This window comes from Dendrobates tinctorius, unplaced genomic scaffold, assembly GCF_039654945.1.
Source record: "Dendrobates tinctorius isolate UK_male_01 unplaced genomic scaffold, ASM3965494v1 ptg000003l, whole genome shotgun sequence".
Lineage (NCBI taxonomy): Eukaryota > Metazoa > Chordata > Amphibia > Anura > Dendrobatidae > Dendrobates > Dendrobates tinctorius.
The window spans coordinates 7,376,490-7,664,847 of NW_027361671.1; the positions used below are offsets into that span (position 1 = coordinate 7,376,490).

At 44.6% G+C, this 288,358-nt stretch overlaps 1 protein-coding gene across 2 annotated transcripts; it reads right to left on the minus strand.

Annotated features, from left to right (window-relative positions):
• Positions 1-14,631: 14,631 nt before the first annotated feature.
• Positions 14,632-238,852, minus strand: HAPLN1 (hyaluronan and proteoglycan link protein 1). Of its 2 annotated transcripts, XM_073583712.1 has the most exons (5): positions 238,761-238,852; positions 112,742-112,869; positions 53,017-53,385; positions 31,049-31,351; positions 14,632-18,196 (listed from the first exon to the last, which is right to left on the minus strand). In XM_073583712.1, exons 2-5 carry the CDS (start codon positions 112,839-112,841, stop codon positions 17,913-17,915), a joined length of 1,056 nt encoding a protein of 351 aa, XP_073439813.1. In that variant the 5' UTR covers positions 112,842-112,869; positions 238,761-238,852; the 3' UTR covers positions 14,632-17,912. The 2 variants fall into 2 exon arrangements, with proteins under 2 accessions (XP_073439813.1, XP_073439760.1); XM_073583659.1 differs by lacking the exon at positions 238,761-238,852 and having other exon boundaries at positions 112,742-112,942.
• Positions 238,853-288,358: the final 49,506 nt, after the last annotated feature.

The following is a 288,358-nucleotide window of genomic DNA, read 5'->3' on the forward strand; positions in this document are numbered from 1 at the left end:
CACTTTGGTCACAGCTGTGCCATCGAGCCTGTGACATAGTGCTCAGATATTCAGTGGGCCTCACACAATCCAAAAGTGTCCAGTGTCTGCAGAAATTCAAAATCTCACTAATCCTCTAGTCACTTTGATCACAACTGTGCCATCGAGCCTTTGACATAGCGCTCAGATATTCAGTGGGCCTCACACAATCCAAAAGTGTCCAGTGTCCGCAAGTGTCTGCAGAAATTCTAAATCTCACTTATCCCCTAGTCACTTTGGTCACAGCTGTGCCATCGAGCCTGTGACATAGCGCTCAGATATTCAGTGGGCCTCACACAATCCAAAAGTGTCCAGTGTCCACAAGTGTTTGCAGAAATTCAAAATCTCCCTTATCCTCTAGTTACTTTGGTCACAGCTGTGCCATCGAGCCTGTGACATAGCGTTCAGATATTCAGTGGGCCTCACACAATCCAGAAGTGTCCAGTGTCTGCAGAAATTCAAAATCTCACTTATCCTCTAGTCACTTTGGTCACAGCTGTGCCATCGAGCCTGTGACATAGTGCTCAGATATTCAGTGGGCCTCACACAATCCAAAAGTGTCCAGTGTCCACAAGTGTCTGCAGAAATTCAAAATCTCACTTATCCTCTAGTCACTTTGGTCACAGCTGTGCCATCGAGCCTGTGACATAGTGCTCAGATATTCAGTGGGCCTCACACAATCCAAAAGTGTCCAGTGTCCACTACTGTGAGCAGAAATTCAAAATCTCACTTATCCTCTAGTCACTTTGGTCACAGCTGTGCCATTGAGCCTGTGACATAGCGCTCAGATATTCAGTGGGCCTCACACAATCCAAAAGTGTCCAATGTCCACAAGTGTCTGCAGAAATTCAAAATCTCCCTTATCCTCTAGTCACTTTGGTCACAGCTGTGCCATCGAGCCTGTGACATAGCGCTCAGATATTCAGTGGGCCTCACACAATCCAAAAGTGTCCAGTGTCCACAAGTGTTTGCAGAAATTCAAAATCTCACTTATCCTCTAGTCACTTTGGTCACAGCTGTGCCATCGAGCCTGTGACATAGCGCTCAGATATTCAGTGGGCCTCACGCAATCCAAAAGTGTCCAGTGTCCACTAGTGTGAGCAGAAATTCAAAATCTCACTTATCCTCTAGTCTCTTTGGTCACAGCTGTGCCATCGAGCCTGTGACATAGCGCTCAGATATTCAGTGGGCCTCACACAATCCAAAAGTGTCCAGTGTCCACAAGTGTCTGCAGAAATTCAAAATCTCACTTATCCTCTAGTCACTTTGGTCACAGCTGTGCCATCGAGCCTGTGACATAGCGCTCAGATATTCAGTGGGCCTCACGCAATCCAAAAGTGTCCAGTGTTCCCAAGTGTCTGCAGAAATTCAAAATCTCCCTTATCCTCTAGTCACTTTGGTCACAGCTGTTCCATCGAGCCTGTGACATAGCGCTCAAATATTCAGTGGGCCTCACACAATCCAAAAGTGTCCAGTGTCCACTAGTGTGAGCAGAAATTCAAAATCTCACTTATCCTCTAGTCACTTTGGTCACAGCTGTGCCATCGAGCCTGTGACATAGCGCTCAGCTATTCAGTGGGCCTCACACAATCCAAAAGTGTCCAGTGTCCAAAAGTGTCTGCAGAAATTCAAAATCTCCCTTATCCTCTAGTCACTTTGGTCACAGCTGTGCCATCGAGCCTGTGACATAGCGCTCAGATATTCAGTGGGCCTAACCCAATCCAAAAGTGTCCAGTGTCTGCAGAAATTCAAAATCTCACTAATCCTCTAGTCACTTTGATCACAACTGTGCCATCGAGCCTGTGACATAGCGCTCAGATATTCAGTGGGCCTCACACAATCCAAAAGTGTCCAGTGTCCACAAGTGTCTGCAGAAATTCTAAATCTCACTTATCCTCTAGTCACTTTGGTCACAGCTGTGCCATCGAGCCTGTGACATAGCGCTCAGATATTCAGTGGGCCTCACACAATCCAAAAGTGTCCAGTGTCCACAAGTGTTTGCAGAAATTCAAAATCTCCCTTATCCTCTAGTCACTTTGGTCACAGCTGTGCCATCGAGCCTGTGACATAGAGCTCAGATATTCAGTGGGCCTCACACAATCCAAAAGTGTCCAGTGTCTGCAGAAATTCAAAATCTCACTTATCCTCTAGTCACTTTGGTCACAGCTGTGCCATCGAGCCTGTGACATAGCGCTCAGATATTCAGTGGGCCTCACACAATCCAAAAGTGTCCAGTGTCCACAAGTGTTTGCAGAAATTCAAAATCTCACTTATCCTCTAGTCACTTTGGTCACAGCTGTGCCATCGAGCCTGTGACATAGTGCTCAGATATTCAGTGGGCCTCACACAATCCAAAAGTGTCCAGTGTCCACTACTGTGAGCAGAAATTCAAAATCTCACTTATCCTCTAGTCACTTTGGTCACAGCTGTGCCATCGAGCCTGTGACATAGCGCTCAGATATTCAGTGGGCCTCACACAATCCAAAAGTGTCCAGTGTCCACTAGTGTGAGCAGAAATTCAAAATCTCACTTATCCTCTAGTCACTTTGGTCACAGCTGTGCCATCGAGCCTGTGACATAGCGCTCAGATATTCAGTGGGCCTCACGCAATCCAAAAGTGTCCAGTGTTCCCAAGTGTCTGCAGAAATTCAAAATCTCCCTTATCCTCTAGTCACTTTGGTCACAGCTGTACCATCGAGCCTGTGACATAGCGCTCAAATATTCAGTGGGCCTCACACAATCCAAAAGTGTCCAGTGTCCACTAGTGTGAGCAGAAATTCAAAATCTCACTTATCCTCTAGTCACTTTGGTCACAGCTGTGCCATCGAGCCTGTGACATAGCGCTCAGATATTCAGTGGGCCTCACACAATCCAAAAGTGTCCAGTGTCCACAAGTGTCTGCAGAAATTCAAAATCTCACTTATCCTCTAGTCACTTTGGTCACAGCTGTGCCATCGAGCCTGTGACATAGCGCTCAGATATTCAGTGGGCCTCACACAATCCAAAAGTGTCCAGTGTCCACAATTGTCTGCAGAAATTCAAAATCTCCCTTATCCTCTAGTCACTTTGGTCACAGCTGTGCCATCGAGCCTGTGACATAGCGCTCAGATATTCAGTGGGCCTCACACAATCCAAAAGTGTCCAGTGTCCACTAGTGTGAGCAGAAATTCAAAATCTCACTTATCCTCTAGTCACTTTGGTCACAGCTGTGCCATCGAGCCTGTAACATAGCGCTCAGATATTCAGTGGGCCTCACACAATCCAAAAGTGTCCAGTGTCCACAAGTGTCTGCAGAAATTCAAAATCTCCCTTATCCTCTAGTCACTTTGGTCACAGCTGTGCCATCGAGCCTGTGACATAGTGCTCAGATATTCAGTGGGCCTCACACAATCCAAAAGCGTCCAGTGTCTGCAGAAATTCAAAATCTCACTTATCCTCTAGTCACTTTGGTCACAGCGGTGCCATCGAGCCTGTGACATAGCGCTCAGATATTCAGTGGGCCTCACACAATCCAAAAGTGTCCAGTGTCCACTAGTGTGAGCAGAAATTCAAAATCTCACTTATCCTCTAGTCACTTTGGTCACAGCTGTGCCATCGAGCCTGTGACATAGCGCTCAGATATTCAGTGGGCCTCACAGAATCCAAAAGTGTCCAGTGTCCACAAGTGTCTGCAGAAATTCAAAATCTCACTTATCCTCTAGTCACTTTGGTCACAGCTGTGCCATTGAGCCTGTGACATAGCGCTCAAATATTCAGTGGGCCTCACACAATCCAAAAGTGTCCAGTTTTCACAAGTGTCTGCAGAAATTCAAAATCTCCCTTATCCTGTAGTTACTGTGGTCACAGCTGTGCCATCGAGCCTGTGACATAGCGCTCAAATATTCAGTGGGCCTCACACAATCCAAAAGTGTCCAGTGTCCACTAGTGTGAGCAGAAATTCAAAATCTCACTTATCCTCTAGTCACTTTGGTCACAGCTGTGCCATCGAGCCTGTGACATAGCGCTCAGATATTCAGTGGGCCTCACACAATCCAAAAGTGTCCAGTGTCCACAAGTGTCTGCAGAAATTCAAAATCTCCCTTATCCTCTAGTCACTTTAGTCACAGCTGTGCCATCGAGCCTGTGACATAGCGCTCAGATATTCAGTGGGCCTCACACAATCCAAAAGTGTTCAGTGTCCACAAGTGTCTGCAGAAATTCAAAATCTCACTTATCCTCTAGTCACTTTGGTCACAGCTGTGCCATCGAGCCTGTGACATAGCGCTCAGATATTCAGTGGGCCTCACACAATCCAAAAGTGTCCAGTGTCCACAAGTGTCTGCAGAAATTCAAAATCTCCCTTATCCTCTAGTCACTTTGGTCACAGCTGTGCCATCGAGCCTGTGACATAGCGCTCAGATATTCAGTGGGCCTCACACAATCCAAAAGTGTTCAGTGTCCACTAGTGTGAGCAGAAATTCAAAATCTCACTTATCCTCTAGTCACTTTGGTCACAGCTGTGCCATCGAGCCTGTGATATAGCGCTCAGATATTCAGTGGGCCTCACACAATCCAAAAGTGTCCAGTGTCCACAAGTGTCTGCAGAAATTCAAAATCTCCCTTATCCTCTAGTCACTTTGGTCACAGCTGTGCCATCGAGCCTGTGACATACCGCTCAGACATTCAGTGGGCCTCACACAATCCAATAGTGTCCAGTGTCTGCAGAAATTCAAAATCTCACCTATCCTCTAGTCACTTTGGTCACAGCTGTGCCATCGAGCCTGTGACATAGCGCTCAGATATTCAGTGGGCCTCACACAATCCAAAAGTGTCCAGTGTCCACAAGTGTCTGCAGAAATTCAAAATCTCACTTATCCTCTAGTCACTTTGGTCACAGCTGTGCCATCGAGCCTGTGACATAGCGCTCAGATATTCAGTGGGCCTCACACAATCCAAAAGTGTCCAGTGTCCACTAGTGTGAGCAGAAATTCAAAATCTCACTTATCCTCTAGTCACTTTGGTCACAGCTGTGCCATCGAGCCTGTGACATAGCGCTCAGATATTCAGTGGGCCTCACACAATCCAAAAGTGTCCAGTGTCCACAAGTGTCTGCAGAAATTCAAAATCTCAGTTAACCTCTAGTCACTTTGGTCACAGCTGTGCCATTGAGCCTGTGACATAGCGCTCAGATATTCAGTGGGCCTCACACAATCCAAAAGTGTCCAGTGTCCACTAGTGTGAGCAGAAATTCAAAATCTCCCCTGTCCTATAGACACCTTGTACTTTGTTTTACATTACTATATAGTTTGTTGGATTTTGTCTACATTTCTACCAAAAATGAGGAAGGCTGGTGGAAGAGGCCGTGGAATTGGGCGGGGGTTGGCAGCTGGTAATGATGGTGTTTGTGGTGGATCTGATGGTAGTGGCAAGAGCAAAATAGGACCGAATGCAGGAGGTGTTGAGCCTGCGTCATCGTCTGGCTCCATAAGGCTTCGAAGGCTTAGTTTTCTAGGAGTTGGCAAACCGCTTTTAAAGCCAGAGCATCAGGAAAAAGTTTTGTCTTACATTGCTGACTCAGCCTCCAGCTCTATCGCCTCCTCTTCTTCAGTTGTAAAAAGTAAAAGCACTGAGTCGTCATTGGAGGCTCATGTTCATGAACCACACCTTTCCTTGTGTCCTTCACCCCAACCAAGATTGAAGGATGACGCAGGCCATACTACTGATTACTCCATGGATCTGTTTTCACATACCATGCCTGGATTATCAAGTCAAATGGTGAATTACCCAGGCCAAGATGAATCTGACATGGAGTGCACTGATGCACAGCCGCTGATGGATGATTCTGCTGGTACATTCACTCAGAGCACTACATTGTCCTCGCAGTGTACAGAGCCAGATTCTGACCCTGATGAGACTCAGGTGCCCCTTCCCGCACACTATACCACCATACACGGTGACACAGAGGAAGGTGCACATGACATTGAAGAGGAGGTGATGGATGACCCAGTTGTTGACCCAGATTGGCATCCATTGGGGTAAGAGGGTGCTGCTTCCAATAGCTCAGATGAGGAGCATCCACAGCAGACATCGACATCGCAACAGCTGTTATCTGGCAGGCCCGGAGCACTCCAAAGACAGGTTCCAAAAATCAAAAGAGTTGCTGGACAGCTTGTCCAGAGGGTCAAAAGATCACAGCGTGCTAGGTCGCAAAATGTCTGCCAAAGTAGGAAGAGTGCAGTGTGGCACTTTTTTGAACAAAATTCTCATGATCAGGCCAAGGTTATTTGTAAGAAGTGCGCAAAGACCTTTAGCCGAGGGAAAAATCTGAAAAATTTGAATACCAGTTGCATGCTTAGACATTTAACCAGCATGCACTTGCAAGTGTGGACACAACACCAAACCTCAAGTGCCACATGTGCAACTGATCACAACGAAGGTAGTCAGCAACGCTACATTGTTTCCCCCACTGTAAGCCCACCGGTTAGCACAGCAGCAAATGTTGAGGTGTCGTTGCAAGGCCACAGCAGTCAGGGAATCCCACTGTTATATCAACGAAAGACTGATTCTAGGCCATCAGAAAGAACACCAACTCTATCACCATCATCAACCCTCTCTCAGTCCGCCCTGTCCACCGCTACTTCCACCATATGCAGCTCTCAAGTCCAGCTCCCCCTCCCAGACACTATGAGTAGGTCAAGAAAGTACTCAGTCTCTCATCCGCGTACACTGGGTTTGAACGCCCACATTGCCAAACTAGTCTCGTTTGAGATGATGCCCTTTCGGTTGGTGGAAAGCGCAGCTTTCCGCGAACTCATGGCCTATGCAGTACCACGCTATGACCTACCCTGTCGCCACTTCTTCTCTCGCAAAGCCATCCCAGCCCTCCACCATCATGTGAAAGACTGCATTGTCCATGCACTCAAGCAGTCAGTGAGCGGAAAGGTGCACCTCACAACTGATGCATGGTCCAGTCGGCATGGCCAGGGCCGTTACGTGTCCATCACTGCGCACTGGGTTAATGTGGTGGATGCAGGGTCCACAGGGGACAGCGGTGGTGGGACAGTGCTGCCTAGCCCACGGTATAGGAAACAGTTGGCTGTACGCGTTCGACCCTCCTCCTCCTCCTCCAGAAGCGAAAGCTTGTCCACAGAGCGCAGTCGTACGAGCACTCCATCTGCAGCTGCCACTGTTGCACACGAGGTGTCCCCCTATCGAGCAGCTAGTGGAAAGCGTCAGCAGGCTGTGTTGCAGATGATGTGTTTGGGCGACAGACACACCGCCGAGGTGCTGGCCGAGTACTTGAAGCGACAAACTGAGTAATGGCTGGGCAGTGTACATCTTGAGGCAGGCAAGGTAGTTAGTGATAATGGCCATAATTTTGTGGCAGCCATAGCCCTTTCAAAACTCAGCCACATACCTTGCTTGGCTCACACCTTGAACCTGGTGGTGCAGTGCTTCCTCAATAATTATCCGGAGTTAACAGCCCTGCTCCAGAAGGTGCGAAGACTGTGCGCGCACATCCGCCGGTCACCTGTACACTCCGTTCGTATGCAGAAGCTGCAGCGATTGCTCCACCTTCCCAACCACCGCCTCATTATCGACATTGCAACAAGGTGGAACTCCACCCTGCACATGGTGGAGCGGCTGTGCGAGCAGAGGCAGGCCATAATGCATTTGTGGGAGGATACACGGCCAGGCACTTTGAGAGCAGACATGGAGTTGACAGGTGTGCAGTGGTCGAAGCTGAAAGACCTCTGTAAAGTCCTTCAGTGTTTTGAGGAATGCACACGGCTGGTAAGCGCAGACAACGCCATCCTAAGCATGAGCATCCCACTTATGCGTCTGCTCATGCAAACTTTGACGCACCTTAAGGAGCAGGCTTCTGCAGCCAATGTTGATGAGGAGGAGGGAATCCTTGATGACATTCAGCCATTGTCTGCTCAGGGACCTCTCCTGGACGAGGTGGAGGAAGAAGAGGAGGAGGAGGAGGAGGATGATGGGGATGATTACTTAGGGGAGGAGGATGCATCTCGTGGGGCAAGTGAAAATGTTGGTGTGGCAAGGTCTGGTACAGGGTTTGTGCGTGACTGGAGGGATGTGGATTTGCCAGAAAGTGCTCCTCCAACCAGCACTCGCAGTGCATCATTGACACGGGGAACATTGGCCCACATGTCAGATTATGCCTTGCAGATCCTAAAAAGGGACCCCCGCATTGCCAAAATGATGAACGATGACGACTACTGGTTGGCCAGCATCCTGGATCCACGCTATAAAGGCAAATTACAAAACATCATGCCACAGGAGAACCGTGACCTAATATTGGCTAATAAACAAGCAACTCTGGTAAATCGGTTGCTTGAGGCATTCCCAGCACACAGCAGCGGTGATGGTTCTCACACGAGCCGTACGGGCCGGGGTCAGCTTGGCAGAGGTGTTCGTGGTGCACACAGCAGAAGTGGCATTGGAGACAGGGGTTTCATGACAATGTTGTGGACTGATTTTTCAAGTACCGCTCACACAACTGGTAATACTGCATCGATGGAAAGTGACAGGAGACAGCAGTTGTCAACTATGGTTACAAACTACTTTTCCTCCCATATCGATGTTCTCCCACACAGGTCATTCCCCTTTGACTATTGGGCCGCTATACTGGACACCTGGCCTGAATTGGCACAATATGCCTTACAGGAGCTCGCTTGCCCAGCTGCAAGTGTGCTATCGGAAAGAGTCTTCAGTGCAGCTGGATCAATCCTGACAGTAAAAAGGACCCGTCTGTCAACCCAAAATGTGGATGATCTAACCTTCATTAAAATGAACCACGCATGGGTTTCCAAGGATTTTGTCCCACCTTCCCCTGATGACACATAGGGTGACAGAAAAATGGCTTGCTTTGGTCCACCTCTTCCTGGGACTTGACCTATTTCACCTTTTGCATCAGCTGAATGTCCAACATCAACATATGCCACTTTCTAAAACTCCCTAACTGTGCTGCCTCCCCCCCCATGGCCGGGGTCACCACCTAGCGCACGACACCGTGCGAGTGCCGTTGCCCTGGACAGGAGGGTAGGCCGACTCTTGGGCGCGGGCACTGGCACAGGGTCCCTCATAGTGCAATCAAGTGTCTCTGACGGTGGTGGTGCACACCCGCCGTCAGACACACCGCCGTACTATAAGGGGCCCAGTGCCAGTACCGACGCCCACGAGTGGGCCCCCCTTGCTTGGGCAGGGCCCCAGCATTTGCAATCTTTACCTCTCCCTGCTCCTCCGCTGTGTAGTCTGGGCCGTCAAATCCATAGTGTGCCTGACACCGTTTGAGCCTGCCTCCTGATGTATAGACATATATTTTGAATGTGTACGCTATCCATACATGTTATCTGGGGATACGGTACCCTTTCTAACCTTTGTGCAATCACGTGCAATCCATACTGGGCCTAACACCGTCTGAGTCTGCCTCCTGATGTATAGACATATATTTTGAATGTGTATGCTATCCATACATATTATCTGGGGATACGGTACCCTTTCTAACCTTTGTGCAATCACGTGCAATCCATACTTGGCCTAACACCGTCTGAGCCTGCCTCCTGATGTATAGACATATATTTTGAATGTGTACGCTATCCATACATGTTATCTGGGGATACGGTACCCTTTCTAACCTTTGTGCAATCACGTACAATCCATACTGGGCCTAACACCGTCTGAGCCTGCCTCCTGATGTATAGACATATATTTTGAATGTGTACGCTATCCATACATGTTATCTGGGGATACAGTACCCTTTCTAACCTTTGTGCAATCACGTGCAATCCATACTGGGCCTAACACCGTCTGAGCCTGCCTCCTGATGTATAGACATATATTTTGAATGTGTACGCTATCCATACATGTTATCTGGGGATACGGTACCCTTTCTAACCTTTGTGCAATCACGTGCAATCCATACTGGGCCTAACACCGTCTGAGCCTGCCTCCTGATGTATAGACATATATTTTGAATGTGTTCGCTATCCATACATGTTATCTGGGGATACGGTACCCTTTCTAACCTTTGTGCAATCACGTGCAATCCATACTGGGCCTAACACCATCTGAGCCTGCCTCCTGATGTATAGACATATATTTTGAATGTGTACGCTATCCATACATGTTATCTGGGGATACGGTACCCTTTCTAACCTTTGTGCAATCACGTGCAATCCATACTGGGCCTAACACCGTCTGAGTCTGCTTCCTGATGTATAGACATATATTTTGAATGTGTACGCTATCCATACATGTTATCTGGGGATACGGTACCCTTTCTAACCTTTGTGCAATCACGTGCAATCCATACTGGGCCTAACACCGTCTGAGCCTGCCTCCTGATGTATAGACATATATTTTGAATGTGTACGCTATCCATACATGTTATCTGGGGATACGGTACCCTTTCTAACCTTTGTGCAATCACGTGCAATCCATACTGGGCCTAACACCGTCTGAGCCTGCCTCCTGATGTATAGACATATATTTTGAATGTGTACGCTATCCATACATGTTATCTGGGGATACGGTACCCTTTCTAACCTTTGTGCAATCACGTGCAATCCATACTGGGCCTAACACCGTCTGAGCCTGCCTCCTGATGTATAGACATATATTTTGAATGTGTACGCTATCCATACATGTTATCTGGGGATACGGTACCCTTTTTAATCTTTGTGCAATCACATGCAATCCATACTGGGCCTAACACCGTCTGAGCCTGCTTCCTGATGTATAGACATATATTTTGAATGTGTACGCTATCCATACATGTTATCTGGGGATACGGTACCCTTTCTCACCTTTGTGCAATCACGTGTAGTCCATACTGGGCGTGAGAACGGCTGGCGAGCTGTTAAGCAAGCTACAGCACCTGTGGTTTGCACACGTAAGTTTTTCATTTTTTCAGGAATGACGGTTAGGCCTAATTCCGGAACTGCGGTTGACCTGCACTTACTGGGAAATCATTGTTCGCGGGTAATAATTGTAATCAGTGATCCCCATCACTAACGTTGTTCAGCGGGTTATCTGCACCTGTAAGCGACAAACGCTGGCCTTTTCAGTGTAGCGCACATGCAGCCACGGACATGTAAGGGCATGACACACCAGTTATTGGCCAATCTCATGTGCCAGAGCCTCACGTGTCCCTCTAGTAAACCGGGCTCGGTCCACGGGGCATGACGGAGTCTCGTTCGTTAACGGAATTAAGCTTGCAATGTGTGCATCTGTTCTGTAGCTGGCATGGTTGAGGTTTCCCAGGTGGAGTCGAATTTAACCATAGGCTCCACTCCTGGTGGTGCCCTTCTGGACATTCCTTTAAGGTTCAGCTTTGCAACCATACTGCCCACGTAAAACAAACACTTTGCCTTCATGAACGCTGTTTGGAGGGTCATGACTCGTGGGAATAACGCCACCCAATCAGTTAACCTGCTAGAGAGATCGTTTGTTGCTCCCAAGCATGACATCACACTCCCTAGGAAGAAGGTAATGCCACTGTGGCGACCGTACTCCTGGGGGCGACACAAGTGCACTGATGCCCAGCCACTGCTCGATGAATCTGCTGGTACATTGACCCAGACCACTACATTCCCCTCGCACGTTACACGGCCTGAATCTGACCCTGATGAAACTCAGGTTATCCTTCCCATATACAGTTCCATCTTACACGGTGACAAAGAGGAAGCTGCAGATGAAAGTGCAGGTTCGGCCCACCCGCCATCAGACACACCACCGTACTATCAGGGGCCCTGTGCCAGTGCCGTCGCCAACGAGTGGGCCCCCCCTGCTTGCTCAGGATCACAGCACTTGCAAAGTTGAAATACTGTGCAGTGAGATGGAAGATGGGGACGACGAGGAGTCCAGACAAGTACAGGGATTCCCTAGCGAGGAGACTTATTTGATTGTTTTCAATGTTGGGACAGCAATTTTTGGGGAGCACTATACTCTGGAGAATGATAGATGGGGCCCACCATACACTGGAACATTCCAAAGGTGGACATCAGACACTGGAGCAGCATTTACAGGGCCCATTATACACTAGAGCATTAGAAATGGGGCCCATTATGTTTGGAGCATTATTTGGGCCCATAAGACAGTGGAGCTTCATCCATGGGGACCAACATATACTGTAGCATTATGTGGAGCTCATCATATACTGTTTCAAACATTATATGGGACAAATGATTCTGTATGGAGAAATAGATGGGCCTCGTCATGAGATGTAAAAAGTGAAGTATTTTTCATTGTACTATACCGCTATTTCTCTGCCGTATCGGAGCATGATGAGTTGTGGTATGTGTTAAAGGGGCGCTCTTTCGCCCAGGGCACATGAAAACCTGGAGCCAGCCCACCCCCCCCACAGTCTGTAGCCAAATAACCCCCATTTTTCAGTGCGTAACTTGTATTATGAAGTTAATTAAGGTTGACAAGCTTAAGTAAGAAGAATTGATGCTTTTGGCATTCAAATGGGCACTGTTGGTGTGTTTCCTGTCCTCCTCTCACTGCCGACTTTTATTCCCCATTGACTTACATTGGGTTTCGTGTTTCGGGACGACCCCGACTTTTCCCTATAATCGGACGATCTTGCTCGACCCGACTTTTGGAAAAGTCGGGTTTCACGAAACGCAACGCGACCCTAAAAAAACAAAAGTCGCTCAACTCTAGTAATAATTGCTTACATTAACATAATATTCAACTATTATTTCTTTTTTGTTAATGTAAGATAAGAGTCTACTCACTAAGGTATTGTAAAGTTTTGAGACATCTTGTTATTTTAACATTACAATGAGAATTCAGAGCAGCAAGCAGAATGAATCAGGAATGGTAGAATGTTAAAAAACATGCTTTTTTGGACATGGCTTGAGACAACAAAGGCACGTTATCAAGGAGGAAAGTAAGGCTGTCATTTATATTTTATTAGTAATAGTGTATATCTTACAAAACTTTATCATAAAAACTGTATAATTCTTATTTTGGAAGAAGCCAAAGTTTTCTTGGTATTGACTTGTCTAAAAATTTCTTAGATCCACCTCCATCATCTTGAATTTGGGTTGCATCTTCTACTCTTTAGGTGAATATTTTTTTCTTAAATGTAATATACACAGATTTTGAATTTTCATGACAATATTGTATACTATGATTCAGACAATTTCTTGGTAAAGTAATACTGTATAGGTAAAAAGGATTTTCAGGACTCACAAATTATTAAGACATTTTAAAGGCTATAAAATATTGAAAAAAACTTCTTAAGGCATTGTAAAGGCTATCAGAAATGAAAAAACTTTATAGTTTACATGGTGTTAAAATTCTTCTCTGTTCCTGAAATGTCACATGTAGTGAATCTAGTGATGTGACCTCCAGATCCTTTCTTCCTGCTACAATCCCTTTAAAGTATAGAACACAGAGATTTTCTGTCTGTAATTTGACCGACTGCCAGCAGCTCTACAGTGAGTTCTGAATTGTCATGTCAAGGAGGGCATGAGACATGATCCTTAGCAAGATGTGAGTGACAGGGGATATGCACAGGGAGAAATTGCAGAGAGAGTACATTGCAGGCTCAATACAGAGCAAGTAATCTTATCAGTTTGTGACTTCAGCAAAAAGGGATGGTGCTTGGCATTCCATATTGCTAGATAAAAAGTAAATTAATATTTATATTACTATTTTTTCCTATACAGAACACTAAGCCCTTTATTGTAAGCATAAGTCACATTACTGACTGCAGGAAAGTACATACCTGGTGAAACGGGATGAATGTTAGGAAGGAAAGACTGTTTGTAGCTGTTTATCCATCTTGAGACTGTATGGAAGTCTCTAGACGGTTCTTGCCACATAGAACATGCAGGAAATATCTCTAGGGCTGTCACATTGTAGAAGGTTCATCTTTATTCTCATTTGCACAAGGAAAGACTAGAAGCAATGGGATGAAACTGAATGGGAGGAGACACAGATTAGATATTAGAAAAACTTTTTGACAGTTACAGTGATCAATGAGTGGAACAGGCTGCCACGAGAGGTGGTGAATTCTCCTTCCATGGAAGTCTCCAAACAGCGGCTGGACAGTCCTCTGTCTGGGATAATTTAGTGAGTCCTGCTTTGAGCAGGGGGTTGGACCAGATGGCCAAGGAGGTCCATTCCAACTCTACAATTCTATGATTCTATGAAATGAGAGTGCAAGTATGAGAGCAAAGGGACAGATATAGCTCAGTCTTGTGAAATATATTTTATAGGCACAGAGGGAGAGCTAAATGGAAGTTCAGGATATACACTATAACAAACCAGAAAAATAACAGTAAGAGGTTGAATAGAAACTAAAAAAAAGAAAAATAACGGTACAATGGGAGGTTGGAGACTCATAACAGGGACATCTAGATAATTTTCTATTTTTTTTTAAGCCCAGAAGAATAAAGGACATACCAAAAAAACAGTATATAAACATTACAGCAACAGCATTTTCTCTTTCAATGAAAAATTTAAATATTAATAATTTTTAAATATGCACTATGCATATTAAAGCTTCCCCTGTATGAGATATTTCTGTAATCTTCAAAGTATGTTCATGAAAATAGAACGTGACGTCTTAAATAAGAAAACATACTCCAAAAAATATAAAATAACTTGTCATTTATTGTCACATTTTCATATAACAATTAATTTCTCCCTGCAGCACCACGGTCTTCTCAATAGTAGAGCAAGCCCATTTCTCTTGTATTTAAACATAATTATATTATTGACCTAAAACATCCAGTTAGCAAATAGTCATTACATTTTCCACACACATTATTGTCAAAAAATAATGAAGGTTTGGTAATACAGTACGCTCACATGAATTTATTTGATATACATAACCTACTTAGCCTACGGTAGAAGAAATGTGACTTTACTATGTCCATAAAAAGTCTATAGTTCAAAATGGTTTCCAATTTTACTTAACACGCAAACATGTTTCTCACCATTGACTCTTGCTTTTGTGCCCTAGATAATCTCATAAAGATTGAAATGAGACATGTAATAATTATTAGAAAGCCAGATCTTAACGTTACTTATGGTTCGGAAATTGACATAATATAGACAATGGCAGTAAAATCAGGGCATCACACCCTAAATAGACCTTTTATTAAGTTGAAGATGTCCATTAGTAGCACCCCTTTACAGATCTGAATTGGTATGTAATGTACAGTAGCCAAGATGTGCCCAGGATACATCATCCTTTAGATGACAGATATATTACCTTAAAGCTGAAAAGATTTTGTCTGTCTTGCTCCTGAGTCCCAACCTACGTAAACAAAGTTGTCTTGTGATTGAACCCATTGGTTACTGTTATTAGCTGCTTGGTTTATCATCCATGCATCTTGATTCTTACAAAATAATTATTTTACAGCAATTAAATGAGTTGTAAGACAACATATGATGGAGCAAATTCTGAGTTGTCAAATTTTATGATGAAGGTAAAATGAGCTGCCCCGCCCCCAAACAATCAAAGGATCCCTTTCATTTTTCATCGAAGGAGTGTTGGCCAGTTGATGGTCCTTGTTAGTAATCAGGGGATTTTATATACAGTTTGATGCTTGAGATCATGATCTCACTGCTGAGAAAGGCAGAGATAGAGCAGCTTTCTATCATGTCTGCACGGAGAGTTGTTTGAACTGCACTTTCTCCTCCTTTCTCGACAACATGCAATACTGACCATGAAACGGTGATCCCTGTTGCACATGTGACGGATTACATGTTTGCTTTTTTATTTTATTTCTTTTGGGGAGGGACAGGGAGGGTCTAGGGGGTATTTTTTTTGTTTACAGGCCCTTTAAGTGTTATATGAAGTATTAGGGTACGTTCACACATTGTGGTTTTGCTCCATTTTTTTCTTTTTTTTCTGGACTAAATTGATAAACTGATGCTTTTTTGAAATTTGCCGAATGTCGATTCTTTCAGAGTTTTTGCAGCACCTTTTCACCATAGAGAGCAGTGAGGAAATGCAGAAATGCTGGAAAAAAACGCAACCCTGTGTTTTTGCTGTTTTTTGTGTTTTTGCTGTGTTCTTGGTGTCTAAAACTAACTTTATTAAACTTGTACTGTAGACCAGTGACATGTAATCTGCCGCAAAAAAATGCAGCAAGAAAGCAGCAAACCCAATTTTTGTAAGTAGCTTCTGTACTGCAAAAGAACACAAAACAATATATAAAAAATGCAACGTGTGAACACAGCCTTACAGCAGATGTGTATTTTTGGAAAAAAAAAAAATCTGGTCTAAACTTGTCCTACTTTATAAGTCAGAAAAACTGTTTATGCAATTAGTATATGCTTTTAGATAAAAGTATTAAAACAAACCTTGATTTCTAAATATGAATGTATATTTTTTGTATTATACACATATATATATAATCTGCATGCATCTCATATATTCGACAATCTGTGGAATGCATTCATTTCAATCAACTTTTTTTTTCTTATTTTTCCTATTACATTGAAAAAAAAGAAATGATGAAGATTCAAGACATATTTTAAGAATTCAAGACTTTTTTTTTCACTATTTTCCTTTTTTTTTACCATCCCTTCTGTAGAAAACGATGTCTCATATATTATGCCATCAGCCGGGCAATTGAAAAATTTCTTAGCATTATTTTAATTTTTATTTTTTAAACAGAATTTAGCTAAGCATGGGACTGATACTAATATTAGCACTAATAGTGACATTTTCAACATCGGATTACATTGTTATAAAGCATGCTTACTAAAGTATACTTATATGTTTAATATCAGGTCATGTCGTTGGCCTCAATTAGGGACAGCATCGTAGCCATAAAAACAAGCATGCATTCGTGGTCACAGTGCATATTTTGTATTTATGATTCAATATAGGCATGAGCTCTTATATATGAGAAGAAAGAAACTTTTTTCAGAACAGGGATCATGTATTATATATGGTTTTTTTTGTGACTAGCCATATTGAGTTGCATTCATTTCTTTGTAAATACGAACATCATTTTAAATATAACTTTATAAAGACAATAATATTTAAAGACTACATATAATATATTTGTTAGAATCTTAAGTGTGTTCAGTTCTGTCCAGCAGTTCACTTGATATAACTGCCCTGAGAAAATGCTAAGTACGTGTTACCGAGCAGCCCGTGCTGCCTAAATAGCCCCGTAAAGCTAGTCTTAGCTACCGGTAACTCAACACTTCTTAGGCATCATTTAGCTGAATTCAAAACAAATTACGGATTGTTCATTAATTATGCAAACATTCATCAATGTTTCATATAAAATAAAATAAAACAAATGCAGTTAAAATATTGACAAATTTGTTTGTGCTTCTTACATCAATGGGCTATTACATATATATATTTTTTTTGCTTTTTTGTTTAACCTCCTATTACTTAAACACTTGTGTTTCAAAGCAAAAAAACAGTTTAAATACTATGCTAGCTATCTGTCTATTTCGCAAAACAAGCACCTGATGATATATCTCTTTCTGGTAGTGCATTTCAAAAAAATCCAGAAATGTAAATTAAAAAAAAATTAAAAATAAAATAACATAAAAAAAAATAAAATAAAATCTAGTTAAAGATGTGCTTTATACATTTCTTTTAGGAATAATTTTACATTACACTTTTCCGATTTGTCAAGCTATGGCATGCCCATTCACTAAACTACTTTTAATGTGCTGAAATTACGATTCTGTCCTAGATAAAATCTTTTTGTTTTCTTATTTTAAAAGATGACTGAAAAAAACACAACTTTAGTGACTGAAAATAATTTTTACAGTAAGTAAAAAGTTTATCACAGTTTTTATAGCTTGCATGAGTTCATTTTTTAAAATAAATCTTTTTCACATGTTTTTTTTTTAATATTTGTAATACTGTTTTGTGTTTTTAGGTTACTATAGTTCTATGCTTTATAACAGTAAACACCATAGAGCTTGTGCTTTTTGTCTGGGTAGCCTACAAAGCGCACAGCTGCCTCATTGGGACTGCATCGTCTTCTTGGCTTGGAGATTGGGTAACGGACGCTGGCATCAGCCAACCATCCTCCATCACAGCGATCGTATCCCAGGAGTTTCCAAGCTGCGTACATCTGGCCTACTTTAGCAATCTGAGCCCCGTCATTGATACAGGCCTGGACGGCTTCATCATATGTCAGCTTTGTTGGATGTATTAGGTAGTAGAAGCGACCTATTGAGAAAAATAGAGATAAAATATTATTAATGTATTTTGAATTAATTAGGGTTGAGCAAAAAGATTCATTTAATCCTGATTCAACGATCTAGACTGTGAGCAGTATATAGCCATTGGGCCAGATCCATATAAACTCCCTTCTCCTCATCATTGTAGTGTGAGGTATGCTTGACATCTCAGTGTGCCTACTAATCAGAACAAGCACCGGGGACGCCGGTAGGTAGGAGGAGGTTCATAAGGCTCTGATCTGGCAGTCATGAACTATCGATGAGGTTGCTGGACTAAAACCTAGCATATAGTACATAAATACAATAATCCTCTGTCACTGCAGTGTCTGAACAAAGGGTCTGAGAACATATGACCATGTGATATTTCAGTTTATCTTTTTTAATAAATTAGCAAAAATTTCTACATTTCTGTTTTTTTCAGTCAAGATGGTGTGCAGAGTGTACATTAATGAGAAAAAAATTAACTTTTTTTGAATTTACCAAATGTCTGCAATGAAAGAAAGAGTGAAAAATTTAAAGGGGTCTGAATACTTTCCGTACCCACTGAATGTGGTAGAAAATTACTGTTAGGTGCATGGCAGGGTTCGGAAGGGGAGAAGTGATGGTTTAGACCACAGATTTTAATGGAATGGTCTGTGTGCGCCATGCAGCGTTTATAGAGCCCCTGGTGTGCCTAAACAGTGCAAATCCCTCACAATTGACCCCATTTTGGAAACTACACCCCTCAAAAGATTATCTAGAGGCATAGTTTAAAGTAATGATTATAATACATTTGTTTTACTGTTGTATGAATTTATAATGTGTTGGTACATGTAAGTTGTACAGAGTACATCAGATTATAAAAGTGTGTTGTGGCAACAGGGTAAAAACAAATGTTATTAATTTGTGGACATGTGGTACACTTTGAAGCAATCCTTAATGCAAAGGAAAGGTTTCTAGAGCAGGGATCACAATGGTAAATTGTGTCTTTTTGTATTCCCCTCTTGGAGCATACTCTGCACCTTTTTTTGTGATTTTCCCTTCTTTGTTGCTTTCTGAAACTCTTCTGAAAAATGTTTACCTGGGACGATATGGGCACCATCAGTTTCAGAAGTACTGGGAACCTCACCTTCCTGAGTGTCAAACATTAGGGACTTGATGTCTACCTCTTTAAACTGAAGGAAGGTAATGCCTGCAGATTGAAACAGCACAAAAGCATTGTACAGTGCCATCTGTACAATGTGCATGGATAATATTTTGCACCATACTTTAGCTTTTCACATGGTTTTGTATGGTTTGAGAACCTGATTTTAGAGATCTACAAATCCCATGTACTTATAATCCAGGATACAACCTGAATTTGGGACTTGTGTTATGGTACCGCTGACATTGACAAGGGAGCTGTTATCAAGATGTATGGTTGTCAAGATGGTTGCCATTTTACTTGACCACCAGCATGTTGTCACTGCATTGGGCTCTGCTTTCACCCTTTCTCAGAAACTGCCCAATTAAAGGCTTAGGGAGGCCTTTCTATTTTTTTCGCATGGTGCCTGTTATGGTCGGCGGAACGCACCAGATATAAAATAATAAGAGGTGCGTTTGCCGCCCGGGGTCCACCGTGCGGTAGTTGGTAAGACCGCTGCTGGGTAATGGCAGATGCACCAGAAGGTGATGTAGTGCGCACGGGTTAACGTCACCCGAACGCTAGGAGCGGCTCTGTTCAGACACAGAGTCGCTTGCCAGAAATATATGCAAAGGCGCTGGCCCTGTTAACGTCACAGGAGTCAGCGTGTGGCGTCGCAGCCGCGAACACCAATAGCTGCTGATAATGCAGCGCAGCGGCATCTTTAGCCACAAACATCGGCGCCGAGAACCGACTACCACTTGCCGCTTGCCACTACCTAGTGCTGACCTAAGAACACACTCTGTCACCAATCGTATTATCCAAGGGAAGGGGTTTCATAATGAGTCAGCCACCAGTCCATGCATCCGTCACCATTCACACACATAGCAAGATAAGTCTACACTAGCGCATCGCCGAGCCGCCCTGCGGGCTTTTTATAGCGATGCGCTTCCGGAACCTTCCATTAGCTTGGGAAGGACCAATCAGATCCGACGCAGGACCTGAGCATGTGACCCCTGCTCTCCAGTGAGAGGTCAAGTTGCGGGCATGCCCAGTAGCACAGCATGAGGACTTAGCCTCAGGAGCCGTTCCCTGCAAAGCAGGTTGCGATGCCATCACTGCACCAGAGGTGGCAGCAACATCCAGGCTGTCAGAGCGAGTCTGAGCAGCAAGCCTGGCTCGCCGTGTTTGCTGAGCAATACCCGGAGCAGTCGAGGAAGAATGGGAGACCGCAGGATGTCTGGCTCTGGATTCCTGCTGTGCAGTGCCAGGAATCCGACGCCTAACAGTGCCGCATGCAACTGTACCTTTGATAGATAGGGTCTTGAAGAGTGGGATGCTGGTATAAAAGTTATCTATGCAGATGTGATAACCCTTATCCAGCAGTGGGTGCAGCAATTCCCACACACTTTTTCCACTCACCACCATGACTTGGAGGCATTTAGGAAAAGTCAGTCTGTGTGTCCTTAACCTCTTAAACACTAGATGTGTGGGTGTACCCACAGGTACTCTTGCACAGCTTGTACAGTTTAATTCTATAACTTGCCCTCTTACTGGGAAGGTACTGTTGGAATTTTAGCCTCCCCTTGAAATGATCCAGAAGTTTCTCAACAGAGTTATCTCTTTGGGGGTTGTATGGTACAGCAATTTTCTGCTGAAGTATTCTACTACTGGCCAAATTTTATACAGACAATTAAAGTTAGAATTGTTTCGGGGAGGACACTGCGCATTATCACTATGATGCAAAAATGTTTGGATCACCTTCAAATTGTGTCTGTCACGCCGTTCCGACATACTCACCCGGCCTCCACTCTCACACCGTCTCCGTATACTCACCCGGCCATCGCTCCCACGCCGCAGCCCCTCGCCGCCCGACAGCCACGGCGGTCACCTCTGACAGGCGAGCGGCTGACGGCGTCTTTGCATGCAATGCGCATGCGCCATAGGCCATGGCCGCACCTCCCCTCTGCTTCTTGTACTCTGGCTATGCCTTGACCCGGAAGCACCCCCTGACCAATGGCAGGCCAGACAGGGGCATATCTGGCCACTTCCCCCTGAGAGGGAGGCGCTTGATCGCTGTGTTTCCTAGCACACTGGGCCCGGCTTCTTCGTGTGATCTCTGCAGTCTCACAGTCCTGTTCTTGTGTGCTCCCTGCAGCAGCCTCGCAGGTCCTGCTATCCGTCTCTCCTGCTGTACTTCGTCCCACTCCAGTCCTGCCTCCAGTGTTCCTGTTCCATCCGGCTCCAGTCCCTCCGTCCTACTCCAGTCCTGCCTCTGGTGTTCCTGTTCCATCCTGCTCCAGTCGTTCCATCCTACTCCAGTCCTGCCTCCTGTGTTCCTGTTCCATCCTGCTCCAGTCCTTCCATCCTACTCCAGTCCTGCCTCCTGTGTTCCTGTTCCATCCTGCTCCAGTCCTTCCATCCTACTCCAGTCCTGCCTCTGGTGTTCCTGTTCCATCCGGCTCCAGTCCTTCTGTCCTACTCCTTTCCTGCCTCCGGTGTTCCTGTTCCATCCTGCTCCAGTCCTGCCTCCGGTGTTCCTGTTCCATCCTGCTCCTATCCTTCCGTCCTACTCGAATACTGTCTCCTGTGTTCCTGCTCCAGCCATCCCTCCATGTTCCAGTCTACAGTCTTACTCCACTCCTGTCTCCTGTGTTCCAGCTCTGTCCTGTCATCTACACTTCAGTCCCACACTCCTACTCCAGTCAATCCTGAGCCACCCCTCTCGGTACCGGCTACCGTGGTACTCGAACTCCTGGGCCTGCTCCTAACGGTCCCTGTAGAGGGGTTGGTTCCACCTGGCAGCTCGCCCGGGGCCCCTCGGTGCCATGGCCCAGAGGGTCCACTCCTGGAGATTCCGGCTCCAGACCAGCCACACTAACAGTGTCCTTACCATGGCCATATGGAACACCGGTGTGCTGTACAGTATATCAGTACTCCAGTATAGCCAAATCTCTGGTTTTCTGACAATGCCCAAATGCACCACAATGCCCCAAATTGTAATTATTTCTGCTAAATTTATAGGGGTCCATCTGGTGTAAGAAGAGTAGGAAGAGAAATCAAGGAATGTGTGATATTTCCCATTGCCTGAATGTGTGTGGAAGGCAAGGAAAGCGTATGCCCCGTCTGGTGAATAGCGTCTTATTGATGAATGGGCCATTTTTATTTTATTCTTCAAAACACTGGGGATGTGTGTGTATGTGGTGCATTTACTCTTGCATTGTGTGGGGTTTGTGTATAGGGTACTATCTACACTGCTCAAAAAAATAAAGGGAACACTTAAACAACAGAATATAACTCCAGGTAAATCAAACTTCTGTGAAATCAAACTGTCCGCTTAGGAAGCAACACTGATTGACAATCAATGTCACATGCTGTTGTGCAAATGGAATAGACAACAGATGGAAATTATTGGCCATTATCAAGACACCCTCAATAATGGAGTGGCTCTAACTATTCCTTTCTTTTTGCAAAAGAAAATCGGATGTCACTAACAGTGCAACATACTCTCCCATAATGCACTAACTAAGAAGTAACCAGGGAATAATGATTCTTTTTTTTATTTTTGATAAAGATAAACGCTACCTTCCTACTGTAAAGCAATTCTGTAGTAACCTTTGAAAAGAAAATTGGATTTCACTGCAATGTCCGCTACTCTAATACGCTTCATCCCTACTTCCCTACTTATAATACTTATAATACTACTCTGCACTAACTACTACTATTTTTTTCTTGTATCTAATCCTATCCTGTGCAAGGAGGAACAGGAGGAGCACTGCCAGAGCCCTGCAAAATGACCTCCAGCAGGCCTAAATTTGCATGTGTCTGCACAAATGTTTAGAAACTGACTCCATGAGGATGGTCTGAGGGTCCGACGTCCACAGATGGGGGTTGTGCTCACAGCCCAACATCGTGCAGGATGCTTGGCATTTTCCACAGAACACCAGGATTGGCAAATTTGCCACTGGCGCCCTATGCTATTCACAGATGAAAGCAGATTCACACTGAGCACATGTGACAGACGTGACAGAGTCTGGAGACACCGTGGAGAGCCATCTGCTGCCTGCAACATCCTTCAGCATGACCGGTTTGGCAGTGGGTCAGTAATGGTGTGGGGTGGCATGTCTTTGGAGGGCCGCACAGTGTTGGGCTGTGAGCACAACACCCATCTGTGGACGTTGGGCAAACAGAACATCGACATGGAGTTGGTTTCTAATCATTTGTGCAGACACATGCATATTTGTGGCCTGCTGGAGGTCATTTTGCAGGGCTTTGGCAGTGCTCCTCCTGTTCCTCCTTGCACAAAGGCTGAGGTAGCGGTCCTGCTGTTGGGTTGTTGCCCTCCTATGGCCCCCTCCATGTCTCCTGGTGTACTGGCCTGTCTCCTGGTAGCGCCTCCAACCTCTGGACACTTTTCTGAAAGACACAGCAAACTTTCTTGCCACAGTTCGCATTGATGTGCCATCCTGGATGAGCTGCACTACATGAGCCACTTGTGTGGGTTGTAGAGTCCGTCTCATGCTACCACGAGTGTGAAAGCACAACTAACATTCCAAAGCGACCAAAACATCAGCCAGAAAGCATTGCTACTGAGATGTGGTCTGTGGTCCCCACCTGCAGAACCACTCCTTTAATGAGGGTGTCTTGATAATTGCCAATAATTTCCATCTGTTGTCTATTCTATTTGCAAAACAACATGTGAAATTGGTTGTCAATGAGTGTTGCTTCCTAAGTGGACAGTTTGATTTCACAGAAGTTTGATTTACCTGGAGTTATATTCTGTTGTTTAAGTGTTCCCTTTTATTTTTTTGAGCAGTGTGTATATATTTACCATATTTTATGCACACTAACCATTTTATTACACTAGCCATGTATATATTTAGACTTTTAAAGAATTTCTCAAAGTACCATCTGGCTGCAGAGTTTTGACCTAAAAATTACATTTAAAACACAAAAAAACTCTGGGAAAACAATGTATGTAAATCTAGCCTAAAGTTTTCTAGTATAGAAAGTTGCATTTTTACATATCCTAACAATTTAATTCAAATGGCCACAATGGAGAGAGAGATTTGTATGTTCCAGAATGGAAACCGCAGTTGCGGATCCGCAAAAACAATTGACATGCTGCGGAAAATAAAATGCAGAAAATCTGCGCGGAATTTTCCACAGCATGTGCACAGCGGATATGGTTTTCCATAGTTTTACATGTACTGTAAACCGCATGGAAAACTGAGGATCCACAGAGCCATAATTTTCCAATGTCTAACACAATTTAGAGATCTGTATTCGAACCTTGCTTAGTGCTTTATTCAAATGTCTAATACTCTGTGGCACTAATATTTAAAAGAATAACACTAAAAGAAATTCACACATCTGGGATCTCTGCCTTCTTTTTCATTGATGTAATGATGATGTTTGATGTCTTATAGGAAAATTGTAATTTGAAAATTGCCTTTTTAGAGAAGAAAAGAACTTGAAATCTAGTGCAACCTATTGGAAGTAGCAATCCTAAATAACAATATTGACCCTTTAAGGAGCCTTACCATATGATTTAGGATAAAAGCCAGACAAGAATCTCATTTTGCAGACACATTTTTTGGGGTGTTGTCTTTCCTCACTGCAAAGCATGAGATTTGTGTAATGGGCCTCTGACTTTGATTTATGGGTTAACGACTCTCCGTGTACAGATTGGCATGTCTGTATTATGGCAATAATGCAACAGAGAGGGGCCAGAAGATCATGGTGTTCAGTTTCACAAACTCCTGAACTGGTTAGAAGTACTTCACCATCTTATTAAATAATGCAAGGGTTAATCGGTTCTGGTGAAGTTCCTGGAGCTTTCATACCTGGATTGTCTAAGGCCTGTTTCACACTTCCGTTTTTTCAAATCCGTCAAAATCCGTTGTTTTCCGTAAAAAAACGGATCCGCCATTTTTTGCAGGATCCGTTTTTTTTGTCCCATAGACTTCCATTACGGTTACCGCGGATCCGTCAAAAAAACGGATCCGTTTTTAAAAAAACGGATCCGTTTGCATCAGTTTCCGTCAAAAAAACGGAAACGGATCCGTTTGGCGGACACAAAAACGGAAGTGTGAAACAGGCCTTAGCTGTTCATCACTTATCTACCCGTGTTGGCAGGTAATACTGTTAAAGTGGTGGTGGTAGACAGATTCAGCAAGATATCTCATTTCATTGCACTACCCGCTGTATCCAATGCCAAGACCTTGGCAAAAATTTTTATAAAAAAAAATCGTGAAGTTACTTGGGATTCCTTCTGATATTGCTTCCGTTCAAAGGGTGGAATTCATTTCCAAACTTTGGAAAGCAATTTTTTTCTCGTTTGGTGGGTCAATCTTTCCTTTTCTTCTGCCCGTCATCCAGTCTAATGGGCAAACTGAAAATGTGAACCAGCATCTTGAGATATATCTTCTACTAGCAAATCCCCTTTCATAAGACCATACGGATTTCATCCTCAATTCAGCTCCTTCAATAGGAATCAATCTTCAAGAGAATCTGAGGAGGAATGGTTTACTTGATTTACTACATAAGTGTGGTAAGGTGTTCTCGATCATTTGCAAAAGATGGTGCCCAAGCTTATAGGGAACCTGTCAGCAGGGTTGTGCATAGTAATCTATACACAGTGTCAGGTCAGCGCCGTTATACTGAATAACTTTACTGATGAAATCCATCTTGTGCTTCTTTTTTAGTCCTTAGTTTTTAGTTAATGATATGCTTGTGTCCTAAGGGGGGTTCATGTATGTGGTGCTTTGATTATACAGTATATTCATAATGCAGACTGCTGCCAGGTCAATGCTTCCTCAGTAGCCTGTCCCCTAGTTTGCATAATGAATAAACTAATGTGTATATTTGAATTTACACTACATCAAAATCAAAAAGGACTGCAGCTTCAATTGTAAACCGATAGATGTTTCTGCGCATGCGCCGCTTCCGGCACCATTTTATTGTAGTTTAAATTTTTTTAGCTGCAGTGACAAGTGGCAGGCGGAGGATCTTGTACAGTAGCATCTATCTGTACGTAATAGATGCTAATGCACAGGCGCAGCCCACAGCGCCATTTTGATGAAGTATAATTTCATTTTGTCTGCAGCAGCTAGGAACCGGTGGAGGCGCTTGTGCAGTAGCATCTATTAGAACGCAATAGATGCTAATGCGCAGGCACAGCAGATGGCGCCATTTTGATGGTGATTTTTGTTTCTTTCAACAGTGCAAGATAATAGGCACTAACTGACAAGTGATAGTGTGCAGGTGCTGCCATTTTGATGAAGTGACATATTTTTATCAAATAAACACATTAGTATATTCATTATGCAAACTAGGGAGCAGACCACCGAGAGAGCAGTGACCTGTCATCAGTCTGCATTATGAATATATAATCAGAGCACCACATACTGTACATGAACCCCGCCTTAGGACACAAGCATATCATTAACTAAAAACTAAAAGTAATGATTAAAAAAGAAGCACAAGATAGATTTAATCAACAAAGGAATCATTTTATTCAGTATAATGGCGACGACCTGACACTGTGTATAGGTTACTATGCAAAACCCTGCTGACAGGTCCCCTTTGTGTGTGGCTGATCGGAGACATTTATTGGGTCCAAACCTGTGTGTTCGTGATTTGGTGTGGTTGTCTTCAAAGAATGTTAAGTTAAAGGTTCCTTGTTGGAAATTGGGACCCAAGTTCATCGGTCCCTATAAGATTATGGGCTTTGTCAATCCAGTTTCACCAATCTCTACTCAAAAAATACATTGCTTACTCTGAACCATCTCCACCACCACCTTCTCCAGTCATTGTTAATGGGAATCTGGAATTTCAGATCGTTAAGATTATCAATTCTTGCTTGGTTCATCAGTCTCTTCAATATCTGGTACACTGGAAGGGTTATGGTACTGGAGAAAGTGGGTATGAGCATTTGTAGTTCATGCGACCAGGTTGGTCCATTATTTTCATGCGACACACCCAGGTGCAACTGGCCCTGATGTTTTGGAGGTTCACCTTAGAAGGTGGGAGGAGGTGTTCTTATGGGGATACTGTGACAGAGATTTTACAAAATATCATGTTGTTTGGTTTCAAGAACTCCTGCACTGGTTAGAAGTACTTCACTATCTTATTAAACAGTGCAGTTTTTTTCCTTGCTGGCAGTGCAAGGGCTAATCTGTTTAGTAGAAGCTCCTGGAGCATTCATACCTGGATTGTCTCAACTGTTCAGTGTTTGCCACTCCCCTCTGCTATTAGTGCTCACTTCTAACACTTAAGAATTGCCAGTGTTAGTTCTTACTGCCTGGGTTAAAGTTGGAGGTGTAGTTTGTGGTTGGAGTTGGCATTTACAGATTTGTTTAGAAGATTGTTGCTTAAAGTTTTGTTTGTGTGCACATCATCATCCTCTCCTATTTGAATTCTCCTTCCATTTACTCCCCTGTGTTCCAATCTGCTGTTTGGTGAGTGTATTTTGTTTGATTTTTATTTATCCCTTGTTTATCTGTTAGTGTTTTCCTATACACTTCGGCTTCCCACCTACCTAGGTGGGGTATCTGACAGATTACGGTTGATATAGAAGCGTAGCAAGGCATGTGAGCCTGGCTTCTCCACCTTTAGGAGTAATTAGGGGGACAGGGCTAGACTAGGGTGTCCCTAGTTCTCGGGAGCTGGTAAGCGCCCAAAGACCTGTGGCATTGCCTGTCAGCTTTACACACAATTCACAATTGTAAAGAGACTTATAAGCCATGCAATGCATCTCTGGGTAGTTAAATATGCAAATTACTTCTTCAGAGAGGAAGAGCACATGAAATATAGTGCCACCTATTTTAAGTAGCAATATGAAAAGGCAATATTGACCATTTAACAAGCCTTTCCATATGAATTAGGATAAAAGCCAAACCAGAACATTAATTTGTAGAAACTTGTTTAGCGGTTTTTCCTCTACTCAGTGCAAAACATGAGATCTGATTTGCCTGTATGACTGGCCTCTTACCCTGGTCTTTGGGATAATGGCTCTCCTTGTGGAAAGTGTCATATCTGACATGCAATTGAAAAAAGACTTCAGGGTATTGTCCCATCTCAGTACAAAGCATGAACTCTCATTTGGCCTATAAGTCTCCTTGCACTTACATGTCAGGTTTCTGTCCACAATGAGAGATGCTACCCCAAGGACCCCAGTTATAGGCCCCTCATACTGCCAAATAAAATTTCATGCTTTGCATTGAGGAAGGGAAACATTCTGAAACAAATTGAGATTTTAGTTTTATTTTTTATATTAAGTCATATGGCAAAGCTCATTAAAGGATTGATATTGACTTTTATAATTGCTTCTTTTGAAAGGTGGCACTAGAGTTCAAGTTGTCTTTCTCTGCATAGAGAAAATTTGCATATTTATTTCCCAAAGGAGTGTTGCAGGACCTATAAGTTTCCTTACACTTGTCAGGCATGTCACTATCTGCAAGGTGAAAAATACCACTTAGAGCCTAAAGGCCCCTTTACATTTAGCAATGCAACAGCGATCCTGACCACAATACGACCCAGTCAGGATCACTGGTGCATCGCTAAATGGTCGCTAGTGAGCTGCCAAACAGGCAGATCTCACTAGTGACGCAGCGATGCTCGGCAGTCGCTCTTACCTTTCAGACGCGGCGAGGGTGTCCGTCTTCCACCCGCGTCCATGGCTCGCTCGTCGGCGCCAGCAGGAAGCCGACGACGAGAAATGGACCAGGCCGATCTCGCGCGATCAGCGATAACCAGCGGGGGAGCCGGTCGGAAGTAAGTATCACATGTAGCGATATCGCTAGCAATATCGCTGCTGCATCACAAAATCGGTGACGCTTTAGCGATATTGCTAGTGATATCGCTATGTGTTAAGCCCCCTTAAAAAAATAGTAAGGAGATATCTTAACTCCTTTGAGTTTGATCACATTTTTTACTGATAGCAAGACTAGTTTTATAGAAAAAATAATAGCACAATATTTATTTAATGTTATATGAGGCCTTGAAAAAAACGCAGCAGTTGTATGCTTTTGTATGCGTTTTTTCAATGCGTTTTTTTGCGGGAAAAACGCGCTGCAAAAAAAAGCAAGTGTGAAATTAGCCTCTCTCCCTCCTTTTCAGCTAAAAACGGATCCGTCAAAAAACAGATCCTGTGTCATCCGTTTGTGGCAAAACGGAAACAGATCCGTTTTTTCACACTCTGGCGGATTTTGACTGACGTCAGAAAACTGAAATGTGAAACAGGCCTAAGCCACATGTTTGTAATGATGTTCAGAACAGGGGAAACCTCCCTGTCTTTGGAAGGATTGGAAAAACTCCCAGGAGTCGCCAAACTCTTCTCAAGCCTTTTTGGAAAGAAAATCTATCCTAAGGTTTCATGTGTATTGCAATAATATACTCCAACATGGGACGGTGCCCCAATATCTAGACACAGATATTTGGGATGGAAAACAGAGAATGGCTTTTGGGGACATGATCATGTGGAAGCATATTCCGAGGCACACTTTTGTTCTTAGTGCTTGCAAGCATTGAAGGTCTATTATTTGTTTATCGAGGGAAAGGCAATTCATTATGGAATTACATCATTGTTATAGCCAGAATAAATTTCTAAAAACAAAAATGCTTGTTTGGCATCTAGGCTTCTGCATGACTTTAGGAAAGTCATATTACCTACTACCACCTAGCCAATGACTTGATATAGTACATTTTGTTGTGAACTGTCCCAAAGTGTCTCCAAGCTTTTTTTTGCAACAGAGTACACTTGATTAATGGTCGTTCGCTTTGCATCTTTTTTATCTTTCATAATTATTTTCAATCCTTTTCCTGATCTCAGTGAACATAAGTCTGAAGAGGATTGCGAAGCAAATAGTCTCCATGGAAACCAACACTTAAATTCCCATTAGCATCTTCTGATGCCAGAAATCTGTGTTCTCAGTCAAATGCTCCCAGAAATAGCAGCAACTTATCAATTAATTGCAGTATCATATATTTTCTGATAAGCTATACACTATTTAATGGAATGAATAATAACAAATAGGTTCAGAGAAATCCACATTTTTATCTGATTAACAAAGGAATAAGGAAATGTAGAAGTAACTAATTACCGCATCATTTACTGAAGTTTTAAAAAATTTGATAATTATTTTGCTAACATGTAAAGCTTTTAAATGATTAAAACAAGAAAATTGTTATAAATTTTAGATACGTAGTGAATGCAAATTGCAATATGCCATTACTGTAGAAATATTAATGGAAAAGTTCTAATGCTTTGATTAAAAAGAAATAATCCACCTTTAAAACTAAATTACATTAACAGATCTATTAGTATATGTATCTAATCTATAAAACTTAAAAGGTAAAAAGCTGAATTGCAAAAATATGATTCTTAAATAGGATTATAGGGTGGGTAAATAGGTCTAATGTTCTCGGGTATGCTTTACATGTGATCCTGAAGGGGTGTATGTCAACCCCTATATTAGGAAATAAAATAGTTTATTATTATAGATATGGAAATGAATTATAATCATATCCAAAGCTCCCTTAGAAATCTAAACAATTTGAGAAATCTAGTGACTCAAACGTTTTTGGGATTTGATTTGTGAAAATACAGTAAAATGTCAGGGTGCTGCCATTTTTCGGGATATATGGAAATAAATGTTTGCTCAACCGCCAGCATATTATGACTGAACATCCAGCTTGGGTTACCCACAATATAGTTTGTAATATGTTTTCATTTACCTTTGAAGTTTGATGTGAAACAAAACACATCATATCGACCTTTGTCTTTATCCCTATATCCATAGTTTCGAACTCCAGGAACAGTGTTTTTTCCCCCACAAGGTTCTCTAGGATTAGTAATTGGGTATTGTACCGATCCATCATTTAGCCAGCCTGCATTGCACCAATCAAGTCCTGACCTCCAAGCATCGTATAGTTGATCAAAAGAGGCGATTATAGAATCTTGGTCTTGACATGCTTTTTTGGCTTCATAAAAATTGAAATTGTAGCGGCCAATACGTGGAAAATATGGATATACAACACCTGAAAAACAAACAAAAAAGGGTAAGAAAATACATAAGAATAAAAGCAAAGGTTATCAGCATACTTTATGTAAAGTTCACCAGAGCTAGGCTTTTTACAATACATGAGAAACTAAATGCTGTTTCTCATAGATCATTCTGTGATGGCAGTTTAGTTATAACCATAATGCATAATCTAATCTACTTTAAAAGCAAGTGTATATATGTATATACATACATATATAGTCCTCAAGATGAATGCAGCACACTAAAAGAAATCCAGTCAAAGTGCTATTTATTAGCCCATCTGGCTAACTGCCCATACAGCAACGATTTGGTCCTGAGAGTTGTGGACCTTTCTCTGCTTGAGAAAGGTCCACAACTCCCAGGACCAAAACGTCTCTGTATGGGCACCTAGCCAGATGGGCTAATAAATAGCACTTTGACTGGATTTCTTTTGGTGTGCTGCTTTCATCTTGAGGACTATTTTTCAGGTTTGGCATATGCCTGGAAGGCTTGCACCCGCATTGTCTGTTCATGTTTTGTGCTGCTTTTTCCCTTTTTCCACACACACACATATATATATATATATATATATATATATATCAGAAGTACATGCCTCCTTTAATATATATGACTATATTTTGCTGGGCTTAGAAGACTGATGTTGCATTAAGATCCTTCTCGACATATGACTCCTAGTTTTATTCACTCTGGAACACAATATTCCTCCAGATTAGTGCCCGCATGCATAATTTTACATACCGTATATACAGTGGGGAAAAAAAGTATTTAGTCAGCCACCAATTGTGCAAGTTCTGCCACTTAAAAACATGAGAGAGGTCTGTAATTGACATCATAGATTTGTTTTCTCATTTTGACTCTCATAGTTGTGGACTACCTATGATGTCAATTACAGGCCTCGCTCATCTTTTTATGTGGAAGAACTTGCACAATTGGTGACTGATTAAATACCTTTTTTCCCCACTGTATATAGAGGATCTACCTCTGCGGACTCTGGATGTTTTCTGTATTTAAATGTTTAGGCTGTGTGCCCACGATGCGTTTTGTTAAGCGTTTCCGCAGTGTTTGTGCCGGATCAGACGCTGCAGAAATGCTTAAAAGATGCATCAATTAATTAGCATGCGTTTTTGGCTTTTTGTGCCAATGCATGCGTTTTTAAGCGCTCAAGAATCGCTTAGCGGCTAAAAATGCAGCAGGCTCATTAATTCCCGCATTGCTCCGCGTTTTTAGCCATCCCCAATGTTCCCAGAAATCGAGTGTCAAAAAACATGTCAAAAACGCGTCAAAAGTCGCGCAAGAAACGCGCGGAAAAAGACGCGCGTTTTCTGGGAAAGGGGATCCTTTTCCTGAGCGTTTAAAAACGCTAGCATGGGCACATAGCCTTAAAAAATTTGGGGGGATTTGTATTGCTTACCTTGACTAAAGGTAATTTATTTTCTATTTTGATACTGATTTGATTATGTTTTAATGTTGAGCTCTTTGCAGTTTTTGTAGGCTAGAGTTGGCCTGAAAATCTTATATATTCTAAAATGCAATTTTTCCTCATTAATTGCTTTTCTAACAATACGTACAATATACCATGTGTGGTTTGCTAGCAGATTTGCTAGTGATTTACAGTACAATGTTAATCTATGGGAAAAAAAAAACACTGTGCACATGCTGCGGAAAAATCCACGTGGAAACACAGCGGATTATTTTCAGCAGCATGTCAATTATTTGTGCAGATTCCGCAGCGTTTTTACACCCATTCCATTCTAGGAATCCGCAGGTGTAAAAATGCAGGCCAAATCTGCACAAAATCCACAGGAAATCAACAGGAAAAATGCACTGATTTTGACCTGCGGGTTCGGTCAAAAAAGCCGATTTTGCGCTGAAAATTCCGCATACGAATCCCCAACGTGTGCACAAAGGCTCTTTCTGGAGTCTGTCACAAGTTTTTTTTCTGTTGTATTTGTAATCTTTCTTCAAATCCTAATGAATGTATCAGCAATTTTCTTGTCTTCCTGGATAATGAAAGCTCAAAATGTCAGCATGTATGTAAAATCCCACTACGGTAGCAGGAAATCCATTAAGATTAAAATCCTAGTGTAGAACTATATCTCGCAGATGTTTATATGGATGAGTAAACTAAAATGTCACACACAACAGAAAAGGTCACGATTCAGAAAGAAGGGCCATAACTTCAAAATTACATAAATCCTCTGGGCATTTTTGGTTTTGTAAGGTCAGCAATTAATGCCGTCCAGCATCAGATTCACAGTATTGAGACGCATAGACACTTCTCTGAATGTGAATAATACTGGATATCAATAATACTTTAGTAAAGGTAGAAAACAGCATGACAGAGTTTTATTCCCGTCCACAAAGGCTGTTTGATTGGACAGTATGGGCTATAATGATATTTATACAGAATACTGCTAATTCCTGTCTTAACTTGTAATTTTAGCGGAATGAGTTATGAATGACACCAATCATTTTACCATATGTGAACTGAAAAGCAAAAGCAAAAATAAAAATTTAAATGGTGAAAAAACACCTCACCATTCCAGAGATACAAATATATCTGTCAAAAAACTTCTTATATAGTGCTTTTTGCCCATTTTTTTATATATCCTGTATATGTGTAGCTGGCCACTCTGTGCAATTTATGGTAACACTAAGACTAACGCATAGTGTTGACGGACTGCGTTAACGCTATAGCATAACGCGATCGCGTTATGCTATACCGCTAGTGCAGATGCTTCATCTGCGTTAGTGGTGATGGAGCCTCAGATGCAGCAGCCCACGTCCGAGGCTCCGTCACAGAATGACGGCACATAGCTAGCGCATGCCGATTATGGCATGCGTTAGCGATGCGCCAGATAATGGGAGGGAATGGCAGCGTTAACGGACTGTGTTACATCGCGTTATGCCGTGGTGTAACGCAGTCCGTCTAATGGACTGCCATAACGCAGTGTGACCCCAGCCTAATTATTGTACGTACAGTATAGCACATTGGTCTTTATATTGTTATTTTTTGACATCTCTCTCTTTTATATGTTGCTCCAGGGCTATATCTCTTTGTACACTGCCCCTATTGGTCAAACAATCAGTAGATTTGGTTTCCAGTACCATTTCTATGCTGATGACACCCAATTATACACTTCTTCTCCTGACATCACGCCAGCCTTTCTAGAAAACAACGGCGATTGTCTAAACGCTGTGTCTAACATCATGTCCTCACTATTTCTGAAACTGAACCTGTCAAAGACTGAACTCCTTGTGTTTCCTCCCTCTACTAATGTACCTATACCCGACATTGCCATTTCTGTGTGTGGTTCCACTATTACTCCCCAGCAACATGCCCGCTGTCTTGGGGTCATACTTGACATCGAGCTTTGCCCCCCACATCCAATCACTGGCTCACTCTTGTTATCTGCATCTCAAAAACATTTCTAGAATTCGACCTTTTCTTACCTTTGACTCCACAAAAACTCTTACTATTTCTCTTATTCATTCTTGTCTGGACTGTTGTTTTCAAATAATTTTATTGTTTTTTTGAGAAATAAACAGGGTAGGGAAAGGAAGGTAGGAAGGGAGTGGGGAATAAACAACCGTGTACAGGTACGGAAAAAAATTTAAAAACTAGAGAACCCAAAAATAGGCATAGAATAACATATCTCGAATAACAACATAAAAGAAAAAAAATCGACAATCCTTATTATGGGGTAACATTCTTTGAAGGAGATACAGCATCCCAGTACTAAAGCGCCCAGGTTTAAACTTCAAAATATAGTGCCTCTTGTTAAGTCTATTTGATATGAAATTTGCTGTTCCAGGTCTTCCATTTTTTTGAGTATTTGTGAATGTGATTGTTGTTAATTGCAAATCTGCGTTCTAAATCACTGTGTTGGCCTATCTTGTCAAGTATGTCTGAAAACTTGGGAACCTCTGCTTTCTTCCACCATTGTGCTAACATGGTCTTGGTCACTAAGAGGATGTGTCTTACCGAATCATCAAATTGTTCCATGTCTAATTTAAGAAGTGCTCTTTCAGGTGTAATTGTGAAGTCCTTAGCAATGAGGTTAATGTGCTTTGTGACTTGAAGCCAGAGGTTTTTGATTTTTGAACAACCCCAGAAAATATGGTAGAGGTTCCCTTGGTTTCCACAATCTCTCCAGCACAAGGAAGATAGCTCTGTGTTAAAATGCGATAACCATTGTCTGGACTGTTGTAACTCTCTTCTAATCGGTCTCCCTCTTAGCAAACTTTCCCCCCTCCAATCTGTCTTGAATGCTGCAGCCAGGATCATATTCCTTGCCAATCATTACAATAATGCCTCTACCTTGTGCCAGTCCTTACACTGGCTACTCATCCATTCCAGAATCCAGTACAAACTTATTACCCTCACCCACAAAGCTCTCCATGGCTCAGCACCACCCTACATCTCCTCCCTCGTTTCAGTCTACCACCCTACCTGTGCCCTCTGTTCTGCTGATGACCTGAGGTTAGCATGCTCAATAATCAGAACCTCCCACTCCCGTCTCCAAGACTTTATACGTGCTGTGCCAATTCTTTGGAATGCACTTCCCAGGTCAATACGATTAGTCCCCAATCCCTACAATTTTAAGCATGCCCTGAAAACGCATTTATTCAGATTGGCCTACCGCCTCAACACATTAACCCAATTATCCCTGTGTGGCACAGTCAAAAGTTTTACCATAACCAGGTTCCCTGCATCATGTTCCCACATGCTTTATGCATCTATCAGCCCTCTGTGTCTGTACTGTTACACATTTAACATTATGGCTGATCCAAACAATCAGGGCAACTGTTACCACCCACCTTTTGTGTCTACCTTTTTCTCCTCATAGATTGTAAGCTTGCGAGCAGGGCCCTCAATCCTCTTGGTATCTGTTATGATCTATGTGATTATTGTTATGCTGTAATGTCTATCGTCTGCACAAGTCCCCTCTGAAATGTTAAGTGCTGCGGAATATGTCAGCGCTATAGAAATAAAATTTATTATTATTAATATTATATCAGGGTATTTAGGGCTGTTGACGCTGAGTGTGAAAATTTTGCGATATACATGCTTCTAAAAGTGCAATCACATTTTAAAGATATTGTCTCAACAACTCCTTATTAAAAGGAAGCTGTTATAGCAATCAATACATCATGGTTGGTCCAATTTCAATAAACCTCGAAAGCTAAATACTGAGAAGAAAATAGCTAGGAAGTTTACAGATTTGAACATGTGGACACTGTTTTGTCCTTTTGAGATACACATGCCTCTTGTTAGCTAGAGGATATCTGACAAATCACAAACAAGGTCTCAGTGCAAAAAAACCCAATAAATTATTTTACGTTGATTTGAAATATAATTGCTTAACTACACTCCAGGAATTGTTTGATAATCTAAATAGGATGATAAAGGAAGTTGAGCATGATACACTTAGATATAGTACACACGCTTAGCTGCTAGAAAGAATGCCAACTTAATGATAAATTATGAAGCAGCCAAATTAAAATGTTTTAATCAGATTGAACATCAGCCTCGCATTTATTCAGCGATTTACCATCTAAGGTTGATATCATGGGAATGTTACATTTTAGGAACACTTAGCAGCGTACTAAATAAACCTCTTATCAACACAACCAATGTTATTTGTTTCATCATGACTCATTGCAACTTTGATAATGTTCCGTATTTTTCTATTATTTTCTAGTTAACTAATGATAAATGGCATTCAACTGCATCTTATCTTCCAATATAACTGACAAATTTGGTATCAGGTTGTTGAGTCATGTAATAAACTATCAACAATTTATTATATATCATGTAAACTGTACAGCAAGCATTTGCCAACCAACTACCAGGAAGCAGCGCTTAATAACTTTGATTCTAAACGCCTCACTGATGGTATTGCTTTATGGATATATATCTGAATGTATTTCTAAGCACTGAGAACACCATGATATGGTTATAGATGCAGTGGTTAGCCAAAAAATCTCTGTGTGGCAAAGGAAAGATACATCATGCTTAATGCCCTTTGAAAATGAAAGATACCCAGCAGTGGCATAAGGTCAGAACTGGCAGTTACACCCTGGCAGCAGGTGCTCTAGACCATAAGAATCAAACTGAAGGACTGCTGAACAAATACGGCCCACCATGTCATTCTATACAGCCCACACTTCAACAATGCTCTGACCAACTCTCTGTATGAGGAAAGTGGAGAGCAGGTCAGAGCACTTTTGACGTGTGCACCAGAGATCAAAATCTAAGATGGCAGCTTCCCCCCTGTGCTGGTGCCAACCCTTGTACTAAGCACTGGCTGCGTCCTACATTATTATTATTATTATTATGCATTTATATAGCGCCATTTATTCTATGGCGCTTTACATGTGAAAAGGGGAAATATAGACAAGTGTAATATATACAAGAGTAATATACAAGTGTAAGACAAGGGACAAGGGACACACAAGTACATAAGGAGAGGGGACCCTGCCCGCGAGGGCTCACAGTCTACAGGGATGGGTGAGGATACAGTAGGAGAGGGTAGAACAGGTCGTGCGGTGGTTCAGTAGACCGAGGATCATTGCAGGCTGTAGGCTTGTCAGAACAGGTGGGTCTTCAGGTTCTTCTTGAAGGTTTCCGTTGATGGTGAGAGTCTGATGTGTTGCGGATTGGGAGTTCCAGAGTATGGGGGAAGCACGGGAGAAGTCTTGTATGTGGTTGTGGGAAGAAGAGATAAGGGGGGAGTAGAGAAGGAGGTCTTGGGACCTCGACACTATGACACAGCCACTGCTTAGCAGAGGGTTTGAAGCCAGCACAGAGAACTGATGCGGTTTTTGAATTTGAGAAGATACAGCGAGCAGTAAAATGTGGGGGCAGCACCAGCACAAGGAGCAGGTGCCATCTTTTTCAGAGTGAACAGTGCATGCAGTGAATGCAGTTAGCCTGCACAAATAGTGAATGCAGTGAGCACAGTCAGACAGCACACACGGTGAATGCACAGTGAGCGTAGTCAGCCAGCTCAGAACATAAACTCGGTCAGCCAGCACAAAAAGTAAACGCAGTCATCCAGCACAAAACATGAATGCAGTGAATATAGTCAACCAAGCACAAAAAGTGATCATAGTCAGCTAGCACAAAAAAAAAGTGAATGCAGTCAGTCATCACTATAATTCCATATTTGAATCAGAGCAAACAAAGCCAGTACTTAGCATAGGGAGCATTGGACTCTGGCACAGCTCTCTTAGCCCTGCTACCAAGGGACATCTCTCTTAGCTCTACTATCCAGGGACAGCACTCTAAGCCCCACTACCAAGATATAGTGCTCTTAGCCCTACTCTCCAGGACAGTGCTCTTTGCTCTACTTCCTAAAACAGCTCCCTTAGCCCTACTAGCAATGCAAAAATGAAAGCTGGGGAGACAATAAAGCGCAATAGGGTCTTATCCAGTATAAAAGGGATTGAGAAAACAGTGTGTAGTCACCTTGAAGGGTTGTGATAGTCAAAACTATTTTTTATTAAAGGGAATCTGTCACCCATATTTAGTGATATCATGTAAAGATATCACCCAATTGTGCGTCCCATAAGGATTCTATTAGGATTATTTATTCCCCGTGACCCCGCACCTTTGAGGCATAAATACCTTTTTTTTCTTGTTGTGGATGTATGCAAATCGCCGCGGTCCGGTCCGATGGGCGTGGCTTAGTCGCCTTCTCCCCCCCCTCCTTGGCTTGCTGCACGTAATCTTCATCTGTGAATATCACAGATAACGATGGTTTCCGCGCTTCCGCATTGTAAAGGCCACCGGCGGCTGCGCAGTATGCTTTGCCAAACTGTGGGCGAAGCATATAATCGCTACTGCGCATGCGCCGGTATTTTCCAGCGCGGTCTATGCCCCAGAAGTCTTCACATGCAGGACACACTTCCGGGGCATAGACCGCGATATTAATACTATCATTTTTGGATTTTATATTAAATTCTAGTCTTATATACTGGATATTAATACCATCTTTCTAAATTATGCACTATTTTTGATTTAATTTATTGCTGTGATAGCAATAGGTTGTTATTATTTGTCTGAAAAACAGTGCACACGTCACCTTGTTGTGATAGTACTAGGTTTTATGTGTTTTTTGTATAAGCACTTGCACAGGTCACTTTCTTTGGAATTAGCATCACTACCTTACTACATTCAGGGAATATTGGCAATATAATTTCAGCATAGCACTTGCACTTGTCACTTTAAATTCGAATCTATATATGGTAATTTTACATTGCAGCATTTGTTATATAGATATTATAGAATATTCTGTATATATCCTTCCTGGCTGTTGCATCCTACTTTGCTGCATACTGACTAAATTACACTTATATGTTCCATTATGTTTTTAACCTGAGATATAATAATAACTATTTTAGTGGACATTATGGTCGATGTTTTTCTTTTCTGTTTCTTTGCTGTAACTGTAGGCAAACACTGGATGTTTTGGCCCCCCATTTAAGTGAATGGAGTCCAGGATCCGGTCCGGGTACTGTTCTGGTACCGAAAACCAAACTTTTTGTAACTATTCGGCCAAACCCGCCATACCTGAATGCCCATTTAGTTATATCCCCCCTGCCAAAATTGCACAGCATTAAAATTATAAGCACAATTATGGGACCCCAGTGGACCTCTTTAGTGTCTATTGTGCGCTGTTGATGTCAATTAAATTATTATTATCTGTTTTTAAAGCATCAAAAATAATTTGCAAACATTCACAGATTGGTAAAGATGGGAAGAGGACTATGCTGTTGTGGTCTTAGAACCTACAGGGTAATGGGGAAGGAGTCAGTAGGTTTAGAGGCTGCAGTAGCTCCGGTGTGGTGGTAACAGGGTTATTGCAGGTTGCAGGCTTTCTTAAAGAGATGCATTTTCAGGTCACATCTGAAAGTTCCAAATGTGGGAGACAATCGGACATGCTGAGATACTGAATTCTAGAGGAATCCTCCTCTTCATAGTCTTTTTACTAGGCATGGCTCCTACCAGCCAGTTTCCTACTCCACACTGATGAGGGGCAATACCACGAAACAGCTGTATGTGGATGGATACCATGTTTTGGCATAGGTGGTTTCCTTCATTGGAGACTGCCCTTCCCGTGGTTGTTCCTTCCCGGGCAAAGACCTGGCTGGTCATTGCTTGCGTTGAGAAACACGTGATGGTGTCTCCGCGGCTTTTGTTTTGCATGTTTTACATATTTCCCATAAGGGATGGGGGCAGTGCTCTAGAATCACTGCGTTGAGAAACACGTGATGGTGTCTCCGCAGTGTCGGATGTTGATCTCCATGAGTTCATTCATCCTCCTCTTCATAGAGGATGAGGGATGCACAGGAAAAACGATGGTATGAGCAACATATGGTACCAGCGGAGGAGAGAAGAAAGTCTTGAGAGGAGCAGAGATTGTGTGTGTGGAGGTATAGGAAGATTTGTTTGGAGATGTATGGGGAAACAGATTATGGACATCACTTGTCATTGTTAGTAGTTAGTGACAGATTCAGGATCTCATCATATTTTATTTTTAAATCTATCATAAGAGGGAAAAGCAAAAATATAGGGGGCCTAATAGAGATTTACCTTATGTTCAGATGCTGGTGCTACATACTGTATGTTGCTTTGTACTAATGCAATTAGGGCTATATAAAGATTAAATCAGGAGATATAGTGACATATTTGAACTGGAAATTCAAGTGTAAGGAAAATATTTTTAAGTATTTTGTGTGTAACATTGTCTGACTTTAACACCTTTTCTGCTATGAGTAGAAACCAAAGAGGTGATGTACATAATGTAATAGAACATGATAATTAACAGCAGAAAACAAGGAGCCTGACTGGTTTGCAAACATCTTTAGAGGTCATCCCGATAAAATATTCATGTGCAAAACTGGATGAACTAACTACACAATTCTGTTTATTAGAGTTTCTTAAGAAACACAGACTTAATCACATAAGATGACTATCTGATCATTTCGTACAATGTACAAATACTTGGATATTATACATATATATATATATATATATATATATATATAACATGCAAGCAATGGTATATAACAGCATCCTGTGTATTACAATACATGCAATGGATGCTGGTAATACTTGACAATTAAAGGATCAGTTTCTGTAACATATAAAGCAGGGATGTGGAAACCACAAAAATACGACCAATAGATTCAAAATGGCAAAAAAGTAGATTCTTTTATTAGGGAATATACACAGAACAGGAAAAAATGGGGAACATGTACAAAAAGACAAGCAAAGTGCAGCAGTGAACATACAACCCCTTGTCTGCTTTTTGTGCGCAAGTCAGGGAGATTCTGACGAGAGCAATGGAAGCTGATATTATCACAAAAGAGCTTTTGATGGCATTGATTGTAGTTGAACCAACCATTCCTACATTCTATCTCCTCCCCAAGACACATAAGAATACACAAATTCCACCAGGTAGGTCTATAGTCTCGGGGCGGGGGAGCTACTTGGAGTGTGTCAACAAGTGGCTGGATTAATTGCTCCAGCCGCTTGTGGAGGTCATGCCCTCGTACCTCAAAGATACGAATCAGCTGTTGCGTAAGACAGATGGCCTCATTTTGGATAGGGATACTGTTTTAGTCACCATGGACGTTGAATTGTTATATACCAGTATTCGCCATGGTGATGGCTTGCGGGCCACGGAGTTTTTTCTGTCAATGTCCAATTTATCCCCTGGTTTAAGGGCTCTTATCCTGGAAGTCTTGGAGTTTACCCTTACGCATAATTTTTTTGTTTTCAGGGGGTCCTTTTTTCTGCAGCTCGAGGGAACAGCCATGGGAGCGGCCTTTGCGCCCTCCTATGCCAATCTGTTCCTGGGGCTGTGGGAGAGGGACCTCCTGATGTCTGATCGTCTGTCATCTATGGAGTGCGTTCTTATGAGGAATGAGGGAATGGTCCAAACAACTATTTTTCAAAAACCGACGGCCACCAATATGCTCCTGCATGCATCCTCCTCATACCCGACACATATGGTGCGGTCTGTACCAATCGGCCAGTTTCTGCTTCTTCGACGCATCTGCTCAACCGAAGAAGAATTTGAGTCTCAGGCTATAGATTTGAAGAATTGTTTTTCAGAGAGGGGATATGGTAATCACTCTATTAAACGGGCGTATCTTCGAGCCAAGCACAGTAATAGGAATTCTCTCCTATATAAAACTGGCGATGAACAATGTAAACCTGATTGTTATGAATGGGTCACCGAGGAGGAAAAAAGCAACACAACGCTAAGTCTCAGAAAACCAGAGAGGTTGGTAACTATGCAGACTGCAGAGCCCTGATCTTAACACACAACTAGAAGCAGTCGTGGAGCGTGCCTACGGTGGTCCTGGACGCCTCGTCACAACTGGAGAGCTAAATAAGCCTAAAGTAAGAAAAGAGGAAAACTAACTCCCCAGAGCAGACCCCAAAGGAAAGGCAGCCCCCCACATGTATTGACGGTGAAGCAAGATGAAAACACAAACAAAGGCAGAAAAATAGGCTGAGCAAACGATGCGGCCAAACTAACTTGAAAGGACAGGAAAGGAAAGATACTGTCTGCAATCTGCCAAAAAACCCTACCAAAAATAATGTCCAACACTTCTGATAACAAAATTAACCCTGAAGTCACTAGACTTCTCCCACTATATCAGCACTCTGGAATATTCTGAGACAGAGCAAAAAGAGGCCAATCTAATAAAGGACAAAAAGGCAAATTGGCAAAAACAGATAAATAAGAGTGGAAATTCAGCACAGCCCAGCAGGGCTGGCTGACCACACAAAAACTGAGTTGACAAACAAGAGCAAGTGTGAACATTAGCAAAAAAACAAACTTAACTTGAGATGACTGTAGCATAGCTGAAGTCCAAGACCTGAGAAACAGACTGAATCACCAGCAACAGGATAGGGCGTTGGCTGTCTTATATCCAGTCTGATACTCCATAGATCCAATCACTATCCTCCTCGTCAGGTGGCAGACCATTACCAATGAAACTATCCTCACAACCTTCTGTCACTACCAGAGGGAGAACGGAAGGAGAACTTCCAGCTGGTGGAGCAGAAAATGAGCTCATAACACCTGATACAGTGAGATTCATCACTAATTTTAGGGCATGGTCAGAGCAAATGCGTGGCATTTTGAACAGATCTTGGGCCATACTGAAGACGGATCCCATTATTACTAAGATCATCCCGGATAAACCCCAGATCACTTTCAGGAGGGCCAAAAACCTACGGGATCATATTGTACATAGTCACTACGTTGGTGAATCCCTTAAGACCTTTTTAGATGACTTCGCCCATAATAGGGGTGGAGGTAACAATGCCTGTGGCCACTGTGTGGCTTGTGTTAATATGGTCAAAGATGACATATTTACAGATTCTTCCGGACATAAACAGTATAAGATCAGGAAATTCATTACTTGTACGTCCTGTAATGTCATCTACTATGCTACATGTCCCTGTTCCTTAATTTATGTAGGGCTGACCACCCGACAGTTGAAAGTTAGGATCAGGGAACATGTTTTAGTCATACAATCCACGGCAAATGAAGATGATCTAAATTTACTTAAAACACTACCTAGGCATTTTAAGACCTATCATAATTGTGACAGCATTGGCATAAAAGTATAAGGTATAGATATGATTGATGTTGGGATTCGGGGTGGGAGAGTGTCTCAACGTCTGGCCCAAAAAGAGACAAGGTGGATATGGACGTTGGATACGGTATATCCCAATGGATTAAACGAGAATTTGTCATATGTCCGTTTCTATGATTGCCTTCGTGTTATGGAGCAGTGTATCAATATGCACTGGGAGCAGTTTGATTTTATTTTTGATTTTAATTTTCTTCATTTTGTTTTAGATTGATGTTTTGCACTTTCTGGACTGGATGCAGCCTGGAAGATCATGTTTCACCTCCGTGGTTGTCATGGACGAAGAATGCCCTGCCTTCAATTGATATGATTATGTGCCATATGTATTTTTTGTATTTTTTTGTATATATATATTTTTTGTATCTTTTGTTTTTGTGTTCATATGTCATTATGTTTTTTATTTTTATTTTTTTATTCATTATTTTTCATTTTTTATTTTTTTATTTATGATTTTTATTTTCATTTATGATTTTTATGTCATGTTTTTGTGATATGAGTTATACAATGTATATGCCCACTGCTTTTACCCGGATATATGAATTCCATGGATATCAAGATTATATACTATTGTGTCTACTGTCACCCACAGCACTTGCTGATTACTGCCATTTTTTTGCAGAGTATTTTTGCAAATCTGTCATTCTGTGTTTTCTTGTTGTATCTCAGTTAGTGGGTGGTGTGAGCATTGTCTGATCGACGTGTTCACATTGTGCATGTCACGTGTGTGTTTTTAATCCGTTTTTTTCCTTGCTTAGAATGGTTTGGGAGACCCCACCCCTCTCTTGTGTGACATGCACATAAGAGCTGTCTCAGACCACAAGCCCATACTAGGGAGCGGCCTGTCTGAATCCTGTTCATATTAGACACTGTTCACATGTTCAGGTTTTTAATACATTACATAGGGACTGCTTCGATAGGGGTTACCTTAACGTGGTGGAGCAGCTTGGTGTACATATTTTTGCGCAAAAAAGGTATCGACTAAATACCCTGTATTTGTTATCCAGCACTTGCTGATTACTGCCATTTTTTATTGCAGAGTACTTTTGCAAATCTGTCATTCTGTGTTTTCTTGTTGTATCTCAGTTAGTGGGTGGTGTGAGCATTGTCTGATCGACGTGTTCACATTGTGCATGTCACATGTGTGTTTTTAATCCATATACACTAGTTGATATGAAGGTTTGACACTTAGTGTCTATATATTGTTTATAATGTGGATTTAGTGAGGTGCAGTGATACTATTGTAATTATTGATAATCTCCTCTTTTATATCTTCCCTTTTGGTCTTTACATATACCTTGGCAAACTCGGGCATAGATAACGGCATAAATAATGGTATATTGTTAATATTGGATATTCCTTTCCATGATACACGGGTGTTGGAACTGACGTGGTGACGGTCCTGTAAGCATGTGTGATGGTCCCGGCATGTGTGATGGTCTTGGTGTCTCTATGTGTGTGGAGAAGTGACTGGCTTCACCGGGTCCCTCCCACCGCATGACGCTGCATCCATCCTGCGTTCCTGGTTATCATGACTGCACAAGCGTCACTTCCGGTCCGCATCACGGGCACTTCCGGTCCGGCGGTATTTATACCTACGGTTTTAATACACTTCACGCACCCTGACGAAGGAGTACATCTCCAAAACGCACGTCGGGGTGACGCACTGACCGCCCAGCCATCCGAATTTTCATCTCCTGAGGTAACATTCTTATCCTTTATTGTTCACTCCAGTGTGGGTGGGCTTTTCTGTATGTCATTTCTTGGGGTGGGTACTGTGTTCTTTCACATGAGATGCCTCACCACTAGCCCACTAATTTTTGAAGCTATGTTGATGCTTGTATTTGTAGTAACTTGCACCCATATGTATTGGTAGCATGTTGCTCCTCAATCCCCTTGTATTGCACCGGAGAATTTACCAGGATGCATAGTTTTTTTTAGTAAAGGATGGTATTTTGACCTTAATTTCTACATGTGATAATATGGCCAGAGTTAGGTCACGCGTCCTCTAGCACTGCTGCACTTTGCTTGTCTTCTAGCACATATTCCCCATTTTTCCCGTTCTGTGTATATTCCCTAATATAAGAATCTACTTTTTTGCCATTTTGGATCTATTGGTCATATTTTTGTGGTTTCCACATCCCTGCTTTATCTATATATATATAATTGCCTTAAATTGTCTGTCATCCACTTCCGTCTAGATGACCCCGAATCCCACAATCCACCGCACCACACCGGAAGTACGCTGACCGCCATATTGGAATACCCAAGTGATGGGTATTCCAATATGGCACCCGCTGGTGGTACCAGGCCCTTCCACAGTACCACGAGCGGGACACCGCTGGGACCCCCCGCCGCCGCCGGACCCCCTTGCTGCTGCTGCTGCTGGACCCGCCGTCTCCAGCACAGGCTGCAAACCGTGGTCTTACCAGCCAGCTGGCTACTGCCAGGACCCCCGCCGCCGCTGAACCCCCCACCGAACCCGCTGCTGCCTGCCCACCATGTGCATACACACACACATGTGCATGCACACACATGAACACACACACATACATGTACACACTCACACACATGTACATACACACACATACGTACACACATATACACACACGTGTTCACATATACACACGCACTCATATACACACACACACGTACTCACACCACACACATGTACTCACATACACACACACGTACACATAAACTCACACACGTACACATATACACACATGTACTCATATATACACACACACGTACTCACATATATACACACACATATACACACACATACTCACATACACACACATGTACTCACATACACACACACACGTTCTCACATACACACACACTCATATGCACACACACACGTACTCACATACACACACACGTACCCACATACACACACACACCTACTCACACATACACACACATGTACTCACATATACACACACACACACGTACTCACATATACACACACACACACACACGTACTCACATACACACACACACACACGTACTCACATACACACACGTACTCACATACACACACGTAGTTACATACACACACACACGTACTCACATATACACACACGTTCAGTGCGTGTGTGTGTATGTGATTACGTGTATGTGAGTACGTGTGTGTATGTGAGTACACACATGTACTCACACACACACGTACTCACATACACACTCATATACTCACACGTGCTCACATACACACACATGCTCACATATACAGACACACATGTACTCACATCTCCAGCACAGGCCGCAAACCACCCTCTTTCCTGCCAGCTGTGACTGCACGGAGGTGGGTTGGCAGGCAGCTGCGGGACATACACACATGTACACACACACACAAACACATGTACATACACACACATGTACTCACACACACACATACACACATGTACTCACACACACCTTGAAAGTAGTAGGGATCGATTTGCAATCTCCATGTTTTTCTCATGGTCAACTTTACGTGGTCTGTTCAAGAGTTGGAACTGCTAAAAATCTGTTCATCTTTTGCCCCGAAAGGAAAAACCAAAAATGTTGTTTATCAAAAGGCTCTTGAATGAGATGAAAATAAAATACTATCAAAACTTGGGTAATCGTTTAGTTAATTTGTGTTGCAAATCTGTAGTGTTGAATATATGATGTGACATGTTTTTATGTGCAATATAATCATTATAATTTGTTATAACTAACCAGAGTTGGTTACTATGCCCAGGCAACGCCGGGCTCTGAAGCTAGTAATCTAATATATAAAGCTCAATGTGTGTGTATGCTTGTATGTATGAATGTGTGTATGTCCGGGATAGGCATGTGCACCGTCGCAGCTACAGCCACAAAATTTGGCACAGTCACATGTCTGGACCCCGAGAGCATCATAGGCTATGTTGTGAGGCGAAATTTAACCCCACGCGTTCCAATTCACCAAACAATTTTGCCCCTATCTACATAATGGGGAAAAAGTGTGTGTATCAAGCCCCGCCCCTCATTATGATGTCATAATGGTTGCCATGGCGACGCTGATGTCATCATAGGTTGCAAGCCCCTCCCCTCATTATGATGTCACAATGGTTGCCATGGTGACGATGATGTCTTAATAGGTTGCAATGGTGACGGTTATGTCATAACGGTTGCCATGGTGATGATGACGTCATAATGGGTATATGGGCACGGGACTATGGGATGGAGGATGTGTGATGGGTATATGGGCACTGGACTATGGGATGGAGGATATGTATGATGGGTATATGGGCACGGGACTATGGGATGGCGGATATGTATGATGGGTATATGGGCACTGGACTATGGGATGGAGGATATGTATGATGGGTATATGGGCATGGGACTATGAGATGAAGGATGTGTGATGAGTATATGGGCACTCGACTGTGGGATGGCGAATATGTATGATGGGTATATGGGCATGGGACTATGGGATGGAGAATATGTATGATGGGTATATGGGCATGTGACTATGGGATGGAGGATGTGTGATGGGTATATGGGCACTCGACTATGGGATGGCGAATTTGTATGATGGGTATATGGGCATGGGCCTATGGGATGGAGGATATGTATGATGGGTATATGGGCACGGGCCTATGGGATGGTGGATATGTATGATGGGTATATGGGCACGGGACTATGGGATGGAGGATAATTATAATTTGTTATAACTAACCACAGTTTGTTACTATGCCCGGGCAGTGCCGGGCTCTTCAGCTAGTATAATTATATAAATTAGTGAAAGTTGTTGGAATCTAGAAGAAGGTACATTAATCTCACTGAACAATGCAGACTCATTCCCAGGGAATAAGTTATAAACCTAGCATTCAACTTTAGGATATTCAGAAGAATATTTATTGTAGTACTTAAAAAAACGTTTCGGTCAAATTTTGACCTTCTTCAGTTACTACAAAATCAAATGCATAGACATGAAAACTAAATAAATATAAAAAACATTTTTTTATATATATATATCGCAGTATGCAGATTCTTTCTCTGCTATTTTAGCAATGGCCCTCTGTACAGAGTCTCTAACACATTTGCAGGCTGTGGGATGGATCTCCCCAGTGAACAGCATACGTGCATATTTTGCCTCATCTACTGGCTTCTACACTGTGTGCAGAATTATTAGGCAAATGAATATTTTGATCACATCATCCTTTTTACACATGTTGTCCTACTGCAAGCTGTATAGGCTTGAAAGCCAACTGCCAATTATGTAAATCAGGTGATCTGCATCTCTGTAATGAGGAGGGGTGTGGTCTAATGACATCAACACCCTATATAAGGCTGGTTTCACATTAGCGCATTTTCAGCGCGTGCACGGCCGGGGGTAGCTCCGCCCCCGAGCCGGCTCTCTGCCCGGCGTGCCCGCCCCTTCCTTGTAGCGCCGCCTCCTAGCGGACAGTGGCGCCTGCGATCGGCGCACCCTATCTTTAGCATAGGGTGCGCCGATCGTGCGCAGGCCGTGCGCTAGTTGCGCTTTGACCTGCGCTGCGCACTTTTGACGGTGCGCCGTGCGCGCCAAAATCAAACTTTTCGGATTTTGGCGCGCACGGCGCACCGTCAAAAGTGCGCAGCGCAGGTCAAAGCGCAACTAGCGCACGGCCTGCGCACGATCGGCGCACCCTATGCTAAAGATAGGGTGCGCCGATCACAGGCGCCGCTGTCCGCTAGGAGGCGGCGCTACAAGGAAGGGGCGGGCACGCCGGGCAGAGAGCCGGATTGGGGGCGGAGCTACCCCCGGCCGTGCGCGCGCTGAAAATGCGCTAATGTGAAACCGGCCTAAGGTGTGCTTAATTATTAGGCAACTTCCTTTCCTTTGGCAAAATGGGTCAGAAGAAAGATTTGACGGACTCTGAAAAGTCAAAAATTGTGAGATGTCTTGCAGAGGGATGCAGCAGTCTTGAAATTGCCAAACTTTTGAAGCGTGATCACTGAACAATCAAGCGTTTCATGGCAAATGGCCAACAGGGTCGCAAGAAGTGTGTTGATAAAAAAAGGCGCAAAATAACTGCCCATGAATTGAGGAAAATCAAGCGTCAAGCTGCCAAGATGCCATTTGCCACCAGTTTTGCCATATTTCAGAGCTGCAACATTACTGGAGTATCAAAAAGCACAAGGTGTGCCACATTTAGGGACATGGCCAAGGTAAGGAAGGCTGAAAAATGACAACCTTTGAACAAGGAACATAAGATAAAATGTCAAGACTGGGCCAAGAAATATCTTAAGACTGATTTTTCTAAGGTTTTATGGACTGATGAAATGAGAGTGACTCTTGATGGGCCAGATAGATGGGCCTGAGGCTGGATCAGTAAAGGGCAGAGAGCTCCACTCCGACGCCAGCAAGGTGGAGGTGGGGTACTGGTATGGGCTGGTATCATCAAAGATGAACTTGTGGGACCTTTGTGGGTTGAGGATGGAGTGAAGCTCAACTCCCAGACCTACTGCCAGTTTCTGGAAGACACCTTCTTCAAGCAGTGGTACAGGAAGAAGTCGGTATCGTTCAAGAAAAACATGATTTTCATGCAGGACAATGCTCCATCACATGCATCCAAATACTCGACAGCGTGGCTGCCCAGTAAAGGTCTAAAAGAAGACAAAATAATGACATGGCCCCCTTGTTCACCTGATCTGAACCCCATAGAGAACCTGTGGTCCTTCATAAAACGTGAGCTCTACAGGGAGGGAAAACAGTACACCTCTGGGAACAGTGTCTGGGAGGCTGTGGTGGCTGCGGCACGCAATGTTGATCATAAACAGATCAAGCAACTGACATAATCTATTGATGGAAGGCTTTTGAGTGTCATCGTAAAGAAAGGTGGTTATATTGGTCACTGATTTTTTTTTGTTTTTGAATGTCAGAAATGTTTATTTCTAAATTTTGTGTTGTTATATTGGTTTACCTGGTGAAAATAAACAAGTGAGATGGGTATATATTTGGTTTTTATTAAGTTGCCTAATAATTCTGCACAGTAAAAACAAATATCCTCCTAAGATAGCCGAATCTAAAAAAAACCCCACTCCAACTTCCAAAAATATTAAGCTTTGATATTTCTGAGTCTTTTGAGTTGATTGAGAACATAGTTGTTCAATAATAAAAAGAATTCTCTCAAATACAATTTGCCTAATAATTCTGCACACAGTGTATAAGGTAACCTAGCGTCCCTATATGATCACACACATTGGTATATGCATATCTTTTTGCTCATCTTATTTATGGCCCCATATATGTATTCTCGCATACTACAACGGGCAGTGGGACGGACCACCCCAGTGAGTAGCATTCACATGCCAAAACTGCACCCTTTACCTGCCACTACTGAGACTCACTCTCTTGTTAATTCTCTATTTAATAGATTAAGAGCACATGAAGCTTCACAATAGGTTTATTACCTATTACCACGTATTTGGTACAGTACTGTACGGTACGTCACATACCCCATTGGGGATACTTACCTTCTCTTTTCCTCCTCTTGTTATCAGTCCTAGGGTTGATTGAGTGCGGTTTCTGGTTAGATTTGACTGCATTTAATGATGTTGCTATATGTTTGACCATATCCTATGTACATACCTTGTTTCTGTTCATTTTTTGTTAATTTGATTATTTTTTTATGTTTTTTATATTTATTTATTTTTTATGTCTATGATTTGATTTTGTAGTAACTGAAGGTCAAAATTTGACCGAAACGTTTTTTTACGTACTACAATAAATATTCTTCTGAATATCCTAAAGTTGAGTCCTAGGTTTATAACTTTTAACTACTTGGTTTGGGAACCTAACCTTTAGCACCATTACTTAAGTTGTGCTGGCGGGAAATATCTGCACTAAGAAAGGTGCTTCTATCCTTTTGGCTGTCTAAATCAGAAAGTGAAATAACACCACAGTTTGGGGCGTTGTAAAGAATTTATCTTGAGGGCCCATTCTAAAAAAGAACCACTACCTGTTCAGTTCATGTTATAATCATTTTATTATTTCACATGCCCATATCGTAAATATAGCTTAAATCGAACCTGTCAGCAGGATTTTGGTAAGTAAAGTACAGGAATTGTCTGGTTCACAGTGTTAAACTAATTAAAATGATACCAGGGGTGAAGAAATCCGTGTTGTGGTTCTTGTGTAATCAGTGTTAGAAGTTTTAAGCTAATGAGGTGCCCGTGCTCCAGGGCGGTCCTGTAGGCAGAGTCTTATTTTCCTAAGTCAGAGAAACCAAGGAAAGAACTGCCCACAGTCCGCCACAAAGGACAAAAATGTTCCTCATTATTAAGACAGACAGTTTGTGTTTTGGGATGGCCTGTGGGCAGGTCTTTCCTTAGTTTCTCTGGCTTGGAGCAGGACGATTAGACTCTGCCTATGGTACAACCCCAGAGAATGAGCATATTGTTAGCTGAAAACTTCTAACACTGATTGCACAAGAGCCACATGACAGATTTCTTCACCCCAAGTCTCATTTTAATCAGTATAACAGCACCAACATGACAGTGTCTCTAGTTTTCTTAACAAAATGCTAAGAAAACCACCAACTCCACCTCAACCGCCACTCCATTTATCCTAAGGGACTGATAGGGAATGAATACTATGGCAGTCAAGCATGCTTTATGCCCCATTATACTGATCAACAAATTATCACCTATTACTGGACAGGTCATAACTTAGTTTTAAGAGACAACCCCTTTAATATGGGTTTTACTTATGATACACCTCATGGACAGACCACTTAATGTAACAAAACCTAGTATCACCATAAATCCATTTGACCGGTAGTGGGCCAGTTCCAGTTGGACTGCTAGATTTAACTATTAGTGTTTCCTCCTGCCAACAAAATCTTTAAAGGCCAAAGTTAAAACTGATATCATTTAATATATGTAAAACTAAAAAAACATTGTGGTAATAAAATTGGACATTTAGTTAGATCTTGATATCACAGGTCTATCAGCTCTTCAGAAAAATTAATGAAAATATACCTTGTAAGTCCAATGACACAACAGCTGTATCGTCCTCCAGTCCTTCAATGACTTCACATTTATATCTGCCATAGTCTTCCAGTGTTATGTCAGTAATGACAAGTGAAGCATCATTTTCACTTGTTCCTTGTAGGTAAACCCTTCCCTGGTAGCTGCCATATATCCTCTTGTGATGTCCCATTGAAACGAAGACATCCACCTCCTTGAGGTAATCTGAAGTCAGTTTGGTCCACTTGATACGGATTTTGTGAGAGGGTGATCCAGCAGTAACTGAGTCATGTAAAAACTTGCATGGCAATGTTGCGTTACCACCTCGATGGGAAATTACTTTAGTTTGCTCTACCTCCACAAAAAGATGAGGACCATTCTCTGAAAGAAAGTCAAAGAAGTTTAGTTAGACAATTATTAATCCAAAAAGTAATATTCACTAATTTTGTGTGCATGTAATTCTGTAATTCAGAGAAAAAATTTTTACCAAAATTTGCCCAAGGTAACATTACAGGAGTATTCCCATGTTATGTAAGATATTACCAGGATATGCTATCATTTTCTGATCCATCGGGTTGCAAAATCTGGGAGACTCGCTGATCCTGAGAACAAAGAGGCTGTGTCGCAGATTCAGCCCTCCGCCCAAAAGTGGCAAGAACGCTACAGTTCTCAGACTTGGTTGGGTCCCAGAGATCAGATCTCCTCCAATAAAAAATGATAACATACTGTATCCTACTGAATATTCCTTTAACCATTTCATGTCCCAACGTGATCAATTTCTGTTTTTGCATTTTTATTTTTTCCTCATTTTCTTTCTCAGAGCTATAATGTCTGAATTTTTCTGTCCACATGGATGCATGAGGGCTTGTTTGTTGTGGGACAATTTGCAGTTTTGAATGATGCCATTCATTTTACCACATAACGCACTGGAAAATTGGAAAAAGTCCATGTGCAGTGAAATTGTGAAAAAAATTGGCCTCACTGTAAGATTCTCCTCATTAGTACGGTGACGGCTGAGCGATGATTACAGCAGTATGGGAAGCTGATGGCTGCAGTGGTCACATGCTATTTGATCTGCTTCAGATCTACCAGTTCTTCATATGCGGAGCTGTGTATAACCCGCTCACACCACTAATTGGAAGCTTTCTATGTACACTGTGCATAGGCAGAAAGCTGTAATTCAGTGGTGGAGGCAGGGTTATACAGAGCTCAGGAATATGGAGGACTATGTGGCAGCAGGTGTAGTAACCCTCTAATGGTAGTCTCAGGCTGAAAAACATAGTCAAATCTTAACTGAGTAGCCGAGTAAGTTACACATCGCTGGAATGAGGGTCTCTATTTCTACACTGTGCTGCCCTCAGATTTGGTGGCTAAAACTGGTGACAGATTCACTTTAAAATGAACACCAATGCAATGTGGGAATTGTATTATGCAGACTTTTATTTAAAGTCATTTTCTGTTTTCATCCAACAATCTTAAACATTATATTTACAGCTGACTTTAAAATCATATAGTGCATACAGAGCAGTCTCTATTTATTATTGGGCTCAACAATCTGTGTAGGTCGAATATAAAAAAATAGATATGTTAATGAAAAATCAAATAATGAATAGTGTATGCAGCCCTTCAGCATGAAGATCTCACTAGAGTGGCCACGTTTTGTGTCCTTAGAGAAAAACACTGTAAAGGGCTTGCAAATGTTGGCTGGAGTGGCAAATGGTAAGGGGCCATGTTACCCTAATACCAACTACATGTCCACTTTGGTGTTGTCCTACCAAACCTGGGTGCTAGCAGCTCATGCCAGTGGTTGCCCCATCTGAGTCAGTACGCTCAGTAATTGGCTGCAGTGCTGATGTGAGCATCAGTACTGCTGCCAAAATGCTAAATCAATAAGGATCGTAGCAGATATATACTGTACATTTATAGACAAATCCCACAATCGGTGAACAGCTTCATATCCCCATGCAGCCGAAGCGGGTGCAATGTTTGTATTTGAAACATAAAATGACTGGACATATAGATATAGAACACATTAATTAAAGGACTATTCATGCTGAAAATGTTAAAATTATGTATTACCATCAGAAATTTAAATGTGTAGATTAACAGACAATAATCTTGTGAAAGTTTTGTCACTTGCTCGTTATCCGTATAGATGACATGATATTTTATTAATTTCAACTTAGACTCGCTAACAATCGTTTTACATGCACAATGTCAGCAGCACACTGAAGAACATTTACAGTTCCAATGCTCAGCTAATTTTATGAAAATGACTCTTTACCAACATCCTCACCTTTTCCTTATGGGTCTTCTAGAGTAAATAATCTTCATAAATTTACAGTAAGTCTAATATATAAAACTCAATGTGTGTGTGTGTGTGTGTGTATGTTTGTATGTATGTATGTGTGTATGTCCAGGATTGGCATGTGCACCGTCGCAGCTACAGCCACAGAATTTTGCACAGTCACACGTCTGGACCCCGAGAGCGTCATAGGCTATGTTGTGAGGCGAAATTTTGACCCCGCACGTTCCAATTCAAAAAACAATTTTGCCCCTAGGTACATAATGGGGAAAAAGTGTATGTATGTAAAGTGGGGCAAAAAAGTATTTAGTCAGTCAGCAATAGTGCAAGTTCCACCACTTAAAAAGATGAGAGGCGTCTGTAATTTACATCATAGGTAGACCTCAACTATGGGAGACAAACTGAGAAAAAAAAATCCAGAAAATCACATTGTCTGTTTTTTTTTCATTTTATTTGCATATTATGGTGGAAAATAAGTATTTGGTCAGAAACAAAATTTCATCTCAATACTTTGTGATATATCCTTTGTTGGCAATGACAGAGGTCAAACGTTTTCTGTAAGTCTTCACAAGGTTGCCACACACTGTTGTTGGTATGTTGGCCCATTCCTCCATGCAGATCTCCTCTAGAGCAGTGATGTTTTTGGCTTTTCGCTTGGCAACACGGACTTTCAACTCCCTCCAAAGGTTTTCTATAGGGTTGAGATCTGGAGACTGGCTAGGCCACTCCAGGACCTTGAAATGCTTCTTACGAAGCCACTCCTTCGTTGCCCTGGCGGTGTGCTTTGGATCATTGTCATGTTGAAAGACCCAGCCACGTTTCATCTGCAATGCCCTTGCTGATGGAAGGAGGTTTGCACTCAAAATCTCACGATACATGGCCCCATTCATTCTTTCATGTACCCGGATCAGTCGTCCTGGCCCCTTTGCAGAGAAACAGCCCCAAAGCATGATGTTTCCACCACCATGCTTTACAGTAGGTATGGTGTTTGATGGATGCAACTCAGTATTCTTTTTCCTCCAAACACGACAAGTTGTGTTTCTACCAAACAGTTCCAGTTTGGTTTCATCAGACCATAGGACATTCTCCCAAAACTCCTCTGGATCATCCAAATGCTCTCTAGCAAACTTCAGACGGGCCCGGACATGTACAGGCTTAAGCAGTGGGACACGTCTGGCACTGCAGGATCTGAGTCCATGGTGGCGTAGTGTGTTACTTATGGTAGGCCTTGTTACATTGGTCCCAGGTCTCTGCAGTTCATTCACTAGGTCCCCCCGCGTGGTTCTGGGATTTTTGCTCACCGTTCTTGTGATCATTCTGACCCCACGGGGTGAGATTTTGCGTGGAGCACCAGATCGAGTGAGATTATCAGTGGTCTTGTATGTCTTCCATTTTCTAATTATTGCTCCCACAGTTGATTTCTTCACTCCAAGCTGGTTGGCTATTGCAGATTCAGTCTTCCCAGCCTGGTGCAGGGCTACAATTTTGTTTCTGGTGTCCTTTGACAGCTCTTTGGTCTTCACCATAGTGGAGTTTGGCGTCAGACTGTTTGAGGGTGTGCACAGTTGTCTTTTTATACTGATAACAAGTTTAAACAGGTGCCATTACTACAGGTAATGAGTGGAGGAAAGAGGAGACTCTTAAAGAAGAAGTTACAGGTCTGTGAGAGCCAGAAATCTTGTTTGCTTGTTTCTGACCAAATACTTATTTTCCACCATAATATGCAAATAAAATGAAAAAAAAACAGACAATGTGATTTTCTGGATTTTTTTTTCTCAGTTTGTCTCCCATAGTTGAGGTCTACCTATGATGTAAATTACAGACGCCTCTCATCTTTTTAAGTGGTGGAACTTGCACTATTGCTGACTGACCAAATACTTTTTTGCCCCACTGTATATATGTGTGTATGTCCAGGATTGGCATGTGCACCGTCGCAGCTACAGCCACAAAATTTTGCACAGTCACACGTCTGGACCCCGAAAGCGTCATAGGCTATGTTGTGAGGCGAAATTTTAACCCCGTGCGTTCTAATTCACCAAACAATTTTGTCTATTATTCTTATCATTTCTATGGTGTTATCGTCCTTCTGTAAAGCTGGAAACAACACAATTTATTACCGTGCCAACACAGACCACCCTCTGACATAGACTGCAGGGGGAGCCCAGTATCACACAGGATAGGATTAGATACATAGCTCAGCAGTCAGTATCACATAGGATAGGATTAGATAATCAGCTCAGCACACAGTATCACACAGAATAGTTTTAGATAGACGGCTCAGCAGACAGTATCACACAGAATACGCCTCCAGTTTCCAGTTCAAACAGAATAGGATTAGATACATGGCTCAGCAGACGGTATCACACAGGATAGGATTAGATACACTGCTCAGCAGTCAGTATCACACAGGATAGGATTAGATACACGGCTGAGCAGTTAGTAACAAATGATAGCATTAGATACACAGCTGAGCAGAAAGTATCACACAGGAGAGGATTAGGTCCACAGCTCAGCAGACATTATCACACAGGATAGGGTTAGATACACAGCTCAGAAACAGGATGTGCCAAAGGAGAGGACATTTTCATTCCAAGAATTCCACTCATTCCATCCGATTTGTTTTTTTGATTTTAAATACCTCCAGTTTCCAGTTCAAACAGAATAGGATTAGATACACGGCTCAGCAGTCAGTATCACACAGGACTAGATACACGGCTCAGCAGTCAGTATCACACAGGAGAGGATTAGATGCACGGCTCAGCAGTCAGTAACACACAGGATAGGGTTAGATACACGGCTCAGCAGATAGTATCACACAGGATAGGATTAGATACACAGCTGAGCAGTCAGTAACACATGATAGCATAGGATTAGATACACAGCTCAGCAGAAAGTATCACACAGGAGAGGATTAGGTACACAGCTCAGAAGACATTATCACACAGGATAGGGTTAGATACACAGCTCAGAAACAGGATGTGCCAAAGGAGAGGATATTTTCATTCCAAGAATTCCACTCATTCCATCTGATTTTTTTTTTATTTTAATCGCCTCCAGTTTCCAGTTCAACTGCTATTTGCAATGTCCATTAACAATGCTCAGGGACAGTCCTTGAACGTAGTAGGGATCGATTTGCAATCTCCATGCTTTTCTCATGGTCAACTTTACGTGGTCTGTTCAAGAGTTGGAACTGCTAAAAATCTGTTCATCTTTGCACCGAAAGGAAAAACCAAAAATGCTGTTTATCAAAAGGCTCTTGAATGAGTTGAAAATAAAATACTATCAATACTTGGGTTCTCGTTTAGTTAATTTGTGTTGCAAATCTGTAGTGTTGAATATATGATGTGAAATGTTTTTATGTGCAATATAATCATTATAATTTGTTATAACTAATCACAGTTGGTTACTATGCCCAGGCAACGCCGGGCTCTTCAGCTAGTTATCTAATATGTAAAGCTCAATGTGTGTGTATGTGTGTGTGTATGTATGTGTGTGTGTATGTCCGGGATTGGCATGTGCACCGTTGCAGCTACAGCCACAAAATTTTGCACAGTCACACGTCTGGACCCCGAGAGCGTCATAGGCTATGTTGTGAGGTGAAATTTTAACCCCGCGCATTCCAATTCACCAAACAATTTTGCCCCATCACTTGGATGCAGTGTACAGGAAGGGCCACAGTAGGCTTTATCTGCTCAGAAGGCTGAGTGCCTTCGGAGTTAGGGGGGCACTCCTTGCATCCTTCTTCAACTCTGTTGTGTCATTTTCTTTGGTGTGGCGTGCTGGGGTAGTGGTATATCAACCAGGGACAGGAATAGGCTGGACAAACTGATTAGAAGGGCCAGCTCTGTCCTGGGATGCCCCCTTGATCCAGTTCAGGAAGTAGGCGACAGGAGGATACTGGCCAAGGTGAGCTACATGGTGCAGAATGATTCCCATCCCATGCATGAGACCATGACAAAGATGTGCAGTACTGTCAGTGACCGGCTACTTCATCCTAAATGTGAGAGGGAGCGCTATCGAAAGTCCTTCCTTACTGCTGCAGTTAGGCTGTATAACCAGCACTGTCCAAAACGGAGAACGACCCAAACAGTGAACTGATAGATCCAAAGTTGTCATAGTCTGGTTATATCTTTTTTTTTCGTATATGTACCTACCTACAGTCAATGTAATGCCTTTATGCATCTGTATCTGTACTTGTTCCTGCCTTGCTGCTGTAATGCTCTGAATTTCCCCATGGTGGGACGATTAAAGGATTATCTTATCTTATCTTATAATGGGGAAAAAGTGTGTGTATGTATGTATGTATGTGCGTATGTCCGGGATTGGCAGGTGCACCGTCACAGCTACAACCACAAAATTTTGCACAGTCACACGACTGGACCCCGAGAGCGTCATAGGCTATGTTGTGAGGCAAAATTTTAACCCCGCGCATTTCAGTTCTACTTCAAGTTTACTTTTTTTAGATCTCCTGAATCTGGTGGTGTTGCTTTTAATTGTCTCTGCTCCACTCTGTTCCTCATGTATGGCTTCTAGTGATGAGTGAACGTGCTTGGGTAGCGTCTTATCCCAGCATGCTCGGGAGCTTTTCGAGCATCTGGGTGTGCTCATCTATTATGTTTGTGACCCAGCGGCTGCATGATTTTTGGCACAATTTAGGGAATCCCCACATGTGCTCAGGCTGTCTAACAAACAGGCAATCCCCACATGTGTTGAGACTGTCTAACAGATGTGAATAATGCAGCCTCAGAGACTCGAACATAATATACGAGCATGCCCATATGCTCGATAACACCCGACCATGCTAGAATACGACGTTATTTAAGCACGTTCTGTCATCGCTAATGGCTTCCGCTTTCTTTTTACACTATATATGTAAACATGGGCTTCTTAACCATAGGGACAATACGCTCATGAAGATGCCCACATATAGAAATTAAGGACCATGCACCTTTGGAAAACAAGACTATGAAAAATGGGGCCACATATGATGAGTAGAGTGGCACAGTAAAGAAAATCAACTGGATAACATAAATTAAATATTAATTCCTAGTCACAGGTCCTCTTTAGGCCAGGTACCCGAATCCTCCATCCCAAGGTTTGACTGCTTGGCTTCTGGATTTGTTCTCAACAGAGGATAGCATTTCTTATGGCAACATGTGGCTGCATCGCTGATGTATGCTGATGCAGAAAGTGGGCTGTCTGGCTGATCATATTCTTTATTTATTGGAGAATGGAGATGGATTAACTATTGACATGTACATACAGCCCCTCTACACACTTTTTCAGTCACATGCCAGCACAGGAAAACTGTCTTGTTCTGAGTACAGGGCTGCTAGCCAAGCAGCCAGGACCAAGGATAGAGCTGTTCCTGGAATATCAGGCACCTACCTAGCTTAATATAACTATCAGTTATATTACTGCAAAAATACCCCCATAGACAAGAGTCCAGTACAAAACACAATTTTTATTAAAACAATCAAATACATAAAAACAAATAAAGAGAAGTCATGCTGACAAATAGTCATCAGGTAAATATTATGAAATATTACAATCTGTTCCAGAACAATGAAAAATAACACATTGAATTAACTACTCCTTTTTTATGTATTTGATTCTTTCAATAAAAATTGTGTTTTGTTCTGGACTCTTGTCTATGGGGGTATTTTTCGCAGCATTTGTTGCTAGTTTATACTCTCTGTTACACATATGACCATATGTTGATTTCTCAGTTATATAACTATTTTCAGACAACTTACAAAGATTATTTTCAGTGTAATACCCCTTTAAACGCATGGCATACTTCATTGGAATACTCATTTTAAAATGTCCTAGAAACTATCCCTTTTTCTAAAAAGGATTGTCCAGGACTGAAAATTAGATTGGTGGGGGACGGACACCTGGCAACCCTATCAATCATCTGATATTTACTTTTGGCAGTGGCATGAACAAAGTATTGTAGGAGGGAAAAAACACAGAACCCCTGAGTATTGCTTAATGGGATACAAAACGATGTACTCAACAGCAGTCAACAAGCAATGTAAGGGGATGCAGTGCTCTTCCCAATACTTTGCTTATACGTAGCCATTGTCAGAGTGTATTTCAGCTGAAGAGTACAGTAGATGTTGGAAATTATTGCATCTTCTACTTATTGTCATGTCGCCGTCAGACTCGGGGCCCGCTGTTCCGCCCTCAGCCACTAGGAGGCGATGGACTGTCACGCCGCCCTCGGGCTCGGGGCCTGCTGTCCAGGCCTCGGCCACCAGGAGACGCCGGACTGACATGTCGTCGTCGATCTCGGGGCCTGCTGTTCCGCCCTCAACCACTAGGAGGCGCCGTGGCTCGCGCCCGAGTGAGGGCGGCAACAATGAAAGGGCTTCTGCGCAGGCGTCTACTGGATGCAGACTCCGCTCGTCTGTCAGTCATGAAGGGGCTGGTGCATCATCATCAGGTCTGGTCCTGGGGGCGGTCCTGATGACATCACCAGCCCGGGAGCCTGTGAGGGACGACCTGATCCCTCAAATACCTTGGGACTGGGCTTGCAAGCCGCCGGATATATTCTTGGTTCACCTACGTGTTACTTGTGATTGCCTATCGTTAACTCCGACCTCAGCCTGAACTTCTGACTACTCTGTTGCCTGCCGTTTTTGTACCTTGCATTTCTCCTGATTACTGACGCTGACCTTGGCCTGGATTCCTGACCCCCTCTACTGCCTGACGATTTTGTACCTCCGCTACTCTCCCGGTTTTTGACCTCTGCCTGGACTCTCGACTCTGCCTCTGCCTGCCGTTTCTGTACCTCCACTGCTCGCCTGGTTTCCGACTCCATTTTTGGCTCCCTTCCTGCTTTTCTATTGCGACCGTTCTGCTCTGGCACTCTGCCCCTGTTCAGACAGCGCTTCCTGGGCTCTGCAGTAAATCCAGATCCCTGTATAGGGGTAAAGGGTGTCGGTGCTACTCGGGGCGCTGTCTGTCTGCAGCCCAGACTTGCAGACGGACGCGACATTATATCCGGCCCAAATAAAACTGTCTCTTGTGTGTATATATATATATCACACCTATATAAAGACAGTTTCTCTGAATTTTTTTTTCCTTTCCTCTCTTGCCTGAGCTGATTGTTGGCCTAAAACACCTGTTACTAAGCCTCAGTATACAGCCTGGAGGATCAGTCTCACCTTCCTGCTCGAGCATGCTGCAATTAGGAGACTCCAGGGACAAAGCTGAACGTCAGAGATCCGTACCCCGGGAACATCAGCCTCTGAGCAGCTCTGGCTATGGTTGCGCAGAGGCTCAGGTATTGCCCGCAGATGCGGCCAAAGTTTTACTACCTATTTCGTTGTATTTTGGTCAGGATTCTCTGTGTTTAAAAGCCTATGTCGATAGCGGGTCTGAAGGGAATTTTATGGACTCTTTTGCTGCTAAAAAACTTGGTGTCCCACTACTGAAACTTAATATTCCAATTAAAACCACGGCTATTAATGGCACATCCATTATTCAGGAGGGGGTTAAATTTGTTACTGCTAAGATAACTATGTCAGTAGGAGCACTACATACTGAGCTTATTTCCTTTTTTGTGTTGGACAATCTATCTTCTGCAGTCATTTTGGGAATGCCGTGGCTACGTCAACATAACCCTGTCATTGACTGGCACCTGGGTGATGTGGTGCGCTGGAGTTCGCAATGCCAGGATAATTGCATGTCTGTAGCAGTAAATCAAACCAAGCTAAAAAAACACCCCTTCATACCGTTTGCTCTCAGGGATTATGGAGATGTCTTTTCCGTTATAGAGTCTGAGAAACTACCGCCCCACAGAGAATATGATTGTCCTATAAACCTAATTCCAGATGCCCGTCTTCCAAAAGGGAGAATATTTAATCTCTCTGGTCCAGAGCGTCAGGCCATGAATGAGTACATAGCGGATAGCTTAAGAAAGGGGTTCATTAGACCATCTATTTCACCAGTTGGAGCTGGGTTCTTCTTTGTAGAGAAGAAAGATGGTGGTCTCAGACCCTGCATTGACTACCGGGAATTAAACGCAATCACTATAAAGAACCATTACCCGCTTCCACTCATCCCTGATCTTTTTAATCAGCTAATTGGAGCCCGGTGGTTTACTAAACTTGACCTCCGGGGGGCATACAATCTAATCCGCATAAGAGACGGCGATGAGTGGAAGACAGCATTTAATACACCTCTTGGTCACTTTGAGTACCTAGTAATGCCTTTCGGACTCAGCAATGCTCCTGCAGTGTTTCAGCACTTTGTTAGCGATATTTTCAGGGACATCTGTGGTGTGTATGTCGTTGTGTACTTGGATGACATTTTGATTTACTCCACTGACCCTGTGACACATGCTCAACACGTCCGTTCAGTACTGCAGAGACTGCGGGAGAACTCCTTGTTTGCTAAGTTGGAGAAATGTGTCTTTTTCGCTGAGGAGGTACAATTTTTGGGGTACATGGTCTCAGGCAGGGGTTTCCGCATGGATACTGCCAAGATCCAACCTATTAAGGCGTGGGTGCAACCCAAATCGCTGAAAGCACTGCAGCGATTTTTGGGATTTGCCAATTACTACCATAAGTTTATCAGGAGTTTTTCTGAGATTGCCAAGCCACTCACGGATCTAACCCGGAAGGGGGCGGACGTGGCCAACTGGAATCCCGAGGCTATTCAAGCATTTTCTACGTTAAAGGAATGCTTTTGTGGCCAACCCGGTTTTAGTACAACCTGACTTAGACCGCCCATTTATTGTGGAGGTGGATGCCTCCGAAGTCGGAGTGGGAGCAGTGCTATCGCAAGGCACTGCAGCCCTCACTCAGCTGCGCCCATGTGCTTTTTTTTCCCGAAAGTTCTCTGCCACAGAGAAGAACTATGATATTGGGAATCGGGAATTACTAGCAATCAAATGGGCCTTCGAGGAATGGCGTCACTTTCTCGAAGGCGCCAAACACAAGGTCACCGTCATTACAGACCACAAAAACCTGACCTACCTGGAGTCAGCTAAAAGACTGAATTCCAGGCAGGCCAGGTGGGCCTTGTTCTTTTCAAGGTTCGATTTTTTAATCACCTTTCGCCCTGGCACGAAAAATGTGAGGGCCGATGCCCTCTCTCGCAGTTTTTGCCCCACACAAGCCAAAGACTGTGAACCCGTTCCGATATTAGCCAATGGGATCGTCGTGTCGGCAGTTTCCTTGGACCTTCTGGAGGAGATCCGTAGGTCTCCGGAACGAGCTCCTGACACTACACCCCACCAAAAATTGTTTGTTCCGAATTCCTTTCGCCTTCAAGTTCTTAAAGAGTCACATGACTCTGTTCTGGCAGGTCATCCTGGGCTCAATAATACCACCAGGTTGGTAACTAGGAACTTTTGGTGGCCGACGGTGGTCAAGGACTGTAAGAACTATGTTTCAGCATGTGAAGTCTGTGCCCGCGCCAAATCCACCCATAATCGCCCTGCTGGCTGGCTTCAGTCCTTGCCCACCCCTGAGAGTCCATGGACCCACATCTCCATGGACTTCATCACAGACCTGCCGACCTCAGATGGGAAAACATGTATCTGGGTGGTGGTAGACAGGTTCAGCAAACAGTGCCATTTTATTCCCCTGTCTGGCTTACCTAACTCCGAAACCTTGAGCAAATTGTTCCTTGTGCACATTGTACGTCTTCATGGTGTTCCGTCAAATATTTTGTCCGACAGAGGTACCCAGTTCGTCTCAAAATTCTGGAGGGCGTTCTGTAAACGCATCGGTGTTGAGTTATCCTTCTCCTCGGCCTACCACCCCGAAACCAATGGGCAAACCGAACGTGCTAATCAAGCTCTGGAGCAATACCTCCGTTGTTACGTGTCAGGAAACCAGTCCGATTGGGTAGAACATCTGCCATTGGCTGAGTTTGCCTTAAATAATCGCTACCAGGACTCCATTAAAACTACCCCCTTTTTTTGTAACCTTGGATTGCATCTGCGCTTTGGGTCGTTCTCGGCTAGGATGTCGGAGCTCCCTGGGGTAGAGAAAAACATACATCGCTTGAAAACAATATGGTCTGAAGTAAATACGAATTTGAAAGGGGCTCAAGTTAGACAGGCTTCAGCTGCAAACAAACGACGGTCCAAGGGGCCACACTTGGGGGTTGGGGACAAGGTTTGGCTTTCTACTAAAAACATCAAACTGAAAGTACCGTCTGCCAAACTGGGTCCCAGATTTATCGGCCCATATGAAATTATAGAAGTGGTTAACCCGGTAGCCTTCCGTTTGAAACTTCCGCAGTCATTTAAATTACCTAACGTGTTCCACAAGTCTCTCCTCAAACTGTATCGCTCCCCAATTCACCCTGTCCAGTCCCCTCCTCCTCCTGTTTCGGTCGGAGGGTCCTTGGAGTATGAAGTCCAGGGTATCCTTGACTCCCGCCTTGTGAGAGACTCCATACAGTATCTTGTACACTGGAAGGGCTACGGCCCGGAGGAGAGGTCCTGGGTCCCCGCAAGGAACATCCATGCCAAGGCATTAATTAGGAGATTTCACCTCCTTCACCCTGACAAACCGGGTTTTGAGGGTCCAGAGGCCCCTCCTGGAGAGGGGGGTACTGTCACGTCGCCGTCAGACTCAGGGCCCGCTGTTCCGCCCTCAGCCACTAGGAGGCGATGGACTGTCACGCCGCCCTCGGGCTCGGGGCCTGCTGTCCAGGCCTCGGCCACCAGGAGACGCCGGACTGACATGTCATCGTCGATCTCGGGGCCTGCTGTTCCGCCCTCAACCACTAGGAGGTGCCGTGGCTCGCGCCCGAGTGAGGGCGGCAACAATGAAAGGGCTTCTGCGCAGGCGTCTACTGGACGCAGACTCCGCTCCTCTGTCAGTCATGAAGGGGCTGGTGCATCATCATCAGGTCTGGTCCTGGGGGCGGTCCTGATGACATCACCAGCCCGGGAGCCTGTGAGGGACGACCTGATCCCTCAAATACCTTGGGACTGGGCTTGCAAGCCACCGGATATATTCTTGGTTCACCTACGTGTTACTTGTGATTGCCTATCGTTAACTCCGACCTCAGCCTGAACTTCTGACTACTCTGTTGCCTGCCGTTTTTGTACCTTGCATTTCTCCTGATTACTGACGCTGACCTTGGTCTGGATTCCTGACCCCCTCTACTGCCTGACGATTTTGTACCTCCGCTACTCTCCCGGTTTTTGACCTCTGCCTGGACTCTTGACTCTGCCTCTGCCTGCCGTTTCTGTACCTCCACTGCTCGCCTGGTTTCCGACTCCATTTTTGGCTCCCTTCCTGCTTTTCTATTGCGACCGTTCTGCTCTGGCACTCTGCCCCTGTTCAGACAGCGCTTCCTGGGCTCTGCAGTAAATCCAGATCCCTGTATAGGGGTAAAGGGGGTCGGTGCTACTCGGGGCGCTGTCTGTCTGCAGCCCAGACTTGCAGACGGACGCGACACTTATGATCTATCTGTTAAAACAAAATGTCATTCCCTTAATCCCTAAGTTAGCACACTGTCATGATCCAGTCCAAGGTTTGTTTTCTGTTATCCTCTCCCTGGACTGGTCATGCGGGGGTTAATCCCATCTGCCTCATTTTGGATCTGTTTTTGCTATTTCAGTTTGCGGCGCCTGCAGGTGACGTCAGTGATAGTTCATGCTTCCAGGCTAGAGCAGCTGACCCGTATACCCTAGTGAGCCTTCTGCATTTCACTTCCCGTATTAGTGTCTGACCTGTTCCCTATCCCTGACTTTGTGTACGTTTGGTGGTTTCTCTACAGTGTATGACTCGGCTTGAACTCTGAACCCCACTTCCTGTTTTCTGTCTCTGATACCATGTTACTGACTGGCTTATGACTCACTGGCTTGTACTCTGTCTCCCCTTTCCATCTCACATCTTGGATACCGTGCTCCCACCTGGCTCTGACTTCTGGCTTGTCTGTGACTACGTGCATTGCTGTGATCTCTGGTACTTTGTCTTCCTGTTTGTTGCTGACCTGGTCTGTCTGACTACTCTGCCGCCTCCTAGTGGCGGCCTGCACGTCTGCATTCTGGTGCTACACGGTGAGTAGAACCCTTTTTCCCTTACCAGCGCCCCCTGGTGGAGGTTGCGCGCAACTGCTCCACAGTTGCATTACACACAGCTCCTGAAATCTGAAATTTTGATTTCATTCATCACCAAGCAGAAAAGTGGATCGCTTTGACATATTTACATTTGTTTGATACTGTTTCCTAAAATCTAAACATATGTGTTGCCAATTGCGTAGTGCATAAAGCAGAAGTGGGAACAAGTTAGTGGAGTTGATTGAAGAATGATTGGGAGACCTTGAGAAGGTTACTGAGAATGAAGGCAGTCCTCCTAGTGGAAAGCTTTACTGGGGACATTGAGGACAAATGTGAAAACACAGACGGTGATAAGAATGCAAGACAGCACATGAACCAGCAAAATGGCACAAGGAAATTTGTAAGTCATTGGCTTGATTCCAAATGAAGTCAAGGCGTCGTACTAGTATAATGTTGTTATAATTGCGTGCACTTTGATAGAACCGTTACATTTTTTCCCCTAAGTTCTAACATGTCTCTTCATTTTAGGATATAAAAATTGTAAGTGATTGCTATTAGCATGGACATTATAGGGAAACTTGTCGCCATAACAAGTCTTACTTTCCTTAATAAAAGTGGCTTAACTCCCATTTATATGCGCAGAGTATAAATACCATATGAATCAGTTGGAACATTGTAATCCATCTGAAGATATAGACCGTGGTATTTGTTCAGAAAGTATCAGGGAAAAATAATGTCTCATTAGAGTGTTTCAATGACCTTTCAATGGCTTTGCAAACTGGATTAATAGACAGCTGTAGCTTGCTATATTGCCACTATATTAACTGGATGCAATTACAGTGTTCCAACATGTTGACTGCTTTAAAGTCTAATGAAAGCAGCTTAAAACTCTCCAATGTTCTTGAGGTTTACTTAGTTCTGTAAAACGTAACATGAATCAGTAGCATACAAAACATAAAGCAAGCCAATATGTGCAACTAAAAGAATGATAATGATGCTTCAATATCATCCAAAATATCACAAGTCAGGTGTATTACAATGCAAGAATTTTTTAGACTGTGACCACTGCATATATGGTAAATCAAGTTACAATGGTTGAAATGTGAGCCTGCAGCAAAGAATACCTATCGGATTGTTCATGGTACCCTCTTCATAGGATTTCCATGGACAGATTCTGCATTAGTTATTCTGTTTAATAGGTCCCAAGACATCCTTAACCCCTTCACTACCAAGGGTGGTTTGCACGTTAACTCTCGGGCCAATTTTTACAATTCTGACCACTGTCCCTTTATGAGGTAATAACTCTGAAACGCTTCCATGGATTCCGGTGATTCTGACATTGTTTTCTCGTGACATATTGTACTTCATGTTAGTGGTAAAATTTCATTCAAATAACTTGCGTTTATTTGTGAAAAAAATGGAAATTTGGCAAAAAATTTTAAAATTTCGCAATTTTCCAAATTTGAATTTTTATGCCCTTAAATCACAGAGATATGGCACACAAAAAACTTAATAAATAACATTTCCCACAAGTTTACTTTACATCAGCACAATTTTAGAACCAAAATTTTTTTTTGTTAGGAAGTTATAAGGGTTAAAAGTTGACCAGCTATTTCTCATTTTTGCAACACCATTTTATTTTTACGGACCACATCACATTTGAAGCCACTTTGAGGGGTCTATATGATAGAAAATACCCAAAAGTGACACCATTCTAAAAGCTGCACCCCTTACGGTGCTCAATACCGCATTCAATAAGTTTATTAACCCTTCAGGTGCGTCACAGGAATTTTTTTGAATATTTTAAAAAAAATGAACATTTAACTTTTTTTCACAAAAAAAATACTTCAGGTTCAATTTTTTTTATTTTACCAAGGGCAACAGGAGAAATTGGGCGCAAAAGTTATTGTGCAGTTTGTTCTGAGTACGTCGATACCTGATATGTGGGGGGACCACTATTTCGGCGCATGGCAAAGCTCAGAATGGAAGGAGCGCCGTTTGACTTTTTCAATGCAAAATTGGAATTCAGATCAGATGCCATGTCACGTTTGGCGAGCCCCTGATGTACCTAAACAGTGGAAACCCCGACAAGTGACCCCATTTTGGAAACTAGACCCCCCAAGGAACTTATCTAGATATGTGGTGAGAACTTTGAACCCACAAGGGCTTCACAGAAGTTTATAACGTACAATTAAAAAATCATATTTTTTCCACAAAAATGATCTTTTCACCCTCAATTTTTATTTTTCCAAGGGTAACAGGACCCTAAAAGTTATTGTGCAATTTGTCCTGAGTACGCTGATACCCCACATGTGGGGGTAAACCACTATTTGGGCGCATGGCAGAGCTCGGAAGGGAAGCAGCGCCATTTGACGTTTTTGGCTGGAAATGAGATCAGACACCATGTTGCATTTGGAGAGCCCCTGATGTACCAAAACAGTGAAAACCCCCCACATATGACACCATTTTGGAAACTACACCCCCCAAGGAACTTATCTAGATGTGTGGTGAGCACTTTGAACCCCGCAGTGCTTCACAGAAGTTTATAACGCCCGGGCGTGAAAATAAAAAAATCATATTTTTTCCACAAACATGATCTTTTATAGTCACCAATTTTTTTATTTTCCCAAGGGTACCAGGAGAAATTGGACCCCAAAAGTTGTTTTGCAATGTGTCCTGAGTACGCTGATACCCCATATGTGGGAGAAAACTACTGTATGGGCACACGTCGGGGCTCGAAAGGGAAGTAGTAACGTTTTGGAATGCAGACTTTGATGGAATGGTCTGCGGGTGTCATGTTGCCTTTGGAGAGCCCCTGATGTACCTAAATAGTGGAAACCCCCCACAAATGACCCCATTTTGGAAACTAGACCTCCTATGGAACTTATCTAGATGTGTGGTGAGCACTTTGAACCCCCAAGTGCTTCACAGAAGTTTATAACGCCCGGGCGTGAAAATAAAAAAATCATTTTTTTCCACAAAAGTGATATTTTTGCCCCCAATTTTTTTATTTTCCTAAGGGTAACAGGAGAAATTGGACACCAAATGCTGTTTTGCAATTTGTTTTGAGTAGGCTGATACCCTATATTTGGGGGTAAAACACTGTATGGGTGCATGGCAGAGCTTGGAAGGGAAGGAGCACCATTTGACTTTTTCAACGCAGAATTGGCTGGAATTGAGATCAGACGCCATGTTGCATTTGGAGAGCACCTGATGTGCTCAAACAGTGGAAACCCCCAATTATAACTCCAACCCTAACCCCAAAACACCCCTAACCCTAATCTCAGCCCTAATCCTAGCCTTAACCCTAGCCCTAACCCTAGCCCTAACCCTAGCCCTAGCTGTTGTGAGTTCATTTTTCCCTTCACCATTGAGGTCTGATGAACTCCCTCCTCTAGTGAAGGAAGGTAGTGAGATTGATTGCCAAACACCTGGGCAGCTAGATGATGACTGGGTGGCTGGAATTGAGGACTGGATATAAGGCTGCCGACGCCCTTCTTCCTGGCTGGTGATTTTTCCTGCTGGATTCTTGGAGACCAGTCTGATTCCTGCATCTCAAAGCTAAGTTTTTCTGCTCTGCTTTGTATTCTTCAGTTTTGTTTTTGTTTTGCCTTGTTTTTTGGGAGTTCTGCCATCCCCGGCCGGGGGTGAGCTGAATTCCATTTTTGTCTCTGATCTGTTGATATTTTGCTCTGTCTTCAGAATATACCTGAGTGCTGATATAGTCTTTTGAAGCCTAGCGACTTCAGGGCCTGTTTTTCCTATCAGTCGGTTGGCTCATTTTGATAGGGTTTTTGCGGATGGCAGACAGCAGCTTTCCTATCCTGTCCTATGTAGTTAGCTTGGGCCCCATCATTTGCTCAACCTATCTTTCTATCTGTGTTAGTGTTTTCATCTTGCTTCACCGTCATTATATGTTGGGGGCTGCCTATTGCTTTGGGGTCTGCTCTGGGGCAGTTTAGTTTTTCCCCTTTCTGTCTTTAGGCTATATAGTTCTCCGGCTGTGATCGAGGGGTCTAGGGCACCGTAGGAACCCCCCACGGCTACTGCTAGTTGTTGTGGATAGGTTCAGGGGTCTGCAATCCGATAGCTGCCAACCTCTCTGGTTTTTCTGGACTTAGCTGGTATTTTGTTTTTTCCTCCTTCGGTGACTCATCATAACACCTAGCCCTAATGGGAAAATGGAAATAAATACATTTTCTTTTAATTTTATTATTTTTCCCTAACTAAGGGGGTGGTAAAGGGGGGTTTGATTTACTATTTATGGCGGTTTTTATATTTGGCAGCTATCGCATGCTAAAAGATGCTTTTTATTGTAAAAATAGTTTTTGCATCACCACATAGTGAGAGCTTTAATTTTCCATATTTTGACCCACCGAGTCATGTGAGGTCTTATTTTTTGTGGGATGAGTTGACGTTTTTATTGGTATCATTGTCAGGCATGTGACATCTTTTTATCGCTTTTTATTCCAATTTTTGGGACGCAGAATGAACAAAAACCAGCGTTTCATGAATTTCTTTTGGGGGGTGCGTTTACACCGTTCCGCCTGTGGTAAAAATGATAAAGCACTTTTATTCTTCGGGTCAGTACGGTTACAGCGATACCTCATTTAGGACTTTTTTTATGTTTTGGCGCTTTTATGCAATGAAAACAATTTTATATAAAAAATAATTATTTTTGCATCGCTTTATTCTGCGAGCTATAATTTTTTTATTTTTTCACTGATGATGCTGTGTGGTGGCTCGTTTTTTGCGGGACAAGATGATGTTTTCAGTGGTACCAAGGATATTTATATGTGTCTTTTTGATCGCGCGTTATTGCACTTTTTGTTCAGCGGTATGATAATAAATCGTTATTTTTTGCTTCGTTTTTTATTTTTATTTTTTAAGGGGTTCGCTAAAGGGGTTAACTAATGGTACAATTTTATAGGGCGGGTCATTATGGACGCAGCAATACCAAATATGTGTACTTTTATTGTATTTTTTATTATTATTACCAAAAAATGAATTAGGGAATATTTTTTTTTTAATTTATTTAATTTTTTAAAAATTATTTTTACACTTTTTTTTTTTTTTAAACTTTATTACATTGTCCCAGGGGGGACTGTTGTGAGTTCATTTTCCCCTTCGTCACTGAGATCTGGTGAACTCCCTATTCTGGTAAAGGAAGGTAATGAGCCTGATTATCAGGCACCTGAGTCTAATGATGATGACTGGCTGAGTGGAGTCACGGACTGGATATAGGGCTGCCGACGCCCTTCTGCCCTGCGGGTGATTTCTCTGTGGACTTCTAGGAAACCAGTCTGATTCCTGCTCCTCTAAAGCTAAGTTTTCTGCCTTGCCTTTTAGCATTTGTGTTTTGTTTTTGTTTGTCTTGCTTTTCTGGATTCTGCCATTCCCTGCTGGGGTGAGCTGATTCTTCTTTTGCCTGTTGCTCTGTCTTCAGAATTTTCCTGAGTACTGACATAGTCTTTTTGAAGCCTAGCGTCTTCAGGGCCTTTTTCACTGTCAGTCTGTTGGCTCTTATTTTCATAGGGTTTTTCACGGATTGCAGACAGCAGCCTTCCTGTCCTTTCCTATCTAGTTAGCTTGGGCCCCGTCTTTGCTCAGTTTATCTTTCTGTATGTGTTGTGTTCTTTCTTCTTGCTTCACCGTCATTATATGTGGGGGGCTGCCTTTTGCTTTGGGGTCTGCTCTGGGGCAGTTTAGATTTCCCTTTCTGTCTTTAGGCTATTTAATTCTCCGGCTGTGATCGAGGGGTGTAGGGCATCGTAGGAACCCCTCACGGCTACTGCTAGTTGTGTTGATAGGTTCAGGGGTCTGCAATCCGATAGCTGCCAACCTCTCTGGTTTTCTGGACTTAGCTAGCATTTCTGTTTTTGCCTCCCACGGTGACTCAATCATAACAGAATCACCCGCCATACCGCAGATCCTAGGGTACTCAATAGCAGGAAAGAATTGTGTTTAAAAAAAAAAAAAAAAAAAAAAAGTGTGTATATTCTTTCCTCTATATCTCTGAGGCCGTAGGGGGAATTTTTTTTCTTCTCTCAATGGAGATAAAGCAATTGTCTGATCGTGTGGAGCAGCTCGCTGCGGAAGTGCGGGGAATTTCCGCCTACCTTGCTCGTTCGCATGCTGTTGAACCAAAGATCCCTACACCTGATGTATTTTTTGGGGATCGATCTAAATTTTTGAGTTTCAAAAATAATTGTAAATAATTTTTTGCCTTGAAGCCTAACTCGTCAGGGAGCTCCGCGCAGCAGGTTAAAATTGTCATCTCTTTGCTGCGTGGCGATCCCCAAGATTGGGCGTTTTCTTTGAAACCAGATGATCCTATTCTGACTAATGTGACCGCATTCTTTCAAGCCTTGGGGTTGTTGTATGACGAACCTAATGCTATTGATCAGGCTGAAAAGACCCTGTTGGCATTGAACCAGGGTCGAGATTCTGCAGAGTTGTACTGTCAAAAGTTCAGAAAGTGGGCGGTCCTTACTACCTGGAATGATAATGCCTTGGTTGCTCTCTTTCGGAAGGGTTTGTCAGAAGCCGTAAAAGATACTATGGTGGGATTTCCTGTTCCCTCTGGTCTTGACGATTCTATGTCATTAGCCATTCGGGTTGATCGGCGTTTACGTGAACGCAGGATTGCATGAGAGGTGTTGCCACCGCTAGAACAGTCGTCTGAACCTATGCAATGTGATAGAGTTTTGTCTAAGGCGCAACGTCAGGAGTTCAGAAGGCGTAATAAGCTGTGTTTTTTCTGTGGAGATGCCTCGCATATTATTTCTGTTTGTCCTAAACGAGAGAAACGCTTTGCACACACGTTTTCTGTAGGTGGTGTTCAACCTAAGTTTCTTCTGGCAATTACTCTGATCTGCTCCCTGTCCATATTTTCCGCCAAGGCTTTTGTGGATTCGGGAGCAGCGCTAAACCTAATGGACTTGGATTTTGCTAAACGTTGTGGATTTCCTATGACACCTCTGCAGACGCCTATCTCTTTGAGGGGGATTGATGCTACTCCTTTGGCAAAAAGTAAACCTCAGTTTTGGACCCAGGTGGTCATGCGGGTCGCCCCAGACCATCAAGAAAATTGCAGATTTTTGGTGTTACATGTCTGCATGATGCCATTGTTCTGGGGTTTCCCTGGTTGCAAATCCATAATCCAGTCTTGGATTGGAAATCTGTGTCTGTGGCGAGTTGGGGTTGTCGGTGTGCCTGTAGTGAGTCTGCGTCCTTGCCTCCTCATAGGAGTTATGACTGTGCAATTGAACTGAGCCCGGGTTGTAAATTTCCCAAGGGTCGGCTCTTCAATTTATCTGTACCCGAGCACGAGGCTATGCGGTCCTATATTAAGGAGGCGTTGGAGAAGGGTCATATTAGACCATCCTCTTCACCCTTAGGTGCCGGGTTTTTTTTTGTGGCCAAAAAGGATGATTCTTTAAGGCTTTGTATTGATTATCGTGCCCTCAACAAAATTACTATTAAATATCAGTATCCGTTACCCCTGATTTCGGATCTATTCTCTAGAGTTAGAGGTGCTTGCTGGTTTACCAAGCTTGACCTCAGGGGGCGTATAATCTTATCCGCATTAAGCAAGGGGATGAATGGAAGACGGCGTTTAATACTCCGGAGGGACATTTTGAGTACCTGGTGATGCCTTTTGGGCTCACTAATGCCCCTTCTGTCTTCCAGTGCTTCATGAACGATATTTTCCGAGACTTTGTCGATAAATTTTTGATTATCTATCTGGATGATATTTTGATCTTCTCCAAGGATTGGGATTCTCATGTGGAACATATCCGGACTGTGTTCCAGATCTTGAGGGAGAATTCCCTGTATGTCAAAGGATCAAAATGCCTTTTTGGAGTACAGAGGATTTCATTTTTGGGATTTATTTTGTCTCCATTAACTATTGAAATGGACCCGGCCAAGGTACAGGCCATTTATGATTGGGTTCAGCCCACTTCTTTGAAGGCCCTCCAGAAGTTTTTGGGTTTTGCTAATTTTTATCGGAAATTTATAGCAAAATTTTCTAGTATTGCCAAGCCAAGCCACGGTTTTGCGGCAACCTGATGTCTCACTCCCGTTCCAGGTAGAGGTGGATGCTTCTGAGATTGGTGCAGGAGCTGTTTTGTCCCAAAAGGATCCTGTAACATCTAAAATGAATCCCTGTGCTTTCTTTTCCCGAAAGTTCTCTCCATCTTAAAGTAACTATGATGTGGGGAATCGGGAACTGTTGGCCATGAAATGGGCATTTGAGGAGTGGAGACATTGGTTGGAGGGAGCTAAACATCAAGTTGTGGTCCTCACTGACCACAAGAATTTGATTTACCTAGAGTCGGCTAAACGCTTGAACCCTAGACAGGCTAGGTGGGCCTTGTTTTTTACACGTTTTGATTTTGTGGTCTCGTTTCTTCCTGGAACTAAGAATGTCAAGGCAGACGCCCTCTCTAGGAGCTTCATTGCTGATTCTCCTGTGGTGACCAAGCCTGCTACCATCTTAGGCGAAGGGGTAGTTCTTTCTGCCATCTCGCCTGATTTGAGACTTGCTCTGCCAGAGTTACAGGAGGACAAACCTGAGCGTTGTCCCAGTGGAAAGTTGTATGTTCCTGACCAGTGGAAGAAGAGAGTGATGTCTGAAGTTCATTACTCTGCATTGGCTGGTTGTCCAGGTATTTTTGGTACTAGAGATCTGGTAAGTCGCTCATTTTGGTGGCCCACCTTGTCTCATGATGTCAGGAATTTTGTGCAGTCCTGTGGGAATTGCTCCCGGTCTAAACCTTGTTCTCACTCTAGTGGGTTGTTGATGCCTTTGCCGGTCTCAAGGAGTCCATGGACCCATATTTCAATGGATTTCATCTCTGATATGCCGGTCTCTCAAAGAATGACTGTTATTTGGGTGATTTGTGATAGGTTCTCTAAGATGGTTCATCTTGTACCACTCCCTAAGTTGCCGTCTTCCTCTGAGTTGGTGCCCCTGTTTTTGCAACAGGTGGTTCGCTTGCACGGGATTCCTGAGAACATTGTATCTGACAGAGGAGTTCAGTTTGTGTCTAGATTTTGGAGGACTTTCTGTTCCAAGCTGGGAATTCAGTTGTCCTTCTCCTCTGCTTTTCACCCTCAGGCCAATGGGCAGACAGAGAGAACAAACCAGACCTTGGAGTCGTATTTGAGATGTTTTATTTCCGCTGATCAGGATGCTTGTGTTTCATTTTTGCCCTTGGCCGAATTTGCTTTAAATAATAGAGCTAGTTCTGCCACTTTGATGTCACCTTTTTTTTGTAACTTTGGGTTTCATCCTCGATTTTCTTCAGGGCAGGTGGAGCCTTCTGCCTGCCCAGGTGTTGACACTGTGGTGGAGAGAATGCACCAAATCTGGGACCAAGTGGTGGATAAGTTATCTCTCTCCCAGGAAAAGGCCCAGCGGTTTTCCAATCGACATAGGACCATTGGTCCCCAGTTTAAGATTGGTTATATGGTGTGGTTATCATCAAAAAATATTGCTATGAAGGTGGCTTCTCCTAAGTTTAAGCCTAGATTTATTGGACCTTACAAGATTTTGGAGATTATTAATCCGGTCTCTTTTCGTTTGGCTCTCCCTGTCACATTTAAAATCCATAATGTGTTCCATAAGTCCTTGTTGAAGAGGTTTGTTGAACCAGTTGTTCCTGGGGTGGCACCTCCGGACCCTGTATTGGTTGAAGGTAACATGGAATATGAGGTAGAGAAAATACTGGATTCCCGTCTGGCTAGACGGAGACTCCAGTATTTGGTTAAGTGGAAGGGTTATGGTCAGGAGGATAATTCCTGGGTCTCTGCCTCTGATATTCATGCCAAAAGATTGGTGCGTGCCTTTCATCGGGCTCACCCTGATCGCCCTGGTGGCGTGGTTGAGGGTTCGGTGACCCCTCCTCAAGGAGGAGGTACTGTTGTGAGTTCATTTTCCCCTTCGTCACTGAGGTCTGGTGAACTCCCTATTCTGGTAAAGGAAGGTAATGAGCCTGATTATCAGGCACCTGAGTCTAATGATGATGACTGGCTGAGTGGAGTCACGGACTGGATATAGGGCTGCCGACGCTCTTCTGCCCTGCGGGTGATTTCTCTGTGGACTTCTAGGAAACCAATCTGATTCCTGCTCCTCTAAAGCTAAGTTTTCTGCCTTGCCTTTTAGCATTTGTGTTTTGTTTTTGTTTGTCTTGCTTTTCTGGATTCTGCCATTCCCTGCTGGGGTGAGCTGATTCTTCTTTTGCCTGTTGCTCTGTCTTCAGAATTTTCCTGAGTACTGACATAGTCTTTTTGAAGCCTAGCGTCTTCAGGGCCTTTTTCACTGTCAGTCTGTTGGCTCTTATTTTCATAGGGTTTTTCACGGATTGCAGACAGCAGCCTTCCTGTCCTTTCCTATCTAGTTAGCTTGGGCCCCGTCTTTGCTCAGTCTATCTTTCTGTCTGTGCTGTGTTCTTTCTTCTTGCTTCACCGTCATTATATGTGGGGGGCTGCCTTTTGCTTTGGGGTCTGCTCTGGGGCAGTTTAGATTTCCCTTTCTGTGGGCGCCGCTGATCGCTATGATGTAATATTCCGTCCATGGGAATTAGGTCCAGGGTCACATGGATGGAATATTACGTCCATTGTAGGAGAGGGGTTAATAATAATAATCTTTATTTTTATATAGAGCTAACATATTCCGCAGCGCTTTACAGTTTGCACACATTATCATCGCTGTCTCCAATGGTGCTCACAATCTAAATTCCCTATCAGTATGTCTTTGGAATGTGGGAGGAAACCGGAGTGCCCGGAGAAAACCCACTGAAACATGGGGTCGACATACAAACTCCTTGCAGATGTTGTCCTTGGTGGGATTTGAACCCAGGATCCTAGCGCTACAAGGCTGCAGTGCTAACCACCGAGCCACCGTGCTACCCTATCCTTTACCCTTTAATCCCTACAAAGGGATCTGGACTGACATATGCTCTCCTATATCATGTCTCGAAGAGGCTGTTGGCCAATGGAGCTGGAAAAGGTCAGGGTGGGAGAGATCCTACAAACGAGGTCAAAACTAGAGAGGACAGAAAACTAAATCAGAATCATCAGGCACAGCAAATATCAAAATAATCCAAGGTCAGCACCTAAGTATAACACACAGGATTAAGGTGACAGGGTATAAAGACAGAACCAGGGTCGAGTTTAACCTTTAACATGCAACTAGGATGAGACTACTTTTAAACAGGGAAGGAAGGACCCTGACTACTAGAAGAGAGCTAATTACATCTGAAAAAAGCTCATTGGAAAAAACACAGGTTGATTATCAGACAGGACCACAAGAACCAGCTACACTTTAACAAAAACACAAAAGCGTCACCCAGGCGCATCCACGGTGTTAGTGTGGTACTGCCTATGGACATTAGGAACATTTTGAGATAGAGATGTGACACTGATAATGTCACTAGTACAGCACTCCAATGCTTTGATGACATTAAGTCACCAGCACAAAGAATGAACTAGCAGCTCAACATCACATTCTTAATTTCACGGCAGTCCCGCTTTCATGTATAGTTTGAACTGTGGCAGGGTCGGCAATAGGAAGAAGGCAAACTGGGCAATTACCCAGACCACAACTTTGTTAGGGGTCCTCCAGAATTTACAGCAGAAACAAAATTGATAAAATTATAGAAGTCCTGCATCATCAGTGTAGTTTGCAATGTTGAGACTGCTTCAGGACCTATGGTGACATCATGGTAATGTGACCATAATGTCATCACAAGTCCTGTACCATGCGGAAGTCTAGAAGAACTGGAAAAGGGGAGACAGACTGGTAAGTCCTGTAGAGTCTCTGAATGTATATATGTGTGTGTATACATTGTGCGTGTCATTCATTGTATTTGTGTATGCATGTGTCATGCATTGTGTTTGTAACATGCCGTGTGTGTATGCGTGTTTGTGAGTCTAAATAAGAGTTCACAGGTATAAACATGTTGGCAATTGCACAGTGAATGAGCAAAATGCTGCTCATTCATAGGGTGATTGGATTGTTTATGCCGGAACAAAAATAATTATTCTCTGCAGCACATTTCCCAGTATAAACTGAAGATGAGCTACCGATAGCATGATACCGTTTGGAGGACATAATGATCTTCTTGCTATCATTCTGTGCCCATAATTCTTCAGCAGCCAGTGTAAAGAGACCAATGAATAAGTGCCAAACGAATTGAATATTGTTGATATTATTTAACAGCCTGAACTGAGCACATGGAAATGCAATCTAAATGTTTGTGTAAAAAATAGGAATGTTCCAGCATTGAAAAGTAATTATAAAGCTTCACTTTTATTACAATGATTTAAAAAATTGTTATTGACATATTAAAGAGGTTAGGGCAGTCCAACGGTATACCATGACTAAGGCTTGAACGCCGAAATGCGTCAGTCTGCCCTAACCTCTGTGATAATGTCAGTCACAATTTTTTAAATCATTGTAATAAAAGTTACATTTTATACTTAATATTTTTTTGTATTTGCCTCTACCCACACCAGGGCGGCTCTGTGGAAGGACTCCATTCCCACCAGGTTGCAGAGCACTGAAAGTGTTGAACTGACTTTTACAGGATGAAAATGATGAAATAGTAAGCCAGGATGTTGGGAAGGCCGAACTATTAAATTCCTATTTTGCATCTGTTTTCTCTCAGAAAGGAAATGTAACATCAACTGTTCTTCACTGTCCTATTAAGGGAATAGAAGAATCCAAGATATCTATAAACAGAAAGATAGTGAGGAAACACTTAGCTAACCTAAATGAATTCAAGTCTCCAGGTCCAGATGAATTACACCCCAGAGTGCTGAAGGAGATAGCAGAAGAAATTTTTTGAACCCCTCTCCATAATCTTTGAAAATTCTTAGAGAACAGGAGAAGTCCCAGAAGACTGGAGAAGAGCAAATGTTGCTCCTATCTTCAAAAAGGGGAAGAAGGTGGAACCAGGCAACTATAAGTCGGTGAGTCTGACTTCTATACCAGGAAAGATCTTTGAACAAATTATTAAACAACAGGTATGTAAGTACCTGGATAAGAATGAAGTGATTAAACAGAGTCAGCATGGTTTTGTAACTAATAAGTCATGCCAGAGTAACTTAATTTCCTTCTATGACAGAATCACTGATTGGGTGGATCAGGGAAATGCTGTAAATATAGTTTATCTTGACTTCAGCAAAGCATTTGACAAAGGATCTCACACAATCCTTATTGAATAAATGACTAAGTATGGAATGGACAAGGCAACAGTTAAGTGGATTCATAACTGGCTTAGTGATCGGACCCAAAGAGTGGTCGTAAATGGCTGCACATCCAGTTGGAAGAATGTCTCAAGTGGGGTACCACAGGGCTCTGTCCTGGGCCCTGTATTGTTCAACATCTTTATCAATGATTTAGATGAAGGAATTGAGGGTAAACTGATTAAATTTGCTGATGACACAAAGCTAGGAGGGATAGCTAATACCAGAGAAGAGAGAGAGAGGATTCAAAAAGATATAAATAAACTGGAGCAGTCGGTGGCAACTAACAGAATGGTTTTTAACAGGGAAAAATGAAAAATACTACATCTGGGCAATAAAAATGAAGAAAAGCATATACAGAATGGGAGGAATAGGGCTAAGCAACAGCACGTGTGAAAAAGACTTGGGTATACTAATAGATCACAGACTGAATATGAGTCAACAGTGTGATGCAGTAGCAAAAAAGGCAAATGTATTAACAGAAGCATACAGTCTAGATCACGTGAAGTCATTATTGCCCTCTACTCCTCTTTGGTCAGACCTCATCTGGAATACTGTGTCCAGCTTTGGGCACCACATTTTAAAAAAGACATCAACAAACTGGAGCAAGTTCAGAAAAGGGTGACCAGAATGGTGACCGGTCTGCAAACCCTGTCTTATGAGGAATGGTTGCAAGATTTGGGAATGTTTAGCTTGCAAAAGAGAAGACTGAGAGGAGACTTAATAACTGTCTACAAATATCTCAAGGGCTGTCACATTGTAGAAGGATCATCTTTATTCTCATTTGCACAAGGAAAGACTAGAAGCAATGGGATGAAACTGAATGGGAGGAGACACAGATTAGATATTAGAAAAAACTTTTCAACAGTTAGAGTGATCAATGAGTGGAACAGGCTGCCACGAGAGGTGGCGAGTTCTCCTGCAAAAGAAGTCTTCAAACAGAGGCTGGACAGACATCTGTCTGAGATGATTTAGCAAATCCTGCTTTGAGCAGAGGGTTGGACCAGATGGCCCAGGAGGTCCCTTCCAACTCTACGATTCTATGATTCTATGACTATGACTTTTCTTTGCAAGTGATGATGCAAAATGTTTTATTTGGGGAATCACTTTACTGTTTTGATTAGGGCCCCACTTTGTCTAAAACCAGCCCTGATCTGTGGACAGCATGGTGCAGGATCGGAGTAGCTGATTAGATTGATATACATTTTTATGGAAAAATTTTTAGTAAAACCTGCATTTTATTCATTGAAATCCCGGGTATTTGTATGCACGTTAGACAAGTTCTATTCAGTAATTGACAGCTATCTCTGTATGAAATAACAGACTAATTATATAGAAAAAGGAATATAACATAATTTTTGTGAACATGTGTTCCCATTAAAATTAGATTTTAATGATAAATTTAAAAACACCTATTCCCGTGAGCAATTGATAAAAAGACAAAAAATTGTAAACAAAAAAGCCCTATTAAAAGCTACAATGGACTATCTGTACCCTTCTTTGCCGTGGAGGTTGGCACCCTAATAGATACGATTGTTTGGCGCCCCCACTCAATGTCGACTGACCCTGTCTCCCCTATCTCACCCTAGTGACACAGGTGGGAAAACAATGTCAAATAGAAAAGAAATGAAGGAAGGGAAAAAAAAGGAAAACCTTTTTGAAATAGAAAAAATAGCCACAATAAAAAGGTATGCCCAAACCTAGATTATAATAGGGCTGACCACTGACATTTAACCTCACAAACGTCAAAAACAATTATTTTTGCCTACTAAAGAACAATGGGCCAAAACACCACCATACATTGCTCAGAGCATGTTTCACAGAATATACATGCACCAAGGACATAAATAGTCTGACAAATAGAATTATAGCAGTATATGGCGGAAAAAGGATAGTCACCTCGGATAATCAGAATAACCACAGGTGGTGCAATAGAATAGACATGATATTAAATTGTCCCGTAACAGACACATAGATGAAAACATAAATCATAAACATAAAGGCCTTTTTACATCTTGTTATCTGGGGCATCATGGAGTATATCCAGTATCAGTAGTACTAAAGTCTGCGGCCTCCTGATGAACCGTTACACCGGGGAAACGTGTCGGGGCGACTTTAAATGATAAGTAAAACCACTAGGTGGTGTTTGATTTATGTTTTCATCTATGTGTCTGTTATGGGACAATAGTCTATTTGTCGGACTATTTATGTCCTTCACAGATACATGCTTCTCTTTGAAAATTCCTAAATTCCTCACATCCCACAAACTCTGCATCACACAAGTCATAATTAACCATAGGATTCTATTTTTCACATGACCACATGCACCAATTCCAAACATCGCAACACGCCAATCAATAAAACTGACACCCGCTAACTCCTTACACAACCCACCTACGCACTTCCACACACTGCACACGTAATCACAGTCCCACATCCACCACATCCTTCCCTCGAGCACACATCAGTTCTGGTCAGACCTCGTCTCTTCTGAACCTGTCGCACAGGCAAAATATTGTGCAAGGACATCCATACAATATCGCTTTGTCTATTAGACATCCCGGGCACTCCCAAACTCTTCCAAGCAACCGAAACTTCATTCCCTCTCAACCCCACAATATTACATTCCACATCATTCTTACGTATTATTTTCATCAAATTCTTAGCCATTCTAAAATCATTCATCGGCACACTCAGTAAATCATGCTTCCTCACAAACTTCTCAATCACCTCATACCAAGACCGGAGACTTGAAAGCAACAGGCACTCTAGCATCCCTCTTTCTCCAACATAAGCCATATAACATCCAACCAGCATAATAACTTGCCATATATGCTCCCTTATTTCCTTTATTCAGCAAAATAACAACAGTTTTGATATACTGAAGCCCCAGAAAAATCTCAATGTTTGGAAAGGCCATGCCACCATGGTGACACGCCTTAAAAAATACTTTCTCTCTTATATTTCTCTATTTTATTGCCCCAGAAAAAAGTAAAAACTAACTTTTCCACTCCTTTTATTTTCCGACACGACGGTGGAAAAACTGTTGCAATAAAAAGCAAAATCAAAAGGATCACCGCTTTTATGACCAAAATCTTACCACTCAAGGTCAAGTCTCTCAGTCGCCAAAAACTTAATTTACGCTCTATGCGCAATCCACACTCCTCCCAGCTCTCCTTACCTTCCAAATCCTTATTAAATAATACTCCCAGGACTTTGATAGCACCCTCCTCACACTTTTCCCCCTCCATTTTAACCCTGTCATCCCCAAAACAGTTAAAACTAAATTTATTCCAATTCACTCTAAAGCCAGACACACCACAGAAAAACTCCAGAAGCAACTTAACCCTACTCATAGACGCAACACTTTCACTCACAGCCACAACATCATCGATATATCCAAGAACTTTCACATGCTGTCTACCACTCCCAGGTACCAACAAACCTCGCATCATTTTATCACGTTTCACCAAGCACAGCAAAGGTTCAATCACACATACAAACAAGACAGGGGACATGGGACACCCCTGCCTTACACCAGACTTAGTATTCACTTTCTCACTCAACCACCCATTAACAAGAAACTCACTTGACACACAATCATACAAAGACATTATCCCAATCACATACTTTTGAGGAAATCCCATTCTCTCCAGAACTTTAAAAAAAGCACATGCGAGACCCTATCAAACGCTTTCTCAAAATCAATTGACAGAACCATACACTTCCGTTTCCTTCCCATGCAGTCTCCAATCAAATCCCTTAATAACAATAAGTTATCACTCATACTTCTCCCAGGCACAGCACACACTTGATCCTCATCCACAACACTACCAATCACCTCACGCATACGATTCGCCAACAATTTGCTATAGATTTTGTAGTCTGCGTTCAACAATGTTATAGGTCTCCAATTCTCTAAACACTTTCTCTCACCTTTCTTAAGTACAAGCACAACACCCGCTTTCATTGATTCACACAAATTACCACTTTCCCACATATACTTACATATCTCAGTCAAATCAGCACCCAGAAAATCCCACGCCTTCACATAGAATTCTACCGGCAATCCGTCTTTACCTGGAGTCTTATTCTTTTTAGCACTCTTCATCACGTTTTCTACTTCTTCCATAATTACGTCCTCATTCAAAATATCACATTCTTCAATATCCAGTTTGTTCTCTAACCCATTCAGCACTTCTGAACCAAGACCAGAATCAATCCATTTTTTATCATATAACTTGCTATAGAACCTATTCACCTCCTTTATCACATTCTCACCTGACACACACAAACCGTTCCTATCCAGGATTTTATCCATATCAACCTTTCTCCCATTCATTTTCTTAAAAATGAACCTCGTGCACTTTTCATCCTTCTCAAGATGTTCTATTTTGGTGCGATAGATGATTCCTTTCCCTTTTTCATCCATAACACACTTTAATTCACTCTTTGTCTCAGCCAGCAGATCATACACATCTATCCCACTTTCTCCACACTTCCTTAACCAGTCTAAATGCCTGTTTAAATCACTAAATCTACTTCGATAAATAGCAGCTTTTTTATAGCCTCATTTTTTGAAGAATTTTTTGCAACACACCTTAACCCAGTCCCACCATTCCAGCACACACGCCAAGTCCCTCTTACATACTCTCCACTCTTTATACTTTATTTTTAATTCATTCATCACATCCTCATCTTCTAACAATCTTACATTCAGCTTCCAAACCCCACCCCATACATACGGTCATCAATCGCACTAAGCACACCTCTCAAACACTCATGATCAGAAAAAGGTACAGCATTTTGTTCAAAATTCATACACAACATATTTTTGGAAAACAACATTTTATCTATCCTGGATGCAATACCACCCCTATCAGCATGGTACGTTGGCGGTGGTGGGATGCTAAATTTCTGAGCAACAGCATCTAGAAGGGAAAAATCAGAAATAAGATTGGATATTTGATAACGTTTTACCAGTTATGTCACAATTCCCTTCTGTGACACAATTGACGTCTCCAACTAAAACTGTAGGCATTTTGCCTGGAAGAAATAAACTTAATTTTTCCAAAAGAGCCCAGAAGCTTCTTTTTCCTGTCGTGTCCTGATGGACAGTACACATTAATAATTCTAGCCCGTCACCCCCTATAGCTAACATGTGCAATTATACATCTACCCACCTCTACCACTGTGTAGCTATCTAAACTAATCTCCCTGTTACCCATTAATATCCCTACACCATCATTCCTATTAACACATGAGCCAGACCATACATGCTGTCCGTAAGGCAAGTCCTTATCGCTTAGAGAGTCCACAATCCCACATTCCTGAAGACAAAAGATGTGAGCATTCATCTGTTTAATATAATCTAGAACGATTGCCCTCCTGAATTTGGATCTAATTTGCCTGACATTCAGGGATGCAATGCCCCAACCAGCTTGGGGAGCCATAACATGACTGTGTTATTTACATGACGACAAACACGCCACTTCTTCAGCCGTTTTCGTCTTTCATCTGAAACTGCAACTCCCTGAATCTGTTTACGTCTTCGGGAATGCCTAAAAAAGCCTTGGTGTCAGGAGAGAAGACATTCTGAAGGTAACTACGTTCACTCACCGGACTTAAACCAACTTCACCGGGGTCTGCCCAATCAGTTCTGGACTTCTTACAGGAAGTTCCAGGCTCCTCATCCTCAGAGCACCTTGCAAGAGTGAAGTCACCTTGATCTCCACAACTGGCAAACTCCTCCTCAGTAGCGAACCAAGATACACTGGGGGTATTGCCAAGAGTACCCTCCAACTCCCCCTCCCCACAGACATCAGACTGATGAGGGAGCTCACATTCAATATCAGCAAGTTCCAAAACTGCCGCCTCTGGGCTGGAAGACTCCGTTTGGGGCAGGGCCTCCTCATGTGCATCCATGATTTCAGGTTCCTCAATAAGATCTGGGTCTGAAAACTGTGGAATGTCAACAACAGCAGCAGGGGGCGCAGCTGCCCCACCTGAGACCTTGGCGTAAGACCTAGGACTGATCCTGGCCTTACAGTCCCGATACGTATGGCCCTCCTCACCACAAGCATTACACATAACAGGATTTGTGCAGTCTTTTGCCATATGGCCAGAAGCATTGGAATTCCTGCAAGTTGGCATCTCCTTGCAACTATCCTGAGTATGACCGAAATTTTTAGACCTCCTGCAATACATCAGGGCATCTGGTAAGAACAAAAACCCACTATTTCTCCCAATTGAAAAGGGGGGTAATGGATGCCTCCCGGACCTTGGGGATCCATCCCAAATCTCACAAAAAATTTGTACTTCCCAGTCCAGAGCCCTTCTTCATTCAGGACCCTGTGGAAGTACTGAGCATAAATGCAATATCTTTTCAAAAATAAAGTAAAATGCTGTAGATATAGTATATCTTGACTTCAGCAAAGCATTTGACAAAGTATCTCACACAATCCTTATTGAATAAATGACTAAGTATGGAATGGACAAGGCAACTGTTAGGTGAATTTATAACTGGCTTAGTGATCGGACCCAAAGAGTGGTCGTAAATGGCTGCACATCCAGATGGAAAAATGTCTCAAGTGGGGTACCACAGTGTTCTGTCCTGGGCCCTATATTGTTCAACATCTTTATCAACGATTTAGATGAAGGAATTGAGGGTAAACTGGTTAAATTTGCTGATGACACAAAGCTAGGAGGGATAGCTAATAATAGAGAAGAGAGAGAGAAGATTCAAAAAGAAAGAAATAAACTGGAGCAGTGGGCAGCACCTAACATAATGGTTTTTAACAGGGAAAAATGCAAAGTACTACATCTGGGCAATAAAAATGAATAAAGCATATACAGAATGGGAGGAATAGGGCTAAGCAACAGCACATGTGAAAAAGACATGGTTATACTAATAGATCACAGACTGAATATGAGTCAACAGTGTGATGCAGCAGCAAAAAAGGCAAATGCAATTCTAGGATGTATTAACAGAAGCATACAGTCTAGATCACGTGAAGTCATTATTGCCCTCTACTCCTCTTTGGTCAGACCTCATCTGGAATACTGTGTCCAGTTTTGGGCGCCACATTTTAAAAATCACATCAACAAACTGGAGCAAGTTCAGAAAAGAGCGACCAGAATGGTGACTGGTCTGCAAACCCTGTCTTATGATGAAAGGTTGCAGGATTTGGGAATGTTTAGCTTGCAAAAGAGAAGACTGTGAGGAGACTTAATAACTGTCTACAAATATCTCAAGGGCTGTCACATTGCAGAAGGATCATCTTTATTCTCATTTGCACAAGGAAAGACTAGAAGCAATGGGATGAAACTGAATGGGAGGAGACACAGATTAGATATTAGAAAAAACTTTGACAGTTACAGTGATCAATAAGTGGAACAGGCTGCCATAAGAGGTGGTGAGTTCTCCTTCAATAGAAGTCTTCAAACAGAGGCTGGACAGACATCTGTCTGGGATGATTTAGCGAATCCTTCTTTGAGCAGAGGGTTGGACCAAATGGCCCAGGAGGTCCCTTCCAACTCTACGATTCTATGATTCTATGATTCAAAGTAATGTCCTCCAGGGAAACAAAAGGGTTGTGCATGAAAACTACAAGAGGGATATCTCCCTTAGAGTACAGCACAGTAAAGGTAAGACCTTCCAGCAAAGGATTTGCAACTCCATTTTTCAGGGCAGTAAACAAATTCTGGCAAGCCGCCATAGAAGATAGCACCAGTACATACCTGCCTTCCTTCCTAAACTCCTGCAGGCATATTATATCAGACTTCCGAATCTTCAAGATGTCATAAAACACCATGTTGACCAAATATCCCAGAAAATAATGCAACTTCTTATCTTCAGCGATGTCTATCGTGAATCCATTTTTGACCCGGCTATCACCGGTCCCAGAGAATTGAAGTCGGACTCCCATCGTCCACAGCTCCAAGGATCTCCTCCCCTAATCCTCCTAGCTATCTCCCAAAAGCAGTGACCGGCTTAAGCCACCAAAGTGGCGATGCCGGAAGGCCAAGAGACAGCACTCAAGGTATTCAGGAAACTTTGCCAAACTCTGTCAAAAATAGGGGGGACCCCACACCGCTTTTTTTCAATTATTTTTTTAAATAATTAAAAACATCATGGGGACTACTCTATTCTGGTTATCCAGCCTTGCTGAAGCTGACAGCTGAGGGTTGCAGCCCCCAGCTGTGCAGCCCCCAGCTGGTTATCAAAAATAAAACCTACGCCGATTTTTTTTAATTACCGTATTTATTTACTGCACAGGAGCGGCAGATAAATACTCCCATCTGCCGCTCCTGCTGTCACTGTTATTAGCAGCAGCAGGGGCAGGCTGATGGGAGTAATAGTCCCATCAGCCGCCACCTCCTGTCTCTTTTATTACTTAAATGTAACTTTCATCATTCTCCTCTGCTTGCACTGATCGCTGGCAGAGCAGGGGAGAATGATGAGAGCCATGTTCAGCACCTGGCACTGGGGAACAGGACTTACTGTAACCTCCCTGGCGCCTGTCCTTGTGGTACTGATACGGCACACGCATGCAACACATGTGCCACAAGTATTACATACACGTACACTGACATCTCCAGTACCAGAAATATCAAGACGTGTGAAAAAGGCCTTAAAAGGTTTTTATGTTTGGCTGCTGTCACATGCTAAAAGACCTTTTTTATTGCAAAAAATAGTTTTTACATCATCACATTTTGAGAGCTATAATTTTTCCATATTTTGGCCCACAGAGTCATGTGAAGTCTTGTTTTTTACGGGCTCAGCTGACGTTTTTATTGGAACCATTTTTGGGCACATGACATTTTTTGATCGATTTCTATTCCGATTTTTGGGAGACAAAATGAGCAAAAATCAGCAATTCATGAATTTCTTTGGGGGGGCATTTATACCGTTCTATGTGGTAAAATTGATAAGGCAGTTTTATTTTTTGGGTCAGTGCGATTACAGAGATACCTCATTAATATTTTTTTATGTTTTGGCGCTTTTATATAATAAAAATTATTTTATATAAAAAATAATTATTTTTGCATCACTTTATTCTGAGAGCTATAACTTTTTTATTTTTCCACTGATGGAGCTGCATGGTAGCTCATTTTTTGCGGGACAAGATGACATTTCAGCAGTACCATGTTTATTTATATGCATCTTTATGATCGTGTGCTACTCCACTTTTTGTTCGGCGGTATGATGATAAAGCATTGTTTATTGCCTTTTTTAATGGTGTTCACTAAAGGGGTTAGCTAATGGGACAGTTTTATAGGTCGGGTCATTGCAGATGCGACAGTATCAAATATGTGTACTTTTATTGTTTAGATTTTTTTTCATTCAAATATTTATTTAGAGATAGAATATATATTGAATTTTTTATAATTATTTTTGATTTTTTTATATTTTACAATTATTTAAAAAATGTTTTAACTTTTTTCTAACTTTTACACTTTGTTCCACTATGGGACAATCATTTTTTTGCATGCTGATCGCTTCTATAGTATGCAGATGAAGCAACATCTGCATACCATTGAAGCTGTCAGCGCTGCACTGACACAGGGAGACTTGCTGATCATGCACTGTGCATAATCAACAAGTTTCCCAAATTTCCTAGCTCTGGTGAGCCAGATGTCGTCATGACGACATCCCCTCACCATGGCAATGATCAGGACTCCCGCACCACACCGCAGGGTTTCCGATCCAAAGGCAGAGGGGCTGTCAGCCCTGCGCCAGCTCCTAGAATGCTGCAATCTTGTTTGATCAAAGTATTTCGGGGGTTAACATGCCGGGAGCAGGCTGTGATCGCTCCTGGCACTTAGTTAGAGCCAGGTGTCAGCTGTGAGAATCAGCTGACACCCGGCCACAATTGGCCACGCACCCCCCCTGAGCGTGGCTGATCGCGATGACGTACTATTCCGTCCATGGTCAAATTGTGCCAGGTCACATGGACGGAACAGTACACCAGATGTCAGAAAGGAGTTAATATTTTGAAAAACTTTCTTTAACTTTTTACTTGCTTCAATAGTCTTCATGGGACACTAGAAGCTGTGATAATCTAATTGCCTCTGCTATACACAGGCAATGATCAGATCGCCTGTGTGTAGCAGAAATGTTCTCTTGCTATAAGCGCCGACCACTGGGCGGTGCTCATAGCAATCCGGCAATGAAAACCACAGGGCCCTGCTGCAGACCACGGGTTATCATGCCAACCCATCAGAGACCCGCAGTCATGTGACACGTGAGCCGATGGGCGGGATTAGTGACCACAATAAATGGTGCTGTCAGTGATTGACAGCGGCATTTAACAAGTGAACATCCGTGGGTGGATCGTGCTTCTATCCGCGGCTGTTAGGGGCACATATCAGCTGTTCAAAACAGCTGACATGTGCTGAGAAAGATGTGGGCTCAGCGTCAAAACTCACATCAAAGGGAGAGACACGACATATGCAGTACATGTACAGTGCATATCGTGAAGGGGCTAATTGTTCACAAAAACAGTAATTTTGACCAGGGGTGGCCAAAATTTAACATGCCACTACAGTGCCTTGCGAAAGTATTCAGCTGCCTGGAACTTTTCAACCTTTTCCCACATATCATGCTTCAAACATAAAGATACCAAATGTAATTTTTTGGTGAAGAATCAACAACAAGTGGAACACAATTGTGTAGTTGAATGAAATTTATTGGTTATTTTAAATTTTTGTGGAAATTCAAAAACTGAAAAGTGGGGCGTGCAATATTATTCGGCCCTTTTACTTTCAGTGCAGCAAACTCACTCCAGAAGTTCATTGTGGATCTCTGAATGATCCAATGTTGTCCTAAATGTCTAAAGATGATAAATATTGTTACACCACTCCGTCATACTCACCCGGCCTCCGCTCCCACGCCGCAGTCGGCCTTCGCTCCCACGCCGCAGCCTCTCTCCACCCGACGGCCACGGCGGTCACTTCTGACGGGCTCACGGCCGACACCATCCCTGTATGCAATGCGCATGTGCCTTAGGCCGCGGCCGCTCCTCCCTGCTGCTTCTCGTGCTCCGGCTGTGCCCTGACCCGGATGCACCTTCGGACCAATGGCAGACCAGACGGGGCTATATCAGGCCGCTTCCCCCTGAGGGAGGCGCCTGATCGCTGTGTTACCTTGCACACTGGGCCCTGCTTCCTCCTGTGCTCTCTGCAGCCTCTCGGTTCCATCCTCGGTGTTTCCTGCAGCAGCCTCACAGCCCTGTCATCCGTGTTCCCTGCAGTATTCTCAGTCCTGCTCCAGTGTTCCTGTTCCCTCCTGCTCTGCTCAAGCTTTCCTGCTCCATCCTACTCCAGTTCGGTTCCTGTGTTCCTGCCTCCCGTCCTACTCCAGTCCAGTTCCTGTTCCCTCCTGCTTCTGCTCTACTCCAGCGTTCCTGTTCTGTCCTACTCCAGTCCTGTTCCTGTGTTCCTGCTCCATCCTACTCCAGTCCTGCCTTCAGTGTTCCTGCTCCATCCATCTATCCACACTTCTACAGTCCTACTCCAGTCCTGTCTCCTGTGTTCTGCTCCTGCCATCTCTCCACGTTCCAGCCTTACAGTCTACACTTCAGTCCCGCACTCCTACTCCAGTCCATCCTGAGCCGCCCCTCTCGGTATCGGCTACCGTGGTACTTGAACCCCTGGACTTGCTCCTAACGGTCCCTGTATAGGGGTCAGTTCCACCTGGCAGCTCGTCCGGGGCCCCTCGGTGCCACGGTCCAGAGGGTCAACTCCTGGAGTTTCCGGCTCCGGACAAATATAATCCACCTGTGTGTAATCAAGTCTCCATATAAATGCAATTCCAAAGAAAAAAAGAGGGGGTCTCCAGCACCAAAATTAGTGAAAAAAGATAAAACTCACATTTATTAGGAAGGTTTTAAAATCATATTAATAAGCCACCATGACAGGCAAGGCTACCTTACGCGTTTCAGACAGATATTAAATGTCCTTAGTCATAGGTATATCTTATCAAAACTAGGAAGCTTAAATAAATGAATACATGAGGAGACTGCAGAGTGAACACCCAGTTTCAGGTAATTAATTAGCTCCACCCTATTCAGACCTAAGCAAGTCATGTTACTAAACAAAGCTAACATATAAATAAGAAATATATGTTTGCAGACATAAATGAATACATGCAAAAACAGCAATAAACCATAAATCACAATAGATGAGTATTGCAAAAAAAAACCCATATTACATTATATATTGCAAATCTGATCTATAATTTAAACCTTTCTGTGCAGGAGCATCAAGAAGCAGGATCCATTTAGCCTCAGCTGATAATAGTGCAGCAAGCCAATCACCACCTCGCTCCGCTCTGTTAACCCCTTCGCACCCGAGCCTGTTTTTGCCTTCGTGACCGGGCCAATTTTTTCAATTCTGACCAGTGTCAATTTATGAGGTCATAACTCTAGAACACTTCAACGGATCCTACTGATTCTGACATTGTTTTCTCATGACATATTGTACTTCATGATGGTGGTAAAAATTTTTAGATATGATCTGCGCTTATTTGTTAAAAAAATCAAAATTTGGAGAAAATTTAGAAAATTTTGCAATTTTCAAACTTTTAATTTTTATGCCCTTAAATCAGAGAGTGATATCGCACAAAATAGTTAATAAATAACATTTCCCACATGTCTACTTTACATCTGCACAATTTTGGAAACATAATTTTTTTTTTTAGGAAGTTATAAGGGTTAAAAGTTGACCAGCAATTTCTCATTTTTACAACAAAATTTGCAACACCATTTTTTTTAGGGACCACCTAACATTTGAAGTGAGTTTGGGGGGTCAATATGACAGAAAATACCCAAAAGTGACACCATTCTAAAAACTGCACCTCTCAATGTACTCAAAACCACATTCAAGAAGTTTATTAACCCTTCAGGTGCTTCACATGAATGAATGGAATATGGAAGGAAAAAATAAACATTTAACTTTTTTTCACAAACATTTTACTTCAAAACCATTTTTTTTTATTTTCACAAGTTTAAAAAGAGAAAATGAACCATAAAATTTTTTGTGCAATTTCTCCCGAATACGCCAATACCCCGTATGTGGGGCTAAACCACTGTTTGAGCACACGGCAGAGCTCAGAACGGAAGGAGTGCCGTTTGACTTTTTCAATGCAGAATTGGCTGGAATTGAGATCGGATGCCATGTCGCATTTGGAGAGCCCCTGATGTACCTAAACAGTGGAAACCCCCCACAAGTGACCCCATTTTGGAAACTAGACCCCTTAAAGAACTTATCTAGATGTGTCGTGAACACTTTGAACCCCCAAGTGCTTCACAGAAGTTTATAACGTAGAGCCATGAAAATAAAAAATCATTTTTTTTCCATAAAATGATCTTTTAGCCCCCAATTTCTTATTTTCACAAGGGTAACAGGAGAAATTGGACCCCAAAAGTTGTTGTCCAATTTGTTCTGAGTACACTGGTACCCCATATGTGGAAGAAAACTACTGTTTGGGCACACGGTGGGGCTCGGAAGGGAAGTAGTGATGTTCTGGAATGCAGACTTTGATGGAATGGTCTGCGGGTGTCATGTCACGTTTGCAGAGCCCCTGATGTACCTAAACAGTGAAAACCCCCCAAAATTGACCCCATTTTGGAAATTAGACCCCCCAAGGGACTTATCTAGATGTGTGGTGAGCACTTTGAACCCCCAAGTGTTTCAGTAAAGTTTATAATGTAGAGCCGTGAAAATAAAAAAATCATTTTTTTTCCACAAAAATGATCTTTTAGCCCCCAATTTTTATTTTCACAAGGGTAACAGGAGAAATTGGACCCTAAGAGTTGTTGTCCAATTTGTCCTGAGTACGCTGGTACCCCATATGTGGGAGAAAACTACTGTTTGGGCACACGGTGGGGCTCGGAAGGGAAGTAGTGACATTCTGAAATGCAGACTTTGATGGAATGGTCTGCGGGCGTCATATTGCATTTACAGAGCCCCTGATGTACCTAAACAGTGGAAACCCCCAATTCTAATTCCAACCCTAACCCCAACACACCCCTAACCCTAATCTCAGCCCTAACCATAACCCTAACCACAAACCTAACACCAACACACCCATAACCTTATCCCAGCCCTAGCCCTAGCCCTAACCCTAGCCCTAGCCCTAACCCTAACCCTAACCCTAGCCCTAACCCTAACCCTAGCTCTAGCCCTAACCTGTGTACCTGCTTTTTTTTTCTTTACTTTTTTCTTTTTGTGACAAGATCGCTGCCCTGCGATCTGACTCATAGTAACGCCGCTTCTCCTCTGATCTCACACTGACAGATGATCAGAGGTGAAGCAGCGTTACTATGTGACAAGATCGCTGCCTGGCACATAATAACGCGATTTCTCCTCTGATCTCACAATGACAGATGATCAGAGGTGAAGCAGCTGTGCCAGGTAGTGATCTAGTCACACAGTAACGCTGCTTCTCCTCTGATCATCTGTCAGTGTGAGATCAGAGGAGAAGTCGCATTACAATGAGTGAGATCGCCGGGAAACAAGCAGCTTTCCCAGCGAGCGCTCTCATTGGCTGCTGTGACGCTAACGTCATCAGGACCTGAACCAATCAGGTCTCGATGACGTCGGGGGTCCCAGCATGCATTGTGCACCAGGATCCCCGCGTTATAAGGTATGTGGGGGTCCCGGGGGGCAGAAAACCGCCGACAGTAGATAAACGTCGGCGCTGCACAAAGCGCAGCAAGCGCCAACGTTTATCTACTGTGGGCGGTCGGGAAGCGGTTAATTCTCTCTATACCCCTAATGGACAACGTAGATAGATCACCTTCATGCACTTCTAAGAAGTGTTTTGATAAACCAGAGCTACGTCTTTTATTGCTATAGCGATCAGTAGTCTCCACAGGGGCAGAAGCAGAAATATGTTCAGCTAATCGTTTCTTTAACTTACGTGATGTACAACCAACATAACATTTGCTGCATGCTTCACAACTAGCTAAATACACTACATAAGTTGTTGAACAGTTTATAAATGTTTTTATCTTACAAATTTTACCATTATTAGCTGAAATCTCTTTACAATTAGCCATATATCTGCACAGATTACATCTGGAGGTACCACACCTTAATGAACCCACTGTGTTGAGCCACATATTACTGCTTCTAGTGGTAATATACAGACTTGGTGATAGCAAATTGCCCAAATTTGTGGATTTTCTAGCTACAACGTTCACACCATTTGACAGAATTTCCTTCAGAATTGGATCCTGCTCCAACATAGGTATATATTTAAGAAAAGCCTTTTTAATGTTAATAAAATCCAGACTATATGGGGTAGAAAATGTAAGCTGATTTTTATCATCTGATCCTGGTTCATTATCCCTCAACAAATCTGATCTTGATTTCTTAGTAGCAATAAATAAAGCCCTCTTAAGAGATTTATTAGAGTACCCTCTCTGCTTCAATCTATCAAATATAACTCCACATTCTGAATGAAAGGAAATTTCAGTCGAACACAATCTACGTGGCCTCACAAATTCTCCAATGGGTAAATTGCGGATGGTATTAGCTGTGTGTGAACTAGTAGCATGTAATGTAGAATTACCGCTTGTAGGTTTTCTATACAAAGCAGTGGTGATCAAACCTGTCTTATCATCTCCATGTAGAAAAACATCCAAAAAAGGAGCAGAATTTTAATGAATATCCACCTTGAATTTCAAATTTGGGGGGTTATCATTCGGATATCTTTGAAAATCCACACAAGACATCTGTACATCATGTTGTGTGCTAGTGTGGGGAGGAGAGGGGAGGGAGACCGAATCAGGGTTATTGAAGGAGCCAAACCAGGGGGATTACAAAGGGAGACATGCGACTGAAGTTGTCAGGGCAATAGGGGGCGGGGCTAGGAGACAAGGAGCAGGGGCCGCGCTGAGGTGGCGGTTGGGAGAGAGCGAGAGTGAAGGCAGGAAGCAGGGTGACTTGCAGGGGCACCGACAGGAGCCTGTGAGGAGAAAACTGCGCATTGACCAACAAGAGAGACATGAGAGACTGTTACCGGAGACTGCTCCCCGCCCCCGTCCACAGAGAATCATCCCCGCTGTCCCCCACCTTTGTGGGAGAGAATCTTTACCTCAGGTTGTGGTCGTGAGTACACGTAACCAGGCCACAGAGGCATGGACACTTCCCCCCAGCCTTCCCCCACCACGGCGACCCGGCCGTCACTGGCCTGAAGATACACCTCCTCATCATAGGCGAGATTAAAGGCCTACTACCACGGCTTTGGGAGAGACTCCTTGATAAAGGACGGCTACAGATCATCTGGGGAACTGCGCCATCACCACGCGCCACCAGCATCGTTTTCTTCAGGGCCTGTTGCACCCCACCGACATCGTTTTCTTCAGGGCCTGTTGTGCCCCACCGTCATCGCTTTTTTCCGGGCCTGTTGCGCCCCACCGACATCGCTTTCTTCAGGGCCTGTTGCGCCCCACTGGCATCGTTTTCTTCAGGGCCTGTTGCGCCCCACCGTTCAGCTTCTTCAGGGCCTGTTGCGCCCCACCGTTCAGTTTCTTCAGGGCCTGTTGCGCCCCATCGTTCCAGTTTCTTTAGGGCCCGTTGCGCCCCACCGTTCAGTTCCTTCAGGGCCTGCTGCGCCCCATCATTCCAGTTTCTTCAGGGCCTGCTGCGCGCCATCGGTCTGGTTTCTTCAGGGCTGGACGAGCCCAAGTCCTTCCGGGAAATCGTGGATTACAAGGCAGCCACATCTGCAATCCCTGAGTGGTCGTATCTGTGAACTCGAGCGACGCCCGGAAGGCTAAGTGTAATATAGAGAAATAAGGACCCTTTGTTTTGTATGTTGTTTTCCGAGTCCCTGCGAGGACAAATTAGTGTTACCCTTTTTTTTTGTTAAAACCGTTTTAGCCCTTGCGGCTTGAAATTTATAAAAGCTTATTTCACACCACATTCAGTCTCGTATCTCGTCACTGCATCCTGTGAGCCTGCTCGAACCCTACATTTGGCGTAGTCGGCAGGATGCAGTCTCCGAGCGCGGACAGTGGTGGCCCAGGTCAGGGGGAAGCTGTAAACTCTGTAAATAATGAGGGCCCCCGTACCAGCATTTCATTGGGGGCCATGCTGAACATCCTGCCTAGATTCTCCGGCTCCAATTCTATGCTATGGAGCTGGACAGAGCAAATGCGGGGGCTCTTTCGGATGCACCCAATGACCCCTGACCTGGAAGCTGAAGTGGCACTCATGGCCCTAGACGGGGAGGTGCGGAGGTCAGTGATGTTGAAACCTCCGGGGCATCGCAACACTTTTGAAAAGGTGTTACAGATAGTAGAACAGACCCACGGGGATCCCACTAATGTGGGAGAGTTAAGGACCCGTCTGTTTAGTCGGATGCAGGCAGAGGGGGAGAAGATTTCTCAGTATATGAATGTACTCCAAGAATTGCATGTGGCTATTGAAAGAAAAGACGGGGTAGGGGTAGGACCTGTTGACATTACCCTACGTGACCTACTGGTGACTGGACTGCGAGATCCACTGATAAAGCAGGCATTATGGGAACAGATCAGAATGAATCCCCAAATAGACTTTTCAGAAGTGGGAAGTCAGGCATGGGTTCGGGAGCAAGAGCAGGGGATGGCGGTCCCCGTGGGGAAGGTCCGAGGTGTGGAGGCCTCCTCGAACACAGTTGAGGAACCTCAGTGGGTGGAGGAGATGAAGCGAGAATTGAAAAATATTAAGAGCGAGTTGGCTGAAGTAAAGAGAAGAACCGAACCTGAGACTGGACGACCTAGCATTCATCCCGGTCCCTGGGGGTCACGCTCTCCGCGGGGTGGTCAGTCTATACCAGCCCGGTGTTATGAGTGTGGAGAACCAGGCCACTTCGCCCGAGAGTGTCCACGGCGTGGGAGATACCCACCCCGGCGGCCAGTAAACTAAAGGGCTCTGGGCTGGGGGGACGCCGCTCGGAGCCGAAAACCACAACTAGGGGTGGTGGAAGTCCCGAAGATTTGGTAGCAAAGTGTCCGGTAGTTTGGGCAGAAGTAGAGGGCCGGGCCGTCCGGTGCCTGGTAGACACAGGGTCACAAGTAACCACTATGCCCGTAACATACTTTCAACAAAACTTTCCGGAGGCAGCAAGGCCTCAGTGGGGGCCCATGATCAGACTAGTAGCCGCTAACCAACTGCCGGTCCCGGTTGCCGGAGTAGTGTGGGTCCAGGTGACGTTGTGCGGTAAACCCCTTGGCCGCAGAGGGGTGGTGCTGACTCAAGGAGAAGCTGATCAACGACACCCCGTCACCCTAGGCATGAATATTTTAAAAGAGTTTGGTAACCTGTTGCTTAATGATCCCACACAAAAAGTACTGAAGCAGTGGGGTTCTCACACAGCTCAGGGACAGGTATTCCAGCAGCTGGTGCGAAGTGCGTGGGTGCATCAGGACTGCCAGGAGGGTGAGGCTCTGGGTAAGGTCATCGCATCAGCGGCTCCCCTGCTTGTGCTGCCTCCTGGACAGACAGTGGTGGCCCTGCCAATATGAGCCCCGATACCTTTGGAGGGCATGGAGGTGCAGGTGGAGCCATGTCACTCAGAGCACTTATCTCCCGGCATACTGGTGGCCCGTTCCCTCGCTACGGTGCAAAAAGGAATGTCCTGGTACACTGCGCTAATCTTGAAGACCGAGACACCGTTCTGAAAGCACGGACTGTACTGGCCAAACTAGTGAGGCCTTTAGAAGAAGTGCTGCCAGCCCCTGCGGTTCAATTACGAGTACACCCCGAGGATCCTTGGGAAGTAACAATACGAACCTTACAGGCCCACAACGTCTCGGCACAAGAGAGGGGCCGAAATATTTTGGAGCAGATGCGGGCTGAGCTTTCTGGATTAACTGCAGCCCAACTCTCGCAGATAAAAATATTGCTTGGACAGTACCATGACGTATTTGCTAGCCATGAGGACGACTTTGGGTGTACCACTGCCATCACTCATGAGATCCCCACAGCAGGAGCGGCCCCTATCCGAGAACGATATCGACAGATTCCGCCACAACTCTATCAAGAGGTGAAAACGTTGCTGGCCCAAATGCTGCGAAAAGGGGTGATACGGGAAAGTCAAAGCCCTTGGGCAGCCCCAATCGTGTTGGTCCGGAAGAAAGATGGTACACTATGATTCTGTGTGGATCATCGTAAACTGAATGCTTGCACTATTCTATTAAAGACTCATACCCGCTGCCCTGCATAGAAGAATCCCTGTCCACATTGGGGAAGGCAACATATTTTTCGACCCTGGACTTGGCCAGTGGGTACTGGCAGGTGCCCATGTCAGAAGAAGATAGAGCTAAGACGGCGTTCATTTTGCCCATGGGACTGTTTGAGTTTAATCGGATGCCATTTGGGCTGGCCAACGCCCCCGGGACCTTTCAGCGATTGATGGAGTGATGTCTGGGGGATCTCAATTTTGAGGCCACGTTAATCTACCTGGACGACATCATTGTCTATGCCGCCTCCTTCGAGGACCACCTGAAGCGGTTGGGGCAGGTACTCAGCCGGTTGCAAAAGTACGGGTTGAAGGTGAAGCCTCAGAAATGCCATCTATTTCGCTCTCAGATTGAGTATCTGGGTCATGTCGTTTCGGCAGAGGGTGTGAGGCCATCCCGGGAGAAGGTTGCTGCTATCCAGGAATGGCCTACCCTCGAGACGGTGAAAGATGTGCCGGCTTTTCTGGGGTTAGCTGGATATTACCGTCGCTTTATAAAGAATTTTGCATGTCGAGCTCGAGCTGAAGGGGGCTCCCGCTGGGGCCAATGGGCGAAAAATCCAGTGGCAACACCCTCAGGAAGAGGCCTTCCGAGATCTCAAGGCTGCACTTTCGGATGCCCCAGTGTTGGCTTATGCGGATTTCTCTCAGCCGTTCATCCTGCACACTGACAGGAGTCTTCACGGGCTGGGGGCTGTGTTGTCACAGGTTCAGGATGGCCAGGAGAGAGTGATCGCATATGGAAGTTGCTCACTCCATGACTCCGAGCGTAACCCTGACAATTACAGCTCTTTTAAGCTCGAGCTCCTCACAGTGGTGTGGGCTATGACGGAGAGATTTGCAGAGTACCTAGCGGGCTCCGAGGTGATAGTGCGAACTGACAACAACCCACTGGCACATTTGGAAAATGCCAAATTGGGGGCTTTGGAGCAGCGATGGGTGGCCCGGATGGCGAAGTACAATTATAAGATTATCTACAAAAGAAGGGCCGAGAATGTCCATGCAGATGCCCTCTCCAGGATTCGACATACAACTCCCAGACAGAATCGAGACGAAGAATTAGAAGGAGAGGAAATACCGTTCGCTCTTACCGCTGCCGTGCTCAACAATGTTGATTCAAAAGTATCCTCCCCAGAGGCCCACAGGGGCATCCTGGAACAATCTCGGGATAAGTGGATACAACAACTACAGGAAGATGAAGAAGTTGGACTTCTCCGGACATGGGTCGCCGCTGGTCAATTACCCACTGATACTCAACGGCAAACTTTGACCCAAGACCTGTCGCTGATGCTGCGACAATGGGAGAGGCTAACTATCCGAAAGGGACTACTGTACCGTAAAATAACATCGCAAACAACCTCAATGACGGTTTGGCAGGTGGTTACGCACGGAGCTCAACTACACGAACTGGCTCGAGAGGCTCACGAAAAAGGGGCCCACTTTGGAGTTAAAAAGACTTTGCAATGGTTACAACAGAAAGTTTATCACCCACGCTTGTCAGCTGTTGTGGACGAAATTTGCCATACCTGCCGCTTATGTGAATTGGCCAAACCGCCCGCTCAGAGAGCCGCAACACAGACTATTGTGACTTCAGCACCCCTTGAGCTTCTGACGGTGGATTATTTGACCATCGGCTCCGCATTCCAGGGATACGAACACTGTCTCGTCATGGTGGATCATTTCACCAAGTTCGCTGTGGTCACCCCTACACGAGACCAGACCGCGGAGTCGGCCGCCTCCGCCATTTGCAGAAACTTTATACAAGTGTACGGCTGTCCTCAACGTATACATTCCGACCAGGGAGCATGTTTTTTGGGGAAAGTTATGGAGGAACTACATCATCTCTATGGGATTGACAAATCCCGGACCACACCGTATCACCCGCAAGGAAATGGGGCTTGTGAACGATTTAATCGGACATTGATTCAAATGCTGCGTACTCTGGAGAGTGACAAGAAAGCTCGTTGGCCTGAATATGTTTCTGAACTAGCATGGGTCTATAATAACTGGGTACATCGAGTTACGGGCTATACGCCTTATTCCCTGCTGTTTGGAAGAGAGGGTAAAGGAATCACGGAGGTAGAGTTGGACCCCGAAGAGCCTCAGCCATGGACCGGAGTGTCGTCCTGGGTCCGAAATCATCGCCACAGGCTGCAAACTCTTCACCGAATTGTACATACCAAACTCCAAGACTGGGAACACCCAGGGAAGAATACAACTTCCCTCCTCATCTCCAAAGCGGGGACTGTGTGCTGGTACTGGAACAACGCCCCCAGAACAAATTGGAGTCACGTTGGGAAGAGAGTCCTTATCGGGTACTACGCCGTATCCACCCAGAAGGACCTGTGTACGAAATACAGCCCGAGCAGGATGAAACACTGCCCACCCGTATTGTGCATTGTAATATGTTACGCCTGTGTATTTCCACTGACCCGAAACAACTGGAACCCATCCCGTTGACATCTGAACCGGAGTCCAGATGCTGGGACTCGGACGACGAGGATTTCCCTCCAAACCCCAAAGGCCCTCCACTCAATAATGAGCCAGTTGACCCAATTAACCCGCCTGCATCATGCAGCCCCCCAATGTCCACCACCTCAGAAGATTCCACCCCAGTCAAACTTAGACGCTCCGAGCGGTCAACAGCCGCAAACCTCCCTAACGGTATGAACAAGACCAGTTTGCATGGCAACGAATATCGAGACCCTTTCAGGCCAAACTCAATAGACTAACGCCCTCACTCGAGGACTGGCGAGTTTACAGGGTGGGGAGGAGGACCCCCATGTAGTGATTGGGCTGGAACCGGGGAGACCGCCATTAGGGTTATTGAAGGAGCCACACCAGGGGGATTACAAAGGGAGACATGCGACTAAAGTTGTCAGGGCAACAGGGGGCAGGGCTAGGAGACAAGGAGCAGGGGGCGTGCTGAGGTGGCGGTTGGGAGAGAGCGAGAGTGAAGGCAAGAAGCAGGGTGACTTGCAGGGGCACCGACAGGAGCCTGTGAGGAGAAAACTGCACATTGACCGACAAGAGAGACATGAGAGACTGTTACCGGAGACTGCTTCCCGCCCCCGTCCTCAGAGAATCATCCCCGCTGTCCCCGGCCTTTGTGGGAGAGAATCTTTACCTCAGGTTGTGGTCGTGAGTACACGTAACCAGGCCACAGAGGCATGGACACTTCCCCCCAGCCTTCCCCCACCACGGTGACCCGGCCGTCACTGGCCTGAAGATACGCCACCTCGTCATAGGCGAGATTAAAGGCCTACTACCCCGGCTTTGGGAGAGACTCCTTGATAAAGGATGGCTACAGATCATCTGGGGAACTGCGTCATCACTGCGCGCCACCCGCATCGTTTTCTTCAGGGCTTGTTGTGCCCCACCGGCATCACTTTCTTCAGGGCCTGTTGCGCCCCACCGGCATCGTTTTCTTCAGGGCCTGTTGCGCCCCACCATTCAGCTTCTTCAGGGCCTGTTGCGCCCCACCGTTCAGCTTCTTCAGGGCCTGTTGCGCCCCACCGTTCAGTTTCTTCAGGGCCTGTTGCACCCCATCGTTCCAGTTTCTTTAGGGCCCGGTGCGCCCCACCGTTCAGTTCCTTCAGGGCTTGCTGCGCCCCATCGTTCCGGTTTCTTCAGGGCTTGCTGCGCCCCATCGGTCTGGTTTCTTCAGGGCTGGACGAGCCCAAGTCCTTCCGGGAAATCGTGGATTACAAGGCAGCCACATCTGCAATCCCTGAGTGGTCGTATCTGTGAACTCGAGCGGCGCCCGGAAGGCTAAGTGTAATATAGAGATATAAGGACCCTTTGTTTTGTATGTTGTTTTCCGAGTCCCTGCGAGGACAAATAGGTGTTACCCTTTTTTTTTTGTTAAAACCGTTTTAGCCTTTGCGGCTTGAAATTTATAAAAGCTTATTTCACACCACATTCGTCCTGTGAGCCTGCTCGAACCCTACACTAGTACGCCAGATAATCACCAAATCATCTAAGTATCTGGCGCACCAGCAAATTTTGTCACAGAAAGGGTTAAATGAGTCTCTTCCCACCATGACATATATAAATTCGCCAAATATCAGATGATAAAAATCAGCTTACATTTTCTACCCCATATAGTCTGGATTTTATTAACATTAAAAAGGCTTTTCTTAAATATATACCTATGTTGGAACAGGATCCAATTCTGAAGGAAATTCTGTCAAATGGTGTGAACGTTGTAGCTAGAAAATCCACAAATTTGGGCAATTTGCTATCACCAAGTCTGTATATTACCCCTAGAAGCAGTAATATGTGGCTCAGCACAGTGGGTTCATTTAGGTGTGGTACCTCCAGATGTAATCTGTGCAGATATATGACTAAGGCCGGAGTCACACTGGCGAGGAATACGGGTGCGTGAGAGGCGCAAAAAGCACGCATTAGTCACGGACCAATGATTCTCTATGGGGTCCCTCGCACCAGGCGTATATTTCTCCTCCGTATCCTCCGCTCCGTGCCACTCGCAGCATGCTGCGATTGTCAGCGTACTACACCCGTAGTACGCCAATGAAAGTCTATGGGTGCGCAAAAAATACAGATTACACACGGACCACACATGTGACTTGCGAGAAATACGCACCAGGTGTCTTTTAGCAAAGCCGGCAATTCAGTGCGCTATACAGTAAACTCACACTGACAGGTTTAATAAAGAAAGAAAGAATAGATATAGACACATAGAATACATATATATATATATATACATATATATTTATATATATATATATATGCATTCTATGTGTCTATATCTATTCTTTGGTTTCTGTTATAAACCCTGTCATAGGGCTCCATTATATGTCCATTTTGCAAGCCTGCGAGAAAATCTCACCATACCGATGCCATACGGATTACATACGGATACTGTCATGCGCAAAATACGCAACCACACCTTGATTACGGATGACATACGGAGCACTGTTTAGGGGCCATTCATCCGTATTACGCATGTAAAATACTGACCGTATTTTGCGTCGGTTAGTGTGACCCCGGCCTAATTGTAAAGAGTTTTCAGCTAATAATGGTAAAATTTATAAGATAAAAACATTTATAAACTGTTCAACAACTTATGTAGTGTATTTAGCGAGCTGTGAAGCATGCAGCAAATATTATGTTGGTTGTACATCACGTAAGTTAAAGAAACGATTAGCTGAACATATTTCTGCTTCTGCCCCTGTGGAGACTACTGATCGCTAGAGCAATAAAAGACCTAGCTCTGGTTTATCAAAACACTTCTTAGAAGTGCATGGCGGTGATTTGTCTACGCTGTACGTTAGGGGTATAGAGAGAATTAACAGAGCGGAGCGAGGTGGTGATTGGTTTGCTGCACTATTATCAGCTGAGGCTAAATGGATCCTGCTTCTTGATGCTCGTGCACCGAAAGGTTTAAATTATAGATCAGATTTGCAATATATAATGTGACATGGGGTTTTTTTTGCAATACTCATCTATTGTGATTTATGGTTTATTGCGGTTTTTGCATGTATTCATTTATGTCTGCAAACATATATTTCTTATTTATATGTTAGCTTTGTTTAGTAACATGACTTGCTTAGGTCTGAATAGGGTGGAGCTAATTAATTACCTGAAACTGGGTGTTCACTCTGCAGTCTCTTCATGTATTCATTTATTTAAGCTTCCTAGTTTTGATAAGATATACCTATGACTAAGGGTACTGTCACACTTAGCGATGTACCAGCGATCCCGACCAGCGATATGACGCGGTCAAGATTGCTGGTGCATCGCTAAGTGGTCGCTAGTGAGCTGCCACACAGGCAGATCTCACCAGCGACATCGCTGGGGATGGGGGTCGCTACTTACCTGTCACACCATGCAATCCTGCGTCCTCCAGCCCGGCTCCACGCTCGTCTCTCCACAGGAAGCGCCGCAGGAAGCTGACAACGAGAAACAGTCCTGGACGTTCTCGCGCGATCAGCGATAACCAGCGGGGAAGCCGGTCGTAGGTAAGTATCAGACACAGCGATATCGCTAGCAATACCGCTATAACGTCACTAGTTATAGCGATATTGCTAGCGATATCTCTTAGTGTGACATGCCCTTTAGGACATGTAATATCTGTCTGAAACACATAAGTAGCCTTGCCTGTCATGGTGGCTTATTAATATGATTTTAAAACCTTCCTAATAAATGTGAGTTTTATCTTTTTTCACTAATTTTGGTGCTGGAGACCCCCCTCTTTTTTTCTTTGGAATTGGATTTATAGCGCCAGTTGAACCGCACTGGACATCTCCTGGCATCAGACCGCTTATGGACTATATGGACACTGATGTACGGTAGGCTGAATATTTTTTCCTCTTTTTCCGTATAAATGCACCTGCTGTGTGATAGTTTCAGGGTTCTGTTTGAAGCACAGAGAGAATCATGAAGACCAAGGAACACAACAGGCAGCTCCGTGATACTGTTGTGGAGAAGTTTAAAGCCGGATTTGGATACAAAATGATTTCCAAAACTTTAAACATCCCAAGGAGCACTGTGCAAGCGATCATATTGAAATGGAAGGAGTATCATACCACTGCAAATCTACCAAGACCCGGCCGTCCTTCTAAACTTTCATCTCAAACAAGGAGAAGACTGATCAGAGATGCAGCCAAGAGGCCCATGATCACTCTCGATGAACTGCAGAGATCTACAGCAGAGGTGGGACAGTCTCTCCATTGGACAACAATCAGTCGTACACTGCACAAATCTGGCCTTTATGGAAGAGTGGCAAAAAGAAAGCCATTTCTCAAAGATATCTATAAAAAGTGTTGTTTAATGTTTGCAACAAGCCACCTGGGAGACACACTAAACATGTGGAAGAAGGTGCTCTGGTCAGATGAAACCAAAATCGAACTTTTTGGCAACAATGCCAAATGATATGTTTGGCATAAAGGCAACACAGCTCATCACCGTGAACACACCATCACCACTGTCAAACATGGTAGTGGCAGCATCATGGTTTGGGGCTTCTTTTCTTCAGCAGGGATAGGGAAGATGGTTAAAATTGATGGGAAGATGAATGGAGCCAAATGCAGGACCATTCTTGAAGAAAACCTGTTGGAGTCTGCAAAAGACCTGAGACTGGGATGGAGATTTGTCTTCCAACAAGACAATGATCCCAAACATAAAGCAAAATCTACAATGGAATGGCTCACAAATAAACGTATCCAGGTGTTAGAATGGCCAAGTCAAAGTCCAGACCTGAATCCAATTGAGAGTCTGTGGAAAGAGCTGAAAACTGCTATTCACAAACGATCTCCATCAAATCTCGCTGAGCTCGAGCTGTTTGCAAAGGAAGAATGGGTATGAATTTCAGTCTCTCGATGTACAAAACTCATAGAGACATACGCCAAGCGACTTGCTGCTGTAGTCGCAGCAAATGGTGGCGCAACAAAGTATTAAGTTAAAGGGGTCGAATAATATTGCATGCCCCACTTTTTAGTTTTTGAATTTCCACAAAAATTTATAATAACCAATAAATTTCGTTCAACTACACAATTGTGTGCCACTTGTTGTTGATTCTTCACCAAAAATTTACATTTGGTATCTTTATGTTTGAAGCGTGGTAAGTGGGAAAAGGTTGAAAAGTTCCAGGGAGCTGTATACTTTCACAACGCACTGTATATGTATGCTTGCAATGGAACTCCTGTCAGTTGAGTCACAGGTCTTGGGAGAAGTGTTTCTTCAGACTGCAGTCTGTCCAGACATGAGAGGTGTATAGACTGCCATTTCATTTATGCTATTGGAGCCATTAACATCATTTATTATTCAACATTATGTCAAAACTTCAGAAATATGTTGAAAACGTGGATAATTTAAACTTACTGAAACTGAAAATCATAGTGAGGGACATAAAATTCTGACTAATCTTTTCATCTATGCTAAAATATAGTATTAAAAGGGTTGTCTCCTTTCTTAAAATCCCAGTCCCTGGGCACAGTTTGTTATGAAAAAAATAATGTGCAAATCAGGGTACTCTGCAGTCACTAAGTTCAGTAATGGGCTGCCAAGCTGTCGAAGTACACTAAGTGCTGGTGCCAATATCATATACCGGGGGCAGCATTTGAGATTCAGCGTTGAAATCCAGGATTGTGAGTAAAGAGAATTTTTTTTATAACAAAATATGCCTGGGAACCTGGATTTTCTGAAAGAGGATAACCCCTTTAAAATAAGAAAGACTTGATATACAATTGCATTTAAACATTTGGGCACCCCTGGTCAGAATTACTGTTATTGTGAACAGTTACACAAATTGAAGATGAAATGCTCTTCTAAAATAGTATTTTGTGACATGGGTAGAGATGGGCGGACACGTGGATGTTCGTGTCTGTCAGGTTTGGCCGAACTTTATAAAAAAGTTTGGTTAGGGTACCAGAATGGACTCCAAACTTGATCCCGAACCTGGGCCTCACTCAAATGAATGGGGGGGCCCGAACATCCTGCGGTTCCCATGCTATCATCTGAATGAAACACTGGTTCTGATTGGCGGTAACATTACTGACGTTACTACCTGTCACAGGGCTGCTGTTCTCACACTGTCATACAGAGGACAGTGCGTGAGCCAGCAACTGTGACAGGCGGTGAAAAGGTTACCACTGGTGAGGCATCAGCTGATGATTACTACTCTCATGAGCATACGCCTGGTCTCACTGATTCTCATTTGCACATGATAACATGAGAAGCAATAGAATGAAACTGAAAGGACAGCTGCCCTCTTAAAAAATAACCTCTCAGCACTAATTGTGCTTTCCGGACTTTACATCACCATAGGCTAATCACCTCAGTGACACATATCTCACATCGAGGACCTGTCCAGTTGCCATTTTACACTAGCCATCTCCATCTGTAGCTTGTTAGAAAAGAACAAACTGTGCCTTGCACACCCTCCCTGGATCTAGCACTGAGTTTCTGCCACTGCTTGCTGTGTCTGTTATTATTTGAAGCACTGAAGCCAAGTCGATAGCACTGCAGCCAATAAGTAAGCTTACTGATTTCCTTCAGCTCTGTCAATGTGACATCAGCACTGCAGGAGACAACAGACACCGAGAACAGTGGTGGAGACTCAGCACTGGACCGGTGGAGGATGAGAAAAGTATTGAACTGGAATGCTCCTTTGAATGCCATGTAGAAAACATTCCCACATTAGAGAAGAATATTTCTATATATCAGCAACTGACAGTGTGTATATAGTAGCACGCAAGGGTACAAAGAATCCATTCTAGGGATTCAAATATTCTCCGTGCATTGGTCTACTGACTTGCTGCAGCTTCCTGTGGGTCTTCAACATATTTATTAACGATCTGGTAGAAGGTTTACACAGTAATATATTGATATTTGCAGATGATACAAAACTATGTAAAGCAGTCAATAGAAGCGAAGATAGTATTCTGCTACACATGGATCTGGATAAGTAGGAAACTTGGGCCAAAAGGTGGCAGATGCGGTTTAACATTAATAAATGTAAGGTTATACACATGGGAAGAAGGAATCAATATCACCATTACACACTGGGTAAATCTGACATGGAAAAGATCTTGGGGATCCTAGTTAATGATAAACTTACCTGGAGCAGTCAGTGCCAGGCAGTGACTACGAAGGCAAACAGGATCATGGGGTGCATTAAAAGAGGTCTGGATACACATGTTGAGACCATTATACTGCCTCTGTACAAATCCCTGGTTAGACCGCACATGGAGTACTGTGTATGGTCTTGGGCACCGGTGCTCAGGAAGTAAATAATAGAACTAGAGCGAGTACAAAGGAGGGCAACAACATTAATAAAAGGGAAGGGCGAACTACTATACCCAGTCAGATTAGCAAAATTAAGATTATTTAGTCTAGAAAAACGATGACTGAGGGGCGCTCTAATAACCATGTATAAGTATATAAGAGGACAATACAAATATCTCTCCGAGGATCTGTTTATACCAAGGAAGGTGACGGTCAAAAGGCGGCATTCTCTGCGTCTGGAGGAGAGAAGGTTTTTCCACCAACATAGAAGAGGATTCTTTACTGTTAGGGCAGTGAGAATCTGTAATTCCATGCCTGAGGAGGTGGTGATGGTGAACTCAGTCGAGGGGTTCTAGAGAGGCCTGGCTGTCTTCCTGGAGAATAAAAATATTGTATCTTACAGTGATTAGGTTCTTTTAGAAGGACGTAGATCTGAGGATTTATTCTGATGGAATATAGGCTGAACTGGATGGACAAATGCCTTTTTTCGGCCTTGCTTTGTTACTATGTTACTATGTCAATGCTAAATTCAACCCAATGGTTGCCATTAAATTATAAAGGTATTCGTCAGGTTACTTTGGGGTGTCTATTGTGTTATTGTGAAAATTAGTAATGGAGCGCTGTTCTTTCCATTAAATATAAAATATGGTCAAATTTGATAGGAAGAAAAACAGCAAAGGCTCTGACAATAGGGGCAGCAGCCATACCTTTTTAGCAGAAAATTATCAATATAACAGAAGAAGTACTAGACAGTATACACAAAGGAGGAGTTTACATTTGTTCTCCCGATTATATTCAGGATGCTGACAGAAACGTTGCAGGCTCCTGGAGAAGTTGGCAAATTTTAATAATGTTGCAGAAAATGCCTGAAACCTCCTGTAAGTCAACATTCCACATTTGGGAAAGCTGGCAGTGGGCAGGTAACAGACTTGAATGGCAGTGGCTGTTAAGGTGGGGGCAATGTTTTTGTTGCAAATTGTCAATACTGTAAAGCAGTGATTTCCTGGATGACAAGTAGATTAGTATAGTTTGCTTAGTACATATTAGTCTGGAAGTACAAAGAAGGCTTTATCAATGAAAACTACATGAAAAATAAACTAATTATCATTAGCAACCAGTAACCGTGCAGCTTTCATTGTTCTAGGGCTGTTTATGGGGATTGTTGAGGACATTGCTTAGTTTTGTTTTGCATATGGCGAAGAACAGTCAGTTGCTTCCTACCTATCCTGTTCTACATGGCAATGACTTCTGCCAGCCCAGAACAGACACAGACCGCACTTGCCGGTGATTTCATGTCCACAGAACAGCTTCTTCATTTCAGCTCTGCCCTACTGACTGGAAATCACTGCCGATGCCATGCTGATTGACAATTAGTGAGCAGGAGCAAGCTGTCAATCAGCATGACGTCAACAGTAACACCATTTTACAAGGGCAGATCATAAGAGGAAGCGCTGCTGTGTTGAGTTATGATCCGGCTCATTTCTTTGGTTTTGCTCTTGTTTCTTGTACTTTGTACAAAGAGGGGTGTGACCTCAATTTTTGAGCTTGGTATTTCATCTATATAGCTTCCCATGGACAGGTGACTGGTGACTGAACAGTCGGGTGCCTCTCCTGCACTGGCCTTATTCACATTAAGGTCAACTGCCACAAGGTTTGCTGCGGTGGAATGGTTTTTCTCTTTTTAATCAAAATAGTGTTAACCAAGTACCTTATGTTATTTACATGTATTATTACTATTTATTTACTATAGGATTTATGTTCATTTTGGGTTTTTTTCTTGGGTTTTGCCTGTTGAAGTGAGATCAAATGAAGCCGGAGAGTCACCGACTGGATCGCAGACCGCAGAGATTGTCGCCGGGCAAAATCAGGTAGTTAGCAACTGCTTGCAAGTTCTTAGCTCCTTATGAAAAAAATAAGCAAAGTCCCAGATAAAGTTTTAAAAAATATAAGCTGAGCTCTTATTGGTTGCTAAGGACAACAAGGACTAGTTTTCCTGTTTTAATAAATGAGGCCTATGTTCACACATTTCTATCACTGCAAACTTGACAGATCCAATGTATGCTGCAAAAAAATGTTATTCCCAGAAAATGAGAATATTCAGGCTGAGACAAAGCTGTCACATCAATTGCATATTTAACTCTTCACATACAGTATTTTACTATACAATACAATCCAGTCATTGTACTGCCAAAAAATTAACAAAACAGTGGTTCCGATAACGACTCTCACCACCCAACACATTCGCGTGTGCGGCAATCTGACAACCGGCCTTATCATGGGCATCAGTATGTCACCATGGACAGTGCTGACATGAGACTATGTCAGAGGGGCCTGTAAAGCAAAACACTGCAGCCATTCTGGCAGAAGGCAGCCGAATACATGTTACATGACACATTAATGAGATCCCACATATCACATCATAAGACCTACAGCTGTCATTAAAATATGCCACAGCTTGTGCATAGCACTCTGCCTCTTTAAGTGTAACCTTTTCCTGTCTCAGCTGAATGCGGCTCCCTCTTTTGCATTTTTCTATTTTTATCTAATAAATATATACAGATTGGATAAATTCGCCACAACCTGACAATACGCAAGCTTCGAATTTTCCTGGCAATGTGACTTTTAACTACTCGTGCCAAAACTGAAAAAGCTGCCGTGCACTGCAGATTTAGATTTTGCTGCAGATGCATAGTGTATAAGCGAGGAAATAATAAAAACAACACGAAAATCTAAATCGCAAACGTCTACGGGTTCTAGAACATGGACATAAGCGCAGTATTAGACTCATGCAGTCGCTCCGTACGTTAGGATATTAATACATCTCCTATCTCTAGAGTGAAGGACACTGCAGTAACATTAAATGGATGTGATCAAAGAGAGAGAACAAGATTTTCCCACACATCAGTGATACCAGATTGCAGAAATGGAATCCCAGGGTCACTTTATTAGGAGCAGCAAACATTGCAGAATCAGAATACAAGTGCAAACTTAGCAAAAGTTAAAGAAAAAAAAAAAAGAAGAAGGTTGGATGGGGCGAAAGTCAATGCAGCATAATATGAGCCAGGGAGACGGGAAGAAGCAAACAGCAAACATATTGTATATCACATAAAAGCCAGGAATGAAATCTACGTGTCCACTTTTAGCGTAGACTTACCATGGACTTGAATGATCCTGTCATGGTGCAGTGTGGAGTTCCTGGCATGATGATCAGCCCAACAGAAAGAGATTAGCACCAGGAAAAGTACCTTCTTCATCTTCGGATACTAAATGGATCTCCCTTCACTGAAAATGCATAACATAGAAAGAGGCTTGTGAAAACTGCTGCTCCTGCTGCCGAACTTGTTACAGCATTAACATCAATGGGAAAATGCCCGACAAGATTGCTGGTCCTGATCTGCACTACAGAAGTTACAGCAACTGATAGGAAACAAGGTAAATGTGTCAACAGCCATATGGTGGCCTTACACTACAGAGAAGGGTCGTAGCCATTGAACGTGAATAATTGCTACGAAAGTTAAGTTATTTCTTACTTATTTATACATAATAAAATAGCTAGATTGGTTTTGTTGAAATAAATAACTTATAGTTGGTCGGGTCAATGAGAGATAAAATAGCTGTTAATAATTTGAATCATTTGCACCATTCGATTTAACCGGATATGTACCATAGTAAGAAATCATGTTTTCTTCTTCTTTTACGGCATGGTAGTACTATATGCTACCACTGCAGTCGTACAGATTGATTCTCAATTCACAGCTACCTAGAATGCTGACACGTATATTTAATGTGTATGGGAAATCGCTGCATTCAGCCTCTGCAGAGAGGACCTTATGACTAGTCGGCACATTAATTAATTAAAAAGGGTTAATAATGGTAAAGATGGAGACTGTAACTAACAGAATGCATGACGGAGGATATAAAATGTCAACGTGATAGGGATTAAAGGGCGAATTTAACAAGGTTTGCATATATTTGTGGGATGAAATAAAATACCACATCGATAATAAAATGCATGTAACAATTAATATAAAATAAAAAAGATATTTTTTTCCTTTTTATTTATAGACAGAAAGGATTTATCAACACTTCAGATACCAAAAGGTGTAATCTAATTTTTACATTGTTTTTATGCATACGACATAGAAAAGCTTTGGTATGAAACAAAAAATGATCACAGAATTATTTAGAAAATTTTATTTAATCTTTCGGGTGAGTGTAAAAAATATGGGCTCACGTATTTTGGCCAAAATATCAGCTAATACTCCACATTTTTTTTATGTGTTTTTTTTCACTTTTTATTCGGGGTGCAGTTGGGCCCATTTGGTCTTGTAAACTGCGGTGTCTGTTCACAATGCATGCATTTTGATAGCGCTGGGCAGCCCGCCTGAGCTATTAGAAGGGTGTCACTACTAGGCTGTTAACCTGGATGCTGTGCATTGCCATAGTGTGAACAGCGGCCGCATACAAGTGTTTTGTTGTGCATTAACATACCAGGCAACCGCTCCCTCCATGTATTGGTAGGCTGTGAGCGGTTGTTTCATCGGTATTCTTGCACCTGTGTTGCCATCTTTATTATATGGGTCCACTGCATCCTGATAGTGCATTTGTCTGGAGGCCTGGACGGGTAAACCTTTTTGCTCTTTTGCTGTTTTCTATTATTGGTGGATTTTCAAGTCCTCTTTCTGTGCTGTATCAGTGAGTGTAAATAAATCAGATTTTTTTTTGCTGTGAACTATATGTTAAAGGGATTATCCTGTGAAAACAAGGTATCACTTATCTATTGATAGGTAATAACTTGCTGATCAGTGGTGGTCCGATCGCTCAGACCCGCACCCATTAGCAGAATGGGGAATTTTTATCTCCAACAAAACACTTTTATCTCCATTGCAATATGGAATGGCAGATCAGATGACGCCAGACAAAGGAAAGTGTAGCACTTGGCAGCTCCATACAGAAAGAATGGAGTGGTGGTTATACACGTGTCATTCAAAAGGGTATAAAGTGCTCCATTCTGTTGATCAGTGATGGTCCCAGTAGTCAGACTCCCACCAATCAGGAAGTTATCTCCTATCCTATGGATAGGTGACAACTTTGACAACTTGTTTCACCAGGCAAATCCCTTTAAGCTCTAATATATTAATATATCTATATATAACTATATCCTTCCATTAGAGACTTACTTTGGGAGCATTTACGCATCCTTCCAACAGAAAGTTCCAAGTCTTATGCCACAATATTGGCATACTGTGCATTTCTCCGAATAGCGTGCCATTGTAAAAAGTATACCATATATAGCATTGTCATCAATTCATCATTTGCATTTTTTTTTCATTTGCATTTGTCTTGTCTTTTTTTTTTGTGTTAGAGGATTTTGCATCAAATCCAATAAAAGGGTGCACAATGTTGATAAACGGGTGCAAATTAAAAGATGCTTATATTTTTGGGTTCTTATGCTTTTTAGAGCCTTTTTGGAATAACATTTGAAATGATGCAAATCCGAGCACAAATTAATTTTGTACTCCACTAAGGCAGTGAAATACAATGGCGTCAAAGTTCTGGTGACTTTTCAAAAAAGTCAAAAATGAGGACATAAGCTAAAACATTTGGATAAACCAATACCATGCGCGTAATAGAGAACAACAAAAATAAGTAATATGATATCATGTGCATTTACCCTACATAAATGTGAAAATGAATTAATGAATAAAGCACAAATAAAAAAAGTCGCTATTAGAACCTTTTTTACTCCAGAAAATCAATAATAAATCAGTACCTATGCTATATGTGTTTTTCCAGTATGACCTTGTATTGAATAGTGTAGCTGAGGCAGTAATTCCATACAGAAATAATAAAACAGGTAACCTGATGTACGCCCCATAACATATATAGTAATTGCCAAAGCAACCTTTGATACAATATGCTATTGAAGGGGTTGTCTGGGTCTTTAACATTGATGGCCTAACCTTAGGATAGATCATCTATTTCTAATTGGTTGGTGTGCGACACTTGGCAGCTCCGCAACTGAGCAGTTCCAAGCAGCCACTGACAACGGGATCAGATGATCAGCAAGGTTGCCGAGTTTAGCACCCCCACCAATCAGACATTGATTACCTTTCCTAAGGAAATATCAAACAAATTTTACCACCATCTTGAAGCACAATATGTCACAAAAACATTCTCAGAATCAGTGGGATCCATTGAAGCGTTCCAGAGTTATTACCTCATAAAGTCAGAGTGGTCACTGTTAGAGTTGAGCGAAACGGGTCGAAAAAATTCAAAAGTCACCAACTTTTGGCAAAGTCGGGTTTCATGAAACGAAACCCGACCCTAGGATGAGGTCGGCCACGAGGTCGGCGACTTACGCGCCAAAGTCGCGTTTCAAAAGTTTGTTTTGCGCTCTTTTTCAGCCAATCAGGATCCACGGACACTGTGGGCAACGTGATGACATAGGCACGGGTCACCACCATCTTTCAGAAGGGCATGCAAGTGATTGGCTTGCTTTGGTGGGCGTCACAGGGGGTATAAAAGGGCGTGCACGCCGACCGCCATCTTACTTCTGCCGATCTCAGTATAGGGAGAGGTTGCTGCTGATTCTGTAGGGAGAGCGTTAGGCAGGGAAGAAGACCAAAAAACTGCTTCTGCTGCTAGCGATTTGGCCTGCACAACACACCAGTCACTGTGTGTGCAGTGCAAGGGGAGGCTATATAGTGGTGTATCAGTGGTGTTGGTTGTTGGGCTGCCTTCTAAGGCTTCCTGACAGGCTGGCATTGCTGTTTACCCACTGCTCCGCAAACTGCTTTTTTAAAAGCAATCCAATCTCCCTTATCCTCTAGTCACTTTGGTCACAGCTGTGCCATCGAGCCTGTCACATAGCGCTCAGATATTCATTGGGCCTCAAACTGCTTTTTTAAAAGCAATCCCAATTTTTTTTTTTTGTCCTGCTGAGAAGAAAAAAAAACTGCTTCTGCTGCTGATAGCAATTTGGCCTGCACAACACACCAGTCACTGTGTGCAGTGCAAGGGGAGGCTATATAGTGGTGTATCAGTGGTGTTGGTTGTTGGGCTGCCTTTTAAGGCTTCCTGACAGGCTGGCATTGCTGTTTACCCACTGCTCCGCAAACTGCTTTTTTAAAAGCAATCCAATCTCCCTTATCCTCTAGTCACTTAGGTCACAGCTGTGCCATCGAGCTTGTCACATAGCGCTCAGATATTCATTGGGCCTCACACAATCCAAAAGTGTCCAGTGTCCAAAAGTGTGTGCAGAGATTCAAAATCTCACTTATTCTCTAGTCACTTAGGTCACAGCTGTGCCATCGAGCCTGTCACATAGCGCTCAGATATTCATTGGGCCTCACACAATCCAAAAGTGTCCAGTGTCCAAAAGTGTGTGCAGAGATTCAAAATCTCACTTATTCTCTAGTCACTTAGGTCACAGCTGTGCCATCGAGCTTGTCACATAGCGCTCAGATATTCATTGGGCCTCACACAATCCAAAAGTGTCCAGTGTCCAAAAGTGTGTGCAGAGATTCAAACTCTCACTTATCCTCTAGTCACTTAGGTCACAGCTGTGCCATCGAGCTTGTCACATAGCGCTCAGATATTCATTGGGCCTCACACAATCCAAAAGTGTCCAGTGTCCAAAAGTGTGTGCAGAGATTCAAACTCTCACTTATCCTCTAGTCACTTAGGTCACAGCTGTGCCATCGAGCTTGTCACATAGCGCTCAGATATTCATTGGGCCTCACACAATCCAAAAGTGTCCAGTGTCCAAAAGTGTGTGCAGAGATTCAAAATCTCACTTATTCTCTGTTCACTTAGGTCACAGCTGTGCCATCGAGCTTGTCACATAGCGCTCAGATATTCATTGGGCCTCACACAATCCAAAAGTGTCCAGTGTCCAAAAATGTGTGCAGAGATTCAAACTCTCACTTATCCTGTAGTCACTTAGGTCACAGCTGTGCCATCGAGCTTGTCACATAGCGCTCAGATATTCATTGGGCCTCACACAATCCAAAAGTGTCCAGTGTCCAAAAGTGTGTGCAGAGATTCAAAATCTCACTTATTCTCTAGTCACTTAGGTCACAGCTGTGCCATCGAGCCTGTCACATAGCGCTCAGATATTCATTGGGCCTCACACAATCCAAAAGTGTCCAGTGTCCAAAAGTGTGTGCAGAGATTCAAAATCTCACTTATTCTCTAGTCACTTAGGTCACAGCTGTGCCATCGAGCTTGTCACATAGCGCTCAGATATTCATTGGGCCTCACACAATCCAAAAGTGAACAGTGTCCAAAAGTGTGTGCAGAGATTCAAACTCTCACTTATCCTCTAGTCATTTAGGTCACAGCTGTGCCATCGAGCTTGTCACATAGCGCTCAGATATTCATTGGGCCTCACACAATCCAAAAGTGTCCAGTGTCCAAAAGTGTGTGCAGAGATTCAAACTCTCACTTATCCTCTAGTCACTTAGGTCACAGCTGTGCCATCGAGCTTGTCACATAGCGCTCAGATATTCATTGGGCCTCACACAATCCAAAAGTGTCCAGTGTCCAAAAGTGTGTACAGAGATTCAAGCTCTCACTTATCCTCTAGTCACTTAGGTCACAGCTGTGCCATCGAGCTTGTCACATAGCGCTCAGATATTCATTGGGCCTCACACAATCCAAAAGTGTCCAGTGTCCAAAAGTGTGTGCAGACATTCAAACTCTCACTTATCCTCTAGTCACTTAGGTCACAGCTGTGCCATCGAGCTTGTCACATAGCGCTCAGATATTCATTGGGCCTCACACAATCCAAAAGTGTCCAGTGTCCAAAAGTGTGTGCAGAGATTCAAACTCTCACTTATCCTCTAGTCACTTAGGTCACAGCTGTGCCATCGAGCTTGTCACATAGCGCTCAGATATTCATTGGGCCTCACACAATCCAAAAGTGTCCAGTGTCCAAAAGTGTGTGCGGAGATTCAAACTCTCACTTATCCTCTAGTCACTTAGGTCACAGCTGTGCCATCGAGCTTGTCACATAGCGCTCAGATATTCATTGGGCCTCACACAATCCAAAAGTGTCCAGTGTGCAAAAGTGTGTGCAGAGATTCAAAATCTCACTTATTCTCTAGTCACTTAGGTCACAGCTGTGCCATCGAGCCTGTCACATAGCCCTCAGATATCAGTGGGCCTCACACAATCCAAAAGTGTCCAGTGTCCAAAAGTGTGTGCAGAGATTCAAAATCTCACTTATTCTCTAGTCACTTAGGTCACAGCTGTGCCATCGAGCCTGTCACATAGTGCTCAGATATCAGTGGGCCTCACACAATCCAAAAGTGTCCAAAAGTGTGTGCAGAAATTCAAAATCTCCCCTGTCCTATAGACACCTTGTTTTACATACTATATAGTTTGTTGGATTTTGTCTACATTTCTACCAAAAATGAGGAAGGCTGGTGGAAGAGGCCGTGGAATTGGGCGGGGGTTGGCAGCTGGTAATGATGGTGTTGGTGGTGGATCTGATGGTAGTGGCAAGAGCAAAATAGGACCGAATGCAGGAGGTGTTGAGCCTGCGTCATCGTCTGGCTCCATAAGGCTTCGAAGGCTTAGTTTTCTAGGAGTTGGCAAACCGCTTTTAAAGCCAGAGCATCAGGAAAAAGTTTTGTCTTACATTGCTGACTCAGCCTCCAGCTCTATCGCCTCCTCTTCTTCAGTTGTAAAAAGTAAAAGCACTGAGTCGTCATTGGAGGCTCATGTTCATGAACCACACCTTTCCTTGTGTCCTTCACCCTAACCAAGATTGAAGGATGATGCAGGCCATACTACTGATTACTCCATGGAGCTGTTTTCACATACCATGCCTGGATTATCAAGTGAAATGGTGAATTACCCAGGCCAAGATGAATCTGACATGGAGTGCACTGATGCACAGCCGCTGATGGATGATTCTGCTGGTACATTCACTCAGAGCACTACATTGTCCTCGCAGTGTACAGAGCCAGATTCTGACCCTGATGAGACTCAGGTACCCCTTCCCGCACACTATACCACCATACACGGTGACACAGAGGAAGGTGCACATGACATAGAAGAGGAGGTGATGGATGACCCAGTTGTTGACCCAGATTGGCATCCATTGGGGGAAGAGGGTGCTGCTTCCAATAGCTCAGATGAGGAGCATCCACAGCAGACATCGACATCGCAACAGCTGTTATCTGGCAGGCCCGGAGCACTCCAAAGACAGGTTCCAAACATCAAAAGAGTTGCTGGACAGCTTGTCCAGAGGGTCAAAAGATCAGAGCGTGCTAGGCCGCAAAATGTCTGCCAAAGTAGGAAGAGTGCAGTGTGGCACTTTTTTGAACAAAATCCTCATGTTCAGGCCAAGGTTATCTGTAAGAAGTGCGCAAAGACCTTTAGCCGAGGGAAAAATCTGAAAAATTTGAATACCAGTTGCATGCTTAGACATTTAACCAGCATGCACTTGCAAGCGTGGATACAACACCAAACCTCAAGTGCCACATGTGCAACTGATCACAACGAAGGTAGTCAGCAACGCTACATTGTTTCCCCCACTGTAAGCCCACCGGTTAGCACAACAGCAAATGTTGAGGTGTCGTTGCAAGGCCACAGCAGTCAGGGAATCCCACTGTTATATCAACGAAAGACTGATTCTAGGCCATCAGAAAGAACACCAACTCCATCACCATCATCAACCCTCTCTCAGTCCGCCCTGTCCACCGCTACTTCCACCATATGCAGCTCTCAAGTCCAGCTCACCCTCCCAGACACTATGAGTAGGTCAAGAAAGTACTCAGTCTCTCATCCGCGTACACTGGGTTTGAACGCCCACATTGCCAAACTAATCTCGTTTGAGATGATGCCCTTTCGGTTGGTGGAAAGCACAGCTTTCCGCGAACTCATGGCCTATGCAGTACCACGCTATGACCTACCCAGTTGCCACTTCTTCTCTCGCAAAGCCATCCCAGCCCTCCACCATCATGTGAAAGACCGCATTGTCCATGCACTCAAGCAGTCAGTGAGCGGAAAGGTGCACCTCACAACTGATGCATGGTCCAGTCGGCATGGCCAGGGCCGTTACGTGTCCATCACTGCGCACTGGGTTAATGTGGTGGATGCAGGGTCCACAGGGGACAGCGGTGGTGGGACAGTGCTGCCTAGCCCACGGTATAGGAAACAGTTGGCTGTAGGCGTTCGACCCTCCTCCTCCTCCACCTCCTCCAGAAGCGAAAGCTCGTCCACAGAGCGCAGTCATACGAGCACTCCATCTGCAGCTGCCACTGTTGCACACGATGTGTCCCCCTATCGAGCAGCTAGTGGAAAGCGTCAGCAGGCTGTGTTGCAGATGATGTGTTTGGGCGACAGACACACCGCCGAGGTGCTGGCCGAGTACTTGAAGCGACAAACTGAGTCATGGCTGGGCAGTGTACATCTTGAGACAGGCAAGGTAGTTAGTGATAACGGACGTAATTTTGTGGCAGCCATAGCCCTTTCAAAACTCAGCCACATACCTTGCTTGGCTCACACCTTGAACCTGGTGGTGCAGTGCTTCCTCAAAAATTATCCGGAGTTAACAGCCCTGCTCCAGAAGGTGCGAAGACTGTGCGCGCACATCCGCCGGTCACCTGTACACTCCGTTTGTATGCAGAAGCTGCAGCGATTGCTCCACCTTCCCAACCACCGCCTCATTATCGACATTGCAACAAGGTGGAACTCCACCCTGCACATGGTGGAGCGGCTGTGCGAGCAGAGGCAGGCCATAATGCATTTGTGGGAGGATACACGGCCAGGCACTTTGAGAGCAGACATGGAGTTGACAGGTGTGCAGTGGTCGAAGCTGAAAGACCTTTGTAAAGTCCTTCAGTGTTTTGAGGAATGCACACGGCTGGTAAGCGCAGACGACGCTATCCTAAGCATGAGCATCCCACTTATGCATCTGCTCATGCAAACTTTGACGCACCTTAAGGAGCAGGCGTCTGCAGCCAATGTTGATGAGGAGAAAGAGGAGGAGGGAATCCTTGATGACATTCAGCCATTGTCTGCTCAGGGACCTCTCCTGGACGAGGTGGAGGAAGAAGAGGAGAAGGAGGAGGATGATGGGGATGATTACTTAGGGGAGGAGGATGCATCTCATGGGGCAAGTGAAAATGTTGGCGTGGCAAGGTCTGGTACAGGGTTTGTGCGTGACTGGAGGGATGTGGATTTGCCAGAAAGTGCTCCTCCACCCAGCACTCGCAGTGCATCATTGACACCGGGAACATTGGCCCACATGACAGATTATGCCTTGCAGATCCTAAAAAGGGACCCCCGCATTGCCAAAATGATGAACGATGATGACTACTGGTTGGCCAGCATCCTGGATCCACGCTATAAAGGCAAATTACAAAACATCATGCCACAGGAGAACCTTGACCTAATATTGGCTAATAAACAAGCAACTCTGGTAAATCGGTTGCTTGAGGCATTCCCAGCACACAGCAGCGGTGATGGTTCTCACAGGAGCCGTACGGGCCGGGGGCAGCTTGGCAGAGGTGTTCGTGGTGCACACAGCAGAAGTGGCGTTGGAGACAGGGGTTTCATGACAATGTTGTGGACTGATTTTTCAAATACCGCTCACACAACTGGTAATACTGCATCGATGGAAAGTGACAGGAGACAGCAGTTGTCAACTATGCATATCGATGTTCTCCCACACAGGTCATTCCCCTTTGACTATTGGGCCACTAAACTGGACACCTGGCCTGAATTGGCACAATATGCCTTACAGGAGCTCGCTTGCCCAGCTGCAAGTGTGCTATCGGAAAGAGTCTTCAGTGCAGCTGGATCAATCCTGACAGAAAAAAGGACCCGTCTGTCAACCCAAAATGTGGATGATCTAACCTTCATTAAAATGAACCACGCATGGGTTTCCAAGGATTTTGTCCCACTTTCCCCTGATGACACATAGGGTGACAGAAAAATGGCTTGCTTTGGTCCACCTCTTCCTGGTACTTCACCTATTTCACCTTTTGCATCAGCTGAATGTCCAACATCAACATATGCCACTTTCTAAAACTCCCTAACTGTGCTGCCTCCCCCCCCATGGCCGGGGTCACCACCTACCGCACGACACCGTGCGAGTGCCGTTGCCCTGGACAGGTGGGTAGGCCGACTCTTGGGCGCGGGCACTGGCACAGGGTCCCTCATAGTGCAATCAAGTGTCTCTGACGGTGGTGTGCACACCCGCCGTCAGACACACCGCTGTACTATGAGGGGCCCAGTGCCAGTACCGACGCCCACGAGTGGGCCCCCCTTGCTTGGGCAGGGCCCCAGCATTTGCAATCTTTACCTCTCCCTGCTCCTCCGCTGTGTAATCTGGGCCGTCAAATCCATACTGTGCCTGACACCATCTGAGCCTGCCTCCTGAGACATATATTTTGAATGTGTACGCTATCCATACATGTTATCCAGGGATACGGTACCCTTTCTAACCTTTGTGCAATCACGTGCAATCCATACTGGGCCTAACACCGTCTGAGCCTGCCTCATGCTGTATAGACATATATTTTGAATGTGTACGCTATCCATACATGTTATCCAGGGATACGGTACCCTTTCTAACCTTTGTGCAATCACGTGCAATCCATACTGGGCCTAACACCGTCTGAGCCTGCCTCCTGAGACATATATTTTGAATGTGTACGCTATCCATACTTGTTATCCAGGAATACGGTACCCTTTCTAACCTTTGTGCAATCACGTGCAATCCATACTGGGCCTAACACCGTCTGAGCCTGCCTCATGCTGTATAGACATATATTTTGAATGTGTACGCTATCCATACATGTTATCCGGGGATACGGTACCCTTTCTAACCTTTGTGCAATCACGTGCAATCCATACTGGGCCTAACACCGTCTGAGCCTGCCTCATGCTGTATATACATATATTTTGAATGTGTACGCTATCCATACATGTTATCCGGGGATACGGTACCCTTTCTAACCTTTGTGCAATCACGTGCAATCCATACTGGGCCTAACACCGTCTGAGCCTGCCTCCTGAGACATATATTTTGAATGTGTACGCTATCCATACATGTTATCTGGGGATACGGTACCCTTTCTCACCTTTGTGCAATCACGTGTAATCCATACTGGGCGTGAGAACGGCTGGCGAGCTCTTAAGCAAGCTACAGCACCTGTCCAGACAAGTACAGGGATTCCCTAGCGAGGAGACTTATTTGATTGTTTTCAATGTTGGGACAGCAATTTTTGGGGAGCACTATACTCTGGAGAATGATAGATGGGGCCCACCATACACTGGAACATTCCAAAGGTGGACATCAGACACTGGAGCAGCATTTACAGGGCCCATTATACACTAGAGCATTAGAAATGGGGCCCATTATGTTTGGAGCATTATTTGGGCCCATAAGACAGTGGAGCTTCATCCATGGGGACCAACATATACTGTAGCATTATGTGGAGCTCATCATATACTGTTTCAAACATTATATGGGACCAATGATTCTGTATGGAGAAATAGATGGGCCTCGTCATGAGATGTAAAAAGTGAGGTATTTTTCATTGTACTATACCGCTATTTCTCTGCCGTATCGGAGCATGATGAGTTGTGGTATGTGTTAAAGGGGCGCTCTTTCGCCCAGGGCACATGAAAACCTGGAGCCAGCCCTCCCCCCCCACAGTTTGTAGCCAAATAACCCCCATTTTTCAGTGCGTAACTTGTATTATGAAGTTAATTAAGGTTGACAAGCTTAAGAAAAAAGAATTGATGCTTTTGGCATTCAAATGGGCACTGTAGGTGTGTTTCCTGTCCTCCTCTCACTGCCGACTTTTATTCCCCATTGACTTACATTGGGTTTCGTGTTTCGGGACGACCCCGACTTTTCCCTATAATCGGACGATCTTGCTCGACCCGACTTTTGGAAAAGTCGGGTTTCACGAAACGAAACGCGACCCTAAAAAACCAAAAGTCGCTCAACTCTAGTCACTGTAAAAAATTGGTCTGGTCATTAACATGCAAACCATCTTGAGGGGTAAAGGGCTTAATCATTGGAAATTGCTAATATTTTGGTTAACATTGCATAAGTTTTCACCACCATTAACTAATATTTTAAGCGGACTAGAAATTATAATGAGAAATCAAAATGAAAGTAATGGTCTTGTGTCATAGCAATATATGGTATTTCACTTATATACTCATATTTATCAAAAAGGAAACATGAGCCACAGTTTATGCAGTATAAATTTAAATCTTCTGTAATTTTCAGTGCAATTTTTAAAAATTTCATTGACAGAAGGCATTTCACAAAATGTATTACTTGTGAAAGACTGCAAATGCAGCCCTCCAAGTAATTCGAAACTCACCCTAGAATTATAACAGACCAACCAAACCTCATGCTAAACTAATGCACACCACAGACCCCAAAAATGTTTAAATCTAGACCCCAAAAATGAATGCTGTGCCCTTATATTGACTTAGTGCTGAATGTAGAGCTTGTGAGTCTTTTTGGGAACAATTAGATTCTGTATGAAGTGCATAACACAGTTTAAATGAAATACAGAAGTTCATTATCATGTCTGTATGGACAGAATACTCAGCATGTAGACATCTGGATATACAGTATATCCTATATGTAATAGTTTATATAGACCTAAATGTTTATATGTAAATAAAGAGTTAGGTGAAAAAAGTTGAAACTTCCTCTACTTACAGGATCATAAGGAATTTTATCTCATCAATTTAATAAATAATACATAAAAACATCTTCAAACCACAGAGTCCCCAAGTAAATATACAGTGAAAACCTACCATGCAATATTGCACCTACAAACTACCTGGTACACAAACTCTATAAAATGCATTAAACAATACATTCTTCACCAAAATGTCACAGAAATACTGCATAAGTCAAAACATTTAAAATAATAATAATAATATTTTGCATTTCTATAGAATAGTGCCAATATATTCCACAGCACTTTACGTTCTAGAGGAGAATTGTACAGACAATAAAGACAATTCAGAATAAGCATAACTCAGATACCAAAGGAGTGAGGGTCCTGCTCATAAGCTTACAATCTATGAGGAAATAGTGGAGACACTAAATGTAAATGGTAAAAAGTGCTTGTATTGTGCGGTCCAGTCATCAATATAATAAATAGGGTGTTCACATAATGCTACAAAAACTGGTCACCAGACAGTGTTTGTAAAGTATACAGAGGGCTATTAAGTGCATGGAAGATGTGTGAACAAATGCTATGAGGGTCCTGATGTGGAAGAAAATTTTGTATGGGCAAAACGTGGATAGTTAGATAAGTGAGGTGGGGCTATAGGCCAGTCTAAAGAAATGCGTTTTTAGGCCACACTTAAAACTGTGGGTATTGGACATGAAATTGTCCTGGGTTGTGCATTCCAGAGAATTGGCACAGCATGCGAAAAGTCTTGGAGACGGGAGTGGGGTTTTTGGATTAATGAAGGGGTTACTCTTAGGTCATTAGCAGAATGGATGGCACGGGTTGGGTTGTAGACTGAAACGAGAAAGGAGATGTAGGGTGGTGCTGAACCATGGAGCATTTTGTGGGTAAGGGTGATAAGTTTATATTGGACTCTTTAGCCGATGGGCAACCAACAACTGGCACAGGGTGGAGGCATAGGTGTAGCGGTTGGAAGAGAATTTGATCCTGCCTGCTGCATTTAGGATGGATTGGAGAGGGGGGAGTTTAGTAAGAGGGAAGGAGTAGAGCATTGCAATAGTCCAGACGAGCATGAATAAAAGCAACAGTAAGACTTTTTGCAGAGTCAAAGATGAATAAAGGTGTAGGTGACATAAGCAAGCGAGTTATCGGATGTAGGTGAATGAAAAATCTGGATATAATATGACCTCTAGACAGAGGGCATGTTGCTGGGTAGCAATGGTAGAACCACACACGGAAGTGCTAATATCGGGCACAGGTAGGTTAGTGGAAGTAGGAAACACAAGGAGTTCAGTTTTTTTACAGATTCAGTTCTAAATAGAGGGAGGACAAAATATTAGAGACAGAGGAGAGACAATTACTGATATTCTGTAGTACTGCAGTGGTGATGTCAGGAAACGATGTGTATAATTAGGTGTCATCAGCATAGAAATGATGCTGAAAACCAAATCTACTGATGGTTTGCCTAATAGGGGCAGTATATAAGGAGAAGAGGAGGTGGCCTAGGATTGATCCTTGAGGAACCCTGACAGAAAGGAGACGATGAGAGGAAGAGGAGCCAGCAAAATATACAAAAGGAGCAGTCAGAGAGGTAGGATGAGAACCAAGAGAGAACAGTATCTTTGAGACCAATACAATGACACATAGTGAGGAGGAGTTAGTGATCCACAGTGTTAAATTCTGCAGAGAGATCCAGGAGAATCAGAAGGGAATAATGACCATTAGAGACTTTAGTAAGGGCATTTTCAGTAGAGTGTAAGGAGCGTAAACCAGTTTGTAAAGGATCAAGAAGAGAGTTTCTGAGAGATAGCATATTAGATGAGAGTGGTCCATACGTTCCAGGAGTTTAGAGCTGAGGGAAGATTAGAGACAGGTCTGTAGTTAGCAGTGCAGTTGTTGTTGAGGGATGTTTTTTAAGTAATGGATGTATGTTAGCATTTTAAATAAGGAGGAAAAGATTCCAAATGAGAGAGAGATTAAATGTTTTAGTTAAATGTGTGGTGTCAGCCAGGGAAAGGGATTGAATGAGATGTGAGGGAATAGGGTCACTGGTTGAGCTAGATGCAGTGTGGAGGGAGGAGAATGCATATTATTAGTGGTTTGGGAGAACATTTTCTGTCAAATATGGTTGATTTTTTGCTTGCAATAATTCGCCAGATCGTCTGCATTGAGTTTGGTGGTGGGGGCCTGAACTCTATTTTGATTGTGGAAAGAATTAAACATGTAAAAAAGTCATTTAGAATTGTTGGATAGTGTGATAATAAGACTGTTGAAGTACGTGTGATTGGAGAAATGAAGGGTGAAGTTGTATGTTTTAAGCATAAACTTATAATGGATGAAATCTTCGGCCATATTGGATTTTCTCCACAGATGTTTAGCGCACCTGGAGCACCACTGGAGAAAATGTGTTTGCAGCATGTGGGTGGCAAATGGGAGATGAGATCACCAATGGGAATGTTAAGGTCCCCTATGATAAGATTGGTGATGTCACAGGATAGATAGTGTGGAAGTCAAGTGGCAAAGTGATCAAGGATACACAACTGACACTTGCAGGGAGAAGGGCCGGTAATGTCTGATGTCTGGATCTCAAAAGAGAGGAACATAAATGAGGGTACAGTAATGTCCAGCTACTGAATTCTGGAGCTAGAAGGTTATGGGAATTCAAAAGGAAAAAGTTTTGGATGTAGGAGAGTTTTACACGCTGACCGTGAGTTCCAGAGGGCACAATTAAAAGAGACAGAAGGCATGCAAGGAACATTAATGAAATTTGTAGGGTTTCTGAGTGTAACAGGGGAGGAGTTTACCTTATTATTACAAGAAGGGTTGTGGTTAGGAGAGCTATCTCCTGCGACTAGGAGAAGGAGAATAGAACGAGTAAGTAGAAAGTCAAGCTATTTCTGAGAGTGTCTCTTGTGTTGCATGGTGATAGTGAATCGATCTGTGTGGTTTAAGGTTGTGAAAAATGCATGAGAGGTGTACATAAGAGGAGAGAGGGGCTGATATGGATTTAATGCACAGAATGTGAGAAAGGGGGAATTTGTGAGTAATTGAAACAGCTAGAACATAAATCATACAAATACATATGGTGAATACATTTTGCAATAGACCTGGAAACATGTTTCTTTTAATGTCTTGCATGATTCACCTGTATCCTTCACTTTCCAACTGCCATGTTTAGCTGCCCTGACACTTCAAAAAATATGGCATTTAAATGCCCCCACTGGCACAAATGAAGGAGAATACAAGCCAATGGCTGGTGTAGTGTATAAAATACAGTATATTTCCCTGTGAATAATATGCAAAAAGCAAAGATAAAGAGATACTGTTTTAACAATATAGAAAGAACCATATGTAACCCAAAATTACATGAATAAAACTGAACTTAGTAGGAGAGGGTGGTGTAAATTAGACACAAAGATAATCACTTAGGTAGTGGCCTCCATCTCAGACACTGATGATAGAGAGGAAGCATGAGTAAATATAATATCTCTGTATTTTCCTTTTTTTGATCACACCTCATCTTCTCTTATGCCTGTACTTGGTCCTCTGCACATTTTACAACTCCTAAAAAATAGCTATCAGTTCTATTTCTGACTGATTTTACATATGACTATGTTTCTGGTAAGAAAGCTGTCTAGTGAGCAGCAAATATAGGGAAACAGACTCAGAAGGTTTATTATAGGCAATAGACTGGCAGTGGCCTCAAGTGAACAAAAAAAACAAAAAGATTCCCCACATAGGCCCGCACTAACCTTGTGGAGAAGCGAAATGGGCAGCATGTATCAGAAACTGGCTGCATGATTTCAGCCATAAATATGTAACTTTGTGACATTTAATAGTTGAATAGCCTCATCGGACCAAGCTGCATAAGAGACTAGTTGGATAGGCAGAAACCCTGGCAGCTCATCCATGCCCTATGCAGATCCCTCCCTATATACCCATGCACCAATGCAGAGAGACATGTCACTCCAGACCAGTGGGAAGGAAGAAGCTGCCGTGGTCCCACCAGTCTAACTAGTCTTTTGCACGGCTTGGTCATCAGTGGCTTTTAAAGTGTTTTTTCTCTGAAACGTTGCAGCATTTCAGAGTTAGACATATGTAGTTGAAATTATGTAGCCAGAGTCTGCAAACTGGAGCTTTCCTCACAGACTGCACATATCTCCAGTCCATAAAATGGCTGCTAGTGGAAAAGCCCATGACCTCACATGAGAAAATTGATTTTCAATTGGATGAGGCTGATGGACAGGTCTGGTCACATGCTCCTCGCCCAGCAGCCATTGCATGAACTGGAGAGCTGTGCAGGCTGTGAGGGAAGCTGCACTATCAAGAGTTGGAGGTGAACCTGTCTTACCGATATAATAGTAAGTGCCACAAAATCACATCCTCAACATATCTGTTAAAGTAAAGATAATATGGCCAACTCCATTACCTCATTCTATAGCCAGCATTAGAGAGTGTAATACAAAGGCTATTATAGGCAAACAGTGAAAATGTTTAATGACACCCAATTGCAAAAATGATTGTTTTTAAATCTTAATTATGGAACATGGACATAAATCATTAAAAAATGCATTGATTTAGTATGGTTTTCCAATGTGTCCACAAAAATTGTTGGCTGCCTGTGAATTTTTGATAAGCTATAGAGAAAAAAAATCAAGTTGACAACCCTGTAAATAGATGATATAAAATATTATCGATATAGAGCCAGATTCATGTCTGACAACTTTCTCACCGGTCTTGATGAGAGGGCACGTTGGAGTCATTCCTGAGTCATGAAGCACAAGAGGTGGTGCTGGAAGATGAATAGAGCTGGAGTGACATAGGCTTCAGATTTTCAAATAACCCTTCAACATCATTTGCATATCAATTCAATGCTGATTTCTCAGTAATGACTGAACAGACTGGCCATGTAAAGATATTGATGGACTTTTCTTTGAAAGAGTTATATCCGAAGGCAAAGCATTTTTCTCTTAACGCCCTATTTAATTAGTCCCATAATCTAAGCTATTTTCTAATAATATATTTGCTTTAAAAATGTCCTACTAATAACTAATTACACTATCTAATTGCGTGCATATTTTTTCCTACTTCCTGAATGATGACGATTCGCTTGAGTATCACCAGTTCATGCTGGGATACTCATACTCATTTCTGTGCTGTATCAGTGTTAGGATTTAGTGTTAGGTACCCGTAAACGTGGAGATCTTTGACGCAGGTTACGGGCTCACGTATTTTGGCCAAAATATCAGCTAATACTCCACATTTTTTTAATGTGTTTTTTTTTGCATTTTTATTCAGGGTGCAGTTAGGCCCATTTGGTCTTGTAAACTGCGGTGTCTGTTCACATGGCATGCATTTTGATAGCGCTGGGCAGCCTGCCTGAGCTAATAGAAGCGTGTCACTACTAGGCTGGCCTGGATGCTGTTCATGGCCATAGTGTGAACAGCGCCGCATACAAGTGTTTTTTTGTGCATTAACATACCAGGCAACCGCCCCCTCCATGTATTGGTAGGCTGTGAGCAGTTGTTTCATCGGTATTCTTGCACCTGTGTTGCCATCTTAATTATATGGGTCCACTGCATCCTGATAGTGCATTTGTCTGGAGGCCTGGACGGGTAAACCTTTTTGATCTTTTGCTGTTTCTCATTTCAGCATCCCAGCGTGCACTAGTGATGCTCAAATGAGTCATCATCAGACAGGATGGAGGAAGAAAAATACAACAGCTGTTAAACAGAATACGGTAGTTAGGGAATAGCAATATATTTTTAAAGCATGTATATTAGAAAATACAGTAGTTTAGAATATAGGACTATATAGCGAGTTAGGAGAAAAAGGCTTTACCTTCAGACCACCCCTTTAAGTCGTATAGTGAAGTCTATAGGAAAATTGCCATATATGGAGCATGCTGTGTTTAAAAAAAACTCTACTGTTCTTAAAAAAAATCACATAATTATGCCACAAACTGAAGTATATTCTAGAGCACATATTGCATTTTAGATTTCGTTACAGACTTTACAGTTACATCTGAAAAAATATCTGTAGATTTTCTCGCACAGAGTGAGAGTCTGACAATGGGCACAGGTACAACTTCATTTGTCGGATAATGTCAACATCACATTTCATTTTGCTGGAAAAGTTCATTTTAATGCAATAAAGAGGTGAAAAAGGTGAATGCTTGGAGGCTGCCATTAAACTCAGCAAATTAGTTTGATGCTGTAGAACTGGCGTGTCATGGGTCGCGTATCTGTATGTGTAATACAAATCGGTGTTCTGCGACAGCATCACTGTAAATGTGGCCATCTACTGATAAAAATAGACCAAACTGGTTCGATGTTCAGATATTTATTTTCTAAATGAATATTTTTTTTTTCCTAGTCTATGAGCACAAACATACAGTCATTAAGTTTTCACAATAAGGAGACAGGCAAATTGAGCTGATTGATACAATTTCACATGTTGAGAATTCTATCATTTAGACCAAAAACGCATAAAATGTTTGCCTCTCTATTTTGCATGTAGGATAATTCTACAAAGGCTTTGTCTGTGAATCTTTGCTAGCACTTCAAGCATCTGAGTTCACATCTGGGATAAAAATAACATTTTTCTGCTCCATCTTAGGCCTCTTTCACACTTCAGTTATTTGCATCAGTTATAATCCGCCAAAAAGGCAGACAAGCGGATCCGTTCTCAACTGATGTGAACGGATGGCACAGGATCCGTTTTTAGACGGATCCTGAAAATGAGGAAATTTAAAGGAACCGCTGGCCGGGAAGGAGAGAGAGAGAGAGAATTTTTTTTTTGTCCGGCACCCAGACAGAATTTGGGGTTAATTCAGTGTCTGGAGGATCCACCGGGCAAAAAAACGTTGCAAGCTCCATTTGGAAATCTTTGAGGATATTGACGGACACTAACATTGTGGCGGATCCTCACAAAAACGGATGCAACGGACGGCAATCAGTCAGGATCCGCCAATAATGAAAGTCAATGTGGAAAAAAACGGATCCGCAAAGAAAAATGGCGGATCCGTTTTTTTTTCAAATTTGGCGGATCTTGACTGATTGTCAAAAACGGAAGTGTGAAAGAGGCCTAAACAGAGGAAAAATGCAATTCAATTTTGTGATGGATCCACACATAATGGAAAACAACAGCACCTGATATACCCTACTGTATTATAATGGGTTCTGTTGGGCTTCATTATCGTGTCTGATCTATGGTTTCTGGATATTTTAATAAAATTTTTGAAAAAAAGCTTATAGAGAAACCACCAACTTAGATGTGAACAAAGCCTTTAAGCATGTCTCCAAAGATCAATTATCGGCAAGCATTTACAAGCACACACTTTTCCGAGTATAGGCGCCACCGATCAGCTGAGCATAGCGCCAGTTCCTAGTCTGATCTGATCATTTACACTGGCATAAAAATAATTGTTGGCAGCACCATGAAAACAAGGGATTTGCTGCCAACAATCAACTTGCATGGGGAGAAAATAATGGTATTAATGATCGCTCTTTTCCCTTACAGTTTTGTTGGCCCTGACGGTGGTCCTTTGATGCTCCTGTTTTTGCACACTTAGTTATTTTAGTTGCTCATATAAATGGCATTGCTAATTGCAGCAATATTCATTTTTCAGTATTTTCTTTTTGTGGTCCAATTTTGCTAGAAATATTTTTTTGCATGGCTACATGTAAAGTAAAACGCTACTGTAGAGTAGAAAAGGTATTATGCTCTACTTTATCAACTTACCATCGAAAAACATTCATGATACTGATAAATATATGAATGAATAGCACTGAGATCTGTCTAAAAATCTTATAACTAGTCCTGTAACCCATGGCAAAGGCTGTCATCTACATTCAATAGTCAGAAGTATTATAGGCATCATAGGCAGAGATTCTTAATGATACTATGTCAAGAAGATCTTCTGTTGATACAGCAATTAACATGTAACTGTATTTTGAACAAACTTGGCAAAAATCAATAGTACAGGCAAATATAGGAATCTATATAATGCATCATATCAAATAAATCAGCTTCCTTATCCACATATCAGACACTGTTTCTCTCCCCGCTGCCTCTTGAATTCATAAGCTTCTCTGAAAGATAAACTCAGATCAGTGTTTTCCAGACTGGCAAGTGTCATGTGACATAAGATGATACTGTATAGAGAGGATAGAGCATCAGAAAAGGGAAGAGCATGGAGAGTAAACAGGCAAAGGCAAACAGAAGCATTGTGCAGAGCTCCTTAGCAATTCTTTTACCTCGCATCAGAAATGGTCAGATATAGTGTTGTTCCATATGTACACACACAAGACTGATTTTACTGAAAAGTAGCTTTACCATTTAAGAAAAGGACTACGCAGTGACTCTACTTATACAGCATGATGATTGCAGTGTTACTTTGTGGAATTACATGTTATGATTGTCAATGGGTCACATTGTGATCTGCAAAGTATCGCAACCACAGTGCTACCTTTGGGTTTCTGTCACAGTAAATTTGCATCTTGCATGCCAGCTCACTGTGGTCTGGCTGTTTTTGGTCATGTTACGGTGGTGCCCTTGAGGTTCCAGTCGCCACAGAGGTACTGCACCTCATCGAGGTGTGGTATCCCACCCTCAGGTAAAGAGGGAGCACCACTCAGGACTCCTAACACTCGCACCCAACACACACTAGTTTAGTCAGGGCATCTGGGTGTACTTTTCGGGAGGATGGCCTCATCCCAGGCTGGCTAGGAGAGGGTGTTGGGGAGATAGTGGGGAAGGTAGGTAGAAGGGGAGGAGCTTAGGAAGTGGAGTGATTGAGGACATCCAATCAGTGACAGTGAGGTGACAGTTAGTGGGAGGAGTTAGTGTGAGGTAAAGAGATCATTCTGGAAAGATTCAGTCAGTCAATAACAGGACAATGGAGGGGCAGGACAGACGTGGGAGACTAAGGGTCAGAGAGAAATATCTAGAAGGAAAGAAACTCCTAGAAGAGAAGGGGTCCTAAGGGTAATGCGATAAGCCACCCGTGGAGCCCGTATCCTGGAAAGGAAGGACCAGGTCGCAGTAAGGGAGCCGGCCCCTAAGTCTAGTGGAGAATACCGAATAAGGCTCAACTAGTAAGCCGGAGGCTGTAGTGACTGTAATGCAACAGCCAAATCCACAAGCATTCCTCAAAATGTAGCCATAGAGATAAAGCACCCCGGGGCCTGACCCATGTCACTCGGCAAGGTCCGAGGCTGCTGGATTGGGGACACTGCTTGTGAAGGCGCAGGGCAGGAGAGAAAGAGGTGGAGAGTAGCACAGAGAGATGGCCAAGAAAGAAGAACATAAAGAGGAGTCCTAAAAAGGTGTCACCAATCTACTTGAGAGTTTGCTGGACCCCTCTCCGGAGGACACAGTGCCAAGCAGGTCATCATGTGCACAAGAATTCTGAGTAAAAACTGTGAAACTGCACCCAACTGTGTCCTTCATGTTATTAACATCTCACCTGCTTTACACCGCATTCACCTTCACCGGCTCAACTGCCCTGGGACACAGCCCTGCCGAATACCATGGGTTGCATCACTACTCCCCTTTTCCTACCAATCTCCTATCATCTCCCCCCCCATTGAACATCCATGTTTACTGGACGCCCAGGGCCACGGACCGGGTCACTGCCACCGTGACACATTCCCTTTAAAGAACCTGACCGGCCCAATACCAAGTAACCTAAGGCCCTGTGGGGGCGCTCCATTGCTTGTCGGAGAATCACTGTTGGGTGACCACAGTGGCCATATAGCTTTGGCCTTATTTTGAGCTGGAGCATTTTCCATGTGTTACATTTGGAAACTACGACTACATTTTTAGAGTTATCGAATAAAAGGTTAAACACAATTTACTTTCAAAGACATACAAATTCTGAAAAAGATGTAACTGTAGGAAGCCATACCCACATGGTTTATCACCGAGGCTCCCTTCATTTTTCAGTTGATTTTTTGTACTTTATGCTACATGTCTTAACTTGTGTTATTGGAGCCTTATTGAAAGATTCTTTTTGAGAAAATGAACCATGAAAATAGTTTCATTAAATAGCTAGAAAAAGATAAAGCGTTTTCTACACGAGAACAGACTCATAAAACATCTTGTTATAGATGGACATGTTAAAATTCTAAAGCTGTTTGCTCCATCAAAATTTGAGTCACCTTTGCCTCCAAATGTCATAAAGGAGAAATGTTCAACAGAACAGAAATTCTCTCTGGAAAACCATTCTACTCATAAAAATGAAATGTTCACGGACTGAAGCATTATATGTGTCATTCAGAAAACAAATGAAAATTGAAAAGTGGTTGAGTCTTACAATGTATGAATACTATTTTCAGACAGAAACCAATTTATCTTAAAAGATAATTCCAATGTAATCACAGTCAGGCTCCATATATACAAAGTGTCAATTCAATAAGCAAAATGGCATCAGAAGTGGCAAAAATATTTGCACTAACCTAAGAAAAATAAAGTATTGTATAGCGAAGCTGTTCTGTAAGAGATTTGTCAAGACTTTATAGATACATTTTAGGAAATGTTTACTTTTTTACAAATGTGATCTATAATGTACATGTAGAAGCTTTCCCAGACAATCTGCTGGATTGAACCAACCACAAATCTATTCTAAACATTACAGCAATAAAAGTATTCTTCTGGCAAAATGTCATCCATTTTCATGCCTTTTTACATACGGTACTTATATTTGCTGAAAAGGTGCCAAAATGTACATGCGTGTCTGATGGAACACTATAGGATTCCAGACCAGTATTCCTAATAATATTCTAAGGGCAGAACATTCCTTTGTTTTCTTGTATACAATTCCATATCTTTTCCTGCTCATGTGTACACCGGACCATTTCATTTACAACTGTTCGGTGTCCTATATCACTCCATTCCAGGCTGTTCACTGCTCCAGAAAAATCATTATACAGTTCTTCAATATGTCAGGGTATCATGGAGAAGGCGGTACCTTAGATAAACTGGTGGACACAGTCCCTCTGCAAGAACAGAAAATGGTCCCTTTCCAGTCCAATAGATGATAATAATGCACAATCCCACCTGTTTTGGTTGTCAAGATGGGTCCCCTAACCTCTTGGGTACTGTGTGGCTGCACAGATTGCACCATTGGAAACATTTGAACAGGAAGATGTCAGAGCACAATGGTTAGGGTTCTCATCCTGTAGGTGGTTGGAACACTTGTCCTGTGAGTTTGGAGTTAATTATTGGGATCAAAGCAGAATTAAAGCTGACAACAATTAAGAAGTTTAAGTAGCAGTTTCAAAGTGAAGAAGACTTTCAAATAATAAATTATTCATATAGTTGACAGAGACTACAGTTGGGTTACCTACATAGATTTACATGCTGTAATATCTGTATACTCTTTGCTTCCTCCCCTGCCAAGGAGATGTGGTATGATCAGACCATGTTCTTGCATGGTCAGACACATCTATTACACCACAATGCATAGCAGGAGATGATCTCAGCAGAGGAAAAAAATTTTTTAACCACATCCGATTGTGGAACCCCCTTTATTCTTGCTTTACTTTACTTTGCAATACACGGGCTCAAATAGTAAAGTTTTTTAGTCTATAGCCAGCCTCAAGTTATACAGTTGTGCTCAAAAGTTTACATACCCCCGCAGAATTTTTGCTTTCTTGGTCTTAGAATCATAGAATCATAGAATCGTAGAGTTGGAAGGGACCTCCTGGGCCATCTGGTCCAACCCCCTGCTCAAAACAGGATTCGCTAAATCATCCCAGTCAGATGTCTGTCCAGCCTCTGTTTGAAGGCTTCCATTGAAGGAGAACTCACCACTTCTCGCGGAAGCTTGTTCCACTCATTGATCACTCTAACTGTCAAAAAGTTTTTTCTAATATCTAATCAGTGTCTCCTCCCATTCAGCTTCATCCCATTGCTTCTAGTCTTTCCTTGTGCAAATGAGAATAAAGTTGATCCTTCTACAATGTGATGGTCTTCTCTTTTGCAAACTAAACATTCCCAAATCCTGCAACCTTTCCTCATAAGACAGGGTTTGCAGACCAGTCACCATTCTGGTCCCTCTTTTCTGAACTTGCTCCAGTTTGTTGATGTCTTTTTTAAAATGTGGTGCCCAAAACTGGACACCACATTATTCCAGTCTTTTTTCAGAGAATATGAATTATAACACCAAAATGTTTTCTCCACTCATGATTAGTGGTTTGGTGAAGCTATTTATTGTCAAACTACTGTTTTCTCTTTTTAAATCATAATGACAACCCAAAACATCCAAATGACTCTGATCAAAAGTTTACATACCCCATTTCTTAACACCGTGTATTGCTCCCTCTTACATCAATGACAGCTTGAAGTCTTTTTTTTGTGGTAGTTGTGGATGGGATTCTTTATTTTCTCAGATGTTAAAGCTGCTCACTCTTCTTGGCAAAAAGCCTCCAGTTCCTGTAAATTCCTGGGCTGTCTAATATGAACTGCGTGCTTGAGATTTCCCCAGATTTGCTCAATGATATTGAGGTAAGGAGACTGAGAAGGGCACTCCAGAACATTTACTTTGTTCTGTTGTAACCACTTTCAGGTCACCTTGGCCTTGTGTTTTGGATCGTTGTCATGTTGGAACGTCCAAGTACGTCCCGTGCACAGCAGTATTTGCTGATAACGTGCTCTATTCAGCTTTCCTTTAACTTTGACCAAGTTTCCTGTGCCTTTGTAGCTCACAAATCCCCAAAACATTAGCGATCCACCTCCGTGCTTTACAGTAGGAATGGTGTTCCTTTCATCATATTCCTTATTGACCTGTCTCCAAATGTAACGTTTATGGTTGTGGCCAAAAAGTTAAATTTTGGTCTCATCACTCCAAATTACTTTGTGCCAGATTTTTTTGTGGCTTCTGTGCTGTTTTGCGTATTGTTCTGGCGACTCGAAACATGCAGCCCATTTCTCTTCGAGTGCCTCTTGAAACAGCTACACCGCTAGTTTTCAGAGAGTCCAGTATTTCAGTTGATGCTATTTGTGGGTTTTTCTTTGCATCCTGAACAATTTTCCTGGCAGTTGTGGATGAAATTTTTGCTTCTCTACCTGACCATTGTTTTGCTTTTACAGAGCCCCTGATTTTCCATTTGTTAATCACAGTTTGAACACTGCTAACTGGCATTATCAATTCCTTGGATATGTTTTTGAATACCTTTCCTGTTTAATACAGCTCAACTACCTTTCCCATAGATTCATTGACAATTCTTTTGCTTTCCCCATGATTCACAATCCAAAAACATCAGTGGCTGAACTAAAGATGCAAAAGTCTGTCTAGATCCCAGAAAGTCACTCAGCTATTATGCACACACACTGATTACAAACAAACAGGTCACAGGTGAGGGTGTTAAGGCCCCGTTACACATAACGGCGATCCCACGAACGATCTGACATGGATGGGATCACTGGGACATTGTTAGGCTGATTGCTGGTCACCTGTCACATAGACAGCCCCTCCGGCGATCAGGACCAGCGAGCAAGCTGGTTTCCAATGTAAACAGCGGGTATATAAGAGCCACGCAGCTCTCAGATACCCGCTGTTTACCCTGGAAACCAGTGTGCACGCTGGTTTCCAAGGTAAACAGCGGGTAACTAAGAGCCGCGTGGCTCCTAGATACCCGCTGTTTACATTGGAAACCAGCGTGCAGCATCGCTGATCTTTGCTCTCCCGCTGCCGGCCAGCGGGAGACCAACGAACAAAAAATGGCCCAGGACGATCCTGCACGATCAGCGATACCCAGCAGGGGGGGCGGTCGCTGATCCATGTCACACACAGCGATGTCGCTGGCAAGATCGCTGTGGCATCACAAAATCAGCGATCTCACTGGCGATATCGCTGTGTGTGATGGGGCCTTTACCTTTAGTAGCCAGTCAAATCCACTTGTGTCAACTTCTGTGCATGTTATCAGGCCAAAATCACCAGGGTATGTAAACTTTTCATCAGGGTCATTTTGGATGTTTTGGGTTGTCATTATGATTTAAAAAGACAAAACACAGTAGTTTGTCATTAAATGGCTTTACCCAATCACTAACCATGAGTGGAGAAAAAGTTTTTGTGATACCATTCTTATTCTCTGAAAAAAGGCCAAGAAAGCAAAAATTCTGCTGGGGTATGTAAACTTTTGAGCACACTGGTATCATAGCTTTGTAATTTCTACCATTAAAAATGGACATAAATCCATTGAATTCATCCTATTTTCCTAACCTAGAACATTTCCTGGTTCTCCTATATGAATGCACAATTCTTATTGTCCAATTCTTCTACAGTTTCTTTTTCTTTTGATCTGAAAAGTCAAACTCAAGATTTTGTACCAAGATGTGAAATTGGATTTTCAAAGCCACGTTCACCAGATTGAGGGTTTAATCTCCGAATAAAAAAATGCTTAGAACACAAAACCCTAATTTAAACAGTTGGTTATTTTCTTAGGACACAATACATTTAAATGCCACATCAAAAAGGGGCAGTAGCAACACCAACCGTTCAAATAATCCAAACAGGTTTATAATTATGGGCCAAGGTATCACAATAGCATGGTTCTTAGAAGTATGACAGCTTATAATAGAGCTTCCACAGACAGGCTTAACTCAAGCCACTCCGTTTATCAGATCACATGAGTTTCTCAGATATTCGCCCTTTAACACATACAGGTATCTAGACTTAAACAGGGATCCCTGGTATTTGTCTACAGACTCTGCTGCAGCCTGCTGGAGCAAGCTGGCTGCAAGAAAAGTCAGCACACAGGGTCGATACAAAGAGATTATGTCAGAGACAAAATCAGAAAGCAAGTAGGATGTCAAAATTCAAGTCAAGATCAGAGATTATCATAAATCAAAACGACACTACAGGAGCACAGAACAGACCTAAAACACAGGTAAAAAGCTTGAGGAGTTAAATTAGCTGACAGCCCCGTAATCACTTTCAGGACATGGTGATAAAAAAAGGGCCAAAAGTAACCCCATAAGTCCCTGATTAATCAGCACCAAAAGTCCCAGGAAAAAACAGTACTGTCAATATCACGCATTGCCAACATTGACAAATATTACGCAAGGTGCATTCTACAGCACTATTCATAATAGGTAAGGGGCACCAGAGGCGTATCTGGGGGGGCAGCCGGGGCATTTGCCCCGGTTGCAGCCAGAAGGAGGGCGCAGTCGGGCCGCCTAATGCGGCAGTCCACATTGTCTCCCCCAGTGGCTGTATTCTGCCACCCCCCGGCCTGGGAGTCGGCATTTCTCTGTGTCCGGGGAGCAATTGTACTGGCGCCTATACAGACGCCAGTACAATTGAAGCTCTGACCGCTGGGTACTGCTGCTCTCATCTTGCCGAGCCTTGTGAGTGATGGCAGCACTGGCAGGAAGTGGGTCTTGTGCTGCTGGAGCTGGAGCAGTGTGCGCTGAGCTGCCGGCTGTGATCTGCTCCTCTCCTTCCATCCTCTGCTGATAGTAGATTACCCTGCCCCCAGTCATGGACCCTGCAGCCCCAGGACCGGCTGCCGTTAACCCCTTCAACACTGTGCGGCTGTGACTGGAGGCTCAATGACATGATCCTGGCACTTTCCTTGAGGCCCTGCTTCAACTTCTTCTATTTGTCCTGCAGAGTCCGAGATGCTCCAAAGCTCAGCCCATGGAGCCCGTCTCCAGGGTGCAGGGTCTTTTTAGAGGTAGGTGCTCTGTGCTCCTCTCTCCTGGGTGTCAGATAGCTCTCCAGCTGGGGAGAAACTACAAGTCTCTGGCAGGCTGAGCATGCTGAGGGTTGTAGTTCTTTCAGACAGTGTGAGTGAAGGAGGAACACTGTTGGTAAGGGTGCTCCACTGTGTAGCTGAAGAAACCACCGAAGATTAAGGGGGGGATTTGGAGTGGTGATGAGGGGGTACTTTATGTGTGGGGGGATTTGGAGTGCGGATGGGGGGTACTTTATGTGTGGGGGGATTTGGAGTGGGGATGAGGGGGTACTTTATGTGTGGGGGGATTTGGAGTGCAGATGGGGGGGTACTTTATATGTGGGGGGATTTGGAGTGCGGATGTGGGGGTACTTTATGTGTGTGGGGATTTGGAGTAGGGATGGGGGGTACATTATGTGTGGGGGGATTTGGAGTGGGGATGATGGGGTACATTATGTGTGGGGGGATTTGAAGTGGGGATGAGGGGATACATTATGTGTGGGGGGATCTGGAGTGGGGATGAGGGGTTACATTATGTGTGGGGGGATTTGGAGTGGGGATGAGGGGGTACGTTATGTGTGGGGGGATTTGGAGTGCGGATGGGGGTACTCTATGTGTGGGGGGATTTAGAGTGCGGCTGGGGTACTTTATGTGTGTGGGGGGATTTGGCATGAGGATGGGAGGATTTATTGTGTGTGGGGGATTTGGAGTGGGGATGGGGATTTAATTTGGGGAGATTTGAGGACACAATGAAGAGTATGTATGAGGGCATGTATGAGGAAACGGTATGGGGATGGGTGCAGACACACTATGGTGAGTGGGGGGATGGGTGCAGACAGTATTGGGAGTGAACAGGTAAATGTATGTGGACACAGTATGGGGAGTGAGGGTGATGGGATGTGTGCAGACACAGTATGGGGAGTCGGGGGTATGTGTGAGCAGACAGTATAGAGAGTAAGGGGGTAAATATATGAGGAGACAGTATGGTGAACAGGTGGGATGTTAGAGGAGACAGTATGAGGAGGGAGGGGAATAGTGTGAGGCGACAGTGTATTGCAGATACTTTTATTTAGGAGCATTATAATGACACTTCAGTCTTTAAGGGCATCATGTGGAGATTTGGTGTAGAAGACCGGAGAAGATGGAAGTCTGCAGAGACGAGATGTGGATGAGAAAACTCATCATGGGGTCTGGACAAGAAGAAGAAAAGAATGACTCCAGAGTCAAGTTATAGCGATATTGCTAGAGATATCACTTAGTGTGACAGGCCATTTAAACAAAATCTATAACCAGAATATATAAGCAGATTAGATATGAAAAAAATTGTATCAATGTCTAGTTATAAGTAAAAATACAGATGATACCATCAATATTTGAATGTCAACAAATGAACCTTTTTAGTCACACCGTTTTTCTTTTGTGGTTCAGTTTGCAGGTCAGCTAGACTAGTTGAACGACACATTTTTAAGAAGCAGCTAAATATCAAAGAAATAACTTTGTTAATGTTTTTCAATCAGGATTACACAGAGATAAAAGCAACCCTAAGAGAGCCCACTCACACTTGGAGGCAGCAAACACCTCCTGTAAGGATATCGATTTATGTTAATGTATACAAAAAGAAAAGAAGCAGCAACAGCAATGTATCTGGGTGTCATGCCCCCAGACAAATACCAAACCTTCAATATAGAAGAAAAAAATGGAAGCAGCACACCATGTTGTAAAGGTGAAAAAAGTGCTAGCACCTAATGTTGACGTATTGGCTCCAGGCGTGAAAGAAAAGGCTCACACTTGGAGCCGAAACATCACCATTATGAGCTATTAAATAGCACTTTTTTCACCTTTACAACAACATGGTGTACTGCCTCCATTTTTTTCTACTTTCTATTAATGTAGTGAGATGTTAGCAATAGAGATGGGCGGACTCCTGGGTGTTCGGGTCCGGTGGGTTCAGCCGAACAGTTACAAAACGTTCGGGTTCGGATACCAGAACAGTACAGGGACCCGAACCCAAACCTGGACTCCATTCACTGGAATAGGGGACTCGAACAGCCAGTGTTTGCCACGCTGTCATGTGCATGACAGTGCGGCAAACACCACTTCTGATTGGCGGTGAAATAATCCCTGCTGGTCAGAGAGCCGCGATTCCCACACTGTCAAAAGACAGTTTGAGCGCTCAACTGTGATCGGAGGTATAAAGTTTACCTCCAGGTCACTGGTGTCAGCTGATGGGATTACAGTTCCCATTATCGGACATCTGCAGCCGCTAATAGCAGTGAGAGCAGGAGCGGCAGATAGGAGTATTCATTAGCTGCTCCTGCGCTTTAAATAAATAATAAAAAAAAACTGGTGTGGGTCCCCCTGTAATTTGGATAACCAGCCAGACAAAACTCACAGCTGGGGGCTGCTACCCTCAGCTGTCATCTTCAACAAGGCTGGTTGGATGATGGGAGTGGTAGTCCCATAAGCTGACACCAGTGACCGGAGGTAAACTTTAAATCTCCGATCACAGCTGAGTCCTCACACTGTCTTCTGACAGTGTGGGAACTGTGGCTCTCTGACCGGCGGGAATGATTTCACCGCCGATCAGAAACGGTGTTTGCCACACTGTCATGCACATGACAGTGTGATAAATACCTGATGTTCGGACAGCCGAACCCGAACAGTAACACGGACTTCCTGGTGTTCGGTTCGCCCATCTCTAGTTAGCAACATATAATAGGATATTGAAGAAGTTCATCTCTGCTGGACATTTTCTACAATAATAAAGATATAATTTACTTTTAATTGCATACATTGTGAAATGGTGTCATTTAGTACTTAAAATGTTGGTTTAGGCAAATCCAAAAAAAGTACCATATCTTGCAGATTTAAAGGAAACCTCTCAATTCACTCCCAAAGAACATCTGAAACATTTCTACTGATTTACACATCTTTTGTCAAACTTTGGGCAGCCTTTCTTTATGACCTGGCTGTGATTAACCTTTTTCCTTTTTTGCAATTAATTCCCTAATGGAAATCGTTCCTCTCATATGCTAACTGGTTTTTCTGCCTCTCCATTTTATCTCCACATATATTTCAGGATTTTAGTGTTGGCATTTTATTATCAATTAGGGCAAAGTCTGATCATTTCAAATTTTTATATTTTAGAATCATTTTCACCTTCTCGCTTATTTCTTTTAAATTGCTTTTAATCCTTTACTTTTGTCTGCTTTTATATGGTTGTAAGGCCATTTAGGGTGTGTGCACACGCTGTGGATTCTGCTGCGGTTCCGCAGCGGATTTGGCCGCTGCGGGTCAGCAGCAGTTGTTGCTGCGGTGTACAGTACCATTATTCCCTATGGGAATAAAAAACCGCAGTGCAGATGGTGCAGATTTTTCTGCGCGGTTTTCCTGCGGTTTTGAAATCGTAGAAAGAATTGACATGTCAATTCTTTCTGCGGATTCCGCTGCGGTTTGCCATCTCCTCCATTGTGGAGATGAAAAACCGCAGGGCAAAACCGCAGAGCAATCCGCAGGTAAAACCGCAGGTCTTTTGACCTGCAGATTTACCTGCGGATTTTACAAAATCCGCGAGGCCAAATCCGCACCCCAATCCACAGCGTGTACACATACCCTTAAGATCTGTTTTCCACTTATTAACTTGCAATTGCTAGTGTTTTAGTTCTTTTCAATGAGGCGTATTTTATACTTTATACATCTGTGATAAGGCTGCCTATAAACCACTTGATCCAGATATGATCCAGATATAACATCAATTCTACTGTTAGGCTTATTGCCCTATAAATGGATCTGTAATATACTAGCTAAATTATTATGTAAATAATTGGCTTTCCTGGTTGAGGTAGTACTGGATATCTAAGGTGTTCTGCCTTGTCAGTGATGAGTAGCTTAGCCTAAGGAGTCCGAGTGCTATCAAACACTATCTAGTAAAAAAAAGTTTTTTCAGCGTGTTCCTTATGAAAGCTACCTAGATCAGAGCTGTGCAAACTGCGGCTGCAAGCCACATCCGGCCCTCTTGCTGTTCCAGTCTGGCCCACAGACCGAGACAGCCAATAGGCTGAAACAGTGGCCCACGGGCCGCATCATGCCCTCTCCTGCTGTCTGTCCACCACTGCCGCCTGCTGTAACAGCTATCCACATCCTTGGGATGCAGACAGCCATAAATTCCTTGATAAAAGACAGGGCCGCTAGCTCCTTCTTCCACCAATCAGCCTGTGTGACTGAGCCATCTGACATGATGAAATCACTTGATCATTTGTGCTGTTCAGAAAGTCAGTGCATTGGAGATCAGAGCGTATAGCGCTGGGGAAACAGGAGAGAGCTTAATATTTTTTTTTTCAAATCTGTATGGAATGATTGCATGTATACAAGAGGCCATGAGGGGCTTATACTGTATATAGGATGCTATGTGGAGGCTCATGCTCTATATAGGAGGCCATATGGGGGCTCATACTGCATATAGCATGCTATATGGGGGTTCATACTGTATATAGGAAGCTATGTGGTGGATCATGCTGTTTATAGGTGGCTATTTGGGGGCTCATAATGTGTATACAGGGGCTCACGATGTGTGTAGGGGGCTGTGTGTGGTCTTTTTCGGCATATAGGGGGGCTGTGTGTGCACTTATTAAGTATATAGGAGATGTCGGCATACTTAATTCTGCTCAATATTAAGTGATGCAATTAATATTCAAATAAAATAACTTTATCTTAATATTAACATTGAGCAGAATTAATTTCGGCCTATTGTTTCGGCCCTCCACAGCAGTCATGGTCTCATATGTGTGGCCACTCAAGAAAATTAATTTTCTACCCATTGTCTAGGTATTGAATGGTAACCAGTAGATCTCGAAAGGCCTCAAGTAGCTTCACAATGCCTTCAACAATGAGGAGGCCTGAGACCTTCGGTTTATTTAAAAAAAATATTAAAGTTATGCAAGGTCCTAAGTATTAAATTAACTCCAGTGCCTGCCTGCTGATTGTGAATTTTTTTCAAAACATATTATATACAGTACTAGCTGAAGAGCCCGGCGTTGCCCGGGTATAGTGACTAACTATGGGCAGTTATAACAAACTATAATGATTATATCTATACGAGAGGTGTGCCCGATGCTATCGCATCGGGAGGGAAGTATGTGTGTATGTGTGTGTATTTGAGTACGTGTGTGTGTATGTGTGTGTGTATGTGAGTACGTGTGTGTGTGTGTGTATGTGTGTGTATGTAAATACATGTGTGTGTGTGTGAATATGTGTATGTGAGTGTGTGTGTATGTGAATACGTGTGTGTAAGTGAATACGTGAGTGTGTGTATGTGAATACGTGTATGTGAGTGTGTGTGTGTATGTGAATACATGTGTGGGTGGGCAGGCAGCGGCGGGGGGGTCCATCGGCGGTGGGTCAGACAGCGGCGGGGGGTCCCGGCGGTGTCCCGCTGGTGATCCTGGTACCACCAGCGGGTGCCATATTGGAATACTCATCACTGGGGTTTTTCAATATGGCGGTCGGCATACTTCCGGTCGGTGCGGCGGATTGTGGAATTCGGGGACATCCAGACAGAAGTGGATGACAGACAATTTAAGGTAATTATAGATATAGATATATAAAGCTCAGTGTATAGCCACGCCCACTCCGCATAGCCACATTCACTATAATATCCCACATCATCCCATCAGCCAGAGCCACCAGACTACTACCCCTAATATCCCACATCATCCCGTCAGCCAGAGCCACCGGACTACTACTCCCATTATCCCACATCATCCCATCAGCCAGCGCCTCCGGAATACTACCCCTAATATCCCCAGGGCCACCATCAGGGCATGACAGCCCTTACAAGTGTATGGGGCACTGGTGATTAGGGGGGCCACCCTGGCGCCCAAGCACACTGGCAGCCCAGTCCACGCTCAGGCCCCGGTCCCCCCTTCATTTTGTTCAGGCTTCTCCTCTTATTAAATCCTGACCCAGCGCGCAGCGCCTGCAGGCCCCCCCACTGTGCATCATGGTCCAGTCCAGCGCCGTCTGCTGTGTGTGCACAGGACCTGTGATGAGGTCACAGGAGGGGAGGAGTCAGGGGTCACATGATCCGGGGCCTCGTATTGCTGTGCTGGTTGTTATGGTGTACCGCTGGATGAGGTAAAGTTTCTGTGTGGGGTCAGGAGGGGTTTACATTGTGGATGTAGCAGGGCTGTGTGTGTACAAGGTGTACGGAGCGGAGCCGCACGTGTACGAAGTGTACTGAGGGGAGCCGCACATGTACGAGGTGTACGGAGATGTGCGTGTATTTTGGCATTGGGGGCCCATTTGAATGTTATTATGTAACGTGGGTGGTGGTCGCTTATGGCTGGGTGAAAAGGATAAGGGAACCGTGCTTCAGATAGGAGTTCTGCAGCAGCTGCGATATGACTGCGGCTCTCATGCTGGGAGTGCAAGGCTCTGTGGGGCAGCGGCTCCGTCCAGCTCAATAAACCTGTCTCCCCCTGAGGGGCTGCACTGCTATTGTGGGGCGGGGAGCCTTAGGGTAAATCCCCATGTTGTACCCCACAGGGGCAGACTCCCACCCACCTATTCTGTGCTGCAGAGGCGGCTCCTGCCCACTTACCCCACTATTACAGGTTGCCCTATGTGCATGAGATGTCATCTTCCAGGGGTCTTTCACTTATCCCTAGATGACTCCCAATACAGTAAACAAAGCCTCCCAGTCCTCTCCCTCCCCGGCTCTAGCTGCAGGGCTCAGACATAGGGGAGGGGGGTAATATTATCTAGTCTTTTCTTACCTCAGGGATTTTTTGGGGTCACCTTTTGACAACTCTTATAAAGTCAACAGCTCTATTCTCACAATGTGCAAGGCAGCGGAGTAGTCTGCTTTGGTTTGACCTTATGCAAACTTGTCCCCCCACCCATAAAAGCTTCACACTTCTCATATGATGGTGTTTTTGCAGTGTAAAATTGACTGAGGGCTTTGTAGCCCGACTAGTTCTCAGTCCACTCTGAGCCATTGTTAGGGTCACGGCTCTTTTGTGGGGTTTTGACAGAACAGGTTTGTGATGGTAATGTAACATAAAGCGCAGTCCTGGGACCATTAGATACTTATAAATATGCATTGATATTCCTCCAGGAAATGTGTGAGTAAATACAAACGAGTGGGAGATTCCCACTCAAATGCACATTTTAAAATCTACAGTGTGTCACTTGTATGTGACAAGATCCACACATGTCACATGATTTTGTGGAGGAAAGTCCACATTGAATGTGCTGCTCATGCGCTTACTCTTAGGGCTGACCCTCACTACAGATCTAGTGCTGAACATTGGGGATTTTCCAGTTTCTGATTAGAGCACAAAGAAATTCCCTATGTCAATGTCATGCAGGTAAATTGATCTGATTGGCAGTTCACTATCAGATCTGTAGCAGTGGGGACATATTAGTCAGGGACATGGCAGCCCCTCCATTCTCATCTTGTCATCTTTCACCGCTGGGACCTCGGATACAAGTGTCAGTGCTGATCACTGGCGATTTGTTAGCACAGTCCATGTCTACAGTAGCATGTCTGGTCTGAAGTTCTGATGTCTGCGATCTCTCATGCTTTGGGGTGCACATACACCTTACATAGCTGGCAGCCAAAATCCCTTTTCTGAGAAGTTGGGGTCCTAAAGCCATGTTTGAACGGAGCATGAGGGATTTTGTGTGACCATCAACCATAGGCTGTGCCAGTGCGCCACGTGGTGGGACTGGACTGGGAGCAGAAGACGGTGACCGTGGACGGCAGGGGGATGGCGGACGGCGAGGCGCAGACGGCAGGCACTGTCAGACCAGTCACGAGTTGGCGGCGAGTGAGCAGGGTGAGTAGACTCTCTGCCTCTCTCTGACATCTCTGTGGCTCCGTCTCCAGTGGCATGGTGGCGGTGCCCAAAGAGCCATGATGGGAGGGGGAACAGTATCTGGGGGTCTCATGGGGGGTACAATTACATTGACGTAATATGTGACCAACCTAATATTAGGCTAGTTTCACACTAGCGTTTATGAGCGCAGCGACAGCCTGCGCACGGCCACCGCTAAGCCCCGCCCCCTGCCGCGCCTCCACCGGTAGCTCCGCCTGCCGGCGCATGACACTGCATGCGCCCTGCGTCCCCTATCTTTATCACTGGGGGCGCAGGCCGTGCGCAGTATGCGTTTGGCGGCGCATGCGCATGCGCCGACCTGCTCCAAACGCAACCTGCTGCAGTTTGGTTGCGCCGGCGCACCGTCAAAAAGGCGCATGCGCCGCCAAACGCATACTGCGCACGGCCTGCGCCCCCAGTGATAAAGATAGGGGACGCAGGGCGCATGCAGCGTCATGCGCCGGTAGGCGGAGCTACCAGTGGAGGCGCGGCGGGGGGCGGGGCTTAGCGGCGGCCGTGCGCAGGCCGTCGCTGCGCTCATAAACGCTAGTGTGAAACTAGCCTAAGGGACTGCCTTTGCCATCATGCTGGAGTAGGTTAAAGTTATACAGGCACTGACACAGTATCTTCTGGTCATTGTCTGAAGATGGATGCACAGTAATGGTTAAAAAAGTTACCAAATGTTTAATAGGTTAGAGTAGAGTAGGGTCCTGTCAATAGAGTCTACCTTGTTGTGGTGGCAGGCTTAAAAAATCTTTTGGTCAAAACTAAAGCTGATGGCTATTTATGTGATATGGTGTTAATATGTGATTGGTGAGGGCGTGGTGCAGAAGTGAAGATTTTCCAAGAAAGGGCGGAGGGATTTTGGAAGGTTCGCGTGGTGGAGGAACTGGGGGGTGGAGCCTCGGTGGAGTCTCAAGGGGGGCCCCATAAATTTTGTCAGTATGGGCCCTGAAATTCCTAATGGCAGCCCTGAATATCCCATATCATCCCATCAGCCAGAGCCACCAGACAACTACCCCTAATATCCCACAACATCAGCATCAGAGCCACACGACTACTACCCCTAATATCCCAAAATATCAGCATCAGAGCCACTTGACTACTACCACTAATATCCCACATTGTCCCATCATCCAGAGCTACTGGACTACTACAGCTAATATCACACATCATCCCATCAGCCAGAGCCACCAGACTACTACCACTAATATCCCACATCATCCCGTCAGAGCCACCGGACTACTACCCCTAATATCTCACATCATCCCGTCAGAGCCACCCGACTACTACCCCTAATATCCCACATCATCCCGTCAGCCAGAACCACCGGACAACTGCTACTAATATCCCACATCATCCAGTCAGAGCCACTGAACGACTACCACTAATATCCCACATCATGTCAGAGCCGCTGGACTACTACCCCTAATATCTCACAACATCCCATCAGCCACAGCCACCAGATTACTACCCCTAATATCCCACATCATCCCGTCAGAGCCACCAGACTACTACCACTAATATCCCACATCATCCCGTCAGCCAGAGCCATTGGCCTACTACCCCTAATATCCCACATCATCCCATCATTGTCACCGGACTGCTACCACTAATATCCCACATCATCCCATCAGAGCCACTGGACTTCTACCACTAATATCCCACATCATAACATCAGAGCCACCGGACTACTACCCCTAATATCCCACATCATCCTGTCAGCCAGAGCTACCAGACTACTACCACTAATATCCGACATCATCCCATCAGAGCCACCGTACTACCCCTAATATGCTACATCATCCTGTCAGCCTGGGGTCAGAACCAAAGCGCTGAGTGGATTTCCCTGATTTCCATACCGGGGATCCCTTTAAGAGGGACCAGGGGTCAGAACCAGTGCACAAAGTGGATTTGCCCTCACTTTTATACCGAAAATCCCTTTAAGAGATGACCAAAGCACTGACTGGATTTGCCCTGACTTCCATACCAATGATCCATTTAATAGAAGTCTTGGGTCAGAATCAGAGCGCTGAGGGATTTGCCCTAACTTCCATAGCGGAGATCCCTTTAAGAGGAAAGATGTGCCTATGGGACTATGGGATGGAGGATGTGTGATGGTATATGGGCAGGGAGGGGGTGATTCATTTCTGTCATGTGTTCTCTGCTTCTTTCTGGGGGGCAGACAATGGCTGGGAGCTTATATTCCTGGGGATGCTAGATTTCTCCCACCAGGTCAATGTCTGCTGAGGTGCTGTGGAGCGGGAAAACTGTTGCTCATAGCAACCAATCACAGCTCAGCTTCTTTTAAACATCTCTGGTGAAATGAAAGATGCTTAGTGATTGGGTGGGGCTATATGGAGTGCGCATGGCCGACACACACAAACACACACATAAATTCATTTTTATATATTGTATATAAATGTAAACTAGGGGGCAGGTCACTGAGGGATCAGTGACCTATCACAAACCATACAGATAAATAAGTAATCTTAAAAAGGAGAAAACGGAGTAACGGATACAAAATATATGCAAAAGTATAAATTTTATTAATACTCACATCAAGTGCTGACAAGTATACAAGTTGACTAAAATAGGGGGGATAAGCCCCAATGATACAACAATCAGGACAGACAAGGACAGGGTAAATAAAATGATACCAGTGCTCGAAATCTACATGGCACAACGTTCAGTCAGCCCATGGGCATTGCACATAACAGACATGTGTCTAATGGTAAAAGATAGTCAAATATGGCATACTCAATTAAATGTGTATTGTACATAGTTGTACATGTCTAGAGCGCCAAAAAAAAAAAAAAAAAAACCATCCAGAGGGGTCAATGTGCAAGTCCAATGGACACTGAACATAAATGAATCAATGACATGTGGAAGGATTCTTACATAGTAAATAACATATGTATCAGCATATCAAAACTGCGCAATTGTGCCAGAGAGAACCCGGGAGACGACCCGCCCAGCGGTCCAAATGACCGAAGTGTGGAAACAAGTAAAGGCAGGCTGCTTACCGGGGAGCAGAGGAGGTGAAGGCCCATGCAACGACACCCGTTGCATGGGCCTTCACCTCCTCTGCTCCCCGGTAAGCAGCCTGCCTTTACTTGTTTCCACACTTCGGTCATTTGGACCGCTGGGCGGGTCGTCTCCCGGGTTCTCTCTGGCACAATTGCGCAGTTTTGATATGCTGATACATATGTTATTTACTATGTAAGAATCCTTCCACATGTCATTGATTCATTTATGTTCAGTGTCCATTGGACTTGCACATTGACCCCTCTGGATGGTTTTTTTTTTTTTTTTTTTTTGGCGCTCTAGACATGTACAACTATGTACAATACACATTTAATTGAGTATGCCATATTTGACTATCTTTTACCATTAGACACATGTCTGTTATGTGCAATGCCCATGGGCTGACTGAACGTTGTGCCATGTAGATTTCGAGCACTGGTATCATTTTATTTACCCTGTCCTTGTCTGTCCTGATTGTTGTATCATTGGGGCTTATCCCCCCTATTTTAGTCAACTTGTATACTTGTCAGCACTTGATGTGAGTATTAATAAAATTTATACTTTTGCATATATTTTGTATCCGTTACTCCGTTTTCTCCTTTTTAAGATTAGCATATGGAGTGGTAATCCATGCACAAGGCGTTTTTGGACCATGGTCACCGCCTTGTCTCGTTCTCTGATACTGGGCATTATCATATAGATAAATAAGTAAGCAGACTCCACATAAAGCCCCCCCCCCCCGGACAGGCTGCCCCAAAGCATGATAATCTCATTACCTGAAAACTATATATACAGATTCAACAACAACCACAAGATGGATTTCATCAACCAAGGTATCATTTTAATCAGTATAACAGCGTCGACCTGACACAGTCTGTAGTTTACTGAGCACAATCGTGCCGACAGGTTCCCATTAAAATCAGATCTATTGATAACTCCATTTGAATGTAGGTTTGGTATCTTAGATTTTTTATAATAAACCTTTAATAAAGTGAATTTACATTTGTAGATATCTCGACATTTATCAAAGCATTATTATTAAATGATAGATTGCTTATGAAATGCTTCTCATATCTTGGATACGATAGAAAGGTAAGATGTGCATTTGCTATTTATATAACCGAAAACACAGATTTTCATATTTTTAATAAACTATTTATGTCGACCTGATTTCTGATGTCCAAACTAAACAAGTGAATAGGCGCATGTGTTTACTTAGAATTCCAGACTTAATTACATACAATCAGAAGGTACTTTCCTTTCTGCTTCATATTTTCTCATTTTGCCATTACATGAAATGCCAGATTAAATTTCATCTGTTTGGGATGATTTTAATTAGAAAATGTATAGTAACAAACTATCTTTTAAAACAGTGTAACATTTTCTGACATTTGTGACTCTAAAAATAATCAAAACATATTTATGTTTCTTTGCTGCTCATTTCAAAGGCTCTCCACGTAGACTTTCAGTGCTTCCACCAACAAAAAATAACTAAAGTTGTGTGTTTCAGTATATAATAAATGTTCTAGGTTTGTTTAAGCAAAATGCTTTTGTTCTAGGATCTAATCATATTTTTTTGCAGATATTGAAATAAGAAATATGTAATTCCTTCTTGATAGTCCACTGATCTCCTTGGTGCAGTATTGTGCACAGTTTGCACTATGATACTTTCTCTATTTTCATATAAAATCTGTAAATATTTCACTGTAACCAATATGGTGTAAAGAAGATGTTGTAATGGTAAAACATCCACACTGACTGACAAGTACCTAAGGGAGGAGAGTAAAGAAGGAAGGAGAACCAAAGGCCAATACCGATGAGTAAAGAAGACCAAGGGTAGAGGTATATGAGATCATAATGATATTGCCAGTAGATACAGTATATCTTACAGCAGTGGTTTTCAGCCACTAGTATGCATATCCTAATGTCATTGTCCTACAAGGTGTCACTAGGGTGGAGCTACTGCTCTGGAGAGTCACAAGGGTGTATCTCCTCCTAGCTTGATCTATGTTCAAAAGACCAAGTACAGCATCAGAGAAATCCTCCTGATGGATACAACAGGTGCACAGGGCTCGAATGAAGCTGAGGAACAGTACACCTCATATCACTGTGCATGAGCTACATGCCATTGAAGATGGTTTGTGATGATTTACACAGGTGATGGTATATCAATCAAGCCAGGAGAACAGCCTTGCTTTAGGAGCTACAGTCCAAAGGTCATTTGAACTTTTTTGTTATGTTGCTTCAAGCGGAATATGAAAATACATCATTGTCAACCTGATACCATAAATGCTAAACATGTTGGTAGTGGTATGGAGCCTAAATCTTCTTTATATATTCAATTTAAAAGTATGTATATTTCAAAGACAGTTAAATAATTAAATGTGATTATTTTTTCAAAAGCACAGAACTACCTTCATTACACTAGCTTCCAACATCACTATATTCATTCACACAACTTCAATAACCCAAATATTGACAACTATAATAAATTAATCATCTCATGTATAAAACAACAATGCTGGAGAATATCCCACAGACATGTCTGTTTTCTACGGTTATAGTATAAGTTTTGGCTCCATGCAAGCTGCATCAAAATTGTGTCAACTCTCCAACACAAAATTATTGTTTTCCTATGAGAAAAAATGTACCAGGAGCACAATTTTGTGATGGCCTCAAGGTCACACAAGACCTTGTTTATTCTCATGTTGCTTTATCTGTTTACAATAAAACCTTAATTTTACTGTGTATTTAGGGCATCTATTGATTTTTAGGTCCTACACAATAACGTGCTAGGTAAAAATCAACTGTATGTTGTTAGTAAATTATTTTTCTTTGAAGCAAAATTTCATATATACATAGATATTAATTGATGTAATTGACTTTTGTTCAAACCTGAACACTTTATATATACAATTACACCAGACTAGAACTGTGGTATATTCTGTGTTTAGAATATGCAGTTATATTTAAGCTTTATTACATAGTGATGATTTTTATACATATCAGGATCTTGGTTAAATTCCATGCATCTCAAATTGTCTTTCAGTCATTTTATCACTTGTCACAGTTATGAAATACATGAAAGAATAAATGATAATGTGCGGGAATACTGGGAATTCCCCAATGATTTTATGTCAGTCAACATATTCACAATACAGTAACATTTTAGTTTCCATCACTATTCGATAACTATTGTTTGGGGAGAAACGTTTTCTCTTAAGTTGTATTTTTCACGTTTTGTTTTTCCTGAGGGTTTGCTTTTCCTTGCATTATAAACTAAATCCTCAAATGCTAGGGTCTGCTAAATAGGACACTGTGGTCTATGAGTCTTATACAATTATCCACAAGCAAGCCAAAAGAAAGTCACTGGAAAACACGTATATTCCTTACCAGTAATGTGTTTTTTCGGAATCCATGACAGCACCAACGAGAGATGGGATCCACCCTTCAAGGACAGGAAACATTCAAGATAAAATGGGTGGTGCCTCTTACTGCATCAGTAGGTTTACAGAGCACGAGAGGACCTCCAAGATAACTGTATACACATATATACAGGGTGGGCAATTTATATGTATAAACCTGGGTGTGCCATTTATATGGATAAACCTAAATTAAATGGGAATGGTTAGTGATATCAACTTCCTGTTGGTGGCACATTAGTATATGGGAGGGGGAAACATTTTCAAGATGGGTGGTGACCATGGTGGCCATTTTGAAGTTGGCCATTTTGGATTGCATCTTTCTTAATGGCCCATCCAGGTTTATCCATATAAATGGCCCACCCTGTACTATTCCACACCTCTTCACACTTTTCTATACCCTTCAGTGCCTTTATCACACCACACCAGGAAAGATACCTACTGGCCGCTGTCCAGGAGGTTTCTGATAGATCTGTAGTGAGCCTGGGAGATTTGTTAAATAAGTCCGGTAAGAGGTCTTCCCATTTTTCAGGATTTTCCAGGAGAATTATGTAGAATGCTCAAGTACAGAATACATCACATGAGCATGAACTGATAATTATCCTTCCATAAGAAATCCTGGTAATAGAAATGAGATGACAACTAACACTTATATGTACTGGTGGGTCTCAAGGAGGGTAGGTGGTATTTTGCTTGGTTAGGCCTGTTTCACACTTACGTTGTCAGCGGTCAGCTGAAATCCGCCAAAGGTTAAAAACAACTGATCCGTCTCCGTTTAGTGACGTACGGATGACAGCGGACCACGTTGTAGTACGGATCCATGGAAGATGGAAAGCGGCGTGATTTAAAGTGACCGGGGCCTGGAAGGCGAGGTAGATGTATAGCGCCGTGTTCTCGTGGCATGAAAAGCGAGGTCGATGCCCGTTGTGGCATGTAACGCGAGGTCGATGATGCACTGACAGAGTACCGGTGAGAACACAGCATGTAATGCGAGGTCGATGATGTGCCGAGCGAGTACCGGTGAGGTGAGGTCGATGATGCGCCGAGCGAGTACCGGTGAGGCGAGGTCGATGATGCGCCGAGCGAGTACCGGTGAGGCCGCGGCATGTAACGAGAGATAGAGAGAGATTTCACGGCTCCCGGAATGGCATTTTATAGCTAAAACTGCTCCTGGGGCAAACCTTAGGGGCATGCGCAGTTCAAATTAGCAGACCGTCAACAAAAAAACGTTGCAGTGTCCGTCTGGTCCGCCCAGGATCCGATAAAATTCTCACGGATCCATCAAAAAACAGACCCAACGGACGACCATCCGTCAAAATCCGCCACTAATGCAAATCAATGGAAAAAAACGGATCCACCGAAAAATGGGCGGATCCGTTTTTTTCTAAAAGTGGCGGATTTTGACTGACGACTAGTGTTGAGCATTCCGATACCGCAAGTATCGGGTATCGGCCGATACTTGCTGTATCGGAATTCCGATACCGACTTCCGATATTTTTTCAATATCGGAATTCGGCATCGGAATCGGAAGTTCAAAGTTGATTGACAGCCTGACGTCATCATGATGCGCGGGGGGCTGTGCCGGCCTGCCGGGGGGCTGTGCTGATGTCCGGGGGTCTGTGCAAGCATCGTCCGATGGGACTACAAGTCCCATCTGGCGATGCCTGCTACCATGACAGTGATTGACACATTAGCCAATGATGGAACAGTAGTAGTCCCATCATCCGGCTAATGTGTTAAATGTTAAAAAAAAAAAAAAAAAAAAAATACTACATACATACTACATACATACTACATGCATGCTACATACATACTACATGCTACATATATACTACATGCATGCTACATACATACTACATGCTACATACATACTACATGCTACATACATACTACATGCTACATATATACTACATAAATACTACATACATGCTACATACATGCTACATACTGCATGCTACATACATACTACATACATACTACATACATACTACATGCATGCTACATACATACTACATGCTACATACATACTACATATATACTACATGCATGCTACATACATACTACATGCTACATACATACTACATATATACTACATGCATGCTACATACATACTACATGCTACATACATACTACATGCTACATACATACTACATGCTACATACATACTACATATATACTACATACATACTACATACATGCTACATACATGCTACATACTGCATGCTACATACATACTACATACATACTACATACATACTACATGCATGCTACATGCATGCTACATACATGCTACATACATACTACATGCTACATACATACTACATATATACTACATACATGCTACATGCTACATACATACTACATATATACTACATGCATGCTACATACATACTACATATATACTACATGCATGCTACATACATACTGCATGCTACATGCATACTACATACATACTACATACATACTACATGCTACATACATACCACATATATACTACATACATGCTACATGCTACATACATACTACATACATACTACATACATGCTACATGCTACATACATACTACATATATACTACATACATGCTACATGCTACATACATCCTACATATATACTACATGCATGCTACATACATACTACATACATACTACATGCATGCTACATACATACTACATGCTACATACATACCACATACATACTACATATATACTACATGCATGCTACATACATACTGCATGCTACATGCATGCTACATACATACTACATACATACTACATGCTACATACATACCACATATATACTACATACATACAATACATTCATACAATACATACATAGACATACAGTACATATAACATAGAGTAACATACTTACCAATACTTGTCACATTGTTCCCCGAAGCCATTGTCTTTTCCGGAATAAATATTAACATAACAAACCACAAAAATACTCACCCACGATCCGAAGCAGTCCACGAGTGTGTCCCACGACGATCTTGGGTAGAGAACTGCAGCATCAGATGATGCTGCCGTTCTCTACGGGCTGCAGGAATCCAATGACGGAAGGTAGGTATCCTTCCGCACTGTATTCCTCTGCCACTTAAAAAAAAAAAAGTCCCTAGTCTCACTTTATGCCATTGCTGCGTGGGAAATTCCCACACAGCAATGGCATAAAGTGAGACTAGGGACTTTTTTTTTTTTAAGTGGCGGAGGAATACAGTGCGGAAGGATACCTACCTTCCGTCATTGGATTCCTGCAGCCCGTAGAGAACGGCAGCATCATCTGATGCTGCAGTTCTCTACCCAAGATCGTCGTGGGACACACTCGTGGACTGCTTCGGATCGTGGGTGAGTATTTTTGTGGTTTGTTATGTTAATATTTATTCCGGAAAAGACAATGGCTTCGGGGAACAATGTGACAAGTATTGGTAAGTATGTTACTCTATGTTATATGTACTGTATGTCTATGTATGTATTGTATGAATGTATTGTATGTATGTAGTATATATGTGGTATGTATGTAGCATGTAGTATGTATGTAGTATGTATGTAGCATGCATGTAGCATGCAGTATGTATGTAGCATGCATGTAGTATATATGTAGTATGTATGTGGTATGTATGTAGCATGTAGTATGTATGTAGCATGCATGTAGTATGTATGTAGTATGTATGTAGCATGCATGTAGTATATATGTAGTATGTATGTAGCATGTAGTATGTAGCATGCATGTAGTATATATGTAGTATGTATGTAGCATGTAGTATGTATGTAGCATGCATGTAGTATATATGTAGTATGTATGTAGCATGTAGTATGTATGTAGCATGCATGTAGTATATATGTAGTATGTATGTAGCATGTAGTATGTATGTATGTAGCATGCATGTAGTATATATGTAGTATGTATGTAGCATGTAGTATGTATGTATGTAGCATGCATGTAGTATATATGTAGTATGTATGTAGCATGTAGTATGTATGTAGCATGCATGTAGTATATATGTAGTATGTATGTAGCATGTAGTATGTATGTAGCATGCATGTAGTATATATGTAGTATGTAGCATGTAGTATGTATGTAGCATGCATGTAGTATGTATGTAGCATGCATATAGTATGTATGTGGTATGTATGTAGCATGTAGTATGTATGTAGCATGCATGTAGTATATATGTGTTATGTATGTAGCATGTAGCATGCATGTAGCATGCATGTAGTATGTATGTAGTATGTATGTAGTTTGTATGTGGTATGTATGTAGCATGCATGTAGTATGTATGTAGTATATATGTGGTATGTATGTAGCATGTAGTATGTATGTAGCATGCAGTATGTATGTAGCATGCATGTAGTATGTATGTAGTATATATGTAGTATGTATGTTGCATGTAGTATTTATGTAATATGAATGTAGCATGTATGTAGTATGTAGTATGAATGTAGCATGTATGTAGTATGCATGTTGTATGTATGTAGCATGTATGTAGCATGTAATTTTTTTTTTTTTTTTACATTCAACACATTAGCCGGATGATGGGACTACTACTGTCCCATCATTGGCTAATGTGTCAATCACTGTCATGGTAGCAGGCATCGCCCGATGGGACTTGTAGTCCCATCGGACGATGCCTGCACAGACCCCCGAAGCCTGCACAGACCACCGGCAGGCCGGCACAGCCCCCCGGCAGGCCGGCACAGCCCCCCGGAGCCTGCACAGACCACCGGCAGGCCGGCACAGCCCCCCGGCAGGCCGGCACAGCCCCCCGGAGCCTGCACAGCCCCCCGGCAGGCCGGCACAGCCCCCCGGCAGGCCGGCACAGCCCACCGGAGCCTGCACAGACCACCGGCAGGCCGGCACAGCCCCCCGGCAGGCCGGCACAGACCACCGGAGCCTGCACAGACCCCCTGGCAGGCCGGCACAGCCCCCCGAAAGGCCCGTACAGACCCCAGAGAGGCTGTACAAGGCAAAAACAGGGTTTTTCTTATTCCGATACCGGAAGTCCCATAGACTTGAATGGGACTTCCGGTATCGGAATCGGCGATACCGATACTTTTTTTAAAGATCGGCCGATCCATTCCAATCCGATACTTTGAAGTATCGGACGGTATCGCTCAACTCTACTGACGACAAAAACTGAAGTGTGAAAGAGGCCTTGCAAGTTATATTGCAAACTTGTAAAGTTGCCTTTGTGTGCTACTCAATGATTGAGTTGTTATAGTAGAGAAAGGATTTATTGATTAAAACAATGCGTTTCAGAGATGGTCAGTCCCCTTCATAAGGCAAGTCTGGAGCAAGTGGTGGATGCAGCAGCCTTGGGTGGATTCCATCATATTCAGTTAGTGTTTTACCTGCTCGAGCACAACCATCACAGGTGAGACCTTTAGCACACTGTGCCTTTATATATATGCTTATACGGATCCACACATAGAGTGCTTCTGTTTTTTTTTTGCTCTTTTTAACTCAATGATGGAGACAACCTATCGACTTTATAGGGGCAGGAAAGCTCAGTATTACAACATGTGTAACAGCATGTTAAAAAAAAATTGTCATAGAGCCTCAAGGCAATGTTAAAAAATTCATTGCCAACTGTGAATAGATTCATGCACTTAGAAGTAAAGAAGCAGCCCAAAGAATTGCCAAAACACAAATTGGCATAGCATGGACCTGTAATACCGGTGTGTGCATGAGGCTGAATTCTGTTTTTTCTTTTTTTTAATATCACATTTATCTTTATAACCTAGATACTTTATCACCAATCACATATTGTTTATAATTAGTCATTTTTATATTTGACAAATATTCCTTAGGAAATTAAAATATATATATCCTTGGAACTGTTGCCTGATTATTCTTTCTTCTCTATGACACAGTTTAACATGAAGTATAATTTATGTCTACAAAACCTGCTTTTTCCACAGATTATATGTTACCCTAACAGTTCACAAAGCCAAGCCAGCAAGCAACACTTTCCGTATTTGACATATTCATTTAAATCCTGTTTGAAAACATAGGTTACAGTGCAGCTGGTACGCTGAATACAAAGACACAATAGCATTTAATTTAAGACTCTATCTTTCTTATGATGCAGTACAAAGTATGAGATCCTTGAAATGGCATTCTGTATAATTGCATTCTGGAGCAGAAATGACTTACTAGGATGTTAATAGTTTCACTTACACTGTTTAATTACTTAATGCATCTTATTTTCTGCATATGAATACTCTAATTGAGAGACCTGTAGTATAAAGCCTTCTAAAACCCAAAAGAATTAATTTATGACTGCAATATTATCTGAGGCCTCTAGATATCACTGTAGTACCATAGGCTAAAAAAAGAGCTGTGAGGCAGAAAGTGAGATAGTGTGTGGCTGAGCCAAAATACAGTCAGAACTTCCCTATACTGAGTGAAAAACTAATCCAGAAGCATGAGAAGGTTTTCAAAACAAGGGCTTGAAATAGAGATAGACTGATGTAGGGATGTACAAAGAAATCATGGTGTCCCACAGCTAAAGTGCTAAATGCCCCCACCCCCCCAAAAAAAAATAAAGATAAAAATAAATAAATACATAAATAATTGTTGGGGTCACTCCTTAAGGTCCTCCATGCAATATAATTCACTCCCCATGGTCCCCATATAATAAAATGCCCTCCCCATGGTCCTCCATACAAAATAATGCACTTGCCATGGTCCTCCATACAATATAGTTCACCCCCATGGTATTCCATAGAATAAAATGCACCCCCCATGGCCCTCCATAGAATATATTGAACCCCTCATGATCCTCCATACAATGTAAAGCCCCCTCAATTGTCCCCCATACAATATAGTGCATTCCCCATGGTCCTCTGTACAATATAATGCACCCTCATGGCCCTCCTTAGAATATAAAGCACTCCCCATGGTCCTCCATACAATGTAATGCACTTCCCATGGTCTTCCATACAATGACCATGGTGGCTATTTTGATGTCGCCATTTTGGATTCAACTTTATTTTTTTCAATGGGAAGAGGGTCATGTGACACATCAAACTTATTGAGAATTTCACAAGAAAAACAATGGTGTGCTTGGTTTTAACTTAACTTTATTCTTTCATGAGTTATTTACAAGTTTATGACCACTTATAAAATGTGTTCAAAGTGCTGCCCATTGTGTTGGATTGTCATTGCAACCCTCTTCTCCCACTCATGACACAATGATAGCAAATTAAAAGTAAAATTCTGGCCATTGTTTATTTGTTCCGATGCAAGATTACCACAAAGTGTGAACTAGTCATCATTTTCAAATTAAAATAGCAGGAACCATTAAGCTTGAGATAAATCTGCACTAAAGAATGCCTGTTTTGAGAATGAAAAATTATGCTATACGAGGTAAAAGGGAAAGGTCATTCAATTCCCTCTTATAAAATATTTTTGACATTTTTCTAAACTTTGGCAATGAATGATTGACTAAGGATATAAATGAGATGCATGAAAATGCTGATACCACATTTGAATTTTGAGTTTACCAAAGAAAGTTTCAAACATAACAATAAATACAGTCATATGTAAAAGTTTGGGCACCCCTATTAATGTTAACCTTTTTTCTTTATAACAATTTTGATTTTTGCAACAGGTATTTCAGTTTCATATATCTAATAACTGATGGACTCAGTTATATTTCTGGATTCAAATGAGGTTTATTGTACTAACAGAAAATGTGCAATCTGCATTTAAACAAAATTTGACCGGTGCAAAAGTATGGGCACCCTTATCATTTTCTTGATTTGAACACTCCTAACTACTTTTTACTGACTTCCTGAAGCACTAAATTGGTTTTGTAACCTCATTGAGCTTTGAACTTCATAGCCAGGTGTATCAAATCATGAGAAAAGGTATTTAAAGTGGCCACTTGCAAGAAGTTCTCCTATTTGATTCTCCTATGAAGAGTGGCATCATGGGCTCCTCAAAAGAACTCTCAAATGATCTGAAAACAAAGATTATTCAACATAGCTTTTCAGGGGAAGGATACAAAAAGTTGTCTCAGAGATTTAACCAGTCAGTTTCCACTGTGAGGAACATAGTAAGGAAATGGAAGAACACAGGTACAGTTCTTGTTAAGCCCAGAAGTGGCAGGCCAAGAAAAATATCAGAAAGGCAGAGAAGAAGAATGGTGAGAACAGTCAAGGACAATCCACAGACCACCTCCAAAGACCTGCAGCATCATCTTGCTGCAGATGGTGTCACTGTGCATCGGTCAACAATACAGCGCACTTTGCACAAGGAGAAGCTGTATGGGAGAGTGATACGAAAGAAGCCGTTTCTGCAAGCACGCCACAAACAGAGTCGCCTGAGGTATGCAAAAGCACATTTGGACAAGCCAGTTACATTTTGGAAGAAGGTCCTGTGGACTGATGAAACAAAGATTGAGTTGTTTGGTCATACAAAAAGGCGTTATGCATGCGCTGTATTGTTGACCGATGCACAGTGACACCATCTGCAGCAAGATGATGCTGCAGGTCTTTGGAGGTGGTCTGTGGATTGTCCTTGACTGTTCTCACCATTCTTCTTCTCTGCCTTTCTGATATTTTTCTTGGCCTGCCACTTCTGGGCTTAACAAGAACTGTACCTGTGTTCTTCCATTTCCTTACTATGTTCCTCACAGTGGAAACTGACTGGTTAAATCTCTGAGACAACTTTTTGTATCCTTCCCCTGAAAAGCTATGTTGAATAATCTTTGTTTTCAGATCATTTGAGAGTTGTTTTGAGGAGCCCATGATGCCACTCTTCATAGGAGAATCAAATAGGAGAACTACTTGCAAGTGGCCACTTTAAATACCTTTTCTCATGATTTGATACACCTGGCTATGAAGTTCAAAGCTCAATGAGGTTACAAAACCAATTTAGTGCTTCAGGAAGTCAGTAAAAAGTAGTTAGGAGTGTTCAAATCAAGAAAATGATAAGGGTGGCCATACTTTTGCACCGGTCAAATTTTGTTTAAATGCAGAATGCACATTTTCTGTTAGTACAATAAACCTCATTTGAATCCAGAAATATAACTGAGTCCATCAGTTATTAGATATATGAAACTGAAATACCTGTTGCAAAAACCAAAATTGTTATAAAGAAAAAAGGTTAACATTAATAGGGGTGCCCAAACTTTTACATATGACTGTATGTGCCATCCTAGTGTTCACCTGAGCTCATATTCTCTAAGCATCTCATGCATCTCGTGCATTTTTGTTAAATAATGAAACGTTTTCTCGTGCACAGAACTAAAAGACAATTAGTGCTCTGTTGTAACTCTGTCGAGAAAATGTTTCAATATAACTAAAACTGTCATCAGAAGAAATGATCTTCTCTTGCAATCCAATTATTTCTTTGAAACGATTTTTCTATATAATTGATTATGGTCAAAATTTTTCATTGCATTGGAGTAATTAAATGTAATTTCAGAAAAAAATTATGTGAGTGTAACTCAATAAGGAAAGGAGATGAGTTTACTATGGAGATTCTTTCAAATACATACAATTAGAGGTTTCTATTTCATAATATTACATATGACATCTATTGCATCCGGCATCTTGTATAATAAACTGTTGGAAAAATAAATTCTTAAAAACTTGTTTTGGATAAATCAAATTGAATAACTTGTACTTCTATCAAAACTGTGCTACTTTTTCTTTTAATTGTCCTAAGTGCTTCTAAGACTAAGAAACTAGCAGAAAGTTTTTTTTTGCGGTGGTGAAACCAATGTTAACTAGAGATTATCAAATTAATTCATGGAAAATTGACTTTGATACAAATTTCCTCAAGTTGTCAGGTCCCAGTGAATTTGAACAATTTACGATTCTACAGGGTGGGCCATTTATATGGATACACCTAAATAAAATGGGAATGGTTGGTGACCCTCTTCCCATTGAAAAAAATAAAGTTGGATCCAAAATGGCTGACTTCAAAATGGCTACCATGGTCACCACCCATCTTGAAAAGTTTTCCCCCTCCCATATACTAATGTGCCACAAACAGGAAGTTTATATCACCAACCATTCCCATTTTATTTAGGTGTATCCATTAAATGGCCCACCCTGTATTATATATACTAATGAAAAGTCGCAGAGCGGTCAAATGATGTTAGTTGTGGCCAGGCCAGTCCCATAATCTCCTGCAGATGTCACATCACATGGTTTAGCAGAGCTGATAAGGGAGAACTATCATTCGGTATAAATGATGGAGGACGGACAATCAACACCACTGTATGCTTTCACAGCCTAGAGATAGGAGGTCAGAGCTCACAGCTCATTCACCCCCCAGCTAGGGGTTGTAATATCTGAACTGTGAGTAAAACTTGTGAAGACTGCACACTGCTGTGTCCCCCATTTATTGCTGCGTCATCTGCCCTGCACCACTACCACCATCATCATCTCATCTTTAACTCTAACACTGCCCTGGAGAATAGCTCTGCCTGTGGAGAGCTGAACCAATTCTGCTGCATTAACAACTGCCCCAGTGGACTGAATTTGCAGCGTCGGCTAACACCTTACTTGCAGAGTACCACAGGTAGCGTCACAAATCTTTTATAAATTTTATACCCCTTTTCATCATTTTTATTAGACACCCAGGGCCACGACCGGGTCACTGGTGACATGACACATCCCTTTAAGAACTGACCAGGCCCGGTAATGAGCAACCCCCGACCCTGGCGGGCGCTCCTGATGTGACAGGCCTATAGGGGAGAGCATCGTGGGACACTTGTTATTAAATAGATTACATCGGAACAGGGAGTATACTGTTATGAATGAGTCACCGTAGGAGGCAAAAACAGAAATACTAGCTAAGTCCAGAAAACCAGAGAAGTTGGCAGCTATTGGATTGCAGACCCATAAACCTAACAACAACAACTAGCAGTAGCCGTGGGGGGTTCCTACGGTGCCCTAGACCCCTCGATCACAGCCGGAGAACTACATAGCCTAAAGACAGAAAGGGAAATCTAAACTGCCCCAGAGCAGACCCCAAAGCAATAGGCAGCCCCCAACATATGACGGTGAAGCAAGATGAAAAAACACTCACACAGATAGAAAGATAGGCTGAGCAAATGATGGGGCCCAAGCTAACTAAATAGGACAGAATAGAAAGGCTGCTGTCTGCAATCCGCCAAAACCCTCTCAAAAACTAGAGCCAACAGACTGATAGGGAAAAAAGCCCTGAAGATGCTAGGCTTCAAAAAGACTATATCAGTACTCAGGTATTATCTGAAGACAGAGCAAAAAGGAAATCAGCTCACCCAGCAGGGAAAGGCAGAAATCCAGAAAAACAAGGCAAAACAAAACCAAAACACAAATGCAAAAAGTAGAGCAGAAAACTTAGCTTTTGAGGAGCAGGAATCAGACTGGTCTCCAAGAATCCCTCAGAGTAATCACCCGCAATGCAGAAGGGCGTCGGCTGCCTTATATCCAGTCAGCAATCCCAGTCACCCAGTCATCATCATTCTGCTCAGGTACTTTGTAATCAGCCTCACTACCTTCCTTCACCAGAAGAGGGCGTTCATCAGACCTCAATGGTGAAGGGGGAAAATGAACTCACAACAGTACCTCCCCCTTGAGGAGGGGTCACCGAACCCTCATCCACGCCACCAGGGCGATCAGGGTGAGCCCGATGAAAGGCACGCACCAATCTTTTGGCATGAATATCAGAGGCAGAGACCCAGGAATTATACTCCTGACCATAACCCTTCCACTTAACCAAATACTGGAGTCTCCGTCTAGCCAGACGGGAATCCAGTATCTTCTCTACCTCATATTCCATGTTACCTTCAACTAATACAGGGTCCGGAGGTGCCACACCAGGAACAACTGGTTCAACAAACCTCTTCAACAAGGACTTATGAAACACATTATGAATTTTAAATGTGACAGGAAGAGCCAAACGAAAAGAGACCGGATTAATAACCTCCAAAATCTTGTAAGGTCCAATAAATCTAGGCTTAAACTTAGGAGAAGCCACCTTCATAGCGTTATTTTTTGATGATAACCAAACCATATCACCAACCTTAAACTGGGGACCAATGGTCCTATATCAGTTGGAAAACCGCTGGGCCTTTTCCTGAGAGAGAGATAACTTATCAACCACTTGGTCCCAGATCTGGTGCATTCTCTCCACCACAGTGTCAACACCTGGGCAGGCAGAAGGCTCCACCTGCCCTGAAGAAAATCGAGGATGAAACCCAAAGTTACAAAAAAAAGGTGACATCAAAGTGGCAGAACTAGCTCTATTATTTAAAGCAAATTCGGCCAAGGGCAAAAATGAAACCCAATCATCCTGATCAGCGGAAATAAAACATCTCAAATACGACTCCAAGGTCTGGTTTGTTCTCTCCGTCTGCCCATTGGTCTGAGGGTGAAAAGCAGAGGAGAAGGACAACTGAATTCCCAGCTTGGAACAGAAAGTCCTCCAAAATCTAGACACAAATTGAACTCCTCTGTCAGATACAATGTTCTCAGGAATCCCGTGCAAGCGAACCACCTGTTGCAAAAACAGGGGCACCAACTCAGAGGAAGATGGCAACTTAGGGAATGGTACCCTAAACCATCTTAGAGAACCTATCACAAATCACCCAAATAATAGTCATTCTCTGAGAGACAGGTATATCAGAGATGAAATCCATTGAAATATGGGTCCATGGCCTCCTGGGGACCGGCAAAGGCATCAACAACCCACTAGAGCGAGAACAAGGTTTAGACCGGGAGCCAGTCCCACAGGACTGCACAAAATTCCTGACATCATGAGACAAGGCGAGCCACCAAAAAGACCGACTCACCAGATCTCTAGTACCAAAAATACCTGGATGACCAGCCAATGCAGAGCAATGAACTTCAGACATCACTCTCTTCTTCCACTGGTCAGGAACATACAACTTTCCACTGGGACAACGCACAGGTTTGTCCTCCTAGAACTCTTCCAGAGCACGTCTCAAATCGGGCGAGATGGCAGAAAGAACTACCCCTTCGCCTAAGATGGTAGCAGGCTTGGTCACCACAGGAGAATCCGCAAAGAAGCTCCTAGAGAGGGAGTCTGCCTTGACATTCTAAGTGCCAGGAAGAAAAGAGACCACAAAATCAAAACGTGTAAAAAACAAGGCCCACCTATCCTGTCTAGGGTTCAAGCGTTTGGCCGACTCCAGGTAAATCAAATTCTTGTGGTCAGTGAGGACCACGACTTGGTGTTTAGCTCCCTCCAACCAATGTCTCCACTCCTCCAATGCCCATTTCATGGTTAACAGTTCCCGATTCCCCACATCATAGTTACGTTCAGATGGAGAGAACTTTCGGGAAAAGAAAGCACAGGGATTCATTTTAGATGTTACAGGATCCTTTTGGGACAAAACAGCTCCTGCACCAATCTCAGAAGCGTCCACCTCTACCTGGAACGGGAGTGAGACATCAGGTTGCCGCAAAACCGGGGCAGAAGTGAATCTTCGCTTCAGATCCTGAAAGGAATAAACAGCCTCCGGAGACCAATTCAACACATCAGCACCCTTTTTAGTCAGATCAGTCAATGGCTTGGCAATACTAGAAAATTTTGATATAAATTTCCGATAAAAATTAGCAAAACCCAAAAACTTCTGGAGGGCCTTCAAAGAAGTGTGCTGAACCCAATCGTAAATGGCCTGTACCTTGGCCGGGTCCATTTCAATAGTTGACGGAGACAAAATAAATCCCAAAAATGAAATCCTCTGTACCCCAAAAAGGCATTTCGATCCTTTGACATACAGGGAATTCTCCCTCAAGATCCGGAACACAGTCCGAACATGTTCCACATGAGAATCCCAATCCTTGGAGAAGATCAAAATATCATCCAGATAGATAATCAAAAATGTATCCACAAAGTCTCGGAAAATGTCGTTCATGAAGCACTGGAAGACAGAAGAGGCATTAGTGAGTCCAAAAGGCATCACCAGGTACTCAAAATGTCCCTCCGGAGTATTAAACGCCGTCTTCCATTCATCCCCATGCTTAATGCGGATAAGATTATACGCCCCCCCTGAGGTCAAGCTTGGTAAACCAGCAAGCACCTTTAACTCTGGAGAATAGATCCGAAATCAGGGGTAACGGATATTGATATTTAATAGTAATTTTGTTGAGGGCACGATAATCAATACAAGGCCTTAATGAACCATGCTTTTTGGCCACGAAAAAAAAAACGGCACCTAAGGGTGAAGAGGATGGTCTAATATGACCCTTCTCCAACGCCTCCTTAATATAGGATCGCATAGCCTCGTGCTCGGGTACAGATAAATTGAAGAGCCGACCCTTAGGAAATTTACACCCCGGGCTCAGTTCAATTACACAGTCATAACTCCTATGAGGAGGCAAAGACGCAGACTCATTCTCACTAAATACATCATAAAAGTCCGCCAAATAGTCAGGAACATCATGCGACTGAGGAGAGGTAGAAAAAACCGGAGCCTCACTAAGGGCACACCGACAACCCCAACTCACCACAGACACAGATTTCCAATCCAAAACTGGATTATGAATTTGCAACCAGGGAAACCCCAGAACAATGGTATCATGCAAATTATGCAACACCAAAAATCTGCAATTTTCTTGATGGGCTGGGGCGACCCGCATTACCACCTGGGTCCAAAACTGAGGTTTATTTTTCGCCAAAGGAGTAGCATCAATCCCCCTCAAAGGGATAGGCATCCACAGAGGTGTCATCGGAAATCCACAACGTTTAGTCCATTAGATTCAGGGCTGCTCCCGAATCCACAAAAGCCTTGGCGGAAAATGTGGACAGGGAGCAGATCAGAGTAATTGCCAGAAGAAACTTAGGTTGAACACCACCCACAGAAAACGTGTGTGCAAAACGTTTCTCTCGTTTATGACAGACAGAAATAATATGCGAGTCATCTCCACAAAAAAAACACAGCTTATTACGCCTTCTGAACTCCTGACGTTGCTCCCTGGACAAAACTCTATCACATTGCATAGGTTCAGACACTTGTTCAACAGGTGGCAACACCTCTCGTGCAGTCCTGCGTTCACGTAAACGCCGATCAACCTGAATGGCTAATGACATAGAATCGTCCAGACCAGAGGGAACAGGAAATCCCACCATAGTATCTTTTACGGCTTCTGACAATCCCTTCCAAAAGAGAGCTGCCAAGGCATTATCATTCCAGGTAGTAAGGACCGCCCACTTTCGGAATTTTTGACAGTACAATTCTGCAGAATCTCGACCCTGGCTCAATGCCAACAGGGTCTTTTCAGTCTGATCAATAGCATTAGGTTCGTCATACAACAACCCCAAGGCTAGAAAAAATGCATTCACATTAGTCAGAATAGGATCATCTAGTTTAAAAGAAAACGCCCAATCCTGGGGATCGCCACGCAGCAAAGAGATGACAATTTTAACCTGCTGCGCGGAGCTCCCTGATGAGTTAGGCTTCAAGACAAAAAATAATTTGCAATTATTTTTGAAATTCAAAAATTTAGACCGATCCCCAAAAAACACATCAGGAGTAGGGATCTTTGGTTCAGTAGCATGTGAATGAGCAAGGTAGGAGGAAATTCCCCGCACTTCCGCAGCGAGCTGCTCCACACGATCAGACGATCAGCTTTATTTCCATTGAGAGAGAAAAAAAAATCCCCCTACGGCCTCAGGGATATAGAGGAAAAAATATACACACTCTTTTTTTTTTTTTTTTTTACAATTCTTTCCTGCTATTGAGTACCCTAGGATCTGCGGTATGGCTGATGATTTTGTTATGAATGAGTCACCGTAGGAGCAAAAACAGAAATACTAGCTAAGTCCAGAAAACCAGAGAAGTTGGCAGCTATCGGATTGCAGACCCCTGAACCTAGCAACAACAACTAGCAGTAGCCGTGGGGGGTTCCTACGGTGCCCTAGACCCCTCGATCACAGCCAGAGAACTACATAGCCTAAAAATAGAAAGGGAAATCTAAACTGCCCCAGAGCAGACCCCAAAGCAATAGGCAGCCCCCAACATATAATGACGGTGAAGCAAGATGAAAAAACACTCACACAGATAGAAAGATAGGCTGAGCAAATGATGGGGCTCAAGCTAACTAAATAGGACAGAATAGAAAGGCTACTGTCTGCAATCTGCCAAAACCCTCTCAAAAACTAGAGCCAACAGACTGATAGGGAAAAAAGCCCTGAAGACGCTAGGCTTCAAAAAGACTATATCAGTACTCAGGTATTATCTGAAGACAGAGCAAAAAGGAAATCAGCTCACCCAGCAGGGAAAGGCAGAAATTCAGAAAAACAAGGCAAAACAAAAACAAAACACAAATGCAAAAAGTAGAGCAGAAAACTTAGCTTTTGAGGAGCAGGAATCAGACTGGTCTCCAAGAATCCCTCAGAGTAATCACCCGCAAGGCAGAAGGGCGTCGGCTGCCTTATATCCAGTCAGCAATCCCAGTCACCCAGTCATCACCATTCTGCTCAGGTGCTTTGTAATCAGCCTCACTACCTTCCTTCACCTGAAGAGGGAGTTCATCAGACCTCAATGGTGAAGGGGAAAATGAACTCACAACATTATACTATTGGTTTATTATTTTATTTTTTTTACAAGTGATCGATGGTGTCGCAGGAATTAGGAGTACAATAAATATAAGAAACTGTGTAGTGTTTTATTTAATTGAAATACTTTATTCTGGCTGTGTGTTTATTTAACCCTTTACCAACTATAGGATTAGTAATGGATAGGTATCTTATTGACGCCTCTCCAATACTAAGCAGGGCTAGATGTCACCTTACAATACAAAGGTGACATCTACCCAACAAATATTACCCCATATGCCACCTCTACAGGGCAGTGGTAAGAGGGAGGTTAAGCCCTGGAATTGGTGCATCTTAAAGATGCGCCATTTCTGGGGCAGCTGTGAGCTGGTGTTTGTAGCCGGGAGAGGGGGCCAATATCCATAACCCCTTCCTAGGCTAATAATATCAGACCGCAGCTATCTGCATAGTCTTTTCTGGCTATTAATTATAGGGGGACCCCACGTTGTTTTTTGTGGGGGGTCCCCCTATTTTATTCATAGCCTGGGAAGATCCATGGGTATTAACCCCTTCCTAGGCTATAAACATTCGCCCGCAGTCACTGGCTTTCCCTCTCCGGTGCAGAAAATTGCACAAGAGCCCACAGCATTTTTTTTCAAATTTTTTTTAAATTAAACAGATATTGCGTAAGGCCGGGGTCACACTTGCGTGAAATTCGCACAAGTCTCACACCTCAGTACCTGAAACTCAGGACCGGAGTGTGAGGCTGGATGTATTTCTATGCAGCGGACGCTCCGGTCCGAGTGCCGGCGGCAGTGCCGGGTACTGAGATGCGAGACTCGTGCGAGTTTCTCGCAAGTGTGATCTGGCCTAATGCAGATTTTGTGTGTGTGTGTCTTTATTTAACTCTATGTACCAATTAATTATGTTTATTACTAAACATCGGGCTCGGTATTATCTATCTATAGATACATCTATATATCTTTCTATAGATATATCTATCTATCTATAGATAGATATATCTATAGAAAGATTAATAGATAGATATATCTATAGATAGATCTATAGATATATAGATACTGTATATAGATAGATCTATCTATAGATAGATAGATCTATCTATCTACCTATCTAACTATCTACCTATAGATCTATCTTTAGGTATATCTAATCTATCTATCTAGTTATCTATCTGTCTGTGTGTGTAAACATTATTCTTCAATGGAGTATGTAAAAGAAGAGGTTGGGCAAGGAAATGACATCACAATTTTTTTGTTAAATAATATATCTTTATTTAGCCTACAAAAACGCATACAAATCCGCCTGAAAATGTGCTGATTTTTTTCTGCGTTTTCTGCCAAGAGATGCAGAATCTGCGCAGAAAAATCCACAGGCAAATCCGCAATGTGCGCACATACCCTAAGGATTATGGAGTCCACTGTGCTCTTAGGAACCTTGAGTACTGCAGAAATTATTTTGCAACCTTGGCCAGATCTGTGCATTGCCACATTTCTGTTTCTGAGCTCCTTGGTCAGTTCCTTTGACCTCATGATTCTCATTTGATCTGACACTGTGAGCTGTGAGGTCTTATATAGACAGGTGTGCGCCTAGCTGGACTCCAAAGAAGGAGTAGAATATCTCAAGGAGGGATCACAAGGAAATGGACAGCATGTGACTTAAATATGAGTGTAGAGCAAAAGATCTGAATACTTATGACCATGTGATATTTCAGTTTTTCTTTGTTAATAAATTTGCAAACATTTCTACATTTCTATTTTTTTCAGTGAAGATGGGGTGTGGAGTGTACATTAATGAGAAAAAAAATGAACTTTTTTGAATTTACCAAATGGCTGCAATGAAACAAAAAGTGAAAAATTTAAAGGGGTCTGAATACTTTCTGTACTCACTGTACAGTATGTCTACTGTGTACTGTATATACATACTATATCAGAATCTAGAAATTTCAAATCAACTATGCATGTACTACTTAACCTAGAAACTGTAACACATCCATTCCAGATCTGGGCTTTGCTTCCCTCACCCTGGTCCACTAGACTATCCATGTAGTGCTTTACAAGTAGCCCTGCATACTACCATGTGTTTGTTTCCTAGGCCTATATAAGGCCTCCCGAAATATACACCTATGTCTTGGTATTAAGACTTCCTTTTAGAATGACTTTTAATTTGTCTGTGCACAGTTCCTGTTTAGTATCCAAGAAGCCTACAGTTTTCGATCCTTGAGGTACTTGTCTGCAACTTCCAGTAACTGCTATTTGTCTGTGGTTTTCAGGACTTCATCTGTTTGGCTGCGGCTTTCATGGTATTCAGACTTTCTAGGTAGAGATGAGCGACTTTGCCTTTTTTCGGGTCGAGTCGGGTTTCATGAAACCCGACTTTCGCAAAAGTCGAGTCGAACGCAATCGGCCAATTATCATGAATAGTCGAAGGCCGACTGAAACACGAAACCCAATGCAAATCAATAGGGAAGAAAAGTCGGCAGTGAGTGGAGGACAGGAAACACACCTACAGTGCCCATTTTAATGCCAAAAACATCAATTCTTATTACTTAAGCTTGTCAACCTTAATTTACTTTATAATAATAGTTAGGCATTGAAAACTGGGGGTTATTTGGCTAAAGTTGTGGGGGGGGGTAGGGCTGGCTCCAGATTTTCGTGGGCCCAGGGCCAAAGAGTGTCACTGGGCTCCTTTAACACATGCCACAATTCATGATCCTCTGATACGACAGAGAAATAGCGGTATAGTACAATGAAAAATACTTCACTTCTTACATCACATGACTGATATCCATTTTAAATTCTCCAATAGCTCCAAAAACGGACAGTATATTACTCCATACAGTATTATGGCCACCGCATAGTGCGCCATACAGAGTAATGAGGCCCATATATTTCTCCATACAGAATCATTGGTCACATATAATGTTCAATACAGTATATGATGAGCTCCACATAATGCTACAGTATATGTTGGTCCCCATGGATGAAGCTCCACTGTCTTATGGGCTCAAATAATGCTCCATATATAATGGGCCCCATTTCTAATGCTCCAGTGTATAATGGGCCCTGTAAATGCGGCTCCAGTGTCTGATGTCCCACATTTGGAAAGCTCCAGCATATGATGGGCCTCACGGATGATGCTCTAGTGTACGATAGGTTCAAATAATGATCCAGTATATGATGGGCCCCATGGATGATGCTCCAGTGTCTTATGGGCCCAAATAATGCTCCATATATAATGGGCCCCATTTCTAATGCTCCAGCGTATAATGGGCCCTGTAAATGCTACTCCAGTGTCTGATGTCCACCTTTGGAATGTTCCAGTGTATGGTGGGCCCCATATATCATTCTCCAGAGTATAGTGCTCCCCAAAAATTGCTCCCAACCTTCAAAGCAATTAAATAAGTCTCCTTGCTAGGGAATCCCTGTACTCTGGACTCCTCGTCGTCCCCATCTTCCATCTCTCTGCACTTGGACTGTTTAGGCAGAGGGCATACAGACGTGACGTCATCGCACTCTCTGACCAGAATGTCACTGCCAGGAAACGCGGAAGACATCACGGCGGTGGAGCAGGGAGAGGTAAGTATTTCAACTTTGCAAGTGCTGTGATCCTGAGCAAGCAGGGGGGGTCCACTCGTTGGCGACGGAACTGGCACAGGGCCCCTCGTAGTACGTGTGTCACCGGCAGAGACACTTTTGCGTACTATGAGGGGTCCTGTGCCAGGGCCATCGCCCATGAGAATACCCCCCCACCTGCTCAAGGAACCTGCACTTTCATCTGCACCTTCCTCTTTGTCACCGTGTAAGGTGGTATAGTATGCGGGAAGGGGAAACTGAGTTTCCTCTGGGTCAGATTCTGGCTCAGTACACTGCGAGGACAATGTAGTGCTCTGAGTGAATGTACCAGCAGAAAAATCTAGCAGTGGCTGTGCATCAGTGTTCCTGAAGCTCCGGCTCTAAAAGCGGTTTACCAACTCCCAGAAAAGGGAGCCTTCGAGGCCTTGTGGAGCCAGACGATGATGCAGGCTCAACACCTCCTGCCTTAGGTGCTATTGTGCTCTTGCCACTACCAGCAGATGCACCACCACCACCATCAGTACCAGCTGGCAACTCCCACCCACTTCCACAGCCTCTTTCACCATACTTCCTCATTTTTGGGAAAATGTACCCAAAAGACCAACAGCTATATGGTACTGTAAAACAAGGTACAAGGTGTATATAGTATTGGGGAGAATTTGAATCTCCCTAGAGATTTTAGGAGGCTGAACAATTATCTCAGGCCCACTATAGATTACACCTCAATTTAACAGGCTGAAATTGGCTGGTGTATGACAAGGTACAAGGTGTATGTAGTATTGGGGAGAATTTGAATCTCCCTAGAGATTTTAGGAGGCTGAACAATTATCTCAGGCCCACTATAGATTACACCTCAATTTAACAGGCTGAAATTGGCTGGTGTATGACAAGGTACAAGGTGTATATAGTATTGGGGAGAATTTGAATCTCCCTAGAGATTTTAGGAGGCTGACAATGATGCTCTCAGTCTAAGTATGGCAGCAGGCAGCCTTGTAGGGTCGGTGGGCCGAGCTGGGGGGTAGTCCCTCTTCTTACCGCGCAGAGACGAAACAGAGACAAGATGGAGGCAAGTTCAGGGTGCAACAGGTCCAAGTTATTCACACTCGCCGTCCGCCTGACGGCCTCAAAAGCACACTGTACTTTCTTCACCTCACGGCCCTCCGTTTCCAGAGCCGCTTCTCACACCGTACTTTACACTAGGAACGTGTCTGTACACACCGTCCCTTCCTCACTCGTCGACGCTCCTGACAGGTCCGTCACTGTGGCCGCCTTAGGCCCGTAAACCAACAGCGCTTCCACTGATCAGTCGTCGTGTCAAACACGGTGTCTCACACCCAGTGCCTCGTCCCTTCTGCGGTTCTTCCTGTCAGGACCACCCCCCTGATGTTCTCACTCCTCAGTCCCCCTGGTTTAGATTCTCCTCACAGCGCACAGACTGTCGCAGTCCTCCTGTCACTGGAGCTCCCCCTGGGCCTGGAACTTTCTGGAACCCTCCCTCAGAATTTATAGCTCTCCCGGTCCCCTGTCACTGTAACCCCGCCCCCCATGACCAACGGTTTCTAAAGCCCTAAGCTGTTGTCAAGTCCTTTGCTCACACTCCTCCCTGCCATCTAATGGTCAACCCAAGGTACTGCACGTCCACTACACTTTCCTAGCTGTTTTCCCACTGTAATAACTGACACCTACCTACACTGTGCAAACCTTTCCTTCTTCACTCTGACTAGTCCGTCTGTCCGTCAGGTCACCTTCCCTACACTCCCCCTTCCATTGTCGTCCTTGACAATCGTCATCCCTGCCTTCGTTGTTCTGAAGCTACACCTACATTCTGTTGTCAGAGCAGCTGTTGGGCCAAACCCACTATCTGCGGGGGCCGAACCATACTGGGAGCACTATGCTCTGAGCAGCCTACTGCTACTCACCAGCGCGCATGCCACATGACAACGTCTTTCAAATTGGGCTAGGTACACCCATATTCTCTGTATGGCGTGTACCTTCCCCTACTCTCCCCTACTGTCACCTTCCACTATTCGGTACGCCATGATCGAGGTCTCATACCTTCCAGATCATTACCAGCGCCCGCCTTCCTCCTTCAGGGGTGTCCGTGGTGTTGGAGACCTGACCTAGGATGGCTGTCTCTCTCACGTCTTCCAACTCATTTACCCTTCTTGCATTTACATGTCATGGTCGGCGTCCCGGTCTCCCAGACCTCCTCAACTCTTAGATCCCTACCGGATTCCACACTTTCCTTTGGTCCCGCAGACCTTCCCTTACCCGGACCTGTTGCATTTTACTTTGGCATATTATACATTAAACAACTTTATAATAGCACAAGCACCCATTTTTATATTTTTTTTCATTTTCTTTTGCTCATTTTCTTTACTTTTAAAACCAACATATAACAACATAACATTGCAGATCCTCTTTCGTCCTCCCCCCTTCCTTGGACCTGGACACTCCTCCGCTTTTCCGTATCCCCGTTCTGTCAGGCAAACATATTTATGTAAAGAAGAAAGAAAGAGAGAAAAAATAGTTGCATCAGATAAATAACAACAAAAACATTTTTTTTCTAAACGCAACTGTCCTTATAACCTGCACAACAATGCTACGAACTCCTGACAGTCCAATCCGCTTTCTAACGGTCAGTAATGAGGGACCCCACAGCCGTGGAATTCCGGGAATACTGAGGGTGTCCATTCAAGTCCTCTTTACGGGGGTTCGCTTCTTCGGGCTCCGCTAGCACTGCCACCGCATAATACCCGCGGGGGTAGTACTCCTTATAGTAGGACACTAAGTCCCCTTCATGTAGAGCCCGACCATGGCGAATTGAGGCCACATTAATATAAACCTTCTGGCCTGTTTCAACACGGATAAACCCGTATACCCGGTCCAGATTGGTATAGACCAGCCGTCCCCTAGATCTCTCTTTTTCCATGCCGGCCTCTCCTTGAATGTGGAGCAGGTTCCACACTTCCTGCTCCCGGGCCTTCTTCTTTTTGATCACCTCTGCTACCCACACAGAGGGTACAGCACGGGCCCTGGAGTCCGGTGGGCGGGACTCTGCTGAAAAAGACCGTGGGACAGAAACTGCTGATGATCTTTGCGGCCCAACAGCCACTGGGGTCAGATGGCAAACGGGGACAACCGGGTCCTCAGGGATTGGAATCACAGGATCCGCTAAACCGGCCGCAACAGACTCCAGCACCGGCATTACCGCGGTCTCAGAACAGGCCGCATCCATCACTTCCAATGGAGCCGGAGTAACGGCCGTTTCCAACAAGGCAGCTGCTCTTGGCAAGGGGAGCGCAGCAGCGTCTTCTTCGGATGAACGCCGCACTGGTAGCTCCGGGCAGGGTAGCTCAGGGACTTGAGCGGGGGCCTCGCTCAGTTCCGCATACACCACGGGGCCCATGGTAACTAGGCCTTCCGGTGCGCAGGGGGCCGCGTGCTGCAGCAGAATGGTGGGGGCAGCCTGTCTGCTGTATTCAGTAACCTCACAACCTGTCTGAGGTCTTCAGTAATATGCCAGCAGTTTTCAGTAACTCTGCATTTTGCTTGCGGCGTCTAGTAACTCTGCAATCTGCCTGCAGTCTTCAATAACTCTGCAATCTGCCTGCAGTCTTCAATAACTCTGCAATCTGCCTGCAGTCTTCAGAAGTTCTGCAATCTGCCTGCGGTCTACAATAACTATGCATCTGCCTGTGACAGATTTCAGTAGGATGATATAGCTTGTGATGGCAACACCATCAGCTTAAGTCAGTGTTCTGCTGAGTCCACCTCCTTTGCTGCCATAACACTTATTGTGGTAAAGAGCTGAAATTTAATTCCATCAATGACTCTTGTTTCTATTCTCCCCATTAATTGCCTTACTTACAGCACCCTTTTGCTGAGGATGATACTACACCTGAACAACTTCTTCAAGTTTATAAATTGGAAAAGGTGAATAGTAAGCTTTAGTACTCGAAAGACATGGTACAAAAAAGAGATGGAGGACCAAATTCTAATGACAAGCTGCGTTGCTGGCTCTTAGCATGAGAAAATTCTAAGGTGGGAGTCAGGTGGGGAGTTGGTTGTGAGGGATGTTGGATAATGAGCCATCTTATTTCTCATACAGAGGTAACAGTCAGCTAAACCCACGATGATGATGATCCTGTAGTTGACAAGACCTGGGAATGAGACAGGACTTCCGAGGAGGTGATTTCAACAAAGCAGCAGTGTTGGCCTCAGCCATACACAATGCAAGGTGTCGTATGGCTAAAAGATCCTCTGGGGCAAAATTTACACACTCTGTGGTCATCTCTGGAGTGGATGATGCCATATGTGCTGCTGATGGAGAAGACTTAACTGTACCTGAAAGGTCTGCTACCAGTGGTTCCAAGTCATGCTTGTGTGTATCTCATGTTTGCAAATTCTTTTGCAAGTTTTTGCCAGACAATTCTTTGGCAGTCTGCAGGTTCTGCAAGCATAAAATGAAACATGGACATCCCAGCTCGCATAGACTAGAAACTACAGCTCTCCATCAGCACATGAAGCAACGACACCTGATCATTTGGGAAAAGCAAGGCAGCCAGCAAGCAAAGCAAGCCTCAAGCAGTCCTCATTGCCTCTTCCTGTCACAGTTGTTTGTCAGTCAGGCCACAACCTCACATACAGTCATGGCCAAATGTATTGACACCCCTGCAATTCTGTCAGATAATACTCAGTTTCTTCCTGAAAATGATTGCAAACACAAATTCTTTGGTATTATTATCTTCATTTAATTTGTCTTAAATGAAAAAACACAAAAAGAATTGTCCTAAAGCCAAATTGGATATAATTCCACACCAAACATAACAAAGAGGGTGGACAAAAGTATTGGCACTGTTCGAAAAATCATGTGATGCTTCTCTAATTTGTGTAATTAACAGCACCTATAACTTATTTGTGGCACCTAACAGGTGTTGGCAATAACTAAATCACACTTGCAGCCATCTGACATGGATTAAAGTTGACTCAACCTCTGTCCTGTGTCCTTGTGCGTACCACATTGAGCATGGAGAAAAGAAAGAAGACCAAAGAACTGTCTGAGGACTTGAGAAACCAAATTGTGAGGAAGCATGAGCAATCTCAAGGCTACAAGTCCATCTCCAAAGACCAGAATGTTCCTGTGTCTACCGTGCGCAGTGTCATCAAGAGGTTTAAAGCCCATGGCACTGTGGATAACCTCCCTAGATGTGGACGGAAAAGAAAAATTGACAAGAGATTTCAACGCAAGATTGTGCGGATGTTGGATAAAGAACCTCCACTAACATCCAAACAAGTTCAAGCTGCCCTGCAGTCCGAGAGTACAACGGTGTCAACCCGTACTATCTGTCGGCATCTGAATGAAAAGGGACTGTATGGTAGGAGACCCAGGAAGACTTCACTTCTTACCCCGAGACATAAAAAAGCCAGGATGGAGTTTGCCAAAACTTACCTGAAAAAGCCTAAAACATTTTGGAAGAATTTTCTCTGGTCAGATGAGACAAAAGTAGAGCTTTTAGGGCAAAAGCATCAACATAGAGTTTACAGGAGAAAAAAGAGGCATTCAAAGAAAAGTACACGGTCCCTACAGTCAAACATGGCGGAGGTTCCCTGATGTTTTGGGGTTGCTTTGCTGCCTCTGGCACTGGACTGCTTGACCGTGTGCATGGCATTATGAAGTCAGAAGACTACCAATAAATTTTGCAGCATAATTTAGGGCCCAGTGTGAGAAAGCTGGGTCTACCTCAGAGGTCATGGGTCTTCCAGCAGGACAATAACCCAAAACACACTTCAAAAAGCACTAGAAAATGGTTTGAGAGAAAGCACTGGAGACTTCTAAGGTGGCCAGCAATGAGTCCAGACCTGAATCCCATAGAACACCTGTGGAGAGATCTAAAAATGGCAGTTTGGAGAAGGCACCCTTCAAATATCAGGGACCTGGAATAGTTTGCCAAAGAAGAATGGTCAAAAATTCCAGCAGAGCATTGTAAGAAACTCATTGATGGTTACCGGAAGCAGTTGGTTGCAGTTATTTTGGCTAAAGGTTGTGCAACCAAGTATTAGGCTGAGGGTGCCAATACTTTTGTCCAGCCCATTTTTGGAGTTTTGTGTGAAATGATCAATGTTTTGCTTTTTGCTTCATGCTCTTTTGTGTTTTTTCATTTAAGACAAATTAATTGAAGATAATAATACCAAAGAATTTGTGTTTGCAATCATTTTCAGGAAGAAACTGAATATTATCTGACAGAATTGCAGGGGTGTCAATACTTTTGGCCATGACTATAGATCCTGGTCAGTGTAATAATTGTCATCAACCATGACTGCTTGTCAAGCTCCAAGTATGCCTTTTCCTTCTTCTCCATCACACTGGCAAATAGTTATCCATGACTTTGAGCCAAGAAAACAGGCATATGCTCCTGTTTGCCAAATAAACCCTAGCATGGTCAGGCTGATGATGGTGTAGTTGTTGCTGTTCAACCTTGTGGAGGTAACTGCCTTTCAAAATGTTAGACTTGTGCTTAGTCCTCAGCCTTACTGGAAGATACTCAGAGACCATTATTTCTTATAGAAAGGGATGCATGCTTTCTCCTCTGATGTGCAGGAGAATGAAGGCTGCTTTCTCAACTTTTCTTTGAGCCCCAACGTTCACTGCACATAAGATAACTGAAGCAACAACTATGGGCAGGGATAATACATGAGTTTCACAGCCTACTGCCCGAATGTTTGTAGAGACAGTGATGCACAGCAGCAACTTGGCTAGGTGATAAAGCCTCTGTGACTATGAGCTACATCTATCTCCCTTTATACCTCCTCCTACTCCTACTCAACATGCATGCCAAAGTATACTCATGTATAAGCCGAGATTTTCAGCCCATTTTTTTAGGCTGAAAGTCCCCCTCTCGGCTTATACACAACTCATATACTGGGGGGGTCGGCGGGGGAGGGGGATCGGGGGTGTCAGAGATCATACTCACCCTCTGCAGCCCCCCTGCTTGCTCCATGTTCTTGGCGCTGCTGTTCTCTTCCTGCTACAGCGGTCACGTGGTACTGCTCATTAAACTCATGAATATGCGCATATTCATGAGTTTAATGAGCGGTACCATGTGACTGCTGAAGCAGGAAGAGCACAGCAGCGCCGAGAACATGGAACAAGCAGGGGCTGCGCTGCAGAGACAAGCGCCAGCACGAGGTGAGTATTAACAGAGGGGAGGGCATATTCACCTGTCCCCGTTCCAGAGGCGGCAATGCTGATGAGCAGCAGGAGGTGAATATACAGTTTTTTTTTGTAATGGAGGTAGCGGCAGGAGCAGCAACATGATGGGACCACTCACTGTCCTCATTATCTGGGGCCACACACTGTGCAACAAAACTGGGGCCACTCACTGTGCAGCATTACCTAGAGCCACACACTGTGCAGTATTATTTGGGGCCACAACACACTGTGCAGCATTATCTGGGGCCACACACTGTGCAGTATTATCTGGGGCCACACACTGTGCAGCATTATCTGGGGTCACACACTGTGCAGTATTATCTGGGGCCACACACTGTGCAGCATTATCTGTGGCCACACACTGTGCAGCATTATCTGGGGCCACTCACTGTGCAGCATTATCTGGGGCCACACACTGTGCAGCATTATCTGGGGCCACACACTGTGCAGCATTATCTGGGGCCACACACTGTGCAGCATTATCTGGGGCCACACACTGTGCAGCATTATCTGGGGCCACACACTGTGCAGCATTATCTGGGGTCACACACTGTGCAGCATTATCTGGGGCCACTCACTGCGCAGCATTATCTGGGGCCACTCACTGCGCAGCATTATCTGGGGCCACACGCTGTGCAGCATTATCTGGGGCCACTCACTCTTCAGCATTATCTGGGGCCACTCACTGTCCTCATTATCTGGGGCCACTCACTGTGCACCCTAAGCCCCCATCACACACAGCGATCTCACTGCTGAGTCACAAGTTTTGTGATGCAACAGTGATCTTACCAGCGAAATCACTATGTGTGACACTTACCAGCGACCGCCCCCCCTGCCGGTTATCGCTGATCATCCTGGAATGGCCAGGACATTTTTTTGATCGCTGGTCTCCCGCTGGCCAGCACGCATCGCTGCGTGTGACAGGTGGGAGACCAGCGATCAGCGAGCAGGAGCTGGTAACTAAAGTAAACAGAGGGTTTCTAAGCGGCGCACAGCTCTTAGAAACACGATGTGTAACTTAGTTACCAGCGCGCTGGTGCAGTGAGCTGGTAACCAAGGTACAGATCGGGTTTCTAAGTGCCGCGTGCCACTTAGAAAACCGATGTGTACCTTGGTTACCAGCTCCCTGCACCAGCGCGCTGGTAAATAAGGTACACAGTGGGTAACTAAGAGACGTGGTCAGATGAGACAAAAGTAGAGCTTTTAGGGCAAAAGCATCAACATAGAGTTTACAGGAGAAAAAAGAGGCATTCAAAGAAAAGTACACGGTCCCTACAGTCAAACATGGCGGAGGTTCCCTGATGTTTTGGGGTTGCTTTGCTGCCTCTGGCACTGGACTGCTTGACCGTGTGCATGGCATTATGAAGTCAGAAGACTACCAATAAATTTTGCAGCATAATTTAGGGCCCAGTGTGAGAAAGCTGGGTCTACCTCAGAGGTCATGGGTCTTCCAGCAGGACAATAACCCAAAACACACTTCAAAAAGCACTAGAAAATGGTTTGAGAGAAAGCACTGGAGACTTCTAAGGTGGCCAGCAATGAGTCCAGACCTGAATCCCATAGAACACCTGTGGAGAGATCTAAAAATGGCAGTTTGGAGAAGGCACCCTTCAAATATCAGGGACCTGGAATAGTTTGCCAAAGAAGAATGGTCAAAAATTCCAGCAGAGCATTGTAAGAAACTCATTGATGGTTACCGGAAGCAGTTGGTTGCAGTTATTTTGGCTAAAGGTTGTGCAACCAAGTATTAGGCTGAGGGTGCCAATACTTTTGTCCAGCCCATTTTTGGAGTTTTGTGTGAAATGATCAATGTTTTGCTTTTTGCTTCATGCTCTTTTGTGTTTTTTCATTTAAGACAAATTAATTGAAGATAATAATACCAAAGAATTTGTGTTTGCAATCATTTTCAGGAAGAAACTGAATATTATCTGACAGAATTGCAGGGGTGTCAATACTTTTGGCCATGACTATAGATCCTGGTCAGTGTAATAATTGTCATCAACCATGACTGCTTGTCAAGCTCCAAGTATGCCTTTTCCTTCTTCTCCATCACACTGGCAAATAGTTATCCATGACTTTGAGCCAAGAAAACAGGCATATGCTCCTGTTTGCCAAATAAACCCTAGCATGGTCAGGCTGATGATGGTGTAGTTGTTGCTTTTCAACCTTGTGGAGGTAACTGCCTTTCAAAATGTTAGACTTGTGCTTAGTCCTCAGCCTTACTGGAAGATACTCAGAGACCATTATTTCTTATAGAAAGGGATGCATGCTTTCTCCTCTGATGTGCAGGAGAATGAAGGCTGCTTTCTCAACTTTTCTTTGAGCCCCAACGTTCACTGCACATAAGATAACTGAAGCAACAACTATGGGCAGGGATAATACATGAGTTTCACAGCCTACTGCCCGAATGTTTGTAGAGACAGTGATGCACAGCAGCAACTTGGCTAGGTGATAAAGCCTCTGTGACTATGAGCTACATCTATCTCCCTTTATACCTCCTCCTACTCCTACTCAACATGCATGCCAAAGTATACTCATGTATAAGCCGAGATTTTCAGCCCATTTTTTTAGGCTGAAAGTCCCCCTCTCGGCTTATACACAACTCATATACTGGGGGGGTCGGCGGGGGAGGGGGATCGGGGGTGTCAGAGATCATACTCACCCTCTGCAGCCCCCCTGCTTGCTCCATGTTCTTGGCGCTGCTGTTCTCTTCCTGCTACAGCGGTCACGTGGTACTGCTCATTAAACTCATGAATATGCGCATATTCATGAGTTTAATGAGCGGTACCATGTGACTGCTGAAGCAGGAAGAGCACAGCAGCGCCGAGAACATGGAACAAGCAGGGGCTGCGCTGCAGAGACAAGCGCCAGCACGAGGTGAGTATTAACAGAGGGGAGGGCATATTCACCTGTCCCCGTTCCAGAGGCGGCAATGCTGATGAGCAGCAGGAGGTGAATATACAGTTTTTTTTTGTAATGGAGGTAGCGGCAGGAGCAGCAACATGATGGGACCACTCACTGTCCTCATTATCTGGGGCCACACACTGTGCAACAAAACTGGGGCCACTCACTGTGCAGCATTACCTAGAGCCACACACTGTGCAGTATTATTTGGGGCCACAACACACTGTGCAGCATTATCTGGGGCCACACACTGTGCAGTATTATCTGGGGCCACACACTGTGCAGCATTATCTGGGGTCACACACTGTGCAGTATTATCTGGGGCCACACACTGTGCAGCATTATCTGTGGCCACACACTGTGCAGCATTATCTGGGGCCACTCACTGTGCAGCATTATCTGGGGCCACACACTGTGCAGCATTATCTGGGGCCACACACTGTGCAGCATTATCTGGGGCCACACACTGTGCAGCATTATCTGGGGCCACACACTGTGCAGCATTATCTGGGGCCACACACTGTGCAGCATTATCTGGGGTCACACACTGTGCAGCATTATCTGGGGCCACTCACTGCGCAGCATTATCTGGGGCCACTCACTGCGCAGCATTATCTGGGGCCACACGCTGTGCAGCATTATCTGGGGCCACTCACTCTTCAGCATTATCTGGGGCCACTCACTGTCCTCATTATCTGGGGCCACTCACTGTGCACCCTAAGCCCCCATCACACACAGCGATCTCACTGCTGAGTCACAAGTTTTGTGATGCAACAGTGATCTTACCAGCGAAATCACTATGTGTGACACTTACCAGCGACCGCCCCCCCTGCCGGTTATCGCTGATCATCCTGGAATGGCCAGGACATTTTTTTGATCGCTGGTCTCCCGCTGGCCAGCACGCATCGCTGCGTGTGACAGGTGGGAGACCAGCGATCAGCGAGCAGGAGCTGGTAACTAAAGTAAACAGAGGGTTTCTAAGCGGCGCACAGCTCTTAGAAACACGATGTGTAACTTAGTTACCAGCGCGCTGGTGCAGTGAGCTGGTAACCAAGGTACAGATCGGGTTTCTAAGTGCCGCGTGCCACTTAGAAAACCGATGTGTACCTTGGTTACCAGCTCCCTGCACCAGCGCGCTGGTAAATAAGGTACACAGTGGGTAACTAAGAGACGTGGTCAGATGAGACAAAAGTAGAGCTTTTAGGGCAAAAGCATCAACATAGAGTTTACAGGAGAAAAAAGAGGCATTCAAAGAAAAGTACACGGTCCCTACAGTCAAACATGGCGGAGGTTCCCTGATGTTTTGGGGTTGCTTTGCTGCCTCTGGCACTGGACTGCTTGACCGTGTGCATGGCATTATGAAGTCAGAAGACTACCAATAAATTTTGCAGCATAATTTAGGGCCCAGTGTGAGAAAGCTGGGTCTACCTCAGAGGTCATGGGTCTTCCAGCAGGACAATAACCCAAAACACACTTCAAAAAGCACTAGAAAATGGTTTGAGAGAAAGCACTGGAGACTTCTAAGGTGGCCAGCAATGAGTCCAGACCTGAATCCCATAGAACACCTGTGGAGAGATCTAAAAATGGCAGTTTGGAGAAGGCGCCCTTCAAATATCAGGAACCTGGAGCAGTTTGCCAAAGAAGAATGGTCTAAAATTCCAGCAGAGCATTGTAAGAAACTCATTGATGGTTACCGGAAGCAGTTGGTTGCAGTTATTTTGGCTAAAGGTTGTGCAACCAAGTATTAGGCTGAGGGTGCCAATACTTTTGTCCGGCCCATTTTTGGAGTTTTGTGTGAAATGATCAATGTTTTGCTTTTTGCTTCATTCTCTTTTGTGTTTTTTCATTTAAGACAAATTAATTGAAGATAATAATACCAAAGAATTTGTGTTTGCAATCATTTTCAGGAAGAAACTGAATATTATCTGACAGAATTGCAGGGGTGTCAATACTTTTGGCCATGACTATAGATCCTGGTCAGTGTAATAATTGTCATCAACCATGACTGCTTGTCAAGCTCCAAGTATGCCTTTTCCTTCTTCTCCATCACACTGGCAAATAGTTATCCATGACTTTGAGCCAAGAAACCAGGCATATGCTCCTGTTTGCCAAATAAACCCTAGCATGGTCAGGCTGATGATGGTGTAGTTGTTGCTGTTCAACCTTGTGGAGGTAACTGCCTTTCAAAATGTTAGACTTGTGCTTAGTCCTCAGCCTTACTGGAAGATACTCAGAGACCATTATTTCTTATAGAAAGGGATGCATGCTTTCTCCTCTGATGTGCAGGAGAATGAAGGCTGCTTTCTCAACTTTTCTTTGAGCCCCAACGTTCACTGCACATAAGATAACTGAAGCAACAACTATGGGCAGGGATAATACATGAGTTTCACAGCCTACTGCCCGAATGTTTGTAGAGACAGTGATGCACAGCAGCAACTTGGCTAGGTGATAAAGCCTCTGTGACTATGAGCTACATCTATCTCCCTTTATACCTCCTCCTACTCCTACTCAACATGCATGCCAAAGTATACTCATGTATAAGCCGAGATTTTCAGCCCATTTTTTTAGGCTGAAAGTCCCCCTCTCGGCTTATACACGACTCATATACTGGGGGGGTCGGCGGGGGGAGGGGGATCGGGGGTGTCAGAGATCATACTCACCCTCTGCAGCCCCCCTGCTTGCTCCATGTTCTTGGCGCTGCTGTTCTCTTCCTGCTACAGCGGTCACATGGTACTGCTCATTAAACTCATGAATATGCACATATTCATGCGTTTAATGAGCGGTACCATGTGACTGCTGAAGCAGGAAGAGCACAGCAGCGCCGAGAACATGGAACAAGCAGGGGCTGCGCTGCAGAGACAAGCGCCAGCACGAGGTGAGTATGAACAGAGGGGAGGGCATATTCACCTGTCCCCGTTCCAGAGGCGGCAATGCTGATGAGCAGCAGGAGGTGAATATACAGTTTTTTTTTGTAATGGAGGTAGCGGCAGGAGCAGCAACATGATGGGACCACTCACTGTCCTCATTATCTGGGGCCACACACTGTGCAACAAAACTGGGGCCACTCACTGTGCAGCATTACCTAGAGCCACACACTGTGCAGTATTATTTGGGGCCACAACACACTGTGCAGCATTATCTGGGGCCACACACTGTGCAGTATTATCTGGGGCCACACACTGTGCAGCATTATCTGGGGCCACACACTGTGCAGTATTATCTGGGGCCACACACTGTGCAGCATTATCTGTGGCCACACACTGTGCAGCATTATCTGGGGCCACTCACTGTGCAGCATTATCTGGGGCCACACACTGTGCAGCATTATCTGGGGCCACACACTGTGCAGCATTATCTGGGGCCACACACTGTGCAGCATTATCTGGGGCCACACACTGTGCAGCATTATCTGGGGCCACACACTGTGCAGCATTATCTGGGGTCACACACTGTGCAGCATTATCTGGGGCCACTCACTGCGCAGCATTATCTGGGGCCACACGCTGTGCAGCATTATCTGGGGCCACTCACTCTTCAGCATTATCTGGGGCCACTCACTGTCCTCATTATCTGGGGCCACTCACTGTGCACCCTAAGCCCCCATCACACACAGCGATCTCACTGCTGAGTCACAAGTTTTGTGACGCAACAGTGATCTTACCAGCGAAATCACTATGTGTGACACTTACCAGCGACCGCCCCCCCTGCCGGTTATCGCTGATCATCCTGGAATGGCCAGGACATTTTTTTGATCGCTGGTCTCCCGCTGGCCAGCACGCATCGCTGCGTGTGACAGGTGGGAGACCAGCGATCAGCGAGCAGGAGCTGGTAACTAAAGTAAACAGAGGGTTTCTAAGCGGCGCACAGCTCTTAGAAACACGATGTGTAACTTAGTTACCAGCGCGCTGGTGCAGTGAGCTGGTAACCAAGGTACAGATCGGGTTTCTAAGTGCCGCGTGCCACTTAGAAACCCGATGTGTACCTTGGTTACCAGCTCCCTGCACCAGCGCGCTGGTAAATAAGGTACACAGTGGGTAACTAAGAGACGTGCGTCGCTTGTTACCCCCGTGTCGCTGGTGCTGATCGTTGTGAAGATGCCTGTTTGGCAGCTCACCAGTGATCATGGAGCGACACACCAGCAATCCTGACAAGGTCATATCGTTGTCGGGATCGCTGGTGTGTCGCTATGTGTGACGGGGCCCTTAAGCTTATACGCGAGTCAATAAGTTTTCCCAGTTTTTTTGTGACAAAATTAGGGGGGTCGGCTTATACACGTGTCGGCTTATACGCAAGTATATACGGTAATCTCAGTCATTTCACTCATACCATGCTAGATAAAGCCAGTTGGATTTACTGCTTGAAAGCTTGGAGGACAAAATCCATACAGTGGAAAAGTTCCTGCTGTACATCAAGTGGCAACTCTCAAACTGGCTGACTATTAAAGTCAAATATTGCACAATAAGAACAAGTGTCGAATTAATAATGTCTTACCCCTCATAATGATCCTTGAAAAAAACACTGAAAAGAATGCAAAATATGAAGGAGAAGGAACAAGCAACTTGCACATGGTAACCAACACCATGTGTCAAATGGGGACTCTTGAGGTCCATGTTTGTTACAGGAGGAGAGGGATCAGGCAGGAGATGAGGCTGGCAGACAACAATGATAATGCTGACCATAAAATCAACCCACCCAGTGAGGAAAGTGAAAAGAACCATTGTGGTCCTCGATCTGAATCTCTGGCTTGGCAATCTGTATGCTGGAAAGCTTGTGGAATTACAGGCATATTGCTGCTGTCATTAGATAGCTATGCTTTGAGACCCTTTCTTTAAAAATCAAACAGAAGAATTTTTAAACTTCAGAAAAGGAGTTCAAATTGGCTTATTACCAGAATAAATTGTGTTACCTGCTCATTGAAGTTTTTGCTGCCTCGACACTTGCTATCCGCACAACTGACCAGAAGAACCCTCTGCGATCTTTGCAGATTGAACACCTGATTCGCCTGTTCCAGAATTAGACCTACAGCAAGTAGCTGAGGCATCAGCAACAAGAGCTACAGTATCTTTGACGTGATGGACCAGATGATTTATCTGTTATTAAGCCAACCTATATAATAAAGAAAAACCCAGGAGGGCACCACGAAATAAGAATAGGGATACACCTGCAATCAGTAAATAGGAAAGCATAAATAATATGGAGAAAAAGCTACTGAATAAAGATTGCAGGGATCAATTCAATGCATAAATTTTGTTAGGTACATACAGACAAAATCCATATAAAAACATTTAAAAGTCATAAAGATGACATAAACACAAGAAACACCCAAAAATGGCTCAAAATAAAGCCCTAAAAAGCTCCCCACTAACAGCAGAAATGAATACAATAAGAGTGGCTAAATACTCTAAGGGCCCCGTCACACATAGCGACGCACCAGCGATCCCGACAATGATACGACCTTGTCAAGATCCCTGGTGTGTCGCTACATGATCGCTGGGGAGCTGCCAAACAGGCAGATCTCAGCAGCGATCAGGACAGCGACACGTGGGTAACAAGCGACGCACATCTATTTTCTATTGTGTTGCTTCTGCTGCTCTCATTACACAACCACACCAGCCATATCTCTCCTGGCTGTACACTGTGTAATAATGTACTTTACTGCATATGTGAAACATGGATATGATTCATCCAAAGGCAGGGAGAGTGAAGCCAGTGCTGATTGGCTGCAGGTATCAAGAGACATTACAATACCATGTGATCCCCGGGAAAGCGAGTGCCAACACCGCTGGACTGGCAACGGAACTGTAGGTGAGTATTGGTGTTATTATATTAGAAGGGGAAACACGGGGAATGAGAAGGATTTGCCCGTGTAGTGGATAACCCTTTTAAATGTTCACAGCAATATGAAGCAATGCTATTTAGTCATGATTTGGTGTTTTGTAATACTTGGGGAGTTTAAAAAGAAGGAGCTCAGGTCTTAAGGTGCTTTTATATTGAATTCAGACACCCTTTGGGGCTTACATCCAAACCCCCGATAAAATGGGATTCGGACATATGCACCGTCGAGGCCATACACTACAATGTTGCCGGCAGAGAGTCATTATCGGGCATGTATGCCTATTGGAGGCTGACACCCAGATGCAGACTACTACATCTGAGTGTCCACATCCTGAAGGTGTACATGCCTGAAAATGATGCCCAGAAGAGAGCACTTTTGCTCCGCTGCCACCATCATAGTCTATGGCCCCATCGGTGCATATGTCCAAATCCCATTTTGCAGAGGGTTCAGAAGTATGCTCCAGTGGGACCACCGAGCTGGTACCTAAACACAATGTGAAAATGTGAAAGAACACCCTTATAAGGCTTAATATTTTAACTTTAGTCAAAACCACCTCAGCCCTCGAGGGAGATGTGGTTAATGAAAAATTACAATTTTGGTGATAATAAATACCCCACCAGGATTGCGATACTAAAATGCCCCTGTCAAAGACTTACAGTGGCCTTTTAGTAGTTAAATGGCACTATGTTAGTAACAAGTATTTCAGATCGCTGCCGTTGATTCAGGTTCTGACTCTATTAAGCAGAATCAGCTCCTGAGCCTGCAACATATTTCTACTCCTAACATACATGTATGCCTCATGTCACGAGGGGATTCTTGTGTTAACAGTCACTCCAGGTGAACTTGCAGCACCATGTCTGTCTTTGCTCCATCTCTTTATAGAGCCTCCCTCTTTCTTCTTCTCCCTCTATGTGACACCCCAGAGTCCGGTTGTCACAGTGACATTACCTCCCTCTAATGGGTAAAGTCATGCTTGGAGGCAGAAAGGGGCCCCCATGCCAGGTAATAGATTTAATCACAATTTCCTGCTGCAGGTCAGAAAAGGGAGATGTCTTATAAATTCTGGCCAGCAGAGGGGGTTGGTGAGTCAGCTAGAAATCAGCTGAGGGAGTTGTCATGGAAACGAAGCAGCTGTGAGCTGTGAGGAAAAATGACAGTTAAATGTGAGGTAAAGAAATCTTTCCGGAAGATCCTGTCAGTTCAAGACAGGCAGCTGATCTGACAAGAGGAAAAGGACACGAGCAGAGATAAGAGGCTCTGGGAAAGCTAAAACACTGCATATAGCAGACACCTGAGCGAAGAGCTAATAAGGAGAAAGGGATGTCAGAGACCTTGGCTGACAGGAGCTGTACGCTCTGACAGCCGAATCTGAAAGTACAGGAATTTACAATCCCCTGTGCACATTGATCACCTGAAGGCAAGGCAGCGGATAAGGAGCCCGGGGCCGACGGTGAAGAGAACAGTACCCGTGGAATAGGCTCACACTGACAGCCATACAGGTTAGTGAAACCATCATGAATAGAGGGTCGCAGCATAGTTATATACAGCGGAGACCCACACACACAAAGCGCAGAAAGGAAAGTCCTAAATCCCCACCTGGCACGGTTGATCCCCTGAATGCCTCCAGGCGAGCCGGACTCATTCCATCACCTGTATGTGGTACTCCGGACTGCAACCTATTACCAGTAAAAGGTAAAGAAACTGCACCTCTCTGTGTCTTTCTCTCATTTATCTGCACCCCAACGTTTACAGCCATTTTTACTATTTATTTAACATCTTTGCCCTGGGACTACAGCCCTACCTGTGGAGGGCGACAACATCATAGCTGCGCCCAACATCCATCCCAGAGAAGCAATACCGCAGCGCTGGTCACCTCTGACTAGAATACCACAGGTGGCGTCAAGTATTTCACCATCTAATAACTTTATTTTCATCTTTTTACCACAAAAATACCACACAACTTTCCCCTATTTTTATTACTGGACGCCTCTGGGCCACGGACCGGGTCGCCGCCGCTGTGACACCGTCCCCCATGGAAGTCGACGGGCCCGATACCGAGTACCCCCAGACTGTGCGCCATAGACTTTATTAAATTGTGTGGTAAAGACTTTCAGAAAAAAGAATAAAATTCCAGCTACTATAAAATCCATTTATTGAGTGAAAAGTAAGACAAAGTTCACATGATTGTCTCTATTACGCGTTTCGAAGACTTTACTGAGCTTTCAAATAACCGCCATAACTGCGTCATACAGTGCATGCGAGCAGAGGGGACATGCAATTGTGGACCTAGCCAGAAATAAAGCACGACGCGAAGCCCCCTGTCCGTGCTCTGACGTTAGTGAGCAAGTGAAAAACAGGAAGAAAATGCTCCACACGGGTGAAGATTCAGCGGCGGTCGCAGCTGCAGCCCCCATAATGCCGCTATCAATGCCATATATATCAGGAGCAGCCTGGTTACCACAGTACTCAGGGAAGTCGCACACCCTGAGTGGTTTTAAAGAAAGACTATGTAGTTTGTTCAAAGTGTACCCCCTGTCAGAAAGCCAAAAAGTCAGTATCCTCATTTGGCCAGTTAACTGGTGCGTCTCAGAGGGAAGTAAAGTCCTGGCCGGACACTGATAAAAGAACTGTCAAACAAATCTTAGCCAGACAGAAGAACACTTTTGACACTCGCACTGCAGCAGAGATAAAAATGAGATTCTTTGGGTGCAAACAGAGAGTGCAGGACAGTATACGGGACTATTCCCTTAATCTTCAGGAGGCACTACGGGCTGTAAAGCAGGTTGATCCTGAGAGCGTGCAAGATGAAGATAGATTACTAACAGAGCAGTTCATAGAGGGACTCCAGTCTAACAACCAAAGGACACAGCTGAGCATAATGGCCCTACAAAATCCTGAATTGGACTTTGCACACTTTAAGGATAGAGCCATCAGAGTGCTGCGTGAACCGAACCCTAGCAGCACAGAGCCCTCTAAGCATCCTGCAATTACGTACCAGCAGAATATAGCATCCTTTCAAAAGACCTCTATTGAGACTGACAAGCCGTCCCAAGATGATTATTCTGCTGCAGACTTACGTCTCCAAGTCAAGGAACTAACTAAAAGTGTGGCTACACTCACAAAAACTGTTCAGTCCCTGCAAGTGATTCCAAAGAAGAAGATCCAGCTGGCCTCCAGTTCAGAAGATGTCCCGTGGCGACAGCAGAAGAGGATCCCGCCAACCAGAGGGAGACACAGTGATCGTTACGACGAGGACGGACAGCCCATCTGTCGCTGCTGCAACAAGGCAGGACACCTAGCAAGATACTGTTATTTAAACAAGCAACTCCTGGAGCAAAGGGCCAACCTTCAGGAGTAAGACGACCAGGCCCACCAAATTGGCGAGACAAGTACGTAGGAGGACGACCAGTCTTGCCTGTTGTGATTGACAATTTTCCGATGAACGTTTTACTGGACACCGGTTCCCAGATGACAATGATACCACATATTCTTTTTAAGCAGTACTGGGCAGATTCAGACATTACTCATAGCTCAGATAAAGACCTTACTATTTTTGCCAGCAATGGTCAGCCCTTGCCTCAGATGGGATATAAAGAGGTGACCATCAAGATTGGCAGAGTAGAATTGCAATCGCAAGGTTTGATAATAGTTGATACTGACAAACGAGAATGCCATCCTATGATCAATTTAGGCATGAATGTAATTGAAAATTGTCTTGGAGAAATTATTGTTTTGTTACAACAGGTAGCCGAGACCGCCATCTCCAGTCAGCAACGGGTCCTGCAAAAGGAGATCAGAGCCCTGATGCAGAGACAACAGGTAGAGCTGTCTGGTGGAGAAGTTGGCAGTGTCAGAGTAAGTGATCCTTTCCCCATTGCAGTACCTCCCAGAAGTGAAATGTTAATTTGGTGTCGAGCAGCAATAGGCCTAAGGGGTCAAGATTACCAAGCCCTGGTAGAACCCATGTACTCTGATAGTAGGTCCACTATCCTGACAGCCAGAGGGGTAGTTGATGTCCACAAGGGGAGAGTACCAATACGCATCTTAAATTGTGGGGAGAGAGAGGTCCAGTTACCCTGGTATGCCACCCTTGCTAAATTGTTCACCGTCAGTAACAATGCAATCGAGACACTAGAACCCTTGCTTCCGTCTGACAAGGTGGAAGAGAATGGCTCTGAAGGGCAACAGGAGGATTGGTGTCAGCAGCTACACGTAGGCACTGACTCCACCCCTTCACACCAAAAGCATGGGGCTTACCGGGTGGCTCGAGAATTTAAATGGGTTCTCAGCAAGCATCCTCTAGATTTTTGGCAAGCAAAAGGGGTTCAACATCATATCCCCACTGGAGGTCATCCAACCATTAAAGAGAGACAGCGGCCTGTACCCCCAGCACACTACCAATGTGCAAAGAGTATGTTACGAGAGATGAAGGAGGCTGGGGTAATCAGAGATAGTTGTAACCCCTGGGCAGCTCCATTAGTCCTCGTTAAGAAAAAAGCTGGTACTATGAGAATGTGTGTAGACTACAGGCGGATTAACATCATTACACAAAAAGACGCTTACCCATTGCCTAGAATTGAGGAATCACTAGCTGCACTGAGAACTGCTAATTATTTCTCTACCTTAGATCTCACCAGTGGGTATTGGCAGGTTCCTGTGGCAGAGGCAGACAAAGAGAAGACGGCGTTTACAACACCAATGGGCCTCTGCGAGTTTAACTACATGCCGTTTGGGCTCAGCAATGCACCAGGAACATTTCAGCGGTTAATGGAATGCTGCCTTGGACATAAAAACTTTGAAACCGTTCTGCTGTACCTGGATGACATCATCGTCTTCTCCAAAACCTACGAAGACCATTTGAAGCACCTAGCTGAGGTATTCGAAGCCCTGTCAAACTTTGGCCTGAAAATAAAACCGTCCAAATGTGACCTTTTGAAACCAAAGGTGTAGTACCTAGGCCATGTGGTGAGTGCGGAAGATGTGGCACCCGATCCTGACAAAGTCACCATTATCCGGGACTAGAGTTGAGCGACTTTTGGTTTTTTAGGGTCGCGTTTCGTTTCGTGAAACCCGACTTTTCCAAAAGACGGCTCAAGCAAGATCGTCCGATTATAGGGAAAAGTCGGGGTCGTCCCGAAACACGAAACCCAATGTAAGTCAATGGGGAATAAAAGTCGGCAGTGAGAGGAGGACAGGAAACACACCTACAGTGCCCATTTGAATGCCAAAAGCATCAATTCTTCTTACTTAAGCTTGTCAACCTTAATTAACTTCATAATACAAGTTACGCACTGAAAAATGGGGGTTATTTGGCTAAAGTTGTGGGGGGGGAGGGCTGGCTGCAGGTTTTCATGTGCCCTGGGCGAAAGAGCGCCCCTTTAACACATACCACAACTCATCATGCTCCGATACGGCAGATAAATAGCGGTATAGTACAATGAAAAATACCTCACTTTTTACATCTCATGACGAGGCCCATCTATTTCTCCATACAGAATCATTGGTCCCATATAATGTTTGAAACAGTATATGATGAGCTCCACATAATGCTACAGTATATGTTGGTCCCCATGGATGAAGCTCCACTGTCTTATGGGCCCAAATAATGCTCCAAACATAATGGGCCCCATTTCTAATGCTCTAGTGTATAATGGGCCCTGTAAATGCTGCTCCAGTGTCTGATGTCCACCTTTGGAATGTTCCAGTGTATGGTGGGCCCCATCTATCATTCTCCAGAGTATAGTGCTCCCCAAAAATTGCTGTCCCAACATTGAAAACAATCAAATAAGTCTCCTCGCTAGGGAATCCCTGGACTAGTCTGGACTCCTAGTCGTCCCCATCTTCCATCTCACTGCACAGTATTTCAACCTTGCAAGTGCTGTGATCCTGAGCAAGCAAGGGGGGCCCACTCGTTGGCGACGGCACTGGCACAGGGCCCCTGATAGTACGGTGGTGTGTCTGATGGCGGGTGGGCCGAACCTGCACTTTCATCTGCAGCTTCCTCTTTGTCACCGTGTAAGATGGAACTGTATATGGGAAGGCTAACCTGAATTTCATCAGGGTCAGAATCAGGCCGTGTAGCGTGAGAGGGGAATGTAGTGGTCTGGGTCAATGTACCAGCAGATTCATCGAGCAGTCGCTGGGCATCAGTGCACTTGTGTCGCCCCCAGGAGTACGGTCGCCACAGTGGCATTACCTTCCTCCTAGGGAGTGTGATGTCATGCTTGGGAGCAACGAAGGATCTCTCTAGCAGGTTAACTGATTGGGCGGCGTTATTCCCACGAGTCATGACCCTCTAAACAGTGTTCATGAAGGCAAAGTGTTTGTTTTACGTGGGCAGTATGGTTGCAAAGCTGAACCTTAAAGGAATGTCCAGAAGGGCACCACCAGGAGTGGAGCCTACGGTTAAATTCGATTCCACCTGGGAAACCTCAACCATGCCAGCTACAGAACAGATGCACACATTGCAAGCTTAATTCCGTTAACGAACGAGACTCCGTCATGCCCCGCGGTCCGAGTCCGGCTTACTAGAGGGACACGTGAGGCTCTGGAACATGAGATTGGCCAATAACTGGTGTTTCATGCCCTTACATGTCCGTGGCTGCATGTGCGCTACACTGAAAAGGCCAGCGTTTGTCGCTTACAGGTGCAGATAACCCGCTGAACAACGTTAGTGATGGGGATCACTGAGTGATTACAATTATTACCCGCGAACAATGATTTCCCAGTAAGTGCAGGTCAACTGCAGTTCCGGAATTAGGCCTAACCGTCATTCCTGAAAAAATGAAAAACTTACGTGTGCAAACCACAGGTGCTGTAGCTTGCCAGCCGTTCTCACGCCCAGTATGGATTACACGTGATTGCACAAAGGTTAGAAAGGGTACCGTATCCCCAGATAACATGTATGGATAGCGTACACATTCAAAATATATGTCTCAGGAGGCAGGCTCAGACGGTGTCAGGCCCAGTATGGATTTCACATGATTGCACAAAGTTTAGAAAGGGTACCGTATCCCCGGATAACATGTATGGATAGCGTACACATTCAAAATATATGTCTCAGGAGGCAGGCTCAGACGGTGTCAGGCCCAGTATGGATTGCACGTGATTGCACAAAGGTTAGAAAGGGTACCGTATCCCCGGATAACATGTATGGATAGCGTACACATTCAAAATATATGTCTCAGGAGGCAGGCTCAGACGGTGTCAGGCCCAGTATGGATTACACGTGATTGCACAAAGGTTAGAAAGGGTACCGTATCCCCGGATAACATGTATGGATAGCGTACACATTCAAAATATATGTCTCAGGAGGCAGGCTCAGACGGTGTCAGGCCCAGTATGGATTGCACGTGATTGCACAAAGGTTAGAAAGGGTACCGTATCCCCGGATAACATGTATGGATAGCGTACACATTCAAAATATATGTCTCAGGAGGCAGGCTCAGACGGTGTCAGGCCCAGTATGGATTGCACGTGATTGCACAAAGGTTAGAAAGGGTACCGTATCCCCAGATAACATGTATGGATAGCGTACACATTCAAAATATATGTCTCAGGAGGCAGGCTCAGACGGTGTCAGGCCCAGTATGGATTGCATGTGATTGCACAAAGGTTAGAAAGGGTACCGTATCCCCGGATAACATGTATGGATAGCGTACACATTCAAAATATATGTCTCAGGAGGCAGGCTTAGACGGTGTCAGGCCCAGTATGGATTGCACGTGATTGCACAAAGGTTAGAAAGGGTACCGTATCCCTGGATAACATGTATGGATAGCGTACACATTCAAAATATATGTCTCAGGAGGCAGGCTCAGACGGTGTCAGGCCCAGTATGGATTGCACGTGATTGCACAAAGGTTAGAAAGGGTACCGTATCCCCGGATAACATGTATGGATAGCGTACACATTCAAAATATATGTCTCAGGAGGCAGGCTCAGACGGTGTCAGGCCCAGTATGGATTGCACGTGATTGCACAAAGGTTAGAAAGGGTACCGTATCCCCGGATAACTTGTATGGATAGCGTACACATTCAAAATATATGTCTCAGGAGGCAGGCTCAGACGGTGTCAGGCCCAGTATGGATTGCACGTGATTGCACAAAGGTTAGAAAGGGTACCGTATCCCCGGATAACATGTATGGATAGCGTACACATTCAAAATATATGTCTCAGGAGGCAGGCTCAGACGGTGTCAGGCACAGTATGGATTTGACGGCCCAGATTACACAGCGGAGGAGCAGGGAGAAGTAAAGATTGCAAATGCTGGGGCCCTGCCCAAGCAAGGGGGGCCCACTCGTGGGCGTCGGTACAGGCACTGGGCCCCTCATAGTACAGCGGTGTGTCTGACGGCGGGTGTGCACCACCACCGTCAGAGACACTTGATTGCACTATGAGGGACCCTGTGCCAGTGCCCGCGCCCAAGAGTCGGCCTACCCACCTGTCCAGGGCAACGGCACTCGCACGGTGTCGTGCGCTAGGTGGTGACCCCGGCCATGGGGGGGAGGCAGCACAGTTAGGGAGTTTTAGAAAGTGGCATATGTTGATGTTGGACATTCAGCTGATGCAAAAGGCGAAATAGGTGAAGTCCCAGGAAGAGGTGGACCAAAGCAAGCCATTTTCCTGTCACCCTATGTGTCATCAGGGGAAGGTGGGACAAAATCCTTGGAAACCCATGCATGGTTCATTTTAATGAAGGTTAGATCATCCACATTTTGGGTTGACAGACGGGTCCTTTTTTCTGTCAGGATTGATCCAGCTGCACTGAAGACTCTTTCCGATAGCACACTTGCAGCTGGGCAAGCGAGCTCCTGTAAGGCATATTGTGCCAATTCAGGCCAGGTGTCCAGTTTAGCGGCCCAATAGTCAAAGGGGAATGACCTGTGTGGGAGAACATCGATATGGGAGGAAAAGTAGTTTGTAACCATGGTTGACAACTGCTGTCTCCTGTCACTTTCCATCGATGCAGTATTACCAGTTGTGTGAGCGGTATTTGAAAAATCAGTCCACAACATTGTCATGAAACCCCTGTCTCCAACGCCACTTCTGCTGTGTGCACCACGAACACCTCTGCCAAGCTGCCCCCGGCCCGTACGGCTCGTGTGAGAACCATCACCGCTGCTGTGTGCTGGGAATGCCTCAAGCAACCGATTTACCAGAGTTGCTTGTTTATTAGCCAATATTAGGTCAAGGTTCTCCTGTGGCATGATGTTTTGTAATTTGCCTTTATAGCGTGGATCCAGGATGCTGGCCAACCAGTAGTCGTCATCGTTCATCATTTTGGCAATGCGGGGGTCCCTTTTTAGGATCCGCAAGGCATAATCTGACATGTGGGCCAATGTTCCCGGTGTCAATGATGCACTGCGAGTGCTGGTTGGAGGAGCACTTTCTGGCAAATCCACATCCCTCCAGTCACGCACAAACCCTGTACCAGACCTTGCCACGCCAACATTTCCACTTGCCCCACGAGATGCATCCTCCTCCCCTAAGTAATCATCCCCATCATCATCCCCATCATCATCCTCCTCCTCCTCTTCTTCCTCCACCTCGTCCAGGAGAGGTCCCTGAGCAGACAATGGCTGAATGTCATCAAGGATTCCCTCCTCCTCTTCCTCCTCATCAACATTGGCTGCAGACGCCTGCTCCTTAAGGTTCGTCAAAGTTTGCATGAGCAGACGCATAAGTGGGATGCTCATGCTTAGGATGGCGTCGTCTGCGCTTACCAGCCGTGTGCATTCCTCAAAACACTGAAGGACTTTACAGAGGTCTTTCAGCTTCGACCACTGCACACCTGTCAACTCCATGTCTGCTCTCAAAGTGCCTGGCCGTGTATCCTCCCACAAATGCATTATGGCCTGCCTCTGCTCGCACAGCCGCTCCACCATGTGCAGGGTGGAGTTCCACCTTGTTGCAATGTCGATAATGAGGCGGTGGTTGGGAAGGTGGAGCAATCGCTGCAGCTTCTGCATACGAACGGAGTGTACAGGCGACCGGCGGATGTGCGCGCACAGTCTTCGCACCTTCTGGAGCAGGGCTGTTAACTCCGGATAATTTTTGAGGAAGCACTGCACCACCAGGTTCAAGGTGTGAGCCAAGCAAGGTATGTGGCTGAGTTTTGAAAGGGCTATGGCTGCCACAAAATTACGGCCGTTATCACTAACTACCTTGCCTGCCTCAAGATGTATACTGCCCAGCCATGACTCAGTTTGTCGCTTCAAGTACTCGGCCAGCACCTCGGCGGTATGTCTGTCGCCCAAACACATCATCTGCAACACAGCCTGCTCACGCTTTCCACTAGCTGCTCGATAGGGGGACACAGTGGCAGCTGCAGATGGAGTGCTCGTACGACTGCGCTCTGTGGACGAGCTTTCGCTTCTGGAGGAAGAGGAGGAGGAGGAGGAGGGTGGAACGCCTACAGCCAACTGTTTCCTATACCGTGGGCTAGGCAGCACTGTCCCACCACCGCTGTCCCCTGTGGACCCTGCATCCACCACATTAACCCAGTGCACAGTGATGGACACGTAACGGCCCTGGCCATGCCGACTGGACCATGCATCAGTTGTGAGGTGCACCTTTCCGCTCACTGACTGCTTGAGTGCATGGACAATGCGGTCTTTCACATGATGGTGGAGGGCTGGGATGGCTTTTCGAGAGAAGACGTGGCGACTGGGTAGGTCATAGCGTGGTACTGCATAGGCCATGAGTTCGCGGAAAGCTGTGCTTTCCACCAACCGAAAGGGCATCATCTCAAACGAGATTAGTTTGGCAATGTGGGCGTTCAAACCCAGTGTACGCGGATGAGAGACTGAGTACTTTCTTGACCTACTCATAGTGTCTGGGAGGGTGAGCTGGACTTGAGAGCTGCATATGGTGGAAGTAGCGGTGGACAGGGCGGACTGAGAGAGGGTTGATGATGGTGATGGAGTTGGTGTTCTTTCTGATGGCCTAGAGTCAGTCTTTCATTGATATAACAGTGGGATTCCCTGACTGCTGTGGCCTTGCAATGACACCTCAACATTTGCTGCTGTGCTAACCGGTGGGCTTACAGTGGGGGAAACAATGTAGCGTTGCTGACTACCTTCGTTGTGATCAGTTGCACATGTGGCACTTGAGGTTTGGTGTTGTGTCCACGCTTGCAAGTGCATGCTGGTTAAATGTCTAAGCATGCAACTGGTATTCAAATTTTTCAGATTTTTCCCTCGGCTAAAGGTCTTTGCACACTTCTTACAGATAACCTTGGCCTGATCATGAGGATTTTGTTCAAAAAAATGCCACACTGCACTCTTCCTACTTTGGCAGACATTTTGCGGCCTAGCACGCTGTGATCTTTTGACCCTCTGGACAAGCTGTCCAGCAACTATTTTGATGTTTGGAACCTGTCTTTGGAGTGCTCCGGGCCTGCCAGATAACAGCTGTTGCGATGTCGATGTCTGCTGTGGATGCTCCTCATCTGAGCTATTGGAAGCAGCACCCTCTTCCCCCAATGGATGCCAATCTGGGTCAACAACTGGGTCATTCATCACCTCCTCTTCTATGTCATGTGCACCTTCCTCTGTGTCACCGTGTATGCTGGTATAGTGTGCGGGAAGGGGCACCTGAGTCTCATCGGGGTCAGAATCTGGCTCTGTACACTGCGAGGACAATGTAGTGCTCTGAGTGAATGTACCAGCAGAATCATCCATCAGCGGCTGTGCATCAGTGCACTCCATGTCAGATTCATCTTGGCCTGGGTAATTCACCATTTCACTTGATAATCCAGGCATGGTATGTGAAAACAGCTCCATGGAGTAATCAGTAGTATGGCCTGCGTCATCCTTCAATCTTGGTTGGGGTGAAGGACACAAGGAAAGGTGTGGTTCATGAACATGAGCCTCCAATGACGACTCAGTGCTTTTACTTTTTACAATTGAAGAAGAGGAGGCGATAGAGCTGGAGGCTGAGTCAGCAATGTAAGACAAAACTTTTTCCTGATGCTCTGGCTTTAAAAGCGGTTTGCCAACTCCTAGAAAACTAAGCGTTCGAGGCCTTATGTAGCCAGACGATGACGCAGGCTCAACACCTCCTGCATTCGGTCCTATTTTGCTCTTGCCACTACCATCAGATCCACCACCAACACCATCATTACCAGCTGCCAACCCCCGCCCAATTCCATGGCCTCTTCCACCAGCATTCCTCATTTTTGGTAGAAATGTAGACAAAATCCAACAAACTATATAGTATGTAAAACAACGTGTCTATAGGACAGGGGAGATTTTGAATTTTTGCACACACTTTTGGACACTGGACACTTTTGGATTGTGTGAGGCCCACTGATATCTGAGCGCTATGTGACAGGCTCGATGGCACAGCTGTGACCTAAGTGACTAGAGAATAAGTGAGATTTTGAATCTCTGCACACACTTTTGGACACTGGACACTTTTGGATTGTGTGAGGCCCAATGAATATCTGAGCGCTATGTGACAAGCTCGATGGCACAGCTGTGACCTAAGTGACTAGAGGATAAGTGAGAGTTTGAATCTCTGCACACACTTTTGGACACTGGACACTTTTGGATTGTGTGAGGCCCAATGAATATCTGAGCGCTATGTGACAGGCTCGATGGCAAAGCTGTGACCTAAGTGACTAGAGGATAAGTGAGAGTTTGAATCTCTGCACACACTTTTGGACACTGGACACTTTTGGATTGTGTGAGGCCCAATGAATATCTGAGCGCTATGTGACAAGCTCGATGGCACAGCTGTGACCTAAGTGACTAGAGGATAAGTGAGAGTTTGAATCTCTGCACACACTTTTGGACACTGGACACTTTTGGATTGTGTGAGGACCAATGAATATCTGAGCGCTATGTGACAAGCTCGATGGCACAGCTGTGACCTAAGTGACTAGAGGATAAGTGAGAGTTTGAATCTCTGCACACACTTTTGGACACTGGACACTTTTGGATTGTGTGAGGCCCACTGATATCTGAGCGCTATGTGACAAGCTCGATGGCACAGCTGTGACCTAAGTGATTAGAGGATAAGTGAGAGTTTGAATCTCTGCACACACTTTTGGACACTGGACACTTTTGGATTGTGTGAGGCCCAATGAATATCTGAGCGCTATGTGACAAGCTCGATGGCACAGCTGTGACCTAAGTGACTAGAGGATAAGTGAGAGTTTGAATCTCTGCACAAACTTTTGGACACTGGACACTTTTGGATTGCGTGAGGCCCAATGAATATCTGAGCGCTATGTGACAGGCTCGATGGCACAGCTGTGACCTAAGTGACTAGAGGATAAGTGAGAGTTTGAATCTCTGCACACACTTTTGGACACTGGACACTTTTGGATTGTGTGAGGCCCAATGAATATCTGAGCGCTATGTGACAAGCTCGATGGCACAGCTGTGACCTAAGTGACTAGAGGATAAGTGAGAGTTTGAATCTCTGCACACACTTTTGGACACTGGACACTTTTGGATTGTGTGAGGCCCAATGAATATCTGAGCGCTATGTGACAGGCTCGATGGCACAGCTGTGACCTAAGTGACTAGAGGATAAGTGAGAGTTTGAATCTCTGCACACACTTTTGGACACTGGACACTTTTGGATTGTGTGAGGCCCAATGAATATCTGAGCGCTATGTGACAGGCTCGATGGCACAGCTGTGACCTAAGTGACTAGAGGATAAGTGAGAGTTTGAATCTCTGCACACACTTTTGGACACTGGACACTTTTGGATTGTGTGAGGCCCAATGAATATCTGAGCGCTATGTGACAAGCTCGATGGCACAGCTGTGACCTAAGTGACTAGAGGATAAGTGAGAGTTTGAATCTCTGCACACACTTTTGGACACTGGACACTTTTGGATTGTGTGAGGCCCAATGAATATCTGAGCGCTATGTGACAAGCTCGATGGCACAGCTGTGACCTAAGTGACTAGAGGATAAGTGAGAGTTTGAATCTGTGCACACACTTTTGGACACTGGACACTTTTGGATTGTGTGAGGCCCAATGAATATCTGAGCGCTATGTGACAAGCTCGATAGCACAGCTGTGACCTAAGTGACTAGAGGATAAGTGAGAGTTTGAATCTCTGCACACACTTTTGGACACTGGACACTTTTGGATTGTGTGAGGCCCAATGAATATCTGAGCGCTATGTGACAAGCTCGATGGCACAGCTGTGACCTAAGTGACTAGAGGATAAGTGAGAGTTTGAATCTCTACACACACTTTTGGACACTGGACACTTTTGGATTGTGTGAGGCCCAATGAATATCTGAGCGCTATGTGACAGGCTCGATGGCACAGCTGTGACCTAAGTGACTAGAGGATAAGTGAGAGTTTGAATCTCTGCACACACTTTTGGACACTGGACACTTTTGGATTGTGTGAGGCCCAATGAATATCTGAGCGCTATGTGACAAGCTCGATGGCACAGCTGTGACCTAAGTGACTAGAGGATAAGTGAGAGTTTGAATCTCTGCACACACTTTTGGACACTGGACACTTTTGGATTGAGTGAGGCCCACTGATATCTGAGCGCTATGTGAAAAGCTCGATGGCACAGCTGTGACCTAAGTGACTAGAGGATAAGTGAGAGTTTGAATCTCTGCACAAACTTTTGGACACTGGACACTTTTGGATTGTGTGAGGCCCAATGAATATCTGAGCGCTATGTGACAAGCTCGATGGCACAGCTGTGACCTAAGTGACTAGAGAATAAGTGAGATTTTGAATCTCTGCACACACTTTTGGACACTGGACACTTTTGGATTGTGTGAGGCCCACTGATATCTGAGCGCTATGTGACAGGCTCGATGGCACAGCTGTGACCTAAGTGACTAGAGAATAAGTGAGAATTTGAATCTCTGCACACACTTTTGGACACTGGACACTTTTTGATTGTGTGAGGCCCAATGAATATCTGAGCGCTATGTGACAAGCTCGATGGCACAGCTGTGACCTAAGTGACTAGAGGATAAGTGAGAGTTTGATTCTCTGCACACACTTTTGGACACTGGACACTTTTGGATTGTGTGAGGCCCAATGAATATCTGAGCGCTATGTGACAAGCTTGATGGCACAGCTGTGACCTAAGTGACTAGAGGATAAGTGAGAGTTTGAATCTCTGCACACACTTTTGGACACTGGACACTTTTGGATTGTGTGAGGCCCAATGAATATCTGAGCGCTATGTGACAAGCTCGATGGCACAGCTGTGACCTAAGTGACTAGAGGATAAGTGAGAGTTTGAATCTCTGCACACACTTTTGGACACTGGACACTTTTGGATTGTGTGAGGCCCAATGAATATCTGAGCGCTATGTGACAAGCTCGATGGCACAGCTGTGACCTAAGTGACTAGAGGATAAGTGAGAGTTTGAATCTCTGCACACACTTTTGGACACTGGACACTTTTGGATTGTGTGAGGCCCAATGAATATCTGAGCGCTATGTGACAAGCTCGATGGCACAGCTGTGACCTAAGTGACTAGAGAATAAGTGAGATTTTGAAACTCTGCACACACTTTTGGACACTGGACACTTTTGGATTGTGTGAGGCCCACTGATATCTGAGCGCTATGTGACAAGCTCGATGGCACAGCTGTGACAAAAGTGACTAGAGGATAAGTGAGATTTTGAATCTCTGCACACACTTTTGGACACTGGACACTTTTGGATTGTGTGAGGCCCACTGATATCTGAGCGCTATGTGACAAGCTCGATGGCACAGCTGTGACCTAAGTGACTAGAGGATAAGTGAGAGTTTGCATCTCTGCACACACTTTTGGACACTGGACACTTTTGGATTGTGTGAGGCCCAATGAATATCTGAGCGCTATGTGACAAGCTCGATGGCACAGCTGTGACCTAAGTGACTAGAGGATAAGTGAGAGTTTGAATCTCTGCACACACTTTTGGACACTGGACACTTTTGGATTGTGTGAGGCCCAATGAATATCTGAGCGCTATGTGACAGGCTCGATGGCACAGCTGTGACCTAAGTGACTAGAGGATAAGTGAGAGTTTGAATCTTTGCACACACTTTTGGACACTGGACACTTTTGGATTGTGTGAGGCCCAATGAATATCTGAGCGCTATGTGACAAGCTCGATGGCACAGCTGTGACCTAAGTGACTAGAGGATAAGTGAGAGTTTGAATCTCTGCACACACTTTTGGACACTGGACACTTTTGGATTGTGTGAGGCCCAATGAATATCTGAGCGCTATGTGACAAGCTCGATGGCACAGCTGTGACCTAAGTGACTAGAGGATAAGTGAGAGTTTGAATCTCTGCACACACTTTTGGACACTGGACACTTTTGGATTGTGTGAGGCCCAATGAATATCTGAGCGCTATGTGACAAGCTCGATGGCACAGCTGTGACCTAAGTGACTAGAGGATAAGTGAGAGTTTGAATCTCTGCACACACTTTTGGACACTGGACACTTTTGGATTGTGTGAGGCCCAATGAATATCTGAGCGCTATGTGACAAGCTCGATGGCACAGCTGTGACCTAAGTGACTAGAGGATAAGTGAGAGTTTGAATCTCTGCACACACTTTTGGACACTGGACACTTTTGGATTGTGTGAGGCCCAATGAATATCTGAGCGCTATGTGACAAGCTCGATGGCACAGCTGTGACCTAAGTGACTAGAGGATAAGTGAGAGTTTGAATCTCTGCACACACTTTTGGACACTGGACACTTTTGGATTGTGTGAGGCCCAATGAATATCTGAGCGCTATGTGACAGGCTCGATGGCACAGCTGTGACCTAAGTGACTAGAGGATAAGTGAGAGTTTGAATCTGTGCACACACTTTTGGACACTGGACACTTTTGGATTGTGTGAGGCCCAATGAATATCTGAGCGCTATGTGACAAGCTCGATGGCACAGCTGTGACCTAAGTGACTAGAGGATAAGTGAGAGTTTGAATCTCTGCACACACTTTTGGACACTGGACACTTTTGGATTGTGTGAGGCCCAATGAATATCTGAGCGCTATGTGACAAGCTCGATGGCACAGCTGTGACCTAAGTGACTAGAGGATAAGGGAGATTGGATTGCTTTTAAAAAAGCAGTTTGCGGAGCAGTGGGTAAACAGCAATACCAGCCTGTCAGGAAGCCTTAGAAGGCAGCCCAACAACCAACACCACTGATACACCACTATATAGCCTCCCCTTGCACTGCACACACAGTGACTGGTGTGTTGTGCAGGCCAAATCGCTAGCAGCAGAAGCAGTTTTTTGGTCTTCTTCCCTGCCTAACGCTCTCCCTACAGAATCAGCAGCAACCTCTCCCTATGCTAAGATCGGCAGTAGTAAGATGGCGGTCGGCGTGCACGCCCTTTTATACCCCCTGTGACGCCCACCAAAGCAAGCCAATCACTTGCATGCCCTTCTGAAAGATGGTGGTGACCCGTGCCTATGTCATCACGTTGCCCACAGTGTCCGTGGATCCTGATTGGCTGAAAAAGAGCGCAAAACAATCTTTTATAACGCGAATTTGGCGCGTAAGTCGCCGACCTCGTGGCCGACCTCATCCTAGGGTCGGGTTTCGTTTCATGAAACCCGACTTTGCCAAAAGTCGGCGACTTTTGAATTTTTTCGACCCGTTTCGCTCAACTCTATCCGGGACTGGAAAAGACCCAGCACTATCCATGAAGAAAGGCAATTTCTTGGGTTAGTAGGCTACTACCAAAGATTTATCGAGAACTTCACCAAGATAGCCGCACCGCTGCAAGATCTTCTAGTGGGCCAATCAAAGAAGGCCAAGAACAAGTCTTCCGTTCGAGTGGAACAAAAGGATAGAAGAGTCCTTCACCAAGTTGAAACTGGCCCTCACAGGAGATGAGGTCCTGGCCTACCCTGACTATGACCAACCATTCGTACTTTACACTGACGCCAGCAACGTGGGATTGGGAGCAGTGCTTTCTCAAGTGCAGAAAGGCAGAGAGAGAGTGATTGCCTACACCAGCAGGAAGCTTCGTCCCACTGTGAGGAACCCCGACAACGACAGTTCCTTTAAGCTGGAGTTCCTCGCCATAGTCTGGGAGGTAACAGAGTTCTTCAAGCACTACTTAGCTTCAGCAAAGTTCACCATCTACATGGACAATAATCCGCTAACTCACCTTGAAACTGCAAAGCTAGGGGCACTTGAGCAGCGATGGATCAAGTACAGAGCAGGACATAAGAATGCTAATGCGGATGCGCTGTCCCGGATGCCTAATTCACCAGAGGGGGAGAAGATCCAAAAGAACTCGAGTTACCAGCCTTCCACCGTCCAATTGAAGCCCAGCACTCTCAAGGATTGAGGAATAAGCGCTTTGTCGTACAAGAGGTAACGTTGAATCCATTACCCCATCATGAGTGGGCAGAGACACAAGACAGTGACCCAGCTGTTCGCCTCGTAAAGGAGTGGCTGGCACAAGCTGATTCACACCCTGGTCCAGATGACCCACAGGAAGCACAACAGCTATGGAAGGAGAGAGGCAAGCTGTTCATCTACGAGGGTAAACTGTGTCGGAGGAACATCAACTCGCGGACACATGAACTGGTCTGGCAGATGGTAGTCCCGAAGAGGTCTTAGAGGCGTACCACAATGGAGCAGGACACTTCGGTTGGAAGAAGTTGGAAATTCTACTTCGTGAAAGATTCTACTGGGTTGGCATGAGAAGTTCCATTGAGCAGTGGTGCCGAGAATGTGGCCCATGACAAACTGCGCAGAAAAGACCGAAACAGCCAGCGAGCCCCATTACAGCCGATCATCACAAAACAGCCGGTTGAACTGGTAGCCTTGGATTACTTGAAGTTAACTCCAAGTAGGAATGGCTACACCTTTGCTTTGACCATTGTGGACCATTACTCAAGGTTCTTGGTAGTCGTGTCTGTTAAAGACCAAACAGCGAAGACATCAGCCAAGGCATTTCAGCAGCACTTTTGTCGACCGCACGGATAACCTGAACAAGTGCTCACCGATCAAGGTCCAGCCTTTGAGGCAGAAGTGTTCCAGGACTTCTGTAACATGTACGGTTGCAAGAAAATCAGAACGACGCCGTACCATCCACAGACAAATGGCATGTGTGAGAAGATGAACCAGGTGGTAATTGACTTATTGAAGACCTTACCTCTGGAAGAACGAAACCAGTGGCCAGTGAAGTTGCCAGATCTGGTAAATCTATATAATCATATACCAGTAAACGCTACAAATTGCACTCCGGCCTACTTGATGAGAGCGAGACCTGGCAAGTTACCCATTGATTTGGACATGGGAGTCTTAACACCAGAGACAACATCACCAGATGCAGACTGGGATACAGAGCGGCAGCAACAATAACGCAAAGCACAAGAATGTGTGGAGAAAAGTTTGTCCCAAGCAAGACAGAGACAGGAAAGAAATTACAATCAAAACACCCCTGCAGTTCCCTTGATACCAGGAGAACAAGTACTTAAAAGAAAGAGACGTGTTCACAAACTAGATGACCCGTGGGAATCAGAGCCATATGCTGTGATACCTTCAGACTTTAATAACACCAAAGTATGTATCATCAGCAAAGATGGAGGAGAAACCTTCGAAGCAGTCTCAAGAGATCATCTATAAATGTGCCCTGATCAATTAAAGGTCAAGAAAGAAGTCCAAGACACTCCGCAACCCATAGTAGAGGTGGAAGAAAAGATTCAAACTATACTTGGAGAATTTCCTCGGACGTGGACACAAGTAAATCAGGCAATAGTAGTACCAGTCCTAACCTTTCATCAGCCTACTGCACCAGATGAAGAAGAGACTCTAAATGAAATGGCTCCAGTAACAGATACCACATCTGCAGAGGAATGCGGAAATCTGTCCCCTGCTAACAGCGAATCTGACAATCTCATGGTGAGTCTAGGAGTAGAGAGAAGGCAGTCTAGAATACCTATCTTACACAAGTCTACTTGTAGCGTAGTGACTAATGCACCAACAGTAGACATCAGAGAACAGGTCAGGTCATCAGAAATACCTATACTGCGTAGATCCACTTGTAGTACAAGAGGTCAGATCCCTGCCCGTTACAAAGATTACGTAATGTAAATAAAGTAATAAGACTGTATAGTAGTAACCGTTAAGCATGAGAGCCTACAGAACTACCTTATGAACCTTTTAAAGTATTTGTATTTACCAGTTAAAGGACAATTGGGCCACAGGACTATGTGTGGTCAGAACTTTTATTTGTAAAGAGTTACTCCAAAAGGCCTTGGAAATAATCCGCCGGCGTGGCCGAAAAACAGGCCCACCTACAGAGTGCCCTGTAGCCACGTCCAGGGAAGACACACAAAGTGGGTTAAGGCGGTTCCCACCAACTAAACTCCAGGTACAAGCACAAAGACAATTCCTGGTCAGCAGCGTAAGGACTGGTCGCTGCAGTAACTGTGCTATTGTTTTCTTTTTCTTGTCTAGTTTTTGATAGTTTTTACAATTTTTAAGACTTTGTAGATTTTCATTAATTGTTGTTGTTAACAATTCTTATTATGTTTTCCTCAGTCCAGGAGTACTGAACTTAACTGAGGGGAATAGGACACCCCAGAGTCCGGTTGTCACAGTGATATTACCTCCCTCTAATGGGTAAAGTCATGCTTAGAGGCAGAAAGGGGCCCCCATGCCAGATAATAGATTTAATCACAATTTCCTGCTGCAGGTCAGAAAAGGGAGATACCTTATAAATACTGGCCAGCAGAGGGGGTTGGTGAGTCAGCTAGAAATCAGCTGAGGGAGTTGTCATGGAAACGAAGCAGCTGTGAGCTGTGAGGAAAAATGACAGTTAAATGTGAGGTAAAGAAATCTTTCTGGAAGATCCTGTCAGTTCAAGAGAGGCAGCTGATCTGACAAGAAGAAAAGGACACGAGCAGAGATAAGAGGCTCTGGGAAAGCTAAAATACTGCATATAGCAGACGCCTGAGCGAAGCGCTAATAAGGAGAAAAGGGACGTCAGAGACCTAGGCTGACAGGAGCTGTACGCCCTGATAGCCGAATCTGAAAGTACAGGGGATTGTAAATTCCTGTGCACATTGATCACCTGAGGGCACGGCAGCGGATAAGGAGCCTAGGGCCGACGATGAAGAGAACGGTACCCGTGAAATAGGCTCACGCTGACAGCCGTACAGGTTAGTGAAACCATCACAAATAGAGGGTCGCAGCATAGTTATATACAGCGGAGACCCACACACAAAGCACAGAAAGGAAGGTCCTAAATCCCCACCTGGCACGGTGGATCCCCTGAATGCCTCCAGGCGAGCCGGACTCATTCCATCACCTGTATGTGGTACTCCGGACTGCAACCTATTACCAGTAAAAGGTAAAGAAACTGCACCTCTCTGTGTCTTTCTCTCATTTATCTGCACCCCAACGTGCACAGCCATTTTTACTATTTATTTAACATCTTTGCCCTGGGACTACAGCCCTACCTGTGGAGGGCTACAACATCATAGCTGTGCTCAACATCCATCCCAGAGAAGCAATACCGCAGCGCTGGTCACCTCTGACTAGAATACCACAGGTGGCGTCACGTATTTCATCATCTAATAACTTTATTTTCATCTTTTTACCACAAAAATACCACACAACTTTCCCCTATTTTATTACTGGACGCCTCTGGGCCACGGACCGGGTCACCGCCGCCGTGACACCGTCCCCCATGGAAGTCGACGGGCCCGGTACCGAGTACCCCCAGGCCCCGCGGGACACTCCATCTAAATAGACTTTTGAGCAGCCATTTCACCCTTCAGTGAGCTAAACATCTATCTTCTCTGACGACATATTTTATAAACTGAGTGTAATTTATGAGCCCAATGAGCGAAAGGAGTGGAAAGAAGATGCAGTACACTCTATTATGTTTTATTTATCTTAATTTATACTATCAATTTATGAAAAAACTTAAATTGACAGTTACTCCTTAAACTTAGGCTACGCATGTCACAATCATGTTGACATGTTTCCCCATATTTTGGGACACCAGAAGAAATTGACAAATTACCATCATAGAAAATAAAAAAAATCAGTATGTGACTAGTCTACATTTTGACTTTTTGCCTGTGCATCAAAATTATTTATTATATTTTCAGTTCAGTTGTCATATTTTTATATTTTGCTTTAGGAATGAAATCATACAAGTTCAAGCGCGGAAAAGGGCCTGTTGGTGGGTGTTTGGGATCTTGAGCAGAGGAAAAGTTGTTTCAAATGGATAGGAGAGCCAAAGGGCAAAATCCAACAAAGCCTTGCTACACTGATTCTATTCAGTCTGAAGGCACAGCTTCCTTTTTTATCAGCAGTGCTTTAGAATTGTAAGATAAGCTTGCAAGATTTGCATATTTAGTTTAAAATACAAAGATGAAAAACAAATTATCACATATCACACTGCTTACAACAAACGCTGTCTTTGTAATGGTAAGATCTGGTTTTAATACATAATGGTCATGAAGCACAAAATGATAGTAGGGTAATTGAGAAAGAGTCATATGGCAATTACTAGTTTATCAAATGGCTGTGAAAACACATTTACCTTATTTTATATTATCTAAGTGTAAAATATTTGAACAGCAGTTTGTAGCCTTTGGCATTTCAGCTGCTTACAGGAATAATCACCTCTACTTTGTGTTAACCAGATGATATTGGGTATATTATTGTTCTGTGTCATTGTGCTGTTACCATGCACACTTATTCTTTATGTGATGTTTCCACAATTATTATATCTATACTGTGTCTGCGCCCATTCCAACCCCCTCACTTCCCAAACTGTGTCCGCACCCATCCCCCCACTCTCCATACTGTATCCGCAGTCATCGACCCTCTCGCTCCCCATACTTTGTCCACTCCCATCCCCCTTGCTTCCCTGTAATGTGTCCACACCCATCCAACTTTGCTCATCATCCTGTGCCTGCACCCATCACCCCCCTCACTGCCAATACTGAGTCTGCACCCATTCCTCCCTCCCATTATGGTGTCTGCACCTATTCCCCCCTCGCTCCCCATAATGTCTGCAAAAATCCCCCTCGCTTCTCATACTGTGTCTCCACTCATTACCCCCTCCCTTGCTCCCCATAATGTCTGCACAAATTCCTCCGTCACTCCTCATGCTATGTTTGCACCTACCCCCTCGCTCCCCATGCTGTGTTTGAAACCATTCCCCCTCTCACTCCCAATACTGTGTCTGCACCCATCCTCCCTTGCTCCCAATATTGTGCTCCCATCCCCCCTTGCTCGCCTTATTGTGCCTGCAGCCATCCCCTCTCCCTTGCTTCCAATACTGTGTCAACACCCATCCCCTCTCGCTCCTCATGCTATGTTTGCACCCATCCCTTTGTTAGCTCCCCATACTTTCTCCTCAAATCCCTCTCATCCTTATTACAATAAATCTCTTGTCTTCAGCTTCACTGGGGCAAGGGATTTTATCAGAGGATTTGGAGGTGTTTTGGAGCACACAGAAATGTTCACAGACCATTTAACACTATATGTCTGAGAAATGGAAGCCTACAAAAACATTAAAAGCTTTTTAGCTGTTTTAGAAATGACAGAAATGCACTGCACACTACGAAATAGTGTATGGCTGAGAAATGTACCTCAGGAAATTGTTTCAACGTTTTTTGGATGTGTTATATAAAAAAGACCTCAAAGCACGTAATACTTCATGGATCAAAATATGTTAAATTTTTTCAGCCCCCACAAAAAAAAGCTGCAGCTCTATATTTGCCAATGAACTGCAAATCCCATATTCCTGTCTACAGACTGGTTTCTGTTAAGGTACTGTCACACTTAGCGATGTACCAGCGATCCCGACCAGCGATATGACGCGGTCAGGATCGGTGGTACATCGCTAAGTGGTCGCTAGTGAGCTGCCACACAGGCAGATCTCACTAGCGACATCGCTGGGGATGGGGATCACTACTTACCTGTCACACCAGGCGATCCTGCGTCCTCCCGCCCGGCTCCACGCGTCGCTCGTCCTCACAGCAGGAAGCGCCACAGGAAGCTGACGACGAGAAACAGTCCTGAACGTTCTCGCGCGATCAGCGATAACCAGCGGGGGAGCCGGTCGCTGGTAAGTATCAGACACAGAGATATCGCTAGCAATATCGCTATAACGTCACTAGTTATAGCGATATTGCTAGCGATATCTCTTAGTGTGACATGCCCTTTAGTCTCCCTGCTTCTGTGACTCTCTCTCCCTCCCTAGACTAACTGAAGATTGCATGTGCACACAGGCCTAAACAAGCATTCTCTTCCTCCAATACAAAGTGTCACAGAGCTGTGCAATGGTGTTAGTGTGTCGAGGGGTCTGTCCTTTTATAATCCTTGATGATGTCAGACAGCCAGCTAATCATAGGAATGCCACAACCAAGATGGCTATGGCATTACAGTGATGCACAGGCGATCACCGCATACTTATTGGCTGTGTAACAGGTGCCAAAGATGTGGGGCGGGGATTCGAGTTTTACATTGAGCACCGTCCATTACTCGCTGAGTGATGAGCACATCCAAACACCGTAACACTCGAGTGATAATCGAGTATCACTGAGCAGGTTCGCTCATCCCTAGTACATTTACGTGTTGCAGTTAAATTGCAGCTTTCTGCCATAGCTATCTCTAAATAAGTGCTCCTTTGCAGCACTTTTGCAAAAATACACAGCATTTTGAAGTGATTTATTGCCACAAAAAACAATTTGACTGCATGCAAATTAATCCTTATATTTCTGTGGTCAAACATCTGTGTGCAAACTTCATCAATCTAGAGCAAATCTATTGTTCAGTTGGGACTTTGTCAGCACAGAATGACTGTTCAAACCTAGTACAGGCACATCAAAAGGTAGGGTAGGGGAAAACAAAAGTCGGCTCACCACAGCATACTGGTCTGTAATAGTGGAAGTCCTCTGCACGGAGCCGCCCCAGTCCAGGGCGTCAGCAATAAACAGAAAAGAAGAAAAATATGCTCCAGCGATGAAACAATCCACTGATGTATTAAAAAAGGTTTTCTATTTGCTTCTTAAAAACATGAAAACACAATGTGGGTAATACTAAAAGCAAAAATATGACCAACGCTTTTCAGCAATTAAGCCTTAATCATGGTAACAGGCACCTGGTGCAAAATTAGCATTGCCAAATATTTAAAGGGAATCTGTTAATAGGATCAACCCTCCTAAATCATTTATATAGGCAGCTAGGTAACAGAAAGTTGAACACCTTGATATCTGTGATCAGATGTCTTATTCCAAAGAAAAATATGTTTTTCTTAATATGTAAATGAGATGTTAAATCTATAGGTAAGACATAGATCTCATAGATATCAAGAGATTCTGCTTCCAAATATTATTTTAAATGAAAGGGGTCATTATCAGTGTGAGACATGTAATGACTGACACTTTGTCCTCATAATCACACACAGCTCTGCAATGAGATCAGAGCACAGTACAAAAGAAGTGAACTTTGTCTCTTTACAAACAGTTGCATGAGCAATTGTCCTCTCATAGTGCAGTCAGCTCTGCCGCAGAGCTGTGGTTATAAGAAACACAGTACAGCAGAGTTGAACCTTGCCTCATTACAAACACAACAAGCACATTTGCAGCTGTCAGCATTGCTGTTTTGCCCTACCCTCACATTGGCTGTCTATGAGATTGAAGCTGAGATACTGTGAAATGACTGCAGGTGCAAATGTTTTTGTAATAAGACAAAATTAACTTTTGCTGTAGTGTGTTAGTTCTAATCTCACTGCAGATCTATGTGTGATTATGAGAGCAAAGTGTCAGTCGTTACTTGATTTATTCTAGTAATGCCCCCTTTTATTTAAAATAAGCTATGGGGGCAGATTCTTATACTAATTCCTGCCCACAAATCTTAATATCTCATTTGCATAGAAGAAAAATTTAGATTTCTCTGGAAGAAAACATTGTATCGCAAATATCATTTTCTTCAACTTCCTATGAAATGCATGTCCATGTAGCCGATTTTGGAGGGTTGATCCTACTGACAGATTCCCTTTTATGTAAACCTCCCTAGCTAATTGTTTTCTCTAGGAAAGACTAGAAGCAATGGGATGAAGCTGAATGGGAGGAGACACAGATTAGATATTAGAATAAACTTTTTGACAGTTAGAGTGATCAATGAGTGGAACAGGCTGCCACGAGAAGTGGTGAGTTCTCCTTCAATGGAAGTCTTCAAACAGAGGCTGGACAGACATCTAACTGGGATGATTTAGCGAATCCTGCTTTGAGCAGGGGGTTGGACCAGATGGCCCAGGAGGTCCCTTCCAACTCTACGATTCTATGATTCTATGATCTCCCCCCACCCTTCTCCTCTTCTTTGACTGACAACTATGGGTTCATGGAGCCAACGAGAGACAGAAATAGATAGAAAACAATTAGATTGGAAGATGCACTTAAATATTTGGCCATACCTATGAATGCCTGTACTTGGTTTAAACAGTCACTCTGTGCTAACCCCCTCCGAAGTGAGTTGGTCACTTAATTTACGCTGTTTAAACCAATGGCAGCATGAATTATTACCTCCACAAAGCAAAGGGGATAGTGATAATCCCCTTGGTAAAGTGTCTCATGCATACAATTTTACAGTGTCATAACAATTTTATTGTAGAGCTTAAGACTTCACACTAAAACACAACTTTTTCACTTTTGATGGCAGATTCTACCACCAGCTCAGGGGCATTGCAATGGGGAGCACAGGTGCTTCTGCTTATGAAAATTTGTTCCTGGGCTGGTGGGAGGACACGATCATTTTTGGTGAAGGGCTCTCATCTTAGTGGTTCCCCCTGATATTTTTAGATGAAATTTTGATTCTATGGTCTGGGGATACAGAATCTTTCAGTAGGTTTCACAATTGTCAGAGATCTCAACAGCAACACGGTTGGCCTGAAATTCCCCTCTGAAATTAACCCTTATAAGATCACTTTCTTTGATCTAAAGATAGGAAAGGATGAAACAGGGCATTTATGACAGAAATCTTTCATAAATCTACCAGTACAAATGATTTATTACAATGTGAAAGTCATCACCCTCCTGCCCTTAAGAAGGGGACACCGAAAGGGCAGTACCTTGAGGTTAGAAGGAACTAATCCTCGCTCCCCAAGTTTTTTGATCAGGCTCGAGATTTTTGCAATAGTTTTAAAGAAAAGGATACCCAACCAGCACTCTGAATGAGAGATTTAAAATAGCCACATCCTGTGAGAGACCTGAACTATTGAGACCTAAAAAGAGGGAAGAGGCCGACTCAATTTTACCAATTTTTTGGACTTTTGATGAAAGAGCTAGGGGGGTCAGAGCGACTTTGAACAGACATTGGGCCATCCTTAGAGTAGATTCGGATCCTTGTGATCTGGTAGCCCCCTCTCCATCAATTACCTTCCGTGGGGGAAGATCTATCAGGGACCAATTTTTCCATAATTTTTCCATAGTCTATATACTCAACCTAAGAAACCACCAACGAGATACCTCATTCATGGCACATGGCTGACTGCTTGTGTGCCATTGTAACAGGCTCTACTGTGGGTCAATTGATCAATCAACTAAACCAGGGGAAGAGTCTTGAGGAGATCATTTGCATATTCCCAGTGCCTTCTGGGATAAGTGAAGAGTCTCCGCGAGCTCAACGATCACTGGGTTTTGGCCGTTGCAGCTGAAAAGAGGAAATCGGAAAACCAGGGGAAGAGTCTTGAGGAGATCATTTGCATATTCCCAGTGCCTTCTGGGATAAGTGAAGAGTCTCCGCGAGCTCAACGATCACTGGGTTTTGGCCGTTGCAGCTGAAAAGAGGAAATCGGAAAAACTCTTTCATCGTTTTTAAGAAATCTCAAGATGGAAGAGGCCAGGAGCCATTTGGTGAGCTGCATTTCTTGCTACATGTTCACAGATTTACCAGTGGAAAAGCCAAACTTCACATGCCACAAATGCAAGCTTGTGTCCCTGTTGGAGGAAAAGTTGCAAAATCTCGAAGAGAGGTTAGCTACGTTGAAGATCATTAAGGAAGGTGAAGAGTTCTTGGACAGAGCAGAATTATCTCTTCATGTTACAGAAAGAGAAGAAATTCGAAATGCACCTGAAGAAACAGAGGAATGGAGACATGTGACCCAGAGAAGCAGGAGGATCAGGAGGCAGTCAGCACCCATACTGCTCAGAAACCAGTACCAGGCTCTCACGCAGGAAAACGATGAAGAAATACATCAGGATAAGACTTTGCCAACAAACAGCAACCTTGTACGCCTTCAGAGTCCTCCTGGATGGAGAAAGAAAAATGTTGTGAAGAAGAAATGGAGAGTGGTGGTCATGGGGGATTCCCTGTTGAGAGGAACAGAGGCCGCTATCTGCAGACCGGATATAACTTCAAGAGAAATGTGCTGTCTTCCAGGTGCAAAAATTAAAGATGTGTCTGACAGGATATCAGGACTCTTCAGACCTACAGATGACTACCCATTCCTGCTACTACATGTGGGGACAAATGACACCGCAAGAAACGACCTGGAAACCATCTGCAGAGACTTTGAAGACTTAGGCAAGAAAGTGAAAGAACTGGGAGCGCAGGTGGTCTTCTCTTCCATCCTCCCAGTGGATGGCCATGGAACAAGGAGGTGGAGTAAGATTCTGCAGGTGAACAACTGGCTACGTCGATGGTGCCGTCAGGAACGATTTGGATTTCTGGATCACGGAGTGAACTACTTATACGATGGACTACTTGCTAGAGATGGGGTGCACCTTGCGAAGACTGGAAAGCAAGTATTTGGAAGTCGCCTTGCTACACTTGTAAGGAGAGCTTTAAACTAGAACAACATGGGAAGGGAAGCAAAAGACCAGAAAAAGCCAAACACCTGACAAATGCTATTGAGAACTCTGCTATTAGAAGTGGAAAGGAAGAACAAAGACGAAAGAATCTAATTAATAAAAATATCGGAGAAAGAGAAACCAATCACAAACTAAAATGTTTCTACACTAATGCACAAAGCATGGGCAACAAACAAGGAGAATTGGAACTACTAACACAGGAAAAGAAATATGATGTCATTGGAATCACTGAAGCTTGGTGGGACAATACACATGAGTGGAATACAAGACTAGAAGGATACAACATATTTGCAAGAAACAGACTTGATAAACGAGGAGGGGGTGTCGCATTGTATGTTAGAAACGCGTATATCTGCACAGAGATTGAAGCTTCAGAGACTGGGAGTTCTGTGGAAACTGTTTGGGTAAGAATACAGGGACAGAACAATGGAAAGGACACCATTGTAGGCATTTACTACAGGCCGCCTGTGCAAGCTGAAGATATGGATGAACTCTTTATGCATCAAATGGCCAAGTTCTCCAAAAAATATGACATAGTTGTCATGGGAGATTTCAACTATCCAGACATTTGTTGGGAATCTCTCTCAGGCAAAACTAACAGGTCCAGGAAATTCTTATCCTCTCTTGCTGACAACTTTATCTTCCAAAAGGTAGGGGAGAAAACAAGGGGAACTGCTACCTTGGATCTAATCCTTATAAACAGGGAGGAAATGGTTGAGGAGGTAACAGTGGCTGGGACCCTAGGAGGTAGCAACCATGCTATTTTGGAATTTTGGATAACTAGAGGCGGAAGACCTGTGAAGACTCAGACGTCAAGGTTAGATTTCAGAAAGGCAGATTTTAAGGGATTCAGAAAGAGAATTGGAGGGATCCAATGGCTGGATATCCTTAAAGACAAAAATGTCCAGGAAGGATGGGAAATCTTGAAAAATGAAATTCTCAAAGCACAATTGTTAACAATTCCGAAAAGAGGGAAGAATAGGAAGCATTTAAGGAATCCAGGCTGGATGAACACAGAACTTAAGCACATGCTAAAAAGGAAGAAAAAAATGTTTATAAAATGGAAAGAGGGAGGCATATCTAAAGAAGAATATAATGCTGTCTGCAGAACATGCAGGGCACAAATCAGATTATCTAAAGCTGAAAATGAATTGAGGCTTGCAAGAGATGTCAAAAGCAATAATAAAGGATTTTGGGGATATGTCAAAAGTAAAAGAAAAGTCAAAGATGCTATAGGATTTTTACAGGATGAAAATGATGAAATGGTAAGACAGGATGTTGAGAAGGCTGAACTTTTAAATTCCTATTTTGCATCTGTTTTCTCTCAGAAAGGAAATGTAACATCAACTGTTATTCACTGTCCTATTAAGGAAATAGAAGAATCCAGGATATCTATAAACAGAAAGATAGTGAGGAAACACTTAGCTAACCTAAATGAATTCAAGTCTCCAGGTCCAGATAAATTACACCCCAGAGTACTGAAGGAGATAGCAGAAGAAATTTTTGAACCCCTCTCCATAATCTTTGAAAATTCTTGGAGAACAGGAGAAGTGCCAGAAGACTGGAGAAGAGCAAATGTTGTTCCTATCTTCAAAAAGGGGAAGAAGGTGGACCCAGGCAACTATAGGCCGGTGAGTCTGACTTCTATACCAGGAAAGATCTTTGAACAAATTATTAAACAACATGTATGTCAATACCTGGATAAGAATGAAGTGATTAAACAGAGTCAGCATGGGTTTGTAACTAATAAGTCATGTCAGACTAACTTAATTTCCTTCTATGATGGTATCACTGATTGGGTGGATCACGGAAATGCTGTAGATATAGTATATCTTGACTTCAGCAAAGTATTTGACAAAGTCTCTCATACAATCCTTATTGAAAAAATGACTAAGTATGGAATGGACAAGGCAACTGTTAGGTGGATTCATAACTGGCTTAGTGATCGGACCCAAAGAGTGGTCGTAAATGGCTGCACATCCAGTTGGAAGAATGTCTCAAGTGGGGTACCACAGGGCTCTGTCCTGGGCCCTGTATTGTTCAACATCTTTATCAATGATTTAGATGAAGGAATTGAGGGTAAACTGATTAAATTTGCTGATGACACAAAGCTAGGAGGGATAGCTAATACTAGAGAAGAGAGAGAGAGGATTCAAAAAGATTTAAATAAACTGGAGAAGTGGGCAGCAACTAACAGAATGGTTTTTAACAGGGAGAAATGCAAAGTACTACATCTGGGCAATAAAAATGAAAAAAGCATATATAGAATGGGAGGAATAGGGCTAAGTGACAGCACATGTGAAAAAGACTTGGGTATACTAATAGATCACAGACTGAATATGAGTCAACAGTGTGATGCAGCAGCAAAAAAGGCAAATGCAATTCTAGGATTTATTAACAGAAGCATACAGTCTAGATCATGTGAAGTCATTATTTCCCTCTACTCCTCTTTGGTCAGACCTCATCTGGAATATTGTGTCCAGTTTTGGGCACATTTTAAAAAAGACATCAACAAACTGGAGCAAGTTCAGAAAAGAGCGACCAGATTGGTGACCGGTCTGCAAATCCTGTCTTATGAGGAAAGGTTGCAGGATTTGGGAATGTTTAGTTTGCAAAAGAGAAGACTGAGAGGAGACTTAATAGCTGTCTACAAATATCTAAAGGGCTGTCACATTGTAGAAGGATCAACTTTATTCTCATTTGCACAAGGAAAGACTAGAAGCAATGGGATGAAACTGAATGGGAGGAGACACAGATTAGATATTAGAAAAAACTTTTTGACAGTTAGAGTGATCAATGAGTGGAACAGGCTGCCACGAGAAGTGGTGAGTTCTCCTTCAATGGAAGTATTCAAACAGAGGCTGGACAGACATCTGACTGGGATGATTTAGCGAATCCTGCTTTGAGCAGGGGGTTGGACCAGATGGCCCAGGAGGTCCCTTCCAACTCTACGATTCTATGATTCTATGATTCTTGAACTACTACAGGGGAAGAGTCTTGAGGAGATTATTTGCATATTCCCAGTGCCTTCTGGGATAAGTGAAGAGTCTCCGCGAGCTCAACGATCACTGGGTTTTGGCTGTTGCAGCTGAAAAGAGGAAATCGGAAAACCAGGGGAAGAGTCTTGAGGAGATTATTTGCATATTCCCAGAGCCTTCTGGGATAAGTGAAGAGTCTCCGCGAGCTCAACGATCACTGGGTTTTGGCTGTTGCAGCTGAAAAGAGGAAATCGGAAAGCCGCGCGCCTATCGGCGTGCGAATTTTGACTCATCTTTCATAGTTTTTAAGAAATCTCAATATGGAAGAGGCCAGGAGCCATTTGGTGAGCTGCATTTCTTGCTACATGTTCACAGACTTACCAGTGGAAAAGCCAAACTTCACATGCCACAAATGCAAGCTTGTGTCCCTGTTGGAGGAAAAGTTGCAAAGTCTCGAAGAGAGGTTAGCTACGTTGAAGATCATTAAGGAAGGCGAAGAGTTCTTAGACAGAGCAGAATTATCTCTTCATGTTACAGAAAGAGAAGAAATTCGAAATGCATCTGAAGAAACAGAGGAATGGAAACATGTAACCCAGAGAAGCAGGAGGATCGGGAGGCAGTCAGCACCCATACTGCTCAGGAACCAGTACCAGGCTCTCACGCAGGAAACCAATGAAGAAATAAATCAGGATAAGACTTTGCCCACAAACAGCAACCTTGTACGCCTTCAGAGTCCTCCTGGATGGAGAAAGAAAAATGTTGTGAAGAAGAAACGGAGAGTGGTGGTCATGGGGGATTCCCTGTTGAGAGGAACAGAGGCCGCTATCTGCAGACCGGATATAACTTCAAGAGAAATGTGCTGTCTTCCAGGTGCAAAAATTAAAGATGTGTCTGACAGGATATCAGGACTCTTCAGACCTACAGATGACTACCCATTCCTGCTACTACATGTGGGGACAAATGACACCGCAAGAAACGACCTGGAAACCATCTGCAGAGACTTTGAAGACTTAGGCAAGAAAGTGAGAGAACTGGGAGCGCAGGTGGTCTTCTCTTCCATCCTCCCAGTGGATGGCCATGGAACAAGGAGGTGGAATAAGATTCTGCAGGTGAACAACTGGCTACGTCGATGGTGCCGTCAGCAACGATTTGAATTTCTGGATCACGGAGTGAGTTACCTTTACGATGGACTACTTGCTAGAGATGGGGTGCACCTTACGAAGACTGGAAAACAAGTATTTGGAAGTCGTCTTGCTACACTTGTAAGGAGAGCTTTAAACTAGAACAACATGGGAAGGGAAGCAAAAGACCAGAAAAAGCCATACACCTGACAAATGCTATTGAGAACTCTGCTATTAGAAGTGGAAAGGAAGAACAAAGACAAAAGAATCTAATTAATAAAAATATTGGAGAAAGAGAAACCAATCACAAACTAAAATGTTTCTATACTAATGCACAAAGCATGGGCAACAAACAAGGAGAATTGGAACTACTAACGCAGGAGAAGAAATATGATGTCATTGGAATCACTGAAACTTGGTGGGACAATACACATGATTGGAATACAAGACTAGAAGGATACAACTTATTTGCAAGAAACAGACTTGATAAACGAGGAGGAGGTGTCGCATTGTATGTTAGAAACGCTTATATCTGCACAGAGATTGAAGCTTCAGAGACTGGGAGTTCTGTGGAAACTGTTTGGGTAAGAATACAAGGACAGAACAATGTAAAGGACACCATTGTAGGCATTTACTACAGGCCGCCTGTGCAACCTGAAGATATGGATGAACTCTTTATGCATCAAATGGCCAAGTTCTCCCAAAAATATGACATAGTTGTCATGGGAGATTTCAACTATCCAGACATTTGTTGGGAATCTCTCTCAGGCAAAACTAACAGGTCAAGGAAATTCTTATCCTCTCTGGCTGACAACTTTATCTTCCAAAAGGTAGGGGAGAAAACAAGGGGAACTGCTACCTTGGATCTAATCCTTATAAACAGGGAGGAAATGGTTGAGGAGGTAAAAGTGGCTGGGACCCTAGGAGGTAGCGACCATGCTATTTTAGAATTTTGGATAACTAGAGGCGGAAGACCTGTGAAGACTCAGACGTCAAGGTTAGATTTCAGAAAGGCAGATTTTAAGGGATTCAAAAAGAGAATTGGAGGGATCCAATGGCTGGATATCCTTAAAGACAAAAATGTCCAGGAAGGATGGGAAATCTTGAAAAATGAAATTCTCAAAGCACAATTGTTAACAATTCCGAAAAGAGGGAAGAATAGGAAGCATTTAAGGAAGCCAGGATGGATGAACACAGAACTTAAGCACATGCTAAAAAGGAAGAAAAAAATGTTTATAAAATGGAAAGAGGGAGGCATATCTAAAGAAGAATATAATGCTGTCTGCAGAACCTGCAGGGCACAAATCAGATTAGCTAAAGCTGACAATGAATTGAGGCTTGCAAGAGATGTCAAAAGCAATAATAAAGGATTTTGGGGATATGTCAAAAGTAAAAGAAAAGTCAAAGATGCTATAGGATTTTTACAGGATGAAAATGATGAAATGGTAAGACAGGATGTTGAGAAGGCCGAACTTTTAAATTCCTATTTTGCATCTGTTTTCTCTCAGAAAGGAAATGTGACATCAACTGTTCTTCACTGTCCTATTAAGGGAATAGAGAATCCAGGATATCTATAAACAGAAAGATAGTGAGGAAACACTTAGCTAACCTAAATGAATTCAAGTCTCCAGGTCCAGATGAATTACACCCCAGAGTACTGAAGGAGATAGCAGAAGAAATTTTTGAACCCCTCTCCATAATCTTTGAAAATTCTTGGAAAACAGGAGAAGTCCCAGAAGACTGGAGAAGAGCAAATGTTGTTCCTATCTTCAAAAAGGGGAAGAAGGTGGACCCAGGCAACTATAGGCCGGTGAGTCTGACTTCTATACCAGGAAAGATCTTTGAACAAATTATTAAACAACATGTATGTCAGTACCTGGATAAGAATGAAGTGATTAAACAGAGTCAGCATGGGTTTGTAACTAGTAAGTCATGTCAGACTAACTTAATTTCCTTCTATGACGGAATCACTGATTGGGTGGATCAAGGAAATGCTGTAGATATAGTATATCTTGACTTCAGCAAAGCATTTGACAAAGTATCTCATACAATCCTTATTGAAAAAATGACTAAGTATGGAATGGACAAGGCAACTGTTAGGTGGATTCATAACTGGCTTAGTGATCGGACCCAAAGAGTGGTCGTAAATGGCTGCACATCCAGTTGGAAGAATGTCTCAAGTGGGGTACCACAGGGCTCTGTCCTGGGCCCTGTATTGTTCAACATCTTTATCAATGATTTAGATGAAGGAATTGAGGGTAAACTGATTAAATTTGCTCATGACACAAAGCTAGGAGGGATAGCTAATACTAGAGAAGAGAGAGAGAGGATTCAAAAAGATATAAATAAACTGGAGAAGTGGGCAGCAACTAACAGAATGGTTTTTAACAGGGAGAAATGCAAAGTACTACATCTGGGCAATAAAAATGAAAAAAGCATATACAGAATGGGAGGAATAGGCCTAAGCAACAGCACATGTGAAAAAGACTTGGGTATACTAATAGATCACAGACTGAATATGAGTCAACAGTGTGATGCAGCAGCAAAAAAAGCAAATGCAATTCTAGGATGTATTAACAGAAGCATACAGTCTAGATCACGTGAAGTCATTATTTCCCTCTACTCCTCTTTGGTCAGACCTCATTTGGAATATTGTGTCCAGTTTTGGGCACCACATTTTAAAAAAGACATCAACAAACTGGAGCAAGTTCAGAAAAGAGCAACCAGAATGGTGACCGGTCTGCAAACCCTGTCTTATGAGTAAAGGTTGCAGGATTTGGGAATGTTTAGTTTGCAAAAGAGAAGACTGAGAGGAGACTTAATAGCTGTCTACAAATATCTAAAGGGCTGTCACATTGTAGAAGGATCAACTTTATTCTCATTTGCACAAGGAAAGACTAGAAGCAATGGGATGAAACTGAATGGGAGGAGACACAGATTAGATATTAGAAAATTTTTTTTGACAGTTAGAGTGATCAATAAGTGGAACAAGCTGCCACGAGAAGTGGTGAGTTCTCCTTCAATGGATGTCTTCAAACAGAGGCTGGACAGACATCTGACTGGGATGATTTAGCGAATCCTGCTTTGAGCAGGGGGTTGGACCAGATGGCCCAGGAGGTCCCTTCCAACTCTACGATTCTATGATTCTATGATTCTATGATTCTACTATTCTTAGATTTTTCTATCAACATTACATCTGAGTGTAACTGGAATTAAAATAAAAATAAATTGGAAGTGTTGCATGAGGTATCAGGTCTTCCAGCTAAGAAGGCTTACACCGCTCCCTTAACCACCAATTTCTCATTAAAACTTAAATTCCAAGCTGTAATTGCTGGGCCAGAGCCTGATACCTCAGGCATGGCCCATGGCTGACTGCTTCTGTGCCAATATAAAAGGTTTTACTGTGCATCAATTGATCAGTAAACTACCTGTGCTACTATTCTTACTTTTTTATATCAATAATAGTCTATGAAATTGATGTTTGTGGCATCTTAGTGTGGCTGGAATTAAAAAAAAATTGGAGGCGTTGCATGAGGCTGTGAGGTCTTCCAGCTAAGAAAGCTTACACTGATCCCTTAATCACCAGGTCCTCATTGAAACTTCAATTCATAGCTGTAAATGCTGTGCCAGACCCTGATACCTCATGCATGGCCCATGGCTGACTGCTGTGTAGGGATGGGCAAACCCGAACTGTAAAGTTCTGGACCCATCCATGGGAAACTCGTGTTACAGTTCGGGTCCAGTTTGGATCCAGGGCCTGTAAAACAAAGCATAAAATTAATAATAAACATTATAATTATACTTACCTGTGCAGAGACGCGTCCTCCCGTCCCACTGTCTCCCAGCCGCATCTCCTTCTGGGGCCGCTCATTAACTTCTGGTGGTATTCACTGCAGTTGGCAGTCTTCGGCTTTTTCCAGCAATGCTCGTGCGGTGACGTCAGGCTCAGGCCATGAACTGGGGTGAACCCTGACATTACTGCACGAACACTGCCAGAAAAAGCTGAAGGCTGCCGAATGCAGTGAATATGACCAGAAGTTAATGAGTGGCCCTGGAAGCAGATATGGCCAGTAGACAGTAGGACGGGAGTACGCGTCACTGGACAGGTAAGTATAATTATAATGTTTATTATTAATTTTGTTCCTTGTTTTACAGCCCTCCCCGCCCCATCCCATATTTGTAAAATCCAAGTTCGAGGTTCGGACGCACGTTCACGTCATCTCCGGCCCCAAGCTCGAACTCTACTAAAAAATTTGGGCGAACCCATCGATCCCAATCATCAGGGGGTTCTCCCATCACTACTGCTGTGCCATTTGAAAATTTCTACTGTGGGTCAGTTGATGCCACTTTTCTTGGTGGTTGCCCCTAATTTAAGCTGTTTGGGAAGCTTTTTGTCATCCCATAAGATGTTTTCTATGCATTTTGTTTGAATCTAATGGGGTTCGGGTACACTTGTTGAACCGTTCGGCAAACGGTGGTACATTCAGTGAATCCAGACCAAACCGAACCTTGAAAGGTTCACTCATCTATACTCTTGAACACCTGACATATTTTCTAATTTTCTATTTTTCATTAGTTTGTGGGGTGTGTTTATATTAGAATATTATAGCCGATTAGAGGTTTTCATTGCATACCAATAAATAGATCTTTTAAATGTGTTAAGTCTGTTAACACATATCTAATTATATACACTTATTTCATTGAATAAATTGGTGATCTATTGCTCCTGTGCCGGCTCTGCACCACTGCCCACAATCTTTGTAGTTGATAGATTGTAAAGTGACGCCAAGATGACAAGCTAATATGACTGCTGCAGCTAATCACTAGCCTCAACTGTGATGCTGAGGTAATCAGTATGACACCACTGATCCTAGTGATTGGCTGCAGAAATTACATGTGCTGCAGTCACATTACTGTTTCAGCTTGTTACAGGCAGCAGTATAGGTGAGCTGTGGGAGAAGGTGATTATCTGTGTTTTTATTTATTTCACTTTAAGACCCTCATAGGCCCATATATAATGATTTGCAATGTTCAACCTATTTAAAAATAATTAACTGTATTGCTTTAATTCTGCTGATTATGGTGCAGATCCATTACTGAGAATTTTTGTTTAGTGTTAAACAATGTGACATCAGGATGTCACATTGCTCTAAGGATGCAGATTGTGCGTATGTAATCCAAAGTATGAAGGCTATGCTATACTCAGGACACATGGCATCTCATAAGAATTGTATCTTCTGCTTCAGAGTTCCTAAGCACTACCTCTAGATTGACAAGCCCAGAAATATTGCTCTTAACAACTCCAAAAATCTCCTCCACAGAATCCTAGTAGATATCTTAAAATCCTGTAATGTATAGTTATTAAACTACATAATATATGTGTTTCAGCTTATATTTGAGCCCATGAAATCTTATTATTCTGCTTTTATGTCATGTCTAAAGAGGTAGAATCACTTTATCAACTAGGAGTGTTCAACCAAATTCGGGGATCCTTAACCTGTAAAGAGTGTGATTTGATGAGAGCTCTCGGGACACAAATACCATCACACTCCCTTACAAGATGAGGTGTTCTTGAACTTGTTATAGCTAGTGAAGTAAAGGGTCATGGTTATTCTGATTTATGTTGGGATTTGTGTTATATTAAGCTATAGAAAAGGCAGAGCTGGTCCTTTAAGAAACCAGAGGAACTTTGCATGGATTCTGTATTCATAGCCCGTATGATTAATAATGAGCCAGGCAACACTTTGTATTATTTCAAGTGCAGTTTAGCCTTTATATTGTAAGCATTACGTGTAATGTCAATGTCTATGATGCTGGCACTCTGCTTTTAATGCATATCTTGAGTGATATGTATGAAGGCTGGTTAAGGATACAAGTCAAATGTGTGGACACCAGAGCATTGTGCCAAACAGGCTCCATTCTAGGTGTCTGAGTATTTAAAGGGAATATGTCAGTAGGATTCAACAGCCCCCCAAAACTATTTACATGCACATGTAGATCTTTCAAAGACATGTCAAGCAATACCTTTACATGGCTAGTCCGTTCCACCATTTCTGAGAAATCAGAGTTTGAATTAATATGCAAATGAGCTTGAAGAGTTACTGTAGATCTGAAGCCTCAGTCACTCCAGCCTCTATGCCGTGTAACTTCAGGCAATAGAGCCAATCAGTCAAGCAAGAAGAGAAGGTGGTGGGCAGGGAATAGAGCTGGAGTGACAGAGGCTTCAGATCTACAGTAGCTCTTCTTGCTCATTTCTGTACTAATTTAAAGGTTGATTTCTCAATGAGAGTAACTGCCCTTGAAAAAGGAAATTGTAGAACTGGACTTTGAAAGCGCTACATGCACATATAAATAATTTGAATGTGAAATTTTGCTGACAAATTTATAGAGCAGCTACTGTTCCTCCTAGTCAGTTGGAGAAAGACAGTGAGTGTCACAGAGCATAGCTGAGCTATATAGTGCGCCTCTTGGATTTAGCTCTTGAGAGGTCCAGAAAATGGAGTTGGGTATGATTAGCTAACCAAATACCATAGCATGTGATGGAGGACTGGTGAACCGCTGTCTACGCCCTTAGACCTGCTGTGGACTGCTGGGGAAATAGCAGGAAAAAGAGCACCAGGAGAGTAGAAAATAGTGGTTATGGACCAATTGCTCTGATGGTTAATCATAATGTTGGGATGAAAGAGAGGTAAACACCCTCACTAAATGTGTGTCCTTGGGCAAATACAGAGAAATATTTCCTACAGTGATATTCCTCACTGCATTAACCAGTGTGGCCTGGAAAAGTAGAGACAGTAACGTTAGTGAGTGGCCCTGATTGGCGTTCTGTCATTACCTACATCAGTAAGTAACACTGTGGACTGTTCCTAGTGAGAGGAAAACCGTGGACTGTTCTGAGTCTGATCAATGGTGAATCATAAGATGTTGGGTTGTGTCTGGCATTGGTGACAAACTGCAGAGTTTTCCTGCTGTTTACTGTAACCAACAAGCTCAGTGAAATGGTTGTGTTGTGTAATCACCGAGCTGTCTACCATTGTTGTTGTGTAACCACCAAGCTCTGTGCCACTATCTAGTGTGTAACTATCAAGTCTGTGCCTGCTTTGAGATATTATTACTGTATTACTGATATTACTGTATTATCTGCTTGCATGCTTCATCCTCGTACTGTGGGGCTGTGTTTGAGCTCAAGGTCCACACATTAATAACTTACAAGCTTTCATACATACCCAAGTATTATAGACCTCTATAGCAGACACTGAATAAAAGATGGTATAATCTAAAGAGACACAATAAGAATGTAATGTGTAAACTGCTACTTTCCACAGAAGTATGAACTGTCTACCCCTCCAGCCCTTCTGGGTTAAGTGACATGCCACAACTGTTGATCTATGACTTACATGCTTTGAATCCACAATGGAAGGGTCAACAGAACAGTGACAGCACGGCAGAAAACAATTCTCCAATGTCTAGAAAAATGACACATCTCCAATAAAGTTTTGCTACCACTGTGCTTTGAATTCTGTATTATTGAGTCTTTTGATGTCATGGTGCTAGATGTATCGCTGGGACCTGTCATTGGTGTCAATATTTACCACAAATAAGTGGTGATTACAGATAGAATATCACTTCAAATCAGTCTCCCTCAGTATACGCAGATTCTAACAGCAGTGTTGGTCGACATATAAAGATATAATGTTGCTTGTAGAGAGTTGCTTTAATTCAGTTACAATTAACTATCGTCAGAGGAGTTACCGTAATTGAGGCCACCGAGTCTCAAAATGAAAACTAACATTCATTCTCCACAACTATCAAGTACAGTGTATACTACGGGTGTCTTTTTAGTAGAATGACTTTTGGTCACTTGTGGGCACTAATGAAAATTCTCCAACAGGGCCCCCAACTATTATAGGTTTCTAATAGTATTGGTCTTCTCATACAGGCCAAAGGCTCCAGGACCCAGGTACAACTGAAGCTCCAGCACCCACAATACGCCCTAGCCTCACTCTCTATAGCTAGACCCCTCATCCATTCACCAAAAGTCAGGAATTTCTTGTGTCTCTTTAGCAACCAACCATGTTATTCTAATATGTTCCAACTACTGCAATCTTTGTTTTAAGAAATTGATATATAATTTTTTCTCTGGACATTCATATTCTACATATTCTACAGATGTAGCATCAGCTGACACAACGATTACCTTGCACTTTGATGATAGCATAGTGCCCTGTTCACAGAAAGTGGCACTGGACAAATATCATAGAGCACCATGGTACATTACACTATTAAAGGGGTTGTCCAGGGCTTTTACATTGATGGCCTATCCTTAGTATAGGTCATCAATATTTGATTGATGAGGATTGAACACAGTGTACCCTGCCGATCAGCTGTTCCTGGTGCCAGAAGTGGCCGGATGTGCTCAGTTGCAGATCACAGCAGCAAAGGCCCATCAATGGTATGAGAGTTGCCTCCGGGTATTGCACATCCACCCCCTTTTTGAATCGAATAGGGGGCAGATATGCAGTACTTGAACAGTACTTGGACATGGCCACTATACAGTTAACAGAGCTTTGCTGTACAGGTCCACAACTGAGCACGTCCGGTCACCATGATAGCAGGAACAGCTCATTGGTGGCGGTGCTGAGAGTCGTACCTGCAACCGTTGAGATATTAATGACCTATCATAAGGATAGGCCACCAATATAAATGTCTGGGAAAATACAGCTAACATAGCGCAGTAGCCGTCATGTTGATGTCTTCTACATCTATACTATACTGGCTTAGTGGGCAACATTATATACATTGTACAAAGGAAACTGGCAAACCTCTTTGAAAGTGGTACATAGTTTCCCATGTCCTACTATATAATGGTAATTTCCAACCAACTTGTGGTTTTCTGGCTTATGAGGAATCATAAGACCCATCATGCTGCGAGTTGTACTCTTACAACAGGTTGGAGATCACTGGTCTACCCTGACAAAGCTGCCTACTTTTCACACCAGGGCCACTCCATTAACTATCTGTATTATTTAAATAAGCACAATCAAGTAGAAACATCACGTTCTGTTCTGTTTAATCAACCTTTTACTAAAGTTACGTTTGTTATTCACGTACTGTAAACCAGTGATATTTTAGTCTGTGTGACTCATGGAAGTCACGCTTTATAGCAATGAGCAAAGCGTCAGGAATGTTGCCGTTGGTATTTCAGAATTTTACAGTTTTACATGGACCCAGCCACTATTTCAAACATTACTTTTGTAAAAAAAGGGCTTGTTCATCCTGAAATAGGATGGAGTTCACTTAAATCCATCACAGATGTGGTTTGTTTGAAGGCCAAGCAGACAGCTTCATGGCAGTAACCACTAGGTGGCACACAGTGCCCACATTTATTCCAGCCGACCGGCACAGACCGACCATTCATATGGTAAATAAAGAGCTGCATTATTAATTTATGCCGTTGCATCCATTCCGCACCTAATATTTGCTTAGCCAGCTGTTTCCTCCAATCCTCCTTTAACGCCACTGATTGAAGCCCTAAGTACATTTAGCCTTTTTTCATCCCAAAGAACATTTTGTTGCCTACAAATTACAAGTTACCTTTTCAAATGAGACCGTACGTTACAGTAACGAACTGTGGAGCCAGCATGTCTAATAATTTCTGCGGGATAACAGAAGTTCACTGTAATCTGTACATGGCTTTTCACTTTAAACAGCAGTTATGTGTATGTAACCCTGACCCAAAACCATAAAGGACGCACTTCCAGGCTGCCAGAAACCCGTTATATAGGGTCCATACATCATCACCTTTAATCAACAATATACACTTAGTATTAGCTGTGTGTCTTTTATCAATCTCCCCTAAAGGAAACACATGTCAAACAATGGATTTCAGTGGATGTCTTGTGTGATTGAAATTGCAATGAAGGCCGATTTACTGCAAATGGAAAGGATCTATCACTAATATGATTACAGGTAATGGGCTCAGCCCGCTACTTGTTATGCCCAAATATATGAGGCATGCATAAGTGTTGTTCACTGGTCACCAGCAGTGGTGGACAGCGAGTTATGGCCTTCTATAAAAATATATTACATGTTAAGATTAATCCGGTAGAGAAGGTCAGTATATACATGACAGTACATGTGGCACGGAATAGCAGTCACTGCTTGGAAAAATGTGCTATGGCGGCTCCTGTATGGCGATCTAGTATAAAGCGAGTGTAATGGGAGTATTATCCTTTTCTAGATGGTAAATCCCCAGGACATAAGCTGTTATTGCAGGCCGGGATCCATACCTGGAGTTAATAGATGGAGTTTATCACCTCAGTACTCAATAACAAGAGCGAGTCTCATCTGGCCAATTCCTTAAAGTAAACTTTCGGCTTCTATTTAGAGCCCAGAAATATGATATTACATCGATATCATTGGATTTGCTGCTTTTGCAGTGAGAATATTCTGCATTATATCAAGGTATAAAACCTGCAAAAGACAAAAGGACTGGGTCCCAAACAGTAGACACCAGTCTGGGGAAGCCTTCTATACAATTTCCAGCTCAGGAGAGGGAGGCCACACCCCAGCTTGCACAGAATGCAAAAAATACAAAGAAAAAACTTTCATCTGCCCTTGTTCACACACTGAGGTCAACTTTGACACAAGGCAAGGTTTATAATATGAGACAGTGTAGGACTATCCCGAACAGAGTTACCGTGTCGTGGTGGGATGGCTTTCATGCTACTTTTGATCAAAAACAGTATTACTAAAAACTCTGTATTATTTAGATGCACTTTTGCTTTTACTTATTTAGTTACAGCAGGGTTTTTGCTCACTTTGTCTTTTGCAGGTTTTATGTTTTATGGCCAATGTCAACATGCATTTATACGCTGCATGTGTATCATCTCAAACCGAGCTCAATTTTTGTGTTTTTTCATTATATCAAGGTAGTAAGAAGGAAAATGTTCCACAGAATACAATCTGTACGTCCTATGTCCCACTGACGATAAGCTGCCTTGTAATCTATTGTGGGATTAGAAGGGTAAATAAGATAAACGAATATTTCCCGCAGCCCGGAAGAGTCAGTTTACGGAAACAGTTAATCAGGGCCCCTGTGCAAGAATAGCATCTGGGCCCTTTGCAGTCCAATAGCTCTTCATACTGCAAAATTCCACCTGCTTGGGAGATAAAAGTGGCCCCCTTACCTCTTGGGCTCCTGTGTCGCTGCACAGGCTGACCCCAATGATATGTCCACCCCTGCAATTAGTTTAAAATTCAGTTTCATAATGCTGAACTACTGTGTATACAGACAGTTATCCGGCACCGGATAAATTGTGTCATGATGGAAATCTTTATGTCATGTGACCCACCGGACATTATTCAAGCTTAGACATTACACAACAGACCCCCGGATATTCAGTTGCCCCCCGACATTTTTGGTTAAGGAACATAACTCAAGAAACAAATTGAATACAGCATCGTGACATGCCAACAAACCCCAAACAGGCTGCACCTCACACCAATACCACCGGGGGGCTTCGGTAAGCATGCGCAGCACAGGCATCTCTCTTGGCAGAGTATCGAATAATCAAGTGTGTTTATAACTGCTGGTAATCTCTCTCCTCACATCCCATAATATGTGACTCCAGAGCTAAAGTAAGAAGGACACATCGGTAACTAGATTTTTACTCTACACAAGGTAACATCACTGCAGCAAGAGAAACAGAGAGCCAGGGAGAGGTCAAAAGATAGAAACAGAAGAGCAAGCAGCACCCCAATTCAGATTTGCAAAAGGTGGAGAGGATGACACTTTATTAGCCCACGTGACCATGTTTAGGTTCCACAGCAGACCCTTTCTCCTTCTGTGGAACCGAAATGTTTCTCTTTGGGCTAATAAAGAGTCCTCCACATTTGAATTGGAGTGTTGCTTATTTGTCTGTTTTTTTATTATTGGACCTATGGGTATATGTCCGGGAAGCCCTGCACCCACTGCTCAAGACTTTAGCCCATGTGGACACATAATTACAGTCCACTTCTTTTTTACACATATTTTGGAGTGTTGCCTCCCTTTATGTTTTTTATATATACTATAACAATTGGAGTTTAGTTTGGGAGGCACCCATCATATTCAAATGTTGTGCTGTTCCATTCATAGATAGATAATAGATAAATCGATAGATAGCTAGATAGATAGATACATAGATGGATAGATAATTAGATAGATAGATGATAAATAGATAGATGGATAATAGATAGATGAAAAAATATATGCAAAAGCAAAAACAAGCAACAATAGTCTCAATATGAAAATCGATGCCCATCCACTAGTTGCACCCAAACAACTAATGAAATAAAAAAAACAAGAATGTCGTCAGCTCTCCGGGCAGCACAGAGGCAAACAAATATACAGATGTATTTGCACACCTTCATGGTGGCAACGTATCGCCTCCTAAGTAGCTGAACATTTATTCAAGTTTCTCAAGCTATACCGTTTGACACGCCATAACATGTGCATTACCAGTATACTGTCTATTCCACGCTTTATATCATTATTGTTTCATCTATCTGGGAATTTGATGTTTCCGAGGAAATAAATCTAGAAGTTTTCGATCAGTTTGGATGAATCTTCCCCTCTGATGCAGTAGCGCTTTGTGTGTTGTTCTCTGTGCGACAAAATTTGGGAACACGTACAGACAACGCTTCCTCTGCATATTCCCAGATGTATCGGCCCCTCCGTGTATAGTGACAGAAATCTGTGACTTCTCGCATTCCCAAACCCAGTGTATGGGGTCCGAGCCCAGCACGCCGTTGTGTGACTGATCTAGGAGCAATTATTTACTGAGGAAATCCAATGCCGGGGTTGTACATCGCCTCCTGTCAGACTCATACATATTTTATTCTCTCGCTTAACATTGCGCTTCACATTTCCCTTATGTCGATGGATAGCAAAATGGATCTGGTACTGGCATTTTTTTTTTTTCTCAAGCTGACCTATTCTACTCCATATACTAAGCCTGGAATTATAAGGGTTAGAAATCAGATTCACACGAGATGAGAAATCCTCTGAGAGAACCACAGCTTCTGCTAATGAATATTCCTGTGCAGGTTACACGCAGCAGAGTATGAGACCTCAGCGCCATCGGCCCCGATCCCCGATCAGCCGGTAGAAAAAAGTCCAAAACTTATCAGCAGAGATGAGTCCAATGATTTCCATACTGTGAAATTGATAGATCATGAATCAAAATCAATGAATCCCCATCTTTAGTAATAGGCAGACGTTCCTAAAATGTTTTAAAACTGGCAATGAAATGAGTTACATCATATAGAGCACAGAAACATATACAGATGTACAGTAGTAGAGCTGAGTTTGTCAGAAGCAGTAGATGTAGTGGTGTTTGCCATCAGTACAAATCATATAACGCTGGGACATGTGGGATTTTAAATAGAGTCAATCTCCAATATTGTATAGACTTTCATGGTTCACAGCGATAAGCTCACGTAGTAGATGACATAACATTTATACGCTGAACTTGTGGTTTAAGGCTATGTTCATATGTTCAGTATTTGGCGCAGTATTTCTGCATCTCTTGGAAGGAAAAAGCAAAGCATAAAGTCGTTGCATTTTTGATGCATTGTAAATGTGTATTTTTTACATGCGTTTTTGTTGCAGATTTTTCCCCACTCATTATTATGGATGAAATCTGCAGCAAAAAAAAAAAAAAAATACTGAAAGCGTTGACATCCTGAAGCTATAAATCTGCACCAAATCTGCAGAAAGAAGCAATGTGCGCAGGAGACGTCTGGATTCTCAATCACTTTGCTGGCATCAGGAAAACCTTCAGGTTTTGGGGCAAATCGGCGATGAAAAAACGCAGCAAAGACGTGACAAATCTGCAACGTGTGCACAGACCCCACATGAGTGAACTCATATCTGGTGTTACATAGGACTGCACTTCTAGATGCAGAGTTTTGTTGCCACAATACAACCTGTTATGTCTAAGCACAACACCACTATAAGATACCATCATCGCCATATGATCCTTCCAACCTGTAACCATCTCCTCCCTTATGGGCAATAATCATTTAATAAGTTAAGACAGATATCAAATTTTTTCCATCACGGTAAATGCAGCGGCGCTAAGGTTGTGAAGCCCCAAAAAGCACTTTGATGTCACAAATATATGTCATCTACAGTTTTCCAGAAACCTTACTGCATTTTTCTATCATCATACACAAAGACTTATTGGATACATTCAGCTCTGCTACATGTGGACTCAGGATACAGCTTCTGACCTTCACCTCTGCGGCAGGTATTAACAGCCAGGATCCATGACCAGGGACATTCAATACAATCCACCTGACAGGACAGGTAGAGTGTCACCTTGTACCCACAGGAGACCTGAGCCTGGCACTAGAAACACTTCTATGTCACACTTAATAAGGGGGGAAGAAAAAGTCAAAAGTTTGTAAAGCTTTACAAATTCTCTCTGGAGTTAGTTGCTGCACATATATTAATGAGGGGCTCACCTTGTAAACTTTGCCTCTGAGTCCTGACTGCTGCTTTGTGGCTCTGTGGATGGCAGAGGTCCTGATCCTGGGCACCAAAGCCAGCTTCTCATCCAGCAGAAAGGGAAAGCAATACGTCAGAAGAAAGTACGCCTCCAAGATGGGTTAATTACAGCCCAGCATTAACCATGTGCTGCTCTCCCAGCCTCAGAGGATGGTGCTGAAGACAGCAGCAACAACACTGTGGCTTCTGTATGCAGCACTCCCACCTACTCCACCACCTCCACCTCCAACTTTCAGAGCTTCTTTATGCCCCTCTGTGTGATCTCACTCATGGGACTTCATATGGGACCTGTCAGATCACCCCTATAGCTTAGATAGGTTGTCAATGTCCTAATAACAAGTTCTTATAGTAGACCTGGGTCTTATTTGCAGAAGTCACTGTATACCGTACAGTATATATAGTGTGCTCAGGGTTAGGGTGACACCGTCGTGGGTGGGGTCCGGCTGGGAATACATATACACCACTTGCCAAAATTAGAAGCAGATGGAAAAGTGAAGGGGACGAAGGAGCATGATGAAGGAGCAAGGCAAGGACATGGAGAAGGAGCAGCCTCACCAGCTCAACCCTCAGAACAGGCTGGCATTATCCAGCCACAGAGCATATTGGGACCATTGATGCCTGCTCTCAGGAAAAACGTGTTCTTTGGATAGGAAATAGCTTCATATTTTAATAACAGAGCAACTTTTGATGAAGTGGAGTCTGTGCGCCTCACCTTCAGCCAGAAGGAGGTGGAAAGTGAGGAGGAATGGCAACGAATGGGAACAGGTTTAAAAAAGAAAATAGGAAAGGGCGGGCAGCGGTCGGAAAAATATGCCCTGAAATACTGAACTAGTGTGAAGAATTAGGAAAGGGGTTTATATATACATTTTATTGCTAGAAGATTTGTGAATGTCGAAGCGACAGATTCTGATGGATTAACAGGCGACTCTCTACCATGTCGATGGAGAAATGTTTTCTATAGCACCGCCGCAAACTTAGCAATTTTTTAATATGTCGTTGCTATTATTGGGATCAATCCCTTTAAGGCTGGATGAGTTACTGGCCTGGAAGTCTGAGCCTAAATCTGTACAACCTCATTCACTTACATTATATTGTACTGCAAATTTCCAATGTAGATTTGTACATAGGTGATCCTGACCTGGAAGTGTTCTGGTATCACAAATGCAGCACCACAGGGCGTCGCTCTCAGCAATAAATGGGCAATGCCTTTTTTCAACACCCCAGAGGGTGTATCAGTTTAAAGTAGGAGAGGACTGTTCCATAGGTGACACCCTTCCCCAACTGCGGGAAAAGGGAGGATTTTTGGTTTCTACGAAAATTCATTCCATAATACTGCACCTACCAGCAATATTTGGGCAATGTAGGATATTTAACTTTATTTCTAGATAAAAATCTCTTTATTTAATAATCTTAAATATATTCCATTATATTGATATCTGCTGACATTGCAGCTTGTCGTTGCATGCCGATATGCAGGAGGGTAAGGGGAAATTTAGAGTTCATCACAGCCTGGTATGCTCATCTCAAAAATTCATCTTGTAGAGTAATCTAAAAAGCAAAAAGCATATTTTCGGAAGAGTTTCTTAAACTATATCTAAATATTGTACAGACATAGACTCTCGGAGCTGTGTGGATTGTTTTGTGTAACTATAGATGTATCTAATGCAGGTGTCAGCAGCCTGCGGCACTCCAGCTGTTGTAACACTACAACTCCCAACTTCTGCTGTCAGTGACTGCACTGTTACAGGCTGCTGATCCCTGATCTAGTGTGAACCTCATGATTGAAAGATGGATATTATCTGCACATACGGTTTTCTGTGCATAAAATATTATAATGTTTGCTGCTGAAATTTTAGAAAATTCCTCAAATGGCATTTTCAAAATATAATATTAACAAAAAAGCTCCATTTTTGTAAAGGTGAGCCAAATTCAATGTCCTCTTATGAAAGTCATACTCACATTTCATCAACAGTCATGCTCATATGATGCAGATTGTAGCCAGCATTCACAATGTAAACTTTTGAAAAAACGGAAAGGAATTTTCGCTTATAATAAGGAAAGTGGATCTGTAGCTTTTTAAAGTGAGTGATTCTGAGAATCCAGTAATAAGATTGTTAGGAAGCTGCTACTTAAACAATTGACTGATTCTTTCAGAGAACTACAGTAAGGCCGAGGCTCACACTTGCGTGTGCAATGTGAGAGACTCGCATCAATACCCGGCACTGCTGCCGGCACTCCGGACCGGAGTGTGCGGCTGCAGGTATTTCTATGCAGCTGAACGCTCCGGTCCCAAGTGCCGGCGGTAATGCCGGGTATTGATGCGAGTCTCTCACATTGCACACGCAAGTGTGAGCCCCGGCCTAACATACATTGTCACTACCCATAAATATGTATTGTTTTTCCTTTATGTAAATGTCACTGTTCTCCTGTATCAGGCACTGTTTTTCCTTTGCTACTGCTCCTCTTCATTTATGAGACATAGCCGCCTCTTCTCTGCATGTAAATCTTCTTTAGGATCACGCCCTCTTGACTAATAAAGACTTTATATACATGGAAGAGGAGGCCATAGCTCATGAACAGAAAGAGACAAAAGCAAAATAATGCCCAAATCAGGGAAACAGCTACATTTATATCAGACAGAAAATACATATTTATAGCAAGAGACAAGTGCACTTTAAGAGATACTTCATTTCTTGGACTATGCATCATGATAATCAAATCCTGTCAAAACGGGATGTTTTATTCCATTCTTTCACCATATCTACCTTGTGCTTTTGTCCTTAAAGCAATAGATATTCAGAGAATATTTCAGTGAGTTTTTAAAACTAGCAGCTAGTAGATGATAAACTGAGCTGCCCAGTAAGCAGCTGTAGATGGCACTATTGTTCTAGAATATCACATAAACATGGGGAGATTACAACCTGCCACACAGCAATTACTGTTTGGAAACTACACCGTGCCCCTTCCTTCCCTAACGTAGTTGACATTACGTGATTTCTTTTCCTAACAAAGGGGTCTTCTGATCAAATTCTTACTTTTTCCCTGAACTGAACCTTTGGTGTGACTGTTCCTGCAAGACTAAAAGACACAGTATGGAAAATGGGCCCCAACTGCACATTTTAAAAATAGATACTTGATTTTGGAAAATATGCACCTTTCTAATCACGTGCAAAAGCTTCCAATTGTTTAATGTAGTCACACTGAAACATCAGTAAATACAGTACGTGCTATATATATATATATATATATATATATATATATATATACACACGCACACGCTATACCATATATATATATATATATATATATATATATATATATATATATATATACACTCACTGGCCACTTTATTAGGTACACCTGTCCAACTGTGTGTTAAGACCTAATTTCTAATCAGCCAATCACATGGCGGCAACTCAGTGCATTTAGGCATGTAGACATGGTCAAGACAATCTCCTGCAGTTCAAACCGAGCATCAGTATGGGGAAGAAAGGTGATTTGAGTGCCTTTGAACGTGGCATGATTGTTGGTGCCAGAAGGGCTGGTCTGAGAATTTCAGAAACTGCTGATCTACTGGGATTTTCACGCACAACCATCTCTAGGGTTTACAGAGAATGGTCCGAAAAAGAAAAAAAATCCAGTGAGCGGCAGTTCTGTGGCCGGAAATGCCATGTTGATGCCAGGGGTCAGAGGAGAATGGGCAGACTGGTTCGAGCTGATAGAAAGGCAACAGTGACTCAAATTGCCACCCGTTACAACCAAGGTAGGCAGAAGAGCATCTCTGAACGCACAGTGCGTCGAACTTTGAGGCAGATGGGCTACAGCAGCAGAAGACCACACTGGGTACCACTCCTCTCAGCTAAGAACAGGAAACTGAGGCTACAATTTGCACAAGCTCATCGAAATTGGACAGTAGAAGATTGGAAAAACGTTGCCTGGTCTGATGAGTCTCGATTTCTGCTGCGACATTCGGATGGTAGGGTCAGAAACAACATGAAAGCATGGATCCATCCTGCCTTGTATCAACGGTTCAGGCTGGTGGTGGTGGTGTCATGGTGTGGGGAATTTTTTCTGGGCACTCTTTGGGCCCCTTGGTACCAATTGAGCATCATTGCAACGCCACAGCCTACCTGAGTATTGTTGCTGACCATGTCCATCCCTTTATGACCACAATGTACCCAACATCTGATGGCTACTTTCAGCAGGATAATGCGCCATGTCATAAAGCTCGAATCATCTCAGATTGGTTTCTTGAACATGACAATGAGTTTACTGTACTCAAATGGCCTCCTCAGTCACCAGATCTCAATCCAATAGAGCATCTTTGGGATGTGGTGGAACGGGAGATTCGCATCAGGGATGTGCAGCCGACAAATCTGCGCCAACTGTGTGATGCCATCATGTCAATATGGTCCAAAATCTCTGAGGAATGCTTCCAGCACCTTGTTGAATCTCTGCCACGAAGAATTGAGGCAGTTCTGAAGGCAAAAGGGGGTCCAACCCCTTACTAGCATGGTGTACCTAATAAAGTGGCCAGTGAGTGTATATATATATATATACAGGGGTTGGACAAAATAATGGAAACACCTGGAGACATCAACAAAAGTTAGGTTAATATGGTGTAGGTCCACCTTTTGCGGCGATTACAGCCTCAATTCTCCGAGGTATGGATTCATACAAGGTGTGAATTGTTTCCAAAGGAATTTTAACCCATTCTTCAGTTAAAACACCCTCCAGTTCTTTGAGCGACGATGGCGGCGGAAATCGACATCTAACTTGAATCTCTAAAATAGACCATAAATGTTCAATAATGTTGAAGTCTAGGGATTGTGGAGGCCAGATGAGATGCTCAACTTCATTAGAATGTTCCTCATGCCATGCTTTAACGATTCTAGCTGTATGAATTGGTGCATTATCATCCTGAAAGATGGTGTTCCCCTCCGGGAACAGTGCTTGAACCATAGGATGCACTTGGTCGCCCAAAATACCAAAATAATCTCGTCTGTTAATTCTTCCATTGTGGCAGTGGCGTAGCGTGAGGTGGGCGGTCCGCCCCAGGCAGCACATGTGTGGGGGCGGCGCAGCAGCAGCAATTTCTCTCTGTGGGAGAAGCGCGGAGGCAGTGAGGCACAGTGCAGTGCAGCAGCGGGCAGGGAGCAATCGCAGCAGCTCCGCTGCCTGCAAGTGGGAATAGCAGGAGCGGAGCTGCAAGGGTCCGTCCTGCTTCCTGCCCGGAGGCCGCGCTTCCTGTTTGACACAGAAGCGCCGCTGAATGACGTCATCATTCAGCAGCTGCTGCTGTGTGAGCGAGGAAGCGGGGGCGATGCTGCGGACAGGTGAGAGGAGAGAGGTGGTGTCTGTGTGTATGTCTGTCTGTCTGTGTGTGTGTGTGTGTGTGTATGTATGTCTGTGTGTGCATGTCTGTGTGTGTGTGTGTGTGTGTGTGTGTGTGTGTCTGTGTGTGTATAGGTTAGCCTGGCCCTGGAGGAGATGGTGATATGAGAAGACTGTGATGGGGAGAGAGAAGGCCATAATGCCTGGGCCTGGGGTGATGGGAGAAGGCCATGAGGGGGTAATGGGAGAAGGCCATGATGGGGGTGATGCAGAGAAGGCAATGATGGGAGTGATGGAGCAAGCAATGATGGGAGTGATGGGGAGAAGGCAGTGATGGGGTGAAGGAGAAGGCAATGATGGGAGTAATGGAGCAGGCAATGATGGGGGTGATGGAGCAGACAATGATGGGAGTGATGGGGTGATGGAACAGGCAATGATGGGAGTCATGGGGAGAAGGCAGTGATGGGGTGATGGAGAAGGCAATGATGGGAGTGATGGGGAGAAGACAATGATGGGGTGATGGAGAAGGCAATGATGGGAGTGATGGGGAGAAGACAATGATGGGGTGATGGAGCAGGCAATGATGGGAGTGATGGGGAGAAGGCAGTGATGGGGTGAAGGAGAAGGCAATGATGGGAGTGATGGGGTGATGGAGCAGGCAATGATGGGAGTGATGGGGAGAAGGCAGTGATGGGGTGAAGGAGAAGGCAATGATGGGAGTGATGGAGCAGGCAATGATGGGGTGATGGAGCAGACAATGATGGGAGTGATGGGGTGATGGAGCAGGCAATGATGGGAGTGATGGGGTGATGGAGAAGGCAATGATGGGAGTGATGGGGAGAAGACAATGATGGGGTGATGGAGCAGGCAATGATGGGAGTGATGGGGAGAAGACAATGATGGGGTGATGGAGCAGGCAATGATGGGAGTGATGGGGAGAAGGCAGTGGTAGGGTGAAGGAGAAGGCAATGATGGGGAGAAGGCAAGGGTGGGGGTGATGGGGAGAAGGCAATGATGGGGTGATGGAGAGGGCAATGATGGGGTGGTGGGGGAAAAATAAATGATGATGGGGTGGTGGGGGAGAATGCAATGACGATGGTGGTGGAAAGGGCAAAAAATGGGGATGGTGGAGGAGGAAATGATGGAGGTGGTGGAATGGGCAATGATGGGAGTGGTGGGGAGAAAGCAAAGATAGTGGTGGGGAGAAGAAAATGATGGAGGTGGTGAAGAGGGCAATGATGGGATGTGAGGGGAGGAGGACAATGAGGGGTGTGGGGGATTGGGATGGGAGGAAGGGGGACTTATAATGGCCTTAGGAACAGGGGGAGGTGGAGGAAGACATTATCGTTTATTATGTCTAACACAGTCCCTTAGTATATAATGTACTCACTATGTCTAACACAGTCCCTTAGTATATAGTGTACTCACTTAATCTGTATAACACCATCCTTAGTTACATAGTTTCCTCTTTTATTATATATAACACCATCCCTTATTACGTACCATCCTCTCTAGTTATATATGATGTTATATATGATGCTGTCCCTTATTATATAGCTTCCTCTGCAGTTATGTATAGTGCTGTCTCTTACATAGTGTATTCTTGTTAATTTTGTTATTTACAGTGCCCTCTTTTATTACATAGTCCCCTCTCTTTTTAGATATAAAATGACTGCTGATCGAGGAGCCGGTGACCAAACTACCAGTCCATCAGCTCCTCCATTAGAAAGGAAGCTTTCCCATGCTCCATCAGCCATCATTGCATTATACAGCTAACAAGACAGGACGGTATGTAATAAAAAACAGGGCTCTATATAATCCAATATGTAAGGTCTGTCACATTATTAAAAATTATTATTAAAAAAGCCATTAGGTCTTCATCCAGCATCATCAAGCTAATACATACATATATATAGAGAACTGCAAGAAGATGAAAGTCTAGAAATAATAACAGCAGAGTTAGTAGCAGACTAAAAATTAGATCTTTGAGTGTAGTGTGGGCTCTTTGGATGCTTCCGGATTATCAACGACCAAAGGGGCGGCAAATTTTTCGACCGCCCCGGGCGCCACAAACAGTTGCTACGCCACTGCATGAAGGGATATCATTGGCCCAGCGGATCTCCACGAAATAGCACCCCAGATCATCACAGAATATCCGCCATGTTTTACGGTTGATAGAAGGCAGTTTGGATGGAATGCTTCTTTCGGCTGTCTCCAAACGTACACTCGGCCGGAGGTCGGAAATAGGGTAAATGATGATTCGTCTGAGATTATCACATGTTTCCACTGCTCGAGTTTCTACACCACTCTAAACGCTTGGAAACATTTGTCATTGAGAGCAGCAATTTTCTTTTTGCAGCTCTTCCATGGAATCCAGATTTGTGCAGCTCCCGACGAACAGTTTTCGTGGAAACTGGGTTCTGTAGGTGTTCATTGAGCTCAGCAGTGATTTTTGGAGCCGTGGTCTTGCGATCCTCTCTCACAATTCGCTTTAGAGTCCAAGAGTTTCTCTTAGTCTACTTTGACTTTCGGCTGGACCTGTGCTTTGCTGCGGACGTTTTTCCTTCTCTTTCAAACGCAGTCAATACTTTGGAGACAGTACCTCTTGACACGCCAAGCATTTGGGCACTTTCTGTTACGCTAGTGCCTGCCATACAAGCACCAACAATTTGGCTTCTTTGAAAATCCGAGAGGTCTGCCATTGGTATCAGGTTCTCATCAATGTTCTTACAATTCTGCAAAACAAACAGTTAATTTACATACACATATTACATAACACAAATAATCAACTACAAAACATTACCATATGTCACGGTTTGCATGTTTATAACATGTTCGAAGATTATGATGCCAAAACATTAGGTGTTTCCATTATTTTGTCCAACCCCTGTATATAAAGTGGGGCAAAAAAGTATTTAGTCAGTCAGCAATAGTGCAAGTTCCACCACTTAAAAAGATGAGAGGCGTCTGTAATTTACATCATAGGTAGACCTCAACTATGGGAGACAAACTGAGAAAAAAAAATCCAGAAAATCACATTGTCTGTTTTTTTTTCCTTTTATTTGCATATTATGGTGGAAAATAAGTATTTGGTCAGAAACAAGCAATCAAGATTTCTGGCTCTCACAGACCTGTAACTTCTTTAAGAGTCTCCTCTTTCCTCTACTCATTACCTGTAGTAATGTCACCTGTTTAAACTTGTTATCAGTATAAAAAGACACCTGTGCACACCCTCAAACAGTCTGACTCCAAACTCCACTATGGTGAAGACCAAAGAGCTGTCAAAGGACACCAGAAACAAAATTGTAGCCCTGCACCAGGCTGGGAAGACTGAATCTGCAATAGCCAACCAGCTTGGAGTGAAGAAATCAACTGTGGGAGCAATAATTAGAAAATGGAAGACATACAAGACCACTGATAATCTCCCTCGATCTGGTGCTCCACGCAAAATCCCACCCCGTGGGGTCAGAATGATCACAAGAACGGTGAGTAAAAATCCCAGAACCACGCGGGGGGACCTAGTGAATGAACTGCAGAGAGCTGGGACCAATGTAACAAGGCCTACCATAAGTAACACACTACGCCACCATGGACTCAGATCCTGCAGTGCCAGACGTGTCCCACTGCTTAAGCCTGTACATGTCCGGGCCCGTCTGAAGTTTGCTAGAGAGCATTTGGATGATCCAGAGGAGTTTTGGGAGAATGTCCTATGGTCTGATGAAACCAAACTGGAACTGTTTGGTAGAAACACAACTTGTCGTGTTTGGAGGAAAAAGAATACTGAGTTGCATCCATCAAACACCATACCTACTGTAAAGCATGGTGGTGGAAACATCATGCTTTGGGGCTGTTTCTCTGCAAAGGGGCCAGGACGACTGATCCGGGTACATGAAAGAATGAATGGGGCCATGTATCGTGAGATTTTGAGTGCAAACCTCCTTCCATCAGCAAGGGCATTGATGATGAATCGTGGCTGGGTCTTTCAACATGACAATGATCCAAAGCACACCGCCAGGGCAACGAAGGAGTGGCTTCGTAAGAAGCATTTCAAGGTCCTGGAGTGGCCTAGCCAGTCTCCAGATCTCAACCCTATAGAAAACCTTTGGAGGGAGTTGAAAGTCCGTGTTGCCAAGCGAAAAGCCAAAAACATCACTGCTCTAGAGGAGATCTGCATGGAGGAATGGGCCAACATACCAACAACAGTGTGTGGCAACCTTGTGAAGACTTACAGAAAACGTTTGACCTCTGTCATTGCCAACAAAGGATATATCACAAAGTATTGAGATGAAATTTTGTTTCTGACCAAATACTTATTTTCCACCATAATATGCAAATAAAAGGAAAAAAAAACAGACAATGTGATTTTCTGGATTTTTTTTCTCAGTTTGTCTCCCATAGTTGAGGTCTACCTATGATGTAAATTACAGACGCCTCTCATCTTTTTAAGTGGTGGAACTTGCACTATTGCTGACTGACTAAATACTTTTTTGCCCCACTGTATATGACCTCTGAGGGAGACCCAGCTTTCTCACACTGGGCCCTACATTATGCTGCAAAATTTGTTGGTAGTCTTCAGAATTCATAATGCCATGCACACGGTCAAGCAGTCCAGTGCCAGAGGCAGCAAAGCAACCCCAAAACATCAGGGAACCTGCGCCATGTTTGACTGTAGGGACCTTGTTCTTTTCTTTGAATGCCTCTTTTTTTCTCCTGTAAACTCTGTGTTGATGCCTTTGCCCAAAAAGCTCTACTCTTGTCTCATCTGACCAGAGAACATTGTTCCAAAACGTTTTAGGCTTTTTCAGGTAAGTTTTGGCAAACTCCAGCGTGGCTTTTTTATGTCTCGAGGTAAGAAGTGGGGTCTTCCTGGGTCTCCTACCATACAGTCCCTTTTCATTCAGACGCCGACGGATAGTACGGGTTGACACTGTTGTACCCTCGGACTGCAGGGCAGCTTGAATTTGTTTGAATGTTAGTCGAGGTTCTTTATCCAACATCCGCACAATCTTGCGTTGAAATCTCTTGTCAATTTTTCTTTTCCGTCCACATCTAGGGAGGTTAGCCACAGTACCATGGGCTTTAAACTTCTTGATGACACTGCGACACGGTAGACACAGGAACATTCAGGTCTTTGGAGATGGACTTGTAGCCTTGAGATTGCTCATGCTTCCTCACAATTTGGTTTCTCAAGTCCTCAGACAGTTCTTTGGTCTTCTTTCTTTTCTCCATGCTCAATGTGGTAAACACAAGGACACAGGACAGAGGTTGAGTCAACTTTAATCCATGTCAACTGGCTGCAAGTGTGATTTAGTTATTGCCAACACCTGTTAGGTGCCACGGTAAGTTACAGGTGCTGTTAATTACACAAATTAGAGAAGCATCACATGATTTTTCGAATAGTGCCAATACTTTTGTCCACCCTCTTTTTTATGTTTGGTGTGGAATTATATCCAATTTGGCTTTAGGACAATTCTTTTTGTGTTTTTTCATTTAAGACAAATTAAATGAAGATAATAATACCAAAGAATTTGTGTTTGCAATCATTTTCAGGAAGAAACTGAGTATTATCTGACAGAATTGCAGTGGTGTCAATACTTTTGGAACAACTGTATATATTCATATTTTCATGTGCATAATGAGTCCCCTTATGAGCCACTAGATGTCCTGAACCTAGTGGTTATCAGTGGCTGCGGCATGATTACGTAGACTCCTAGTGACCTGACTGAGCATTGGGGGACCCCTATAAAGTTAGCCATGGATATCTAGACAGATTCCTAAGGTTGTCTATTCACTAAGCATACGGTTAGGTCGCACCAACACTCTAATATAAAAAAGTTACAAATCAATGCACACGCCATATTTGCACAATCATTTGTGATTCTTTTACCTTTTCTGATCATCATGTCACTTTTCTAAAAAGTAGACAGAGATTACTATGACTGGTGGGTGGCCCAATTTACTATGATGTATGTCAAAATACTGGTTCATGGTTGGCATGAATTTTATTTGCTGGTGCATGGACAGCATAGCAATGCACCAAATTTGTTAAGAGGTGTGTAAATTTGACTCATCATGCTCCAGTGGGCATCAGTTTCAAGATGGGTGCATGATATGTTTCCATTAAGTGTTGGCCTCACAACAAACTATCTCAGACTGATGTGTCAGAATGTGGCATCCTAGGAGTCCGGTTGCCACAGTGGCATTGCCTCCCTCACAGGGAGTAATGTCATGCCTGGAAGCAAGGAGGGGTCCCTTTACCAGGTGTTAGTAGGAGAGAAGTCGAGCAGAACCTCGACCTGTGATTAAAGGGAATCTGTTACCCTTTTTTTTTACTATTTGCTGCCGGCACCGACATCAGGGGCTTATCTACAGCATTCTGTATTGCTGTAGATAAGACCCCGATGTAACCTGAAAGATAAGAAAAGGGGGTTAGATTATACCTCGGTCTGGCTGTCATTCCAAGGATGTCTTATAATTATAAAATCTGAAATATGTCTGAAAAATAACTCATTGCTATAATGCTTCATTATTTTTATTACTATGCTTCACTACTACTATCAATCTGACAATCAATCTGCTTCATCCACAGGTATGTGTTCTGGTTGCAAGACCATCATCAACCATCTTTCTTGAACCCCCAATCATCCTGTATCTCTCTATCACTGGTATGTGTTCTAGCTGCTTTCTCACCTTATTTCCTTGATTGTAACACACAATTTGGCCTTATTTGGCCATTCGAATCTATCTCCTTTTGCATTTTCTCTCCTGACTTCTAATTAATTGTCTCCTGTGTCTGTCCAGTCTACCTTGCTGCTCCTCCCTTTCTGATCACACCTGGGCCCTTTCATGTGCTGTTAAGTTAATAGAAATTCAGACTCAGAGGTCTGTCTGGACCTCGGTATGTCTGTCATTCCAAGGATGTCTTCTAAAGATAAAATCTTAAATATGCCTGAAATGAGCCTGAAGTGACCAGAAGGTACAACTAACCACTGCGTTTAGATGTACTAAATTTCTTTTGCCTTCTAAATTACTCTCACCATGCTAAAATATGCTCTAACAGTTTTGGCTCCATTAATCCTCACTCTTCTTCGCTGTCCACAAACCCCAAGCCCCCGCTAACCAAATAGTAATCTCTCCTTTCCTCTTGCCTCCCCACCTGACCTCCTCTGCTGAACTGCTCCTCAACCTAAGAACCACTGAAACTCTCCTAATAAAGTACAAAACAAGCCACCCACCCTCCTTCTCCCACATGCTCTCCCTCTCTCTGCTTCTCTTCACTGCTGGCGACATATCTCCCAACTCTAGACCCCCACAGCTCATACCTCCCATTATTACCCCATTCTATCATTCCAAACAAGCACAAACACCAGAAATCTTTCCCACCTTAAATCCATGCCCATGACAACCACCACCCTGCTCCCACTCTCTGGATCACTTTGGAATGCCCGCTCCATCTGCAATAAACTCCATGCGATTCACGACATCTTTACCACTCGTAATTTTTCCTTCATTGGCCTCACCGAAACATGGCTGACACCCTCCGATACCGCCTCCCCTGCTGCGCTTAGTAACGGCAGCCTCCACTTCACCCACACTCCTCGCTCTGGCAACAGACACTGCCACAGCCAGGCACGGGAGCGCCGCTCTGCCACACAGTGGGACAAGGTCCTGTACTGCAGTCCAAGAAGCAACATTGCGCTGTAACAGTGCTTCTTTGGCACCTTCCTAATTACACTAGCGTATGGGACCGCTCTGTACCCTTTCTGCACCATTGTGCTCTATTTTCGTATATGCACTGAAACTTTAGCGATATATGATTAAGACCCTGGTAGGGTTGAAATGTCACCTATAATCGCATATGTAAATCTGCTCCCTGGCCTATTGTTTGTATCACAATAAAATTTACACTTTATGCAAGTCATTTCACTTGAGTGTGCTGCGAATATTAATCCTATTGTTCTGGGACTTTGAGTCCATTACACCGGCACCTCAGAATTTCACACATTGTGCACGCTAATCTAATTATTTATTTACTGGCAACAGGCATGGTGGAGGAGTGGGCCTTCTCCTTTCTTCCAACTACACCTTCAACCCAATCCCACCTCTTCCCTCCCTTGTCCTCCCCTCTTTTGAAGTCCACTCTGTCCGCATCTATTCTCCCTCCAACCTCCAAGAGGTCGTTATATACCGACCTCCGGGCCCGACCACTGCCTTCATTGACCAATTCTCTATCTGGCTCCTTCACTTACTCTCTGCTGACATTCCGTGATGAGCGTCAGCTTACGCTGAGTCGTTTTTCCTTTTAGAGTGGACCCTCTTGGCCGTGGCACCCACCCACCTAGGGCGAGCGAACCTAGTGAGAACCCACCCCCTGTACAGGGAGTGTCAGGGGCAAGACCAAGGGGGTGAGCCACCACGGCAGCTGGACCAGAAGGCCGGCTCAGGGAGACACTATTGTGGATACAAGGCAAAAACAGAGAATCAGATGCAGGGCACTAACGGTGAAACACGGCAAGGTGCGTGCAAGGGCACGCCAAATGTTCCAGACACAACACGTGCAGAAAACTTACCGGAGTCCAGGGCAGGGTATGTGTTAGGGGTCACATCAGAGTTCCTAGGAGGGATGCATGCTAGGACACGCTAGAGTCCAAGATTAGGTGCGTGCTCGGAGACATGCCAGAGTCCAAGGCAGAGTGCGTGCAAGAAGACACACCAGGATCCAAAACAGGTGTGAAGGCATCGGACTCCGGAAGACTGGCAAGGACTAACAGGATCCAGGCATCAGGATGCAGTCATCTAGTTCCAGACCTTTGGCAGCGATCGGCAGGTTTTGGGAATCCAGCAGGCAAGCCACGGTTCAAGGGAGGGTGCGTGCTTGGAGGCACACCAGGGTTCAAGGCAGGGTGCATGCTTGGAGACACACCAGGGTTCATTCAAGGATGGAGGCCTGTGCGTGCAAAGGGCACGCCAGGGACAGGTTCAAGGACGGAGGCCTGCGCGTGTAGAAGGACACGCCAGGGACAGGCACAAAATACAAACAAGGTGCGTGTATAGAGACACGCTAGCCAAGATCAGAGTTCAAGGCAGAGTCCTGCTCATGCAGAGAGGCGTGCCAGGGTCAGGTTCAAGGCAGAGTCCTGCGTGTGCAGAGGGACACGCCAGGGTCAGGTTCCGAGACAGAGTGCGTGCTAAGAAACACGCCAGGGTTCAGACTAAGGAAAGAACCTGTGCATGCAAGGGACACGCCAGGGTAAAGGATAGGGCTTGTGCGTGCAAGAGGGCAGGACAGGTTACATGGCAAAACCTGCGCGTACTTTTACAGAAGCACGGGGAGGTATGCCAAGGATCAGGCGAGGGCCTGCGCATGGTTTAGAGAGCACGTAGAGCACAGTGCAGAAACAGCGTGAGGTGCAAGGAAGCACAGAGAGCACGGCTGGTGCACTGGCTAGCTGATCGGGCTGCGGCACTGACAGACGGGCAAGACTCCAGCGAACCCGGCTGAGGCATGGCAGGCGACACAGCTGTCACTGACCGACGAGCATGGCTGAGGCACAAGCAGGAGGCTAGGAAGGCCAGACGCATGCAAAGGACACACGAAGCAACAGAGCAAAGCAAGACAAGAAACAAGGCAGAGCTAGGCAGGTACGGAAAACGGAGCGGAAACTTAGGCAGAGACACAGAGTCAGATCAGAGCAAGAACAGAGCTAGCAGCGGAGCGTAGGCCGAAGCCCAGAGCCGGACCAAGGCAGAGCCTTGGGACTAGTCAGAGAACGTGCTAGAGAGCACCATAGATCAGAGAGCAGGAATGGTGCTTGAGCCAGGTGGCACAACAGGGCACCATAGGTCAGAGCAAAGGAGTACAGGCAAGAACAGAGAACAGAGGAGGGAACACAAGACTGAGTAAAGCGAAGGCAAGACATGACGAAACAGGCTAAGGCAGAGAACAGCGGAAGTACTTCAAGGCAAAGCAAGGAAAGGACAAACATGGCATGAGAGACAACACAAGACATGGCATGAGACAAGAGGCAGAGTACAAGCACAGAGCATGTGCAGAGACGCACGACAGAGCAAAGTGCAGGGGCACAGAATACAGGAGCGACCCAGCAGGCCAAGCAGCCATGCAGGGAAGCAACATGATACTCAGGCCCTGACCATAGGGAGGGGCGGTCTGATATAGCATCATAGAACCAGTACTTCCGGGTCAGGACCAGGGAGGGACTTTGGGTTCAGATCCTCCAGGATCATAGAGAGCATCGCTAGAACAGCCTGGGTAGAACCATACAGGAGGTCACATGATCAGGGGTTTCCAGGAATACAGCGGATTGCAGAATCAGAGCAGGACTGGAACATAGGAAGGGTCACATGATCAGGGGTTTCCCGGAATGCAGCGGATTGCAGAGTCAGACAGAGACGGATGGTTACCCAGCAACATCATGCAGCTATGAGGTAAGGCACACGTGCACGCTGCTCCAGGCATCTTGCGGCATAACAGACATGGCAGACATGGCGGACATGACACATTCCCACCATCATCATGGGTGACTTCAACATCCCCATTGACACCCACCAGTCAGCTGCCTCCAAACTCCTGCCTGTCCTTTACTTCATCTTTTGGACTTACTCAGTGGTCCTCCTCAGCCACCCACACAGATGGGCACACATTAGACCTGCAGGAAAAAACAAAGGAGGAACAGCATCCAATCCGGGTGAAGTACTTGAAAAAGACCATGTTATGGTCGAAAAGTTGTACTGATGTACTGATGGCTGAATAAAGGAATTGATTTTTTTCACCCGGTTTGGATGCTGTTCCTCCTTCGTTTTTTCCTGGTAGTTATGGTTCCTGTTGGGTCCTCGGATGTTTGGAACGTGTATCCTAGTGAATAATCTGTGTGCTGTTGGCTACATCTGCTTTTTCTACACATTAGACCTGGTCTTCACCCGCCTCTGCTCTCTTTCTAACTTCACCACCTCCCCTCTTCCTCTATCTGACCACTATCTACTCAGTTTCTCATCCCTGTCCTCCTCACCTGTCACCAATGTCCAGCAGCATGCGAACCCCCGCAGAAACCTACTGTAGCACATCTAGATACTCGCACACTCTCTGACTCTATTCTACCACTGTCCTCCATATCTTCACTCCACGACACTGACACTGCCACTACTTGGTACAATGCCACTCATGCATCAGCCATCGACTCGGTTGCTCCTGTCATGCATAACAGAGTGCCACGAATCAATAGACAACCCTGGCACAATAACATCACTAAAAAGCTTCGGCAAGCATCCAGAATTGCAGAACGGTGCTGGAAGAAAACGCATTCGCAAGATGACTTCACTGCACTCAAACAAGCAACACTTGCATTCAAATCTACCCTCACCTCTGGAAAACAGGCCTACTTTACATCCCTTGTATCTTCCTTATCCCACAACCCCAAACTGTTGTTCAATACTTTTAACTCCCTCCTCTGCCCACCACTGCCCCCTCCAACTTCCCTAATCTCTGCCAAGGACTTTGTCACACACTTCAAAAGCAAGATAGACCAAACACGTCAAGTCTTTATTGCTCAACCACCACAACCCATTTGCATACCAGACCAATGCCCAAACCCCATAACCTCCTTATCTAACATCACTGAAGGGGAGCTTGCTCATCTTCTCTCTAAATCACACCTCACCACTTGTGCACTTGACCCCATCCCATCCCATCTCCTCCCCAACATCACCGCCACTCTTATCCCATCCTTAACCCACCACTTCAACCTATCACTAACTTCTGGTACCTTCCCTTCTGCTTTCAAACATGCCACAATCACGCCTATTCTTAAAAAGCCAACCCTCGATCCAACAGCCACATCCAACTATCGCCCAATATCGCTGCTCCCATTCTCTTCTAAACTCATGGAGCAGCATGTCCACGCTGAACTTTCCTCCCACCTCTCATCTAACTTGCTCTTTGACAATCTACAATCTGGCTTCCGCCCCCATCATTCCACTGAGACAGCCCTGACCAAAATTACCAACGACCTACTTACAGCCAAAGCTAACGAACAATACTCTATACTCCTCCTTCTAGATCTGTCCTCTGCTTTCGACACAGTTGACTACTGCCTCCTACTACAGATTCTCTCCTCCTTTGGCATCAAAGACCTCGCCCTATCCTGGATCTCCTCATACCTTTCCAACCGCACATTCAGCGTCTCCCACACCCACTCTACCTCCTCATCCCACTCTCTCTCTGCTGGAGTCCCCCAAGCCTCTGTTCTAGGACCCCTACTCTTCTCAATCTAAACTCTTGGCCTGGAACAACTCATAAAGTCCCATGGATTCCAGTACCACCTTTATGCAGATGATACTCAGATCTACCTCTCTAGCCCAGATGTCACCTCTCTGCTCTCCAGAATCCCAGAGTGTCTATCAGCCATAACCTCCTTCTTCTCCTTGCTTCCTCAAACTCAATGTGGACAAATCTGAACTAATCATCTTTCCCCCATCCCACAGATCTTCCTTACCTGACCTTTCTATAACAATTGACGACATCATGCTTTCCCCCGTAACAGAGGTCCGCTGCCTCGGAGTAACCCTTTACTCTGCCCTGTCCTTCAAACCGCACATCCAAGCTCTCTCCACCTCCTGTCGCCGCCAGCTCAAAAATATTTCCAGAATCCATCCCTTCCTCAACCTTCAATCTACTAAACTACTTGTTCATGCCCTCATCATCTCCCGCCTCGACTACTGCAACATCCTTTTCTGTGGCCTCCCTGCTAATACCCTTGCTCCTCTCCAGTCCATCCTCAACTCCGACTAATTCATCCCTCTCCTCGCTACTCCTCCGCTTCTCCCCTCTGCAGATCTCTTCACTGGCTTCCATTCCCTCAGCGTATCCAATTCAAATTACTAATACTGACCTACAAGGCCATCTACAACCCGTCTCCTCCATACATCTCTGAACTAATTTCCCGATACTTTCCCTCACGTAATCTCTGGTCCTCCCAAAACCTCCTTCTCTCCTCCACACTTATTCACTCCACACCCAACAGCCTCCAAGACTTCTCCTGAATAGCCCCCATCCTCTGGAATTCCCTGCCCCAACACATCCGGCTATCATCCACACTCGGATCCTTCAGACGGAACCTGAAAGCCCACCTCTTCAGGATAGCCTACAGCCTGCAATGATCCCCGCTGCCTCCTCACCACTACTGGAGCTACTGCCTCATAAGCACTGGAGTTGCTGCAACCCCCCAAACTACTGTCTCCTTCCCCACCATCCTGTAGCATGTAAGCCTGAAAAGGCAGGGTCCTCTCTCCCCTCTATATCAGTCTGTGATTGTCTGTTTACTGTAAGTGATATCTGTAATTCGTATGTACCCCCTTCTCATGTACAGCACTATGGAACCAATGGTGCTTTATAAACAACAATAATTATACTCACCCGGGGGGCGGTCTGGTCCGATGGGTGTCGCGGTCCAGTCTGGCGTCTCCCATCTTCATACGATGCCGTCCTCTTCTTTTCTTCCTGTTGTGGCTCCTGCGCAGGTGCACTGCTCTGCCCTGTTGAGGGCAGAGCAGAGTCCTGCAGTGTGCAGGTGCTGGGAGAGGTCATAGAGGTCCGGCGCCTGCGCACTGCAGGACTCTGCTCTGCCCTCAACAGGGCAGAGCAGTCCGCCTGCGCAGGAGCCATGACAGGAAGAAAAGAAGAGGACGGCATCGTATGAAGATGTGAGGCGCCGGATCGGACCACAACACCCATCGGACTGGACCGCCCCTCCGGGTGAGTATAATCTAACTCCCCACATTCCCTCACACACAGTATGATGGCCCGAAGATATCTCACACACAGTATGATGGTTCTACAGCTGCCCTAAACACAGAGCTCCCCAATCAGTATGATGCCCACCAACCATCCACACAGTATGAAATCCCCCACACAGTAGTCACCGACACACAGTATAATCGCTATGCAATCTCACAAATACTGACTCATCAACTAAAAAAAATAAATGCTATATCACTTAACTCCAGATCTTGATCTTGGAGAATCCAGCAGCACAGTCAGCATCTTGGCACAGAAGGACCAGCAAGGTGACATTACCATTTGCACCAGGACACTGATGTCCAGTGCGAGCTCCTGATGATTTTTCTAGACTGCAGGCCTAATTTTGCACACACCATGACCGGTACTGTAGATGCTTCCTCCAATTGACTCCCTTCTATATCAACTCCACAATTTAACAACCCTGCTCCTGCAGAACACCCCTTCCCCCCGAATTGAACACTCGTACACCTTTTTATTTGGATAAATTGTCCAAATCTGCCTTTTATTAACTAACATTACAATAAATAGCTTCTTTGTAAGGAGGTTCTTGGAGCTCCAAAACCTGACGGAAACCAGTAGATAATAATGAACCATTCAGCATTACCCCCAGCAGCGACCACAGGCTTGGGGGCACCTTTGTTGCCGGAAAACCTTTTCCATAAAACCTACTCTCAGGGACTCCACCCTGTAGAGCCCCAAAATCCGCTAGGCAATTAACCCAAATCAAGACATAAAGGGGAGGTTTCCATCAACCTGATGTACAACCCCCCACCACAATTTTGCCACCAACTCCAAGAACCCCCTCACCACCGCCACAGCGAGCATTACCTGACTCCTCATAATGCGAGTCACCCCACCAAAAGAAATGCCCGTTCCACCCCTTCTTGAATACTCAAAGCCCACAGATCAATCCCGACTGCATTCAGATGTACCCCATCATGTCGCCAAAAATTCCCTTCCTCCGGCTACCACCCCTCTGTTCCTTGCAATAAAGCTTCCCACTGCCCTATTAACCTTTATCCGTGCCCTATTAATTGTTTCCACAGACCGGGCAGCACGCCACTTTTTCCTGGGCACTATATCAGACCAAACTATCGTAATTTTTGGATAAGTTATCCATAAACGCAACACATTTTGCCAAATGTCCTTAATCAACTCCCTACATGGGCAGATCCCCAGATCATTACTCCCTACGTGCTACACAAGCACGTCAGGGGAATGATCTAACTGTGCAAACTGGTGAAAATCTGGTAGCACCTGTTACCAGATCATCCCTCTGATCCTAATCCACCTCACTACAGCCTCCTGCCTTGGAAATCCCAACTGACACCCATTTTTTCGCACGTTAGCCATCAGTGCCCCCCAATACACAAATGAGTGCCCGAATAGCCACACTAGCCACACTCCTCCTATGTAAATAAAAAATGAACCAATTCTACATGCTATGGAAAGACTGTGCATACAAGTAACAAAAATCCAGGGCTGCGACAGATTAATTTGTACAATGCAACTCTACCAAATTATGATCGATAATACGGTAACTACAGCAAAATAAAAGTCGCTAAACATCCTGCAATGAGGATCCCATCATGGGGAATGTTGAAAGTAAGCCAAAATAAAGGGAGGTAGCCACAGTCTGAATACCTGTATAATGACATCTCTCATACCTTAAAAAAAACTATTATACTGCATGTATTGTAGCCAGCTATAATAATTCATCATTTCACAGGTTTTGGTTTTAGAAACCACCAATATGTACAGTAGCTGTGCTGTGCAATAATAATTTATCAAACCAGCTTACTACTATGACCCGAAAAGAGAAAAGTATATAAAAATAGAAAGATATTATAAATAAAGAGTAATTAAAAGCCAAACACAATATAAGATCAACATTATAACCGACCATTAGCTAACTTTCGTAATATTTGGACATAGTAATTGAAATAAGCCTATAGAAGAAAAGTCTGCAAAGGCATTATTAATAACCCTGCCACGCCATTGTTCATTGATTTTCAGGCACTTGATAACATTTTCCGTTAACCGCTCCAACTGGGTAAACAGGCATCGGGAATAGGCACATTGTCTTTCTTGTTAATGCACTTGCTTACTTTACCCTTAGCTTCTCCCCTGGCTCAAGGGCATCAGGAATAGGCAATTGCCTTTTATGTTAATGCACATGATTTTACCTTAGCTGCTCCAACTGACTCAAGGGCACCCAGATTAGGTACATTGCTCTTCAGTTTAATGCACTAGATTACTGCATTGTTCAGATGACAACTTTGAAAGAAACAGGAATTGGTCAATATAAACAGTTAATATCCATGCCTCAGCATTCTCAATTTACATGAAAAAAGAGAGGGTCATTGAAGCTACAAATTGTATTGAAAAACATGCCTACCCTTTTTTCTTCTCCCCTCCAGCCGCTGTTCCTGGCTCAGAGGAGCTAATTTAATCTGTAGGCATGCAAAATATGATTGCCACAACCCCAGGGACTTTACCCTAACAGGGTCCTATAAAGTATAAATGCTTCTGGAGACCAGGGAGCCATACCGTGATGGTCACAGCTAAACACCAGGGGGCCATACCCGAGATGGGTACCCCTCCACTCCAGGTGGCCTTACCCAAGATGGTTGCCCCTCCACCCCAGGGGGCCATACCTGAGATGGTTACCCCCCACACCAGGGGGCCATACCCGAGATGGTTACCCCTCCATACCAGGGGGTAATACTGTGATGAACACCTCTCCAAACTAGGGGGCCATACCCGAGATGGGTACCCCTCCACACCAGGGGGCCATACCAGAGATGGTTAACCCTCCACACCAGGGGGCCATTCCTGAGATGGTTACCCCCCCACACCAGGAGGCCATACCCGAGATGGTTACCCCTCCATACCAGGGGGTCATACTGTGATGAACACCTCTCCAAACTAGGGGGACATACCCAAGATGGGTACCCCTCCACACCAAGGGGCCATACCCGAGATGGTTAACCCTCCACACAAGGGGGCTATACCAGAGATGGTTGCCCATCCACCCCAGGGGGCCATACCCAAGATAGTTGCCCCTCCACCCAAGGGGGCCATTCCTGAGATGGTTACCCCCCCACACCAGAGGGCCATACCCGAGATGGTTGCCCCTCAACACAAGGAGGACCATACCTGAGATTGTTACCCCTCCACACCAGGGGGTCATATTGTGATAAACACCGCTCCAAACCAGGGGTCCATACCTGAGATGGTTACCCATACTGACCAAATTATAAGTAACAACAAGAACCCATTAAAAAGGAAAAACAAATAACTGCTTTTTTTTGTACTATATAGATTGTTATCCACAGCAGCCTTTATTAAAACAAACACTCAATAAAACTTCAAAGCATAAATAACATTCACAAGCTGGGAGGAGTCTTTGAAGCTCCCAAAATCTGGTGATTACCAAACATAAAGTGAACATAAAATGTACCAACAATTACTTTCAGCCATTACCCCACTGGATCGGGAGCAACATAACCACAAGGGTTCCAATGTTACTTGAACTTCCTGGGGATCTGAAAAACCCTTGCCGAAAATCCCCTCCACATTTCGCCAGACCCAGAACCAAATTAAATTCCAAAAGGAGGAATCCATATCCCACTGGATCCCCAGACCTATTTTTAACTAACTTCAAGGACCCCCCCAATCGCACAAGATGTGGGATAAGTGAAGATGAGAACACCATTTAAGTTAACAACCAAGGTATACGACAGGTTGATATTGGAAAATATCCCATCATAAGGTTAGATATAGTCAGTGATGGGCAATGTTATGTTGCATGCTGCAAGAATAAATGAGGAGAAGCTGCCTGCTCCTTTACAGCAGTTACAGACAGACACGGCTCTCAAATCACCAGCTGCACATAAATCGTAAGAAATATAATATGTAGGTCTAGTATAAGCTGCCTGCAGCTATAGGTGTATGTGTAGCAGATTGCAAGTTCTGTATCCCAGTCAGTCACACTACTACATACGATAGACGAGAGGCAGGGCGGAGAACTAGGCCCATGATGTGTCCAGAGAAAGTTGCAGCTGTGGTGTTTGCAGGTACGCAGGATGCAGCGTCGAGTCACAAGACAACTACGGTGCTTTTAAAGATTCGTTTATGCGACTTGTGGGGACTTCCCTCAGTCACGGCCTGATCACCAAAACAGGAGTAACACAGGTTGCCCACACAGGGGCTCTAAACAAGCAAACGCGGTAATGCAGAACACGACTACTCCCGGCAACGGCCGATCACTATAGGGCCGCGGTGTGGCCGACTACGGGTCCTTAAGTCTAGAGTCAACTTAGCTGTCCCGACGTCCCTTGCTGTTCTGGCTGCTGGCCTTTCGACGGAAGTGTTGCTGGGTCCAGTTGTTGAGGCGCTGTTGGAGTCTTCGCGCTCACTGGCGCGCTGAGTCCTTTGGAACCTCACGGGCCCCGGCGGAGTCCTGGGACGAGTAGACCGCAGCCCCCGGAGCCTGGCAGGTGGCCGAGGTGTATGTTGATGAGTGACAGGCCACCTGCGCAGATTACAGCTGCGACGGGGAGTCCACAGTCAGGAGTGGCCCGGCCCCTGATGCAGCCCGGAGCGGGACAGTGGTGGCCGCCAATGGCGCGGTGCTGGTCACGGCCACTGGTGTGTGCAGGGTGGCTGAAGGTGACTGGGCACGGGCTGCGGATCCGAGCTTAGGGGAAGCGGCCGCCGCAGCCGCGGGCAGAGGGGAGATAACAGCGGCCGCGAGTTGTGCTGGGGCCGCAGTGGCCGCGGGTTGTGGAGAGGCAGCAAGTCTGGGATAATTTGCTGGATACCGTCCCCCTGGAGTCCTCAGTCAGAGTGCTCCCTGGCGCTGGTCAGTCGCTCCCACGCTCTCCTATTCTCTCTGTCCCGGTCTGCTGACTCATCGTCTGGGGAATTCCCCGCCCCTTTATACTGGTCCCTCCCCTAGTTCTCCTGTCTGTCACAAGGGTGCATCGCTGAATACTGTCCCCCGGAACCTGGATGACGGCCCCCTTGGTTCCGGCCTGGGCATCTAACGGGGGGGCTGCTCCTCCCACACTCCCCCGCCCTGTATGCTCGCCAGTCCTTGGGCGAGGGTTTTCGTAAACTCGGTTTAGCTTTTTGGGACGCCAGTCCTTGTCGCCATACGAACTGGTCCTGTTCGTAACATTCAGGGGGTTTGCCAGCTGTTGACCGCTCGGAGCGTCGAAGCTCAGGTGTGGTGGAGTCTTCTGGGGTGGTGGAGAGTGGTCGACTAGTTGGTCCTGGTGGACTGTCTGGGTCCACTATAGTGCTTTCAGTAGGGCGATCTGCAGATGCGACGGGGAAGTCCTCTTCGTCGTCCAGGTCCCAGACTGGGGGCAGGGGGACGGGGCTCCTGGGGGGTCAGCTCAAGCTGTGGGGGATCGGTAGACATACACGGTCATAACATGTTACGGTGCACCACCCGAGTGAGAGGCGCGTTGCTTCTTTCCGATTGTATCTCATACACAGGCCCATCAGGGCTTATTTGGCGCAACACTCGGTACAGGTTTTCCTCCCACCGTCGTTCTAGCTTATTCTGGGGGCGTTGATCAAGGACGAGTACTCAATCCCCCCGTCTGAAAGTCAATGGGAGGGGGCAGTGCTCCCCCTGGTGTTCTAGATCCTGGAGCCTTGTATGAACGATATGATGGAGGGTCTGCAGCTGGTGCCGGTGACTGTGGACCCACGAGGATACTCCGGTCCAGGGTTGGGGTTCTTCCGGGTTCAATTCCACCTCCGTAATTGCTTTGCCTTCCCATCCAAACAGCAGTGAGTAGGGGGTGTAACCAGTTACTCGGTGTACCCGATTGTTATATACCCACACTAGCTCGGGGACATATTCAGCCCAGCGGGCCTTCCGGTTGCTCTCCAGGGTGCGCAACATTTGGATCAGCGTACGATTGAATCGTTCACATGCTCCGTTTCCCTGCGGGTGGTATGGTGTAGTCCGTGATTTATCGATGCCATTCAGATGGTGTAACTCTTCCATGACCTTTCCTAGGAAGCATGCCCCTTGGTCTGAATGTATTCATTGTGGACAGCCATACACTTGAATAAAGTTCTTACAAGTCGCATAGGCGGCCGACTCTGCTGTTTGGTCTCGGATGGGGGTGACCACGGCGAACTTGGTGAAATGGTCCACCATCACGAGACAGTGTTCATACCCCTGGTAGGCAGGACCTATGGTTAGATAGTCCACCGTAAGAAGTTCCAAAGGGGCTGATGTTACAATAGTTTGCACCGGGGCTCATTGCGCGGGGGGCTTAGTGAGCTCACACGAGCGACTGGTACGACAAACTTCTTATACAGCCGTGTACAAGCGTGGGTGGTACATTATCTGCTGCAACCATTGTAGCGTCTTTTGAGTACCAAAATGAGCCCCCTTTTCATGGGCCTCCTGGGCTAGTTGGTCGAGATGGGTTCCGGGCACGATCACCTGCCATATTGTAGCTGACGTAGTTCGCGACAGGGTTTTTCGATATAAATGTCCCTTTTTGATGGTTAATTTTTCCCACTGCCGCAACATCAGTAACACATCTTGGGTCAAAGTTTGTCTTTGTGAGCCCGTGGGCAATTTACCGGTAGCCAATGGCGCAGGAGCCCAATTTCCAGGTCTTCTTGTTGCGCCCTCAGCTGGACTGCGGGGTCCGGCAGCATCTCCTCCAGTGGCCTCACCAGCTTGGCCATTTCGGCCCGGGGCTTCAGGGTGACATCTTGATCTTCCAGGTTGACACAACGTACCAAGACAGTCCTTTCCCGCATGGTGGCCAGGGAGCGGGCCACCAGGATGCCAGGGTGCAGGTGCTCTGAGTAACATGGCTCCACCTGCACCTCCATGCCCTCCAGTGGTATCGGGGCACAGATCAGCAGAGCCACCACCGTCTGCCCCGGAAGAAGCACGAGCGGAGGGGCCGCCGGTACAATGACCTTGCCCAGCACCTCACCCTCCTGACACTCCTGGAGCACTCATGACTCATGCACCAACCGCTGGAAGACCTGCCCCTGGGCTGTGCGAGAACCCCACTGACTTAGGGTCTCCTGCGTGGAATTGTTGAGGAGTAGATTGCCGAATTCCCGCAGTACGTTCATGCCCAAGATGACCGGATGATGGTCGTTAGTCTCTCCTTGGGTCAGGACCACTTCCCGGTGGCCTAGGGGTTTACCACATAATGTCATTTGCAGCCACACCACTCCAGCAACAGGTACCGGCAGTTGGTTTGCGGCCACTAGTCATATCATGGGCCCCCACTGGGGCCTGTCCGTTTCCGGGAAATGCTGCCGGAAGTACGTTGCTGGCAAGGTCGTCACCTGCGACCCCGTGTCCACCAGGCATCGCACCGCATGACCCTCGACTTCAGTCCATACTATTGGGCATGTAGCGACCAATTCTTCGGGACTTCCACCACCCCTTGTTGTGGCTTCTGGCTCCGAGCGGTGTCCCCCATGCCCAGAGCCCTCTAGTTTAATGCCCGCCGGGGTGGGTATTTCCCACGCCGCGGACACTCCCATGGAAAGTGACCCGGTTCTCCACACTCATAGCACCGGGATGGTGAGGCTCGGACACCCCGGGTATTACGAGTCCCCCAGGGCCCGGGATTGTAGCTGGGTCAGCCGGGCGCGGGCTCCGTTCTCTTGTTTACTTCGGCCAGCTCACCCCAGATGCTTTTCAGGTCTTGTCTCATTTCCGCAATCCATTGGGGTTCTTCGACAACACTTACGGAAGACTCCATGCTCCGGACCTTCCCCACTGGAGCCATCATCCCCTGCTTCTGCTCTCGCACCCGGGCCTGACTCCCAACCTCAGAGAAGGCTAAACGTGGGTTCACTCGGATCTACTCCCGCAACGCCTGTTTGATTAATGGGTCCCGGAGTCCAGTCACTAGCAGGTCACGCAGGGTAATGTCGATGGGCCCCATTCCATCCTTCCTTTTGATGGCGGTGTGTAACTCCTGGAGTGCGTTCATATACTGGGTGATGGTCTCCCCCTCCCCCTGCATCCGACTAAATAACTGGGTTCTCAACTCCCCCACGTCTGTTGGGTCCCCGTGGGTCTCTTCCAGAGTCTGCAAGACCCTGGCGAAGGTGTTATGGCGCCCCGGGGGTCTCAACATTACCGACTTCCGGGCTTCTCCATCCAGCGCCATGAGGGCTACCTCAGTCTCTAAATCGGGGGTCATGGGGTGCATGCGGAAAAGGCCCCGCATCCATTCTGTCCAGCTCCACAACAGCGCATCGGTGCCAGAAAACTGGGGCAAGTTACTTAGCATAGCCCCCAGGGAGATGCTGGAGTGGAGACCCCCATCATCAGCAGTGGCCGCGACCCCACTCTGATCAGGTGCACTGCCGTCTGTGCTCGGAGACTGCATCCTGCCGACTACGCCAAATGTGGTGTTTGCAGATATGCAGGATGCAGCGTCGAGTCACGAGACAACTATGGTGCTTTTAAAGATTCGTTTATGGGACTTGAGGGGACTTCCCTCAGTCACGGCCTGATCACCGAAACAGGGGTAACACAGGTTGCCCATGCAAGGGCTCTAAACAAGCAAACACGGTAATGTAGAACACGACTACTCCTAGCAATGGCCGGTCACTATAGGTCACTATGTTGCCGACTATGGGTCCTTAAGTCTAGAGTCTACTTAGCTGTCCCGATGTCCCTCGCCATTCTGGCTGCGGGCCTTTTGATGGAAGAGTTGCTGGGCCCAGTTGTTGAGGCGCTGTTGGAGTCTTCGCGCTCACTGGCGTGATGAGGCCTTTGGAACCCCACGGGCCCCGGCAGAGTCCTGGGTCGAGTAGGCCGCAGCCCCCGGAGCCTGGCAGGTGGCAGGGGTGTACGGTGGCAAGTGATAGGCCACCTGCGCAGCTAATGGCTGCAACGGGGAGTCCGTGGTCAGGAGTGGCCCGGCCCCTGATGTAGCCCAGAGCGGGACAGTGGTGGCCGCCGACGGCGCGGTGCTGGTCGCGGCCACTGGTGTGCGCAGGGTGGCTGCAGGTGACTGGGCACGGGCTATGGATTAGAGCTCAGGGGAAGCGGCCGCCGCAGCCACAGGCAGAGGGGAGATAACAGCGGCCGCGAGCTGTGCTGGGGCCGCAGTGGCCGCGGGCTGTGGAGAGGCAGCAAGTCTGGGATGATTTGCTGGATACCGTCCCCCTGCAGTCCTCAGTCGGAGTGCTCCCTGGCGCTGGTCAGTCACTCTGGTTGGCAGTCGCTCCCACGCTCTCCTATTCTCTCTGTCCCAGTCTGCTGACTCATCATCTGGGGAATTCCCCGCCCCTTTATACTGGTCCCTCCCCTAGCTCTCCTGTCTGTCACAAGGGTGCATCGCTGAATACTGTCCCCCGGGGACAGTTTCCCCCGGAACCTGGATGACGGCCCCTTTGGTTCCGGCCTGGGCATCTGACAGGGGGGCTGCCCCTCCCACACAGCATCACACTAGGAGTGCCCACTCACCGCCCCCGCCATGTGCTGAGCTAAATAATTATTTGACATCTGATAGAACATATATAGTAAGACTCCAGGTAATCGACACAGACCTGCGCTATCCACCATCTTAGGTAACAGAAAATAAGCACTCAGTGGCTATACACCGATCATGCAACATACGAGGGTGACAAGATTCAGAAACAGGATGGATATATCAGGCAGGACAGCATGCAACGTAAGAGAAATAAAGGCTGCCATAGATAAAGAAATAAAGCACTGAACTGAAAGTCATGTCCAGATTTTATGTACAGCCAAGAAAATGACCTGGAGACATAGGATGCTTATACACAGCATGATCTGCATATAGCAGAGTGAGGAGCGATAACATGTACCACAGGTCTGTATACATGATGAGTATACAGTACAGGAATTGAGCCTTCACTCATATACCACACATAGTGAGAGTAACCTGTTACACTGGATCTGTACACCCAGCATCATCAGTATATAGCAGAGATGAGGTCACATACAGGTCACCAGACTCCATAAATGGGAAGGGGGGATAATCAGCAAACAGCAGGGGCAGTATATGTGGCGCCCCTGAGGCTCAGTCACCACAGAGGTACTGCACCTTCTCCTAAGGTGTGGTGCCCCACCGTCTGGGTAGGTTGGGAACTCCTTTCCACACGCCAACACTCGCACCCCACACAACAGGGTAGTTCTGCACAACCACATTGCGGCTCAGTGCTTAGAGAGTAGCAGAGCACCTCTGGTGGTTCCCTGCTTGGAACACTGGATGTGTTGGGAGGTGGGTGGAGTTTAGATCGATATAAAAGGTTGGGAAGGTTTAGAATTACAGGTCAGTCTGACGGGAGGTCAGTGTCAGATCAGTCTGAGAGAGGAGAAGGACAGTCAGGAGAGTCTGAGGATGGGTCCGAGGAGAAGGAGAGAGACATAGAGCTGTAACCTAAGCATCCATAGGAAGGAGAGTCAAGTATGGAATGAAGGAGTAAAGAACAGAGAGGAGACATGGGTTGGAAGAGGAACCCTGCCTATAGGTTCTCAGCGCAAGGCCAGGGCCCGGTCCCCGAGGTTGTATGGACACTTATGGTTCAGCAGCAGACACCGGTGGAGTAGTTGACTGTAAATGCATTACTCCCATCCAAGACTTGAGGCACAACAGCAACACAGATAGAGAGTCGGGAGTGAGGCATCCCCGAAGCAGGCTACTGCTGTCTGCCGTGCAAGTAGAGTTCTAGGAACATCTCTTAGGAGGCATTCCAGGCTTACTAAGTACTGGAGTGCTTCACACCACAAGGCGCATTGGCGGAGTCATTCAGGAAGGTACATGTTGGCGGAGTGTTGGAGAGGAGAGCCCTGACTTGCCCAGGAGGTTGGTTGAGTCTTTACCCCGGAGGACACGGCACGGAGGCAGGCACCAGTGTGTACGACGAACTGTGAGCAAAGCTTTGAAACTGCAGCTCTGGTGTCCTCCATTCATTTGTGCGCTAACACCTTCAGCACCGATACATCTGGGTACCAGCATCGATACCATCCTGCGCCTCTCCTCATCCATAGCACCTACACTGCCCTGGGACTTCAGCTCCGCCTGTGGGGAGCTACACCATCTTTGCTGCACCACACCATCAGTCCCAGCGGATCTGCATGCAGCTTCGGCTTAACACCTCCCTTGCCGAACACCACAGGTGGCGTCTCAAACTATTCACATAAACTATATTAAACAACACCATTGATTTGGGCGCCCAGGGCCACGGACCGGGTCACCGCTGCTGTGACACATCCCCCTGACACCGGCCTGGCACCGAGTACCCCGCTGCCCTGGGAGGGCGACCCATATACACTGCACTGATATGAAGAGCAGCCACTCACCATCATACATATACCATCCAGAGTCTCTAGTACCTGTGACAGCCCAGCTGCTTTAAAACAATGGCAGACACTGTATGTGTCAATGTCCTATCATGCATATACCCAGAACTCATGAAGACTCTGTATAATACAGCAGAAATGTGATACAACAGCCATGTCTGCAAGGAGGCCACACAAGAGCTGCCTCTACAGTGTGTAAGGTAAGTTTTAGCAGACCCATGAAGGTGTAGGGAAGGTGGATTGACGGGCGGACCTGTTTGCTGTGGAGAGGCAGAGGTGTAGTGTATTGTGGGTGGACTGTTAGTGTGAAAGATGGGAAACAGCTGGAGATAAAGAGAAAAAGTGTAGTATTGTAGTTTGACCATTAGAGGGCAGTGGAGAGTGTAGGGATGGGACTGAATAACTGCCATTGGTGGAAGAAACTGTCAAGTCATGGTGGGCGGGGTTACCAGAATGGGACGGATAAAAGGCTGAGGGAAGGTTCTGGAAAGGTCAGTCAGTGAGGGGAGCACAAGAGATAGGAGGCTCTGCTGATGAGAGAGGATGGAGAAGAGGCTCCGTAAGGGACTGACAGTTGAGACGGTCACGGGGGGGTGGCCCAAATGACAGAAGCCACAGACGGAGACGGCCTGGGGTTACCAAACGGACGACGTACTTAGATTGGTGAAGCGATGTGGTAGATAAGCCTAGGGCAGCCACGGCAAAAAGAATCACGGGGGGACGCCACGACTACAGGAAAAGAGAATGAAGGTACCTGGGCCTGTGTTCGAAGAAGTGTGAAGCTGCTGTGATGTATTGATGTGGTCGTCAGGAGGACAGCCAATAAAAGCGGACCTGTTGAATACAAATTCTGCCTCCGTCTCGTGTCTGTCTGCAGCAAGAAGCGGGTCACCACCCCGTCGGTCACCCTACCTACAATATTGCTCCCATATATGATGAAGGAGCTGATACTACATTAGTAAATGATGTCTGAGGTGAATATGGAGTAGCATCTCAGCCATGTCTGCAGGGAGGTCATTCAGAAGCTACCTCTGCAGTGTGTGAGGTAAAATGCAGCAAACACGAGGGAACATGGTGGCTATATGAATTTCTGAAGTAATATTGATCCCATATATAATATAGGAGCTGATGCTACAGTAGCACATGATGTGTGAGGTGAATATGCTCCTATCATCAGGAATGTGAGGTGATAACCCCAGTATTTTGTTTTTACTCCCTGAAACTGCAGACAAATCTCCTCCAGTTCATCCTTTGCTCTTGGCGCCTCTGCCGCATGCCATTGATAGCCCCCAACTCTTCTCAACACCCCCCACTCTTACATCAAACCCCTCTAAACTTTTGACCCCTCTTAGCCTTGCTTCAAACCATATTCATTTTAACCCCTGCTTGCCCTACAAACCCAGTCATGGGGCACTCTGACAATGGCTTCGCCGAGGGCGACATTTTTCCTATACAGCTAAGAGCACACTCTATGTGGACCCATCCATATGAGAAGGCTTGGGGTGACTGCACTGTCTGCACCCACCTCTCAATAGCTGGGACACTGGTGAGACTTCGATACTTATTCCCTAATTATTGGTACTCATTCCCTTATTATCCTTTGTAACCTGTACGGTAATTTAGCACCAAGAATAAAGTTTTCCTACAGATCCTGTGCAGCAAAAATGAAGAATTGCACAGTCTCCATTTTTCATGGTCCTACAGAGGCTCTTAGTTGTTGTCTTTTGCGCTGGTTACCTTATGAGGGTCCTGAATCCAGAATGGTAATTTTTTATGATAGTTGCGGATATCGTTACATGTCATAGCTAGAGTTGAGCGATACCAGCCGATACTTGAAAATATCGGATCGGAATGGATCGGCCGATCTTAAAAAAAAGTATCGGTATCGCCGATTCCGATACCGGGAACCAATGCAAGTCAATGGGGCCAAAATATCGGAATTAAAAAAAAACCTTTCTTTCCTTGTAGGTTAATTCTACATGAAGAAAAACAACTAAGAATAATGTAGAATGTATTGTGGGAGGTGGAGGAGACATTAAAGCCATAGAGGTTTAGCCCAATCAAATGGAATAGCAGGAATTAAACTTTTTTTTTAAAGATGTTAGGAGTTACAAAGATATTGACTATGTTAGCCTCATTTATATTTTGCCAGACATGTATGTCTTCTTCTTCTTTCTTCTTTCTTCTTCTTTCTTATTCTTCTTCCTTTTTTTACCTTCTTCTTCTTCTTCTTATTCCTTTTTTTACCTTCTTCTTCTTCTTCTTCTTCTTCCTTTTTTTACATTCTTCTACTTCCTTTTTTTACATTCTTCTTCTTCTTCCTTTTTTTACATTCTTCTTCTTATTCCTTTTTTTACATTCTTCTTCTTCTTCCTTCTTTAAATTCTTCTACTTCCTTTTTTTACATTCTTCTTCTTCTTCTTCTTCTTCTTCTTCTTCCTTTTCTTACATTCTTCATATTCTTCTTATTCAACAATTATTATTCTACATATTCAACTTCTTCATCTTCTTCCTATTCTTCTTCATCATATTCTTGTTTGTGTCAGGCATTCCTGTAGTTGTTATCTAGAAAAGTTAGAAGTTTACACCTTCCGTTCTGCCTGTCACAAAAGATTTACAACAGGATTTGTCCGCGTTCAGTTTGGCCTGCAGCAGCAGGCCTTTTCCAGGGGCACCACGAGGAGGAACGGACTCACCCCCATACACTGCTTAGTCTTCTTCTGCTTATAAATAAGATAATATCATTTGCTCAGAGTATTAGTCTTATGCTTAATGTTCTTCTGCTTTGTTTTTTTTATGCTTCTTTGTCTTCTCTCTCTTGTTGTTCTGCATCTTGGTGGTTGTCTTCCTGTTCTTTGTCCTCTTGAACCAGCTGACGGTACTGGCACCCGGAGGGGCAGCAGAAGGAACAAGAGCCAATGGCACTACCGAGGACCAGCTGACGGTGCTGGAACCCGGTTACTAAGCAGGAGGTACCTGCGCTACAAAGCACTACCAAGGACCAGCAGACGTTGCCGGAACTCGGATACCGAGATGGAGGCACCTAGGCCAAAGGCTCTGACGAGAACCAGCTGACGGTGCTGGAACCCGGAGGGGTAGCATAAGCTGCAAGAGCAAATGGAAATAGCGAGGACCAGCTGACAGTGCTGGCACCCGGAGGGGCAGCAGAAGGAATAAGAGCCAATGGCACAACCGAGGACCAGCTGACGGTGCTGGAACCCGGTTACTAAGCAGGAGGTACCTGTGCTACAAAGCACTACCAAGGACCAGCAGACGTTGCCGGAACTCGGATACCGAGATGGATTAGGCGAGGAGCAGGCTTGGGCCTACTGGATTTTGGCAGGTGAAGGCAGCAGGAGACTTGCCATCTCCACAGCAGGGGAACAGCTGGCAGTGCTGAACCCCACTAACACTCTAACGAATGTGTTTGGCTCTGTGGAGACGACACTTCTGAACACCAACTGAGGCTGTTGGAGCCCAGGATTAGGCGAGGAGCAGGCTGGGGCCTACTGGATTTTGGCAGGTGAAGGCAGCTGGAGACTTGCCATCTCCACAGCAGGGGAACAGCTGGCAGTGCTGAACCCCACTAACACTCTAACGAATGTGTTTGGCTCTGTGGAGACGACACTTCTGAACACCAACTGACGCTGTTGGAGCCCAGGATTAGGCGAGGAGCAGGCTGGGGCCTACTGGATTTTGGCAGGTGAAGGCAGCAGGAGACTTGCCATCTCCACAGCAGGGGAACAGCTGGCAGTGCTGAAACCCACTTACACTCGAACGAATGTGTTTGGCTCTGTGGAGACGACACTTCTGAACACCAACTGACGCTGTTGGAGCCCAGGATTAGGCGAGGAGCAGGCTGGGGCCTACTGGATTTTGGCAGGTGAAGGCAGCAGGAGACATGCCATCTCCACAGCAGGGGAACAGCTGGCAGTGCTGAACCCCACTAACACTCAAACAAATGTGTTTGGCTCTGTGGAGACGACACTTCTGAACACCAACTGACACTGTTGGAGCCCAGGATTACGCATGCCGCATGCAGAGGCCAATGGGCAGCGGTTTTTATGGAGGTTGTGGACTACTACTGATTCTAACCATGCTCCACTTAGGCCTCTGGCTCCACTGTCTCTACTATTTACCCTGGCCTCCAACCCCGCCAGCTACATCTCTGAAGTGGCGTCAGCACAATCTACACTTGTTCCTGTGTTACTGGTGCTCAGTCCCGTCAGTTGATCCCCTGATGTTTGTCCGGCAAGTTCGCCAGCTCTGTCCTCATTCCCACTACTGGTTATGGGAATGTGGACAGAGCAGGAGACCTTGCCGGACACACATCAGGGGATAAACTGATGGGACTGAGCCACAGGAACACAGGAACAAGTGTAGATTGTGCTGACGCCACTTCAGAGATGTAGATGGCGGGGTTGGAGGTCAGGGGAAATAGTAGAGACAGTGGAGCCAGAGACCTAAGTTGGGCACGGTTAAAAATCAGTAGTGGTTTGAATGTTGATGGAGCTGGTGACTTTGCCGTCCACACAGCAGGGGATCAGCTGGCATTACTGAACCCCACTAACACCGGAGCTAGTGTGTTTCTCTGTGCAGACGACACATCTGAGCGACAACTGGCTGTGTTGAAGCAAAGGGATTATAGTTCAGGTGGTAGAAAAATGAACACACCAGCAGACCTGGATACAGTTGCCAACCACTAATTTAGTCTGTAAGAGGAATGGCAAAGTCTTTGGAGATCCAGGCCTTGTTCATTTTCAGAAAAGTCAGCCGGTCAACATTATCGGAAGATAGTCGCGTGCGACGGTCTGTTAGTACACCACATGCGGCACTAAAGACACGTTCCGATAATACACTGGCAGCAGGGCAAGCCAGCACCTCCAATGCATACTGGCTAAGCTCTGGCCATGTATCCAGCTTAGAGACCCAAAACTTGAAGGGGGAAGAGCCATCTGGGAGTACAGCGACAGGGCAAGACATGTAGTCTGACACCATCTGACGGAAGCGTTGCCTCCTGCTGACTCGAGGCGTCGCTGATGGTGTAGACAATTGTGGTGGACACACAAAACTTTGCCACATTTGGGCCATAGTGGTCTTGCCTTGTGCTGCGGTGCTGCCTCTGCTCCCTCTTTGTGCAGAGTTTCCTCCACTGCCTCGACGCACAGAGCTGCTTTGTAAAGCACTAGCAACAATGCTGTCGGGTGGAATGGAAAACATTATGGACTGCACCAGTGACTCTTCGTACTCCCGCATTTTACGCTCCCGGTTCAACGTTGGTATGAGCCTTTGTACGCTGTCCCGGTAGCGAGGATCTAGGAGGGTGTACACCCAATAATCAGCCGAGACGAGAATGTGGGCGATGCGGCGGTCGTTTCTCAGGCACTGCAGCATGAAATCAACCATGTGCTGCAGACTCCCAACTGCCAAAGAACCGCTGTCCCCTGTTTGAGGCGTGACCTCGGCCTGCTCTGCATCACCCCACCCTCGCTGTACATACTGAGTAGAGGTTTGTGTACCTCCCTCCTCTGGAGAGATGTCTTCCTCCTCCATCGACTCCTCCTCATCCTCCTCACAATGTGTCCCCTGCCTAGGCCTTTGTGAGGAAACACGTAGCGCAGACTGTCCAGAAGCAGATGGCATTTGGGACTCCTCATCCTCCACCTCTTCTGAAACCTCATCCCTTAGTGCTTGCAGTGTTTGTTGAAGCAGGCAGATAAGGGGGACAGTCATGCTGACTAGTGCATCATCTGCACTCGCCATCCGCGTGGATTCATCGAAGGCACGCAAAACGAGGCAGATGTCCTTCATAGAGGCCCACTCAATGGTGCTGAAGTGTGAACGGCGCACAGTGCGACTTGTTTGCGCCTGATGCAGCTGGTACTCCATGACTGCTGCCTGCTGCTCACACAACCGCTCCAACATATGTAACGTTGAATTCCACCGGGTGGGTAGGTCACATATGATGCGATGTTCCGGAAGGCCAAATCGTCGCTGCAGAGCAGCGAGGCGCGATCTTGCCGTGCTTGAACGTCGCAAGTGAGCGCACTCTATGCGGACCTTGTGCAACAGTACAGCAAGATCCGGATAGTCCCTCAGAAAGCTCTGCACGACCAAGTCAAGAACATGTGCCAGACATGGGATGTGTGTGAGGTTGCCTAGGCCAAGAGCTGCCACCAGATTTCGGCCATTGTCACACACTACCAAGCCCGGCTGGAGATTCGCTGGCCCAAACCACACATCGCTCTCCAGCTTGATAGCATTCCAGAGCTCCTGCGCTGTGTGGCTTCGATTCCCCAAAGAAATTAATTTGAGTACAGCCTGTTGACGTTTGGCCACGGCTGTGCTCATATCGGTCGTAACAGGCTCCTGCTCTGCTGTTTCTGAGGAACTTGAGTAGGAGGAGGAGTCTATGTGTACAGACTGGAGTCCTGCAATCCGTGGCGTTGGAAGAACACGTACAGCGCCACTCTCCAGATCCGTACCCGGCTCCACAACATTGACCCAGTGGGCAGTGAGGGAAAGGTATCATCCCTGTCCATGGTTACTGGTCCACGCATCGGTGGTCAGGTGGACCTTGCTACTAACGGCGTTTAGTAGCGCATGTTTTATTTTGCCCTCAACATGTTTCTGCAGGACAGGGACGGCTCGCCTGCTGAAATAAAAGCGGCTGGGCACGTTGTATTGGGGGACTGCCAACGCCATTAAGTCCCGGAAGGTGTCAGTGTCCACCAGCCTGAATGACAGCATTTCAACTGCCAGAAGTTTGGCAATGCCAGCATTCAGAGACTGTGCTCGGGGATGGTTTGCCGAGTAAGGGCGCCTTTTATCCCATGCCTGTGCTACCGATGGCTGTGATGGATGGGAACGTGCTGCTATGGGTGTAATCTGACAGGGTCTCCGGACAACAGTGTCAGAGGTTCTTCCTTGGCGATCCTGTGAGGAAGCCGAACCAGCAGTGTGTGAGCTGGAGGAAGAGGGCCCAACACGAACTGAAGAGGTGGTAGGTGGTGCTGTACGTTGGCCTACGTCTTCAGGGTGTCTCTGCAACTCCAACTCGTGCTTGGTGCGCACATGTTTCCACATATTTGTGGTATTGAGGTTGCTGACATTTCTCCCTCTTTTGACTCTCTGATGACAGCTTGCATTTGACAAAGCAAATGTCATCTGCAACTGTGTCAAAAAAGGACCACGCACTGCAACTCTTGTGAGCGCCCGGTTTGCCTTTGGAAGGAGGAATGCTCCTAACGGGTGCCGAAGTGGAGGGTACAGGCAACCAAGTCTTCCCCCTCCCTCTGCCTCCTGTTTTGGCCGGTAGGGGAATCTCTTCGTCCGAGCTGCTCCCACCACCTTCCTGTTGCTCACGCCATGATGGGTCAAGGACCTCATCATCTTCCCTCCCCTCTTCAAACAGCTGCTTCTCCGGGGTTGTCTCGCCAGCACCGTACGCACCAGAAAGTGGCAACTGAGTCTCGTCATCATCTGATGCGTACTGAGGTGTGCTGACCATAGGCACTGGCCCACTCGCCTCTTCAGATTCAGAGGGACAAAGAAGTTGCGCATCACTGCATACTCCCTCTTCTTCACATTCAGGAATGCTGCTTGGCTGGCCCCCTCTTTCCAAGCCAACAGATTCCGAGAACAGAAGTAGAGACTGTGATGGCTCCTGTCCATGTCTCTCTGACTGCCTGGGCACTTTGGCAGGTGGTGAAGAGACAGATGGTTGCTCTTCGGTGCTCTGACCCTGAGAGGATGCGGAAGTAATTGAAGTCGATGCGTTAGCTGCCATCCATCCGACAACGGCTTCAATTTGTTCCTCCCGCAGCAGTGGGGTACGTTGAGGTCCTACAAAGCTGCGCATAAAGGACTGTTGCCTGCTAAAACTGGGGGATGCTGATCCACTGGTGCCCGCAGCAGGCCCAGAATCCCCACGTCCTCTACCTGTAGAATCCCCACGTCCTCTCCCTGCAGAATCCCCACGTCCTCTCCCTGCTGAAACTCCACGCCCACGCCCACGCCCACGCGCTTTACTCCCTGCCTTCTTCATCTTGCAAGACTGCTTAAGATAGGCAAAAAAGTACAAAGGGGGGCCTTAGTGTGCTTATTCCTGAACAGCTGGTTACAGGTACAAGAAACACTAATTTTATGAAGTGTGTGTGTGTGGACTAGACTTTAATAGGAGCTGATGTGGCCTACACAAGTTCCAAATGTAGTGTTTGGTGAACTTTTTTTGTGGTTTCTTTGTTGGAAACAAACTCAAAGTATGTGAACAAAGAATTGAAACTGATAGTATCACCAACATTTTGGAGCTATTACAATGCAGGCAGGTAACCTACAATGCAAAAGATGAGGCTCCAAAAAAATTGGGTAATACTAATCTGGCTGCGCCGGCAGGGCACAAGCCAGAAAAAAAGGCTCCTCTATCTACTCCTATATAGTGTTTGCAACCAACCAATGTTGATGGATACGGATGGATGCACACTAATAGGAGAAGAAAAAATGAGCTGCACTCAAAGACAAATATGTGTGAGGCAGTGACGCACGTTGAGCGTCCTACAACCAGACGTAGCTGCAGGACACTCTACTCAGCGTGAGCTGCACTCACACACAGTCAGAGGCCTCTCAGACAGCCGTCAACAGTGCAGCTAAGTGGGCACTGGCACTGACAGGCTGCAGAAAGGCTCCGCTGTGTACTCCTATATAGTGTTTGCAACCACCGTAGATGGAGACGGATGGATGCACACTAATAGAAGAAAAAATGAGCTGCACTCAAATAAAAATATGTGTGAGGCACTGACGCACGCTGAGCGTCCTACAGCCAGACGTAGCTGCAGGACACACTACTCAGCGTGAGCTGCACTCACACACAGTCAGAGACCTCTCAGACAGCCGTGAACAGTGCAGCAAAGTGGACACTAGCACTGAAAGGCTGCAGAAAGGCTCCGCTGTCTACTACTAGTGTTTGCAACCAACGTATATGGATACGGATGGAAGCACACTAGATTGAAATTATGTAAAAAATGCAGCTCAAAAAATAAAAGATGTATGAGGCAGCAGTGATCACACTGGGTGGCCTACAGCCTGACGTGGCTGCAGGACCCACTCCACAGCGTGAGCTGCACTCACACAGCCCTTGCAGACAGCTGTGAACACTGCTGCTAGGGCAAAGAAGGCTACAGTGGTGGTTTATGTAGCCTGGGTAAAGCACTAGATGTTTGGTGGAATCGCTATTTCTAAGTGTCCCTCACAGTCTTCTACAGCAGCCTGTCCCTAACTGAATTCACAGCAGAGTGACCAGAAATGGCGGCTGCGGTGGCTTTTATAGTGCATCATGACATCATTTCGGCAGCCAATCACAGCCATGCCAATAGTTAACATGCCTACATGCCTAACAGGATGTGCCCACACTTCGGAGGATTCCCATTGGCTTAATCAAAGCAAGCAGGCTCATAGCATGATGGGAACTTCCGATTCCGATTCCGGAATCCGATATGACAAAAGTATCGGAACTAAGTATCGGAATTCCGATACCGCTAATATCGGCCGATACCCGATACTTGCGGTATCGGAATGCTCAACACTAGTCATAGCATTTCTTGAAATATAAATTGTTCATTTGACACAAAAAAAATAACATTTTCGATTCCACCCACATTGTGATATCTTTAGAATTCACAAGCCGTTACCTTAATTATCTCACTATGGTTTTAATTATAAATTCACTCTGGCCTATGACCAGGTCATTTATTTTCCAGAATAAATCTAATTTGCTGGTTAAATAACTTTTTACACCTTGTTTAAATTAAATCTGACACATCAGAAATGAAATATTTAATGCTCTGGTTTGCTATTTGCTTGCCCTCTCTGCAATCGCATCCATATTCATCTAAGATGGGGTTTCTTTCCACAGGTTCTTTATGTTCTTTCCTTGTCAGACTTCCAGCAGCATTTTCTCCAGCATTGTAAGCTCTCGCCAAGATGACTTTGTCAAGCTCGCAGAGCATTAGAGCTATGACATTTAGAAGAAGTCTGCCCAGGAATAAGTACTCTGTTTTGACATGAATGCTCAGCTTCCAAACGGAGCCATAATGCCGCACATCCAGGCTTTACTCCGCCACAGAACGAGATCATCTCCTGTACAGCCAAACATCTGTTCTAATTGATTTCTACTATACGTGAATAGCATGCATGCATTTTATATTGCTTTTTACGTTCCCTGCATGGAAAAACCATAATGTTACCCAGCCTTACTTGCCCACACCTCATATTTTGAAACGGCTAATTTGATTTTTATTGGAGATATAAGAACAAAAAATATGGATGTAGCAGAACTAATTGACTTATAGTATTTGCTGCATTGGTTTACTAATAGAACTAAGATAATTTAGTATGAAACAAGTGAAAAGACAATGGTATTCTTAAAGGGAATCTGTCAGTAGGTGTTTGCTATATAATATGAGGGCAGCTTGAGGAAGGGTCTGAGACACAGATTTCAGTGATATGCCACATGCTAGGCAGTGTGATGATGTTTCTAGAGTTGAGCGAAACGGGTGGAAAAATTTCAAAAGTCGCCGACTTTTGGCAAAGTCGGGTTTCATGAAACGAAACCCGACCCTAGGATGAGGTCGGCCACGAGGTCGGCGACTTACGCGCCAAAGTCGCGTTTCAAAAGTTTGTTTTGCGCTCTTTTTCAGCCAATCAGGATCCACGGACACTGTGGGCAACGTGATGACATAGGCAGGGGTCACCACCATCTTTCAGAAGGGCATGCAAGTGATTGGCTTGCTTTGGTGGGCGTCACAGGGGGTATAAAAGGGCGTGCACGCCGACCGCCATCTTACTTCTGCCGATCTCAGTATAGGGAGAGGTTGCCGCTGATTCTGTAGGGAGAGCGTTAGGCAGGGAAGAAGACAAAAAAACTGCTTCTGCTGCTAGCGATTTGGCCTGCACAACACACCAGTCACTGTGTGTGCAGTGCAAGGGGAGGCTATATAGTGGTGTATCAGTGGTGTTGGTTGTTGGGCTGCCTTCTAAGGCTTCCTGACATTCCTGCATTGCTGTTTACCCACTGCTCCGCAAACTGCTTTTTTAAAAGCAATCCCAGTTTTTTTTTTTGTCCTGCTGAGAAGAAAAAAAAACTGCTTCTGCTGCTAGCAATTTGGCCTGCACAACATACCAGTCACTGTGTGTGCAGTGCAAGGGGAGGTTATATTGTGGTGTATCAGTGGTGTTGGTTGTTGGGCTGCCTTTTAAGGCTTCCTGACAGGCTGGCATTGCTGTTTACCCACTGCTCTGCAAACTGCTTTTTTAAAAGCAATCCAATCTCCCTTATCCTCTAGTCACTTTTGTCACAGCTGTGGCATCGAGCCTGTGACATAGCGCTCAGATATCAGTGGGCCTCACACAATCCAAAAGTGTCCAGTGTCCAAAAGTGTGTGCAGAGATTCAAAATCTCCCTTATCCTCTAGTCACTTTGGTCACAGCTGTGCCATCGAGCCTGTCACATAGCGCTCAGATATTCATTGGGCCTCACACAATTCAAAAGTGTCCAGTGTCCAAAAGTGTGTGCAGAGATTCAAAATCTCCCTTATCCTCTAGTCACTTTGGTCACAGCTGTGCCATCGAGCCTGTCACATAGCGCTCAGATATTCTTTGGGCCTCACACAATCCAAAAGTGTCCAGTGTCCAAAAGTGTGAGCAGAGATTCAAAATCTCCCTTATCCTCTAGTCACTTTGGTCACAGCTGTGCCATCGAGCCTGTCACATAGCGCTCAGATATTCATTGGGCCTCACACAATCCAAAAGTGTCCAGTGTCCAAGAGTGTGTGCAGAGATTCAAAATCTCCCTTATCCTCTAGTCACTTTGGTCACAGCTGTGCCATCGAGCCTGTCACATAGCGCTCAGATATTCATTGGGCCTCACACAATCCAAAAGTGTCCAGTGTCCAAAAGTGTGTGCAGAGATTCAAAATCTCCCTTATCCTCTAGTCACTTTGGTCACAGCTGTGCCATCGAGCCTGTCACATAGCGCTCAGATATTCATTGGGCCTCACACAATCCAAAAGTCTCCAGTGTCCAAAAGTGTGTGCAGAGATTCAAAATCTCCCTTATCCTCTAGTCACTTTGGTCACAGCTGTGCCATCGAGCCTGTCACATAGTGCTCAGATATTCATTGGGCCTCACACAATCCAAAAGTGTCCAGTGTCCACAAGTGTCTGCAGAAATTCAAAATCTCCCCTGTCCTATAGACACCTTGTACCTTGTTTTACATTACTATATAGTTTGTTGGATTTTGTCTACATTTCTACCAAAAATGAGGAAGGCTGGTGGAAGAGGCCGTGGAATTGGGCGGGGGTTGGCAGCTGGTAATGATGGTGTTGGTGGTGGATCTGATGGTAGTGGCAAGAGCAAAATAGGACCGAATGCAGGAGGTGTTGAGCCTGCGTCATCGTCTGGCTATATAAGGCCTCGAACGCTTAGTTTTCTAGGAGTTGGCAAACCGCTTTTAAAGCCAGAGCATCAGGAAAAAGTTTTGTCTTACATTGCTGACTCAGCCTCCAGCTCTATCGCCTCCTCTTCTTCAGTTGTAAAAAGTAAAAGCACTGAGTCGTCATTGGAGGCTCATGTTCATGAACCACACCTTTCCTTGTGTCCTTCACCCCAACCAAGATTGAAGGATGACGCAGGCCATACTACTGATTACTCCATGGAGCTGTTTTCACATACCATGCCTGGATTATCAAGTGAAATGGTGAATTACCAGGCCAAGATGAATCTGACAAGGAGTGCACTGATGCACAGCCGCTGATGGATGATTCTGCTGGTACATTCACTCAGAGCACTACATTGTCCTAGCAGTGTACAGAGCCAGATTCTGACCCTGATGAGACTCAGGTGCCCCTTCCCGCACACTATACCACCATACACGGTGACACAGAGGAAGGTGCACATGACATAGAAGAGGAGGTGATGGATGACCCAGTTTTTGACCCAGATTGGCATCCATTGGGGGAAGAGGGTGCTGCTTCCAATAGCTCAGATGAGGAGCATCCACAGCAGACATCGACATCGCAACAGCTGTTATCTGGCAGGCCCGGAGCACTCCAAAGACAGGTTCCAAACATCAAAAGAGTTGCTGGACAGCTTGTCCAGAGGGTCAAAAGATCACAGCGTGCTAGGCCGCAAAATGTCTGCCAAAGTAGGAAGAGTGCAGTGTGGCACTTTTTTGAACAAAATCCTCATGATCAGGCCAAGGTTATCTGTAAGAAGTGCGCAAAGACCTTTAGCCGAGGGAAAAATCTGAAAAATTTGAATACCAGTTGCATGCTTAGACATTTAACCAGCATGCACTTGCAAGCGTGGACACAACACCAAACCTCAAGTGCCACATGTGCAACTGATCACAACGAAGGTAGTCAGCAACGCTACATTGTTTCCCCCACTGTAAGCCCACCGGTTAGCACAGCAGCAAATGTTGAGGTGTCGTTGCAAGGCCACAGCAGTCAGGGAATCCCACTGTTATATCAACGAAAGACTGATTCTAGGCCATCAGAAAGAACACCAACTCCATCACCATCATCAACCCTCTCTCAGTCCGCCCTGTCCACCGCTACTTCCACCATGTGCAGCTCTCAAGTCCAGCTCACCCTCCCAGACACTATGAGTAGGTCAAGAAAGTACTCAGTCTCTCATCCGCGTACACTGGGTTTGAATGCCCACATTGCCAAACTAATCTCGTTTGAGATGATGGCCTTTCGGTTGGTGGAAAGCACAGCTTTCCGCGAACTCATGGCCTATGCAGTACCACGCTATGACCTACCCAGTCGCAACTTCTTCTCTCGCAAAGCCATCCCAGCCCTCCACCATCATGTGAAAGACCGCATTGTCCATGCACTCAAGCAGTCAGTGAGCGGAAAGGTGCACCTCACAACTGATGCATGGTCCAGTCGGCATGGCCAGGGCCGTTACGTGTCCATCACTGCGCACTGGGTTAATGTGGTGGATGCAGGGTCCACAGGGGACAGCGGTGGTGGGACAGTGCTGCCTAGCCCACGGTATAGGAAACAGTTGGCTGTAGGCGTTCGACCCTCCTCCTCCTCCAGAAGCGAAAGCTCGTCCACAGAGCGCAGTCGTACGAGCACTCCATCTGCAGCTGCCACTGTTGCACACGATGTGTCCCCCTATCGAGCAGCTAGTGGAAAGCGTCAGCAGGCTGTGTTGCAGATGATGTGTTTGGGCAACAGACACACCGCCGAGGTGCTGGCCGAGTACTTGAAGCGACAAACTGAGTCATGGCTTGGCAGTGTACATCTTGAGGCAGGCAAGGTAGTTAGTGATAACGGCCGTAATTTTGTGGCAGCCATAGCCCTTTCAAAACTCAGCCATATACCTTGCTTGGCTCACACCTTGAACCTGGTGGTGCAGTGCTTCCTCAAAAATTATCCGGAGTTAACAGCCCTGCTCCAGAAGGTGCTCCACCTTCCCAACCACTGCCTCATTATCGACATTGCAACAAGGTGGAACTCCACCCTGCACATGGTGGAGCGGCTGTGCGAGCAGAGGCAGGCCATAATGCATTTGTGGGAGGATACACGGCCAGGCACTTTGAGAGCAGACATGGAGTTGACAGGTGTGCAGTGGTCGAAGCTGAAAGACCTCTGTAAAGTCCTTCAGTGTTTTGAGGAATGCACACGGCTGGTAAGCGTAGACGACGCCATCCTAAGCATGAGCATCCCACTTATGCGTCTGCTCATGCAAACTTTGACGCACCTTAAGGAGCAGGCGTCTGCAGCCAATGTTGATGAGGAGGAAGAGGAGGAGGGAATCCTTGATGACATTCAGCTATTGTCTGCTCAGGGACCTCTCCTGGACGAGATGGAGGAAGAAGAGGAGGAGGAGGAGGATGATGGGGATGATTACTTAGGGGAGGAGGATGCATCTCGTGGGGCAAGTGAAAATGTTGGCGTGGCAAGGTCTGGTACAGGGTTTGTGCGTGACTGGAGGGATGTGGATTTGCCAGAAAGTGCTCCTCCAACCAGCACTCGCAGTGCATCATTGACACCGGGAACATTGGCCCACATGTCAGATTATGCCTTGCAGATCCTAAAAAGGGACCCACGCATTGCCAAAATGATGAACGATGATGACTACTCGTTGGCCAGCATCCTGGATCCACGCTATAAAGGCAAATTACAAAACATCATGCCACAGGAGAACCTTGACCTAATATTTGCTAATAAACAAGCAACTCTGGTAAATCGGTTGCTTGAGGCATTCCCAGCACACAGCAGCGGTGATGGTTCTCACACGAGCCGTACGGGCCGGGGGCAGCTTGGCAGAGGTGTTCGTGGTGCACACAGCAGAAGTGGCGTTGGAGACAGGGGTTTCATGACAATGTTGTGGACTGATTTTTCAAGTACCGCTCACACAACTGGTAATACTGCATCAATGGAAAGTGACAGGAGACAGCAGTTGTCAACTATGGTTACAAACTACTTTTCCTCCCATATCGATGTTCTCCCACACAGGTCATTCCCCTTTGACTATTGGGCCGCAAAACTGGACACCTGGCCTGAATTGGCACAATATGCCTTATAGGAGCTCGCTTGCCCAGCTGCAAGTGTGCTATCGGAAAGAGTCTTCAGTGCAGCTGGATCAATCCTGACAGAAAAAAGGACCCGTCTGTCAACCCAAAATGTGGATGATCTAACCTTCATTAAAATGAACCACGCATGGGTTTCCAAGGATTTTGTCCCACCTTCCTCTGATGACACATAGGGTGACAGAAAAATGGCTTGCTTTGGTCCACCTCTTCCTGGGACTTGACCTATTTCACCTTTTGCATCAGCTGAATGTCCAACATCAACATATGCCACTTTCTAAAACTTCCTAACTGTGCTGCCTCCCCCCCATGGCCGGGGTCACCACCTAGCGCACGACACCGTGCGAGTGCCGTTGCCCTGGACAGGTGGGTAGGCCGACTCTTGGGCGCGGGCACTGGTACAGGGTCCTTCATAGTGCAATCAAGTGTCTCTGATGGTGGTGGTGCACACCCGCCGTCAGACACACCGCCGTACTATGAGGGGCCCAGTGCCAGTACCGACGCCCACGAGTGGGCCCCCCTTGCTTGGGCAGGGCCCCAGCATTTGCAATCTTTACCTCTCCCTGCTCCTCCGCTGTGTAGTCTGGGCCGTCAAATCCATACTGTGCCTGACACCGTCTGAGCCTGCCTCCTGATGTATAGACATATATTTTGAATGTGTACGCTATCCATACATGTTATCCGGGGAAACGGTACCCTTTCTAACCTTTGTGCAATCACGTGCAATCCATACTGGGCCTAACACCGTCTGAGCCTGCCTCCTGAGACATATATTTTGAATGTGTACGCTATCCATACATGTTATCCGGGGAAACGGTACCCTTTCTAACCTTTGTGCAATCACGTGCAATCCATACTGGGCCTAACACCGTCTGAGCCTGCCTCCTGATGTATAGACATATATTTTGAATGTGTATGCTATCCATACATGTTATCTGGGGATACGGCACCCTTTCTCACCTTTGTGCAATCTGGCGAGCTGTTAAGCAAGCTACAGCACCTGTGGTTTGCACACGTAAGTTTTTCATTTTTTCAGGAATGACGGTTAGGCCTAATTCCGGAACTGCGGTTGACCTGCACTTACTGGGAAATCATTGTTCGCGGGTAATAATTGTAATCAGTGATCCCCATCACTAACGTTGTTCAGCGGGTTATCTGCACCTGTAAGCGACAAACGCTGGCCTTTTCAGTGTAGCGCACATGCAGCCACGGACATGTAAGGGCATGACACACCAGTTATTGGCCAATCTCATGTGCCAGAGCCTCACGTGTCCCTCTAGTAAGCCGGACTCGGACCGCGGGGCATGACGGAGTCTCGTTCATTAACGGAATTAAGCTTGCAATGTGTGCATCTGTTCTGTAGCTGGCATGGTTGAGGTTTCCCAGGTGGAGTCGAATTTAACCGTAGGCTCCACTCCTGGTGGTGCCCTTCTGGACATTCCTTTAAGGTTCAGCTTTGCAACCATACTGCCCACGTAAAACAAACACTTTGCCTTCATGAACGCTGTTTGGAGGGTCATGACTCGTGGGAATAACGCCGCCCAATCAGTTAACCTGCTAGAGAGATCCTTCGTTGCTCCCAAGCATGACATCACACTCCCTAGGAAGAAGGTAATGCCACTGTGGCGACCGTACTCCTGGGGGCGACACAAGTGCACTGATGCCCAGCCACTGCTCGATGAATCTGCTGGTACATTGACCCAGACCACTACATTCCCCTCGCACGCTACACGACCTGAATCTGACCCTGATGAAACTCAGGTTACCCTTCCCATATACAGTTCCATCTTACACGGTGACAAAGAGGAAGCTGCAGATGAAAGTGCAGGTTCGGCCCACCCGCCATCAGACACACCACCGTACTATCAGGGGCCCTGTGCCAGTGCCGTCGCCAACGAGTGGGCCCCCCCTGCTTGCCCAGGATCACAGCACTTGCAAAGTTGAAATACTGTGCAGTGAGATGGAAGATGGGGACGACGAGGAATCCAGACAAGTACAGGGATTCCCTAGCGAGGAGACTTATTTGATTGTTTTCAATGTTGGGACTGCAATTTTTGGGGAGCACTATACTCTGGAGAATGATAGATGGGGCCCACCATACACTGGAACATTCCAAAGGTGGACATCAGACACTGGAGCAGCATTTACAGGGCCCATTATACACTAGAGCATTAGAAATGGGGCCCATTATGTTTGGAGCATTATTTGGGCCCATAAGACAGTGGAGCTTCATCCATGGGGACCAACATATACTGTAGCATTATGTGGAGCTCATCATATACTGTTTCAAACATTATATGGGACCAATGATTCTGTATGGAGAAATAGATGGGCCTCGTCATGAGATGTAAAAAGCGAGGTATTTTTCATTGTACTATACCGCTATTTCTCTGCCGTATCGGAGCATGATGAGTTGTGGTATGTGTTAAAGGGGCGCTCTTTCGCCCAGGGCACATGAAAACCTGCAGCCAGCCCTCCCCCCCCACAACTTTAGCCAAATAACCCCCATTTTTCAGTGCGTAACTTGTATTATGAAGTTAATTAAGGTTGACAAGCTTAAGTAAGAAGAATTGATGCTTTTGGCATTCAAATGGGCACTGTAGGTGTGTTTCCTGTCCTCCTCTCACTGCCGACTTTTATTTCCCATTGACTTACATTGGGTTTCGTGTTTCGGGACGACCCCGACTTTTCCCTATAATCGGACGATCTTGCTCGACCCGACTTTTGGAAAAGTCGGGTTTCACGAAACGAAACGCGACCCTAAAAAACCAAAAGTCGCTCAACTCTAGTTGTTTCCATACATTGAATGTTTTTTTACCAGGACATTATCACTGACCGGACTAGCACCCTCATGCCACGTGGTCTAGCCACGCCCCCTCCTATGATAAGCAGCTCACTTTCAATAGACAATGTACACAGAAAGATGTGACTGAGTGGAGTAGGCGAGGTTACTTCTCTGAACTCTGCTACATGCTACATCTACAGGTACTTCTCAAAAAATTAGAATATCATCAAAAAGTTCATTTATTTCAGTTCTTCAATACAAACAGGGAAACTCATATATTATATAGAGTCAATACAGAGTGATCTATTTCAAGTGTTTATTTTTGTTAATGTTGATGATTATGGCTTACAGCCAATGAAACCGAAAAGTCATTATCTCAGTAAATTAGAATACTTTATAACACCAGCTTGAAAAATGATTTTAAAATTCCGAAATGTTGGCCTACTGAAATGTATGTTCAGTAAATGCACTCAATACTTGGTTGGGGCTCCTTTTGCATCAATTACTGCATCAATGTGGTGTGGCATGGAGGCGATCAGCCTGTGGCACTGCTGAGGTGTCATGGAATCCCAGGTTGCTTTGAATGCAGCCTTCAGCTCGTCTGCATTGTTGGGTCTGGTGTCTCTCATCTTCCTCCTGACTATACCCCATAGATTCTCTATGGGCTTA

Excerpts from the sequence above, each read along its gene's own strand:
- HAPLN1 (XM_073583712.1), bottom strand. The coding sequence starts at position 112,841 with ATGAAGAAGGTACTTTTCCTGGTGCTAATCTCTTTCTGTTGGGCTGAT. Across the intron at positions 31,352-53,016 it reads TGTGTCATTGGACTTACAAG|GTGTTGTATATCCATATTTT; the intron begins GTATATTTTCAT and ends TTTGTTTTTCAG. Across the intron at positions 18,197-31,048 it reads TTTCACATCAAACTTCAAAG|GTCGCTTCTACTACCTAATA; the intron begins GTAAATGAAAAC and ends TTTTCTCAATAG.